This window comes from Stegodyphus dumicola, chromosome 1 (assembly GCF_044657685.1).
Source record: "Stegodyphus dumicola isolate Sdum_Otavi_A_Nest chromosome 1, ASM4465768v1".
Classification (NCBI taxonomy): Eukaryota; Metazoa; Arthropoda; class Arachnida; order Araneae; family Eresidae; genus Stegodyphus; species Stegodyphus dumicola.
Window position 1 is genome coordinate 129,502,110 of NC_140768.1, and position 288,358 is coordinate 129,790,467.

General features: G+C 32.3%; 1 protein-coding gene, 1 long non-coding RNA gene and 1 pseudogene across 4 annotated transcripts; 1 reads left to right on the plus strand and 2 right to left on the minus strand.

Moving 5' to 3' along the window:
- Window positions 1–9,076: 9,076 nt before the first annotated feature.
- On the minus strand, window positions 9,077–9,472 carry LOC118197945 (protein GVQW3 pseudogene; annotated as a pseudogene).
- Window positions 9,473–23,756: 14,284 nt separating this feature from the next.
- On the minus strand, window positions 23,757–229,048 carry LOC118197251 (uncharacterized). 3 transcript variants are annotated; one of them, XM_085820489.1, is made up of 21 exons: window positions 228,868–229,048; window positions 220,369–220,485; window positions 213,051–213,116; window positions 193,620–194,784; window positions 166,897–166,987; window positions 159,360–159,503; window positions 156,793–156,874; window positions 139,533–139,896; window positions 105,528–105,688; window positions 90,534–90,957; window positions 80,150–80,326; window positions 78,485–78,636; window positions 67,313–67,384; window positions 49,639–49,682; window positions 49,426–49,542; window positions 45,362–45,490; window positions 37,424–37,686; window positions 35,566–35,719; window positions 28,165–28,233; window positions 26,726–26,876; window positions 23,757–24,643 (listed from the first exon to the last, which is right to left on the minus strand). In XM_085820489.1, exons 2-21 carry the CDS (start codon window positions 220,438–220,440, stop codon window positions 24,431–24,433), a joined length of 4,110 nt encoding a protein of 1,369 aa, XP_085676615.1. In that variant the 5' UTR covers window positions 220,441–220,485; window positions 228,868–229,048; the 3' UTR covers window positions 23,757–24,430. The 3 variants fall into 3 exon arrangements, with proteins under 3 accessions (XP_085676615.1, XP_085676626.1, XP_085676620.1); XM_085820500.1 differs by having other exon boundaries at window positions 166,903–166,987; window positions 228,868–229,047; XM_085820494.1 differs by lacking the exon at window positions 228,868–229,048 and adding an exon at window positions 228,531–228,679.
- Window positions 229,049–252,542: 23,494 nt separating this feature from the next.
- LOC146999241 (uncharacterized) lies at window positions 252,543–256,794 on the plus strand. Its single transcript, XR_015042140.1, has 3 exons — window positions 252,543–252,993; window positions 254,579–254,616; window positions 256,277–256,794. It is a non-coding gene; the product is annotated as an uncharacterized LOC146999241 (long non-coding RNA).
- Window positions 256,795–288,358: the final 31,564 nt, after the last annotated feature.

The following is a 288,358-nucleotide window of genomic DNA, read 5'->3' on the forward strand; positions in this document are numbered from 1 at the left end:
ACTGGTAAAAATCTTCAGAATTCTAATCTTTTTAAAACAATATCTCACGTTACTGAGTAACGGTTTAATACAAATATGGCGTTGCCACCTCAACAATAATTATATTTATTTATTAAATAACAAGATATTACAATATGCATCAGTTTTCTCTATAAAATTAATTTTACACTTCCTTATGCCATTTTTTTTTTTTTTTTTTTTTTTTTTAGTCCAAAGGGACTTGAATCCCGAAGGACTATTAGTTTCGTTTTGGCATTTTGCGTCGGACTCATAAATGTCGGTTCACTTTTCAAACTGTTGCCACAAAATGTTAGAGTCCTGCATTATATTTGAAGAAATTAAATAATGAAAAATCTGCATAAATGTATGTATATTTCTCGTATTGTGATAAAACAACGGTAGAGTCATCGAATTTTGAATAACGTAATCCTCCAACGAATATGAGCATGTGGAAGACCAAATTTGAAATTTGAAATTTGTTTTATGATCGATTTCCTATTTTTTAAAACTTTGACGAATTTTTGATTAACAAACTCAAGGATTTCAAAGCGAGCAATGGCAACGTTGTGCAGAAAAAACATTTTTATCTCCAGCGCGTGAGTCTCTGTATCGGAAATTCTAAAGATATGCTCGTTTTAAAACTATTTTGCGATATTGCTGTTGCACTGGATCTTATGGTTTAAGTGCGAGGAACATGATATTTAATAAAGAAAGGTAACACACAAAATGTTAAAAAATGCCCCTTTGGACGTAATTTAAAATCTGAAACATTTCAGATTTTGTTTTTCTATAATATTTTTTTTTTTTTTTTTTTCCAAAATATTTCTGTCTTTTTGATGTTACAGAATTGGTAGGGATAATTTTTCTTTAGGATTTTAAACATAGCTTGGAAAGTTTAAAAAGATTTGAAGTCAAGATTTATAGACCTAAGATTCTAGAAGATCCCAGAAAAATGTGACAAAATGAAAAATGTCTCCATGGTATTAACACATAATTTCTTACTTTTTGGAGTATGTCTGGAAAAACAATGAAAACATAATAGCTGAATGTTTTACTTCGATACTAGAATCTTTTTCTTAACATTTCTTCCCTTTATTTTCTCTACGTTTCACTAGACACAAGCATAGAAGTTAGCAAAAATGCTTTTTATCTTATACCGTGGACTGTTTTTATTAATAAAAAATTTGAAAACTGGCAATTTAAAAGATTCATCTAATATGTCTTAATACATCATATACAGGGCTGGCACTAGGCATTTTCCCACCTGATGCAATCTCTGTGGATCCTAAATTCTGCTGTCTAGTGCCTTTCTAAATTCTGCTTCCAATGTCTGTTCTAAATTCTAAAAGTTTTGCTGTTTCTAGATTTTGTTGCTCGACGTGTAACTAAATTCTAAAAATTATGCTACACCAGCTCTGTAATCAGACCTTACCATGCATATTTCATATTTCTTCTGAATGTTCATATTACTAAAGAAATAAAATTAGTAGCTTAGTCTATACATTCTAAATTCATTTAGTTTTTTTAGAATAACAAAAATCTTTAAATCCAAAAAATTCTAAAATGAAAAGGAAACGTGGAAGAAGGAAACTGAATACGTAAAAAGAAGGAAAATTATTTTTCAAAGATGTGTACAGTTATTATTATGTAAATTACTCAGCTGTTTACAATTTCAGCCTTTACTATAATTTCCAATTTCTATTTCCTCACCAGAATGCAAATTACTTAAGTAGTTTCTAAACTGAGGTTTTTGGAGTGTGTTTCTGACCTCCATTTGCTCCCTGCATTAGTTCATGCCAGCTCTGACAGTTTGTAATTATTCGTCTTTGCATTACCACTGCTGACATTTTAATTTGTTACAGAGATAGAGTGAGCCAGCTTAAAATGAAATTAAATTGTATTGTCTTTGACCACTAGTCCATATTTTTGGTTTTAAGTTGACTCTTCTTGTTTAATTAGATCACCACCAGCTGTAATTGATTTTTTTAGCATAAGAACGTGTGTTTTTCTTATAAGATCTTTTTAAATAAGAAGCTTATTTAAACCTTTTGTAGTTACTTTTAGGCATAGCCATAATTTGCTTCATATCTGTCAGGGGGTTTTGGACTATCTAAATCTTACCAGATCAAGTAAACCCTCATGGGTACATTGTGGAGAGGTTGACAGATTAGGAGATAAAACAGGCAGAAACTAGTGCGAACATTGCTTTGTGTATTGAGACAAATTTCTAACTGTTAGAAAAGATGCTTAAAGAGAAGGAAATCGATATAAATTAGCCAAAATGTCTGGGAAGGCTTCGAAAGACGCATAAATATTTTGTTGAATGTTGTAATTACAAAACATAAATATTTTATGCTTTTAATTTGTAATTATGCTAATATCGTTTAAGAATCAATGTCATAAATTACATGTATTTTAAACTGTAAAATGTTATTAGATTGTGATTTTAATAGGGTTTTTTAACTAATATTGTTAAAAAATAAATAAAATGTAATACTGGCCATGTAAATCTGTAATGACTAAGGTTATATAATACCTTATTTAATTACTTATAACTAACTACTTACCCTTAAAAAAGTATCTGTGCATATTAAAGTGAGTTATTGCTTTTCATTAACCCTTACCATGGTCAAAACACGAAACTGTAAAAGTTCATGTAAAACTTATTCTTCGCATTAAGTGAGACTTAAAATAATGCAAAACAACTTATCGCCTCTGGTAGCTTATTAAAACCTTAAAGTAGATTAACTGAGTTACATCCACTGGAACCAGGGCTGTGGAGTCGGAGTCATGGAATAGGAGTCGTGTAGATTTTGGGGTAAAAGGAGTTGGAGTCGTTAACAAACACGTTGACTCCGACTCCAGTTTTTATTGAACAGTTTGAATTTGAAATGAAATTAAAGTGAATTTAAAAAACATTAATGACAAACTGAATTAATATTTTTATTTATGGACTATATGCATTAATAAATAGTTATTTTCTATTTTATTGACATATTAGTAAATTAATATAAGGGAGCAAGATGGATGTGATATTTGCCATTATTAATTAAACTGATTCATTTAGTTACTAATCTCATTGGTGAATTTAGGTAAGCAGCGAGAACTCCCAAATTGATACCATTCTTAGGAAGCGAGCAGGAAAAGGAGCAACGCAATGCAGAAGTACATATTTGGTGATATAGTGGTTGTTAGGATTAAGAACTTTTTCAGAAGATGTAAATAACCCTAATATTTCACTGACAGAAAGACTGTGGAATGATCTTGCAGAACTGGAAACCCTTCTTTCAACACCGTATATAGCCATAAAAAAGCTACAATCTGAAGAATTAACAGGAGACGAGAATGTTAGAAGATCTAGATAACCCTAATGTTTCACTAACAGAAAGACTGTGAAATGATCTTGCAAAATTGGAAACTCTTCTTTCTATATCGTATATAGCCACCAAAAAGCTACAATCTGATGAATTAACAAGAGGCAAGACTGGAAGAATTTGATGTTCGTTCTTTCTGAAATGGAGGGTTTATTGCAGAAGGAATCATTTCTTCAATGAAGAAAAGAGAAACTAGTTTGGTAGAAAATAAGATCGTGCTGTGTTCAATATATGTAGATCCAAATCGCCGAATTTTGTTGGATGACAAACAAATTAAAAAGGCAAAGAAAGCCATCTATGAACTTTCATTGAGAATGAAATGATTATCAGAACAACTGGAGTATTCAAATCAGGACAGTCAAACTGCAGACATTGCAATTGAAAGTCTGTATCATTCGTTTCCAATGATGAATTAGATGTTGAGAAATAGTTTTGGATAATATTGAAAAAGGCTAAGAGAAAGCGAATGAAAATAAAAAACAAGAGCCTTTAGATATAAAAATGAAGAAATACAAACAAGATTTCTACATGGCCTTTGAAGAAATGGAGAAATATGATTGCGCTTGCAAGACAGCTCTTTTAGAACTTATAAAAATCTATCCTGAAAAGTTAGAGGAAATAGCCCTAACAGTAATAACTCTTCTTCGTACTCAAATCAGTGTGGAAAGTTCTCAGATCTCAAGTTTATGAAATCGAATCTATAATCCTCTAACAAAAAGGATCTTGCCGAAATTTTAGTGTTTCTTAGAAATTACTAATGCCAGTTTTTCCATTTCATAATAAATGCTAATTAATATAAAAAATTTGCTATGCATCAGTTTTTTTCTGTAGCATCTATTCCTTTTTTTATATTAAAAAAATAAGCTGTACCCATGCATATATGTTTACATATATATGAAGGAGTCGGAGTCGAAGTTGGAATCAAGATTCGGAGTAAATATTAAAATTCCAAGAGTCGGTCATTTTCCCTACCGGCTCCACAGCCCTGCCTGGAGCTCTACACGAAGCTACGACACTAACTGTGTCAGACAGAGCCCAGCTAACTTTCAATGTACTAATTCTCATCGAATGAAGCTGTATGTCAATATAAACAGCATTTCATGAAAGTGTGATATTGATGAATATAGACCAATTGTGGGGATGTATTTTGGAAATTGGTTTTGATTCATGGTCTGTTGTCTAAATTATTAAAAATTAACTTCATCCTTTATGTCTAGTTTTTGTGTGAGGAAAAGGCAAAGCAAGAGAAAATCCCACTAAGTTAAAAATCTGTATTATTATTATGGCTTCTATTATTTAAATAATGCTGAAAATGAGTCAGAGTAGCGAATTTACTTGGAGTTCTCATGATTCTTGGACTATCAGATTATGTTATTTGGTACAATTCTGTTATAGGGACCGTACGAGATTGCAGCAAAAATATATGGACATAAGTACCCTTAGATTAACTGTTATTCTGAGTTAATGGTCATAGTTAATCTAGGGGCAGTTAAAAACAGCCAAGGATTTGGCTCCAAAATCCTGAATTTCCGAAAAAGGCTATGAGTATGTGATATTTTCTTGATTATAATTCTAAAATGACCCTTACACTTTCTCACTACTTGTTTCAGAGTCAAATAACCAAAGATCTAAATTTTTGGCCCTGTTCAACAAACAATGCTTGTGAATGGTTTCAGCAGATTCTCAGAAATGAATCTCTTCACCAGAAGCTTCGAACTCTAACGAACTATCTTGCTATAAAAAGCGACAGTCTGAAAGCAGTACAATTCTCATTTTTATTTATAATTGTTTAGCTATTAATGTTATTAATGTAAGTAGCAGTCACAAAAGTGGCTTGTAATCTTAATGATAATAGTTTTACTTTTGTAACATTATTTTAATAGTTTAATATTTCTTTATTATTTAGTGTGCTATTTAGTAATGTCATTGTTATTTCGTAACATTATTTGATTCCATTAAATAATTTCTCTAAATTGTTTAATTTTCTCAGAATTTGCAAAATACTTTCTCAGAATTGTAAAATCTTCAGAATCTCAGATCTTATTGCAAAAGAATCCACTAACAACTCTGCATTACTCTTCGTAAAATATTGTTACGTAATTTCTCTTTCTTCTGACACCAGTTGTTGCGTTACTTCCTTCCTTCACGTTCGTACGGGGTTCGTGTAGATCTGGAGTGAATAACGACGACATTTTATGAAGTATCGAAACACACTTTATTTGCCAGTATTGTCAGGACAGCTCCAAAACACGTTTTACAGTCGTCAAAGATCTACTGTAAACGCTACGAACTACGCTGACACGATCAGCGACACAGCCTTCAGGTTATCAGGCTATCACGGTGGAGACAGCTTCCTGCAAAGCAGCCGACTCTGCTTTCTGGAGTACAGCTCTCGACTCTGCTTGGTCGTTCTCGGAACTCCACGTACTCTCGAGACTCTCCACGCTACAACTTGTGATGCACTCGACGACACACGAGCACAGCTCCTGACTCTTCGGTTCAGTCTTTCCCGGAGCTCAACATGCTCTCTCGACGTTGCACTAACCACGATACACTAACAGACTCCTTCGGTGGACTCCACGACCCACTCGACACTCGCTGGCCGGCTGTCAATGCAATCGCCTCCGCAGGGATTGACTCGCTAGACGAGACACACTCACTCAATGAGAGACGCACACTTTTCCTCTCGATGAAGCACACTCACTGACTGCGGACCAGCAGGGTTTATATAGCTTTCGGCTTGTGTTCGGGAACATTCTGGGCTAAACCGGTAAGAATTCGTTCCAGAAGGTTCTCCAACCGTCCATGGTATATCGCCAATTTTGTCACCAAATGTCGCCAAATGGGCGATTTCTCGCCAAATGTGGCATCCCTGACATTCTTTGTTATTTTATGGCAACCCTAAAACTGCTTTGCGGAGAAGCCATCTCACCCCGCCTTTACATTTCGTAACAATATTTTACAACAGTACTTTAATTTGTCAAAATTTTTAGTGTCAAAATCTTTTATAACATCTATTTTATACCTGTAACAAAATTTTATACTTCACAGAAATAACTGTGTAAAATTTAACATTGTTTGTGAAAGTGTAAAAAATTCTCTATAACATTTATATCACCACTATATTAAAATTTTGTATCCAAAGAAATTTTTTTTTAATAAAAGCCACTAAATAAGCAAAAAAATCTGAGTCCTTCAGATGGAACAGCTGCTCATTCTGTGGTTTCCTGTAACTCCATACTTCCTTAACTGCCTGGACACATTTGAAGGTGCATGCCTGAACTTAAAAGTATCATGATCTATATTTTTCAATGCTTGGATTATATGGCTTAGCTACTTGGATGGTTAAGTGGGGATGCTGTGCTTAGTATTACTGTAGTAAATCAGACATGTCTGTGCATGACTACGTTTATATTGTTTCAGAAAAATTGCATATTATTCACTGTCATGTGCTCCTCCTAATGATAATAATGCTAAGGAAAAAAAAAAAGAAAAAGAAAGAAAGAAATCCAGATATGTTCTATTGTATGTGTAGCTTATTCATACCTAAGCCAAAGTTATGTACAACATTATGCAGACATTTGAGGATATCTGCATAATGTTTTTTTAAATATCTGTTATGTGGTTAGAATAATTGTAAAGTTCATTAGATAATCCAAATCGGAATTGGAGAAATTATGCTACTTCGGATTCTTTAAAGTCCCTCCATTTTTTTAAAACTTTTTTATTGTCATTCTCATTTCAGATTTTCTTCCAATAATTTAGGTGTAGTTAGTTGTGAAGAGGGGTAACACTTTCGGAAAGATGTAAAATTTGTGGAAGAAAGCTATCAGAGAGAGATTTGGGAATAAATATTAGGAAGCTGTTGACTATTATTGCAATTAACCAAAGAAGTACATGATGAAAATTTCTTACATATTTTTTTATGATTTAAAACAACATTCTGTAATGTAGAGTGTAAAAATTATGTGTATATTTTAAAGGCCATATGTATAAAGTAGTAAGTTTCAGTGCACTACAATTACATTATGTACTAAATATGTTGTGTATTAATATTTTATCCATGCCGCCCAAAAATATATGAACTTGGTGGTGCCATTGGCAAGCACTTATGAGCTCTTTGAAAACTTAATTTTTTGCAATGCTAATGAGCAAAAGGTAACAACCATTTTCAAAATTTCAGTGCACTAAGAATTACCATTTTCGAGAAAGCCTTTTTATTTGCACTATTTCATTCAATAAACAATCGTTATTCGACCCACTTCAATTCTACACTATGTAGAAAGACTTGTCGTGTTCTACTATTTTGTTAGGCTTTCCAATTTTGCCAGAAAGCTCTGTTAAAAACTTTATGAATACACTTACCTCACGTAATTGTTCCAATTTATTATTGTTTTGTAAGCCCTATTCAGGTGTTGTACACTGCACAAAAAACAAAATGGGGCAGTTTTATATCTCACGGTCTACTGGGCCGATTGACAAAATTCAAATTGCGTTTTTCATGTATCGAAAGCGCAACTTAGGATATTTATTAGATTTATATATAGCATTGTTCTAATGTAGGTATTTTGACACAAAATCGGACTTTTTCTGAAATAATATGTCAATTTCTTTCCCATATTTCGATTCTACGACACAAATTATGCCTAAATATTAAATTTTGTGAAATTTAGTGCGAAATTTACTGAGAAATTACAAAAATTTATCTTGCTGTTTTTTTTTTTTTTTTTTTTTTTTCCCAGTTTGTGCCAAGAATAATTCACTTGGCGAACTTCTTAATTTTTAGCCACCTATTTTCCTTTCCTATTTTTCATTGTAAAAGATTGGGAAAAAAATCATCGTTCATTATTTCAAATAATTTTAACAAAGTGCATAAACCACATTTGGTGTTATTATCTCTTATAACAAATATGCTAAATTTTAAAACGTGCCAATTTGTAAATTTACGTATATCCTAGGAAATTTTGAATAAAAAACTTTAATTTTTTGCAGATATGCTTAGAAATACTAGGGCTGTTCAGAAAGTATCGAGACTGAATTTGTTATGCAAAACAGGTTTTGAGTCAATCTCCTTCGAAATATGCTCCATTGGCAGTAACACACTTGGCCCAACGATGTTTCCACTCCTTGAAACATTTCTGGAACTCCGACTTTGGGGTGGCCTGAAGCTGCTGCGTCGAATTCTGTTTTATGGTCTAATGTCTTGAAACCGGTATCGAGAGTCTTTTTAAAGTGTTCTTGATATTGGGAAAGAGGAAGAAATCTGGAGGTGACATGTCCAGCAAGTAGGGAGGCTGTGCTACTTGGATTGTTCCGTGTTTTGCCAGGAACTGTTTCACAAGATTGCTGGTATGCGCTGGGGCTCCGTCATGATGAAGCATCCAGCGAGAGGACGCCCACAACACCGGTCGTTTTCTGCGAACAGCCTCTCTTAATCTCCTCATGACGTCCAAGTAGAATTTCTTGTTCACTGCCTGGCCCTGGGGAGCGTACTCATGATGAACAAGTCCATCTGTATCGAAAAACGCAAGCAACATGACTTTGATCTGGCTTCGCACCTGCAATGCTTTCTTTGGCCGAGGAGACCCGGGGCTTTTCCATTGGGACGACTGCTGCTTTGTTTCGGGATTGTATCCGCACTTTGAACACTTTGAACGCACTTATCTTGTACTTTGAAACAAATCAGATGAGATTGCCAGTCGTTAAAATTGCTGATCCTCAGTGCGGAGACGCGGCACAAGCTTTGCAGACACTCGGCGCATGTTCAAGTCCTTTCTCAAAATTTCATCACATGATCCTATGGAAACGCCACACTCCTGTGCAATTTCTCGGACCGTTAAATGATGATCAGAGCGCACCACAGCCTGCACTTGTGCAATCTTGTTCTCATTGCGAGAGTTGGACGGGCGTCCAGAACGGGGATCACTGCCCACTGATTTCCAACTCTCCTTGAATCGCCGGAACCACTCGAAAACCAGAGCACGACTCATCGCCTCATCTCCAATTGCTGTTTTCATCATCTCGCAGGTTTCGGTGCCCGTTTTACCGAGCTTAAAGCAAAAATTGATACAGATTCGCTGCTCCGTGTTTTCAGACATTTTCTGTTTTCGGCGAACACACACAAACACTCCACATGATAGAAGTCAGTGTGACTGAACGGCGTGCTGTTCAGACCTGTCAGTTTTTGTGAAACATGCGCGTGCATGACGCGCACAATCCCACCGCTAGAGGTTTTCTGGAATAAATTCAGTCTCGATACTTTCTGAACAGCCCTCGTATATCTATTTTAAGGTGATGGTAAAAATTTCATGGGTTTTAATTCAATTCTTTTTCGAAAAATTCATAAAAATTATTTAAAAATAAAGCATAAAAAATGGATGAATTTTATTTGGAATGATCCTTAATTTCGAATTCTGGAAGAAAGAATCAAGTAAATTTAATAAAAAAGATATATTAATAAATATGTAACAAATTCAATTAACATTAAGGAGCTACAATTTTGAGAGCTAATTTTTTAAAAACTATTTGTGCGATATTTACAAAACTTAGCAGTTTGGCATAATTTGAGTCGTAGAATCGAAATATGGAAAAACATTGGCATGTCATGTCAGAAAATCATTTTGTGTCAAAATACCTACATTAGAACAATGCTATGTATAAATCTAATACATATCCTACTAAGTCGCACTTTTGAGACATGAAAAACGCAAGTTGAATTTCGCCAATCTGCCCAGTAGAATGGCAGATATAGAACTGTCCCAATTTTTTTTTTTTCACAGTGTACCTCATTTTTGCAGATGTTAATTCTTTTGTCCATCTGCAAATGAGGTAGAGTGCAGTTACAAATGTTGTCGCAGGATGTCGCCATTGTTTATGTATTTCCAAATGTACCATATCATGTTGCTTACACGCTTTTTTTACAGCTAGATCGAGAAACTTTGAAAATAATCCAATGCGTGCTGTTCAATAGAAGGCAGGTCTTAAATTTAAAAATAAATTTTTTTTCGGGGGGGGGGGGAATGCAGAGAAAAAGTACAACAATAATAGTTAATATATGTAAGAGTTCATGTAGTCCTTAAAAGTTTGTTTAATTTCTGCCAAAATCAGTGAAAGATCCTTAATTTTATTCATCTGCCCTTACTGTCTGTTTTTTGTGACTGCCAATTTGAGTATAAATTAACATTTTGGAAGAATATTTTTTGGTGATTCGTTGGCAGATATGTATTTGATGAGTTTTCTCTATAATTTGTTCCTTCTTCTAATATAAATAGCAGAATACTTGAATTTTTGGGTACGAGGTCCTACCTTGATTGAAACATAAGTATTTTAAAATTATTTCCTTTTTGGGAATGAAAAGTTCGTAACGTATTACATCCAAAAAAATATATATATTCACTTATACATTTGTTATGTGGTGCTAAATTCCTCCAGTATTTGCCAAAATTTTAAGATCAGTTTGTACTCAGTTTGTACAAATTTTTGATTCCAGATTTGCTTATTTTTGGATGATTTTTAATTTTTACGTATAAAATAACATTAATATATGTTAAAATAATGACAATATATTAAAATTATAATTAAGGAATAATATTAAAATAAAACATTTTCATTTTTCCAGCTCATATTTTGATATATATGGTTATATCACTTATAACCAAAATAATTGTAAGTGATAAAACCATTTTGGCTACTTAGGGATATTTTAGTTCTGAAAAATACACAAGATAATGAATGCTATAACCAAAATAACTTCCAAAACACTCCTTAAAAGCAGAAAGCTAATGTAATTATTTTTAAATTAATTTCATTTGTCCTCTTGCATATTTTTTCATAAGAGTGTTCCCTGTATCATTGTTTCAGGTTATTTAAATGTTTATCAGTTTTCTTTGAAAGTTTCACTTTGCACTTTTCTTTTTGGAATTTTGTTTTAAAAAACATTCAAGATTTTTGCTCTTATACAATTGGTTGGGAATTTTTTTTCCCCTTTAGACATTGAAATTTGGAAAGTTTAAAGATGAGGCAAGATTTATAGACATAACCTCCCTAAAAATATGTGACAACATGAAAAATGTCTTCATCATATTAATGCATAATAGTTATGTTTTACGGAAGGTTTGTGATTAGTTTCTCATTTTTGGAAGAATTTTTTAAAGGAAGGACTTTCTAAGGGCAACTGGCTCGTATGCACATTACTCATGGAAAAACCACAAAGTTGGAAATACCAATGTTCAGCGATTTTGCCGCTTGGCTGCTGGTGTGCCTTTTATCACATGGGCTGGTATCCATAGAAAGGATTTTTTTTTTTTTTTAATAATAATGAAATTGAAATTTACACTTTAAGATTTATCTTGTTTCTGTCGGTGCACCATACACAGGGCCAGGACATACTGCCTAGTGTAATCTGTGTGGGTCCTAAATTCTGCTGCCTAGTGCCTATAATTTTTGCCACTCATAAATTTTGCTGTCCGGTGCCAGTCTTAAATTGCAAAAATTTTGCCATTCCTAAATTTTGTTGCTTGGTGTTTCAATGAATTATAAAATTCTGGCACACCGGTTCTGATGTTTTTTTTTTAGAAAACTACAATTTTTTCTTTCTTTCCTCTCCTCATCTCTAAGATAGAGATGGCGCCATTCTTTATTTCAGTATATGCTTCAAAGCAGCTAGAGCAAGTATGTATTTGTATAGTACCTCTTTCCTATGGAAAATTATGTGAACAACACGCATTTGTTTTGTGTTAATTTTTACTCTATTTTGCAGCATACAGTTACTAAATTTCTCAAGAAAGGAGCAATTTGTTTTTTCCTGACATTTAATATTTTGTATTTGAAATGAAATAAAATATAAATTGATAAAAAATTGTTTGAGCTATTGATAGTGAATAATAAAGTGAATAATACTCGTAAATTAAAATAAAGTTATAAAAATTAATTGAAATAATAAAACAAATGAAGGTGTGTAACTTAATGTAATAAAATATGTTATCGAGGATAAAAGCAGATAAGAATTTTGATCAATATTCTTCAACTCAATATATAAAATTGCTTAAATAATATAAATTTATTAAATATAAATTTACTTTGATTGTCTAATCAGATTAAAGCTGTTCTGATCAATTCCTCCTGCTGATGGATTCCATTTTGATATTGAATATTTGTTTCCTCAGTTCCTTATGTTTTCCTAGGTGTTATGCTTCTGTGAAGGAAAATAAAGCATGCATTTTGTATATAGTATTAATAGGAGCTAAATATATATGGTTTGTGTCTTAATTATTAATAGGAGTTTTACTAACCGTTAAATGGACTCAGCAGCGGCCGAGCGGTAAAGTCGCTGAACACTGGTAGTTCGGTCCGAGGTTCGAATCCCGCTAACGGGCTGGCTGCATGGGCGTTTTCGTGGTTTTCCCCATGTGTAACGTGTATATGAGCAAGTTTCCCTTAGAAAGTCCTCCATGAAGGCATCCCTCCCCTTAGGCATATAGCCCTCTAGGCTTTGCCATAATAACACATACACTAACTGTTAAATGTTGCATTAAAAACATGATCATCTGTTAATTCTGTGATCTACTTGTTCAAATAAAGTACCAGAGCTCACCTTATTTGGAGCTCCAGTATGCTGCGGCTGGAATAAAATTTGAATCAAAAATTGAAAGCCAAATACCACATTTTTGCAGCCAAATACCACAACTGGTATTTGGCTGAATTTGTATGCTGATTACAGTGATAATTTTCATGCCTAAAAATAAGTACCAACAGCATAATAAAATTACCCAATTCATCATTAGTCCATATTTATTCTTTCAAAATAAAATAACTGATCATGCCAGAGAAAAAAAAAAAAAAAAAAAAAAAAAAAAAAAAAAAAGAATTCTTTAATGTCATAAACTGTAGTTTAGGTTTTTGCAAATGCAGCGTGAAGTAAGTGACTGTGCTCAGGTCTATCATTGTTCAGTAATTTTTCTTTTTCAGAAAAATCAAAAGAAAGAATTAGAATTTTTGAATTAGATCCTTTGAAAGCAGGTCTTCATTTTCACCCATGCTTCAAATTTGTAGAAAGGATGCTTCTTTTAAATTAAATGTACAATACAATGTAAATTTTGAAGCAGGGAAATTGTATTTATCTTAATTACAAAATAATAATAAATTGTTCTAAGTTTAATGATAAATGCTGTTTTCTTATTACATGCAGTAATGTGACTGCAACAAAATTTGCTCATTCTTTTATGTTGCAAGAGGACAAGTGGGAAATTCCTTTTGCCTATGTAAAGTATTTTGTCAGCTGATGCAGTACTCTTGACAAGCAGAAAGAGATGCCATAACAGCATGCAACAACCACACATCTATCTGGCAAGGATGTGAGCTAAAAATTTCTGAGAGATGACCTATAAACAATAAAGGCACCCCAGAATGACATGGACGATTTTTTCCTCTCATCTATTTAATCTCTAGTTATAATTATTGTACAGTGACAATGTCAGTAACGAGTGGGTTTGTATTTCTGTATTTCACTATGTTGAGTTGGAAACTAAAAACGCAATTTGTTCTAAAGCATATGTATCCAATAAGCAGATACAACAAACAGCATGAGTATATATGGATTTAAACATTTAAAACTTGATGTAAGATTAAAAATGGTAAATATCTAAAACTAGATCAAATGATGTCTTGTTTTGTAGGCATTAGATATTTCTAAAGAGATGTGAAAAAAGGAAAATAGTTTTTAATTATAAAATAGTAGGTATTTTAATGCATTTTATAATCATTTATTAAGAGTAACTGCAAGTTTTTGTTCATAAACAGAAGTTTCAGCTGCAGACTTATTCGAAATTCAAGCAGTATGTAATAACATAAACATTAATTAGTCTATATATCTCTCAAATGCATTTAAATGTACAAAATGAGTTAAAAATTACACAACATAGTTTATTTATTTTTCTTTCTAAATTGTATATAAATACTAAATAATAATTATAAATTCAGTAGCATTTTCTGTAATTTAGTTTTTATTTTAATGAAAAGCATTAATGAAGAGGACTTTTATCCAAGATTTTAGTATTATTAAGTTTTCTTCAAAAATGTATTGATTTATTGGCAGAAATAGAAATATTTTGGAGGAGATTTCTACTAATACAGTCAAAAGTCGTTAATTCGGACACCCATAATCCGGACCTCAAAGCTAAAATCTTTCTGCGCATGCGCCGCATTGACGCATGAGCATAGGCGTTTTACTCGTGCCCCCAAGACATTTACGGCTGCGCATATGCGTCTGCGCAAATGCAGAATACGTTTTCGCGTGCGCGTTTAATGTATAACGGACGGTATAAGCTAAAATTATCTAATTATCTATTTCAGTTAATGTTGATGATTGCGTTGTTCCTTAATCTTCGAATTGGATCCGGCTTATTATTTTTTGCAGACTGTAAGAGCAATTTTCTAAAGTAAGCTTGAACTTTCGATTATGTCAAATAGAATTTCCGATGCTGGAGCTCCCAAAGGATCTAGAAAACGAAAGTATGTTTCGATGTCCATCAAACAAAAAACGAATTGCTACAAAAAATGGATAAAGGCATATTCTTTGTTTATCTAACCGTTCCGAAATCTGTTTATCAATTTCACGCTGCTCTGCGCGGGGGTGGGACGTCGCGGCGCGCAATGAACTGGAAGTTGATTTGTCAACACTATCGTTATCTTCAGGGCAGATGTTTTTATTTTATTCGGCTTATAATTCCTTACTAAATGTAGTATTTAATTTCGATGTACTTCGTCTTTGATATGATTTAAATCAAATTCCTCGTCATTATAAATATCACGAATACAAATCAAATAGTTTTCTGGTTGCAATTTTCTAATTTCGGCTATGCGTAAGGTATGCTTTACGCACCCGCGCGTTAAAAGAAATGTTTAATAAAGTAAACAAATAAATATTAGGCTTCTTTTTTGGTAAATTTTGATACCCTTTAGATCATAATTGCCCATTATTTTATAAATTACGGTTTCATATTTTTAATTTTATAATTTCTGCATGCCATCTTACCAGATTTAAACTGATGATCTATAATCCGGAATCGCCGACGTCCCGACGAGTCCGGATTAAAGACTTTTGACTGTAGCACACATAGTAGATTTACAACACTGACCTGAAATACTATATTGCATGCATCTCGATGTTTATGTTCATATCTATTTTTCTTTTTAATATTATCATTATTCTGGGAAATACTCTCATAACATCCTTAACAAACTGATTTATCAGCTGCAGCATCTATCCGTTTGGAGATGCCTTTTCACTGTAAATTCATAAAAGTGCTAGTATGATTATAGTAAAGCATTGTTATGAAGTTTTAATTGAAAACATGCTCGAAATGTCAGAACTGATAACATTGTCTTCTCATCCCAACTGCCTTCTTTTGGATAGATATTATTCTTGCTGTTGTTTCCATTTCTGATTGTGTAAATTTATTGTTTATAAATGTGTTTAATTAATTCATTATTTTTATAACTTCAGAAAGTAATGTTCTTCTTTTTATTATTGCAGATGAAAGACATAAAGGAATAATATTTCTGATGAATTCTATAACTGAAGAACAATGCAGATTTATACGTCATAGGTTTCCTTGCAGAGAAAGAGTGGAAGAGCTGGATCTCAATACAGCTAATAAAAGGATTAATGTATTTATTGCTAATCAGGTAATCAGTCATTCTTTTTCTTATTCTTCTAATATTTGTTTGTAATTTTTCTATAGTTGTAAATGAGTGTCAGACCCTCTCACGCTGCTCAATAGCTCAGTTAATATATCTCTTTTCCTACACAACACACATTAATTTGAATAAATGAAATATGTCTTCAAATAGCAACAAAGAAAAATGTGCCATTACTTGTAGTTTAAGCGACATTACTTGTAATGTACTGCTAATGAGAAAAAGTGTTACAATGTTATAATTGGATTCAGCTGCAGAACAATAATTCTGTACAGCATGAAGCAAAAATCAGTGAAGTTTACATAGAAGTTGCTGGAAATGTGGGGGTAAAGCTTCAGTTCCAGTTCTATGTTGTGTAAAAATAATTGCTTTAATAAAGAGAAAGCTTGAGAAGAAACATAATTTTTTAAAATGATATAGCAGCTGAAAAGAAACAGTTAAATTTAAAAGCTAAAATTCAAGCTTTCAAATAATAAGAGAAAAAAGGAAGGAAGAAATTGATATTGCTGTGTGCATATGCAGTGACTGCAAATATTGTAGATGTGAGAAAACTTAAAAAATACCTGCGAGAGAACAAGCTTTCCTGACTAGAGAACTGTAAGACAAATGGCCACTGGTTCTGTTAATCTGCAAATTATCCAGCACTTAAGGGTTGGGGGATGACAAATTGAGTAAATTTCAGAAAAGCAAACAAGGTAGATGCATTTCAGTTAAAGATGAAAAGAAAGTCATTGAAGAAGTAATGAAGAACCAGATGTATCAGACTCCACTCTGTCAACTTCAGCCACACCCCAAACCAGAATCAAGCTTACAAGGTTTGTAAGAGCATGCGACAGATATGACGTTCTTGAACCATCACTATTATGTGATTGAGTGAGAGCACTAATAAAGAAGTGGAAGATAAAGAAGTTGAGAAAAACATATATTCACCAAACCTTCATAAACAACATTCTTATTAGATTGAAGCATAATTACTAAGTGATATTCTAAACACTTGTACGAGTATTTCTGTGGAAAATTCCAGAACTTTGAAGTGTTTCTGTTGATAAAATAAATTTAATTAAGCTATCATCTGATTTGAGTGCAATGACAATCATTTATGAACTATTATCAATCTATTATGAACCCGTACACACACAACAATATTATAATTAATTAATGTATTAAAATTGTTTGAACGCATTTTACAAAACAAAAACAGGTAAAGAAAAATTCTGCTTGCGTTTTATGATTTTTTTTGCAATTTTTCTGGCCAGCTAAGGTTTTAAAAAGAGGTTTGTAATTTATGTTTATATTTACCACTTGAATAAATAGCACAGTTTTGATTTATATACATGTGTGTATTGAAATTCAGTAATAAAATTTTGAAGAAATTTGAAATGATTTAATGTCTATTTAGACAGTTTATATTCTTTAAACTACAAATGCAAACTAAGAAACGTTTGCATTTTTTCAATAAATCCTTTCATTTAAAGTCCTAAAATATATACAGGTGTGGACTGAATTATTTATTATTTTTACTGCTTATTTAAAATTATATATGTTATAGAAACAAGGATGGGTTTTGCAAAATACTGAAAAGAAAAATTACTTGAGATGAAAATGTGACTCAGATCATATTTGTTTCAAAGATTTTAGATAAATGTGTACTTTTATTTTTTCTCAGAAACTAATTCATTAATTGCAAAATCAGTCCTTGAAATTATTAAGAACACTCTAATAAATACAATAAAAAACTGGGGGTAGACATTGAAAATTATAGAAGAAAAACATTTTAATTGTAAAATTTTTCTTCAAAAATTTCAATTAAAAAAATTACCAGCAAAAAGCTTTTTTTCAGCTTAAAATAATTTTGTCTTACAAAACCATTTAATAATATTCATAAAAAGTAGATGAAAATGCTTAAATAAATAAAAAAAGAATCATTCAACAGATACCGAATCCCTTGTCGCGTTGAAGCCGATATGCACGTCTTAACTTTAGTTTTAATTTGAACAATATTTCTGGAATACCCAGCTTTAGATAACCTTGTCTGTATTGTTCTATAATTTCTGTATCTTGTACAGTTCTATCTAATTTTTGGGGAAATGCTATCACAAACTCAGACATCTATCAGCACGATTGTTTCGCTGATAGTCCAGCAAGCAGTAACTAAAATTAAGTGAAACCGTGCAATCGTGTGGTATTAGTCTGGGAAATCTCCCCATTTGCCCCGCTCCCAAGAGGTAGAACCATTCTAGCAAATTCTGTCTCCAATTCGGAGAAGCAGTTAATGCTTGTTTGCTATGTGAATGGGACACATTGGAAGAATCAGTTTTCACCGCCGGTCAAATCTGCTCTTGTGAACGGAGCTTATGAGGGTAATCCTTATTCTGGAAACCTTTTTGTTCGCTGCAATTGCGAAACAACTGAAGTCAGTGCTTCTGGGCTAAATGTAATTGTAGAGTTTTTCCCGATTATTCTATGATGTTTATGAGATGCAGTTCATGGAAAAAAGGACTTTTAAAAACTAGAGTCTGCACCAAAGTGCTTTTTTTTTTTTTTTTTTGTTTGTTATTTGTGAATGCTTGTATCAGACTTTATCCCCCTTCCCAAAAAAGTATTTTAGTAATATCCCATCAAATCGAGATCTTTTGTCTGCTTTTGCTGACGTGTGAAAGCCTTGAAATGCATGAATAGCATTAAGATTGGCACACATTTATATGCATTGTACAATTCTTTGTTATTATTGTAAATGCAAAACTGTCCTAAACTTGCATGTTTTTTGCAGTTGATATATAAAATAAACATTGAACCATAAATTTTGCCTTTTTCATAAAAGCAAAATTTTTGTGTTGCTTTGGGTAGTCAAGAGATCTTTCATAAAAATAAAAAAAAAAAAAAAGCATTAAGCTAGAATACCTGTATAAAATATATATTTATTACTTCTTTCTCCCTGGGTTTGTTCCCCCCTAGCATGGCCATATATGGATGTGGGTTCCAGTGCTAAAAAATGTGGGAAATGCAGTGTTGTTAAAACAAATCACTTTGTTAAGCATAGTAACAAAACCAATAGCATTGAAGAATTCCCCCCCGCCATAATTTAAGTCTGAAATTTTTTTCCCATAATTTGTTTTCAAAACTGATTAGAATTTAAAATATTATATTTATGATATCACATTTTAAAAAGATTTTTTTTATCCTTTTCTGTTTTCCCAATTTACAAAAAGAGAGAGAGAGAGAGAAAGAAAGAAATTTCTATAATTCAATGCCTTATCAGACTAGCACTGAAACTGTATGAATGCTTTTTGCAGTGATTTAAGAAATTGTAATAATTTTTATGGCTTCTCAAAGTAATTTACTAACAGGAAATAAGCATGCCAATGTGCTAGTACATAAGATGCTGGCAAAGTAGTGATTATATATGAAAGTAGCCAAAAGTGTTATCACATCTAAGCAGTTGAGAATGTACTTTCGTTGTGTATTCTCATCGCTTTTGAGCCAGTTTTGCTTTCAAAATTAATTTTAATTCTTGAGCTTTCTTACATTGAGAATTTTATGTACTTCCGTTTCAAAACTGTTTGATAAATTTTACAGGAGGCAAATGATTGCTGTTTCAGTAAAGTTTTAGCTACTTTTTTTTTAATCAACGTTAATATAACCTGTATTTTTAAAAGGTACATTAGACATATAAATGTGCATTAGAGTGGGCTGAAAAAACACATTGCATTATTTTTCTATCTTTATAGCCAGCAAAAGCTGCCTGTTGCATAGCTATGCAAAATGAAACAGAAGGTTTTCATATAAAAATATTTTTTCTGTTGACCCATTACACTCAAACTTTCTGTTTTAATAATTAAAAAAAATGATGAAATTATGCTGTTTTCATTAGTTTTTTATAATTATTAAACTCACTACTATCAAAATGCAGCTCCTAACGTGATTTGGAGGCATGAAAAAAAAAAAAATTAAATCATTTACTGTTTGCATGAAAAGCTTTTTTTTAATAGCAATATTTTGCAATTTCTGATAATTTTACACTATCATTTTTAGCAAACAACTGCTGAATATTTTTGATTTTATTATTCAAAAGACTTTACTTTAAAGTTAATTTTTGGGAAAATTCTGGTACATCTTGATATGAAGGTCATCCTAATGAAGCAATCTTTTACTTCAGCACCACATGCCTTTGTAGATGTTTCAGTCACAAGTTTGACACATTATTCTACAGCCTAGGTATGACAAAAGAAGTCTTGGAAAGCTGGTTGCAGCAATGTGCTAGTCTTTAATAAATTTTTTATATCCTCGTCTGTAATGTTACTTGATAATGGAGGAAAAGTAATATTGCAACCTTCCCCCCAAATAATACTGACATTGTCTATTGCTTCAAAGTTGAGTCTGGGCATGGTGAAGTTTCGAATAGTTTTTTTCTCTTGGAAAGTGATAGAGCTTTCAGCAGTTGGTGAAGCCCAAGTCATCTGATATGTCTTCTTTCATCCAAGATCACTATAAAGACAGATTTTTGGGATGAGCAAAGAAAGAATGAATTCCACTGGATTGATGACTTGCAGCAAATTTTGAGATTGATATCATGCGATATTCTGATGGTTTCAAAATCTATCTTTGGACCATGTGCGAAATTTTTGTTGCTTTCAATTTTGAACCAAAGAATAGTGTAACAATTCAAAATACAATGTATTAACTGCTTAATTTCATATGTGTTTTTCTGAGCTCATGTCAACAGCAAATCGAGTCCAAGAACTCGATTTGCTGTTGTATTGAGTGTAGAAGTGGACCAGGATCATGAGTTGCTAAATATTGCAAAGTTGTACATGGTTTTATGACAGCAGAAATATCAAGTAAAACTGATCCTTGCTTAAGACTTTTCTGTCAAGTTGAGGAATTAAGAATTCAACAAGTTCAAAGCAAACCTGTAGAAGTTTTTCACAACCAGCGAGTTTTTTCCCAATCAGTCCACTGAAGGATTTGAGCCGTGTGGTAACATCATCCAAAGAATGAAATAGGTGACAGAACTGCAGTTCATTGAAGTGTATGAGATTTATAGCCCACTGCAGTGCTCTCCCATCATGCAATTTTGATCAGGTGGATAATACCATTTTTCAAAACAGCATTACTTGCAGTTTCATTGCTCTCTGTCACAGTTCAAAAGTTCTTCAAAAGGAATCTCATGTGTAGTCAAATGAGAAGTTATAGTAGAAGCTATATCCTAACAAAACCTGTAGTGAGAGAAACATGGCGAATATATTCCGATTCTGGTTATATTTATATGAGCGAATAATGGTTCTCTTTTTTCAGTTTTTGGAAAAAACTTTGAATTATTTTTTTTAATTACAATCATTTTGTCTTTTCTTCCATCAAAGTACAGACCACTTAGGGTTTCCTTAATAAATCGATTTTTCATATTATTTGTTGCTACAAGTTTTTACTCCTGTAGGCACCAATTCATCTGTTTTGTCAGGTGTCATAATTACATTAATTATGTTATTATGTATATTACAGTAGAAATTTTATTAATTTTTTAAAACCTTAAGTTCATTTGAACAATGAATTCATTATGTGATGACCCCCCCCCAAAAAAAAGGGCATGATGAAAGAAAGGTTTGAATCTTTACTAAGTAAACATGAAGTGAAAGAGCAAAGTTCTTTGCTCACCGATAAAGTTATTACATTCAATAGCTGATGTAAAGAAAACTAAAGCATCACACAATGAAGTGCCACTGCATTATTAGTTATTTCAACATATGATGTGCTTAAAGTTCAAGGAGTAGAAAATTTAGTAGTCCTATTGACAGATACAAAACCAGATGTAGTGTTTGATTATTCAAGTGATTCTTTGGTTTACATTTTATTTGAAACTCATTTATCTGTTTGACATGATAGTACAGACTGGATGATAAAAGAACTTAATCATCTTTATAGAAATATTACACAAAATGATTAAAGATTTTCCTGAATATTTGGGAAATAAAAAGGGAAAACAGGCAAGACAGGTGCTAGTGTTAAACATATGATTTTTTTTTTTCACATACGAACTCAAGATATTAGGTAGGTTTCACATCATTAGTTTTTGATCAGATTTGGAAGAAACTATAAATTTAATTTAGTTTATCAAGACCATCTAACTCAGTTTAAGACCTCTTCAAACAAACAGAGCAGAAGTTGCAGCACAGTTGCTTGATATATCCCTGTAGTCTGGAGCCCCATATATATTACAATAAAAAAATGGAAGATAATTTTGTAATAGACTTTTTGATCCTTTAATCCTTGCTAGAACTTAAAATCATACATGGCAAATCAACACAAAGAAATGTTGAGAGAGTAAATCATGGCATATCATATTCATGATATGGATGCAAGACAAGTAATGCACATCCTGGAATAACTTATTTCTTTACTACATTATCAACTTTGTTCAGTTTATGAAAAACAGAGCATTTCCCTCTGTTTCTTGTTTAGTAGAAGGTACCCTTATAAAGCTATATTTGGTTGTGCAGCTACAGCTGGACTGTCAACAACTTCTATTCTGAAGGAAGCATTTAATTCACTGGATGACGAAGATCAATTACAAGGTGATTTGACTGTGATGGGTACTTTGCCTTACTCTGATAATGAAGTGTTGGTTGAAAAACAAGGTTAAATAAGATTAGTAAAGTTTGTATAGTTTGTTCAAAATGTAATGAGCCTGTCAATGTATCATGTCTGGAAGACAAGTGTTGTATTGATCTGCAGGTTGTGTTTTAATTAACTGAATATTCATAGGGGGAAAAACTTTAAATATGGTGTGGAAATTCAAGCTAAGAAGATGAATTTAATGAATAAATAATGAATAAATCTAATAGTAATGAATAATGATGAATAAATCTCATTCTGAACTTTCCGTAGAGCTTAGTCTTTATCCCAGTACCTAAAGCTGACACAGGAAGAGTATATGCCAGATCTATTTTAGCTTTTATCATGAAAATAATTGAAGGATTTTGTAGAACTGGGAACAGCTGCCACATAAAATAGCTTTATTCTCCATCTTATTTCAGTGTCTGTTAACAAAAGCTAATGAAGATCAATGAAATGCAGGGTACAGAGAAATTTATTATTATTATGGTTTATTTTGTTTTAGAAATAATGTTCTATATAATTCCAAGTGCCATTTTAGAAATCCTTCCTGTAACAAATTATTTTATTGTATTTTTGTATAAATTATATTTTGTATGTTGTATTATTTAACTATTTAAGTGTGGAATTATTAATTTATTATTTGATCAATTACTTCATAACTGAATTATGCACACTACAACAATATATGAGTGTTTAAAATTTCATATCACTGTTTTTCATAAAACAACTAAATTATGTAGTTTTACACTTGCTACTATTATTATTTAATTCAATGTGCATGTCAAATAATTTTTACAATTAGGAAAACAGTGGTTATTTTAAATGCTTTCATTAATAAAAGTTGAAATTTTTCATTTGCAAATTTCTTTCCAGTTTTAAAGATAAAACAGTGAAATCAGAGGTGTTAGTCAGTGATAATGCGGGTATTATATCTGATAACTGCACTGCATATCTGCTAACTACATTCATTGTATTTTCTGCCTTTAAACCAGTCAATCACTTTTGCATTTTTATACAATACTTGGTCTGCAAATTATCACAATAGATGTTAATGAATTTATCTTATAAAATGAATATGTTTTAGCATTTTATTATCAAATCTTATGGATGCAAGCAATAAAAATAACAAAATTTGACTTTTAGTACAATTTTCTTGCATTCATTACAGCATACCCCTTTTCTTATTTTTAAGAAATATTTTTTAAATACTTTTACATACCAGAAGCATCACCTTCTAGAAAATACTTTTTTAGAAGCAATGTAGATCAATGTTAATACTGCTTTATAGAAAATTATCATCACAATATAAATTAAATGTGTAGAATAGTTGCAAAGAAGAGAAAATAATAGTTACAATTAAAAAACTTCATTTAATGTATAACAAGTGCTTTTCTGTGCTTCTTACGGGACATCTCTTTTCAGGAAAAATGCAAACTACACAACTCCTTGAGATGAGCAAAAAGTATGAAAATGAAAACTAACATGAAAATCTTCAATATTCCTTGACTGTCAATATCTTCGAGTGGATAAAATGCAATTCACAATAAATCATAAATAGAAAAATAATAATTGACAGAAAAATGTCGACGTATATACAAATGCTATAACAGATCTTCAACGAAAGAACATTTTCTCCCATAGATTGATTACCCATGTGAAACTTGAATACTTTACATACAGCACTGTACACTTCCAATACAATGTATGGAGATAATATTCAATAATGATGCTATGACGATCTTATTTTATCATCTATTATCAGTTTGTTGTACTGTAACAGGAGATGCAGGAACAATTTCTAACTGATTTGGTTTTTTAGCATTTGCAGCAGAGTTTGCTAATTGTTTCTTTTGCAGATTCAAAATCAGTTCTTTGAGCTGCTGCCGTTTCTTGTACACTTTTTCTTCGGTAAACCAGTTTGATAAGTCCGGCATTGGGTTCCCAAAAAATGGAATTGGATTCTGAAATAATAAAGTAATTTACATAAAAATAACAAATATATTATTTTGAATTTTAAATATTTTATTAATTAATATTTCTTTTAGGTTTCATTTCATATGAACACAAGCTACTGTTAACATCATGGTGACAATGTGAAGTCGTGAACATCAAATGAGTTCTATGCTTTTAAAATTTCTATTAATTGTTGTTTTTTCTTTATTTAGGATTAATCACCAAAATATTTTATAATATATAATTATATAAGCATAACCTTATTGTACAATCCTTTGTTTTAAAATTTTTTTTTAATAAAAAATCTGTGGTGATCCATTCATTTTGTAAACTGCATTTGCTCAATTTTTAATCTCTATCAAATTCAGGTAGCTTTAAAACTGTTTCATAATTCTCATTGTTATGCATTGCTTTATGATTAAGACAAGTTATATAAGATTTAAAAGAATTGTTATTAAATTTTGTCCCACCTCATAAAGTTATGCCTCTTCACAAAATTTCATTTTTCTAAATTTTATACATGTTACTATTATCTAATTTTGTCCCACCTCATAAAGTTATGCCTCTTCACAAAATTTCATTTTTCTAAATTTTATACATGTTACTATACTGAATGAACCATGTAACCATTATTTTTAAGGAGAGCATATGAGAAATGGAAGAATGACCCATCACAAAGGGCAGAATCTAGCAGCAAACCATCTTTTAATAATACATTGCAATATCTGAGAGATACTGAGCTAATATGTGATGGTAACTGAGCCAAGCTGAATGTGTGTGGCTCAATCACCTTGTAAAGTTCCAGAGACACCTCACATGAATGAGGGTTGACTGCAGTTCCTAAGAGGGACATCAGACGAATGAAAGAGAAGAGAGGCAAATAAAAAACCCGGATTACAAAAGATCAAACACATCACCAGTAGATAGGGCTACAGTGAGCTATAACAGAAGGTAAAACCATATGTATGGAAACTTTCTTAAGTGTGAGAACACCTACCACTTTTGAGTAGCTTAATAAAGAAGCTGACCAAAATACATTTCAAAAAATAAATGCAAGGAAAATAAAATGAAAGAAATGCTGATATAAATTGAATATTTTAAATAAAAATAATCAAGGGAATATAATTTACTAATAAACTAACCCTTAGAGGAAGAAACTATGTACAATAGAGAAAGAGGGAAAATTAAAGTTATATAATAAGAAAATATAATGTTATATGATGCTACTGTACCTTCTCAAAAAATAAATCCTGGCCAGGGATTTGTAGAGGGTATACCAATACTTTTACCAAACATTATTCTCTGAATGGTTTTTGCCGAATTTGGCTTCTTAGTCATAACATTGGCAGCAGCACTGAAGCTCAGCTGATAAGGAAGAAGAGAATAACGGCAGTTTGGAAAGATTCAGTGATGACAGCAATGAAGAAGGCAAGGAAGATTTATAATCTGAATTGTGTTTCCAGACAGAAAAAGCAGGAAGAACTGTCATGGTGTGACTAGTTATCTGCCTTTGCTAGATTACTGGTAGATTTTAAAGGATCACTCACTTAACGAATAAAATACTTAGTTTAGCAGTTTTTCTTTCTGCTATAGGGTTTAATTCTGCTAACTGATTTATTCCTTCTCATTAAAATGTTACTGGGCATGTGTTGCTATGTACTTAGGCAAAGACTGGAGGGGCAGCTCAGATTTCTTTCCTGATAACCGTCAATCGGTATCACATTTCTCTGTTTCTTTATACTCATAATCTGGAGAAGGAGGGGGAAAAAATGCTGTAAATTAGCTTTTAGTGGACATGATGAAAATATGTGTGCCATATTTGTGGACATTTTCTTTTTTCGTGCATTGAAAAAAATCGGGTGAGCATCTTATTCGGTGGCGCCGAGTATTCATGAACATACAGTAGTACTGGATATTCCAAAAGAACTTTTCTCTCTCTGCCTTGCTAACAAATTTATATTGCAATATAAAATTGATCTTTCAACAACTGATATAAAATTATCATTCTAATGATTTTCTAAATAAAGTTAAAAAAACTTAATATTCAAAGATATTCTGCGTTTAAAAGAAACATTAAAAAAATTACACACCTGGAAGAAATTTTCAACGTACTGCAATAAATATACACCACAGTCATGGAAATTTGTCTGCTGGGGACATCGCATTATATATCCCTGCATAGTGTTGCGATCAAAAATTTTTCTAGTCCCCTTCTTCATTTTCCATTCCATTTCTAAATACCTGTTCAAATGAAAACAGTTATAAAACCATCAATTACAGATACTTTTCATGAGGGGAAGGAAGCACTTACAATCATACACTTAAAATACAGTTATTTTCTTGAAAAAATTATCATCTGGAAAATTTAGAAACTGAATGTGAAATTTTTTTATGAATATAGATTTAGCTAAATGAATGTAGTAAAGAAAAAAATTAATTTACTTTTCCAAAAGTGTGTGGGAGCGAAAAACTTCGTTTCAAGAACTCGAAGGAAGTTTTAATCAATGATTTAGATTTTCAGGATTCTTATAGAGAGAAAAAATTTAATTAAGGGGGAAAAATACAAATGGGATGCTCTTTTGCCAACTTATTATCTGGATTCATTTCTAGGCTAATGTAGCTAATATGGGGGAAGTTACATTAAAGAAAATTTCATAAATTATATTTTTTACATAGCAGCAAGAAAAATCTCTGTGTCCATTTTCTTTCCCTTTTTAATTCCAATCTCTCCATCAACAACTATTTGACACCCACAACAGAGAAAAGTCCACTCTTTTCTAGCATAGAGTGAAGAGAAGTCTCTTTCTGAAAGTTGGCACAAAGTTCTCAATGATAATGTAAATTTACAACTGACCACTGGAACAGAAATTCCAAGCACTGTGATCTAAAGCAGGGGAGTACTTTTCATGTCCACCAGGTCCCCTCAGAAAAGGGAATTTGTTATCACTTCATTACAAAGAAAAAGAGTTGAAATCAATTCACAACATAACAATTTGTACCAAAAATTATGATAAAGCAACTTCAGTAAAAGATTAATTTATTATTACAGATGATTTTTTAAGCTAACTTTACTTGTAAGTTAAAAATTATGACAAATATTAAAAATTCATATATTTCAAAAATATTATCTTAACAGAAATTAAATAAATGATCCCATATCCTTGTATAAATAAGTTTTGCATTAATTTTTGAAAGCTTGAGCAAATGCTGAAAATTGGTAACTAAGTGACTAATGAATTCATAAACCAATTTGAAGGATATTCAAACAATTATTTTAGAAAATATTAATGAAATTCCTTTTAAAAGAATTTAATACTTAATAAAAAGAATTTTGTAATCTCTCTCTCTCCAAATAAAGAAAAATTTTACAGACTTTTGCATTAGGTCATCAACATGTTTAAAAAATAAATCTTTTCTCATCCCCAAGAAGATATTTAGTGCTTGCAAAATAATATGTAAATTTTGAAAAACAGGATATTGTTACTGGAGTTGTTTACTGAATAATGCTTTGCTATTTTGCAGAACTTACTCTCTCAAGGTTGCAGCAATTCTCCATCTATTTGGTCCACTTAATGAGTCAAAAATGCATATACAAGGCCTGAAAAGTATTATATTTTCATTACTAGCAATGTCTTTCATCATGCTATATAACAACATACAGCATTGGTTTACAAAAAGCAATTTTATGCATATAAAAGGAGTATTATCAGTATTAAAATTGTTTTAATAAATTATTATTGATTTTGAATCTAGTATTTATAAATGCTACATATTAACAAACTTAACAATCAGACTGATTTCTACAGGGTTTGTACACATTTCTGCATATGGAATTTTAAGTACTTTTAAGAACCATTAATGAAAAAAATTAAGGTGTAGAGACATTAGTGTTTTTTTTTGGGGAGGCGGGCAAGACGAAAATTAGCAACACCTTCACCAGGAATCGAACCATTGAAATACCGGCTCAGTGTACTGACCACTACACCACGAAGGCAGGAGAAATACCTTATATATTACACCTTTTAAAGGGCGACAGGGTTTTTTAAGGGACCCAATCGCCAAATCCTGGATGTGGAGAATCCTCATCCAACACGCTTTTAGTTCGGGGGGCCACTGTGGAGATATTAGTTTTTTTTCGGGGGGGGGGGGGGGGTAAGCAAGATGAAAAATTAGCAACTCCGGAAATCGAACCACGGACCTCTGAAATACCGGCTCAGTGTGCTGACCACTACACCACAAAGGCACGCTAGGAAGGCGGGAAAAATACCTTATAAAGGACCCATCAACAAATGAGAACTCAATTAAAGATATTAGCTATGCCTGAACTTCACTTTTGTGATATCATCCTAAGAATAAAATAGGTCCACAAGTAGAATGCATTATAATTAAACATAATTATAAAACAAATTTGAGAACAAAATCAACTTTATAAAATTTATCAAGTAGCATTTAATTTTTTACCCTTTTAATAGTTGGTCATATCTGAAAGAAGATTAGTGGCATTTTATTCACGTTTTACTAACAGTTAGCTTTATATGTTGATTTTTTCTTTTATGTCTCATTTTGTCACGTACTCGATCAGCTTAGAGGTTTAGTAAATGACAGGCAGATTTTTATGTCAAACAGCATAGGTTAAAATAAGAAGTAAAATCACAATCAGCACGATTCGTTACAGAAGACTGGCTGTTGCTACCGCTGCTGCTTGCCTAGACAGAGGCCTGCTGATCAGAAAAAACCTGAAAGCCTGGTGTAGGTACGATTGGTAAGTTTTGGAAGTTAGTAGTGCTCTGCCTGTCTGATGCAGTTAGCGTGATAACTTTGTGTAGAGATAATGGGGTTGTAACCCAGTTCATATATTTTAAGCCACTTCAACACCTGAGGTCATAAGTTATTTTGTTTTAAGTTTCACTAGATGCAAAGAATTAAGTTTTACATTAATTTTTACATTTTTGTGCTTTATCTTGTGACCACGGTAAAGATTAATGAAAGACAATAACTTACTTTAATATGCAGAGAAAACTTCTAAGGGTGATCAGTTAGTTACAGCTGTAGAAAAAGATAAGGGTACTGCGCCGCCCATAAGTTTAGCTAATTAAGAGTTTTCACCACAGAGAGTTGAGAGTGGTGTAAACTAGATATCCTGTAATCTGTATACAGTACTTGTACATAGTCTTCTCTTCATTAAATAGATTTAGTTAATGGAAAGTATCTTTATTTGGGCCGATACATTACAAGAAACACCGATAATGGAATATTAAGTAAGTTATTCCACAAAAGATTTTGGTAGCATCAGGCCAAAAGGTGAGTCATTTCATTTTTATCTGCATGAAATTTATCTTTGAAAATGAGTTTTGATGAAACTGTAGAGAAAAATAGAAAAATTAGAGGTTCGATTTGTACACATGTAACAAAATTAATAAGGAAATTGGAAGATGAATTGCAAAACGAGAATCCGAACCTAGAACTGTTGCAGGAACCGCTTTCACTGTTAATCGAGAGAGAAACTAGTTTGTTAAAATACGATGAAGTTATTAATGCTCAAAGCACTGTTCAGGAATTAGAGACAGAAGTAGAACATTGCTTAGAATACAGCAAAGCCATCATTAGATGTAAATCGAAAGTCAATAGATATATTCAAAGTGTGAGTAAAACCGAAACAACTTCACAGGTTTCTGAAATCAAAACTAATTATAATATTAAACTACCTCACATTTCCTTAGAAACTTTCAGCGGCGATTTAAGTAAATTTACTGAACTTTGGGCTCAGTATATAAAGCTGCCATTCACGAAAACAATACTCTTCAAGATGTTGAGAAATTTAACTATTTAAGATCTTTATTCACCGGTTCAACTGCAAAAGCTATAAGCGGATTGCCATTAACAGGAGAAAACTATAAAAAGGCCACTGAAATTTTAACTGACAGGTTAGGGAAAAAAGAAATACTAGTTAGTGCACATTTGAACGTTTTCCTAGCTTTGGAGCCAGTACATCGTTCCAGTGATGTATCCAGTTTAAGAAAACTATATGATGAAATAACAGTTCAAACAAGAAGCTTAGAGACATTATTCAATTTTAATTCTTATGGCAATCTAATACTTCCTATTTTATATAAGTGTATACCGCAAGATTTAGTGTTACAGTTTAGTAGGGAGCAAAAGGTTGGCACAGAGTCAACAGTGTCAGATTTATTGTGGCTTCTAAAGAGAGAAGTTGAAGTGCGCGGAAAGTCATTAACTCTGGGTCTTAATCAACAACCACTTTTGAAATCAAACGAAAGACATACTGACAACTATTGTTGCTCCAATTAAAAAGGAAATGGTATCAGCGGCGAAACTTAATACATCAGGCAAAAATTATGTGTGACTTTTGTCTTAAATCTCACCTCTCAAGAGACTGTGACTTAAAAGTATTACAGAGAAACACAAAGCATTATACAAACAATTTAAGTGCAAGCCCTATTTTTTTTTAAAAAAAAAGTCACAAAAAATCATTTTGTAATGCAAAATAGCTTAAATGCAATATTTGCAAATCTATGTCGCATTTAGAGAGCCTGTGTGATGCAAATGTGTAAGAAAATAAATCCATAAAAAATGATGCATGCTCCGTAAAAGACACAAGCATCAGTTCACTATTCCTCGAAACTCTGAGCAAGCAAATTCCTAATGACGTGATTTATTATCAAACATTGAGGGGCCAACTACTCGGAAATAATAAATTAGGTTGTTATGCGACTCAGCTTCCAAAAGATCTTATGTTGGTCAGTCTATTTCCAGAAAAGCAAGTTTACCAACTATTGGTAGAGAAAGATCAAGAATTCACACATTTGCATCTTCGAATCCGCCAGTACAACAATTTAAAAGGAAAAAACTTTCTTTAAAAAATAAGACTGGTTTTACTCTAATCATTGAAGCACTCAAAAACAAGCTCCATCAGAAAGGATTTGACTTATCGGGCAGCTGCGAAAGTGAAGTGACAGAGGAACAAATTTTACTTGGGAATGATTATTTGAACTGCATTTTAACGGGGAAAACACATAAAACACATCGTTTAACAGACTATTTAATATTGCATGAAAAGCATATTCAGTTCGATGTTGAGTGGTAGAGTGGGGGGAGAGAGTAAGAAGCTAGGTTTAGGGTTAGACTATACTGGTTTGTTGATACTAACTGATGCGGAGGAATTTAAAATATCAGAACAGATTCATCAGCTTTGGGTAGTTAAAAGCCTAGGAATTTCTGAGTGTGCAATGCGTCACATCATTCGAAAAGGAGTGCTGGCGATGAGTGAATAAATAAACAATTTGCAAAGGATTTGAAATATGTAGACAGGAGGTATGAGACTTGTTTGTTGTGGAATACGAGTCCAGAGCACTTGGAAAATAATTTTGGTTTAGTAAAGTTCCAAAAGGAGGCAGCTAGAGTTAAAAAGTAACAGCTTTGTGAGGGAACAGTTTATGGAAATAATTAAATTTCAAACACAATATAACATTATTTAAACGGGTGAGGATATGAAAGAGGGATATCTTATGCCATTCCGAGCATTGGTCCGTAAAGATAAAAAAAGCACTCAAGTTCGAATGGTATTTAATTGCAGCAGTTGCGAAAGAGGAAAGCTATCGTCAAACGATTGCTTGGAAAAAGACCCAAACCTAAATGCGAATATTTTGGATATCATTCTTGCTTTTCGGAAATTTAAAATTGGATTCTGCGGTGACATAGAAAAGGCATTTTTGATGATTGGGGTAGCAAGGGAAGAACAGAGTATTATTTGGATGTAATTGTTCACCATTTTTATTGAGTGCAACAATCAATATCATTTAAAGAAATACACAGAAACAAACATCTGTGTCGAGGTGTTAAATAGCTCGTTGTATGCAGATGATTTGTGTTATGGAGGGGAAAATGTAGAGTCAGCTTTCAGTCTTTCATCAGAGGCGGAATCTATTGTGAGAGACGCGAGTTTCAATTTGAGAAAGCTAAACACTAATTCTAAAGACTTGCGGCTTCAGAATGGGTTGTGTGAAGAAAGTAGGTTTGAGAGAGATAAAGAGTTAGGCTTGGTGTGAAGCTTAGAAGAGGATAGGTTTGAGAGTAAACATCACATCATTGTGAGTAGTTTAGAATCGTTGAGAAATAGTAAAAGATCGGTGTTAAGCACAGCAGTTACGGTGTTTGACCCAGTCGGATTTATTTCTCCATTTGGGATGCAAATTAAAAGACTTATGCAGGAAATATGGGAAAGAGGTTTGGAGTCAGATTCAGAGTTGCCAAAGGAGTTACCGTGCAAATGGATAAAGTGATGCGCTGAAATTGAGGAATTAAACACGTTGAAAATAGAGAGATACTACTTTACAAAAGTTCTAAGTAAAGGTCATTTGGTTGAAATTCATATTTTCAGTGATGCATCAGTAATGGCATATGGAGCGGTGGCATATTTTAGATATAAAAATGAGAGAGGAGAGGTATGTACGTTGTTTATAATGTCGAAGAGTAGGATAGCTCTGTTAAAAAATTTGTCCCTCCCTAGGTTGGAATTGACGGGGGGCTGTCGTTGCAGCTAGGTTAGGGAAATATTTATTGAAGGTGTTTCAGGATTTGGTAAGTAGGTTAGTTCTGTGGACTGACTCAGAAATTTACTTGTGGTGGATAAAGGGGTCAGCGCGTGAGTGGAAGCAGTTTGTGTCGAATATAGTTGCAGAAATACAAGACTGTACTTCTCCTGATAAGTGGAAATATTTTCCAGAGTCGGAAAAAACCAGCAGATAAGTTAACTCATGGTGAAACAGAAAATGCATTGGTGAAGAATAATAATTGGTGGCAAGGTCCCTCATGGTTGAAAACTTCTGAAGATCAATGGCCTGAGCAGAAGTTTAAAGTAGAAACTGATACTCAAAATTTGGAACGTTTAAGCACTTATGTTCTGGTGATGGTTCCAGAAGGAGAACATGCATTAAACATTACCAAATTCAACAGTCTGGAAAAATTGTTAAGAGTTACAGCTTGGGTAAAGCATCTTTCCTGATAATTAGAAATTTGTTTCAATGTCCAAACCAATATTTTGACTAGTTTCTGTGTGCTTTATCTCCTTACTTTTCAATCTCTAGACTATGTACCTATGAGGTTTTACTTGATCTGATAAAAGTTACAGGGTCCAAAACCCCTGACAAACAAGAAGCAAATTGTCACTATGTCTGAAAGCAACTGAAGTTAGATAAAGGTTTAAAAAAACCTCTTATTCAAAAAGACCTTAGAATATAGAGGTTAGCAATCTCAACTACAGCTTATGGTGATCTAATTAAACAGAAACTGTAAAATTCAAACTAAAAATGTGGACTAGTAGTCAAAGACTACAATTTCGTTTTAATCTAAGCTGGCTCAGTAACATGTCATAACGTAGTTATCGCATAACAAATTCAGATATCGCCAGCGATACCACAAAGACGAATAATTACAAATTACCAGAGCTGGTAGGAACTAATTCCGTGTGCAAGCGGAGGCCAGAAAAAAGTTCTGTTTTACAATCCCAAAACCTTAGTTTAAAAAAACTATCTATGCAATTTTTATTCTGGTGAGGAAATGGAAAAGGAAAATTACAGCAAAGGCTGAAATTATAAACAACTGTTAATTTACATAATAATAACTGTACATAATCTTTGAAGAATAATTTTCTTTCTCTTTATGTATTCGGTTTTTTTCTTCACTATGTTTCCTCCTCATTTTGGAATTTTTGGATTTAATTAAAGATTTCTGTTATTCTAAAAAACTAAATGCATTTAGAATGTACAGGAAAAGGTTCTAATTTTATTTAGTAATATGAATATTCAGAATAAATATGAAATACTATATGGTAAGGACCAGTGTAGCAGAATTTTTAGAATTTAGTGAAACACTAAGCAAAAAAATTTAGAAATGGCAAAATTTTAGAATTTAGGAAGGCACTAGTCATCAGAATTGAGGATCCACAAAGATTGCATCAGGTGAGAAAATGCATAGCTCCAGCCTTGTGTATGATGGACAGAGCCGTAGCTAGGATTTTCAGCACCCGGGGATAACTGAAGATTTTGCACCCCCTTCTGCATGCCAAGAATGAAAAACATCTCAATGTATTATGCGCATGCACATCCGTAAAGGTCTTACGCGCATGCATAAACGCCTATGCGCAGAAAGTTTGTAGCTTTGAGGTACGGATTATAGATCATTCTGGATTATGGGTGTCCGAATTAACGACTTTTGACTGTATTAAAGATTATCTGCCTATGAGGAATATTTGTGAAAAAATTACTGTCTATTTCTGACTATAAAATTAAAAATTAACTCACCCTAAATAAATGAAAGAATATTAAACCAACATCAAATTACTATATGTGAAATGATTAAAACAAGTGATAGTTATATTTTTAAGCAGAGAATTAAAAAAATAGGAGAAAATATGTATACACTCTATAGCTTGCAGAGCAGTGCTAGTTACATTTTTATAAACATTAACTGACAGACTTGGGTAAAACTATACATGCATAATAGACTTCCCAGCTCTTCAAAAACATAGAACAGAATAACTTGTTTTTCATGAAATGAAATAATTAATGAAATGGTCTTGTAATAACTATAATGTTAATATACTTTGCTAACACTATTTTACAGTCAAATAACTTAAACCTAGCTCTTCAAAAACATAGAACAAAATAACATGCTTTTCATGAAATTAAATAATTAATAAAAGTATCTTGCAATAAATATAATAGTAAAATATATATTACAGTCAAATAACTTTAAAATGCACAAAATTTTTGACAAATTTGATTCTTTGATTATATAACTTATTTAATATAAAATATTTTTGGTAATTTTATTTTTTTTATCAAAATTTGTTGCAATTTAAATTAGGCATTTTTCTTTATAATTAATACATTAATTTATATTATGCACTTACGTTTCTAGGCGCCGACTGCCATTATTTCCATCTGGATGAGTACTGCTGTCTGGCGCCTCAGGAATAGGTTCTTCTGAATCAGGAGGTTCTTCCACTTCATAAAGGGAATTATTACTACTATTTGTTGAATTTTCATCTTGGGTTTGAGAATTTCCTAAATGTATACAAATAATAAGAAATAGCACAATATTCAAACATCTTTCATGAAGGATTAAAAAAATACTGAAAGGCCACTTTAGACACATCCATCTTATATTGTTATAAAATGGAGATCTTATACTATATATAAAATGGAGTCTAACCAATATTATTGCTTAAATAATCAGCTGCCCAGCTAGCATATTTGTTAATGATGCCATCTACTGTACTAATGGGCCTATGTTTAAATCCCAGAGACAGCATGGGTGTTTGTAAACCTATATTGTCTGTGCAACAAGAGGAAATCAAAATACAGAGTGAGCCGAAAGTCCTCTCGAGAGGTTGTGGTAGGGAAGAAGGAGTAGGAGAGGGGGGTGTTTTGCGTCAAAATTTAAGTGAAGCTTAACAGTTAGCAAGATTCGACAATACCTAACATATACCTAAAAAATGCACATGTGCCAGCCTTCTTTCAACTTATACCCATTTAAATAAATATCATAAATTTCTGTTATCATTCTAGGGCTAGATATCAGCCATGAATCTGTGACACTGCATGAAATTTCTACATATTGGAGACCAGTTCTGCTTCTTTTCTAAATATGTAGCTTTTAAGTACCAGTAACTAAGATCAATAACTCAGATGACTGATACTTTGGCCTAGATAAGAATCCTGATGAGCAGACTAGTTACATGGGATTTTCATAATTTTTCTTAAAACCCCTGCTAAGTCTTCCTTCTTTTAGGCAAATAACCCTTACATCCTTTATCATAACCAATTAAAAAAATAATTTTGTCCCTACTTTCAGCAAAGAACATGAATAAAAAAGTTCTTGACAGAAAATGTGTACAACCTCTCACTAAGTAAAATGCTTTTCCAGGCTCTGATCTCTTTAGACATATAAATGAAGAGCAACAGATTTCAGTTTTTATTTTATACCTCTTCTAAAAGATGATTTGTAAAATGTCATCACAATTCCACAAAAACAAATGATAGCAAATCATGACAGAAAAATTGACAGTGTGAGTGACAGGCTGCTGTTTCAACATTTTATTCATGCAAAAACTGTAGTTTATCCCAAAATAATGCAGAATTTTAGACAATGATTATTATATTGGTTCTGAAATCATATATTTATTGAAAGCTATTCCAAACAAGTGAAATTCACACTGCAGAATGAAGACTACATGATTTACTACCACACAAATTCAAACTTCAAATGCTATGACCAATAAATTAAATAAAGTGACTAAGAAAAGTCCTGATAATAAATGGAAAAGTGTACATATTTCAGTAGTAAAAATAATTACTAAGTGGAATAAATATATTGTATCACAGACTTATTACAAATACTACAGCCTATACACATAGGATTATACTAACACTGTGCTTATCCATTTCAAAACTTAAAAAAATTACATTTGTAATTTTATGTAACACGATGAAATGTGATATTTGAATATAGAATGAAGTACAAAATAAACTTCTCATTGATTTTTCAAATATCTTCGTTATAGTAGAGAACAGGGTAAGTTAAAATATTTAATAATACTATTCAGAAACACAGTAACATGTTATATAGTTATACAGTATAGTATACTTTAATAAATAAATTGCATGCTTAAAAATTAAAAAGCAAATCAACATAGAAAATAGCAATATTATATTTTTACCAGTTTTGAAATAATTATTTAAAAAAAAAATCTGAATATATATATGAACCTTCAACTTCACCATCTTTAGTAGCTGTCTTAAGGGAATCATCTTGATCATCGGTAGATGTAACATTATCTGCAGATTTGGAAACTTTGGCATCACTCTTAGCAGGCACATTTGGAGGAGCATCGGGAACTCGACCAGGAAAACAAATGATAGCCAAAAACCAATGAACATTTTGATTAACAGGAATAATTATGTAATCTTTGGAAAATATATCAACATGCCTGGTCCATGTTTTTACTTGGCTGTGGCGCTTAAACTGAATCCTAAAAATTTTTAAATACAAAATTTTATCATTAGCAATCACATTTCAAAAATATAAAATTTATCATATATATTTACGAAGTTTTATTAAAACACTAGAAACTGAAAAATCAGAGACAATTTCAACAGTGTTCTTAATTATTTTTAAAAAAATAGTATCACTAAATAATGTGATAGAATGTTTCATGGGCCATTACTTCTGTTATTCCTTTCTTTGAATCTTAAATTTCACACCAAAATTTCACGTTAAAAATAAATATATACAACCAAATTTTCTTTCCATGAATGTAATTTTATTTTTAAAAAAGTTGTTTGCATAAGAGGAGGGTTCTTTTAATACTGAATTTAAAAGAAAGTTTGCAACTTAATAACAACTGTGATAAAATGTGTAGTTATTGTATTAAACATGTGTCTTATGTATGCAGTCGACTTTATTACTTAAATATGATGCAAGTCATTGTTGCTACTACAGTAACTTGTAAAATATATCCAATTTTATAGTAAGATATTATGCAACAGAAAATACTGACATTCTATGTGGCAAGAGAATAGAGAATTATAAACATGAACCACTATTTCCCATACAACTCTAACCCACCTAAATGTATTCAAGTTTCTTTGCCTTCTAGAAAGTTTCTTTTTTAATACAACTCATTATTCTAATAACAGTATATGAATCCTATGCAGCAAGATATTTAAAACATATATGTGACATATGTTTCTTTGAAGAGATCTGCACTTTGTGAACCAGCTGAGAAAAGGACTGCTATTTACATTTATCTCAAGTGAACAGAAGCAAATGTGAGAATTATTGTTTGTAATACGCAGCTATGAATCTTAGGATGACAAGAATTACCTATGATCAATAATAATACAAACAGTACTTGTGGTTCAACTAATAATAAGAAATAAAGATGAATTTTTTCCATCTCATTAAACCCAAAGGGAAAAGTCTGTCCATCCTTTTTAAACATTATATGTTTATTTCCTAAATTTTATTTTATGACAAAATAAAATTACTAAAAAGAGATATATTACAAAATCAACTGAAGGCATAACTAAATTGGCTTATTTCACGATTTGCTGAACCCACATTCATGTCAAAAAATAAATACATAAATCTTCTTGGTTGCAAAAAGTTTATAAACCTACACAAGTTATACTTTCAGTAAAAAATAACAGGCTGAATAGTGATTATTGGACGAGTTAAGGTACATGAATCAACATAATATCCATAAATTTGAAGGACTAGTTTCAAAGGTTTAAATATAGAACCTTAAAAAAAAAAAAAAAAAAAAAAAAAAAAAAAACATGCAGAATTTCAAATGATGAAAGAAAAACCAGAAATAAGGCCATAAAAATAGGCACCCTCTACTAAAGAAAAATGAAAACAACTACAAAATAATTTTCTTAAAAGTTGAGGCTAAATGTGAATTGGAATTATATAAAAAACTTAAACACCATTTTATACCATTAAAACTGTGCTTTAGCTTATACTGAAAACGTGGTTTCATCATCTCCATGGGCATCATGTGGACAGCTTTGCCCATGGAGTTGTTAGGCCTAACTATAAGGTTCAATTTCTTTTATAGTAATAAATATATTATGTCAATTGTATATTTACTGGCACCTACTTCTTAGATTTTACATATAAAATATGTTATATTGCAATTTTTTTGTCTGATATTATATAACCATCATTACATGATTTTTAAGCAAACAAGATTTCCATTTCATTGGTGTAAATAAATTAAATTAAATACCATAAATAAATTAACAAAAAAAAAATTCTAGGTGCCAAACATAGAGATAGGCCTAAACTTGGTGACAATGAATGATGTTTCAACCAATTCAAAAAAACAGCTATGATAATGGACAGGGACGTAGCTAGCAGTAGGCCTAGTTGATTTTAAATTTTAGACATGGCTAAAACCAAGAAAGAATGTGAGAAGTACAAATTAGCAAGGCAGAAGCACAAAAGAGAATGTGAGAGAAAAAGAGGTGAACATATTAAAAGTGACCCCAAGTTATATATGAAGAAGCAAAGAGAAAAGAGCGTGAACGGTACCATGTTCGAAAAGAAGCAAGCAAAATAAAATCTATTCATGAAATGACATCAGTCCAAGAGCAAATAACTAAGCGAAAAAGTTGGAAAGCATGTTCAAAGAAATACCGTGCAGCCAAAAAGAAGGAAAAGTACTGATCTTAAGTGTGGACAGTCCTCCTTCTAATCCCGTATTACCTGTAGTCCTAAATGAAACTACAGAATCTCAAGAACATTTATCATCTCCACAGCCACAATATGCAAGTTCTGAAATATCTACAAACAGTTACTCTTCAGGAAAATCTAGAAAAGAAAGTGGTAGGAAAAAAGTAAACAAGAGTAGGTCAGCTGCTTACAGGAAAATAAAAAAACTAGAGGAAGAATTAAAAACATAAAAAGCAAAATGTAGCAAGTATAAAAGTAGATATTATAGGAAAAAGGGAAAGCAAAACAAAAGGAAAGATGATACACCAAATACTAAAGTTATGAAATTTCTAAAAGGTGTGAAGGTATCTTCTCCTATAAAAAGGAGATTAGTTTTTAATGAAGCAATGATTTCCAAAATGACTGATAATTTTCAGAAAGCACGGAATAAGAAAGAATATAGAAAATCTTTTCTCTGTTATGTAGCTGGAAAAATTATAAAAAAGTATAAGTGCATGAATGAATTAAAAAAAATATTCAAATTCAAAAATCTTAAAAGTAGAGATGGTAAAGAAAAACGCATGATTCAAACCAAGTTGGAGCTGATTAAACAAGATATTCAGGATTTTTTGGAAGATGATTCTTGCAGCACATTATGTCCTGGAAAGAAAGATACGAGGGCTATCCAGAAAGTAGATTACGTTTTGGAATAAAAAAATAAACAAAGTATAGGAAACAAATTTTATTATATACAGATGAAAGCCACACTCAAATACTACTTTTCTACATAGTCACCATACAAATTAAGGCATTTATCGTAGCGATGTACGAGCTTGGAAATTCCTTCGTCGAAAAATTCGGCCGCCTGTGCCTTCAACCACTTCGTTACCTCTTCTTGCAGCTGTGCGTCGTCATCAAAACGCTGCATAGCCAGCCACTTCTTCATTGCTGGGAATAGGTGGAAGTCGCTCGGTGCCAGGTCGGGACTGTACGGCGGATGAGGAAACAACTCCCACTTAAAAGATTCAAGAACTTTACGAGTGACATTTGCCGTGTGGGGCCGGGCGTTGTCGTGAATCAACAAGATCTTAGAGCTCAACATTCCTCTGCGCTTGTTTTGAATTGCTCTTCTGAGTTTTTGGAGAGTTTGGCAATACCTTTGAGAGTTTATTATAGTGCCTCTTTCCAGGAAGTCCACCAAAATTACACCTTTTCTGTCCCAAAAAACAGTCGCCATCATCTTCCTTGCCGACATTGTTTGCATGCATTTCTTGGGTTTTTGGGGAGAACTTGTGTGCCCCCACTGCATTGATTGCAATTTCGTTTCACAGTTCACATGTTTCACCCATGTTTCGTCACCAGTAACGATGCGATCGAGTAAAGAGTCACCATCCTTATGGTAAGCGTCCAAAAAGTTCAACGCTGCAGCCATTCGCTGATTTTTGTGGTCCTCTGTCAAGATTTTTGGAATCCATCTTGCACAAAACTTGTGGTAACCAAGCTTTTCGCTGATGATTTCGTGCAACAAACTTCGCGAAATTTGTGGAAAACTCGAAGAAAGTTCCGTTATTGTGAAATTTCGATTTTCACGGACTTTAGCATCGACTTTTTCGAGAAGTTCGGCGGTCACTATGCTGGGTCTCCCACTTCGATCTTCGTCGTGAACATTGGTTCGGCCATTTTGAAATCTTATGACCCACTGACGCACTCCACCTTCAGTGATAATGTTGTCCCCATACACTTCACGAAGCTGCCGATAGATTTCTATCGGTTTACAGTTTTTTGCAGTCAGAAACCTTATTACTGAGCGCACCTCGCAGGATTTTCAATTAACGCAGACATTTCAAACCGTCACAGTATCTGAACGGAGCACAGCACGAACCTCTCACTAGCACGGCTAGATGCAGACTGAGCTGCGCAACGCTCTGACCCCAAGATGGCCGCGCTAGCCCCGCCCCTAGCGGACACAGACGGAAACGTAATCTACTTCCTGGATGGCCCTCGTACAATAAGTAGAAATGGGTTGAAGAAACAAAAACGCTGCTTAAATGACAGTTTGCAAAACCTTTACAAGGCTTTCTCCAGTAAGTATATGCAATATTTTGTACATTACAGTACATTTTGCAAACTTCGTCTATTCTGGTGTGTCCAGAAAAAGGTAGATAAGCAAGACACATGTTTATGTAGCCTTCATGAGAACAGGAAACTCATGGTGAGTGCATTAAAGCAACAGAAGATTATTTCTGAGAGAACCCCAGATGAACTTTACAAAGGTTTGTGCTGTGATACTAAAGAAAATATTGAGAAATGTTTAGAGAGGAACTGCAATGAATGTAAAAACAAAAGGATTAAGTTTTTAAAATATTCAGAAGATGACACAGTCTCATACGAGAAATGGGTTTTGAAAAAAAGTGAACATTATAGCCAAAGGAATTCCCAAGACTGTTAAAAAAGCATTCTAAAGATCAGATTAACTGTTCTGCTGCAGAACTGGTTCATGCCTTGCAATCAGAAATGCCAAAGTTCATGGTTCATATTAGTAATATTTTCACACAGTTTTCACTTTTTATTTGCTTATTTCAGAGTTTTTCAACCATTTTCTTGCATTCACCCCCTTCTAAAAGAATAATAGTTCTCTTTATTGACCCCTTCCCCCCTCCCGGGGGGCCGATGCAGAGAACTCTGTGAGGCTAGGATCTGTACCTAGGCAGTCTTGTCCATGGTAGTATAAAATCATTCAGCTTGGTGGTTCCCAGTCACCTGTGGGTATTTGTGAGTAAAACTGACCCTGATTATTCGGGTGGCCCACTGGATGAGGTCTTGCAAGCCCTGTGTAAGACCCTGTGTATGGGCTTTGGGCATTCCACATAGTACTGGCAGGTAGCACCCCCAATGGCCAGTAAGATCTACAGGCATGCATGTTCCCTGACACTATGAAACCTGAGAACTGGGAGTGGTGACTCCGCAGGTCCAGGAGGTAGCTGTGATTGTAGAGACACATTTAAAAAGTCTGCCACTTCAGATTGGGAGCCCAGAGTGGTAGCATGATTAGCGTATTTTTAACCTTCTCGGGGAACTTCAACTGGTGACCCAGCCCTTTGCCTAATATAGGGGTATCTCAGTTGGGACCAGTCCGTGTAGTGTCGATTGACGTAGCACGTAAAGAAATATTATTATTATTATTGACCTCCTTAATTTTTTTGCTATTACATATAGCATACAACAATCATAATACAAATAATTATGCATATGTTAATATAACAATTAGACTAAAATATGAATAAAATTTTTGAAAAAAATGAAAAATGGTTTATTAGACTGATGTATTATAATTTTTTGCATTTTTATTATTTTTATTTTCAAAATATACACAAATTTGCAGACACAAAATCACAGATTTTAATGGCGCAAAAGTTTGATTTTAATTCATGTGATGATTGCACTTAACATTTTTATGCAATTTTTTTTTTTTTTTTTTTTTTTTTAATATTGTGCATAATATTGCTTAATTTAATTCTTAAATCACCTCGTTCAGAAATATTCAACCTGTTACTTGTTTTCTGTAGTAAGTTATTCACTTAAATAAAGCTTGCTTCCCCTAGTTAAGATGAGGAAAAAGCCTATAATGTTGGTCTTTAATTTTGGGATATTTCTCTTGAGTGATTTTTAAATTCCAAAAGTTACTACCCATGTTCTGAATAAGACTTGACTTATTCAGAACTTGCATGATTCTGATGTTGCCTATAATGATGAATAAAACATGTTGCCTATAATGATGAATAATCGATAATGATGAAGCCGATAATGTTGGCTAGCAACAACTTTAATTTTGGGATATTTCTTTTGAAAGATTTTTAAATTCCAAAAGTTTGAATAAGATTTGGCTTATTCAGAACTTGCTTTAAATTAATACACAACTATTAATATATTTTTTATATCAATGGGATCTTGAACATGCTGATCAATTGTCATCGTATATTCAGTCAGCGATTCCCAGTTGACACTCTGAACATTATAGAGCTCATTAAAAATTTCATCAACACCAAAGGGGTCCATTTACAGATACAATTTTTAGGTAATTTCTATATATTTATTGAATAATTTCATGAGATCTTTGAACTGTAGAACTTATTATGTTTATGCATATTTAACTATTGTACTATTTTATGCAATTTTCCAATTCTAAATTGATAGAACAGCTCTTGTTGCAGTACTGCCAGTTAGTTTTGATGTTCGACAAAATTATTATGTTCATTATGATGAATAACACAAAATCTTAAATAAAACAATCAAAATCTGATTTCTTTTAAGATTTTGAAGCCAATCTTTATGTATAGGATGATGAATGAAATGATTTTGAAACCAATTTTTTATGCATTTAAATAATTTCTAAGGCATTAATTATGCAAAAGATAACATAACAAGATCACAAGAAAAATTCTCAAGATAACTTGAAAAAGTTACTATTGGTGTAATTTTCAGTCATAATCATTTCATTAGTTTTATATTAAGTCTCCAAAAAATAAATAAATAAAAATCTGTTTTATGCCCTCTATGGTTCTCCTCAATACATATCAATTTTAAAAATTTGCCCTGTTTATACAGGGATTTCAAAATTCCTTTGTTCGATACACATCTCCAACTTAGAGATATTCTAAAATTTTAAATAGCTTTTTGAAGCCTCAATAAAAAATTTTCTAAAATGTTTCAATAGTTCTTCCTTTTTCTTTTGGCAACGGCATAAACAGGAGACTGCAATAGAGCTTGAGTGAGTTCAAAATTTTTAATTAAGGTTCTTAGTTTAATTAAGGTACTTCCTTATTATAGTGGCCCCCAAGATTGAATTTGCTAATCAACCAAGATATCTCACCTTTCATTGAAGCCTTGGAGAAAAAGTTTTCTAAAAAGTTCCTATAGTTCTTTTTTCTTTCGGCAATGGCATAAAAAGGCGACTGCACTAGAGCTTCAAAGATTTCAAATTTCTTAGGGTACTTCCTCAGTATAGTTGCCCCCCCCCAAGATTGAATCATTAATCAATCACGATATCTCGCCATGTGTTCCCATACCTTGCTACATGTTACATCTTAACTGATTACCAACAAAATTTTGGGGGTGCTATAATAAGGAAGTACTGTTCTTAGTTTGTTATAGACCGTAGTACTACTGAGCTGCTCAGTGATTACTGCGTTACACTTTGGTCTACAAGCAAATTTGTGATCTGAGATAATTGAGGTTTGGCTTTTGTTTATGCTCTCCAAGAGCTATTTTTAGTTATTTATCTATCAATAATAACTATTATTCATCATCTTAAGTTCTAATACAATCTCAAACTTTCCAGTTCAACTGGCCTAGTGATTTAAGAAGATGTCTATGAACCCACACTATGTAATAATATCATTAAAAAATAATGATCATGATTTTAAAAACTTGATAAAGTTGCATAAGTTCACATACTATTTTAAAGGAGGAACAGAATAAAAAATTCATACGTTTTCTGGCCATCGTCAGAGCTTCCTGGTCGTCGCTCAGGTCTGTGTGTAAGACGGGGATAAAAATAGGAACTAAATATGTGTGTTTTTTCACGGTCATAATCAGAGAGCTTTTCATAGAAAACATACCTGAAAATATCAGAATCAATTAACAAACACAAAAGCGTGGAAAATTCTACTGCAATTAAAATTTGTAGCACAAAAAGAATTTTTAAACAAAAAAAAATTTTTTTCATGGTTGGTGCTGAATTTTACTAAAAAGAAAATTCATAAAACTTTTGATAAAATACATCATAATGTCATTTTCAGAGGCAAATATTTATAACAATATAAAGGTCATGTCTACAAATATTGGAGCAGAAAAATTCACTACATGTCATTTTTAAAAGTAGTAAGATTTGTGTTAATTAACTTATTACTTTATTTGTACTACAATCATCAGCTTTTACCAAGATGCAAATTAGGTACATGTAATCAAGAGCAGAGGAAATTGGAGAAAGAACTTTGGCAGCGACACTGATCATTGTGATAATTCCTTCCAGCATTGAGGGTCACTTAGACCAATGCTAGCCTTTTGCTACCTGAGTTTGCTCACAATATTAGATTAGCTTGAATTTCTGGCATTAAATTAAGAAGATTTAAAGCTACATTTAGAATTAGCTTAAACCTCGCAAGTAGCAGAGGAAGTATTGCTTGTATAAAAAGTGTAATGTTTTAATAAAAAAGTTGAATGTTTAATAAAACTTTTTCTGGGTTGTAGTTACCATTAATCTATCATACAGCAAAAAGTCACCTTACAATCTCGCTGGGAACCTAATTCAATTAAATAAGTGAAACGTTCCCTACAAAGTCATCAGAACTGCAGCATGCAAATTATTCCAGAATGAAAAATACTATAGTAACAGTCAGCTTTCCTCTTTTACAAAGAATCATTATCATGCAATTTTCTGGCTTACTCCTATTACTTTACTTTGCAACTACATATCTTATAATTTTTCTGTCTTATGTTTTGTTCAGCATATTAAAAAAAGTGATGCAGATTCATCTTGCTTAACCCCTTCACGCCGACTGTCACGTCTACGTGCCAGCAACGAACACACTCACCTACCGGCCGACACGCAGGCGTGACAGAGCATTTTTCCGTTTACTACCTACTGTCACGTATTTGCGCCAGCATCCTGGAGCGTTTTTCAAACTATAATTTCTGCCACAAGATGGCACTGTATGTCCATATGGTTTCAGATACATGTACATTAGACCTTCTACTCGAAATGAGAGAAGCATGACTCACATACACGTGTTTTTGATTATATAAACAAACGGGGAACTAAATGTTTCCGAATGGCGTGATTTATGAAGTCTCTTTAAATCGCACTTTATTCGCACGTGGTAGTTGTTTATTGTAAGTAGAAGTTTTATATGCGCTAAGGCGTTGAGTATTTCGGTTTACAGTTCAGTTTTTAGAATCTTGTTAGACGTGAATTCTTTCTGTTTTTTACCGTTGCAATGTCGAAGCGTCGAAAATGTTTAACAGGGCATGAAATAGCAGAAATGATGCAAAATATTTCAGATATTGATTCTGAAATTCTGATATTGATTCTGAAAGATTAACTGAAAGACATTTTCCAAAACTTTGTTCAGAAGAGACTGATAAGAAAATGAGACGACGATGCTTCGTTTATTCACATTCCCGTAAAAATCCTCCAAAACGGCAAATGAGTTATTACGAGTTCAAGGAATGTAACGTAGGACTGTACGTAGATCCCTGTTTTCAAATTTTTCATACGAAAGGAGAATTTTAAGTAATATATTTAGTTTTCAGATGTATAATGCTAAAAGTCATAAAATGGTGAGTAATTAAAATAAAATGTGTAAAATATGCATTGAAACAAGAAATAAGGTAATTAAAGTATATACATAAAAATATCTATAAAGCATAAGCCGTTTAAATACTCTATAGAGCATTATTAAACAATGTGTTGATACTTTGGAAATTTCATGGATTTAGGCTTAGTAGCAAAAAAGCCCCCGGCCCTGGAGAGACGCTTGCGGAAGACACTGCCGGCCTCCGCGATAAGCGCGCGTTTTCGCTACCCGGCTCGAAGGGGTTAAATTAAAACTACTTACTACTCACCTCAGTTATGTATGTGTTGATTCAAATACAAGGAGAGGATGTCGCTGCTACCGCTCTATGAGGAGAATGAATTTGGGTTAAGAAAATAAGGTCCACGAAAGGGAAGAATAAGAAAGAATTGTCATTAATACAGAATTGAAAGTAAAGAAAATGAAAAGAATAATGCTCCACATTTGCATAGTACCATTCTTTCCTTATTTTGGGATGGGAGTGGGATGATTAGTTAAGCAAATATGATAATGCCTCAGCAGCGCATAAAATAGTTTTTAAGACATTCATTCCCCCCTTCCAAATTAAGTAAAATTACACTTTCACATGCACTATAATTTTGGTAGCTGGAATACAGCATGAAAAGTGATAGTTTCATCTTAATCTAACTGATTCTAATCATAACAAATTTGTACTTAACATCTACATGGTTTTTTTTTATTCATTATCAAACCTGCAAACCTCTAAAGATAAAAATTCAGAAGATTTCTTCCCCAAATTCAGAAGAACACGAAGAATTAATATCATGCTTTGATATTAAAAAAAATAATTTATACAAATAGAAAAAAGAAAATTGTACTTACATTAGTAAATCTCAATTAAGTAGTAACTAAAAAATTTATTAGGAAACATAAAACAAGAACTTAATGTTACACAAAAAAATTATTGCAATGAATTTAGAGTGCATTTTTTGGCTTTAGCCAAAAATTCTTTGGAAAATTTCCTATCATAACAATTAGTTTCCTCATAACATTTAGCAATTAAAATGTTTTCTAGAGTTTTTGGTGAAATTGAAGAACGAAACATAGTTTTGTTTTCTTCACAACACTGAAGACTCTCTCGCACTCAGCATTACCGTGTGGAATTACGAGAATAGCACATAAAACTCTTGCTAGTCTCATGCTCTTGCTAGTAGTTTGATATTGGGATGTTAAGTTGTTTCAACTCATTAATTACCAAGGAGGCAATATTTTCCCCCCCGTAGCGTCTCCATTTAAAATGGAAGATGCAAAAGATGAGTTTTCATTTCATTAAAAACATCACAGAAATATGTGACAACAATGGGGTAAAGCTTCCAATCGCTGTCGTTGCTGCCATCGATGACATCAGCATCCGAATTCGTAGCCGAATTTGAAAAAAAATCATCCACTTTCTTCGACGTTGTCGAAGCAGAAGCATTAACTTCATGCTTTTTAGACTTAACATGCTTCACAATGTCGCTTCTTCCACCGTGACTTATTATGAAGTCACACACGCACACGTTGCAAAATGCATAGTTATTTCCTTTGAAGGATTCTTTAATTGTTGGAAATTCGGCTTTGTAGGCAGGCCGAAAATATTGAGAATACGGTTTTTTTTTTTAACTCATTTCGTAACAACAACGTATTAAGAAAATTCGTAGCACGTGCAAACAAAACACACACACACACACACACAAAAAAAAAAAAAAAAAAAAAAAAAAGAATGCGACAAAATCTACGCTCACTGAGTAATTCCCTTGCTGCTGAAGCGAACGCGAAAAAAATAATCTGGCACCCACAAAGAAAAGAGTGGGAGAAACAAGTTCAGCGCATTGGATTGGCTGGTTAAGCGGCGAGTTGGGAGAAACCGCAGGTTACTGGATTTGAAGTAGTCGGTAGTTGGCGTAAAACATGATGCAATTGGCGAAAAATTCTAAAATTTCGACAAAAATCACTAAAAACACTTGAAAAAGGAAAAAAATTGTAAAAAATGGATTACGATCGTAAAATCGTAAAGACAAACTCATTTTCGTAAAAATTACGAAAAATTCGTAAAAGCTGGCAGGTATGCATTATGCTTATAAGAAAACAACATAAACCTGAGAATGTATAATTTATAGGCATTAAAAATACTGAATAAGCAAAATACATATTGAAAACAAAATAATTTTTGTAAGACTCTCATGAAATAAGATTCTTACTTCAAATAAAAGTCTATAATAGCATCATTCAAAAATTCGCCTTCATTTAAGCATGCTAAATCTTCACTTGTAATTGCAATGCCTCCAGTTTGTGGTGGCGGTGGATATGTTAGAATTCTGCAAATGAAATAGATTCAAAATATAAGGAAAAAAGGTTGGGGTATAACATATATGAAATTTATATAAATAATATTGAATAAATAGAACACTTACTTTATAACAGGTTGTTGAGGTAACTTGATTAGTGATATATTTTGCTAAATAAATAAAAAATTGTATTTAAAAAAAGGCAATATGAGTAATAGAACAAGAATGAAAATCACAGCAACTATTAAAATATATGCAGCAAATTCTATAATAAATTTCTATAATGTTCCCACCTAAATTACAATATCAATTATCTCATCTGATTTATTTTTAAGATGTTTAAAAACTAGAATAACTTATGCATTTTATTTACTACAAATATATGCTAATTTATTAACAGGAAATTCTACAACACATTTCCAATAAATGTATAGTGGAACCTCGGATAACAAACAGCTTGCATTATGGACAATTTTGTTCATGAACAAATAATCTAAACAAAAAATACCTCAGACATCAAACACCGTCTTGAGTTATGAACATTCAATTTCGCAAAGATGATTTATAAAGATATTTTACAGCAACCTATGCTTCAGAATTAACATTCAGACTCTCTGAAGAATAACCTCAATATTTTCCACTGTTTAACTCTCATTAACAAAGCCTTGCAACAACTGACTTACAGGACTACGAATCTTGTGCAGGAGGGAGAAATTGTTTGGTAAGAATGCATTACAACAGACTTTAGGGGCTTTGATACTTAGGTCTTTTTTGTTGCCTTTGATATTGTGTCTCTAGGCTTGAAAGTTAACAAAGAATATGGGAAGGAGTTACTAGAGGACCATAAAAATGAGCTCAATAAGAAAAAACTGCAACAGCTTTGAAAGCAGCTACAAATGATGAATGTGAAGGAAATGTCTTCAGATGAAAAGTGAGGAAGAAAAGATAGTCCTAGCTCATCGACCCATGAAATTTTTGTAAAAGGGGAAAGATACAAAGTTTTCACTTAATAACAACATCGCCTCAAATGGCCGAAATTCCAATGCTGTTTTCTTCCCTCACCTAGGGTATGCAGTCCCCTCAAATGCATTATTGCAGACAGCTTGTTCTAAAAGGATTTATTTCTGGTTTCTTATCTTTATTTGTTAGAAGTAGAAAGGATGTCATTCGAAACCTTCACTCTTCTTTGTGCGTTAATGGATGGAGAGGGAAGGAAATTGCTGCGATTCTAGAAAACCCTTTCGGGCAGTTCAGTATTTTAACATACACGCTAGCAAAGGCTTTGGGTTTTAAAGAGTTAAGAAATACTTTAAAGCATAGACAAAAACAAACCACACAGTGAAATGGAAGCCCAATGAGTCTCAAGGAGAGTCGATTGATGCTAAGAGACGAAGAGGGGAAAAAAAAAAAAAAAAAAAAAAAAAAAATGGAAGCAGATATTCTAAAGCAACAGTTATCTGATGATTTTATGGAAGGGGACTCCTCATCCAAACTATAAGAATAATTTACCTTTCTCTTTTTTGTCACTTTCCACTTAAGCCATTCACACACCTTTATGCAGGTACAATAAAACTAATTATTTCCATTCATCTGTTTTGTCTTAGATTTAATATTTTCATTGATTTTGTATCATGAACTTGTACATGAAATACTGTGGAATAGTTTTAATAAGTAAAAATTCATCAATTTCACTCTATTTCCTTTGGAGAAAATAGTTTTGGTTTATCAGCTTTTCGGAGGACAAATGGCCATCAAAATCTAAGTAAATTTATGAATAATGGTTTCACTGTATGTAAATGTAAGACAAGTTTTGACATAATAAATAAATTTTTATATAAAAAAGAATGCTTGTTCATTTGCCTATTACTAAATTTTCCTTCCAGAAAATATAAAGAACAAAACTTAGAATTACAATTAAAAAAAAAAAAAAAAATTATTTTATGCATATCGTAAATAACATTTAATATTATGGGTAAATTAAAAATAATGTTAATGCTACAGAAAAATATTTTAAATATAAAAATTTTCATTGTAGAAAACTTCTCGAGTAATGCTTTTTAAATATTATGTTAAAATGCGTGATATATTTAGGAGAAAAATTGTTTGGCCCTTTCAGAAACTATCCCCAAGTATAGTATAGAAGACATGAATACTACCGATCCCACATTGTGAAAAGACACAGTTACAGAGGTGGTTGGATAATGGTTTGGGCTGGGACCTCCCTTAGTGATCACACTGACCTGCATGTGTTCCATGCAGGCAGGAACTCTGACGGTGTGAGATATCAAGACGAGATTCTTGATCAATTTGGCCACCCATATGCTGCTGTTATTGGTCCTGGATTTCTGATGGACGACAATGTACGACCGCATTGAGCTCGGGGTGCTGAAGAATATCTTGAGGGTCACTGTATGGAGCGGATACACTGTTTTGCAGATACAGTTTTTTTTTTTTTTTTTGTGTGTGTGTGTGTGTGCTGCCTGGTGTTTCGTACTGCAGCGTGCTGACAGTCTTCGGCACGTTGCAGTACGAAACACCAGGCAGCCCACAGCATGTGCACCCAGCACATAAAAACTTGGGCATACACGTCGAAATAGCAAAATAGCAAGAAGACCTATGCCGCGAATAGAGGATGTACCAGTCGCCTCACAATTCTACACAGATGGTTCCAAACATGATAACAGAGTGGGCTATGCTTATTATGAGCATGGTACACTTTACAGTCAATGGAAGGGCCATCTTGCAGCTCTCAATAGTATCTTCCAGGCGGAGGCCTTAGCAATTAAAGCGGCAATACAGTATGCACATGACATACAAACTTGCACAAACAGAAATCTGCACAGACAACATGTCAGTGCTGCAGGCATTAAAGAATGATCATCACACATCTTCCATAATCCTTCAAATCCAACAGACACTGCATAGCAACCAGCAATCCAACATCAAGCTAAAATGGGTAAAGAGGCCACTCTGGGATCACAGGCAATGAGATGGCAGATCAACTGGCCAATGAGGCAGCAACCAACAATAATGCACAGGTGGTCTCAGCACTAATCCCGACGTCATTTTTAAAAAGACAACTAAGAGACATAGGGAATAAACAATGGCAACACAAATGGGAGAATGGAGATACCGGCAGAAGAACTTTGGGATTCTACCCTGTAGTAGATAAAGAATACTTACAGGCCATACCCCCTTTGGTAAACTATATCACGGGGCATGGCCCTTTTTCCACTTCTTTCATAAGCGTGCCATCTCCATGACAGAAGCGTGTGTGTGCGGGAAAAGTGGCTCCCCCGCCCACTACGTGTTCAACTGTAGCCTCACGATGAGCCATCACCTACCACATCTCACTACGGATATAGTACCTTACAAGAGGTTCATCATCAAACATTCACCTGTGATAAGAAAAATATGTAATGTTAAACAGCAGCTGAGCGCCCTAGGGCAGGATGTCTGCCAACTAACGTAGGAATGATAGCAGACACAGCGGAAGATTTTCATGTGGTTTATCCTATATATGCAAACTCATACAATATGAGATTTTTACAAATGATCTATATACATTTAGGATCGAATAAGTGCGCTGGAAATGCAAGAGGTGTGGTGAATACATACTACGTGCTATGTACACTGCTCCAAAAAAAAAAAAAAAAAAAAATGGGACAGTTCTACATCTCCCGTTCTACTGGGCCGATTGACAAAATTCAAATTGCGTTCTTCATGTCTCAAAATCGCGACTTAGGATATATATTAGATTTGGTACAACTCTAATATACGCCCTAATTTCACCAAATGTGGCGATATGTGTTCTGTGCTGGTTTTTGGCGCGATTGCGTGTTCTATGGCAACCCTGTTGACGTTGAAAAATCTTTCGCTGGAGCTCGTTGGTTCGCCTCTGTGTCTGAGAAGATGGGAGGGAAAGATAAAATGGTAGTTGTTGAATTGAAGTTCGGAAAAAGGAAATATGATTGTGGTTATCCTGTTGAGGGGTAGTGGGTATTTGGAAGTGTGGAAAGAGGGTCTGGGAGATTATTTTTAATGGCAGTGCATGATAGAAGTAGGGATTTGTGATTTTATTTATTTGTGAATCATAGTATAAATTTTCTGGATGGTGTGTCTGGCTGTCATGTAAATAAAATAGTGATTACGTGGCGCCATGTTAAAGACGGTATGAAATTTATATTTCTGCTATTCGAAAACGCATTAATTCATGGTAAGTGCATTTTATTTTATCCTTCTTCTTATTTTGTAGAATGTTATGTTCATTGGTTCTTTAGTATGAATTTCTGTCGTTATTGTTGTTTTTTTAAATTGTTTGAAATTTATTTTAGTTTATTTAGTCTAGACTGTACAATTTGTAGATGTTTTTCAAAGTTGAAACAGAACGCTGTGTGCATGGTATTATTTGAAATTTATTGTTGTTATGTTATTTTATTAGAGCGAAGAGTGCGTACATCGTAGATTCCTTCCTTGCCTAAATTGTGCAATTTGTAGAATTTTTTTTAAGTTTAAACAGGATGCTGTGTACATGGTATTCTTTGAAATTTATTGTTATGTTAATTTATTAAAGCGAGGTGTGCGTAGCTTGTAGATTTGTTCGTTGCCTACATTGTGCAATTCGTAGATGTTTTTTTAAGTTAAAACATGTCGCTGTGTACATGGATTCTTGTCAAATATTTTTGGTTAGAAACTTTACGTTTTTGCTATCTAAATTTTTTGTTTTTGTTTCGGATTTTTAGCTAAATTGTGTGTTCAAAACGTAGTTTTTGCATGTGCGAAAACCGCGTTTTTGGAGACATTTTAGGCTAAAAGTTCAAAATGTAGACAAAAAATTTAGATAGTAATATGGCAGCGTGAAGTTTCTCGCCAAAAATATTTGGCGAGAAATTTGGCGACTTGAGGGCGCATATCAGAGTAGTTCCTTAGATTTATATATAGCACTATTCTAACATAAGTATTTTGACACAAAATCGGACTTTTTTTTAAATAACATACCAATTTTTTTACATATTTCGATTCTACAACTCAAATTATGCCTAAATATGAAATTTTGTAAAATTTGGAGTGGATTTTACGGAGAAATTCACAAATTTATGTTGGGACCTTTTTTTTCAGTTTGTGCCAAGAATAGTTCACTTGGCGAACTTCTTAATATATGGCAACCTAGTTTCCTTTCCCGACAGAGGGAAAAAAGTCACCATTGTTCCTTTTTTCCAAATAATATTCTTTATATTATATTTTTAATTATAACTTATTATTTTAAGTAATTTTTTCTTTTTTGAATTTCATTTTAATTGTTTAAGTTGCATGTTTTTTTTTCCGAATAACTGTTTTAAAAAGTTCTATTTACCTATTCGAACTGCGTAAATAAAGGTGCAGCGTTTATTTTTTTCAAATAGTTTTCTTTATATATATTTTTTGTCATAGTTATTATTTTAGGTAATTTTTAAATTTTTATACTTTTATTTTAATTGTTTGTGTTGCATTGTCTCTTCAGATAATTTTTTTTAAATTTTCTATTTATTCCTTCGAACTGAGCATTTTAAATATACTTATTAATATAAATTTTCCAGAGTTTGATTTTATTTATTTGAATTGCGTTTCTTTTGGAAGAGTACTTTGTAACCCAGACTACGATGCGTTTGAAAATTGCACATATTAAAAGAGCAAATACAGTAAAGCACAGTTAACACGCCTTTCAATGTTCCGTTCAGAAAAGATATATAAATAAGAGACACGTATAACCGACATTTTAACTTAGGATGACTTGTATACACTGCTTTAAACAGTTTTATCATTGTGTCCATTGCTTTACACAATTTTATCCTACATTTGGTTTCTTAAAATGTTATTCATATTTTAGTCAAATATTTTATTTCTGAAATCACAAGAATCAAATATCATAAGATTAAAAGGTTTTAAATTTAAAAAAAATACTACAGTCAAAAGTCGTTAATTCGGACACCCATAATCCGGACTTCAAAGCTACAAACTTTCTGTGCATGCGTCGCTTTGATGCATGCGCGTAAGACCTTTATCGCTGTGCATACGCGTGTGCGCAAGCGCATAATATGTCTACGCATGCGCGTTTAATGTATAACGGACAGTATAAGCTAAAATTATCTAATTATCTATTTCAGTTAATGTTGATGATTGCGTTGTTCCTTAATCTTCGAACTGGATCTAGCTTATTATTTTTTGCAGACTTTAAGAGCAATTTTATAAAAGCAAACTTGAACTTTCGATTATGTCAAATAGAATTTCCGATGCTGGAGCTCCCAAAGGATCTACAAAGCGAAAGCATGTTTTGATGTCCATCAAACAAAAAGTGGAATTGCTGCAAAAAATGGATAAAGACATGAAGAAGGTGACAGAGAGGTTAGTGAAAACAAAAAAATTTCGATTGACAAGTTAGTCGGTATTCTCGGCACGGCAATTACAGGACTTGAACAGCGGAACTTTGTAACTGAACAAGAAATTATGTCTGTTTATACAGAATTAAAGAGAAAGAATTAGCACATACAACAAAGCAACTTAAACAACTTACATTGAAAGAAATGTTTAATAAAATAAACAAATAAATATTAAGCTTTTTTTTTTTTTTTTTTTAAATTTTTATACACTTTAGATCGTAATTGTTCTTTATTTCATACATTACGGTTTCATATTTTTAATTTTATAATTTCTGCATGCCATCTTACCAGATTTAAACTGATGATCTATAATCCAGAATCGCCGAAATCCGGATTAACGACTTTTGACTGTAATACTAAATTTTACGCAAAAATTTATTTTTTCTTCTTTTTTTCTTCAGGCATTCTACTTTATTCTCAATGATATCGTTTTTGTCTTTTCTGTTAATACAAGCTCATTTGATAGTATTTGCTGGTGTACACGTCTTAAGTGTTTTCTCTTTGAATGCCTAAATTCTTTGAAGTATCCTGAAAGTATATTCAAAAGCGTCCAACTTTTTGAAACATCTTAGTACGTCTGACAGCCAAATTTCCCTGCAAATTTTTGCTTACTTTTCTCCCTAATTTTCTTCTTTCCTTCTACAGTTATTTTCAGTGCTCACACAAGGAAATTATGATTTTTCAATTGCTAGACTTCCATAAATTTTGCATTCTTGTCAATTTTTTAAAATATCAATTACATGAATTGTGTTTCAGCTGAAGACAGCTTTTCATTTTCTAGTCATTTTAACTATAAAGTTTAAAGCGAAGTCCAAAGGATACATATTTTAATTAAAAGATTTTTGCTAAATGAAAATGAAATAAAACAGTCTAGCAGGGTTTATTCTGTACCACCGAGTGACCCGATTCTTATATCGGCTGAAACAATCTAAATCATATTAAAGATCATGTTTTTTTATACAATCTATAATGCGAGAGAAAAATTAGCTTCTTAAAACATTCTTTCTAAGAGGATTAATATAAAAGATTACATTTATATATATATATTTAAAGCTGGGACTTGAAACAAACTGTCAAACTTTTAAAGTTTAATTTACATGGTGGTTATAATTAAAGTTTCAATTTGAAATGGTCATAAAAGGAAAACTATCGGACCAAATGTTATCAAACTTGGAAATCGTGTAAAGGAGGTTATGGGAATTTATTTTCTGGGGGGGGGGCTCACCACCAGGGGGAAAATGGCGCTGTATACAATATTGTTAAATGAAATAAGACACGAAAACATCTGTTTAAAATGTGTTTAATATTTTCTGAAACGTGTTACAAGGCATGTTCAATGTAGCGTCCAGCATTTTCCGAAAGCAAGTTAAATCCTGTTACTGCATTCTCAACAGCAGTTCTTAGCATATCAGGAGGAACATTACGGACATATCGGTGTATGACATTTTTCCTTTCTGCCAAATTGTTTAGATTATCACCACAAACAGTGCTTTTGAGATGATCCCATAGCCAAAAGTCACAAAGGTAGAGGTCTGGTGGGAAGAGGGGAAGTGTTGGCCTATAAGACATTCATTCGTGAAATGTTGCCTAAGTAACCGTGCGACAAACGTGAGGTGGAGTGCAGCCCTGCATAAAAATCGCAGTATCTAAAATTCCACGTTACTGTAGTTCATGTATCACGAATCATTTTAACATTGACTCTAAGTGAGCCGTAATCACAGTGGTCCAGCTGTCAAAAAATGGTTCAGTTATAAAACTAGCTGTCATTCAACACTAAATGGTGTGGAATGACTGCTATGCAATCGAATGCAGTAGGAGAATACAAGGGAACTAAATAGATAACATGAGGAATTTCTTTGGCCCAAATCAATTAAAAGCGTTTTGAATCAGTATCTTCATGTTTTAGTGCCGAATTCAGGCTTCAAAAATCACAAATTAGCGATCTGTAAGAAAATTATTTCCAGATTATATGCACTTCTGCGAGTGATTTGCGATCTGACATTTTCTAATAGCTAATCCGTGGTTTTCACGGACGAATTTCTCACTTACACGGATGGCCACTCGACTTTTATCGAATTTAACGCCTTTAAATGGTAATTTGCCTACTTCAAAGTTTCTTAAGGGTATACAACATATTAAACCCGTGTAACAAAAGGTTAAGTTAGATTCCGACCCATATTTCGTTTAACAATATTGCATACAGCGCCATTTCCCCCCTGGTGGTGAGGTTTCTAACTTCCAATTTTCGCGGAAAATACATTCCCACGACCTCCTTTACAGGATTTCCAAGTTTGATAACATTTGATCCAGTAGTTTTCCTTTTATGACCGTTTCAATGTGGAACTTTAATTATAACCACTCTGTATATTATTAAATTTTAATTTGAAGCTATTTGTTATATGTATACCATGCGTAAATTTTTCGCTTTTATGGAAAAATAAAAAATCGAAGCAAATATACTTAGAATAATGGACCAAAACTGAAAAAAATTTCCCCTCCTTTCGAAAATCAAATATTGAAACTTCGACCTTGAATTTATTGGGTTATCGAAATATTTGACTTATCTTCTAAGTCCTAGTTCCGACAACAATTCCGTCAAAAATTCCAAATTACTTAAGCTGAAGTAAAAGATTTAGTATATATTCACTGTATGTTAATAAAGTAATCAGAGTGTAATAAAAATTGATTATAGAATTTACGCTGATGCAACCTCTTGTCTGACTACACAGCATGTAATGGAAGAGAGGGCTTGTAGAGATCTGTTTTTGACATGCCTCTAAAAGTAGATGTCATACTCCTTTTGTCTCTTCAATGTTAAAAAACTTTCATTTGAGAGGGGAACTTTAGTTTTTGGGAAAGAAAAAAAAAATCACAAGAAGACAAATTTGAAGAACATGCAGGACGATTGAGTACATATACTTATTTCGGAACACAAGCGGTTCTCCGACTGGTTATTAAATAATGAAAAGATGCATTGTCATGCGATACAAACATTTGGAATACGTTTTCTGACTGAATAACGTAAGATTAAAAAGTCATCTGCTTAATTCACAGCCATTTACAAGACAACTACTCGGGCAATTGCAGAATCGTTTTGATCCTGAGCTTGTAAGACAAACCTAATATCACTGGATTTAAACACTTCTTTAATCTTCCGAGAACGTTCCTTCTTTAGCTCATATTCCAAGAATACTAAGTGAATACAATTAGTGCAAAAGATATTGAATATTCATTTGCACTACGGCTTGGTAGTTTACTAACGAGTTAACAAAACTTAAATTCTGCTTTTTGTGTCTAAGAATACAACAATATTTTAAATATTTACAAATAAAATATTAAATTGGAGATTTAATTGGAGCCTCACTAGTTGCGTAGCATTTGAAGATTGTTAAATACTAATTGTTTGTTGCGAAGTCTAACCCAGGCTGCATGGTTGGTTTTCGTAGTTTTCTAGGTTTTCTTTACAAAGGTTCTCTATGAAAGCATCTTAATCAAATAGCTCCTATGTTCTTTCTGTGTTCAAATAACTAACTAACCTAGTTTAAGCACGATTTCCAAGCGAAGTTACTATCAAAACCCGAATACTCATTAAAAATCATGTAGCTTGCCAATCGGGAGTAACATGAAAGATATGGCGCCAATAATTGAATTGCTATTACGGTACGCTGTTTCTAAACTTAGACAGTCATTCCTTAATTAAATAGCCCACCAGCGGCCGAGCGGTAAATACGCTGAACACAGGTATTTTGGTCCGAGGTTCGAATCCCCCATGTGTAACGTGTATACGAGCCAGTTTACCTTAGAAAGTCCTCCACGAAGGCATCCCTCTCTTTAGGCAGATAGCCCTCATGTGCTTTGCCATAATTAAATAATCCAATCCAATCCTTAATTAAATATAATTGATTTGTAACTTCTACTAGAAAGAATTGAAGTGCAAATAAATAATATCGTGTGCAATCTTGATTAATATAAAATTAAAAATATTTGCATTCAGACAGAAAGTTTTTTGAAATATTTGCAATTAATTTATAAGAAGGATTTATTAATAACCGTAATAATTACTTATTATATTACTGATGATTAGGATTCAGTTCTTGACAATTACATTCTAAATTAGAATTTTAAGGATATAATGAAAATACGCTACTCACAAAAATACATTTTAGGATAAAAAATGAGTTGATTTTTTATGTTTTAAAAACTTCTTAGATTCATTTAATAAACATCATATCCTCATTGTTAATTGAATCCAGAATGTTGGGTGTCGTTTAAATAATTATTCTTACTTGTCCACAGAAGCTGCTGACTTATCCAGCCATTACGTAGCTGCAGATCATTTCCACATAACCATTGAACTTCCATTAATTAAATCTCTAGAGGGTTGTATGTTTATATCATTATTTGACTTTTATAAAAATGATTATTCTAAATCTCATATTTCTATAAAAATATACTGTGCTTTAAAAATATGGATGATAGTATCAGCCGCTCTTTTAGCCACTTTATAAGCAACAGCTTGATATTATCAGCCACTCTTTTAGCCACTTCATAAGCAACAGCTTGTTTAGAAATAAATTATGCAGTTAATGTCATAAAATATTTTCATAAAATTCAAATAAACATCTAACGAAAGTTCTCAGTTTTAGACAATTCGATTTAAACGAAGTTGGAGTAAAGTAGCAGACGATAAAATGCCGAAGGTAAAAATTTACTCTTATTTAAAAAAAAAAAAAAAAGAGAGAGAGAGAGAGAAATTAAAAAATAGTTAAAAATTTGAATAATATCATCTATAATTTAAAAAAAAATAGCTTTTCATATAGTATCAATAAATATTTATTACGCATCATTGAGGGAAAAAATGTCATATAATTAATTCTCTGTAAAATTTTATTTGAAATTTAAGGTTAAAAATAGCTGTGGCAATTCACTGTAACAAAAATCCAGGCCACATTTGGCGTTATTATCACTCAAAAAAAAAGATGCCAAATTTCAAAATGCGAAAATATGTAAATTCGTGTATATTTTAGAAAATTGTGAATACAAAAGTCTAATTTTTTGCAGATATGCTTAAAAATACACCTACTTTAAGATGATGGTACAAATTTTATAGCTTATAATTCAAAATTTTTTTCGAAAAATTTATAAAATTATTTAAAAATAGAAATTTAAAAAATAAAACACAAAAAATAGATAAATTTTATTTGGAATGAACCCAAATTTCGAAATGTGAGAGAAAAAATCAAAAAAGTTTAATAAAAAAAGAGATATTAATAAATATTTGTCAAATTCAGTTAACATTGAGGAGCTAAAATTTTGAGAGCTAATATTTTAAAAACTACTCGTATGATTTTTACAAAACTTGGTATTCTGGCATAATTTGAGTCGTAGAATCGAAATATGGGGAAAAAAAATCGATATGTTATTTCAGAAAAAGTCCGATTTTGTGTCAAAATACCTATGTTAGAATAGTGCCATATATAAATCTAATATATATCCTAAGCCGCACTTCCGAGACAGGAAAAATGCAGTTTGAATTTTGTCAATCGGCCCAGTAGAACGGGAGATATACTACTGTCCCATTTTTTTTTTTTTAGCAGTGTACAAATGTGCAATGAACTATGCACTGTGAACGAACTATGTGCATACAAACTATGTACTACAACGAACTATGTGCATATGAACTATGTACTACAACGAACTATGTGTTGTGAACTAGTACAAACACGTAACAATCGCACACTGCGGCATGTATAGCGCACTACGGAATAAAACAATATTCTAAATACCTCTGTAGTATACACTGCCCACAGTAATCAGTACTAAACTCTGTATGAGGTAAAGCAATTTATGTGTGATGCAGTTCAAAAGAACACCACGTATGCAACATGTAATAGGTAAACTGCGTGAGATGCACGTGTACAGCATATGTGCACTTAATGTAATACAATAAGTGTTAAATGATACTGTATAGTATTGTAAATATGTAAGTGTTAACAGTATATGTGTCTCTATTGTTAGCAGGTGTTATACAGTACTGTCTAGAATTGTATAAATATGTAAGTGTATAAGGTAAATGTGTAATGTAAGTAATGTAATCAATGTGTGTAATACATCATACTATGTGTATTTTTAACATAAAGTAATTAGTAATGTAGTCATTAGCACATGTAACGCGTGCCACAGGTGTATTATTTTAAGTATGCCTGTTTACCTCCGTTTAACACCAAGCGTCACCTGTCACCTGTATGGAGTGGATGGAAAGGCCAGCTCAGTCCCCAGATCTGAATTCGATAGAGCATCTTTGTCACTACCTGGAAAGACAGGTTGCTTCTTTGAGTCTTCCTTTAAGGTCATTAGATGAGCCTGAACAAGGATTACTCTGTGTCTGGTCATTGCTTCCCATTTCACTAACCGTCAACTTAATTGACAGCATGGAATGTTGCTGCTGCCAATGTATTGCAGCTATGGGAGGACAAATTCCTTATTAAACCCATTTTTTTGCTGTTACCACCCCATTTTTCCTAAAAAAAAACTGCGATACACTGTTTCTCCAAGACTGGATTTCTCTGTCAAGATTGCAATTTTTTGTTGTAATTCACGTTTACCTTTAGAAACATTCTATGTCGTTTCATTCTCAAATTAGACACAAAAAACATGCTTTTCCTTAATTTTTGGAAGGCAGTGTACTTTCGCATGACGCATCAATTAATGGTAATTTTCATCAGAAGATCCCAGAAAAGCATATTGTCGAAGACAGAAAAAGGATATCCGAGAAAAGATTCATTGCATATTTACATTTTTTATAAATATTGTTGAATGATAATTAAAAAATTTTAACTGCAACTTTCGATTCCAGAGTACGAGTTTTTCATGGAGTAAGACACTGTAAAATTTGTATTATGATGTATGTAGTACTTTCCTTAATAAAATTGGTTTAATTAATGTAATAAAAATATATTTTGTTATTAATGTGCATACAATTTATAGGGTTATTAAATATCACACTTGAAAAAATGAAGTTGTTTCTAATAATAACAAAAAAGAGATGAAAATTTTTAAAAACTTTTAAAATGCATTTTCTGCTTCATGTACCTGTTTTTTTTTTTTTTTACCACATTTAGTCATTTATATATTAATGAAGAATGGCTATCAAAAGTTTATTATGTCATTTTACTCAAAAACTCAATGAAATATTTGCACTTCATATAACATTTCTTTTGAAAATTCAGTTTCACGATTAGTAGATTTGCTTATGCTTTCTTTAAACTAATAAAAAACTTATTACAGTACAAAGTCTTTAATCCAGACTCGTCGGGACTTCGGCGATTCCGGATTAGGAGTTTTTCCAGATTATAGATCATCAATTTAAATCTGGTAAGATGGCATGCAGAAATTATAAAATTAAAAATATGAAACCGTTCATTTATGAAATAAAGGGCAATTATGATCTAAAGGGTACCAAAATTTAAAAAAAAAAAGCTTAATATTTATTTGTTAACTTTATTAAACATTTCTTTCAACACGCGCATACGTAAAGCATACATTACGCATAGTCGAACTTAGAAAATTGCAACCAGAAAACTATTTGATGTGTATTCGTGATATTTAAATGACGAGGAATTTGATTTAAATCATATCAAAGACGGAGTGATGAAATACTACATTTAGTAAGGAATTACAAGCCGAATAAAATAAAAACATCTGCCCTGAAGATAAGGATAGTGCTGACAGATCAACTTACAGTTCATTGTGTGCCACTACGCCCCCCCCCGGCAGAGCAGAGTGAAATTGATAAACAGATTTTGGAATGGTTAAAGAAGCAAAGGATATGCCTTTGCCACTGTTTGTATTAAGAACGTACTGTTCCAGCCTAATTAAAATGCAAAAATGGAAGCTTGATGTTACATCATTTGGAAAGCTGAGTCGTGCTGATAGCTGATTGGCTGCCGTGAGATGACGTCACGTCTACTTCAAGTATAAGTATCTTGCGTCGCTCTGGCTCATTCCTTCTGGTTCCTGTTTCTTTGCTCCTTGGTGTGCTGTTTTCAGCCCCCATAGGAAGACGATGTTGCGATGCATGCCAGCCAGCGACTAGTGCCGTGGTTCCAGTCCACAAGATGACTTTTTCTGGATCCTGAACAGCAGCAACAATGTGAGCAACTGCCGTGGCCGGTATCCTGTTTTCATGAAAACGGCATTTAACACAAGTTAGCAGCGATGTTTTTCTAAGCTGTGATTTTTCGTGTGTAACTACAGTGAGCGGCGTTTTGCCGGTTTAAGTGCTCTCAAGGATTTAATTTTAATTTTTTCAGGTGCCTTCTTGACCATAAAGCATGGACTTATTGATAGTGAAGCAAATCTCATTATAACCGCGTAATTTCTGTTTAGTGATATGTTTCTCGCGTATTGAATGGCAGTATTTGGAGATCAGGTAAAAATATTTACTGTGTCTTTAATAGTGTAAAAGAAAAATCCTTGGGGTTAATGGATGATCAATTAAGTGTAATTTTTTGATAATGATTATGTTATACTCTTTAAGTTTCTGATATTGATTAAATTTATTCATTGTGTTTTTATTTTTATATATTGTTAATAAATCGGTTAAGTTTAAAACTTTTGTCTTCAATGTCTGCACAGTACATAACCTTAGGGAGCTTCTATTGCTACTGCTGCTAAATGTTCTTTTACAACTTTAAACTTTGCTTTTGCATCATTATGCATATGCGCGTGCGTAAACGCATTATGCATTTATGCATGCGCAGAAAGTTTGTAGCTTTGAGGTCCAGATTATAGATTATTCCGGATTATGGATGTCTGGATTAAAGACTTTGTACTGTATCAATTTTAAACCTTTGGGGGCTTAATTAAAATCTGCAAGAAAAACAATTATGGATTTTGAGAAAACAAATATGAGGCTATTATAATAAATATATAAGAATAACGCACATAGGACTACCTGAGAGGTGAAAATCCCGTCTGCAGTCATTGAAAAATAAATGCAATACCTTATCAATTTGAAAGAGGAAAGACAAAGAAAGAAAGCTGTGATAGGAAAGAATTTAGTGATTTTGCACGATAATTAAAGGAGGGAAAGTATAAAGCCTGAATACGCAATATATAGCACAGGTCGGCAATCTTGTAGCTGTGGTGTGCCAAACAAATGTACCAATATGATTCAGGATGCCACATAGTAGGAAATATTTGAAACAATTTGATTCCCACGGCAATGCATGCAGAGTTAGGGAACAGTGGACAAGAATAGAGATTTAGAGTTTTATAATATATCAATTATTCATCATTTAAGGATATTTATTTCCTTCAACATAAATAAAAAATTTAAATTCTACATATATTATGCATCTTTTAAACATATTTATTAAAATAAAAAATAAACGACGTAAAATTTTAAAAAGTAGTCCTTCAATATTGGAACATACATAAACAATTAAAATTTTTATGCGAACCTTGTCTGTTCTAAATATCGCAATATCAGGAGATATATTTGTGACTTTCAATTTGAGAACATGATTTTGAATATTCAGTTGTTAAATAACTTCTTTGTTGATTCAAAATAGTTTTCATATGAGAAAAGATTTGTTCACATTGATATGTGGAAATAAAAGCGGAAAGCAGAGCACATCAAATTTTCTTGAAACAATTAAATCTCTCCAGCATTGACATTCAGCAATTTAAAATAGCTGTTGATTTACCCTAGAGCTATCATCTTCCAGAATTTTTTCGTAATTCCAGAAATTTTGCTTTCCATAATTCTGAGGATGCTAGTTTAATAACTTCTATCCACTCAAAAATTGACAAATCAGACTGGATTACTAATTGGTCTATTATATCAGGTTTGATTAGGAAGGAAAATATGGGTCTACAAGCTCCAAAGTCTTTGCATCTTTTGGAAATTCCTTCTTAAGAGCTTCGATGTATATGGAAGCACTTTACATTTGGGAAGTATTTACAGGTATTAGTATTAATATCACAGGCAAATAGATTTAATTTTGTAACAGAGTCTTTCCAATATTCAAAACATTCAGACACTGATTGGCCCTTTCCTTACAATCCTTAGTTCATTGAGATATTTGGTTATATCAGACAAAAACATCAATTTTTTTATTGTTCAATTTGGAGAAATGTTGATTCTTCTTACTAAGAAAAACTTTAATGTGTTTCATGTATGACACAAACTTATTCAAGACATTACCTCAACTAAGCCAATGGGCATGGCTGCATAAGTGGAGAATCATATATTTGCTTTCCATTTCTTCTAAAATTTAGAAGAGATTTAAATTGCCTGTGCACTAATGAAGAATGAAACACTATGAAATTAACTATTTTAACAACAGTGTTCATTACAGAAATTAAGCACTGTGACAAAATTCTGGCAATTAAACTTTACTGATGGCACATAGAGGAGATATGGGGCAATTTATCTTTGCTTGATAATTTTGTAGAGTGGTGCAGAGTGCCACTGAGAATTGTTCCTCATGCCATAGGTTGCAGAGGCCTGACATATAGTATCTACTGAACTTTGCTCTTAGTGCTAGGATATCATTAACGGAAAAATGGTTTTTAAGCATCTTCAAACTGCATAAATATCTGTACTGATTTGAAGCTAGTGATAATATTTTCTATAAATTATAAAAATACCAAACCAATTTTTAAAAATACCAACTCTGTTACACCTCCCCCTCGTGGGACTTGAACTAACAATCTTCGTTTCTGGAAGCAAATGCTTTATTCATTAGACAACAGGAATTCGTAAAAGCAATCTTAAACTGGTGTAGATTTTAAGTAAAATTCAAAATCTAGTATTTCAAAATTATGATTAACTTCAATAATATACTGCTTCAGGTTATTATATAAAAATTATTAACCATATTTGATTTATGGTTAATTAATCTTAAAAAACTTCAGAATTTTCTTTTACCTTATTAATTTACACATGTTTATTTAGCATCTGAATTTTTTATTACGATTATTTAGTTTGATACCACATTTCCACAAGATGAATTTTTAAAAGTATATTCATTAAAAATCTGTGGGGAGAAATGAGCATTTAAAATGAGATATCTGAAATTGATACAACAAGTGGCAAAAAGTTGAAGTCGAGTTTATCTGCATGGTGTCCATTCAGAAAATACCTCCTCTGAACTCGTTTCTGATTCGTTACTCCTTTATGTGCCACTAGCTTTTATTTTTATAGCTTAATAAATATGACTTTAAAATTTTATAAAGAGAAAAATACACTTAATCTGTCAATTAACCAATTACAAATTTTAACTGAAACGTATATCTAGCTAACATGCATTCATCAAAATAAGTTTATTTCTGTTCAGTTCAAAACACACACAGAATGCATTATAAACTGAACATACTTGTAACACAGGTGATGCACTTTCATGCTGGATAGCTGCATGAGTATATATTGTATATTTCCCAGGTGGTAACTGTAAGAATAAAAAATGTTAAAACAATATCAGCTATTTTCAAAGCCTTACTTAAGTACAATAGAAACATTTAAATAATATAAAATGAGCTCACTTGTAAGACAACTCAGTAGAAATGCAAGATTATTAACTTCCTTTTAAGAATAGCTTGATGAAAAAGTTAATCTTTCCCTTAAACTGTCAGAAGTATGGCAATGATTTATTATGTTCAGTTTTTAAAAGTTTATGGTAAATATCTACAGAAGGATGCATTTCAAAGTTCATTTCAAGCATTTTCAAAAATAGAACAGTATTTTATTTATTTATTTATTTTAATATACAGTACACCTGTAAGTTATTAAAAACATCCTGCTTTTAAATATTAAAGACAATGTAACCAATGTCTTGGATAAATATTGCACATAGCAAAAAAATTAGTGATCTTTCAATTACCAGAGTCCTTTCCTACGATTACTCAAATTCCAAAATCATGTGTTTAACTGCCTAGAGACTGACTTAAGTGGACTTCTACATCACCAAATTTTAAAACTATCTAAAATTAATTTTAAAGAAAAATATAAATGCCAATTGACACCTGAAAATTTTTTTAATGTTTTTTTGGAAAACAATTAACATAAAAAAAATCAAACAATTACTCTCTATCAAATAATTAATTATTAATTTTTTCGTGCATAAGCAAGTCTTCCAGCATTAATTTTAGCTGTTTTTTCACGTGTTTATAGTTTTTTTTTTTTTTTTTTCCAGTTTTCCCAGACTAATTTCTTCTTATTTATGTAATACTGTGTTAAAATATTTCGTGGAGCTACAGCTCCTGGTAACTTTTTAGCAAGTTCGCTGCAATATTTCTACCTACTACTATTATTTCATATCTTTTTGCAGCATTATGCGCAAAAATTTTTGAGACCAAATAGGTCTTACGTCTAATTACCAGTTAGCTTTACATTTTCTTTTTCAATATATATATATATATATGGAGTTAACATTTTCTTTTAATTACAATAATGGTGCAATGGTCTTAAAAATTATCAGTTCAATGTATCATAAATCATATTGGCTAGCCATATTATCAAAAAATTAAATAAAAATATATAATTTTAAAAAATAAACTTATTGGTTTAAAATTTCTCAAACTGCTAACTAAGCAAATATAACTGCTGTTATAATTTGAAAGTCATGCTGAAAGAATTCTCAAAGCCATAAGTAAACTAGTCTTAGAAAGTTGAAGTTAAAGATCTTGCAGTGCTTGAAATGGCATACCTGTCAAGCCATTTAAATAATAAATGATGAAGTAGCATAGTAGCATAAAGTAACCTAATAACCAAAAATATCAAACTTTGATATATATATGTTAAACCAATATAAATACATACCAAGTAAACAAAACATACATGCAAAATAGATACATGATATAAAAGTTTTAATAGTTCGCATAAATCTAAAATAAGCAGCCAAGATGAAAAGATAAGATGATCCTTTACTAAAGCTCTAAGTAATAATTATCATTACAAACGCAAAAATGACTAAAAATAGCTACAGCAGAACACACCCCTGAAAAAATATGAAAAGTTTTTTATCGATTACCCCCCCAAAAGGGTTTACTAAGGTTTTATATGCTCTTGCTAAGCTCGTAGTCTGTTGTTGCACTCAACTCCAGCTTACCTTTTTTTTCGGGGGGGGGGGGGGAGGTCTTTCTAGCTTTATTATTAAGCATCATTTTCTTTGGACTTGTACCTTATACAATGCAACAGAAAAATCACAAAAATTTCAAAAGCAGCAAATGTTTAGAATTCCCCATATAGTGTTAAAATGTTAATATACATTTTTTTTTCTGTTTTTCGAAGTTCATGGTATCAATGTTCTGTTTTCCTTGTGTATTAAACCCTTTGACGTGCGATGGTCGCACCCTGAAACCACCAATTTTCTAATTTTTTTCTCCTCTTCTTTTCCAAATTTTTGAGTGAAAATCAATTGATTACTGATCTTTTACCTTTAAATAACACAAAATGATTACAGAATCATACATGTTTTAAGTCTTAGTACTTCAAATCGGCTGCCTTTTAAAATTCGTTTTCAACGAGACAAAATAACTTCCTTTTTTAATATAAACAACTTTAAATTTCAAAAGTGATTCATCACACATCGTGATTTCTATCGTGAACAATAAAAAATTGCAATAATTAAACAGCATATATAGGGCGTTATATAGATCATGGGACAAACTTGGAGGGGTGATGGAGTGTACTAAAACACGCATTTTTTGTATAGGATTGTAGAGTCTAAAGTGACGGGTTAAGGCAGGAACGAAAAAAAAAAAAAAGACATGAAAGGAAAATGTGTTTATGCACAAAACAATGCAAAGTGCTTCTTTGCAGCAATATCATAATATTATTCACAATAAATGTTCAAAAAAGAGAACACTAACAGTAAAAGGAACTACAGCTGTGATTGGCTGGCAATGCAGCAGTAGAGGGTGGTAGTGAGCCAGACAAAACACGATCCGATGCATCAGAGGATCATTCGCAACTCTGATGTCGAGAATGATGGGTGAGTTTACGCACAGGGAAAAAGCTGACATGCATCTCATGTATGGTACTGTTAATGGGAACAGCAGAGCAGCGCTACGGTTGTACCAGGAACGGTTTCTGAACAGGCGTATGCCGAAGCACACGTTTGATAGATTTGATAGGTTTGATAGGTCTCTGTGTGAAAACAAGTCATTTGAAGCCACCTCCAACACTAGGAGTGAAAGAAGTGCACAAAAACCTCGCATTGAAGAATCCATCTTGAACATTGTGCATGAATCACCTCAGACAAGTACAAGAGCTATTGCACGTCGTCTGCAGCTGAGTCATTCCACCGTTTGGGCCCACCAGCGGCCGAATGGTAAAGATGCTGAACATTGGTAGATCGGTCCGAGGTTCGAATCCCGCCAACGGGCTGGCTGCATGGGCGTTTTTGTGGTTTTTCCCATGTGTAATGTGTATATGAGCGAGTTTCCCTTAGAAAGTGCCCCACGAAGGCCTCCCTCCCTTTAGGCAGATAGCCCTCGTATGCTTTGCCATAATTGAATAACCCAACCCAAATCCACCGTTTGGAGAGTAATGCATGAAAATGGTTTGCACCCATACCATTTGCAGAGAGTCCAAGCCTTGCAAGAGACAGATTACCCTCTTCGAGTTCATTTCTGTCATTGGTTTTTGCAGCAGTACGCAGTGCAGGCGGATTTTCCATCGGATGTGCTATTTATTATTCATGGACGAGGCAACTTTCTCATAAGACAGCATCTTCAATAGTCACAATATGCACATGTGGGCAACTCATAATCCACGACACACGCCCACATGCATTCTAAACCTGCTTCTCCATGAATGTGTGAGTGGGTATTGTTAATGACTACCTTATAGAAACATACCTCTTACCTGCACGTACAAATGGCTTATGTTACCATATTTTTCTGCCAGAGGTGCTACCAGAATTGCTGCAGGATGTTCTGGCTGTTGATCGCATGTGGTTCCAGCATGATGGTGCACCAGTCCATAACCATGTGCAGGTCCGCAATTACTTGGATGGGACATTTCCGAGTCGATGGATTGGCCGTGGTGGACCCGTTCGATGGCCACCCCGTTCGCCAGATTTATCCAGCTTGGATTTTTTTTTATGGGGCCATCTGAAGAGCATTTATGAGACTTCCGTTGACTCACTGGAGGACTTTGTTGCATGACTATGCATTGCGGCTGCAAGCATGCACAAAATGCCTGCCGTTTTTCAAAATGTTCGTCAATCTCTTCTGCGACGTTACCAAGCATGTATTGTAGAGACATTAGATATTTTTTGGAAGAAGGAGAATTGAAAAATTAGCAACTGCCTTCACTGGGAATCGAACCAAGGACCTCTGGAACACCGGCCCAGTGTGCAGAACCACTATACCAGGAAGGAGCACTAGGAAAGTGGGAGAAATACTTTATAGTATTACTGCTGGTGATCGCAATTTTGAACATTTATTGTGAATACTGTATTGCTGCAAAGAAGCACTTTGTGGTGATTTTGTACATGTTATTTTTTTGCGTTCCCGCCTTAACCCGTTACTTTAGACCCTATATTCCTATAAAAAAAAATGCATGTATGCTTCACCACCTCTCCAAGTTTGTCCCATGATCTATGAAACACCCTATATTAAAAAAACTATCTATATTTTATGGCATTTTGCTTTGTGGTTTCAGGGCGCAACCACTGTGCCATTAGAGCATTATGTCACAATGCTCACAATCTTCTAGAGGCTCGGTGGTCCCACCTTGAAACCACTGCTCTTCCCAATGATGTTTGCTTGCTTTTCAAATAGAAATGTTTATTTTTGCCCAGATATAGATAAGGGGCTTTGAAACCACAGAGTTATTTTATTACTAAACAATGCATGCACTTGCCCAGTGAAAAGGTCTTTCTTTTCCAGAGGTTTTTCTCTGACCCTCAACACACTTGCTTCCTATCTGCATGGGGGGGGATTCTAATTACAAAATTTATACATTGGAGTAACAATAGGAAAAAAAAAGGAAAACAAGGGGAAAGAATAGCACCACTGCTAAATTCAAATACTGACATCAGCTAGAACACCTTGGAAAATATTATTCTATAAAACATTACATCAGTTTTATCAGTCCCATTTGGGTACTTCATTATAAACTCTGATAATTTCTGCATAACTCACAGCTGGTATTTAATTTAGTTGATCTTTTGCATCATTTCAGTATATCATTTAACAATCTAGAAACATTCAGACCATTTCCATCTTGAGTTTATGTGCACACATCACATACAAAGAAGTGACATTATTATATGCTACACCATCAGTTACCTATTCAACTGAGAGAAGTAAGTACAGTCACGTGGGCTTAAATCTGGAGGATAAGAGACATGATTATAACATGGGGTTGAATGCCTGAAATTCATTACTGGAACTGTGAGTGCATCAGATTATATTTATATCTTGGAGCAGATTTTAAATCAGTTATTCAGGACTATTTTAAAGTACTGAAATTGTGCTTTTCATCAGAAGTCTGCATCCTGAAATATGCAAATGAAATCGATAAGTATGATCTAACTTATTTATGCATGACTTTGTTGCCTCATTTACAGGTCCTCCAAAAATAATGGACATTACAAAAGTAATTTTCCTCCTATTTGCCCCCTTTAAGTGCAGGCTTATCTGACAAAATCTGGTATTAAAATTTTGGACTAGCCTGGGAATAGTCCTGATCTGAATCCCACTGAAAACTTTTGGCATATAATGGGTAACAGAATTACTGCTAAGAAGCTTTCTACTAAGATTAAACTACAGGTAGGCATTACTAAGGTTTGGATCCATTAAACTGGACAGAATTACATTCAAGAGTTAATATCGCCTATGTCAGACTGTGGCAAGGCTGCCATCGCAGCTCATGGAGGATTTACTAAATACTGAGAAGATCCTTATGTGTGTATACACATCTAAGCACATGTAATATGAGAGTAATTATGTAGCATTTACATTGTTTAAAAAATTTGCGCATCAATCACTTTGTGGCGCATTTTGTTACATATTCCATTTTTTATTTTTCTGAGTTATTAAGTGTATATAATTTATGAATCCAAATAACACTTGATCAAGATTAATTCCACAGCTTTATTTCATTGTAATCATATGACCTTACATAAAGCACATTACTTGGACACTTTTCCACTTTTTCACAGGTGATGTAGTCTCTTTATTCATCATATTCTATTGTAGCTCAGCCACACTAAGACTAAAACGCCCCCCCCCCCAATGTCTGTGCAAGCCCGTTTTACTTGATCTTTCTCGGCTGGTTGGTATAAAATGTCCTATGTTTCAATGATGGTTACTGTATTTCGAGGAAATCATTTGTTTCTTAATGCACACAAAAGTGATTCTGTAATAGCTTATATGTATAACCTCTTAAACTAAACTATTTGTGAGGTTTCCATTTTACAGTTTAATTGACCATTTTCAAATTTCTAGTTATAATATTATGAGATGTATAAGCTGTGAAAGATCAAAAAGCTCAAATGGCATACTTTCCAATCTACAACACTCAACAATTAGACCACTGGTGTCCAACCAGTGGCTCAGGGACGCCTGGTAACTTGCAACCCTATCTTTAGGTGCCCACCAGCCATGGAAAACATTATCGCCATGAGACAAAATCTTCTAATTCTAATGTAAAAAACAGCCATAAAAAAAGTACACATACACGTCATATACAAGAGTGTTGTATTTGTGTTTACCTACTCACATGCTATCACTTTCACTCTGTCTAGTTTCTATGGTTTTATCTGTAGGGCAGATTAGGGGAGTGTCTGCTTTAATACAAGCACTTTTAGAAGCTGGTGCCACTGCATATCTGCACAAAGGATAAATTATCCATCTGACCATGGCATCAACTCTAACAGTACCAAAGTGATTGAATGTTGAATGTCATCATAAAACCATTCATAAGGATTTCAATGATAAATATCCACTCAGGTCTGCTTTATGCGAAAAGTTCAATCATTGAAATCTTCTCTAAAAGCTCAACAAGGCAGTCTTTATACTCTAAAAAAGAAGAAAGCATCCTTCAAAGTAAATTACATTCTTGCATCACATGAAAAGGCGTTTTCAGATGCAGCCATTGTGAAGGGAGCTATGTTGGAGTACCATTGTCAGAGTCTTTATTTCATGGATTTAAATAAAAATGAAATAATTTTAGCTATAAAAGATTGCACCGTCACAAAATACGGTGTCATGATGAATGAACAATATTGCAAACAACATCTATGTACAAATGAGGTCTGTTTGGGGAAAATGTGCAAATTTTTCCCAGCAGTTTGATGAATCCATTGATGTTCCTGACTTAACGTAAGTTCTGATATTCATGAGCATGATGTTTCCCGACTTTGCCAAGAAAGAAGCATTGTTAACCATGGTGACTTTGTCGAAACACACTCAAGGGCAAGATATATATGAATTGTCAACTTTTTAGAGCTTTGCTCAGTGGGCTAAATAGTGGGCATACAATATAATTCACCATGCCCACTATTTATCCTAAGTAAAGTGACTTAGTTGAGGAAAAGTTTTAACAAGATTTGTTGGAATGCTTATGGAGATTAAGATTATGGAGATTAAGATGTTTTTCTCATCCAAAGACAATTATACCAAACATTGGATAATAAGGAGTGACTTGCTGACTTGGCATTTTTACTCATAAGTGATATCACTGCAAAACTCAAATACCTAAATACCATGTTTCAAAGAAAAACAAAGTACATATCGTTCGATACCTGTTTTTCAGAGTAAAACTGATTTATAGAAGAACAGCTTTTTGGAGAAAGACTGTCAGCATTTCCTGTCATCTGTTATTTATCCTCATTCTAGACTTGGAATTTATCTGGAGTAGATCCCACTAAGCATGCTGAAACCTTCTGTTACTTTACTTAGAATTTAAAAGAAGTTTCCAAGACATGTTTTGTTTCGAGCTCATTTAACTGTTCATAAAAGAAATTTTCTGGGAATTAAGAGATAACAGAAGTGACTTTATTAGTGGAAACATTTTGTATTATTAACAAACTGGAGGTTGATTAAGAGATTATTACTCTTTGTACTGATATAACGCTCCAAAGCACAGGAAAAAAAAAGTGATGAAGTTTTTTCACTTAATGGACTAATAAATTACTTAGATCTGCACTAATAGTGAAAGCATTAAAAATAATAAAAGCAGGTATAGAAATGTATTGACAACATAGCATGTGAAAAACAGTTTGGTGCTGGCATACTGTGTATCAGGATGCACCTAATTGCAATAAGTTGTCAGAATATTAATTATCAAATATCTCATTAACAGCAGGAACGTGACTTAACGAGATATTTGACAATTTAAGAGTTGCATATTCTTGTATTAATAACTAGCCACTACGTGGCCAGCCTTCGTCTGGCTTTTAAAAGTACCAGAAAAATGCCTAAAGAGAACAACCAAACATTAAATTAAAAAATTGCACAGAATTTTACTGTGCAGAACAAAAACGGAAAAACAGAAATTTCAATAAAATTGTATTATATATAAAAAAAATTACAATGAAATAAGCAATATCCCTTAACACAAATATCAGTTATCCTAATAAATAAATTAAACAATTTCCCAATGCAAAATCTTAAGAATTCAAATGGTATAAAGTAATTTAAGAATTTTATTTCCTAAAAAAATCATGCAAAACTTTTTATATAATTAAAATTATGTATAATTAAAACATAATATAAAAAGATTACAATGAAATAAGCAATAAATCTTATATTTTCAAGAGAAAACGTCCAGTATCCAACGCAATGAAACTGTTATCAAAATCACATTTCTAAAAGAATGAAACTATCATCAGAAAACAATAACCAATCAAAATTGCACTTTGTGGATAACATAATTCAAAATATACAAACCTCTTTGCCATTAGCTAATAAACAAAGAGAGAGGGGGGGAAAAAAGAAAATTCTTTCTGTTGTGCCTCATGAGAGACAAGCACATCAGAATAAGAAGATTACGTTGTGCATGTTGTTTATCTCATATTTTCAACTGTCAGCAGTCCAGTATACAAAGCATTGAATGAAAAACTGTTGCCAAAACCACATTTCTAAACAAAGAAACCATTCAAAATGATGCATTTCATCAAAAAAGATTTTTAAAATTCTGATTTGAATTTTGAAAAAAATTACTTCGAGATGCACTGGCTCTTGTTTAGATACACCTATGTACCAAATTCCGTAGCCCTGTTTCTATTAGCTTACGTGCAGCATGAATGAAAAACACACGCTTTCTTTTATTTATATGTAGAGATTATTTTATTGGTGCTTTTCTTTATTTCCCAATTTGAACTAAAATTTGTTTGAAACTACATTACATTTGCATTTTATTAGTGGATTTTCTTCATTCCTTTGCAGGTTCATATTAATTTTTCTTATTATTTGGAAACACAAAATTATCCAGTAAAACGACATATTGTATTTTTACAAAATTTGTATTTTCCAAACTAAAACTCGCTACTGTACTTTAAAATTTCATTGGCATCTTTCAGTTTACCAATTAAACTCCACTGGGTGTCAATCCTTTCTGGTTTTATAACTTTAACCAAATTTTCTAATTGTACACTCCAATTTATAAGTTGCAATATCAATATTATCATCTTTCAAAACTAAATTTAATAAAAGTGGAAATATAATAAAAAAAAATCTCATATCAGAAAAAGATGCATTTGCTAAAGCAGAAATATCTGTAACTTTAACATATAAAATCACTTCACTTGTTGATAGGAAATTTATGTAGTAAGTAATCACATACTCAGTGCAATCAATAACTGAAGATTTATTTTTTACACCCATTTCTTTAATGATTGCAGCCATTTTTGTCCTTGCAGTTCAGCACTTCTTAGCAATTTCACAATCTGAAACATTTCTCTAAATAAAGCTGTAGCTTGATCTTAAGACATTCAGTGGCAGGCTGCACTCCAGCAAAATGGCAAAAAACAGGTATTCTACATTAATAACTTTCTGGTCCTTTGCTTCAACAAAAAAAAAAAAAAAAAAAAAAGCCTTCTTAATAGAACTCAGGTTAAACTTGTATTTTCCTGTACGAACAAATTTAAGAATATTGGTCCCTCCATCATGCTAAACCAAAAGATCGCAATGATAAATGGTACACATCGCAAACACATCCGATTTCCTTGATGAAATAATAGAAGAAAATCCTCTGCATATTACTTTTGAAAAGTACATGAATATTTTACCTTTTTTGCAGACATAAGACAAAAGATCACAGTTTCTTAAAACTCAAAACCACACATAACTTACAGTGCTAAGGTATAAGATGAAAGAAATAACAACCTCGATCTTGCTTTATACTCACTGGCTAGTATGCCAGAAGACCATGGTGCTTGATGCTCATTGGAGAACTAGAACACAAGGTTTTTGGACACATGTTCTCACCACAAAGCAGAAATGCACCATAATGTTTCACTGATGAAACAAATTTGGTTTTTTTATTTGTAATCTAGAGAAAAACTAAGTGCTTTTAGACATGAAAAATACACATAATTTTTTGGATGCAAATAATGAAGTATTTAAAGCCAGCTACCAAAAAAATAATAATAATAATAATAATAATCATGAGAAGTTTTAAGAATAAGAGAAAGTTGGGAGAAATACATTGTAAATTAGGTTGGTGGGAGTATGGTCAGAAATCCGGAATCTCCTGCCTAAATCAGGAGAACTGGCAACTCTGGAACATTTAAATGCTTTTTCATTACCTTTGCCTGTTTTCAGTTTTAGACTCATATTTATGATACACTCTTCAGTAATAAATATGATATCCCAGTGTTTCCCTCTGAAACAACAGAGCTAATCCTATATAACATTACTAAGGGCATTTATATGTATGAACTCATTTCTCCAGACTAAAACATCAAAGAATTTCAATTCCATAAGACTCCTTAAGGTATCACAAGAAACAAAAAACTTCATTTCCCATCATAAGAAACTTCTTCCTGCTTTTTAAAGGATTAGCCAAAGCAAGGAAATGACAAATGAACTGATAGTTAATAACATCAATGGCTAATTGATCAAAAATGCCCAAATGATTATGTTAAATGTATGCACCGTATACATTTAACTTACGAATCAATAACAAGAAAAATTTAGTATTGATGCATGGCAATCTCAAATAAACTGAAACTTGAAACAAAATTTCTATTTTTTAACATTTCAAGATGATATTCTTGCTATATCAGCACAATGCCATTTCTGTTTTGATACAAATTTCCTTCCCCCCAAATTATAACATGCAGTAGAAATTTTTAAAAATATTAATAAATGTCACAATTTTCCATTTGCTCTAGTTATTCAGAAAATGGTTAAAATATATATATATATACAATATATATATATATATATACACACACACACAAACCAGACAATCCCCATTAAATAAATCAATGAATCCTGCAGGTGAAAAAACATAAACAATATTCTTTATCATAAAAAAAATGATGATGAAAATATTATGAAGATAACAAAGGAATTAAAAAAAATATTACCTGATTAGGAGTTGATCTAACTAATATTTCATTGGCTGTTTTCTGATCTATCTCTTTAATCTTATTATCTCCAGAAAAACCATAGCGTAAATATCTACGCTGATCTTCAGTCATGGAATCAATCAAAAGTGTTATCTTTTTCTGTTTGTCATCTAAATTGATAAATGGATGAATTATGATTGCAGAGCTCATTAAAAATTAACTAACAGAAATACGTTTGAACAATTAGTTTATACAGAGAGACATACAATCATAAAAACTTGTCAGAAAATTTAAGATTTGGGCATGAATGACCTAGGTTATTTCTCAAGCATAATTTTAAGTCTGAATGTCCTTTGAATAAATGCTAATTTAGGAAATAAGGACTAAGTCGCTAGATCTGAATTCCTAGTAAGGTTTCAATGAAACTGACAGCTTTTTATCTTACAAATCAATATCCTAACAAACTCATTTCTCAAAACTAAAAATGAGTTAGTGCAAAAGAACAAATTTGTTTAGTAATACTGAAATCTGAGAACTTCAAACTTACAGTCTAGCATCCTGAAAAAAGTTACCACAAAAAAAAAAAAAAAATTCAACAGCCTATAAAAATCAAAAATTAAAAACTGCAATCTCATCTTCATTCAAATTTAACTTCTGAAACAATTTTAAGCTAGATAGAATATTAATTTAAGAACCAATTTTCGAAAATTCAGAAACAAATACTCCCAATGAGTGAAGTGGCAATGATTTCTATTTCAGCAGGATATGTGCTGTGAAAACAATAACTAATATAAAACATGTTATGTTACTAATACATTTTTTAAGGTGTTAGTAATACAACATAGCATGCATGCAATATGTAGGTACATTCAAACAAATTAAGCAATTAAAGCAATCGAGATTGTTTCACGATCAATTCAAAGCATAGATGGATCAAAATTGAATTCTAAATGCATACTTCAACAAGAAAAAGGACTGCATATGATAAAAAGTAATTCAAACTACTCAAATACTACTTGAACTTTGCTTCTAATACCTACACTTTTCTAAATTACTATCACACACGCATACTGAAAATTATGCTTGTCGATTTAAAATATTATACACATTTCAAGCAATATTTTTCTTACAATATCTTATAAATTATAGGAGGCTTACTTTACTTAGAGGACATTCTGCTAAAATCAGCAACCACAACATGCTTTAAGTCACCTGATATGTTATCTCAGCACTTCAGTTTTAAATAAGTTAAATCTACCATTACTGTTTAATTCCTTAAATAAAATTTACACAAGTAGAAAATAAAAAAAGACTTTCTTTAATTCTATGCCAACTTGCTTGTTCAATAACTTCTGGTTATCTTTGTTGTTTTGTATTGAAATGACTGTATATATTTACTTAAAATTTATTAATTTTACAATATCATTACTGTTTACAAATAACAATGGTCTCAGAACAGTTTTTTTTTTTTTTTTTTTTTTTTTTTTTTTTAGAGAGAGCAAAGTTAAACAAATTTCTTTTAATTTTCAACTCAGCCCTTTAAAAATTAAAAACACTTAATATAACCAATTTCATTCATACTGCATTAAATAAATAAAGACCATTACAAGACAATATCACGTTCAACACATTAGGCACAATTGTTCACTTAACATAAAGAGCAGACAGAATGAGCAACTTTACCGTTTGAATCGGGATCAAAATAACGATAATCATCTTCCGACATACAAAGCAGGTTCCTCATGGATTCACCGAAGCTTCGAGTGGTAAATACAAATACAATTGGTAAACACTTTCCAAAATGAACTAGCATATAAGCAACATCATTTGCTGTTATTAGCACATTATTAAACTTTTCAGCTGAAAAGAAAAGAAAATATATTTTACTAGCTTATAAACTCAAATACATACATAAGCTCTAAATAATTAAAAAGTTTTTTTTTTTTTTTTTTTTTTTATGAATTACAGTGGCCAACATATATGAAATTCTTATTTTCATCGAAAGTAAAAATGCTGATTGTTTCAGCATGTTTGTCATAGTGTTTTGATGACTGTAAACATGATTATGGAACTGTTCTGAGTAATACTAGCTAAATAAATTGTGTTTTGATTCTTCATCACTCCACGAATTTTAAATGCATACCTAATACCCTTTAATGTAACAATCTACATGCCATTATATTTAAGATATATTTTTCTCTTGTTTTAAATATCTTTTATGCAAGTTAACTGCTAAAAGGAAAATTGGATATATTCTATTTCACATATTAAGTTACAAGTTTCGTGAATTTTTTATTTTACACATTATTTTTATTTATTATTTACTCCTAATTCTTCTTACATATTTTTGCAATGGACTGCAAAACTGCACAAAACTGTGGTTGCTCAAACTCTCTTGTATGAAAATATGCATAAGAGGAATTCTAAAATTTCAATATCAGTCAAAAATCTGCAAGACTTGTTTTTAATACAGCTTGGATTATATGCAAATTCAGAAAGGAAAATGTAACAGAACAATGAATTTGGCATGAAGGATAAAAAGAAACATGGTGAAATGTGCTTTCTAAATACAAAAGCCATTTCTAAAGATATAAAAAATTACTTAAACCTTTATGGGTTTGGAATTATCAGCTGGGACAGAGAAAAGAATGCTACTTAACAATGGATAAAAAAAAAATTGGGGGTCCAAAATAAGGAAGGTTGAAATTAATTTCTATGGTTACAATCTGATATTAAGCTGAAAAGCTTAAAGAATATAATATTACAGAAAAGACTAAAACATGTAAATCTGACTGTAAAATTGATATTTTGTTACGTATGAATGAACACGATTTATTTTGTCACCTTTAATTTTAAATTTCAAATCAGCACAGCATTTCGCTTAAAAATCCCAAATTTTCCAAAACTGCCATAAGAATTTAATTGACCTAAATCCCAAAATGACCTTGCTACCTTACACCTGGATTTAATGTACTTTAAATATACTGCCTTAATTTCTTGCATGTATTTCAAGATGCATGTATGTACACTTTCTTAAAGACATTACAAAAAAAAAATCAAGACCTTGCTAGTCAGGGACATGAACTCGCTAGTCAGGGGGTTAATATCTTACTTTTCATATGTCTGCATATTTTTCATTGATACAAAAAAATCACAGAAATGGTGTTAATATCTTCAAATATGTCGTGTTCTATCCTCTTGATTTGAGAGAACCTCAATCATGTTTATCGATTCATCATGCCCAAAATGTAGTAACTGCTAGCCATTGGTCAAGCCTGTTGGTGCCCTTAAAAGGTGAAAGTTCAACATTTGCCCAGTTTTGTCCCAATTTTATTGATGACTCCCTCTCCTAAACTGATTTAAGGGTCTCTTATCCCTCTTCTGCAACCATCAAGCTCTTGAGAATACCTTCAGCTCAACATTATTTTAAGTGCCCTCCTGATGTACAGACACTGTACACTTACAAGCATCTAAACCATTGTGGGATTCAAGATCAGTCTCAGAGGTATAACAACTAGCTCTCCTACCACCATGCCAACGAAGTGGATCTTTAGATATGTTTCTCAGTGATAAAAGGCATTCTGCATTAAAAAGACATTCCCCCCTCTTTCCATTTTAATAGTAAAAATTGTATTATATTTTAACCACTTGCGCTATGATTAAACTTCACGGTTGCGGTGCTGTGCGCTACAATATAACAAGCAGTAAGTGTCTCATTTACTCCGCTCCGCATCTGCGAGTGCAATCCAGAGCTGCAACTTGAGAAATAAACTGTTTGAAATTAATCATTTCTTGACTTATTTAATAACTTCGGACGAATGGTAATATATTTCGCAGAGAAAATCTTTTTAATTAACAACGAACTTATTTACTTAGCATTCTAAACATTACAAAAAGAATAACATTCCGTGAGTTATCAAGCTCAACGCAATATATAAAAAACATAACTGTTGCCACAAAAATCTACATTATTAAATTATTGTGTATTAACTGAGTTCGTGCATGTTCCTAAACATAAACAATCTCGTTGTTAGGTGATGTGTGCACCACGTTATTTTCATTTTTGCGATAAATGCCTATCGACGTGGTGTTCACATCGCTCGCGGTTTGAGACAAAAGCGTCTCGACGTGTATGGCACGTCTTTTTAGCGCAAGTGGTTAATAAGAAATTACAAACAGAACTTTGAAAAAAAGTATTTAATCATTTGCTTAAATATTAGAAACATCGTAATTTAAACCAGAAGTAATTAAAAAAATTCATGTTAATGCCTAAAAAATTTTTCTTTTTCTTTATTTTTTAAACCATTTTTTTGATATATATGCTAAACAAAACAATGCATCATATATTAAATGCTCTTTTTTTTTTTGTTTGTTTGTTATTAGATTTAACAGAATTTTTTTGCTAAAAGAACAAGAAATTATGTCTAATTAGTTTAACCTTCCAGCACGCGCATATGCGCAAAATTTACGACAAATTCAGTTTTTAATGCACATTTTTCGCATATCGAAGCTGAGACATCTGAAGGTCATTTCTATTTTTCCTTTCTACCCTTCCCCACATCATGAAATGTGCCAACAGGAAGTCATTTGACTTTTTTTTGTTTGAAACTGGGCTTTTTTGTGCTAAGTGGCAGCTTTTTTGTAAAAGTTACAACGTGGTTGTGGGTGAAAATTTGGAAAATATTTTTTTCTCAAATATTTTGTAATTTTGTGTTATTAATTGCCATGTATTATTTTAATTTGAATTTATTTGGCTCTGTAAATTTTATATCGTTTTTCGTGGGGGGGGGGGGAATATGTGCAACCAGCTGATTTTGCTAACATTCTTCAAGAATTATCCGATGAAGAAAAGGAAGATAAGGAAACCTTTGGATGGAAGAACAATAGCGATTTCCATTCCTTATTTTCTTTTATTTCTATTTTTTAGAAATAAATAAAAATATTAAAGTTAGTTTTAAGTCTGTTTTAGTGACCAGTAAGAAGTAAATTTCCTTGCAGAAGTAGGTAATGCTAAACTTACTTTTTTTCCTACCAAGGTGTTTTTTTTTTTATTTGTCTATACTTGCCTTTGATGAATATTAAAATAAGCTTCGATTTTAAAATATAATTATTAAGTAATACATTTAAAATTTTCTATAATGAAATACATCATCAGATTTCCATCTCACTTACATAAGAACTTAAAAATAATTTACTTATATTTGAATGTGATATCATTTGTAAGATTAATATTTTATTTCTTAACAAATTTATTATCAATATTCACTCTTTTCTGTCATTTTTCGTGCCAAAAATGGTAAAATAATGGATGTCGTAAAAAATACGATGCATGCGTGCTCATGTAAAATTGCCAGGTGCACGTGAATAGGTAAGACGCAAGGTTAAAGATTTTTTTCAAAAATTATTTGATAATAATGTTGATTCCACATATAGTTTTGTCAAAGATATAATAATAAGCATGAACATAAAACACAAAATCTTTATTTTAATTGAAGGAGGGGGAGGAAGGCCTTGGCATTTTTAAAATATGAACATCAACAAAAAATGAACAAGGAAAAAAATTAATTTACGTTTTTAATAATAAAATTAATTTAGTTTAAGAGCAAATCTGTCTAAATTTCATGCACATTTTTATCAAGCAGCTAAATCAAAGTATGCATAAAATATTTCATACATATAACATCAAAATAAAAGAAAATCCTATAACATTTTAAAATTTTCAGTTGTCAAATATGCAAAATAAATAAAACACAGATAACATTTTCATTGTAAAATTTAATTTATTGATATTGTGTTTATATTTTAATATATATATTAAGTTTCTTGTTTAATTTTTTAAAAATTATTTCAAAAGTTCATTTTATTATTTTGCTGCATTCTTAAATGCTGATGTCTCTGCTCTACAATTTTTAATGTATTCCTTGAGACATACTACAAAAACACAGCATGGAATAGTGGATGCTTTATTTATCAGATTTAATTAAAGAAAACATTTTCGTCATGCCAAATGACAAAACAAAAAATCTAACTGGCTTTTATTCAAACTTAAAAAATAGTAATAAATAAATGAAAAATAACTACAATGTTATCAAAAGTATATTAACAAATATGCACAGAAAATTTGTAACCTCTACCATAATTATGAAAAAAAGCCTTAATATTTTTAAAACATGAATGATGAAAACTAACAATGTCATTTAGCTTTCAACAACTTTAAAAAGACTCTTTAAATGGCTGCCATTGAACATAAAATAATGTAAAAATCTTAATAACTTCTGATATGGTAAATCGGTCGCAGACACTTAGCCGACGGGACACTTAACCGACAAGACATTTAGCCGACATGGACACTTAGCCAACAGGACATTTAGCAGACACGAACAATTAGTCGACAAAACGTTTAACTGACATGGCTACTTAGCCCACACGGACACTTAACCGACAAGTCATTTAGCTGACAGGACATTTAGCCGACAAGGAGAGTTAGCCGTCAGGACATTTATCTACGGAACAATTAACTGTCAAGACATTTAGTCAACACTAAGCCGACTATGAAGTTTAACTGACATGTACCCAATAATTATTTAAATTTACAATCAATTCCAAAATTTCTCGACTTCTCCATAAGTTCAATATTTAAGTTATTTTTTTCACTTATCAGTAAAATTCAGTTTTCGATTTTTGAAGATCTCATACGTGCTTTAAATTATTGTGTCAATTTAATATTATTTGATATGTATTGTGCTGTTTGGTGTATATTGGCCAAATTGAAAAAGCGCTGAATTTTCTCGTCAGAGAATATGAATTAAATTTCGAAAGGGAAAATGAATTTTTTTTAGCTAAGTACGATGGTCACTTAATTACATTTTAACATGGTATCTTCAAAAATTATCCGTAATGCTTTTTCATTTAATCAACTGGGTTCTTTTGAACACTTTCACATGATTAATAACTTCCCTTGTTTACTTAATTATAATATTTTTCCAATCTTGCTCTTCCAAATGCTTTCAAATTTCTAATATCTTTACATTTCATTAATATTTTACTCATTACATCATGCTACATTCTTTCCCTTACAAAATCGTTTGGCTCCTCCCATTAATGAAAGTTCCTTTCCCTGTCCTATGAAGCGACGCAGTCGCACATGTAGGTATCCAGCAATTGCCTTACCCTGTATATAGCAAGTGAAATTACTGAGCATAACCTTTTTCTGTGCTAGCATTAAGTTCAGGAGATTTGAATGCGAAGCAATCAGATACCATTTTATCGAAGTAGGAGGTGATGAGCAATTATAGTGATTTGGCAGATACTGTATAGGCATAACTTGCTTGTAGGAATATCGTGCAAGAATCCGCAGTGAGGTGGGATCATTCATTTCGTGTTATGAAGCGCAATTCTTGGAGAGACATCGTAGGCTAGACTGAACTGGCTGCTGTCTTCAAACTGTGTGGTAGTGGTCTGAGTAATAAACTCTTATGGTCAGTGTACCTCCACTTAGGTTTCCACGATATTTTTTTATATTTAATTGCTCTTCAAAATCTTCTTTCATCTTATACCAATCCCCCATGAAGTTTGTTAAGACTATAGGGGGAATGTGTCCTGCTTTTTTGTTGGGTGTAATAAATTCACCTTCCTCTGCTTGCATATAGTCTTCAGGGTTTAGTTCCTTGAATTTATTTATTTTATTTTATTTTATTTTATTTTTTTTTTTTTTTTTTTTTTGAGCTGGTTCTTCAATTTCGGAATTTGATAGAGTTCTTTTATGAGTTTTTCTAGGGGGTATGTATCCTTCTTTATCTATTGTGGTTTTCTTTTTGATTCTAGATTTTTGACTAGCAGTAATATCAGATTGACTTGTTTCCTGTGTTGGATTATTTAGGGTTTCTTTTTGTTTCATTTCATTAATGTATAATTTCAAGATTTGTATATCCTTTTCCATAGCATTGATGTGAGCTAAATGAACTTCAGTCGCATTATTTGGATTAAATGAGTTTTGATAAGCATGAAACTCAGAAAGCATAAGTTGCTTAAGTTTTCTAAGTTATCGCTGGTAACTTCCAGATTTCTGTGATTACACACAGATTTGATACGGTTTTCGATCGCCTCCTTGTCCATGATATGTATGAATCCTAACTTTAAACCTAATGGGCGATAAGAATAATGAAAATATCCTTATCGTGAACATCAAGAAGAGACGACAGCAACTCAGAATCAGCTTCAGCAGTGAGAGCAATGTCTTTTTCCCTTTCTTCACAAAATCGCAGGAATAAAGCAATGCCATACACAGAAAGAACAATTTCTCTAATCAACAGCAGCAACCATTCGACATATTATAAATGAGAATGCACAAAATTTATGAGTTTTGAGGATGGTGGCATGAACTGCTAATTACAGAGGTCACAAATAATTTATACCTTTGCTGGTCTTAAAAATTCACTTTTTTTAATAATATATTTGCTAAACTAACCCTCACTGCCATATGTTTCAATAAAAAAGTAAAGTTCAAGAATAACAGTAATTTTTATTGCATTATTCAGATTTTTCATGACAGGGAAAAAAAATTTCATTAGTGAAAGGAGCCAAACGATTTTTTAAGGGAAGGAATGTAACACGATGTGATGAGCAAAATAGTAATGTAACGTAAAGATATTAGAAATTTGAAAGCATTTGGAAGAGCGAGATTGGAAAATTAATATCATTAAGTAAACAAAAGAATTATTAATGATGTGAAAGTTGATTAAATGAAGAAGCTTTATGGATAATTTTTGAAGATTCCATATTAAAATGCAATTAAGTGAGCACTGTACTTAACTAAAAAAATTCTTTTTCCTTTCAAAATTTAATTCATATTCCTTGACGAGAAATTTCAGCACTTTTTCAATTTGGCCAATATACACCGAACAGCATGATACATATCAAACAATGCTAAATTAACACAATAATTAAAAGCACGTATGAGATCTTCAATAACCAAAAACTGAATTTTACTGATAGATGAAAAAAATAACTTAGACATTGAACTTATGGAGAAGTCGAGAAATTTTGTAATTGATTGTAAATTAAAATAATTATTTTGTATGCATCAGTTAAATGTCACTGACGGCTTAGTGTCCTGTTGACAAAATGTCTTGACAGTTAACTGTCCCGTAGCTAAATGCCCCGACTGCGAATTCTGTGTGTCGGCTAAATGTCCTGTCAACTAACTGTCCGTGTCGGCTAAATGTCCTGTTGGCTAACTGTCCGTGTCCGCTAAATGACATGTTGGCTAAGTGTCCGTGTCGGCTAAATGTCCTGTCAGCAGACTGGTGTCGGTTAAGTGTCCCGTCGGCTAAGTGTCACTGACCCATGGTAAATATATGGTATGGCTTTGATATACTTAGCTTGTACAGTACACTCCCGATTATCCGTGAAATTGGGTGGCGCGTATAATCCGAAAAAAGCTAAAAACGAGTATAGCAAAAGAGAAAACAGTCATTCCAACTTTGAAAAATCGTTTTATGTACAATAAAATGTAAAATAAACAGCAGGAAATGTTTAACTAACACTTAATATTTTAGTATATCACTCAAAACTAACCTAAAATGCATTTTGTTAATGAAAATAGAAAAGTGCTTTGTATACTTACGAGAGGCATCAAGGATGCACGGAAAAATTAATACATACGTACTGTTTTAATACTATAATGTATTATGTAATTACAAAAGCATAACTGTTAAACTACACCTTTTTGAAGAAATCAGTCATTTGTGTTTGCTTCTTGCTTTGGAAGCATTTTATCTTGATCCGAGATTGCATTTTTCATAGCATAAGTTTCTCGGCAAACTACGCGTCGTCTTGTTCTTCTAAATAGCTCAGCAGTCCGTCGACTTGTTGCAAAGCCCCTTCATGAGTCTTCCGCATCTGCACAGTGGGCTCTTCTTAACCTTCACTTCGCTGTCCTTCATTCTCGGTGTCTCCCCTTGCTTTTTTCACAATTTCGTCATCTGTCAAGCATTCGAAGCCAGGTTCGTTGACGTTACACTCCAACAACTCGTTAATGTTTTCAGCATCGACATTCTCACCACCCGGAACTGTTTTCACCATATCAGCAAGAGTTGCCGTGAGCATGTCTAAATCTTCATTCTCTTCTTCACAACTCAAAGGGGTTAGGTTGTTGTTGTCTTCAACATTAGGCATGAGTTTTCTCCATGATTTTATGAGGGTTGACGGTTCCCATGCAGATGCAATGTTGTAAATGCTGCCAAGATTGTGTAGTGTTTCCAGAACTCTTTCAGATCATAACCTTCTTCAATTTTGATCATTAGCAGCTTGGTTGCGTATGTTCTCATAATTGTTGCAATGACTCCTTGGTCCATGGGTTAGATTAGCACAGTAATGTTTGGAGGGAGAAACTTTGCAAAAATTTGTCCATCAGAAAACTTTAGCACGCTTGTTGCTGGGTGAGAAGGCGTTTTCGATCAACAGCACAGCTTTTTCAAGCAGGTTTTTCGATTTAAGATGTTTACGCACTTGAAGAACAAACATTTTTTCGAACCATTCTTGAAAAATGTTTCGGTTCACCCATCTTTTTTTTTTTTTTTTTTTCTTTTGTTAAAGTAATCAACGGGCAAATTTTTTATCCTTGTGCCTTTGAAAGATCTTTTTTTTTTCCCTTTCCAATACTGCAAGATATGATAGCGATCCTTTCCTTGCTGCTTTTATGACCCGTCGCTTTATTTTCACTTTCAAATGCTAAAGTACGAGTGGGAAGACATTTCCACAAAAGTCCAGATTCGTCGGCATAGTAAATTTGTTCAAAAGACAGCTCTTCTTTTAAAACAAATTCTTCAGATTCATGGTGGAAATCGTCGGCTGCCTGTTGGTCACCATTAAGTTTCTCCCCATGAAGTTCAATTTCTCGAACTCCATATCTTAAAACGAGTCAACCAGCCAGAAGACGCATCAAAATTTCCTTTCAGGCCTAACAACTCAAAAAAAGTTTTTGCCTTCGCCGCAATGATAGGACCATTTAGAGCAGTACCCTCTTTTCGAACTTGAGCTAACCACTCTGTCAATGCCGTGTCTAGCTCATCAAAGGTAGAACCCTTCATAGTTTTTCGCGTTTTCATTGCGGAAGCACTGTCCGACATTGATGCAAAGTTCACCAGTTTGTCTTTTTGCTTTAGAATGTCATGCACTGTTGTTTCCAATATTCCGTAATCCAATTCCATCTGCTGCCTTGTAGCGCCGTTTACTACTTCGGAAATTAATTCTAGTTTTTGCACAATCGTCAGCACAACCTTCTTTCGTTTTCCTGACATTTTAAATCGGTAACGAAAAACACAAAACCAAAAAGCACAAGCACTGAACACAATAAAAAATAAGAAATTAACTCCGACCGGTTTGCAAACACTATCAGGCTTAAACTAACAATGGCGACTGGGAGGAAGTCGACGTGTCGGTAAGACGAGAGAGGGCGGTGGAGTGGGCACTACAAGGGTGAGTAAGAAGTTACTCATCAGAGGGGAAGGTTCCGAGAAGGCCTGGGATATTTTTTGCTATAAATAAGCCCGATGTTAGCAAATTAAACGTTTCACTCAGCTTTGTGAACATTTTTATTTTCTTTGCTTTACACTTATAATATATATATATATATATATATATATGGGCGGTTTATCCATGCCTGCCGCACAAAGTCTCTTTTATATATATATATATAAAAGAGACTTTGTGCGGCAGGCATGGATAAACCGCCCACGGATAATCGGGAGTCTACTGTATGTTTAAAAAATGTTGCAGCTAAAGTTCAAGCAAACAGGGAGGGGGGAATGATAGCTTGATGATTTTTCTTTTACCCTGTTCCTTAATGAATAAACACAATAATATATTTGTTCATAGGTGAGCAGAAGACTTTTGAAGGCAAAATATATTCCATAAACTATTTAATATCAGTAAGGATCTGGAGTGCGATAAATATTAAAAGATACCAAAGAAGATTACATATTGCAGAAAGAACTCCTTAACAAAATATTATATCAATATACAAAGAAATAAATAGAAATTAACTTTTTGATTTAAAACTACTTACGATTAGTAAGAGTTGGAGCTTCGAATGCAATACCATCACTAGACAAATGGACTGGCACATACGACAGCGGACCCTTCGGATGAACTTTCAATGACCCAATTCTTATACTACGGCATTTCAAGGGATGATCTACATTAAATACTTTCACAGTAAGAGGCATTCTAAGTTGCAATTGTCCATCATGACCTGTTTCCTCTTCAGGAGGAACGTCCTCTTCTTCCTCTTCCTCCTCCTCTTCAGAACACTCCTCCTCCCCTTCCTCTTCCATATCTTCCTCTTCTTCTACATCCATACCATCCATTTCTTCCTCATCAGGTTCTTCCTCCTCCTCTTCCTCTTCTTCATACTCAACGTCATCTTCATTAGGCCTCATATTAATATTTGTAACACCAGGAAATTGTGGTTCATCAGCTTCCATGTTTTCCTTAAAAAGAAAAAGGGTGGATTTAAGAAAATTATTCAATATAATTCCATTTATTTTTAAACAATTCTGATAAGATAAACTTTATTTCCTAGTCCAAAATGATTCACCTTCATGACATAGGGAAATATGCAAATATTTCTGCCTGATCTTTCAGCATATGTGTAAGGGAGTGCAAGCAGATATTTTAAATTTTCATTTCAAGGACTGTATGAGTTGGCTAATGTTTTCAAGTGTGAAAGGTGATGCATGTCACTGAGAAGGCATTTTATGGATTGTGAAAAGTGGCATGCAATTGAGACAGTGGAAGCAGGACAAATACTGACAGACATCTTAAAGACCCAAAAGTATTAAAAGTGTCATGTTGTGAATCTAAAAATGATTTAAAGGCACTGGTGATATATGCAGATAGCCAGGTCAGGTCAAAGATGTGCCACAACAGGCTCTCAGAATCATTACTCAGCAATGATTATTAAAAGAAACAGGTAACTGCTATTGGTCCAAATTTTAAAAGAGGGCTGCATAGAAGGAAACCCAAGTTTTGTGATTCATTAACTCAAGCTGCGAAATGTATTTGCAGTTGTAAAGATATCATAATTGGAGTACTTACAAACTGGAACCATGTTCTCTTTACTGATGAGCTTTTGCTTGGAGAGTGATTCTAAATTGTACAATATGAAGGAGAGCAACAAAACATGCACTGAAAAACCCTGAAAACCTCTGTGAAATACGCAGGTACAACGGTGGTGAAATCCTGGTATGGCCAGGTGTTCATTTTTAATGGCTGCACTTCACATTTTTACAAGTTTAATTATGAATGATTAAATATACAGAGATGATGTTCTTGACCCTTAAGTAAGTTGCCTTATAGGTACAATTCATAATAATGTCCTACTAACAGAAAATTAATGCTCATCCCGACTACCTTACACATATGCCGACTATCCTGCTTAAGTGACATTGATTACCTTACACATATGCCGACTACCCTGCTTAACTGATTGATTACTTTGAAAATAAAGCAATCTAGTGGGTACAGTGGCGAGAATATTCTCCACCTTTAAATCTAACAGCATATTAGGAAGAAATGCTAGAATGCAACTTGCATTGCTGCAGACCTCCTAGCATTCTCCATAAGCTTTTAACCCTTAGCCTGTCGAGTGATTTTCTGCGAATCCCTTTAAAACTGTCGCTAGTTTTGGACCGAACTTCCCGTAAAATGTCGCGAAAATAACCCTAAACCTCTGAAAATTGTCAAGCAGTTCTTTTGTTATTTCCCATCCCTCCCAGAATTTTACTTCAATGATTCCACTAAGTGAGATTGATTACTAGTATTCTTCGGTAGATGTGAGCTCTCAAGAGAATTGCAAAAGGCTAGACTCTCCGTGATGACCGTCTTAAGGGTCAGGGTACAGCTGCAAAACTTAAAAGTTTCCTTCCCTTAAACAATCTTATCTCTACATATCTTCTCTACATATAATAAAAGAAAGAGTCTGTCTGTGTGTGTGCCTTTCGTTCGAGCTGTGCGTAAGCTAACAGACCCACGGCTACGAAATTTGGTACATAGGTACATCTACACAAGAGCCAGTGCACTTCGAAGCGATTTTTTCGAAATTCGAATTCGATTTTTTTTTATTTCATGTTTTGTGACGAAATCGTATCATTTTGAAACATAATGGGCTATAGGAAAGCGAGATTTTACTCTATACGCTCCATTTTCACATCGTCATGAAACATAGGCACTTAGCTATTTTACGAACTTAAAATAAATTTCGTGTTTCAATAAATCAATTAAATACGAATTTATTTAACAAAGGGAGCTTAACACTTTTTCAACGGGATTTTTTCTAAAAAAGTTTATTTTTAAAAATGTACGGTTTATTTTTCTTTGATTTTTGGACACGTTAAATTTTCATCCTTGCGAATGCTTTTACAAAAAGAACTTTGGAAAAATGATAATATTTTGTATTTTTTAAAGATTTTTTAAATGAAGCTTCCGAGTACACTTCTCACATCTTTACAAATGTGATTTTGGCAACAATTTTCCTGTCTTATTGTTGTTGATAGATTTTTGATGAAATCGCATAATTTTGAATAGTTTCATTCTTTTAGAAATATGGGTTTGGCAACAATTTTTCATCGTATTTCTTACGTCACTGTTTTTAAGAGAAATCGCATATTTCATTGTCATTTTTATATAAATATTATATATATATATATATATATATATATATATATATTTTTTTTTTGATAAAGTTGTTTTGTGGAGTAAAATTCTGTGCGGAATTTTATGTTTTTTGAGTTGCTTTCATGTTATTTTTTGCTTATTTTACTGTTTATAAGATATTGAAAAGTTTTGCATGATTTTTGTTCTTCTACGGAAAGTTGGTTAATTTTTTAATTAGGATAATTAATATTTATATTAAGAGATATAGTTTATTTCATTGTGATTTTTTCCCTTGAAAACATAAGATAAAATATCATTAATTATACTTTGCTTTTCATAATTTTTTGTTTTTTGCATTCCTTTATTTTATTTATTGCTCATTTCACTGTTTTTAAGATATTGAAAAGTTTTGACTGATTTTTTTTAGGAAACAAAGTTCTTAACCTCCTTTGTACCATTTGAGTTCTTAAGATTTTGCAAAGGGAATTTGGTTAATTTATTTATTAGGATAATTAATATTTGTATTAAGAGATATTGCTTATTTCATTGTAATTTTGTTATACGCAATAACTTTTTTTATGAAGTTGTTCTGCAGAGTAAAATCCTACGCAGCTTTTAAATTTAACGTTTGGAGTTCCCTTCAGCCATTTTTCCGGTACATTTAAAAGCCAGACGAAGGCTCGCAGCTAAGCTGCTAGTTTTCAAATAAATTGGTTTTAAAATTTACCCGGTTCAATTTTACATTATTACGCATTTTTAACCTAAGTAACATAAATCTGTATGTCACTGATTATCACCGGAATTTCAATGCAGACTGATTATACTGCTATCACTAAAATTATATTCAACAAATATCTGGTGCAACTTTCACTCCTTCCGAGATATTGCTGAAACATTTCGTATTTTTTCCGATTTTCAGTATTTTGGCCTTAATTAAAAATCTTTAAAACCTTCAGCATTCTTCGACTGCATGCAACTAATAATTATTTTAAATAATTTCTTTTTTCCTTAATTATTACGTAGTTTTAAGAGAGTAATAAATGAAACATTTGGGTGTTTTTTAAGGGTGATAATACTAATATTACATTTGCATTTTACTTTTTCATAGACATTCACGATATTCAGAAAGGGAATTATAACTTGAAACCGTTTTCAGTGTATCATAAATTTATTGATTCAAATTAAAAATTCTTGCTTTCCTGTTCAAGAAACACTAGTAAATTTTATCTGAAATAGGAAAGATGAGACATATTAATAACAAACAAAGCAATTAATTTGGAAGTCAAAGAACAAAAATCAGCGTTATATTTTCAAATTTTCACAGTACTAGTTTCGATGGTTTTACCAAACCATCATCTTAAGCTGCAAACAGGGTTCATAGCCACATTTTAGTTAAAAAAATAAGCACCTATAAGCACTTTTCAAGAACATTTTAAGAAAAAAATAAGCACCTGTCTAATTACATTATACACAACTGCATAACCTTAAAAATTAGACTTGTAATTAAAAATATGAGAAATGCAGTATTTATGAAGAAAGAATAAGCATTACCTCAACCATGGAAAATAATTACTTTTTTTTTTTTTTTTTAATTTTAAATAATAGTTCAATTTACATAACTAGTTTACAATGAGAGGGGGGAAAAAACTATGCAGAACTAAACTATATTACAAGATTTAATGATGAAATTTCAGTTCAAAATAGAGAAAAAAATAATAATAAGGCATATTTATTGTATTCACTTGGAACCTAATAATAAATACAATTTTATTTTTCCACTCATATTGATATTTAAATAATTTAAATCTAAAGTCTAAACATTTTCTGAATTTTCATTGTATATCAGTTTTCTCTTAACAGATATTGCAAGCAAAGTAATTTAAGTAAAAAAGAGGAACATTTCTGAAATCAGAAGACAGAAATTTGCTTCATGCAGTCATTCTTTAACAGTAAAATCTTAACTAACCCGCATACTTGGAAATTGGCGAATATTCGGACAGTCGAGCGTAACTTGAAAAAAAGGAGCGGGGGGGGGGGGGGGGGGGGTAGACTGCAGCCGCTCTTTAAATTTTTCCGCTAAATAAATGCTTTTGACATTTCGATATGCGCATCATATAAAAATAAACCAATAGAACTGAAAAATATTCTGCTTAGCAAGCACAGTAAAACTCTTTTAAGTGTTCATAGACAAATCTCGGACAAAACATCAAAATTAATTATCTCTGCAAAATATTGCAAGCGTTATTGCGCAATACGTGCGCCGTAATTCTTCCCTACGTGATATTACGCAATCGGAATCAACAGCTGCCAGTATTGGGAGAATAAAGAACTAAATAACTGGGGTGTTTTTCATTCTAATTTTCAACAGACAGCGTTAAATTTCCAGAATAGAATCATTCTTCGCTTGGGTTGGTAGACCGCAGAACTTTTAGTTCTATTCAATCAAGATTGGAAAGTGACAAAAAAAAAAAAAAAAAAAGTCCGTTGCTTGTTTTGCAGCGAACTGTAACAGTTTCAATATTCGAGATTTTGTGGAGAAAGGGGAGAACCTCCCAATCTTCGTACTGTATAATGTATTGGCCAAAAAAAAAAAAAAAAATTTATTTTGACTATTCGATTACTTTTTCTTTATTTATTACTTTCGCATTTCTTTGACCAATAGAACGACGGGCACCTGTCTGTACTCTTCGTGCACACCAAAGGTTATGTTAATGCAGAGAAAGGGGAAAAGCTATTTCCGGGAGTATGATTCACCATCTGACATTCCATATTAGGAAGAAAAGTTGTTTATTTAGTTTCGGCTTTGGTACCGGGAAAAATAGCGCGTTCATTGAAGAAAAAAAAAGCACTAAAAGCAAAAAATAAGCACTAAAAACAAAAAAATAAGGGCTTTAAAGAAAAAGTAAGCACCTATAAGAGCCTTTATATTTTATTTTCAAATATAAGGACTTATAAGCACTTATAAGGACCGCTACGAACCCTGTTCAAAAGCGCAAATGAACGAGATAAGATATAATGAAAATTAGATTGTGAAAATTTGAAAACATAACGCTGATTTTTGTTGTTTGACTTCCAATTTAATGTTTGTTCTCCTTGTTATTGTATCTTAATTAAACAAAGCAATGTTGTTACTTATTAGCTTACAATATAATTTATTCAATATGGTATTTTTGTAAAGAAAGAGTGTTGCTGCACATTTGGTAAAGTATAAATAAGCATTTCATTTAATAATTATAAAAGTTATTAATTATTTGATAATTAATCATAAGAATACGAATAATTAAATATTTTTTTGGAGATATATTTTCCGGCGATATTTTTTTTTCTAGGGATCCCAGCATACATTTTTGAAGCATCATGCTCTAAATAAATGTCTTGTTTGAACATAGCATTTATTATTGACAAATCTCCAACCAAAGGAAATACCTTACTAGGGAGGATATTCAAACAAAAATTTTTATTAGAATAAATATTTTCGTTATTTTAATACTACTAATAATATACAAACATTAGTTTAAGTTCACTATAGTTGAGTGAATAAGATTGCTGGATGTTGGTAGTTTGTTGTTGGCAACCGAACAGTTTAGCTGCTTGTGGTCTTTATGATTTTCCCGATGCGTAACGTGAATTCAAGCTAATTTTATTTAGAAAATTGCCCACGAAGGTGTTCTCTTAAAGCAGATAACCCATGACTTCTTAAAAACTGTAAAATATAATCTGTGGATATTTTCCGTTATACGATAACACGAAGAAAATGATTTCCTATACGAAACATATGATCAGCGCTGTTATTGCCCGCCGTTTAATTAAATGCATCCATCTTATTCCTTACAATTAATTTTCCTTTTTCAAAGAAAGTTTGATTTCAGTAAAATGTACTATTTACAATGTGTCATTTTATTGTGCTCGTTTTTTCTGCAAATATTCAAATTCAGATCGATATTGCGTAAGTTCAGAAAGCCAACTAGTCTCCAAGCAGTAAGATAGCTGAGTGCTGGTAAATTCTAGCAGCTGCATGGGAGGTTTAGGGGTTTTTCATAAGTACAATTGATTGTGAATTAACAGTTTGCTTCCTACAAAAAAAATCTACCATGAAGGCTTCCTTTCCCTTAGACAAATAGGTCCTGTGTGCTTTATCATAATCCAAAATCTTAAGCATAAAAATCTTTTATCATAGCCGATGATGACGATAAAATATTTTCTATCTGATGTGTCAAGTTAGCATAATTGTATATTTCTAACGAAAATTCTTTGGCTCATGTTACCCTATAATGAAAAAAAGATTCAAATTGGTTTTTAGCTTAAACAGTATTTTCATTATTAATTATATCACGAATTTTATCAATAGTACTCTTAGTATTAATTGCAGGCATGTATTCAAGAATATAATATAATAATAAAGCTGTGTCTAATGATTACGGCTAAATTTTATATAAAATTTTATAGTATAAAAATTTAGGTTCATAGGTCAGCCATATTTGAAAGAGTACTTGTGTATTATAAGAAAAGAGAGAGAGAAATTTAGGAATCAAAAAATTTACCACGAAGTAATATAAAAATGCAATAGAATACAAAAGAGTACAATACTATTTCATGTTTTGTGGATATACTTGAAGACAGAAACATGTTTCAGCTGTATTCTTCCATCGGAGAAAAACTTTTCATATGAAGCTATTTTATTTTAAATCTTTCACTATACAAGTAATACAAGAGCAGTATAGGAATTTCTTTTCTTAATACCCAACCAAAGAGCTAAGGGGACGTACAATGATTAACATACAATGGGTGCCTTGAATTATTTTGCTTTACATGCAGTTTCCTTATATATGTAAAACAAAATAAACTTTCATCCATTCCAAGATTTCAAGAACTCACAGAGAGAGAGAGAAATATCTATAACAAATTTTATTGCTGTCTGACTGATTGCTTCGGGAACGTCTTCCACCTCAAGCTTTCAAGCTTCAAGCTATTCAAATACGAACGCTTCTCAGGAAAGCCATTTGGACCGCATCTACTTTGTTAAAGAAAACCTTTTGGGGGTAAAATCATCCACTTCATCGGGTTTTTCAAACAAAGCAGTCAGTGGTCCTGTTACTACCTGCTGACCTAGAGAAATTTCTGAGAAACTTTTAATCGAAAAAAACGAGTTTTATATTTTTAAGAATTTCCATTCTGACAGCAAGATTTTGTTATTTTTCATTAATAGATGAAAAGAAACTAATTTGTTTTTAATAAAGAAGAAAAAAATTAATAAGCTTATTTAAATTTTTTACACAGCACCGAGTAAGGAGACGAAATTTAATTTTCTTTATAAATATTTTTCTCAGACAATACTTTAGTGTTTTTCAAATTACGAGAATAGCGCGTTAGTGCATGAATTTTCAAATCAGATTTATTTAATTAATATATATGGATATGCCGAACAAAATGGATATATATGGATATGCCGAAAAAATCTCCCCTGAAGACTTCCTTTCCCTTAGACAAATAGGTCCTGTGTGCTTTATCATAATCCAAAATCCTAAGCGTAAAAATCTTTTATCATAGCCGATGATGACGATAAAATATTTTCTATCTGATGTGTCAAGTTAGCATAATTGTATATTTCTAACGAAAATTGTTTGGCTCATGTTGGCCTATAATGAAAAAAAGATTCAAATCGGTTTTTAGCTTAAACAGTATTTTCATTATTAATTATATCACGAATTTTATCAATAGTATTCTTAGTATTAATTGCAGGCACGTATTCAAGAATATAATATAATAATAAAGCTGTGTCTAATGATTACTGCTAATTTTTATATAAAATTTTATAATATAAAAATTTAGGTTCATAGGTCAGCCATATTTGAAAGAGTACTTGTGTATTATAAGAAAAGAGAAAGAGAAATTTAAGAATCAAAAAATTTACCACGAACTAATATAAAAATGCAATAGAATACAAAAGAGTACAATACTATTTCATGTTTTGTGGATATACTTGAAGACAGAAACATGTTTCAGCTGTATTCTTCCATCGGAGAAAAACTTTTCATATGGAGCTATTTTTTTTTTAAATCTTTTACTATACAAGTAATACAAAAGCAGTATAGGAATTTCTTTTCTTAATACCCAAACGAAGAGTTGAGGGGACGTACAATGATTAACATACAATGGGTGCCTTGAATTATTTTGCTTTACATGCAGTTTCCTTATATATGTAAAACAAAATAAACTTTCACCCATTCCAAGATTTCAAGAACTCACAGAGAGAGAGAGAGAGAGAAATATCTATAACAAATTTTATTGCTGTCTGACTGATTGCTTCGGGAACGTCTTCCACCTCAAGCTTTCAAGCTTCAAGCTATTCAAATACGAACGCTTCTCAGGAAAGCCATTTGGACCGCATCTGCTTTGTTAAAGAAAACCTTTTGGGGGTAAAATCATCCACTTCATCGGGTTTTTTAAACAAAGCAGTCAGTGGTCCTGTTACTACCTGCTGACCTACAGAAATATCTCAGAAACTTTTGTTCGAAAAAAACGAGTTTTGTATATTTAAGAATTTCCATTCGGACAGCAAGATTTTGTTATTTTTCATATATAGATGAAAAGAAACTAATTTGTTTTTAATAAAGAAGAAAAAAATTAATAAGCTTATTTAAATTTTTTACACAGCACCGAGTAAGGAGACGAAATTTAATTTTCTTTATAAATATTTTTCTCAGACAATACTTTAGTGTTTTTCAAATTACGAGAATAGCGCGTTAGTGCATGCATTTTCAAATCAGATTTATTTAATTAATATATACTGATATGCCGAACAAGCACACTTTTGCACACATACACTGTATATTAGTACATACATAAAAATGAAATAAAATTTGAAAACAAGCAATTTAAAAACTACTGTATTGAAAAATTATTGAATATTTGTTTTTACCTCATTTTTTTTTCGTTATATACATTTACTTCAGTTTTTTTATATGCATTTACTTAATTTTATTTTCTTATATGCATTTACTTAATTTTATTTTCTTATATGCATCTGTTAGTCTTTTTGAAAAATTTTTAGATTTTTTGAGTATGGCAAAGGAAACGAGATCTATCAGCCGAAGGCAATGAATGTCTCCATGGACGACTTTCTAAGTAAAACGTACTCATGTTCATGTTACACATAGGAGAAATCACAAAATTCAACCAGTTCGTTTGTTTGGGTTCGAATACGAGTCGAAACAGCCATAATCAGATATCTTAGCCAGGAGGCCATTGACTGGGTTTGACAGATTTGGAAACCTAATAAATAGTATTTAATAAATATAATATTATTAAACGAATCGGATTTATATAAAGCAAATAAAATTCTTATATCGAACACAACTAAAACTCGATATAAGTTACACTGACAAACTGATGTGTAATAACACTGATAAATTAAAATACTAAACAGAATATACATTAATTCTACATAGATAATTTTTTGTAATGTATTTCGCTGGGAATGTCTGGCCGCAAAATCCTGATTATATATACCCTTATTTTAAGGTTGTCACATATCTGATGGTTTGACTTTTACCTCAAAACACAAAGAATCCACAAAATTCAGTAAAATTAATAACTTTATTTCCCTGTTGAAAATTCGCTGAATCTTTTCAAGTATAAAAGCACACGCGCCAAGCAGTTTGCTTTAAATAAATATATGCAGCAACGAGAAGATGCGCTTTTGACAGCAACTCATTTCGAAAATCGAAAATTTTTCTAAATGTAAGAAATTTGTCGCTTAAATTAATTTTTCATTAAACAAAAAACAAAATATAATTGCATATTATTAAAAGAATTTTATTGATAATTCAGATTCTGAAAACAAGAACATTGTTGTTATAAAAAACAAAGAAAAAATAAACAACATATTTCATTCAACGGGGGCCAATTTTGGCGCATGAACTTTTCAACGTAAAAATATTTGAAGTATGTTATGGATAAAGGTTTATTTGATTATTGCAAAGTACTCGATGGTTATTTGCCTAAGGTGAACGATGCCTTCGTTCGAGGACTGCCTAACGGAAATTGGCTTGCATACATGTTACACACATGGAAAACTAAGAAGATCATCTTGGCAACCAGCCTGTTTGCCGGGATTAGAACCCCGGACAGAACCACCAGTTGTTCCGTTAGACTCCGCTCAGTCGCTGGTGGGCTCTCCGATAACGGAAAAGATCAAAATTTCATATTAGAGGAAAAGTGGTAGCATAGTATAATTCGAAGTTATTGCCATTTCAGTAATGTGAAGAGATTTCAAGAATGTTTAATTATTTTATTTAGCTTATGACAAACTAAATAAAATAATTAAACATTCTTGAAATAGCTTCTCTTAACATACTGGTAGTTTGACCTGCATTCAAATCCCCGTGAACAAGCTGATTGTATGGGCGTTTTTATGGTTTTAATTTTTTGTAGTGCGAGACTGTTTCCCTTAGAAAATCTGTCACAAAAGCATACCTCCCCTTAGACAGATCGCCTTCACGTGCTTAATAATCTAACAAGCCAAACCAAACACAACCCGAGCGAGGACTCATAGTCAAGGCACGTCATCATGAAAAGCTAACTAAAATTGGCTCATATTCACATTAAACATGGGCAGCAAAAATTCGCTAAAACTGGTATGCAGGCAATCCATTCGTCAGGATTTGAACCCGCTTGAAACTATTAGTATTCGAAGATTTTACCGCTACTTCATTGGCGGCCTTTTGTAGTATCTGTAAGAAAAGTAATCGCAAAGACAAAATCATTGCGTACCGACGGATGAATTAAGTTCGGAATTCAAATAATAACTTTCATTCGCGCTATTGCTGTTAGCATTGACATTTGGACAGATGTTAATTTATTTTAAATTCTTTTAATGTAATTAATTTATATCTTTAAATAATTGATCTTTTGACTGCAATTTTTTGTGCGGAGTATATCTAACCCTTTCGTACACTAACTGTTTTAATTAATTTACACTCCATTAATTTTAAGAGACTTTATATCGATAGATTTCTTTCCAAAAATGTTTTAAGGATTACATATTTTTTTCTTTAGATTTCAAAACATTTTGGATTTAAAATCTTAATAATAAAATTTTTAAAACAAATATTTCTAGAAGTTCCTTGAGTGTATTCATTTATTCCATTTAGTTGAAGTTTTGAGTAGAATATCTTCCTTTCAACATTCATATAATTTTTATATGTCAGTTCGCCATTTCTACGGAGCGTAGAGCCACACATACGAGTACAAAACTCAGGCATGCTGAAAGCACAGTTTTAACATTTAAGAATGTAAAAAAAAGAATATACCATTATAATAACGCGCATTTGAAATACGAAGGCAAACAAGAAAGCTGGTTGCAACATTTTATATTTTTTCCTGAAGAATCAGAAATTGTAATCATTTTTCAATACAAAAATAAAATATTTGATTCTATAACATATAGGCATAGAGGCGTCCTCCGTTACAGTTACAATTCTTATTTTTTCTTGTTTCTACTAAAATTCGGCAATGTACTATAACAACGTCGGATCCTGTTTGACTTTCATTTGTATAAAGTACCACAAGGCAAACAGTTGTAAAACGATTTATCTTCTTTCGCAAACTTTTAGTCGGCACACAAATACATACCTGCTGTCTGACAAAGATACTTCACTCTAAGGACTTTTTCCTAAAGTGTTCTTTTCAAAGAGACTTCACACCCTATTAAGACCTTTGTGTCAACTGACAGCCACCTGCAGAAAGGTAGGGGAAGGAAGACCAGATCGCGTCGTCTAAACACGTCTTAAGCAATCTTCGCAAAATTCGAGCTTCGTGTATACACGTCTTAAGCATTTTTCGTGTGATTTGAAATTCGTGTAAAGACGTCTTAAGCATTTTTAAAGAAATTCCGAAAACGTTTAACCGCGTCTTAAGCGGTTAAAGGGTAATATTCATCGTTAATACATTTTGTTACTACAGAACTCCTGGAATAGCATGGAAACCTATCATGGAAAATTGTCATAATGAATCTAACCTAGCACGGTAAATTGTCATAATGCTTGTATTTCAGTCAGGAAAGACCACATACCTTATTACTTTTTTCTACACCTCTAAAAACCTATATCACCAATTCTTCTCTATCTTGCTTTATATCACATATTGGAATGCCCTTTTTCAAATTTATTTATTGCAGAAATATACAATTCTGCATTATTAAATTTTGTCTTGTATGACAAAATAAAAATCTTGTGAAAGTTCCATGTTATTAGTGGGTAAAATCATTAATCATATGAATTTTTATACTTCTTTTAATTTTCCCCATTAGTATAATTTAGGTATAAATTGATACAGCTATGTGTGGGAAATAAGTTTTAGAATAAATAAATAAAATCTTATATGACTATGCTTTTAAAATATTTTAAGCAGATAAGTAAAAAAATTATTCTTTACGTATAAGGCAGCTATTTACACAATATTAACCCTCTGAGCGTTATGGCCGTCTTTATCTGGTCATGAGATTTTTTTTTCATTTGTTATATATTAGCTTATAATTTATGATATTTCGCTTTCTTACTTTCTTTAATAACATAAATATCATCTTAATAAATGTAAGTTTATGAAAATAGAGCCTAAAGTAAGTAAATATACAAGTTTAGCTAATAAAGTGTCTTTGAATACAGGTCTTAATGACAGATCCAAAAACATGTGCCGCTCAGAGGGTTAATGATGAACTTAATTAAAACAATTATCATAATTTTACTATTTTTGATAACTGAATTTATATCACTTACAAATCTAATACTATTTTAAAAATTAATATTAAACTTCAATCTTATTACAAGTTATTTGAATAAACCAATGATTTTTCACGATGAACCACATGCAGGATTTTGCATATGCATGTAAAATTTTATGAATATTCAGAAAAATCTAGAAAATAAAATCAAATATTGTCTGGATTATTGACTGAGCTTGGGAATAGAAATTAGCATAGTGAATAACAAGTTTGTTGAAATAAATTATGTGACTTTCCTTAACTTTTCACGCTAGAAATAAAATTCCATAATTGCTTATGTTCCCATTCTAAATTTTGCAAAATCAATTTATAACAGTCACAAAGTACCATGACATTTAGTAATTCCAATCAGCACTTTAAACCTTAATATTATTAAGAAAATATATACATTATATTCATATTGGTCTGAATGTTGGTAATGCTTCATATTGGTAATGCTCAAGGATTTTAATTTTAATTGAATCATTATTCCAATTGGGACTTTAACCCTTAATATTATTAAGAAAAAACATACATTATACATTTTGCTCTGAATGTTGGAATTAATGCTCAAGGATTTTCACTTTAATTGCTGGGGGTGGGAGGCTTTATACTATGGAAAGCAAATTATGACAAATGGAAATCAAATTAAACTTTAAAAAAAAAGGGGGGACGTAATGTTTGCATGTTAGAACTCTGTGAAAGACACATAAATTTTTATTTTCATCAACATACCAAATTTACTGACTACTTAAGCCTTATCTACAACAAAATACTAAATGCAAAGAAATTTGCTAATATTTTTATTAAAAAACTATCATCAAGCTAGGCATGCTATCAAATTTTATACACTCCTTGATATTTTTTCACACTAGATGCCAACATATGCATCTAGAATGATTTATTGTTTATATAACCTTTAATTAGATAGTCTGCCATTGAAAGCCTTGGCTCTATTTACAATTTTAATGTTTTTATTTTCTAAATGATATTTTTAATAACAAAATTATAACGATGTGTTATAATACTAATAATACAATGAGTATTATAAGCTAATGATGCATTATATGGGCCATACCTTATCTGCATAACAGTTGCTGGCACATTCACCCAAGGATTAATTAGTTTCAGTAATCATAAAACGAATCTTGCTTTAATTTACAAAGAATTTTAAACATCACAACAAAGTTCTAAACTTAAACTCCAATTAAAATCCACTCTTAAAATAAATATTTTCTTAATGTAATACTGTCGCTGTTACAGTAACCAACAACACATAAAACAGTTTTTCTGAAATATTTCCTTACAAAAGCAGGCAAGACTACAAATGATTCAGGAGGTTGAATTGATGATTGCTCATACTTAAATTACAAGCAATAATTTTGTTCATGATATTTAATGATTCGCTGTTGCATTTAAAAAAAATTAATTAGTTTATATATATATATATATTTGGAGACATTAAAAATAAAGATTCCCTCTAGTAAACAGGAAATACTTCAGCTTGAGAAAACAACATGAAATACTGAGCTAGACAAAATATTTTGTTTTTGCTTACATAGATGAAATAACACAGCCATAATATAAACTACTATATACTCTTTTTGAAATTTATCATTATTTTGAAATAAAATAATTTAAACCTACATCTTGAATTAAATCTGAAGGGCTGGTGGACAATCTAGACTTATCACCTTCCATTTCTAATTGGTAAAAATGCGCACTTGATGATGTTTCTTCATTTTCAGGCATGAAAGATTCTTGCACAGATTCTTCTTCATCATCAGATGATATGGTGACACATACTGCTACAAAATAAATAAATAAACAAATAAAACAGAATATTTAAAATATATTACGACCGTTTAAGGACTTTCACGATCAGTACAATATGATGACATTATAAATAAAATATATACTTGTATGCAAGCATTCCACACTTAATCAAAAGATAAAAGACTATAGGTTTATTAACTAGAAATTCAGTTTTCTCTATGCTCACAAAAAATCAAAATATAAAATATGCAACTAACAACACATTACTTATGTAAATGCACGAAAAAACTTGAGGGCAGAGAGTGAGAGAAAAATTGAGATGTATTCAAAATGAACGAATGAATCAATATCTTCCCTGTGATGAACAGTCCTTATTAAAATCTGAGGGAGGGGGGATAAAGAAATCTCTCTTCACCATAATATCAAATTGCAGAAAAATCTTCATGAAGGTTGTTAATATAATTACTCAGGTTTCTGTTGTACTTGAAACGACAATTATTTAAACACTATTGCTGGAAATTTTTGCTGAGCTTGTTTAAAGATTTTATGCAGGATGAGTTCATCAAAATTTCTAAGAAGAAAGTTGATAGTACAGAAAATTCTTTTATACTTAAGATGAATTGCAGAAGAAATTTTGAATTATTAGTAGATGCCTGTGAGGAAATGAATAAAGACTGTCAATAATATCTTTTTTAAAATAAGGCTTATCAAATAATTCCGGGAATTTTGATTGTAGCAAAGTAGTGTTGATAGAAGTTTTTACTTTCTTGCTTTTTTAATACCTCTTTGTGCTTTCTTGCTGAAAAGACCGAGCTGTTCATAAACTGCAGCATAAAAATCAGATTTATTATTGAGTTTAATCCATATGGATAGATCATTCTATATTGTAAAATATAGAGAGATTCCTTAAAAAGTCTCTTTTTAAGATTAGGTAGAATATATAAGATCTTAACAGCTATAATGTTGAAATCATGAAATTTAAAATGTTGTAGTTCCTAGGTAGTTGAATTAATACTCTTTTTAAAAATTGTAAACTTTTTAATGTGTGGTCTATGATTACTGATTCTTATATATTAGTAAAAAGTGTGTAATTAATTTCTTTTACTTTATTTGACATTGGAATTTTTACATATGGAAGTGTTTCTGCATATTTCATTAACAGATCTCCTCTGCATTGAGGAAGAGTTCAAAATTTTCCGGTAAACTATTATAATTAACTTGTTTCATAATTTTTGTATTTCCCATCTCTATAATTCTTTCGGTTTGATGACTATTGGATGAAGTTTTACGTTGGGATTTTGGATTTTACTGGTTTTCAATTTTATTCCTTTCGTGTCTATGTGCATTAGGTTCTGAATTTCTTATATATATATAATGTTGTATGATCTTAAATTCATTTAGTGCGAAAACAAGTTACTACTACTTGTGTAATTGCTGCAAAGTAAGTTAATACAGTCAAAAGTCGTTAATCCGGACTCGTCGGGACTTCGGAGATTCCGGATTATAGATCATCAGTTTAAATCTGGTAAGATGGCATGCAGAAATTATAAAATTAAAAATATGAAACTGTAATTTATGAAATAAAGAACAATTATGATCTAAAGGGTATCAAAATTTACAAAATAAATAAATAAATAAATAAAAATAAAGAGCTTAATATTTATTTGTTTACTTTATTAAACATTTCTTTCAATGTAAGTTGTTTCGTTTTCAATAACCTCTGGGTCACTTTCTTCTTATTGGAAGCGAATTATAATGACGAGAAATTTGATTTAAATTATATCAAAGACGGAGTACATCGAGATGAAATACTACATTTAGTAAGGAATTATACGCCAAATAAAATAAAAACATCTGCCCTGAAGATAAGGATAGTGCTGACAGATTAACTTCCAATTCATTGCGCGCCGCGGCGTTTCCCCCTTCCCTCCCGCTGCAAAACAGCGTGAAATTGATAAACAGATTTTGGAATGGTTAGAGAAACGAAGGAGGATATGCCTTTATCCATTTTTTGCAGCAATTCCACTTTTTGTTTAATGGACTTCGAAACATACTTTCACTTTGTAGATTCTTTACATATTACTAAATATATATCGGAAATTCTACTTGACATAATCGAAAGTTCAAGCTTACTTTTATAAAATTGCTCTAACAGTTTGCAAAAAATAATAAGCCGGATCCAATTCGAAGATTAAGGAACAATGCAATCTGCAACATTAACTGAATTAGATAATTTTAGCTTAGCTTATACCATCCGTTATACATTAAACGCGCAAGAATAAACATATTTTGCGCATGCGCACACGCATTTTCGCAGCCGTGAAGGTCTTACGCGCATGCGTCAAGGCGACGTATGCACAGAAAGTTTGTAGCTTTGAGGTCCGGATTATGGGTGTCTGAATTAACGACTTTTGACTGTAATAATTTATTTCCTAAACAATATTGATTAATTGATTATATTATCTCCTAAGTTTAATTAAAGTAGAATTATTTTAAAAGAGTGAATCCATACCGGTAAGTTATATTTTGAAAGATGTTTTGAAGTAACTTGAAAGTAATATGTTAATAATGTTTTAACGGGGACTGGAATTGAATAATTATGAAGAACAAAATTTCAATTGTAAAAGGAAAAATTAAATTAGAAGCATGTAATCATTGTCATTGATCGGAAATTAGTTGACTTTTCAAGGGGAACAAACCAACTCCTGTTCAATGAACAATAATCAATCAATAAATACGTAAATACAAAGGTGTTTCGTCTTTACTCGAGTAATAAGGTTAAGCCAAACCGGCAATTCTAGTCAGGCCAAATATTTCCGCCAATAAAAGGGATTATGAACCAATGCTGATACTCGAAGAACTTATTCTTATGAAGCATTTTAGCCAATTCAATTTTGAGTGAAAAGCAATTTCTGTAGAGAAATCCGAAAAAACTCGATTAACCGTCCCCGACACCCTCGTGTTTATGCATTTGAGTTCCATATTATTTGTAAAAATTAAACATTGGAAATTGTCATTATGAAATAGAATTCAAAGTATAAAGTTGAAATAAACATAGAAGATCTCCTAAGTTTAATTATAGTAGGATTATCTTAAAAGAGTGAATCCATACTAGTAAGTTATATTTTGAAAGATGTTTTGAAGTAACTTGAAAGTTAATCGTTAAAAATGTTTTAACGGGGACTATAATTAAATCATGAATAACAAAATTTCAATTGTAAAGGTTGTAAGAACAAACGAAAAAAGACCAATTTAGGTCAAAATTCTGCGCATTGTGCTGCAAAATTAAGGAAATTAGAAGATAAATTTTAGAAAGCTTGCCAAAAAGTTACCAAAAACTGTGGCTCCGAGAAAACTCCAACATAAGCATATATAGTTACTATGAAAAGTGTGAAAGAGGAGGAAAAATATTTGAATATTTACAATTTAAGTTAACATATTTAGTATCTATGAAAATGGTGAAAAGGAGAAAATTTTTTTTTTAATTAATAAAAAATTATTTTCTAAACTAATTAGGAATTTTAACATAGTAAAAATCAATTGAACATGGTGAAATAATTGGCTATATGCTCAATAAAAAGTTAATTATAAACACAGAAAAATACTAATCAATTGAACAAGGTAAAAAACAAAAATATTAAAATTAAGAAGCAGAAAATGGTTAATTAGCCCAATTTGAAGCTCATTTTTGCTTTTCAAGAGAAATTTCTTTAAAATGAACATCAAACTAAGCTAACCCCATTACACGTTTCGCCGAAACAGACAATTGAAACTTTACGCGACAAATTTTTAATGGATTAAATAACCTATGTCTAAAAAACTTTAGTCTCAATTCTCTGTTCCAATTTCTCTCTCTATATATATATATATATCTATATATATCTTACTGGAAGTAATCACAAGTGGAACTACCTATCACAGATACATAAATATTCAATATCATCTTTTAGTGAGCTGAACAACACTTTTAACGATTACAAAAACAGTGCCAAAGAAGGAAAATGACTTGATACAGAAAATTTCTCAACAGCAAATTTAATACTGCATTTACTTTCAGTAAGTAAGTGATAAACTACAATTTCTCTAATGTTATAGAACTTTGAAGAATGTTGAAATATATAATAATAATGTTGTACTAAAAGAAATATGAAACCTACGATAATTTTACCGTCAAACATATAAAAATTGTGTCAGTATTTAAAAATTTTTTTTGACTTAATATTTGAAATGACTGTTGTATTTACAGATACAGTCAGGTATATTTTTCTGAAATATATAAATAATAATAATAATTAAAAATTTTGCATTTATTTGTCCCCTTACTGCAGAAAAAGAAAGCAAAATACAATTTAAAAATTTTCAAGCCTACTTTAATCGAATAAACTACTGCAATAAATGGGTTTAAAAGAAAAGTAAATGAAAGTTAATACAGTCAAATATCGAAAATCCCCCGACCTGAAATCCGTGTTGCGTCTCAAAATATAAACATTTAGTTTATAGGTTCCGGAAACCGCAACATGGAGTACAAAATATAGAAGAAAAAATACGTACTGGATAATGATGTCATAATTACCAAACAATAATGAGTCATAGCAGAAATACCAAATTATTGACATCGTGATAAGAATTCCCCACCCCCTCCAATCTGCATCGATGTAAAAAAGCAGACGATTAACTCAACTTTTCGAGTTCACGCTTCCCGTTGTACTTTCTGAGCTTTGTTATTTCACAAGATTGTTTAGTGATGTCGTTTATTATTATTATTATTTTTTTTTTTTTTTTTTTAATCCGGATACTTTGTGGATAAATTAAGAATATTTTAAATTTCAGTGCTTATTAATATAACGACAGATAAGAAACAAACGCACTTGTGATTTTACAGCTTGCAACGTTGAAAAACATAAAAACATTCGATTGACGGCAATGAAAAAAAGTGGAAATTCTGCTAAAGATGGAGGCAGGTGCTACTGCTTGGTTTATAGCAGAATCGTATGGAATTGCCATACAGACTGTGTATGATATACAGAACAATAAAGAAAAGCTGTTAAAATTTCACAGCAACAGTGATTCCAACACTGGAATCCGAAACTGGAAATCTTTACACGAGGCGAAATCAGCAAACCTCGATGCCGTCTTGTACGAGTGGTTCCGGCAGCGGCGGAGTGATGAAATACTTATTTACGACTACTCCTGAGAGAAAAGGGGAAGCAGATTCATGCTGATTTAAAAATAGAGGAACCTAATTTAAATGAACAATATAATATAATCAGTTTATATATGTAATAATAATTTAATCCATATAATTAATTATTGTATTAATGTATATAATAATTTAATTAAATGTATCTAAGACACCTTATTTACTTTGCACTTTGAGTTTGAAAATTATTTTTTCTGTCCTGAAATCTGCAAAATCCTAAAATCCGCACAACCTCTGGTCCCAAGCGTTTCGGATTTCTGGACTTCTACTGTATCACTGAAGTCACTCTTGAATCTTTATCTCTGCTTTTAATTACAAATGTTCAAAATACTAAGGAACTTTTCCGTTTCGCCAGCACAAATCTCGCCAAGCAGACTTTGTTGGCAACAGCATACAGTATGCACATTAAAAAAATGTTAACAAATGCTAGTTCTAAGAAAAGAAGGCATAAACATTTTAATATGGTTTTAAAATTTTGTTAAAAGCCAATAAATTTGTAAAAAGACATTAATTCAAGAATTTACTATGCTTTCATGGTTCAACATCCTGATTCGCCGGTTCATATCGCGTAACCCCAAGTGATCTCACCTCGCGTAAACTACACGGCAAAAATCTAATTCTCTCAGTAATTATCTACATTAATTTCAAGTTAAATCTTAATTTGGAGTACAAGTTTAAATGCAAGAAATTTTTCAATTCGTACGAATAGCTTACTCAGAAATTATGTAAAACCGCAGTGTTTTACTTCGCTAGTACGGTCAAAAGTCTTTAATCTGGACTCGTCGGGACTTCGGCGGTTCTGGATTATCGGTTTTCCCGGATTATAGATCATTAATTTAAATCTCGTAAGATGGCATGCAGAAATTATAAAATTAAAAATATGAAACCGTAATTTATGAAATCAAGAGCAATTATGAACTAAAGGGTATCAACATTTACAAAAAAAAAAAAAAAAAAAAAAAAAAAAGCTTAATATTTATTTGTTTACTTTATTAAACATTTCTTTCAATGCGTGCATGTGTAAAGCATACATTACGCATAGTCAAAATTAGAAACTTGAAACCAGAAAACTATTTGATGTGTATTCGTGATATTTATAATGACGAGGAATTTGATTTAAATCATATCAAAGACGAAGTACATCGAGATGAAATACTACATTTAGTAAAGAATTATAAACCAAATAGAATAAAAACATCTGCCCTGAAGATAAGGATAGTGCTGACAGATCAACTTCCAGCTCATTGCGCGGCGACGTTTCCCCCCACCTCCGCAGAGCAGTGTGAAATTGATAAACAGATTTTTGAATGGTTAGGAAAAAAGGATACGCCTTTACCCATTTTTTGCAGCAATTCCACTTTTTGAGTGATGGACATCGAAACATGCTTTCACTTTCTAAATCCTTTGGCAGCTCCAGAATCGGAAATTCTTTTTGACATAAACAAAAGTTCAAGCTTACTTGTATAAAATAATAAACCAGATCCAATTCGAAGATTAAGGAACAACGCATTCAGCAACATTAACTGAAATAGATAATTGGATAATTTTAGCTTAGCTTATACTGTCCATTATACACATTAAACGCGCATGCGTAAAAGTATTATGCACATGTGTAAATGCATATGCGTTTACGCATGCGCAGAAAGTTTGTAGCTTTGAGGTCCGGATTATAGATCATTCCGGATTATGGACATCCGGATTAGCGACTTTTGACTGTATGTTCTCATTAGAATTGATGAATTTAACCTTTGATTTTGCCTTTTCTATATTTTTGCCTTTGGGTAATCTGTGTGATTGCATCCTAATTGACTTAATTACTGCGAATGGTCTTACGGCATAAAATTTAACTACATTGTAAAAATTCTATGTAATTGTATGCCAGTATTGAAAGAAACAATCAATCTGATAAGAAATGGCTGCGACTTGTTTTGAAAATGAGGCGTAAAAGGTTAACAACGAAGATATTACATTTGGCATCAGTTATACCATTATTGGCGACTTTATCGTTTGCACCGGCAAAAGGGAAAAGTACTAATACTAATATATCTCTCAGCATCAGCCCTATTATGAAGGCTCTGAATAGATGCCTTTATGAAGATTTTGCAACATAACATTACTTTAAGAATATCTATGATATCAACATGAGTGCCTTGAATGATCACTGTATGAAGTTTATGAAAATGATTGTATCCATCAATGAGCAAGTCTTTTAGAATATTTTTAAAATTTAATTCATTTTTTACAAACTCTTTCTAGTGGCCACTCTTCAGCAACTGCTGTGAACACTGCCTCAAACCAACATGATACTCAAACACTGCATCACCAGATGGTTTCTTTTTCCAACCTGTAATTTCATAGTATGGTTAACGAGGAAAAACTATAGCATTTATTTCAGATGACGGGAGGTAAAAAATAGTATGCACCATTAAACATTTAGAATGAAAAATCGCTATATTTTAAAAAAGTGAAAATTTTCACTAGCCGAAGAAACATGAAATATGAGCATATACCGAAAACCTTTCTATTTTAAAAGCGACAGTAGAAGAAACACATATATGCAGACTGGTAACAATAAATATCTCTTTCACATGCGTAGATCGAAAACTGTTTCTCGCTGTTGCAGAAATGCAAAAAAAACCATACTTTCCTCAATGCTGCTACAGAAGACAAGTGCCTAAAATAATCTCCAAATATGCTTAGAGAATCAAAATCGTAAAAAACAATCTTATATTTAGCGTAGGTATAATGAAACACTCAATCGATTTCGAGGGCAGCTAAAGGTCCCTCCTCATCAGGAGAAAGAAATACATAGAAAGAAAATAGGAATCACAGAAACACGTGGTGCTTATCAGCACTGCATGTGGTTATAACTAGAAAACTGTTATATCTAGTTATAACCACGTGCAGTGCTGATAAGCACCACGTGTTTCTGTGATTCCTATTTTCTTTCTATGTATTTCTTTCTCCTGATGAGGAGGGACCTTTAGCTGCCCTCGAAATCGATTGAGTGTTTCATTATACCTACGCTAAATATAAGGTTGTTTTTTACGATTTTGATTGTCACATTAGCGTGTTTCTCTTCTAGTCTATGCTTAGAGAATTCATTAATTGCATTAGCTAGCATGTACAGTACAAAATGTGATACCTGAACTCATCAGGACTTCTGCAATTCCAGACTTGTTTTCAAGTATTAGACCATTAATTCAAATCTTGTAAGATGACATTTAGAAATTATAAAATTAAAAATATGAAATAATGATGTATTTATGGCCATAAGGGAATTAAAAATTTACAAAAGAGACTCAATATTTGTTTATGAACCATTTCTTTGAAAGTAAGTTTTTTTTAAATGCTTCACTTTCTGTGCTAATGCTTACTCTTTAATTCCACAGACACCATTTCTTGTCCAATAACAAAGTTCAAGTGTTTAAGTTCTGTAACTGATGCATTGCTAATTCCCAATAAAGAATCAAACAAAATTTTTACATTCTCAAGCTTTACTCATGCGCACTTGATTTTTCCCTCCCACAATAAAACATGTGGAGAGAGCCGATTCTTATTTTCACTGCGGCACTAAATAAAATACCTCATTATTGAAGAAACAATTATTTTAGCATCAATTTGCGTGATCAATAATTTGGCTCTGTAGCTGCATTTCTGCCTGGCTTACATATCAAACTGAAACATTCTACATAGAAACATCGTTGAATTTACACTACTAATAGTTTACATTCCTGACGCCAACCTGGCGAATCATTATTTATTATATTTTGCTTTCATCACCCCATGTTTATCAGCATATTAGAACTTGAGTAATAACTCATGCAGCGATGCCTAAACATTTTTTATATTAATAATTCAATAACAAAGAGCATGTTGACATTATGCTTGGTGATGTTACTTAGTTAGTTAAATGCACTAAGAAATGTTGACAAGAAAAAATTTAACAAAAATTTCTTTTCATATGCTAAAAATAGATTTTGTTCATGATACTTATAGGCCAAAATATTACATTTAGTGCAATTTGTATTAATAACTGATTTGTTATTCACATAAACCCAGAACCAGCGCTACAGCTCGTATGGCTGAATTTAGGGAAGACAAAATTTTTGGAATTCAGAGAAGCACCGACCAACAAAATTAAGGGATGAAAAAATTTTGAGAGTTTAAGGAAAGCACTCGGACCCGAAATTTAAAGGTGGTAAAAGTGCTTGACAGCAGAATTTAGGAGCCACGGAGACTGCATCTAGCGGTAAAATACCTAGCGTTGGGCCTCGATAAGCCTTAAGTATATGCAGAAATTTATTTATTAAGGACTCAGATTAGTCTTAAGCATGTACAAGAAATAGACGTGGGTATAAAAAATAACTAATAAAATTCAAGCTAGTGTGTGATAGAAGCAAGACAAAATTTAGCGGAACAACATGTCTTCTGTTGCCAATCTCATGGTACATAGCCAATAATGTATAGAAGACACTATTAAGCAAGGCTAAAATTATACTTTACTGATTCCGAGGAATTTCAGTTAATATAGCAGAGTGTGCTGTTCCTTAACTTTTTGAATTGATCCAGCTCATTATTTTTTGTAGGCTATATTACAACAATTTTATGAAAGTTAAAGTTTGAACTTATGATTACGTCAAAATAATTCTGGAGCTGCCAACAGGATCTACAAAGCGAAAGCATGTTTGATGTCCATTAAACAAAAAGTGGAACTATTGCAAAAAATGGATAAAGGTATATCCATCTCAAAATCTCGAGGAGTATGGCATGGAAAAATAACTGCATATGACATAAGTAAGCAGAAAAAGGAACTTTTTGAACTTTGGGGGGGGGATTCCAACACCCCACTCTAATTGAAAACAGGAAAAATTTAACAAATTGAAAAATTATTCATTATGCTAAAAGTGATGATTGAATGGGTCAGACAGGGTCACAGCGAGGGCCTGCCATTGAAGGGTTCAATGCTAATGGCTCAAGCCAAACAATTTCATGAAGAAATGAACTTAAAAAATGAATGCACATATTCGACATGTCGCTTAACCAAATTAAAAAATCGCCATGATAAAAGGCAACCAAAAATTTCAGGTGAAAATGCTTCAGCCGATACTGAAGCTGCTGAACTATTTGCAGATGAATTCATTCAACACATAGTGCAAAGTAATCTCCAAAACAAGTTTACAACCCTGATGAAACTGGTCTTTTCTATCTGCGAACTGGTACCGTGAAACACCTTGGCAACCTCTACAGAAAAGGGTTCAACTGGTGTCAAAGTTTGCAAAGCAAGACTAACAATTTTAGTATGCACAAATGCTGCAGGAATGCACATGTGTAAACTTTTTGTAATCGTAAAAAATACACGACCTCAAGCATTTAAAGGAGTAAAGATTTTCCTTCTTATATATTGTGCAAATAAAACAGCATGTATTGACACAAGCGTTAATGCATGTTTGGTTTGAAAATCATCTCATACCCGAGGCTCTGCAACATTTGAATTCAGTTGGTTTACCTAATGACGCAAAAACTACCCTAAATGTAGACAACTGTTCGGCTCACAATTTAATTAAAGATTTAATGAAAGATAATGCATCCGTACTATTTTTTTTCTCCAAATTGTAAGTCCATCACTCAGGCTATGGATATTGGAATAGTGCAAACGCTGAAACGCAAATACAAAGTAGCATTTTTAAAAATCCATGTAAAATTTCCTGAATAATGGCAAGACTATTCAAGAATTTTTTTAAATATTTGTGCATAAAATCTGCTATGTGGGGCATCGCAAGACCACGGCAGGATGTGTCGCCAGATACTTGGCATAATTGGCAGATACAGTACAAAGTCTGAAATCCGGACTCGTCAGGACTCTGGCGATTCCGGATATTAGACCATCAGTTTAAATCTAGTAAGATGGCATGTAGAAATTATAAAATTAAAAATATGAAATCGTGTTTTATGAAATAATGAAGTATTTATGATCTACAGGGCATCAAAATTAAAAAAAAAAAAAAAAAGATTAATACTTATTTGTTTACTTTATTAAACATTTCCATCAATGTAAGTTGTTTAAGTTGCTTCGTTTTTAGTGATAATACTTTCTTTAATTTGATAATACTTTTTTTCTTTAGTTCTGTAGACAGACAAAATCTCTTGTTCAGGTACATTGCTGAAGTCCTGTAACTGCTGTTTCGAGAATTCCAACTAACTTGTCAATCAAAATTTTCTCATTTTCAGTAACTTCTCTGTCACTTTCTTCATTATCGGTAGTGGTATTTTCTGGATCTAGAACCATACTACAGATTTCGCCATTCATTAATTGATTGATGATTGAGAAGCATTGTCATCACAATGAAAAACTTCTTTTATATCACCTTCATTTATTACCACTTCTCCACATTTCTTTATAAAATCCATTAATTGGAAATTTTCAACTCTGTTTTGCGATATCTGAAAACCTTAAAAAAAATTAAAAAAAAAAAAAAAAAAGGCTATCCTCATCAAATTTAGCTAGCCTTCACTATATATATTCGGCTATGCATTGTGAGCTTGGCGACTAACGACAAGTTATTCTGTTAACTTTTATCTCTCTTTTAGTGCACACTGAAACAATTAAGCTTGAATTGTATTAGTTATTTATTATACTTATTATAGTTATTTATTATACTTATGTATATTTCTTGCACATGCTTAAGGCTTATCAGAGTTCTGAATAAATAAATTCCCACATATACATAAGCCTTATTGAGGGCCAGTGCTAGATATCTCACTGCCTGATGCAGTCCTTAGTGGTTTCTAAATTCTGCGACTCCACGCGGCCATACGAGCCCTGGCGCTGGTTCTGGGTTTATGTGAATAATAAATCTTACTTTTAATTCCTACAGCCGTAAATGCAATCCGAGTCTATGAGTATCATCAACAAAATCTATTTTTAGCATATGGAAAGAAATTTTTGGTAAATTTTTCCTCATCAATATTTTTTAGCGCATTTAACTTAAATCTGTAATCATCGCCAAGCATAATGTTAACATAAAAGGTTACCATATTCCTTTATTATTCAATTACTAACATAAAAAAAAAAAAAAAAAATTGTTTAGGTATCACTACATGAGTCATTACTTATGTTGTCATGTTTTGATAAACAAGCAGTGATGAAAAGAAAGTATAATAAATAATGATTCGCTAGGCTGGTGTCAGATCAACGATGTATCTATGTGGAATGTTTCGGTTTGAGATTACGCACCACCAGAGCCAAATTAATGATGGTACAAATTTATGATAAAATGATTGTTTCTTTAAAAACAAGGTATTTTATTTAGTGTCGAAGTAAAATTAAGAATCAGGACTCTCCAGATGTTTTATTATGCACGGAGAGCGAAATCAAATGCACATGCATAAAGACTATTACAAAAAACGTTGTTGGTGGTTTTGAGATCATTCCGGATATCGGACATCCAGATTTCGGACTTCGTACTGTACTTAGTACGAATAGAAAGTGCCTGGCATAATTTATGGTCAGGATTATGAAGATGATAGCTGTGAATATTGAAGGTTTTCGGATATCTCATTTTCGGATTTCCAATTAATGGATTTCATAAAGAAATTTAGAGATGCGGTAATAAATGAAGATGATATAACAGAAATTTTTAACTCCAATGAAACCCCGCTCATCAATCAATAAATGGACGGCGAAATCTATAGTATGGTTTTAGATTCAGAAAATACCACTATGATAGTAACAAAAGTCACAGAGAGGTTATTGAAAGAAAAAAAAAGATTGATAACAGGTGTGCCCAGAGTAGGATCACTGAAACACTAGCTTGACTTAGCAATTACAGGACTTGAACAACTCAACTTTGTAACTGAAGAAGAAATTATGTCTGTCTATAGAATTAAAGGGAAAATATTAGCACAAAAAACAAAGCAACTTAACATCGTATATTGAAAGAAATGTTTAATAAAGTAAAGAATAAAGCCTTTTTTTGTTGTTGTTGTTGCTTTTTGTAAATTTCGATACCCTTTAGATCATAAATGCTTCATGATTTCATAAATCACGACTTGATATCTTTCATTTTATAATTTCTACATGCCATCTCACTAGATTTAAACTGATGATCTAATATCTGGAAAAATCCTAAATCCGGAATTCCCAAAGTCCCGACGAGTCCAAATATTGGACTTCGTTTTAGTTGTAAATTTTTACCTTGACATATTGCCTAAAATCGAACGGCAAACATCAGGTGTGCCCAGAGTGGGATCACTGAAACACTAGGACTAGACGACATTATCTTTGTTTCACTGAAGCTCTTCAGTGAGCTCATTCACAATAGAAAGGTGGGTCCATATCTGTGTTTCATCTCCCCCCTTCAACTAAGAAACTCTTGGTGTGATTTTTTCAAGATCAGGAGTATATTTATCAGTTAGCTGTTTGGTTTTTCATTACAGCAGTTCTCTTTCACTTAAAGAAGCTCTATTTATAACTTTTATTAGCGCTCTATTTTGATAGTTTTCAGTTGTGGAAATTTATTTAATTTCATTTTAGAGTTTATATTTTTTAATTGTAGATATAATATTAGTTTTTTTTTTTTTTTTTTCTGATTTTTAATTGTTTTGCAAATACATTGTAGAGGGTTGACCATTTCTGAAGCACTGAAAGTGCAACACGAATTGCCTTCAAAAAGTGAATTTGATACGGATCCCGGTAGGTGTGCAAAACACGCAATGTTGGGTTGTGCTTTTTCAAAGGTGATGTCATTGTCTTCAAAAAGTATCACTATGAAAAAAAAAAAGGGGGGGCGGGGATAAAAATCTATATATAAAATCTAAATAATGTAAATATCTACCCAAGTTAATTTTTTTCATTTATATGCATGCAATCATCATATAACCAAGAGCTCTTTTGGGGACTGCAGAGCAGCAGGTTTCCCCGTGGCACACCCTGGGTAATATTAAATCTGCTACTGCAGGGATGTCAAACTCATAGGTACACTTGGACCAAACAAACAAGGTTTAACTTTAGGCGGGCTGCCAAAAAAAAAAAAAAAAAAAAAAAAAAAAAGGTCAATATTCCTAGAAACGTAGATTATTTCAAATAATACAATAATAAACATATATATATATTTATATAGAAAAGAAGAAGAAAAATTCAATGTTTACGTCCTGATACTTGACATCTCTTCTCTGCTTATATCTTTCCTATTTCGGAAGAAATTTTGTTTGCAGTGATAACTTTCAATGCTGACCCAAGGTGAGCATCATTAATACGGTTTCTAATAGGAGACTTATTACCTTTCATGACTGAAAATAACTGCTCGCACCGATAAGTGCTACCAAACATGGAAATAATTTCATATGCGAATTTTCGAGTATTTTCAAACCTGGCTGGTAAATATTTGTAAAATTCAGGCACGCCCACTTCAATGAATTTTGCTTTCAAATTTGAGTTGCATTGAATCTCGATCACCTCCATTTGCATATGGCTGGGTACTGAGTCAATACTTATTAAGACAATTGAAGAAAACAAAAAAAATTTGTCTTCGAGGGAACTAAAATCATTAAACTTCGTTTCAAATTCAGTTGTTAAATTTGCAATTTTTTCTGCGTATTTTTGATGTGAACAAGTATCATCTAAACTTGATTTGTTCATGCTGCACGTCGGGAAGTGCGTCAAATCTTCATTTTTAAGTTGTTTTTCCCAAAGAACTAGTTGACATTTGAATGCTTTAATTATGTCAAACATGTTCGTAATGATATGATCTTTTCCTTGTAACGATAAATTTAAATCGGTTAAGTGTTTGATTATATCAACCAAGAAAGATAAATCTTGTATCCATATTGGAACGTAAAACAAACTTAAGTCTTGATTTTTCGTTTTTAAAAACTGACATATTTCTTCTTTCAAATCCCAGAATTGTTTGAGAATCTTGGAGCAAGATAACCAATGTACATCGGTATAGTAGGACAAACACGAATATTCACTATCTAACTCACTTAAGAAAGCAGTGATTTGATGCTGATTTAAACTTCGAGATCTTATAAAATTTATAACTTTTTTATATATGACAAAACATTCTCCATATTTATTACTTTCGTGCATAGAACTTCTTGATGTATAATACAATGCATATGATGAATGTTTGAAGCGTGAATTTCACTAAGTTTTTTTCCTAGTAATACTACGAAGCCCTTGTTTTTCCCGATCATTGATGGAGCGCCATCTGTAGCTACAGAATTTAATTTTGCCAAAGGTAGATTGTATTTCTGCAGAAGTCCAAAAACACAAGTAAATATATCTTCTCCTGTGGTAGTACCAGGCATCGGTATTAGTTCCAGTAATTCCTCAAAAATGTTAAAATTCTTGTCACAAGAACGAAGAAACACTGCTAATTGAGCTTTGCCACTAATGTCCGTGCTCTCGTCACAGGCAATGGAGAAACTTTCGAAACTAGATGATTTTGCTTTGATCTGATCACTTAAATTCACGGCTAAATCAGTAACTCTTTCCGCAACTGTATTTCGAGACAATGAAATTGATTGAAAAGCCTTCACATTTCCAGGACAAACAATTTCTCCAGCTTTCATTAGGCATTCCTTGATGAAATCACAATCAGTAAAAGGCTTCGAATGTTTAACTATCAACTCGGACAAGACGTAGCTTGCATGTACCGCCGCTTCACTTTCTTGTAATACTTTACTAAACATGGACTGTTGCTTTTTCACTCCTAACTTGAGCTCTTTCAACTTTTCTTCTCTCATTAATCCTTCGTAATTGTTATATTTTGATTTGTGTTGTTCGTAATGACGTTTAATATTATATAACTTTGGTACATTAATAGTATTATTACATATCAAGCAGATTATTTTATCTTTTATTTCACAGCAAAAATATTCTAATTCCCATTTTACTTGGAATATTCTATGTTCGTCAGCGATTTTTCGTTTAATTTTACTACCACTTGGTTTTGATATAGACATACTGAATACAAAGGGCTGGAATAAACACGGTTAACATTAAAAAGTTAACAAAAATTTATTCTTTCCACAAGAGATAAATCAAAATGCTGAAATATTTCTTCAAAAATAGTCTAACAATATCACAAAATGTCAAACGTTTAGCAAAAATCAATTCAAAACAGAGAAACTAATTCTATCTCACAGCGAAATCGCTACAAATCAAGCACAGCATTAAGTAAACAAACAGTTCGCTAGAACTACAGCTACTACTGAGATGAGTTGTTTGTTCTCAGCTTTTATAAGCTTTATAATTAATTTCTCGAATATACTGGAAACATCTATAAATATCTGGATTTTTGTGGACGGCAACAGCAATTATGAGATATTTATTTATTAGGTATTAAATGCACGCGCTGTTCTATTTTTAACCTTCCAACGCAGCTGTCTTTTCAAAAATCGTCTGCGTTGCTAAAGCAACATGAAGCAAATCTAATTACAATTCTAAATTTAAAAAAAAAACTAAATAAATAAATAACTATGAAATCCATAACAATATGAATTAAGTAATAATTAATAATAAAGCAAAGTGCATGCACCAATACATCGTACAAAACTATGATTGGAAAACTGAGACCATGAGTTCGGCCACATTTGGCTATCGGGAGATGCGTACAAGTTCTGAGTGCACGTGTCCCCCAAAAGCTGAAGGTAGCTGAACGCAAGCTACTCACACGCATTTGTAATTTAAGTAGTTTGGAGTGTGTGTCAGCTCGCTGTGAGTAATCTAACAACACTGAATAAATTATCGTTAATTACTTAGCAGTAAACATTTCATTTTTTTCTTCGTCGATAGTTATTTTATTATTATATATTATTATTTGCCGATATATTGGCCGGGCCGCAAAAATATTTGTTGTGGGCCGCGAGTTTGACATCCTTGTGCTACAGTATTCAATCTAGAGTCTTAATCACAGGCAAAATCTTTTACTGTATTACACGCTTCCCAGCAATGCTTGCTTCAACATTCTTTTTGAAGCTCTATTCATTCAGTGAGCCCGTTTCGGGCACACCCACAGAATTAAAACAGTAAGTGCTATCTCTACAAAATTTTACCTGTATACTTCTCTAGGCCTAATTAGACTTCCCTTTTTTTTTTTTTTTTTTCCTTTTAAATTCCAACTTTAAAAGATAGCATACTGGAAAGGGTAAAATGCTTGAGATTGAGCATTTCTTCTGTACGTTCTGATTGTGAAAAAATTTTCACTTGAGCATTCTTACAGCATATGCTAAAATTATTAGTCTCAGTTTGGAATCTTTGACACTAGTTGGAGTCTTTCCTGCAGTGGCTGCCAAGGTATTTTGAGTACATATTGCTTAGATAAAACAGTTCCATAAGTGTTATAAATTTGTTATGGATAATAATTTTTCACTATTGATGAGTTCAATAAATTCATCTGCAAACACCCCAGCTGCTTTCGTATCAGCTAAAGCAGAGGTTCCCAACCGGCTGTACGCATACCACTGGTGGCAAGAGAAAAATAGGTGGTATGCAAAGAAGCAATGTATTTTTAATTATTATATTCAAAAATTAAAACCGTGAATCCTCATTGAGATTTTTCTCTTAATATTCGTAAATTTATGCCTTTCTGAGCTTTGCCCAAGGTCAATTTGTCCAATTTTAGCACGAGGCGAAAGATGTGTCTGCATGGCAGTTTTTGTGTTCTTCCGTGTTGTACGTTTCACAAATATTCTTTTAGCCGTAGACATAACAAAATTTGCCATAAACATTTTTTTTAAAAGGAGTGATAGAAATGGATGCTATATTTAATAGGAAATAAAAATAAGTTCCTATAAAAAAGATAATGATATCTCATCAATTATCTTAAGGGTTTATCGATTTATTATCATGTCAGCATTTTATGTTGCCATTTCCAGGCTCATATTGCTCCATTTTTCAATGAGAATCAATTTACTGTCTCTAACAGCAGGTGTTTTGTCTTCTTGCTGCTTTGTAATCCTTACTTTTCTATGCGATTTGAGAATATTGTCATCTGTTTTTGAAGAACTCATAATATATTGTGCATTTACAATACACTCTTAGATTTAAAAAAAAAAAAAAAAAAAAAACGATGCACTATGACGCACCTAGAAGATATAAAGCAAACTGGACACAAATTGATATGCATACAGGTTTCGACGGAATATTCAAAATTTTACATTTCGGCTGCCAATGAATGAACGGTTGTCACTACAGCGCATCTGATCTGCACAACTGGCAGGATATTTAAGAGAAGATATTACGATACCAGGTCATAATTCTTCACAAATTTCATTTTGTGTACTCTGGTGGACAGTAACTATGCCTCGCATACAGATGTGCGAACGATATGCGCAGATGTCAGAATTTGACAGAGGTCGTGTAGTTGGGCTCAAAGAAGCCGGTTGGTCTTACTGGCGAATAGCTCGACATTTGAGCAGGAGCGATGCCACTATTAGACGATGTTGGCAGGAATGGGTGAACCATGGCCACACACAGGATCAAGAAGAAAGCGGTAGGCCTAGAGAAACGACAAAACGTGAAGAATGAGCAATCATCAGAGTGACACTCACAGCTCCAAATGCATCATTATCATCAATTGTATGTGCAACTAGTGCTTCAGTGACCGCAAGGACCATTCATAGATGGCTCATGAAGCCCCTTGCGCCGACTACCATTGACCTCTGTACAACGTCAAGCCCATTTGCAGTGGTGTCGAGTGTTGAAAATATGACCTATTGTAACCTTTTTTCTGCATCATTTCTCCTCCTTGAAATAATTCTAGTTTTTACATAAGGTTTAGTTTTTATTTTAAAGGGATATAGCAATTACTTCTACTTCTTTTTCACTGCCACTGTTTGTATTAAGAACGGACTGTTCCAGCCTAATTAAGATGCAAAACGATACTCGAGGTTACATCATCTGGAGAGCTGAGTCACGCCAACAGCTGATTGGATGCAGTGAGATGATGTCATGTCTACTTCATGTATAAGTATCTCGCATCGCTCTGGTTTAGCCCTTCTTGTTCCTGTTTCATTGCTCCTGGTGTGCCTTTCCAGTGCTCACTGGAAGACGTTATTGCAATGCGTGTCATCCAGTGATAAGTACCGTGGTTCCGGGCCATGATGTTTTTTCCTGGATTCTGCAAAGCGGCAACGATGTGAGCAACTGCCGTGGGCAGCATCCTGTTCAATGGTTCGGCGGCCATAGATCTCAAGTTGCGGTTCCCCGTGGTCAACTGCCGTGGGCAGTGTCCTGTTTCCAAAGTTAAGCGATGTCAAATTTCAGGTTGTGGTTTCCAGTGAGCAACTGCTGAAGGCGGCATCTTTAATATAAGTGTTTTTCAGGTCTAGCGGTGATGTTTTTCCAAGCTGTGATTTCCGGTGAGCAACTGCAGTGACCGGTTTTTACCAATTCAAGTTCATTCAAGGTTTAATTTAATTTTTTAAGTGCCTTCTTGGCCAAAAGCATAGACCTTTTTAGTCAAGGGAAATTCAAATTAATCACATAGTTTTGTTCTGTGTTTTTTGCGAGTAATTGAATGCCAGTATTCATAGATCATGTAATATATTTACTGTATCATTAACAGTGTAATATTTTTTAAAGGAAAAACCCTTGGGGTTAATGAATAGTTAACTAAGTGTAATTTTTGACAATGATTATGTTACACCCTTTAAGTTTCTGGTATTGATCAAATTTACTTATTGTATTTTGATATATATTGTTAATAAATTGGTTAAGTTTAAAACTTTTGTCTTCTATGTCTGTACAGTATATAATCTTAGGGAGCTTCTACTGCCATTTCTGCTAAATGTTTTGATAACTTTAAACTTTGCTTTTGCATCATTTTGGTTATGGGTCCAGCCCCTGAGTTACCTTTAGTGCAGACTTTTGAAGTTTAAATTAATTAAGGACTTAAGACACTGGGGGTGGTTTTTTTATTGAATTTCAAATATGGCTACTGTTAATGTTATGTAAAGTATTGCTAAACTTGATGAATATAACTACTTTACATCGTCTAAAGATATGAAGTTTGTCTTAAATGAGAAAAATGCTTGGCTTTTGGTTAAAGGTATTCAAAAACGTCCTGAGTTAAATGGTGTTAAGGTATTAAAAAAGAAATTGTTGCTGACTATCAAAATAGAAGTCGCTTGGCATTATCACTGATCTATATGAATGTAAGCTCTGAATATAGAACCTTAATATGTTAAATAGATGGTCCTGTAGTTGCATTATATGCTTGCCAAATTTTTTTAGCCAGATTATCGAGCTAGACATATGTCCTTGAGTTTCAGAGTTCTTAGGCTGCTATCACACGTCGGTTTGTTTCGGAAGAACAACTGTTTGGAACAATTTTTCTGCTTTGTCACAACAGCCAATCACCACAGATCGCTTTGGGGTTAACGCAGGGGAAACTGATTCCCCATTACAAACAAGCTGATAGCATTCGAAGCTGATAGCTGATTGGTTGAAAACAAACAACCTGCAATTTTTTTGGAAAGGAAGGAAAAAGTCGCGCGTCTTTCTTTCAATAGTAAACCAGGCAGAAAAATTGTCCGAAACAGTTGTTCGTGTGGAACAAATGCCGTGTGATATGGGCCTTAAATTGTAAAATTAAGCCAAATGAAAGTATTAGTTTCTTTTCATCCAGATTAAAATGCATTACTGAACACTTGGCTGATATTAATCAAGCTGTAAGAGATGTCTATATATGTTTTCAATTTCTTAGGTTTCTTCCAGAAAAATATGATCAGGTAGTTCAGAAACTTTTGAGGTGGCCAGATGAAAAATTTATATTTAAAAATGTTGAACTGGAAATACTTGCAGAGGAAACACGTCTTAATTTAAGGGATGTAGATAGGGAAAATTCTAACAAGACTATAGAAGTTCAAAGTACTCACTCTGAATCTAAATTTAAGCAGAGTAAAGGGTTGAAGTGTTATAAATGTGACCGTTCAGGTCATATACAAAAGTACTGTAGAATGAAAGGTAATTTTTCCAGATCAACCTTGCCTGCTTCTTCTGTTTCCTCAGCTGTATCTAGTGATAATAAAACATCACCTAAACATAAGTCTAAATCCAAGTGATGTAAAGGTAAAAATAATTCCATGCTCAGTCCTTTTTCATAGCTCAAGCTAATGTTAACTTGAGGAAAATGATAACAGTTGGATATTTGATACTGCCGCATCTCATCACTTTTGTAAAAATCATGAATTATACGATACTTTTTCTCCTGCTGTTGATGGGGCAACTTTTCCAATTCATGGGAAAGGCACTATCAATATGAAATTTGGAGATGGAATCATTTTGTTTAAAGATGTTTTATACTCACCTGAACTGAGACGAAATTTAATATCTGGACCTAAGATGGATATCAATGGAGCAAGATTTTAAGGTAAAAATGGGCAAATTACAATTACTCATGATGGAAATGAAATTATTTTTAAGGTTAAGTTGATAGGAGGTAATTATCACATATTCCCGAAAATAGCGAAAAAGGGAGGCAAATCTGTGAAATTTGAAGCCTCCATAGTTCAACATAACAATAGTGAATTATGGCACGGTTGGTTTGGCCATATAAATTATGGTGCTATTGTCAGGACTAGTAAGAGACATTCAGTTTGAGGTCAATTTGCTTTATGAACATTGCCAAATCAATAAGCAAAGACGAATTTCCTACAGACCTTTAGAAGGTATTCAAGTGAAGAAACTGCTTGAAAGGGTTTTTTCTGCGTATGGGGAGCTATTAACATTCAAGATAGGAATAGTGAACGTTATTTCGTTTCTTTAATTGACGAATATTCTCCAAGATATGCAAATGAAAGACAGTATATAGTTAATAAATGTGATTAAAAATATTTCATATAAAAATATACCTAAATCTAATAACTTCCCATATTCATATCTAAAATGAAATAATAACCTAACAAACAACATACATGACAGCACTATTTAAGAAAAAACATGAACTAGTAGTGTTTGAAAGTATTAATAGCAGTAGGAAGGTAACAGAACTAAAATTTCCAATTAATAAAAAAATATTTGTGTTTTTTTAAATAGTAAGCAATTAAAAGTGCAATAATTATGGATTGCAGTATTTACTAGTAATGCTGATGTTTCTTAACACCATTTCTTTTAATCATATGTAAATGTATTTACCTATTTTTAGTTTCTACATTTTATAATAGTGCTAGATTACAATGATCATTTCAGGCACTTTTTATAATCAATAACTTTCCTTTTGATACTGTACAGAAATAATTTAAATAATATAGTATACGATAGTAAGCTAAGTACGTTAAAGTAAGCTCTTCGTTAAATAGCACACAATGAAACATTTTGTTTCTATTTATTATGAATTTCTTTGTTATTACAAGCACATAAAATGTAAACGAAGAATATACTTAAATTATGAATATACTATACTTAAATGACTTACTTAATATACTTATTTAAGTATAATAAATATACTTAAATTTAATAAAGAATAAAACCTAATTTGAAACATTCCTTTATTGAGATAATCTAATAGACATACATAACGGCAATATTAAAAAAACCCGCGAATTACACAGTGTTTGGAAGAATGGATACCAAACGACAAGTAATAAAACTGCAATTTGCAATCAATAAAAAAATATTTAGTGTTTTTCAATACTACACAATTAAGCATGGTATAATTATAGATTACAATATTTCATAGTAATGCTAATGTTTCCTTAACACTAGTTTTTTTATTATATGCACAAAGTCTGAGCACCAACCTGTATCATGAACACAATAATCAATTAATATGAATGATATACGCTATAGCATTTAGGACGTTACAACCGAACCCGTGTATCCAAATATTGCACCCCTGGAGTCACTGAAGATTGGAAAAAACCACAATATAATTTTAATCACCGGAAAGTCAAAAAACACCAAAACAGTACACTATTTAACTGTACAGATGATGTTATCACCTTGCAAGCAGATATTCACAAACAAAATAAGCAGAAATTCAACATTATGACGAAGATTTCTCCACAATTCAAAATAAACTGCTATCATTATATTTTTGTACGTCGTTCCCTTTCTGTATTGAAGCTCTCAAGTATTTAATTCCGAAGATGAATTACAAAAGCATGAAGAAAATATTCCTGAAAATAAGATGCAGTCAAATTATCGCGCAGTTACTAACTTGTTCGAATTTGGCAGATAGCCAAAGCGCGCAAGCCTCGAGCTCAGATGTTCGTTTTCATAATCATCCAGTAAATATGGAATGTCAAACAGCAATTCAGTGCAACTTTTCAGCGATTTATTCGACTGCATTAAACCTTTCGACAGTTCTTCGGATAATTTATTAGAATTTTTTTAAATGGCCTTGATGAATTATTTCAACTGAATAGAATTACGAAAAATGCTCACAAAATACGAAATTTACAAAAAAAACAGTTATCGGGCTGGCAAAAACATTTGTAATGTAAATGTCACCAAATCCCCAGTGTACCGTAATACTACGATTAAACCAAGCATTTCTGAATGTAGGGGGGAAACGTAAAAACATAACAAACAGTTCATCAGAATTTTGATAGGTAATGAATTTCGTATTTTTGTTCACAGTTTATCTCATTTTGATGTCAACATTTATTAGTAATTTATCAAAGCCATTAATTTTGTCGTTTTCCATTAAAATTGTTATTATATCTTTCTCCTTTTACATTAATTTTTCTGTTCTGCTTGTTCTCACCGTCGATGAGTTTTCGGTCATATATATCGGACAGACGTTCGTTTTCTCAGAATTCTTAAAATTGCCCTACTTTTTCCCATGTATACATCTTCGTGAAAATTGTACTTTTTGCTCCGTATGCGGTAAAATGTTTCATATGTCAGCATATTAATTCAAATAAATTCGTCCTTACTTCAGAAATAAGAAATAATAAAGTCATATTTTAGCAGTGAAATAATTGCTAACGTGATTTGCATTGATTTTGGAAATATAATTTTTTTAAATATATAAAATGCATAACTACTTATAGAACATAAAATGCAACTTACTTTATTTATTAGTTTCATTTTAAAATATTTTGCTATAATATTTATAAAAAAATATTTTAAGTATTAATTATTTTTCAAAATTTTAAAAAATAATTTAGCACGTATTTTTAGTACTAATTAAATTTAATAATTCAAGTATATATATATTAGATTTATATTTCATTAGATGAATCTACCTTAGATTAATATATTTAGATGAAATAAAGCAATGAAACATTGCAAAATAAATCTTATGCGGATTTCAGATTCTTGAAAGAGCAGATTTAGTCTCTTTTCATTCTAAAAGTAACGCTGATTAACTATGAAAAAGATGCTAAAACGACCACATCTAAAAGCGATCATATCATGACGTTTCAACGATGTCGACAAATTGCCAAGATGCAACGGCAAATATTTTGCGTCTTCGCAACATTGTAAAGACGTCGTAAAAGTTACCACGACCACTTTGCAACGCCAAGTGCTACTTGGGTATATTGTGTATTAATGAAAAAATAATTAAACAAACCCAGATTTGCAAAATGGAAAAAGGGCTTGCATTGACTAAGCGGAAAAGTGACAATTCACAGGTGATGGATCCAGGACCATCTAGTAGCACTAAGAACATTGAAAAGAAAAATTGTTTATAGAAAATATAATGAAAGTTATTTATCATTTGGGTTTACTTGGAATGGAGATAAAATGGACCCTCAACCTCAATGTGTTATTTGCGGTGAATTATTATCCAACCAAATTATAAACCATTGTTTCTTAAAAGACATCTTGAATTTAATCATGCCAATTTAAAAGAATAAATCTGAAGAACATTTTAAGAGGATATATCGGAGTTTGAAAATAGTAAACACGTAATGTTAACGAGTAATGCTCGTTGTTTTGTTAATTCAAGTGGTAAAGTTCAAAAATAATACACAAGTAATGAAAGGTTTTATTACTTTAAGTGAAAAAACTTTGGAAGCTAGTTACCTGGCAAGCCTAAAAATTGCTAATGGAGAAAACCTTATATTACAAGCAGCTGGAGATATTGTTTTAATGTTACTCAACAAAACAGGCGGCTAATGAACTTAATAATATTCTGTTATCAAATTATACAGTAAGTTGACGAATTCATGAAATGGTAAATTCCATAAAAGACATTAAAAAAATAAAACACTGTGGTATTTTGTATTGCAATTGGATGAAAGTACTGATATAACAAACTTTGTTCAATTATTAGTTTACATATGTTTCAAAGAAGATAAATTACTGAATTATGGAATTCACATTAGAAAAGCAAAATAAAAGGAAGATATTTCCGCTCTAAAATTAAAAACACTCATCTTATTTGTTACCAACTTGAATATCCAAAGCTTACATTTAAAATTATATCAGATTTCAGAAAAAAATACATTTCAGGCATGTAAGCCATCAATGGGCTTAAAAAAATCGTTATTTAGTTAGATAATAAACAGACGCAAGTTACAGATACAGCTTATATAAAACTCATATCATTTATCATAATTTGTCACCTTGCATCATCATTTATCTGCTTTTAAATAATGACACACAGCATGCCTTTTTTTCAATGTCATGCATGATCCTGGAGCTTAGAAAATATTCCACTTCTTGTTGTCCCACAGAAGGCAGGTACCAAATATTAAAACATCTTAAGCATGAAACTATTAAGCTCATTTTGTGCATATTGTTACTAAAGCTCAGGAAATGACTAAACTAATTTTCTGCAGTTTGTTATTAAAGCATGGGAAATAACAAAATTAATTTTTCTTCATATTTTAACATGGATTATTGCTGGGTAGAATGTGATGATGAAGAACTGTGTGTAAATAATTTATAGCTAAAATTATTTCTACAAGAATGGACTTATGGTGCTAGTGACGACGAAATCATACATCATACTAGAACTTTTTATCAACCAAGAATTTCAATCAGTTCTGATTCTAGCCTGGATTCGAATGATTCTGATTCTGAAGAAGAATGGTTGTTATTAGACAATCCACCTGTCTTGGAAGAGTTTTTAGGCTGTTCAGGAATAAATAAAGAAAAAAAGAAAAAAAAATGTTCTGGATAATAAAATACAGTATATACACTGGTGTGCAAAAATTAAGGACGAAGTCGAAAAATTAGCATATCAGCTGAACGAAGAGGCAGAGCGGACAGAAAGACCAATTAGGAGATTAAGTAAGGTGATGTACGGTAGCACATGCGCAGATATGCAGGTAGATGTAATGGGAGAGTGTCTGAGTAGTATAAAGCATGTTGTCGGTGTAAGATCAGTATTTCTGCCAAAGAGATTGCACGCCGTATAGCAGTTAAAAATCCCACCGAGTTGCTGCCTCAGCGAGAAATGGCGAATAATCAATCTGCCAGACGACATCTGGATGCTTTTACCCGAGTTCGAATCATTGGGAAGTTGGAGGAAGGCCTCAGTGTGACAAGTGTGGCTGCAGAGCTCGGAATTGCTCACAGCATCCTTTCACGACTTTGGAGACAATTTGAAACTACAGGAACAACAAGATGCAACGGCAAATATTTTGCGTCTTCGCAACATTGTAAAGACGTCGTAAAAGTTACCACGACCACTTTGCAACGCCAAGTGCTACTTGGGTATATTGTGTATTAATGAAAAAATAATTAAACAAACCCAGATTTGCAAAATGGAAATCTGTCCGGGAGTTTAGTAGTGGTCGTCCACGAGGAACCACACCCGCAGATGACCGGTATATTGCCTTACAGGCCAGAAGAAACAGGCGGCAGACAGCGGGAGAAATCGCTAGACACACGACACAGGCGACTGGACGACCGATATCGCGTTTTACCGTGGCCAGAAGACTGCACGGTGGTGGTCTGTTTGCACGACGCCCTGTACGGTGTGTACCTCTAACGCCTGCCCATCGGAGAAGGCGTTCTCTGTGGTGCCGGGAACACCGGAATTGGAGAGAGAATGAATGGGGACGAGTACTCTTTACAGATGAGAGCAGATTCAGTCTGAGTAGCGATTCTCATCGCATACTCATCTGGAGAGAGCGGGGAAGCCGCAATCATCCCTCGAACATCATTGAAAGGGACCGGTATGGAGGTGGCGGTGTTCTCGTTTGGGGAGGCATCATGCTTGGTAGTCGTACAGACCTTCACATCTTCGACGCAGGTTCAGTCAACGGGACCCGTTATTGTAACGAGATTCTTCTTCCATGTGTGCGTCTTTTTAGAGGCGCTATGGGTCCGCAGTTCCTTTTCATGGACGACAATGCACCATGTCATCGCACAGTAGCTGCCGAACAGCTCTTAGAGAGTGAGGATATTGAACGTATGGATTGGCCGGCACGATCTCCGGATCTCAATCCCATCGAGCATGTATGGGATTTTCTAGGCAGACACTTGGCAACTCGTACCTTACCACCAGTAACGATTCCGGAGCTTCGATTGGCGCTGCAAGACGAATGGGCAGCACTGCCTCAATCCCTCATTGACACCCTCATTCTCAGCATGGGCAAACGCTGTGAAACCTGCCTAGCAGTCAGGGGACATCATATCCCCTATTAAAGACCGGATGTTTCTTGCTGGACACCCATCACAGAGATGTTTCGGCCTTCAGTCGCATTGCGCTCCATGCTACCTTTTTCAATAAAGCTCCTTTTTATCCCTCTGATTTCTCTTTTAGTAAGTGTTGCTTACATTACTCATGTCCTTACGTATTGGAGATCTTACGGTATTAAATGTGTTGATTTGGAAAGCTTTTGTACAAAGTTATATTGAAAAAAGCATCTCGTCCTTAATTTTTGCACACCAGTGTATGCAACACTTTAATAAGATAAAAGCACCACAGAAAAGACAAACATGACGCAATAAGACTACATCAACATATTGTTGGCACGTCACAGTTCCAGTTGCAAACACATATAGGGGCATGTTGTCATTGATCCTGATGCTGGTATATCATGCTACTGCATCTCAGACATTGGTCTCTTTCCTGAGTATTTTCTGGACAACAAGCAGTACCACTTTCATGCCATATCCACTGGCATCTGCAAGTTGACGACAGACTGAGGCTACTCTCATCTGAAAATAATACACAAGCACTGTTCAGTCTGCATGCAGAGCACCACTACAGATGGGCAGTACAGTGCAGTCTGAACAATGGGACACAACAGATCAATAGGCATATCTATGGGCTCTTTGTCCCAAGCTTCTAGTTATGGTTTTTCAAGAGATCCACAGTCCATCAGCTGATCTGTGATATGCCAGTTTCTTTTTGCCAATAGCTCCATGTATCTGTCTCCAGCAGGTATCCATACACTATATACACCATCAACATCTGGCATTGGGGGGGGGAATAGCCTAACAAAGTATGATTCTCCAGGAAGACTTTCCATCGACATGAGGACACATACATTAGAACTCATTGTGAGAACTAGAAAAAAAGACAGACACTTTGCGACAATGTGTGAGTTCTCTATCAGGAAAATATGCAGTACATGTGTAAATTCTTCAATGTACCCCAGCACACAGTGCTTTGAAAGATATCACACTTTACTAAATCTTTTATTTTTTTATTTTAGAAAAAGTTTTTTTTTTAAACCCTCTAATGGACAATGGTTTTGCCATAAAGTAGAAGTAATTTTGTGCACTAATTGTAAAAATACACTGTATAGTCACCTGCTGTATAGTGCTGTAGTGTCTGCTGTATCCCCCACTGTGCAAAGTTTGGTGAGTAAACACTTGCTTGAGTTAATAATTTTTTCAAAATGCAAAGAAAAAAACAATTTGGTACTTTTCCGTTTCACCGGCGCAAATCTCGGCAAGTAGACTTTGTTGGCAACAGTATACACATAAAAAATGTTAACAAATGTTAGTTCTAAGAACTTTTTATTTTGGAGGCATAAACATTTTAATATGGTTTAAAATTTTGTAAAAAGCCAATAAATTTGTAAAAATACATTAATTTAAGAATTTATTATGCTTTCATGGTTCTACGCCGGTTCGAATCACGTGACCCTAAGTGATCTTATCTCACGTAAACTACGCTACAAAAATCTTATTCTCTCAGTAATTATCTGCATTAATTTCAAGTTAAATCTTAAATTAAATCTTATGGAATACAAGTTTAAATGTAAGAATTATTTCAATTCGTACGAATAGCTTGTTCAGAAATTATGTAAAAAATTATGTAAAACCACAGTGCTTTTACTTTGCTAGTGCATTCTCATTAGATTTGATGAATTTAACCCTTGATTTTGACTTTTCTATATTTTCACCTTCGAGTGAGTGATGTGATTGCATCCTAATTAATTACTGCAAATGGTCTTGGGCTTAAAATTCAACTAGTAAAAATTCTATGAATTTGTATGCCAGTATTGAAAGAAACAATCAATCTAATAGAAAGTGGCTGTGACTTGTTTCGAAAATGAAGGGTAAAAGGTTACCAGCGAAGATATTCCTTTTGGCATCAGTTGTATCATTATTGGCAACTTTATCATTTGTGGCGGCAAAATGGAAAAGTACCAACAATTTATACCCTTTAGAAAAATTAAACTAGCTTATTCAGAATTAATCGGGTTTATTGTAAAACCAAGGTGAAGTTCTTATGAGCATATTGTAACATCATGCTTAACAATCAGTGACGACATTACATCACATTGCTTGGTAACAATGTATGCATGTTAATAGTATAATGAGCTTTATAATGAATGGCATAACGAATCTCTTATTTAATTTTTAGAAGGAAAAAAAAATTTTTTTTCTTTTAAAATTCTAAAATGTTTCGGTTACTTAAACTTTCTACTTAGTTGAATGCTGTATAGTCAGGTTTTACTGTAGTAAAATTTAAAACACTTGTGATTTTTTAAGTGATTACTATGATGTCCCAAATAAAGTTATAAACATACTGTCATAATTCAAAGTATCTCCCATTAATATTTTAGTGTCATATTTCATTTGTACAACAATAAACGTAATGTAAGTATCTAGTAGTTGTTGAAAAGCAACATAAAAAGGATTGTTTTTTGAATCTGGGAAATTTCTACAGAATTACATTTCTCCTAAGAAAAACCACAAGGATGATTGACAACTTCAGTTTAAATGAGTAATTGCAATTGTTTACATGAAGATTGAGGGGAAAAGCCAGTGGTATGCTTGAGACTGGCCAATCTCAATTTAGTTATTAAGTATTTAGGGTACTCTTTTTGTCATCGGAACCAGATTAAAAAATGTAGGTATGTATGCATGTGTGTGTATATGAATAGGCTGATATATACACACACATGCATATATACGTGCACACAACACACGTTTAACACATTCATATAAATATGCATACATAACTACATTTCTGAATTTGGTCCTGATAAGCATACCCTATTTAGTTTCATTTTATAAATATATAAAAAAAAAAAAAAAAAAAAAATTATTTTTGTATTTATTGAAATTTTCTATACTTTGTTGCTTAATTTAGAAAGCATGTTAAAAAATTGTCTAACCTAAAGAAACATACAGTGGTGGCCAAAATTGTGGACACTTTTGGAAATTTTTATGTTTTTGAACTTTGTATGCTTATAGAAAACGTTACGTTTCACAAAATGCAAACTTGTATATATCATTTTAAAGAGAATTTATTACTGAATTCAATACAAAACACCAAATTCAATTATTTGCAATACAAAAAAAGTTAAACGATAATAGTTATCGATATACATTAGATAGTGATGATTGCAGTGATGATTCAGTACAGTGATGATGATTCAGTACTTAGTACGGTACACTTTATTTCTGATTACAGCTTCACATCGACGTTTCATTGAGCTGACAAAAGTTTTAAGCTCTTCTTTCGTTATTGCATGATGACAGGAAACAATTATAGCCTCAATTAGTTCCCTTTTATTTGATGGGCGCCTCATTCGGACAAGAGTTTTCAAACGGTCCCACAATTTTCGATAGGATCGAGGTCAGGACTGTTTCCTGGCCATGACAACAATTTAATGCTCTTTGTACGAAACCACTCTTTCGATATTTTGGACGTGTGGCAAGGAGCAGAATCCTGCTGAAAAATAAACGAAGCATTGTTGGGAAAGAGATCTCTGATGGAAGGCAGAAGTTTTGGTTCTAGAATAGTGTCAAGGTATTTTCTGGCATTCAGTGTCCCATCATGAAGGCAACCAATACCATCTGCTGACATGCATGACCAAATCATAACACTAATTGGGTTCTTCACAGTTGCTTGAATGCAGTCAGAATGTAGCTCTTCTCCTATTCTACGTCTTACATATTTTCACCCATCACTACAGAATAACGATATCGTAGTTTCATCACTCCATATAACTCGTGACCACTGATCATCTGTCCAATTAATGTGTTCCTTTGCCCACTGTAGTCTTTTTTTCATTGCTGAAAATTAAGATAAGGTTTTTTTCGTGGAATTCTACCTCTCAGTCCAACATCTGTTAATCTTCTCCTGATTGTTCTTGAACTGACAGAAACACCAGCATCATTCAGATCACTTCTGATGGCCGCTGATGACATTTTTCTATCTTGGAGACATAGTCTTTTTATTCTTCTGTCATCAATAGATGTGGTGCACCTTTTTCTTCTTTGTTTTTTATTGAATTTTTCTCCTGATATCGTAAACAAAACTTTCAGACTCCAGATGTAGTCACTGAACCACCCGTCTTGCAATTTCAGCATAGGAAAGACCACTTTCTCGTAACACAATAATATTACATCTCTTTCTAGGTGTCCAATCTACTCTTTTATTTGATATCATTGCTTCTTGACTAAATATTAAAAACTTTTACAAAGATTCCTACTTGTAATTGCAGTGTATAAGAAACAGGTCCTCCTTCTACAGAACAAAGCAAAATAATGAATTCTTTCAAGTGTAAACATGATGTCAGCTTCTACTGGCAGTTACTAACATTTGATTGGTTCTCAGAACAAGAACAGTGATTGGCCAGGAAAGCTAGACATTACAAACTACTTCATAACTGTGTTTTTTTATTTATATTAAAGTACATATAACTTTTTTTGTATTAGAAATAATTGAATTTTGTGTTTTGTATTAAATTCAGTAATAAATTCTCTTTAAAATGATATATACAAGTTTGCATTTTGCGAAACGTAACATTTTCTATAAGCATACAAAAGTTCAAAAACATAAAAATTTCCAAAAGTGTCCACAATTTTGGTCACCATTGTATATATGCATTTTTCAAGTTTTGGAAATCGGAAGGGAGGATGATCTAGCAATGGTGAAAGATGTACATGGAGCAAAATCGATTACGAACTGATCTAGAACAACACGATTACTTTGGCATTAAAAAATGAAATAATAATGTATATTTTACTTACATTTTTAACACTAAACTGTGCTAACTATGAATGCTCTCAAAAAAGACACCACTATTAAAAAAAATGCAAGCATAATGGTAGTAATTGTTATCACAATGCCATTACTGAATAAAAGTGGTCAATCAGTTATACTACCAGCACGGACTTCGCAAGTGCAACATAATTATGTATTACATTCATATAAATATAAAGAATGGTAAAAGAGTGAAGCCTACTTTTGCAATACTAGAGACATTTACAACTCTATGAAAATACTTATTTACTAATTTCATAAAAGGAAGGAAAAGAACACCTATACATGTAGAAATTACCATAGCACAGTCAAAAGAAATAAATAGGGGGATAGAGGGGGGAAAAGTGAAGAATCCAGTTTCTCTGAAATGATGCAAGTTATACAAACAAACCATACAGAATTTTTCAAAAATATCATAACTGTTATTAAGACACAATAACACGCCGAATAAGTACTAATTCACAAGTCAAACAACAAAAATCAGCATTAATTTTCAAAATTTTCACAGGACTGGTTTCGATGGTTTTATACGCTTCATTTGCGGTTTTGCAGCTGAGGATGGTGGTTCGGTAAAACCATCGAAACTAGTCCTGTGAAAATTTTGAAAATTAACGCTGATTTTTGTTGTTTGACTTGTGAATTAGTATCATAACTGTTCTTTAGAAGAAATCTTTGTAACACTTCATACTTCTGATTTATCCCCCCCCATTAGCAATAATGTTAACATATAAGAACTTAGACTATACTACACAAAACGGCAAAGACCATACGTAGCTTCGCATTATCAACCAAATATAGAATAATACTGTGCTTGAATTTACATCATCTATCATATTAGGCATTTTTTTCTTCGAAGAACTTCCAACTTCTACTTTGGAATTACCTTGTGCTAAGAAACAACACAAGCATAACAGAGACAAGCCGAGAAACGTTCTGTTATTCAGCGATATAAGCGAGTTATAAATCTAGAGAACAGGGGTCCACACACAGCCTTTATTTTCATAATCCTTGGTCACAGCCATACACTTCCAAACACAAAAATAATATAAATACTGCAAATATTCATGTTTTTGCATACCATATAAATTCATGTCAAAACATGTGAATTTGCATCATTTGAAATAATTTTGTATTTGAAAGTTATGCTGTGACTAAAGGTTCCAGAAATAACAGCAGAGTGTCAAGCTGCTTTTATTTCCAGTTAACACAACTTTTGTAAATCCATTATACATCAATTACCCACAACAAATTGTGTTATTTCTTTTTCTTTATATTGAAGGAGGGAGAAACACAAAAATTCAATCTTACCTGGTTCAATACACCTACGTTTAGCTTTTGGGCGAGCTTTTGGCTTAGCAGCACCAACTCGGATAACAGGAGCAGCTTCATTTCCTTGCACAGCTACTAACTGCTGGAAATGGAAACTTTGATTTTGACATAGAAGTGCAGCTTGAGTGGGATTCTTGACATGATAATAAATTTGTTCAGTTGTTGTTACGTAATTTTTTGTAACTACAAATGGAACAGCAACTTTTTCAGCTCTATCTGTATTTAACTGATATACAGCAGCACCAGTAATTTCATTCTTGCAAGAATCACAGACATTTGGATTGCGTGAACAATGCTTACATGATGGACAAATAACCACTTTCTCTTTCATTGGTGTTGATTCCTTAAAAAAGAAAATACCATTAAATTTTAGATTATCCCTATAAGTAAAATAAGAATAAGCAAAAATATACTGTTTACACATCATAATACTTTCCAAGTTGAGTTTCAAAGTAAGATTACCACATTTTCTGACTAACAAATCAGGCATCTAACTTATTATTGTCAGCAAGTATATTAATGGAAAAAAAAATAAATAAATAAAATTTTAAAAATAAACTTTATCCCAAAGTTGATTTAAAATAAAGCACTTAAGAATTTTATAGTATGATAATCCTATGTTAATACAGGTAACAAAATAATTCTCCTCACTGTAAATTTTCCATTTTTGTCCCACAATGCACAGAATACCTTACGGCAGGGGTCGCCAAAGTGGTCTATTTAACAACAGTAGGGGTCTATCTGACCCAAGGGGTCGAATGGGGGTCTAATGGGACTCGAAGGAAAAACAGTTCTTAATACGCGAATCACACATATCTAACTGCGTACGTAAAAATTTAAAATATTTTTATAATTGACTTAATATTATATTCTTTATAGAAAATAAAATAATAAATCAGAAAACAATCTGCCCCTTTTTTCCTTATGGGTTTTCGTATGTATACCGTGACGTCACAACTTGACCTTGTGACCAGTTTGTAATTTGCACGACTCATAGTATGTAGCCAGAAGAGTGATTGAGGCTTATCCGTGTCTCTTGCTGGCGAACCCATCAACCAATTAGGAGCCTTTGGCACAGACTTGGCGAGCGACGACACTGCCGTTGGCTTTCTATGCATTAAGCGTGAAGGGAATCTTCAGTACTCCGTTTTCTTTCTTCTTATGTGTGTGGTTTTAGTTCTTGTAGTTTTTTTCTTTTTTATACGGCAGTTACGCATCGTGTCGTTGGTTCGCCCTTTGTCTCCATCGCAAACCATACAAGCCTTGCATATGAGTCAGATGCATATGTGCGCTTGTCCAATTCTACACTGGGTGCTACAAACACAAATATCATATGCATTTTCAGCTATCTTTGTGAACTGTGAACAGTATTAAATGCTTGTAGTGTCATTATTACTACTATTATATCTACCATTGGATAATTAGTTATTGTTTCTATAAAACTATTCGTTTAGTTTTGATATCAATTTTAATTATTGTTACTTGTGAAAAGGTAAGCTTTAATAATGTGGATTAGTATAATATACCAACTTAGTTTTAACTTACTTACAGAACACTAATTTAAAATTGACAGCTTCAGTACCTAAAAAGAAATGTCGGTATTATTCATTGGATTACTTAAAATTTGGATTTATTTGTTCACCGACAAATGAAACTATTCCTATGTGTCTTATATGCGAAAAAAATTTTGGAAATGAATACATGAAACCGTCAAAAATGAAAGATCATCTTGAAAGGCTTCATTCAGATTAAAAAAAAAAAAAAAATGAAGAATTAGAATTTTTCAAAAAACTCAAAGAAAAATTCACATGTCGACCAACTCTAAAAAGTTTTATGAAACAGTCTACTGAAACTGAAAATGAAGGAGGATTAATTGCTTCGTACAAGATTTCGCTTAATATAGCAAAGAGGTGAAAACCCCACACAATCGCAGAAGAAATTGTAGTACCTGCAATTAAAGACGTCATTGAGAATGTTATGAAAAAAGACTCTACTAATGTTTTAAAGTCTTTGCCATTAAGTGCAAATTCTGTAAAATGGCGTATTGACGAAATGGCCGAAGAAATAGAAAACACAGAAGTTTCGAAGCTAAACAATTGCAAGTTCTCTATACAACTTGATGAATCTGTTTTTGGCGTTTCTGCTATTCTTATAGCATATGTTAAGATATTTCAGTAAAATTAAAGGAGAAGTCATTGATGAATTTTATTTGCTAAATATCTTGAAACCGATGGGAAGGGAGTGACAATATTTAGATGTTTACAAGAATATTTAAATAAATATGACATTCCGCTTGAAAATATAATAGCAGTAGCCACAGATGGCGCACCTTCTATGGTAGGGCGTTACCGAGGTTTTGCTACATGCCTCAAAAAAAAGTGCCCGGCATTCGTACTATTCATTGTGTGTTGCATAGACACAACTTAGTAGCAAAATATCTGAGTTCAGTTACATGAAGCTTTACAGTTTTGTATTAAATCTATTAATCAAATTAAAGCTCAACCTCTTAAATCAAGATTATTTGCCAAACTTTGTGAGGAAAACAATGAGTTATTTAACCAATTACTTCTGCACAATGAGGTTAGATGGTTGTCTAGAGGTGTATGCTTGCAACGGCTCGTCAATTTATTTGACTCCACGACAGAATTTCTGAACGAAATAAATCCTGTTCTAAGCAATGAACTCCAAAACAATAAGAACCATATTTTTTATTTAGCAGACTTATTTGGAAAATTTAATGATGTTCAAACAAAACTGCAAGGAAAAGATGTAACAATTATCCAAGCTCGGACAATACTGTTAGGCTTCCAAGTAAAATTAAATTTATTTAGATCTTCAATGCTACGTAAGGATTATAAGTATTTTTCAAATCTTCAACAATTAAAAATAAAAGAAGAAGACTTGGAAATATATACAAATCATCTTCAAAAATTAAGCGACGATTTTAAACTGCGCTTTGTTGATTTGGAAAACATCGACATCCCTGATTGGATTATTGCGCCATTTTCGGCGCAAATTGATAACGTCAACGTCAACATACGAGATGAGCTTGCTGAACTATTGTCTGATCTTGAAGCAAAAATGCTTATTAAAAATTTGACAATACATAAATTTTGGACTAATATAAATATAAAGCAAAAATATGTGAAACTTTACGAAATGGCTCAGCCATTTATGCTGGCGTTTCCAAGTTCGTATATGGTTGAAGCCAGTTTCAGTCACGTTAATTCAATTTTAACTAAAAACAGAAATAAATTAAATGTGGAGCTTCGAGGGGATTTACAGTTAAAATTGACTAATTTCGAAACCAATATAGCGAACTTTACCAAGAAACACCAGTCACACTCATCTCATTAAGAAGTAAAAAATCTATAGCTACTTTACTTACTGTTTCTGATTTATTAAATATTTAGACTAATATATAGTTTTATTTTAATTACCTGAAAATTACCTTTGTGGGGGTCTATGGAGATTTCAAAAAATTATATAGGGGGCGATGATCAAAAAAGTTTGGCGACTCCTGCCTTACAGATATCCATTTTCACTCCATTTCTTCCCATAAAATTTCTGGAATATCCAGAAATGATTAGGAACATTTCAGGCATATCCCTGTAGAACATTTTATGATTTTAAAGAAATAGTCCTAGAATGCTTCAAGTGTATTTCAATTGGGAACATTCTCTTCTAGTCTACCAGAAGGAATATGCCTAAAACTTTCCTGGGATATTCATCTATATTGTAAAACAGTATTGGTATAAACTTAAAAAGCTTCTTCTCTTTAAAAACAATGGGTTGCAAATGATTTTTTGGATAAATGTTCAAAGAAAACCTTTAGATAAACAAAGTAATAGATTTGCTTTCTGTTTATATCCTAAATTCTGGAATATCCCTAGAGCATGTTAGGAATATCCCTTGGGTATTTCTGGAAATATTTATTTCATATGAAAATAGGTGGACTTTAAAATAATCCAATAATATTTTAATATATGATCAAAATATCTGGGAATTTTCTTGGAATATTTCAAGTACATTTTTGTGCTGTGTGAAACATTACTATATTCAAACTTTGAAGGGCACACTTGAAATTAGTGCACAATAAGCAATAATTTCCTCTAATATGATATTTGATTCACAAATATACTTCAAGAAAACAAGACAATTCAACCAAATTCTTGTATAAGTTGAATGATTGAGAAAATGGTCAAACAGCCTGAAACAAAATTATCATAAAATTGTAATTAGATTAATGTCTTGAAAGTACCACACAAAGCCAAACCACCAACTGTGACAAAAAAGGACCACACTGTTGAAGAAAAAAGAAAAATTTCCAGATAATGCCACAGCTCCTGAGTATGGTTGCCACTTTTTTTGACTGACAAACAACGACATGAACTAAGTTGTTCCCCAAAATTGCAAAATTTGGAAAGAAAACAATTTTTTATACTAAAAATCTTTCAGAAAAGAAAACCTAGACCAATTAACACCCAGTAAATATTGCTTTAGGACAGTGAACGCTTTCATCAAACACTAGGACATCTGGCAACCTTATACCTAAACAAAATGATGCTAGAAAAATTATATTATACAGAACAAAATATATATATATACAAAGCATTAAATTCAAAGAATAAACAAAAAATACCATTTTTGTTTTTATAAGCATTACAAATGCATTTAAAAAAATATCAATAACTCATGAAATTTATTATATATAAATCATGCTTCCTGTTTGCTTCTTCACACTTTTTTACATTTCTAAACATAAATTTGGTTTGGTTTGGTAGATTATGACAAGGGAGACTATGGCTATCTGCCTAAAGGGAGGGTTGCCTCTGTAGTGAACTTTCTAAGGAAAACTATCTCGTATACACATTACACATCGGAAAACCACTAAAACAGCCATGCAGTTAGCCTGTAAGGATGCTAAGTTTTACTAATGTTTATTTTATTTTAGCACTGTACTATCACTTCTCATTTTCTACTTCCGGCCAGAATTAAACGCTTTAACTTGTTTATGCAAATTGTCTTGCTAATGCCAAGTACTTAAGTTGTGGCTTTTTGCCAAGAGAGAGAGGAAGAAATTATAGGAAGCAAGCCGCTTGCCACTGTACTTTTACGAGTTTTCACTCTATTGCTGGTTGCCTTTAAGGCCAGAGGTTTAGCCCTCTTGTTATTTGAGAATGTGTAGTTTAAGCAGCTCGGCATACTACATACGTACCTTTCATTAAATAAAGGCCAATCTTAGTGCTAGGCATTTGCATACTAATTCAAAGTTAGATTGTAGTTAGAGTTTTAGTTAGTAGTTTTATATTCTTACGTTCAAACCACGAGTGGTTGGTCTCTGTATTCCGAAGTTTCGGAAATACCTGTAAAAGATAGAAAATAAAGGGTTTCATATACCCTTCCTGCTTGTGTTGTCTATTTCACACCTTCCTGAACATAGCTTGAGTAAGCTCCCTGTTCCTATTCAGAACCATTCATGTTTCCAACGCAAATCAAGAGAAATACAAATCCTGATAGTGGCGCCCTAAGCAGAAGAATAACCATGGCTGAGTTTCAAGAAGAACCTGAGGTGTCTGCAGCAGTGGCTCAGAATCCAGAAATGCTAGCTGCCGCCCTAGAAAGATTTGGTTACATCGTCCAGACTATGCGCCCATCGATGAAACCAGCAGCAACCTTTGATGGAAACTCACAGGTGACCAGTTTTTTGGAAAAATTGGATGACCACTTCATGCTATATCCAGTCCATGAGTTCCAGAAAGTCACCTTAGCTACCAGCACTTTGAGGGGCCAAGCGCTTAATTGGTTCAAATGTATAGGAAGAAACCTCTTAAGTCAAGCGGGAACTCTCACCTATACTTACGAAAATTTCAAGACTGCCTTAGTAAAAGCCTTCCCTGTCGTAAGAAATCGTGCAAAATTGGAAGCGGAACTCTTCAGCATATACCAGCAACAAATTGAAAATCTTTCAAACTTTATTTTAAGAAAAATTCACGTCTTTAAACTCTTGTATGGAAGCAGGCCGGATCCTGAAATAATCCAAGTAATTTTGCCTAGGTTACTTCCCCAAGTATAAGACTTTATTGAATTAAGGAACCCGACTACACTGGAAAAGTTATTTGAGCTCGCAATCCAGTTTGAAAGTAGACGAACGGCGGACATTGAAAGAAGACGCCAGTATGAGCAACGAAGTCAATTTGGTGCGCCAAGACCACAGCAAAGGCAAGAACACGGCTACGGAAGCAAGTCGAATCAGTGGGCAAGGAAACCTGAGTATCCAAAAACAACCGGCGAACGTCGACAGTTCAATAGTAAGCGAGAAAAAAAGTCTGAAGGCCAGCGGAAAAAGAAGGAAGGCATAACTATAACGGATTTCTGCTGACAGGAGGGTGCGGAAATCCGAAGGCCAAGAAAATCCCTTTTCCTTCAAGCTAAATACAGTTATTGTGAAAATTTTGATTCTTCCAGAGATTGAATTTTTGGTAAACAATATTCCAGCCACTGCACTCCTGGATACAGGCACGCAGTGTTCCTGTGTGGCAGAAGTTTTTTTAGGAAATACTTCCGTATATATATAGAATATATAATTCAGATAATAAGACAGTGTTCGCTGCGCAGGGATAACGATACAAATGCATAGGTAAAATACCACTTTATATACGTATTAAGGACGAGCAAGTAAAAATCATGTATTTTATCATAAAAAATCTACAAGCACATGTAGTTTTAGGGATAGATTTTCTTTCAGAGGCAGAAGCAACACTGGATCTTAACCAAGCGTCCCTTAGGCTGACCATGAAACCAGTGCTTGAAGAAAAAAAAAGAACCACCCACGTTAAATCCCAACCACCTGCCTACGGGAAAGCAACAAAAAATTTGCCCAAGTGAATTTGCTTCCTTATTTAGTGATATTCCCGGATTTACTCAAGTGACGAAACATGAAATTGAGACACGAGATTAACTGCCAGTTCGCCACAAGCCATATCGGTACAATAAAACTAAAGAAAAAATTATAGAGTGGCACATTTAAGATATGTTTCGTAAAAAGATCATAACGCCCATCTCAAGTAGTTATGCCAGCCCGGTTGTGTTATGTAAGAAAAATAACGATTATCCAGTAATACATCCGAAAAGGTGGCGTTTTGCAATTGACTATCGTAAATTAAACTCGATTACTAAATATCTGGTATATCCATTACCTATTATTGAAGAAATTTTAAGGAACGAACTTCTACGAAATACATGACTACGTTAGACCTAACGACTGGTTATTTTCAAATAGGTGTAAAAACAGAATATGTGCCTAAGACTGCTTTTATAACCAAGTCTGGCACTTATGCATTCTTGCGTATGCCGTTTGGCCTTTCAGGGGCAGCGGCGACATTTCAGCGTCATATGGACGCTGTGCTGAGGCCTGTTCCAGGAAAGACCACATTTATATATTTAGTCGATATTATTATTACTAGTGACAATTTGGATCAACATATAAAAGATTTGAGAGAGGTATTTTCATTATTAAATGAGGCCGGTCTAAAAGTTAATGTTGAAAAGTGCAAATTTGCAGCCCCTGAATTAAAATACTTAGGATACAAAATATCTCAGAAAGGAATCAAGACGGAAGAATCAAACATAATCGCTATTCAAAAGTGTACGCTGCCAAATACGGCGAAGAAGCTGTCTTCTTTTCTAGGACTTTGTTCATATTATAGGTCCTTTATTAAGGACTTTGCAGGTATTGCTGAACCATTGTTAAAATTAAAAAGGAAAAAGGCAAGATTCACGGACGGCCGAAGCCAATAGTGCATTTGAAAAATTAAAACAAGCGTTAACGCAAGCCCCTGTTTTGAAATTTCCTGAGAACGATGAGAATTTAGAAATTTCAGCGGATGCTTCAGATTATGCAGTAGGAGCAGTACTTTCGCAAAATCAGCAGCCCGTGGCATTTTTTAGTAGAACTTTAAATGAAACTCAAAAAGAAATTTTAAATAAATTATTCCGCTACTGAGAGAGAGGCACTTGTAGTTCTGTTAGCAGTGCAAAAGTTCTGAGTCTATTTTGGAAGTGCGCCAGTAAGAGTGTATTCTGATCATGCGGCAGTAACTAGAAGTATCATCAATGCATATACTCAGGAAAAAATTTATCTCCAAGGTTAATAAGATGGGCACTCAAGTTACAGGGGTATAATTTCGTAATCAAACACAATCCCGGAAAGGAAAATATCGTAGCGGATGCCCGATCCAGAATAAAAATAGATGAAGAAGGTAATACTGTAAAGGTGGCAATGCTCACAGCATATACGATACATTCCCGAGAAACTGTAATAACCGAACTGGGTAAGGATCCGGAATTTAAAAATATTTATGATTATTTAAAAGATCCTGAAAATTTTAACCACCAAGATATTGTGGCGATAAGAAATAGGGCGGCCCATTACGAACTAATAGATGGTCTATTATTTTATACAAAAACTAAAAACTACGAATTCCAACAACGAATTTCGACCTGTTATCCCAGCTAGTCTTAGATTAAATATACTGCAGGAGTTGCACGACTCGACTTTGGCCTCTGATGGTGGTATTCGGGAAACCATCCAACGCGTACGCGAAGCAGTTTATTTTCCTGAGCTGCAAAAGTTAACTAGGGTGTATGTCCAGTCCTGCCCAACATGTCAAGCAGTTAACTACGTTAATTTCCGCCCGGCCGGGTTTCTAAATAGCATTAAATCAGAATTTCCAAATGAAATAATTGGCATCGATTTATTGGGCCATTTCCCGAAAAGTCGGTTAAATAAAAGTCGGTATCTCCTTGTTATGGTTGATTATTTTAGTAAGTGGACCGAAATTGTTCCCTTAAAATGGTATTAGCCTCTGCGAAATTAGTTACTGATTCTATTTTAAATAAATATATTTTAAAATACGGGGCACCCCTAAAAGTTATATCGGATAATGGTCCTCAATTTGTAATATATTTGAAGACGTGCCAAAAACTGGGCATATGTCATTTAAAAATGGTCCCGTATCGGCCGCAATCAAATATAGCGGAGCGGGTCAATAGATATATAGTGAAAATTATTCGTAGTTATGTTAAATTTTTCATAAAAGCTGGGATAACTATGTCAATGAATTAGCTTTCGCCCTTAGGACCGCCAAACATGACACGACAGGCAAAACTCCTCCTGAGTTATTTTTAGGCAGAAAGATTATAACGCTGATAGATAGATTAGTTTATGCTCAACAAAGAGCCCTGGAATTTCAAATGGGCGATATAGAAAAATTAATTAAAGAAGCAAAGAAGAACACTGAAGTAGCCCAAAGAAAACAGAAGCTGTATTATGATATGAAACGATGGGGAGTAACTTATAAAGTAGGGGATGAAGTGTTAAAAATTAAGCATTCACTTTCTTCAGCACCAGAAGATAAAATTGCAAAGTTCTATCCACGATTTGAAGGACCATATGTCATAGAGAAAGTAACTCAGGCTGTAGTGGTGTTAAAAGCCAAGAATGGTGAAACCTGCACCGCAAACCTTGACCAGATAAAAGCATTCTATAATCGTAATAAAATGCAAATAAAATCAAAAGATCTTTTGCAGGATCCCGCACGGCAGGTACAATCTCCAGACAGGGTTCATACACATTTCTGGGCACGGAAATTAAGTACTTTTAAGGACTTCTAAGGACCATTAATGAAAAAAATTAAGGGCCTATGAGCGAATGGGAACTGAATAAATTCAATTCAAAATATTATCTATGCCTGAACTTCCCTTTTGTAATACCATCCTAAAAATAAAATAGATCCGTAATTAGGATGCATTATTATTAAACATGACTTAATTAACATAATTATTATTATGCCTGAGAATAAAATATATGAAATTTATCAAAGAGCATTATATATTTTACACTTATAAGAACTGAACATATTTGAAAGGAGATAAGTGACATTTTATTTACGTTTTACTAACAGTTAGTTTTATGTTGATTTTATTTTATACCTTATTTTGTCACATACTTGCTCAGTCTAAAGCTTTAGAAAATAGTAAGCAGATTTTATGTCAAGCGGCATAGGTTAAAATGAGAGGTAAAATCATAATCAGCATGATGAACAACAAAAGACTGGCTGTTGTCACTGCTACTGCTTACCTGCAGGGGTTGTGACTCAGTTAATATACTTTAAGATTCTAATAAGCCACTAAAGCACCAGAGGTGATAAGTTGTTTTACATTATTTTAAGTCTCACTAGATGCAAAGAATAAGTTTTACATTTTTGTGTTTTATCTTGTGACTACGGTAAGGGTTAATGAAAGGCAATAACTCGCTTTAATATGCAGAGATAAATTTTAAGGGCAAGCAGTAAGCAGTTATAAGTAATTAAATTAGGTACAAGATAAGCCATTATGGATTTGCATGGTCACTATTAAATTTTATTTTTTTAGCTCTATTAAAATCCCAATCTAATAAAATTTTACAATTTAAAATACATGTAATTTATGACAGTGATTCTTAAACAATATTCGGATTTCACGTAAAACATTTATGTTTTGTAGTAGCAATACTCAACAAAATAGTTATGCATCTTTTTAATCTGAAGCCTTCCCAGACATTTTGCTTAATTTATATCGATTTCCTTCTCTTTAAGCACGTTTTTTAACAATTAGGAATTTGTCTCAATACACAAAAGAATGCTCTCACTAATTTCTGCATGTTTTATCTCCTAACCTGTCATCCTGTCCACAATGTACCTATGAAGGTTTATTTGAAAAGTTAAATAGTCCAAAACACATCAACAGATATGTCTGAAATTATCACTATGTCTGAAAGTAACTACTATGTCTGACAAAGGTTTAAATAAGATTCTTATTTAAAAAGAACTTCAAAAAATAAAGGCATGTTCTTATGCTGACAAAATCAATTACAGCTCGTAGTGATGTAATGAAACAAGAAGAGTCAAATTCAAACTAAAAATATGAATTAGTGGTCAAAGACTGTACAATTTAATTTGATTTTAAGGCTGGCTCAGTAACTCTCTATCATCATAACAAACTCAAATGTCACTAACGATAATCCAAGACTCATAATTACAAATTATCAGAGCGGGCAGGAACTAATTTGCATTCTGGTGAGAAAATATAGTAAGGGCTGAAATTGTAAGCAATTGAGTAATTTACATAATAATAATTGTACATATCTTTGAAGAATAAATTTTTTTTTCGTTAGGTATTCAGTTTCTTCTTCCATGTTTTCTCTTCATTTTAGAATTTTTGGATTTAATTAAAGATTTCTGATACTCTAAATAAACTAAATGCATTTAGAATGCATAGAAAAAGCTGCTAATTTTATTTCTTTAGTAATATGAACATTCAGAAAAAATATGAAATATATATGGTAAGCTTCGGTTAGAGAGCTGATGTGGCATCATTTTTAGAATTTAGTGACATACTGAGCGATAAAGTGCAGAAATGGCAAAACGTTTATAACTTAGAACAGGCATTGGAAGCAGAATTTAGAAAGGCACCAGGCAGCAGTATTTACGATCCACAGAGACTGCATCAGATGGGAAAATGCCTAGTGCCAGCCCTGTGTGTGATGCATTAAGACATATTAGATGAATCATTTAAATTTTTAATTCTCAATATCTTTATTAATAAAAGAATTCCTTTCTATAATGCCTGTTCATATGATAAGATTAGAAGCATTTTTGATATTTTCTATGTTTGTGTCTAGTGAAAAGTAGGGAAAATAAAGGGAAGATTAAAATGTTAAGAAAAGATTCTAGTATCAGAAGTAAAACATTCAACTATAATGTTTTTATTGTTCTTCCAGAGCTTAAATTGTGCCCTAGCCCTGCTCCGGAGCAATTTAAGCTCTGGAGAAAACTCATGTATATTTTGAGAATTCTGAATTTCTCAGACAATTACATGGGAAAACCTTACGCTCTTACCATGAAAATATTAAAAACACATTTTTAATTAATTACATAGCTAGTTTCCTTTTGCTAAGAACTGTTTCATAAATGGTGCTTTATAGCATTATACCTTGCTTATTTTCCACATATAATAAATGGTTGAAATTACAATGTTCTAAAAAAAAGCTGTCGAAAATATCCTAGATCTCGGAATTAAAAATTTTCGATAGAAACAGATCTTAAAATCGCCAAAATTATGATAAGTTGCCAAAAATTTAGAAGGGTTTAATAAAAGAATTAACATCCCAAAAAGCGAAAAGTTGTTTAAGAGCTCTTCATTAGAAAAAATGAAATAATTTTGAAATGCTCATGTTTCACTTCCTGCTCAGAAACTCGAGTATCCCACCATTTAATATTAGAAATAGGAACAAATTATAATCCATGAACCCATTTAAAAGATAACCATATTTGTCAGCAAATCGCCAAAAATATTACTCTAAAATGTTAATTCACACTCAAAATGGCAGTCGTAAAAACAGATAGAAATTTCTGATGATTAAAATTAAGGACCTTCTGACGATTTTGGCCGAAATTAGGGACTTTTAAGGACCAAAAATCGATTCCAAAAAACTTAAGGAATTTTAAAGACTCTTAAGGACCGTACAAACCCTGTCCAGAGGTGGCACAACGACAATCACAAGGGCAAGCCATGAGTAGACAGGTGCAATTGAAAAGAAAGTTTCCCCATTGGAAAACTGAAGGTAACAAGAAAAAGAGGCCGTTCCACCGACCAGAAAAGAGAGGGCACGACCACCCCCAAAATGAAGAAGGGAAAAGCTCTACTAATGCAAAGAGAGCCAAGAGAAATGGCAGCAACTATAACACGGCTCCAAAACGAAAGATGTACCCATCGGATAGGAGTCTACGCAGCAAATGACAAACTGACGAAGGAAAATCAGCTGCAGATGCAAGAAAGCAACAAACGGTTGAACAGCCAGCAACAAGATCTAGGCAACAATGGGAGAGAGTTGTCCCGATTCCGCCAAGAACAGCTGCCATCAAATGGCCGGGAGTACAAGCAGATGTTAAAAAGAAGTTCCTCAAGAGTGACCGAACTGGAAAAAAAAGAAAGTTCACAGAGGAAGGAACCGAAGGGCGAACCCGCACAATACGGAGGATAAACCAGACGGAAGTCTTCACCACTTTCCAGGACTGGGCAGCAAAAAGGATGTCGGAATATCATAAAGACAAGTAAAACTTTATGTTACTTTGAAACTTTAAGTTAATTTTTCGTTCTTACTGCAAGTGGCAGAATTTAAGAAGTTTTCCTCATGTGAGGCCTACCTTTATCGCCAAAAAGGCGAGAAATGAGTTTTATCTATTTTGTTGCTATGTTTTTCAATTACTCGCGAGTAAAACTAAAATTACTGTATAATACGAATGTGTAAATACTTGAATATTGTAAAAGCATTGGTATTTTTTTTAGAAAGGTACCTTAAGAAAATTGTAAAATTATTGTATAAAATTTTATTTAAAAGATTCTGTCAAGAAAAGAAGTTTTAGTCTGAAAGACTTTTGAAATGTAGTATTTAAATGTAGAAGAATTAGCACTTGCTTGGAAAGAAATAGAAGTTAACAAACATTGTACTACTAATGTATGTTTTAAAATGCGTAAAATTAACGACATGTTAATATGTCCTTATGTACAATGTGAACTGTTATCTTAAAAGTTAAGAAATACTGTGATATGTTAAAAGTGAAAATGTTATAGTAATGCCAAAATTTTTAACTTTTCGGTATGACTGTAAAAAGAGCAAAATAGTGTGAATATGTGTTAAAGGTTGAATGAATGTAGTTAGGCTCTCTGACGTGACACTTCAGAGTTAGCAACTTTTGAGAATAGTACCTCAGGGTTCAGAGATGAATATAAGGTGTGTTCTGAGGTCTTGTTACATTGAACTTTAACATGTTAGTGTTTTGATTGCAGGTGGTAGTGTTGAACACTTGTACATAGACATGCACGTGTTTGGTGTTTCTCTTTACAACACATGTCAGAGAGCACGGGGAGATAATTAAATAATGGCATGAATGAAATAAGAATAGTTCTAAAAGAAAAATATATGTGTTACTTGCCATTTGATTGTTTAACATTTCATTAAACTAGTTTTCCTTCCAGATCTCTGGAAAGAACCAGGTTCAACTAAGAAAAACTCCTGTTTATAGATGCAGTACAGATGAAAAGTAATTGTCCATGGAATTGATCATGTAAAAACGACTTTTTAATTTCTAGATTAGATAGTTTCTAGTGAGGAACGTTTGTAAAAGATTGGCCCCGTGTTAGATTTAGAATCTAGAGCTAAAAGTTTTCAACAAGGTCGTTTTAGACCTCAGTTTCAAACTAATTAACTCTGGCGAGGAGTATGTAAGGATCCTAAGTTTTACTAACGTTTATTTTATTTTAAAACTGTACTATCACTTCTTATTTTCTACTTCTGGACAGTATTAAAGGCTTTAACTTGTTTATGCAAATTGTCTTGCTAACGCCAAGTTCTTAAGTTGTGGCTTTTTGCCAAGCGAGAGAGGAAGGAGTTATAGGAAGCAAACTGCTTGCCACTGTAGTTTTACGAGTTTTCACTCTGTTGCTGGTTTCCTTTAAGGCCAGTGGTTTAGCCCTCTTGTTATTTGCGAACGTATTGTAGTTTAAGCAACTCGGCATACTACATACGTACCTTTCATTAAATAAAGGCCAATCTTAGTGCTAGGCATTTGCATACTAATTCAAAGTTAGATTGTAGTTAGAGTTTTAGTTAGTAGTTTTATATTCTTATGTTCAGACCACGAGTGGTTGGTCTCTGTATTCCGAAGTTTAGGAAATACCTGTAAAAGATAGAAAATAAAGGGTTTCGTATACCCTTCCTGCTTGTGTTGTCTATTTCACACCTTCCTTGAGTAAGCTCCCTGTTCCTATTCAGGACCATTCATGTTTCCAAAGCAAATCAAGAGAAATACAAGTCCTGATAAGCCTGGAATCAAACCCAGGTCGAAAAAACAGTGTTCAGCGATTATAGTGCTTGGCTGCTTGTGGACTCTAAATATAAATAAAAGGAGTATTTTATTTGCTCTCAAATCATCTTTAAAGTTCCTTCTGCAGTGTTCTGATTTTAGTGTTCAACAATTTCAATGTTTAAAAAAAATTTATTTAAAAAAAAAAAAAATCTCTAATTTTCATTTATTTCTCTCTTACTCTCACTTTTTTTTGACAGACCTCACAATTTTGGGCAGGAGAGGGGGACTGCCTTTAATAATTTTATATGGAGCTATAAATACATTTAATTCACTTCTGAGCTTCCTGTGTCTTTGCACGTAAGAATGTAAATTCAGAAAAGATAACTTAGTTAATTTGCATTTCTCTGTATACCTTTTAAGACAACAAAACTCCTTTATGCTGCCATCCTCTAAACTAATTTAATCCACTATACAAAGATATCGTCATGCCACCCAGATGGGAAAGTGGTTAGTGATGCTGATTGCCGTACTGAAGGCCCCAGATTCAAATCCAGGAGAAGCATGGATGTTTGCAAATGTATAGTGTCTGTGCAGCATGAAGGCTTTCAAAATATACAGAAAGCTGAAAATTCCCTCGAGAGGTTGGTGGTACAGGAAGAAGGGATTTGCCTTATCTCCTAGTGATCGTCTTCTTCAATACTATGGTAGAACTTAGCAAAATCATACTGACACCTGTATGGTGCTCACAGCTCTTGCCAGTGATAGATGCAATCTTATAACACCTTGCCATGATGAAATTTGTGGGCTTGTTCCAATTAGGTCACGTAAGTCTGATAGCCACAACAACAGATATCATTACAATCAAATTTGTTTCTCCAACTTTTCCTACAAGAATTTCTAAATATCTTTGTTCTAAGTCATATCAACCAAAAATCTAAATTTTTCTACCTCAAATTGATTTTCATATTTAACGATTTAAAAAATTTTAATTTAAAAAAAAACACTTTTTACACTTAAGAAATCATGTCCTGAATAAAATAAAAATTGCCCATGACCATTTCGGTGAAATAACACTTTCTAATCTGCATTATTCACTACCTAGGACTAAGAATACATAATTGGAATGTATTTTTTTATTTAATTGCTAGCACATTAAACTAATTGCTAGCCCATTAAACATACTACACAACTTCTTAATATGTTACAAGAAATGCAATGAATGAATCTTTGAAATGGAATGATTTGTAAGAAACTACTACAAAATGTGTTATCAGGGGCACTTCATATGTTACCTCCAAGTTAATGTCAGCGTTTGGCTTAATGATGTCTAGTTCGTTTGGTTACAAGATCAGCTTCCTCTCAGTACTGCTTCACTTTCATTATGCTTTTTGCAGTCAGAGTTTAAAGAACAGAAAGAAAGATGTTAAGTTTTAAAACTAAACATCTTTCTTCACAATTTTTCTTTAATTTTGTACAGGGAAGAAAGATCTTTAGATCTGAAGTGAAATCCACAATTTACTGTTTATTATGACTGGTTTTTAAAAGATTTTGTCACTATTAACAGACCTGGGCTTAAACTGGTCAATTGTAGTAAAACTGCTGTTATATAACACACATTTTGGCACATCTCCAAGCATTAAATTGCATTGGACTTAGTATTAGGGCTTAAGGTAAAATATGGTTAAGACAATTTTTCAGCACATATATCTGAAACAAGACTGCTATTTTTGTTTGCATTCATGGTTGCTTTCTCATACCAATTAACATTCTTATTGCTTTTAAAGCCAACTTTAAATTTTTCACTCAACAAATATAATAAATAACTAGATAGCTATGTGATCCATGATTCTTTGCACATGCATGTTAAGTCCCATGATCAGCTGATTCTGAAGGCCTATCTCAACTCCAGATCTTACCATAATTCTACATGTGTTTTGATTATATCTTATGTCTGGCAATTTTAATGTTTATTATTGATATAGCTAATAATTAAATTTTATGCTACCTCAGGAATCATTTTTTTCATACACAGAAAACTGACATTTCAATCTTTTGAATCTTAGATGTTCATTTTACATGCAAGTTTTATATTTTTATTATTACAGAATTCAAATTTTCCTATCAACTGTTTACCACATTTAATGCTTCTGAATGTGCAAAAAATTACCCAGTCTGAGATAAAATTAAAGAATTTTAAAATAAAATTAGTTTATTAAATAAGTTACAAATTTATTTTAACATAAATCCAGCTTTATACGTGAAAGTAAAAATTTGATAGACTTCAAATTTAAAGTTAATACAGATGTACATATATTGAATTGAAAACTTACTGCACTTTTGTTGATCACAGGTGTGGCAATACGCGGCGTACTGGCAGCTACAGGTGTTATAGTTAATCCAGGTGTTAAACCCCTAAGAATGAAAGGCATGTTTAAAATACATAGAAAGAAAGTAAAACAAAAATAAAACATAATATAGGTAAAACAGCAGTTGATATCTTGTATTTATTTCAGTATAAGCCTATATATATCTTATCCCAACCAAAGCCATGGCTTATCGACAGTGTGCATTTTTTGTTAGTAAACGACTGGATTTCTAGTCTCATTTTCTGCAGCAGTTACTGAATTCACTACTTGCAACAGATACTGATAATGTAAGACTGTAATAGATAATACCACTTTGCATTCATCCCACAGAAATGATACATTTTTTAATTGAAAAGAATTTCAGGAAATAAATATCTTAAAATTATTTTAAGCATAAGTTTTTCAACAGCAAAGGTAACTTTTAATAATAACACTTGATTTGTAATTCTCTACAGGTACCTTCATACCTGAACCTTTACCTTTACCTGATTTGTAATCCTCTACAGGTATTTTATTCATATTTATTACTAATAGCCTTTTATGGTAGCAGAAAGGCTTTAAAAAGGGGAAAACACAATAAAACAAACTATTCATATGCCTCCTCCCCCAAAAAATGTTACCAAATTTGATTGATAAAAATCATGCACTGTAACTTTCTAAATTTATTAATACAATCTGCTGCTTTTCATTAAGCATTTCATTAAGTGTTTTTTGAATAACAAAGAACGATTTTGAAATTCTAGGCTTATTATTGTATTATTAAGTCTAATCACGAAACTCTGTCTTAACAGCAGCCAATGCTAAACAGTTTTAACTACAAACCAACAACATTCTTATGCTGCATTTTACACACCCACCAAAAACATATCTGATACAGACACTGCATAACTTCCTTGAACGACCTATTAAATTACACATATTTCTTGCTGCATTTCATTTAATTTATTTCCACAAATTTCCTTAGAGATATATTTCTCATTCAATTAATTCAGTTCTAACTTCCCGGCAAGGCAAAAAAACATAAAAGCTCAAAGCATCTTCACTAAAAATACAAGAAAAACACACAAAGTTTTTTTTTTTTTACAATTAAAATTAGAATTTGTATGCAAAAACAAATTTGACCAGCAGGCAGGAACACAGATTTTTTACACAGGATTTTCTGGCTGGAACACAGAAGTACAAAACTGAAATTTACTTTTGGTCCCACTTGGCAAAAAGATATCAAGGTTGGCACACAGACTGACTTAACTCACTATTGGCAGCCTTTAGATTTAATATTTGAGAACAGAAGTAGATTTAAAATTTCTAAACTGCTCAGATCTGAACAGATAATCCTAGATTTCATTTAAAAAAAAGTTTTACAGCTATCTTATGTAATAATAAACAAAATCCCATTTTTTTCAGTAACTATAAATATATGAAATAATTCAAATGCTAAAGTCATGTAGATCCATAAAAGAAGAATGCAGTAATAGCTAATATTTCTTTATTTTCGTTGACAAATATTTTTGGCGCATCACTGGTAAAGTGCACCCATTCTTCAAAAAATTTTACATTTTTGAAGCAATCTAGCTAGCTAGAGGAGCAAAAAAACGAATGTGACATGTCTAAAACGAAAGTTTTTTTCAGAATGAAATGGTTTCATTTGATATTTAATCCTTACTAAATTCTGGTTCCCAAATTTAAAATCTTACTCACTGCTGACTTATGCAAGTACTTCTGTCATAAGTGTTATGCAAGAATGGATTAATTTTGAAATGACACAGTTTTTAGACACTTATTATAAACAATTAGTATCGCTGAATGCATACAGGTTCATAATAGATTGAATGCAGACAGCTCCTCTATTAGGTTGATAAAATTTATTTTATAAAAAGAAACACTTCGGAGATTTAGAACCTTCCAGAAAAATAGACATACAACTCTTCACAATATCACAAAGTACAATCAGTAATTACACTTCAAACTACTATGAATGTTAAAGTCAATGCAATGTAATGCACAGCTAAACAGGGAACCAGAGGTAGTACTCGGAACTCACGCTGAGCTAACAGCTAATAACAACTACTGGCAGAAGATGCCGTCTCTGGACTTGCATAGTTTTCACCCAATCGCTGAGATATTTTCAGTGCTTTCTGCTTCTCGAAATTACTGGAAGGCAACATGAGGGTTGAATTACAGTTTTAACCAATATAGTGATCAATTACATTTTTTTTAAATTACAACACCTCTTATGGCGATACAAGGGACATATGGTGACACAAGAGAGTTGTCACTGTCACAAAAGGCACTGGATGCCGATGGTGATTACTTTGAGAATTAGCGGTGATTATTATTTGTTTTATGTCTTTTTCTTTCTGACTGCCCAAAATGGCAAGAACTCTTTTGGTTACCTTGTACATAATAAATTTTCAATAACCACAAGGCTACTATTAGCATCCAATAAATTTTAATTTAAAAATGTATATATCTCTAAAAATTTTAATAACAGCTTGAATTTCATATAATGTTAATTTTGATTAAGAACTCACTTCAAAGGAAAAAATTGTGGTTCCTTTTTAGGTGAAGCTTCATCAGAAGAACTTAAAGTGCTAACTTCGGGAGAGGGTAAAACTTTTTTTGCTTGTTCCACAGTCGGGGATCTTTTTATACATTTCTTTTTGGCAACTGGCACACTGAAAGGTAAACGTGAATATTAATGTTTTTGCATCCAAAACAATTGTAATTAAATTATGCTAAATTAATATAACATGAATGACAGCTATTGTATTAAATATAAGCACAAATAGATACTGTAAAAAAGAGGATACAGTAGTTATTAAAAAAATTCTGCTTCAATCAAACACAAACTGAACATTTTTAGAACTAATAAATTAATATGTTTCTTATTATATAAATTACTTATTCTTAAATTATTTATTTTTCCTTCTGTGAAATCTACAAAATTTAATGGCAATAAAAATGACTCAAAATATTCAACATTAAAAGAAGACTCGTAGAAGAACATTTCGTACCATAAAATTTGAGAAGTACACTAAAAACATTTTATATTGAGAAAGACACTAATGCCTTTTAATTAGAATGCTGTGTAGCCCAAACTACATTTAATTAACAATCTGACAAACTGTATAGTCTGCTTTAAATTCACTAGATATAAAACAAAATTTTATGTTCACTTTGATTGGGTAACTATCATAGTAAAGAAATTATGTAATCTATGAAGACTGAGACGGTTCAATATGAAAATTTTTAGGGATATGTGATAATCTTGAATACAGTTATAACAATGGATAATCTAATTCACATGCAGTAAGTACAATCTGGAACACGATGACAGGCCCGAATATTCAGCTTTCATTCTCAATAAAGAACTTATAATTAAAGTGACAGAACAAACAAAAGTTGACTATACAATTCTCAGAATTATTGCAGATTATTTCTGTGATAAAGACGACACAGTGTGCACAGCCTTAGGTGAAAATTTGAGTGAGAAAAATATATTACTGTTACACATTTTCTCAAGGGATAAAAAAATATGATAGTACAATAACAACACACAACTATTCTGACATTAGAAAAAGTGAAGCACAATAAAAGTACAGAATTTACAGGAACGCTTCGTGAAATCAGTTGTGGCAAGAAATAAATATCTGCAAATATTATCCAAGAACTAAACATCAAAATGTTGAATGGAAATCACCAGATTTACTGAGAGACAAGAGCATGTATCATTAAGTCATAACTATAGGAAATGGTTCCAGTGATGCGATGGGATAAGGGCTAGGTGAGTGAAAAGAATGCACTAGTCCAGTCTCAAACTATGGCATACGCACCATTGATGATACACTACATTGTTTTTATGGCACTTATTTTAACCTTTTGTTTTAATCTTTAGTATTCATATACAGTGGTGGCCAAAATTGTGGACACTTTTGGAAATTTTTATGTTTTTGAGCTTTCCATGCTTATAGAAAACGTTACGTTTCACAAAATGCAAACTTGTACATATCATTTTAAAGAGAATTTATTACTGAATTCAATACAAAACACAAAATTCAATTATTTGAAATACAGAAAAAGTTAAACGATAATAGTTATCGATATACATTAGATAGTGATGATTGCAGTGAGTTATCAGTACTTAGTAGGGTACCCTTTATTTTTGATTACAGCTTCACATCGACATTTCATTCAGCTGACAAGAGTTTTAAGCTCTTTATTCGTTATTACATGATGCCAGGAAACAATTATAGCCTCAATTAGTTCCCTTTTATTTGATGGGTGCCTCATTCGGACAAGAGTTTTCAAACGGTCCCACAATTTTCGATAGGATCGAGGTCAGGACTGTTTCTTGGCCATGACAACAATTTAATGCTCTTTGTACGAAACCACTCTTTCGATATTTTGGACGTGTGGCAAGGAGCAGAATCCTGCTGAAAAATAAACGAAGCATTGTTGGGAAAGAGATCTCTGATGGAAGGCAGAAGTTTTGGTTCTAGAATAGTGTCAAGGTATTTTCTGGCATTCAGTGTCCCATCATGAAGGCAACCAATACCATCTGCTGACATGCATGACTAAATCATAACACTAACTGGGTTCTTCACAGTTGCTTGAATGCAGTCAGGATGTAGCTAGCTCTTCTCCTATTCTACGTTTTACATATTTTCGCCCATCACTACCGCATAACGATACCTTAGTTTCATCACTCCATATAACTTATGACCACTGATCATCTGTACAATTAATGTGTTCCTTTGCCCACTGTAGTCTTTTTTTTTTTTTTTTTTTTTTTTTTTTCGTTGCTGAAAATTAAGATAAGGCTTTTTTTGTGGAATTCTACCTTTCAGTCCAACATCTGTTAATCTTATCCTGATTGTTTTTGAACTGACAGAAACACCAGCATCATTCAGATCACTTCTGATGGCCGCTGATAACATTTTTCTATCTTGGAGACATAGTCTTTTTATTCTTCTGTCATCAACAGATGTGGTGCACCTTTTTCTTCTTTGTTTTTTATTGAATTTTTCTCCTGATATCGTAAACAAAACTTTCAGACTCCAGATGTAGTCACTGAACCACCCGTCTTGCAATTTCAGCATAGGAAAGACCACTTTCTCGTAACACAATAATATTACATCTCTTTCTAGGTGTCCAATCTACTCTTTTATTTGATATCATTGCTTCTTGACTAAATATTAAAAACTTTTACAAAAATTCCTACTTGTAATTGCAGTGTATAAGAAACAGGTCCTCCTTCTACAGAACAAAGCAAAATAATGAATTCTTTCAAGTGTAAACATGATGTCAGCTTCTACTGGCAGTTACTAACATTTGATTGGTTCTCAGAACAAGAACAGTGATTGGCCAGGAAAGCTAGACATTACAAACCACTTCATAACTGTGTTTTTTATTTATATTAAATATGTATTGCAAATAATTGAATTTTGTGTTTTGTATTGAATTCAGTAATAAATTCTTTTTAAAATGATATATATAAGTTTGCATTTTGCAAAACGCAACATTTTCTATAAGCATACAAAGTTCAAAAACATAAAAATTTCCAAAAGTGTCCACAATTTTGGCCACCACTGTATATGTGTAAGTATTTCACAAATGGCTAACTTGGACGATGAAGGTAAGTTCAAAACATAATATTTTTCAAGGCCTAAATTTGTATTTAATTGTATATTTTCCTTTTTTTTTTTAAAATTTTTTCCATTAATTAAATGCTAAATCTTTTGTGCATAAGTTTTTACTTACATTATTGCATTGCTGATTTTATTTTATATTGGTTCTATCTTGGTCTTATTTCTTCCCTTTTTCTACATGAAAATGTGACATTTCATCGAGGAAATGAATCATAATTGAATATATATTTAAACCTTAAATTATCTTTATTTTTTTTGTTTTAATGTATCGGATAAGTAATTTATTCATTTGTATTCAAAACACAATAATCCCCAAATTATTGTGCATCTGCTAATGGCAAATTATTTCCCCTTGAAAAGTCAAGTCCCCTTTGGGAGGTAAAAGATAATTTTATTTTTAAATTTTGTTCCTATTGTAATTTTTTTTTTAACATTTGCTTCATTGTACAATATTATAAAGTGTCATATACAAGTTCATGTAAACTTTATTAACATTTTTAATGGCTTCTATTCATCAGCCTAATTTGACATTTATTTCTCATAAATCTAAATTACTTTAGTGGCATATTATTTTTATTTATTTTAGAATACATTGAAATATGGTTGCTAGGAAATAATAATTAATTCTAATATTAAATATATATATATACACACACACATATATATATATGGGTGTCCCATAAGTCTGTAAACATTTTAAAAATTCATAAGAATTGAAGGAATATGTAGAACTGAACACAGTCTGGAAAAATGTATTCTCGTGAAAGAGGATTTTTTTAGATAAAGAAAAAATACTTTAAAATGTTGTCAATATAGAGCGCCACACAGATGCAGTAACAAGGAATATGTAAATCATAGTCCTATATACATTGCAGAACAGCTCATTTCTGAATTTTTTCTCCTACTTGTTAATACATAAAGTTTTAATTATAATGCTGTTACTAGTGAATAAAGCATTATTACTGAAGTTGTTTTACCTCAGCCAAGAATTGCCAACTGAAGCTTTACAAAGGTTTCAGACACAGAAGGTATAGAAGAAAGGTTCAAGTCCAATCACTCTTACCATGTTTAACTGTTTGGTGCGATTTCATTGCATCTACTACTGTGGGCCATTTTTTCTTTGAAATATGCTGTGCAACAGCTGGCTGGAAGACCTGCTTAGTTACTGGAAAATGCTACTTGCAAAAACGGTTGGAGAAAATGATACTGCACTTAAAAGAATACCGTATTCTTGATACAGTGATGTTCATGGAAGACGGCACACCTCCTCATATCATTATTGAAGTGAGGAAATTCCTAAGACCTTTCACTGAAGAGTGATTAATTAGCTGTCAGTCTAGAAATGAGTAACAGCCCACTCACTGGACTTGACATATGCAGTTCAACTCTTCAAATTAGTGAGAAAGAGCAATTGATAGATCTAATTAGTGATTATACTCTTCGAAATCAATTTAAGACTCAGCCTTGCCAAAAATTTTGGCCATCCGTGGAAAAACAATATAGCGTTTTATGCAAGAATGCCATCAGTGTTAACAATTTGCATCAACATATTTATGTAAAACTGAATTTAGCAAACTAGTTTCAATTTAAACTAAATACCGCTCGCGTTTAAACCCTGGCGATGATATGCGAATTGCAATTAGCAACATTCATCCAAACATCGATGAGATAATTAGAAACTTGCAGCCACATACATCTCATTAAAGGACAATTTACTGATTTTTGTGTTATACAAAAAGTATTTTCTTAAAATTATAAATAACATTAATACGAGTCAGATATGATGATGTTTTTATCCGATGAAATGAAAGAAATGAGCGAAATTTACATTGTATTTGTGAACACTTATCTCTAGGAGAACTCTATCCAAAAATTCTCTCTCTACAAAAAGGGTCGCAGTCAAAAAAAGTTTGCGCACCACTGCTCTGGACCATTGAGACTTAAGCCGTTTAACAAATTATCATTTTGAAAAGTAAGATCACATCGAGTCTCAAATACATTCAGAGCTTTCCCTATACTCTTAGAAAGCATACAAATGAAAATTAAAGAGCAAGTATTTAAGCACTGATAATTAACAATTGAACAAAATGTATAAAACAAAATAAACAATACACTGAAAAAGAAAGCAATATGCAAATAAAAATACGAAAACTCTGCAAATGTACGGAAATAATTTTAAAAGTGATTTAGTACCAACCTAAAAGTTTTTTTAACAAGAGGGTTGTCTCGAGTACCTAAAGCTTGTTTTTAGTCATAAAATTTTTGCAACTGATTAAAAAGTAAAATTGTTTTAAATATCTTTGGAGTGAGTAGATAAAAACTATAAAAATAAAAAAGAACCTGCAAAAATAATGAACTAGAAAAACGTAGCATACGCCACTCTTCAAAATGGTGGGAAAATTTAAACTAAAAAGCACAAGAACAGTATAGTTGCCAAATTCTATATCTGAACTCTGCTTGGTAGGGTTACCACATTAGGAAACTAGAACCATTGTTGAAAAAGAGGGGGTGACATGAACTGGGTGAAAAATAAAAGTAAAAGGGTGCTTCCAAGTGTTTCTATTCAGCAAGCTCTTGGCTAAAAAATTTTTCTGGTCGCAAATTTTTGTAATTGTAGGGAGTTTTTTTATCAAGGTTGTAGTAAGAGCTATGGCATCAGAATTTAGATAGCTGTTCAAATAAAGAAAAAATGTGTAAGAAAAATAAAGAATATGTAAAATATTAAATTAGCAATGTATATTTCCCTTCTCAATTCTAAAAATAGTAACCTCTCTCTGCAATCCATGTCATATCACTCTTACATAATTCTGGTGATGTAAATGGAACTAAAACTCAAGCAGCCAACAGCAATTTTACAGCAATAATAACTATAAAATCAAAATGCATTTGGAACCAAAACTAACTCAGTCTGAATTAAGATTTTACCCTGAATATAACGCACTTGCTTTTTATGCTTAGCTGAACTGCAGTGTCTGTTTCTCCTTTTTACTGCAAAATCAGTCATCTTGAAACTTTTGCATTGCCTATAAGTTTTAGCCAATCAGATTAACAAAAAATTTTACTATAAATATCGTTGCAATCCTACTACCCTCCCTCTTTCTCTGCCTATCCTTGCTGGCTGAATGACATCTCTTGCTTGGCTGCTTTTGTTAAAAATGTAATGCGTTATTATCAAAATTGTGGAGTGCAGATTGGCCCTCATTGTGAAGTGCACCAAGTAATAAAGATATAGCTCGAACATAAAGTGATTGTTGTAATTTTTCAAAAGTTCCTGGCATCTTCTACTAGGTAAAACATATTTTCATTGAACTTCTATTCATCAATCCACTCGAGACTGCAAAATAATGTCTTCCCTAGATAAAACACTTATCTTTCTGTTTTCTCAGCCCATGCGCACAGCGAACTATTTAAACTTTAAAAAAAAAAATAGCGTTGCAGAATTCTCAGTATCACAGAGCAGCTTCGCACTGCTGTCTGTACACTGACTTGTTTTAAGTTTAATTTTAAAAAAATCAGAGAATCGCTGAGTTCTTGGTCACACAGCAGCTTGGCTCTACTTTCCATACATGATGGCCTGTTTAAACTTTCAAAAAATTAGACAATTGCATTAATTCGGAGAAAACTATTATCACAATCAGTCAAGAACAGTTCATAAACTAATTTCAAGCTGCGAAATTTCTATAAACACTGTCTTTTTCATTAGCAGGCAAATTCCACATATTCATTAAGATTCCTTACAAGAAAAAAGAATTCCATATACTATTCAAAGCAGAAACACAAATTTAAAGGCAACAAATGGCATGCATTTGATTCTGGCATAATGCAAGCACAACCATTAAGTATGTTGCCAGATATATTACAATGTTTGTTATACCATAGGTTGCCTATTTGGGTGACACAACATTTTGCCTGGTGATTCATTACACGACTGGCAGTTAACACATAAGTACACAGTAAGTTATTTAATGATTAATTACACAAGTTAGAATAATTTTAAAGCAATGTCAGTCTAAGAATTTAATAAATTTTAATGCAATGTCAGTCTAAGAATTTAATATTTAGCAATTAATCAATTAACATGCTTGAATTACAAAGCGTAGCTAATGAAAATCTCATGTGGGTAACAAACTTTAAATTTTAGACAGAAAATAGACATAAATCTGAGTTTTTTTATTTATGATATTAATAGTTTTTTATTTATGATGTTTTAATAAATGCTTAGCAAACAAAATTTAATAAAAACATTTTTTATTTTGTAAATAAAATTTTTCATTTAAAAAAAATTCTGGCCTGTCAGTTGTTTTCAGATTGTGCATTTGGCCTGCATGCAATTTTCAGTTTTTGAAACAACTGTATACTATTTCTTTGTTTTAATGAGCATATTAATTATTGAAAGTATTTCCAAGCAATTATTACTTACACTAACCTTATTGGCGTTCTTTTAACAGCAGTATTCCTAGGTAAAGTTGAACTATTAGATCCATGAGAGCCTTCATTAGAGATATCAGAAACTGCAAATTCATAAACAAACAATTATATAACATATAAAGATAAAAAATATTACAAAATTTGTAAAACACAATCTTTTTAACAACAATATAACTTTAAGTTAGATTAACATTACACATAGTTTGGTTTATTTGAAATAACCCTGTAGACTTTTTTAGCGCATTAAGAATTAGTTTAATTGCAAATAACTTTTATTCCATTCCCAAATTATTCGTATTATATATATTTCTCATATTATGCAGAAACTTATGTATTCTACAATATTTTTAAATCCACAACCCCTCTCCCACTGTGATTTAATTAGAAGCTCATGTCTTACCATACTTAAAAATCTTAATAATTTAAATAAATAAAATTTTAATAGGAAAAGCTGGTTTAGGAAAGGCAAATTTGTGCTCGTGGAAGTTCCAAACAGGAAAGCTGGTATGTTGAAACTGTATATACTAAGACATCTAAGATATATGTGACAGAACTGTACTGTGGCATGCATGTACAATGGTCAATGTAACTGAACAAAGGAACTGACTGGCCAAGACATGCATGTACACTAGTCAATGTAATTGAACAAAGGGATTGACTGACCAAAGTAGATGAAGAATATTAATACTATTAGGTTAATTCTTTCACCAGAAAGAATTAATGAACATAGTAATTATTGCCCATGTGCAGAAACTCTCAGGTTGCACACCCCATAAAAAACTTTAATTGCAGAATTTCATACAGGATCTTACCTATATACTTTTGGCTAGCACACAGAACATTTGTTTTAAATATATGCCAGTTACATTAACTGCCACCAAGATAAGAAAACTTTCATTACAGAACCTGATACTTTATAAAAATTTGATAAAACGTTCCAAGTTCCATATTACCTTTGGGTAAAAGGGCACCTTAACTCATGAAAAGAACTTGCAGCCAATCACCTGAAACACTGCTTTTTAACACATGAAGAAAAAATGAGGGGACGTACATACACCTAGCACACAGGCCACTTTTCAGTTCATTTTTGGTAAGTAGTAAGCCTATATGCTATGCCAGTGATTGTTGGAAATATAAATGCTAATTACTAAGCAGTCACATTACAATTTCATGTCACCAATTGAAATAGATGCAGTAGGGGAGAATAAACTTTGACAACCTGGGACTCAACAAAAAAAAAAAAAAAAAAAAAAAACATCACCTCCACACCCATAACATGATATTCTATGGAACAATTAAGTGTTGGTCATCACTGATGATCATAACTGTTAATGCTCATTTAAACAATGCTTCCGAGACATATTTAATAACCATAGGCATATATAAATGCTTAAGACACAATAACATGCTGAGCAAATACTAATTCAGAAGTCAAACAACAAAAATCAACGTTATATTTTCAAAATTTTCACAGGACTAGTTTCGATGGTTTTACCGAACCACCATTCTCAGCTGCAAAACCGCAAATGAACAAGATAGGAAATAATGATTAGATAAGATACGAAAGCCTGGACAATAAGCAAGTGGCGCCATCTGTTGAAACCAGAACTAAAACATAATTTCTTTAAAGGCCGAAGTCAAAGATGAATTGGAATTAGGATCGTTAACTAGAACAGAAAGATTTTTTTGAATGTGAAATGCCTCTAGAAAATCCAGTTCTCTAATGGAAGATGTTTTTTGAATAATTTTGGCAGCAGAAAATTGAAAGTGTGATTTTCGGACCAACAATTGTGAGCAACAGAAGTGCTTCCTTTTTTCTAGAGGCCTACCAGCGGCCGAGAGGTAAAGTCGCTGAACACTGGTAGTTCGATCAGATGTTCGAATCCCACGAACGGGCTGGCTGCATGAGTGTTTTCGTGGTTTTCCCATGTGTAACGTGTATACGAGCCAGTTTCCCTTAGAAATTCCTCGACGAAGGCATCCCTCTCCTTAGGCATATTAGCCCTAGTCTGCTTTGCCATAATTAAATGCACCACCTTTTTTCTAACATATGAATCATGTTCCTTGACGTGAAATTTTAAGGCTCCCTTAGTTTTGCCAATGTAAAATAAACCACACTGGCAAGGAATCCAATAAATACCCCAGGAATTCATATCCGGAATGGGGTCCTTGAGTATGGAACTCGGAATTTTATTGATGGGAGAATAAACAACCCAAAAGTTAAATTTCTGCAAAATATGTGCAAATTTATAGCTAATTGATGGAAAGAAGGGAATGATAACATAATTTTTATAATCTCCTAAAACAAGAGTGTGCCTTTTAATGTGTTGACATGAGAATTTTTTAACTGCTTGATTAATAATGTTGGGTGAAAACCCCCTCTGTCAATAGCTATTGCCTTTAAATAATTTAGTTCTTCATCAAGGGATAGTTTTAGGAGCAAACTTAAAGAGCACGGAAAACATAGGAATAAAATGAAGCTAACTTTTGTTTAGTCGGATGGCATATTTTAAAGTGTGGTGGAAGGCAAACCGATGAAGGTTTACGGAAAACCGTGGTACTGAAGTTGGATGTGTTACCAGAATGTCAAGAAACGGAAGAGAATTGCAAGTCTCAAGTTCAAAAGTGAACTGAAGAGCAGGATCAATAGAATTCATTGTTGAAAGAATTTTATTTAAATCCTCTTTATTACCTTCAAACAGGGTAAAAATATCGTCTACTACTACGGAACTGTGCCGGGAGGTTTCAAACAATTTTGATTCATAATAATGCATGTAGATATCAGCCAGGATGGGACTGAGGGGGCTTGCCATGGCTAATCCCTCAGTTTGCTTGTAATATTTATTTTGGAAAACAAAATGTGTTTGTTTCAAACAGAGTGAGAAAAATTACCTCATCAATTTCGATGCAAGAGAAATGAAATTTACGAAGTCTGGTTTCTAGACATCTTAATGCACCCTCCACTGGAACATTGGTGAATAATGATTTTACATCAAAAGAAACCATGAGTAAATTTCTAGGAGAAATGTTTTTAACCTTTCTTACAAACTCTATTGAATTTTTTATGGTGTAAATGTTATTGTCTAATAGAGTTGAAAATCTAGAAACTAAATATTTAGCTAATGGATAGGAGGCAGTACCTAAATTTGATACAATAGGGAGGAAAGGAATACCACTTTTATGAATTTTGGGAAGAGCATATAATCTGGCACAATTCGCAACAGATGGGATAAGCGAATGTTTTAAGTTGCTTGAAATGAATTGTGAAAATTTGATCGCAGTTTTTATTTTTGATAAGTCCGAAGTTGAAGGATCTTTTGGATCGGATTATACGGTCCTTCGTTTAACAGTTTAGTGACACCATCGATGTAAGTGTTCTCCACGAGGACTATCTGGCCACCTTTGTCGGCCTTTGAAATGATAATATCTGGGTTAGAATGAATTTTGCGCATTATAGCTCTTTTTCTCGCAGTTAGATTTGGTTTCAAAGGTTTATTATTGAATTTCACATTATGAGCGATAAGATGCCTAATCATTTCTTTCTGTGACTCTGAACTTTACTGAAGTTTAAAGCTTTTTTGATAGGAAGCCAAAATCTTTGGAATCGAGGGTTCACAGGTTTGTGAGAAGTTCAAATTATATTTTAGAATTCTCTCTTGTTCTTCTGAAAGACTAACATTAGAAATATTAACTATTGGCTTGATGTTTACAATGGGAAGATTTTTTGAACTACTTGAACTGGAAGACTGTAAAATAAGTTTTTCGAATTTAACTAAAAGGGTGTTTTTATGACAGTTAACTGAATTCTTCGTTCTAGACCAAGACTTTTGTTCAAGGGCAGTGGATTTTGGATATAAATGAGCGAGTTCCAGATGAAGCTTATAGAGTTCATGTTCAATTTTGGACAACTGTTGACGTGTATTCCTTATGATGGACCGAAGTAAGGCAAGCTTGCAATTTAACAGAATTCTTGAAACGCGACTGGAAGGTTTTTGATTAGATTTGATTTGAATAAAATTAGGGATAAATTTTTTACATTTACATTTAAGTAAAAAGTCAAGATGATTCAGGAATTTTTGCCGTTTCAGGTATAATTTAGTGAAACGTTTAACGAATGAAGGCACGATAAACAATGCAGAAAATCAAACTAAATTAACTAAGCAAGAATAAAGTACACACAAAACAGCAGAAAAATCCCTCACTGAAACGAATAGAAAACAAAACGTTTGTAACCAAAATGCATGAAATCAGACAAGCAAAGCACAATATCCAAATATGCAAAACATAAACAGAACTTCAAAATTTCAAAAAGTACTTACCGAAACCCATTCAATCACAAAATGGCGGCCACACCATGTGCAAAAAAGGAAGCAAAGAATAAGCCGTTTTCGGCTCCGAAATACATACAAACGCAACACGACGAAAACCACGTGGAAAAAAGAAAGCAAAAAATAAGCTTGTTTGGGGCTTCTATAATTAAGACACAATAGCACACCAAACAAATACTAATTCAGAAGTCAAACAACAAAAATCAGCGTTATATTTTGAAAATTTTCACAGGACTAGTTTCGATGGTTTTACGGAACCACCATCCTCAGCTGCAAAACCGCAAATGAACAAGATAGGAAATAATGATTAGATAAGATAAGAAAGCCAGGACAAGAATAAGCAAGTGGCGCCATCTGTTGAAACCAGAACTAAAACGTAATTTCTATTAATGTTATGAATCAAAATTGTTTGAAACTTCCTGGCATGGTTGCGCTACGTAGACAATACTTTTACCCTGTTTGAAGGTAATAAAGAGGATTTAAATAAAGTTCTTTCAACAATGAATTCTACTGATCCTGCTATTCAGTTCACTTTTGAACTTGAGACTTGCAAATCTCTTCCGTTTCTCGACATTCGGGTCACACATAACACATCCAACTTCAGTACTACGGTTTTCTGTAAACCTTCATCGGTTTGCCTTCCACCACACTTTAAATTATGCCATCCAACTAAACAAAAGTTAGCTTCATTTTATTCCTATGTTTTCCGTGCTCTTTAAGTTTGCTCCTAAAACTATCCCTTGATGAAGAACTAAATTATTTAAAGGCAATAGCTATTGACAGAGGGGGTTTTCACCCAACATTATTAATCAAGCAGTTAAAAAATTCTCATGTCAACACACTAAAACGCACACTCTTGTTTTAGGAGATTATAAAAATTATGTTATCATTCCCTTCTTTCCATCAATTAGCTATAAAGTTGCACATATTTTGCAGAAATTTAACTTTTGGGTTGTTTATTCTCCCATCAATAAAATTCCGAGTTCCATACTCAAGGACCCCATTCCGGATATGAATTCCTCGGGTATTTATAGGATTCCTTGCCAGTGTGGTTTAATTTATTACATTGGCCAAACTAAGAGAGCCTTAAAATTTCGCGTCAAGGAACATGATTCTTATGTTAGAAAAAAGAAAACACTTCTGTTGCTCAACATTGTTGGTCCGAAAATCACACTTTCAATTTTTCTGCTGCCATAATTATTCAAAAAACATCTTCCATTGGAGAACTGGATTTTCTAGAGGCATTTCGCATTCAAAAAAATCTTTCTGTTCTAGTTAACGATCCTAATTCCAATTCATCTTTGCCTTCGGCCTTTAAAGAAATTATGTTTTAGTTCTGGTTTCATCAACAGATGGCGCCACTTGCTTATTGTCCAGGCTTTCGTATCTTATCTAATCATTATTTCCTATCTTGTTCATTTGCGGTTTTGCAGCTGAGGATGGTGGTTCAGTAAAATCATCGAAACTAGTCCTGTGAAAATTTTGAAAATATAACGATGATTTTTGTTGTTTGACTTCTGAATATAAATGCTTATTAATGCATACAACTTGAAATATACATATTAGGCATTCTAGCCTCATCCATCCATGTTCTTACTTATTCATATATATGCACTTACTTATACTATGTTAAATATTATTTTAGAAACCATCTTTTAATTTTACATAATGTAACTGATTATTACACCTCAATCTTAATTTTAGATATTGCTTATTCAAGCTGAAATTTCACAGATTTCTTAAATAATACCAACATGATACACAGCATACTAGCAAATGGTTTGAAAAAAATAACCATTGTTGCTTGCTACTCTAATTAAAAAACTAAAATGAAGAGGGAAAGAATAACAGTAATCTAATTTCAGTTACATGAAATTATTTACGAAAATGTATTCAAGTTTTTTTTTATTATTATTGTTTTTTTTTTTTTTTTTTTTTTTTTTTTTTTTTTTTGGAAGTACGATGTATTTATTCCTAAGGAAAAACACCAGTTATTAATCACAGAATCCGAGTTCCCAAGAAGACAAAGCAAAGCAAACATACAAGAAAAAATTTACTACAGTCCGAAATAGGGACTCGTCGGGACTTCGATTCCGGATTATAGATCATCAATTTAAATCTGGTAAGATGGCATGCAGAAATTATAAAATTAAAAATATGAAACCATAATTTATGAAATAAAGTGCAATTATGATCTAAAGGATATCAAAATTTACAAAAAAAAAAAGCTTAATATTTATTTGTTTACTTTATTAAACATTTCTTTAAAGCATACATTACGCATAGTCAAAATTAGAAAATTGCAACCAGAAAACTATTTGATGTGTATTCGTGATATTTATAATGATAGGGAATTAGATTTAAATCATATCAAAGATGGAGTACATCGAGATGAAATACTACATTTACTAAGGACTTATAAGGCAAATAAAATAAACACATCTGCCCTGAAGATAAGGATAGTGCTGACAGATCAACTTCCAGTTCATTGCGCACCGCGATGTCCTCCCCCTCCCCCCCTGCAGAGCAGCGTGAAATTGATAAACAGACTTCGGAATGGTTAGAGAAACAAAGAATATGCCTTTATCCATTTTTTGCAACAATTCCACTTTTTGTTTGATGGACATTAAGACATGCTTTCGCTTTGTAGATCCTTTGGCAGCTCCAGAATCAGAAATTCTCTTTGACATTATCGAAAGTTCAAGCTTACTTTTATAAAATTGCTCTAACAGTCTGCAAAAAATAATAAGCCGAATGAAATTAGAAGATTAAGGAAGAATACAATCTGCAACATTAACTGAAATAGATAAATTAGATAAAACATATTAGATAAAACAAATTAAATAATTTTAGCTTAGCTTAGACCCTGCGTTATACATTAAATGCGCATGCGCAAACATGTTACGCGCATGCATAAAGGTATTACACGCATATGCGCTGACGCATGCGCATAAGGTTTGTAGCTTTGAGGTCCGGATTAAAGACTTTTGACTGGATATATTTGAGTTAACTCTGTTGCAAAGTGTTGAGAAATTTCTTCTTCTTTTGTAAATTAGGCCAAAAGGTTTAGTGCAGTCTGAATTGAGAATAACTGATTTGTTATTCAGATAAACCCAAAACTGGTGCAAAAGCTCTTACAGCTGCATGGGGTGGCATTATTTAGGAAAGGCATAATCATAAATATTTAGAGAAGCACTGAGCAACAGAATTAAAGGATAGTGAAATCTTTAGGGAAGGTATCCAGAAGATAAACAGAGAGTAGCTTGTGGCAGCAGAATTTCAGTCCCGTAGAGCCTGCACCAGATCACAAATATTTAGTGCCGGCCCTGGATAAGCTTTATGTATATGGGAATTGATTTTATTTAAGAAGCTCGATATTAGAGTTCCACATGAATTGATAAAAATTCTTTAAACACATCGATTCAGCATTTGCAGTATGCATTTCAAACATAATATAGTTGACCCTTTTTTGAAATTAACTATCACTGGTGATGGAAAATAGATTGATTGTCTGCAATAACATTAATAGAATAAGATCATAGTTTAAGCATAGTGAAACAGCACAAATCATATCAAAAACTAAATTGCATTAGAAAAAGATCATGCTGTCAGTTTGGCGGGATTACAAAGGTCATGTGTGCTTTCAGCTATTTCCAAGCAACCAAATAATCGACTCAGATGTGTACTGCCACGAACTTAAGAAATTTGAGGAAGCAATCACAGAGACCAGACTTGGCAAATTGCAGAAAATCTGTGTTCAGTCATGACAGTGCAAGGCTGAGTTGAGTTTTTTGCTGACAAAGTCCAGAAGTTCTATAAGTGCGAAATCATGAAGTTATCGGAAAGATGGCAAAAGTTTCTCGGAACAGATTAGAAGTTATTTGACTGATTTAGGGTTCAATTTTTGCATACAAAAGTAGAAAGATTCAATATTGGTACAGTCAAAAGTAGTTAATTCGGACACCCATAATCCGGAATGATCTATAATCCCGACCTCAAAGCTAAAAACTTTCTGCGCATGCGCCGCATTGACATATGCACATAGACCTTTACGACTGTGCATATGCGTGTGCGCAAGCGCAGAATAAGTTTTCGCGTGCGTGTTTTATGTATAACAGACAGTATAAGCTAAAATTATCTAATTATCTATTTCAGTTAATGTTGATGATTGCGTTGTTCCTTAATCTTCGAATTGGATCCGGCTTATTATTTTTTGCAGACTGTAAGAGCAATTTTATAAAAGTAAACTTGAACTTTCAATTATGTCAAATAGAATTTCCGATGCTGGAGCTTTCAAAGGATCTACAAAACGAAAGTGTGTTTCGATGTCCGTCGAAACAAAAAGTGGAATTGCTGCAAAAAATGGATAAAGACATGAAGAAGGTGACAGAGAGGTAAGTGAAAACGAAAAAATTTCGATTGACAAGTTAGTTGGTATTCTCGGCACAGTAATTATGGGACTTGAACAGCGGAACTTTGTAACTGAACAAGAAATTATGTCTGTTTATAGAATTAAAGAGAAAGTATTATCACATAAAACGAAGCAACTTAAACAACTTACATTGAAAGAAATGTTTAATAAAGTAAACAAATAAATATTAAGCTGCTTTTTTTTTTTTTTTTTTTTTTTTTTTTTTTTTTTTTTTTTTGTAAATTTTTATACCCTTTAGATCGTAATTGTTCTTTATTTCATACATTACGGTTTCATATTTTTAATTTTAGAATTTTTGCATGCCATCTTACGAGATTTAAACTGATGATCTATAATACGGAAAAATCGATAATCCGGAATCGCCGAAGTCCCGACGAGTCCAGATTAACGACTTTTGACTGTATATTGAATTTTATTTCACACTAAATAATGAAACTACTCTCTTGCCAACTCAGTATAACCCTTTGAAAGCAAATGACTCCTTTGTGATAAGGGATCGTAGTGTACTGAATCACATCTAAACTTAATCTTCACTTGCGAGAATAGAATTATGCATCTTCTTAGCAGATAACATAACATGATAAGTAATGATGGTGTGTGTACATACTAAAAGCATTAAAGTGTTTTCGAGACTAGTTAAGTTAAATCTCTCTCTCGACCCCCCCCCCCCTAATTTTGTCTGTGCTATGCAGTTTATTATTCTTAAGAAATTATTAACCACGTATCAAATAATTCTGCTTAACTAGGAAACATATGGAAATCTTGAAATTTAACAAGCAAATATTTTTATTACAAAAAAGTCACTTGATGCAGTGCAAATGCTTCAGCACAAAGTTTCAACAAAACATCAATGAGCATTTAAGGATTATGTTTATTTACACCATATTTAGCTGTGAATTCTTCATCTGTTTACAATGTGAATAATTCCTGCCAGCTGTCTGTATGGTCATGAAAATGTACAATCAAATAAATGGTAAGTTCAGAATACACAGGAAGGGAAACACACAGGTTGGTTTATTTGGTTGATATTATGGCACCTACATTAGAAATAACAATATCCCAAGGACGATGTAACTGACAACGGGACAACCAGCTAAAGAAAGTCCATAGAGGCTGTCCCATTCCCTTCTTAAAAGTGGGTGGATCAAGTCTGGCACAAGGATTGGAGTGATGACATATCATTCCGTTCATAATTATCATGGGAGCAGCAAGAAGTTTAAGATGACATCTTCTCAGGGAGATGCTTCTTAAGCTCAGAACAGCATCACATACAGAGTTTGAGTTTCTTAGATCTTATGGACCTTAAATTTCTTTTCAGTTCGTTAACAGGTATGAGAACATCAATGAACTGGGTTAACAGGTATGGGAATATACTATTATATAGGAGGAACAGTAGTTACACTTCACACGAAAAATACTTTTTAGCAAGTTATGAAAACTATAAATTTGCTACACTGACTTTTTTTTTTTTTTTTTTTTTTTTTTTTTTTAAGAATGCTAAGGGATTATACAAAGTCTCAAATTTGGACTCATCAGTACTTTGGTGATTCCAGATTAGGGATTTTTCCGGATGTTAGATCATTAGTTTGAATCTAGTAAGATGAAATATAGAAATTATAAAATAAAAAATATGAAATAGTGATTTATGAAATAATAAAATTTTCATACCCTTACGGGAATCAAAATTTACACACACACAAAAATCCTCAGTATTATTTGTTTGTTTTATTAAACTTATCTGTTGATGTAAATTATTTTAAATTGCTTTGTTTTTTGTGTTAATTCTTTCTTTTTAATTACATAGGTTCAAGTCCTGTAATTTGTGTGTTGAGAATTCCCACTAAATTGTCAAAGTTTTTCGTTCTCAACAATCAGTCTGTCACTTTCATTGTTGTCGGTAGTGATATTTTATGGATTTAGAATAATACTACAGATTTCACCATTCGTTAGTTGATTAATAATTGGGCATCCCTGTGTCAGAATACTAGTGGTTTTGAATTAAAATCTTGTATACTATATTTATTACTAGAATTACTATTTAAGTGTTATGGATCAGTTAATTTGGATATTAAAAAAGAAACTTGTGTACTTTGTAATAAAGCACATATAAGTAGCCAGTGTAGGTATGCTGATAATTTGCCTTATGAAGAGAAAAAGCAAATATCATTAATAATTACATGGGAAAAACTCTTACTATTAAAAAATTTAAAATAAGACATTTTTAATTAGTTACATAGCTAACTTTGCTTTTGCTAAAACCCGTTTCGTAAATTGTGTGTTATAGCATTATACCTTGTTCATTTTTCAAATTTAAAATATTGTATAATAAGTTGCCAAAATGAAACTTTATAATATGACAGTGAAAAACAAAAATGTTGTATTTTAATGTTATTTTTTAAATATAATTTCTATATATTACCATTATTTTAATGAAATTTATCAATGTTATGATGCTTTAAAAAAAAGAAGTCGAAAAAATCTCAGATCTCGGAATTAAAAATTTTCTGTAGAAACTGATCTTAAAATCACCAAAATGTTGAAAAGTCTCCAAATTTAGAACATTTTAATAAAAGAATTCACATCCCCAAAAACGAAAAGTTGTTTAAGAGCTCTTTACTACAAAAAAAAAATGAATTTCGAAATGCTTATGTTTCACTTCTTGCTTAGAAACTCGAGTATCCCATCATTTATATTAGAAACAGAAACAAATTTAACTCATGAACCCATTCAAAAGATAACCATATATATGGCAATGAATCGCATACTTGCCAACCTATGACACTCACAAATCAGAAGATTTTGTTTTAAGAAAGCAAGAGATTTTTCACAATGTTAAAAAGACTTTTTAAATGATGAAAATATAGTTTTTAATAATGACTTAACTTTAAATAGTAACTAATTCTTAAATGCAAGCAACACAAAAATACCTTACACATAAAAAACATTTTTATTACTTGCATCGTTTAAGAAAACGAAAAAGAAAAAAAACTTTAATCAGTTTTCGTACAAATGTTATAAACAGTGGCAGATTTTGCTTTCTTTAAGAAAGAAACTTCATAATTTTGTTCACAGCAATTGCCACGTAGGCCTGCTTTCGCTAATAAAAGTTTTTCTAATGTGTCATCGCTAATTTTAGATCTAAATTTAGTCCTCATTTTCGCAACAACACCGAAAATCCTCTCACACTCTGCATTGCTATGGGGAACTGTCAAGATGGCCAACATAATTCTAGACAGTTCACTATATTTAAAAATTCCATCAGCATCTTTCAGTTTTTCAATTAAACTCCATTGGATGTCAATTCTAGCTGATTTTATAACTTCATCCAAGTTTTCTAATTGTAAACTGCTGTTATGCAGCTGTTGGAAATGTTTCAATTTTTCCTTCCTTTTAGAACTCCTTTCAAGATAATAATAAATATCAACAATGTGTTTATCCACATTTATTGGTAAAGAAGCTGTCCCTTTTTCAGCTGCTAAATTTAAGAGGTGACAGGTGCACCTCATAATCTTCAAATCTGAATTTTCCTTTCTTAAGATGCCTGCAACAACAGTCTTCAAGCCTATTATTACTGGTGCATTATCGGCACCAAATGCTAAGCAAATTATCCAGAGGGACTGCATTTTCTTTTAAAGTTTTAATAATTAGCTGTGCTATAGTAAAGCCTGTCAAATGTCCTTCTAAAGTGGGGACAGAAAGTAAACTACACTCATTTTCTGAAGACTTTGGATTAAAAAAAGAAACAACAATTGGATACACTTTTGAATCGGTATTATTGCTAACATCCGTAGAGAGGCAGAACGGAGCTGTTTTAATGCAATCAATAACTGAAGATTTATTTCCAAATCCATTTCTTTAAAAATTGCACCTGTTTTGGTTCTTGCACTTGAGTATTTCTTAGCGATTTCACTATCAGGAAACATTTTTCTAAATAAAGCTGCAGCGAGATCCGAGGCATTCAGTGGCAGTTTGTGCTCCAGTAAAAAGGCAGAGAACAGAGATTCTGCCTTTAATAACTTTTTGGTCCTTTGTTTCCGAAGAAAAATTTAATTTTTCGTTTTTTTCAAAACAACTCATGTTGTCCTTGTGTTTTTGTGTACGCACATGTTTGAGAATATCCGCCCTTCCACCATGCGAAATCCAAAAATCACAATGACAAGAGGTACACATCGCAAGTTTATTACATTTTCTTGAGGAAATAATGGAAGGAAAGTTAACTGTGGACGATTTTTGAAACGTACATGAGTATTTAACCTTTCTTGCAGACATAACAAAAGATGATAATTTCTAAAACTATTTTCCGAAGGCACATGTACTCACACAACTCATAAAGAAATGACCGAAATAACTAAAGAACATCCAAACAACAGCTTGCTTTGTTCTCACTGGTTAATATATGCCAGGTGACATGCAGTGGAGCACGATGCCCATTGGAGAACTGGAGAACGTTTCTGGATACGTATATGCTCTCACTCACAAAGCAGAAGTTTTGCAAGGTTTTGTTTTACATATAATCTAGAAAAAATTCAATTGCTTTCAAACGTCCAAAATCACTTTTTTTTTTTTTTTTTTTTTTTCATATAACAAAGTATTAAGCCAAGTTCCATAAAAATCGTGAGAAATTTTAAGAATAAGAAAAAGTCGGGAGAAATATATAGTAAATCGGATTGGCGGGGAAGCGGTCGAAAATCGGAAGTCTCCTGCCTAAATCGGGAGAATTGGCAACTCAGGAATCGCCAAAAATATTTCTCAAAATGCTAATTCATACTCAAAATGACAGTAGTTAAAAACAGACAGAAATTTCAGATGATTAAAATTAAGGACCTTCGGCCGTTTTTGGCCGAAATTAAGGACTTTTAAGGACCAAAAATCAATTCTAGATTTAAACTTATGATCTAACATCCAGAAAAATCCCTAATACAGAATCACCAAAGTACTGATGAGTATAAATTAGAGACTTTGTATAATCCCTTAGCATTCTTAAAAAAAAGTCAATGTAGAAAATTTATAGTTTTCATAACTTGCTAAAAAGTAGCTTTCGTGTGAAATGTAACTGCTATTCCTCCTACATAATAGTATCATATACATGAGTTCCCATACCTGTTAACGAACTGAAAAGAAATTTAAGGTCCATAAGATCTAAGAAACACAAACTCTGTATGTGATACTGTTCTAAACTTAAGAAGCATCTTCCTGAGATGTCATTTTAGGCTTCTTGCTGCTCCCAAGACAATTATGAATGGAATGATACATCATCACTCTAATCCTTGTGCCAGGCTTGATCCACCCACTTTTAAGAAGGTGATGGTGCAGTCCCTATGGACCTTCTTTAACTGGTTGTCCCGTTGTCAGTACACCGTCCTTCGGATAGTCTTATTTTCTAATGAAGATGCTATAATATCAACCAAATAAGCCAACCTATATGTTTCCCTTCCTGTGTATTTTGAACTTACCATGCACATTTATTTAATTGTACATTTTCATGACCACACAGACAGCTTGGCTGGAGTTATTCACATTCTAAACCGATGAAGAATTCACAGCTAAATATGGCATAAATAAACATAACACTTAAATGTTCATTGATGTTTTGTTGAAACTGTGCTGAAGCATTTGCACTGCATTAAGTTACTTTTTTATAATAAAAGTATTTGCTTGTTAAATTTCATGATTTCAATATGTTTCCTAGTTATGCAGAATTTATTTGATACACAGATTATAAACCCTTAAAAATATTAAACTGCATAGTGCAGACAAAAAAACAAAAAAAAAAAAAAAAAAAAGCGATAGAGAGAGAGAGCTTTAACTTATTTAGTCTTGATAGTCTTGAAAACACTTTAATGCTTTTAGTATGTACACACACCATCATTACTTATCATCTTACGTTATCTGCTAAGAAGATGCATAATTCTATTCTCGCAAGTGAAGATTCAGTTTAGGTTTAATTTAGTACACTACAATCCCTTGCCACAAAGGAGTCATGCTTTCAAAGGGTTATACTGAGTTGGCAAGAGAGTAGTTTCATTATTTAGTGTGAAATAAAATTCAATATACCTGTTTATGTGAGTATCGTTTGCTTCATTTTATTGTTGCAAACAGCGTAAATTTTTTTTTTTTTTTTTTTTTTTTTTTTTTTTTTTTTTTTCCTTTAGTTTTGAACTTTAGGTGTGGCAACAAGATAATTGATTGATAGAATTGTGTTTGTGACAGCCATGTAGAATGGCTCGCTTATTTTGTATCAATTATTTCGTATCGCTGACATATTATTTATAATTAGTGTAAGAAATAAAAGTGTAGGAATACAGTCCATTTGTTGATTGATTATTGTTTGTGAAACATAATAAGTAAAGACCAATATTTGTTGGTCAAAAGTCTAGCCGGAGAGCTAGTGAAGATAGTGACTGTTCTAAGCGTAATCTAACAACGCAAATACTATGCATATGGTTGATGAAAAATTACTCCACTTTGTGAGGTAAGTGGATTTTGAACAAAAATTCGTTTAATTTGTTGTTAAATTTTAAGAACAATTTTGTAATACAGCATAGAATTCGATTTCATTTTAATAATAGTGTTTAAGAACAATTTTAATAAGTGATTTAAGAACAATTTCTGTTTTTGAATTGATCAATTATGAGTGAACTTATAACTTTTAAAACAAAAAGAGCGGTTTTACGCAGGAGTGTTACTAATTATGTAAAGAAAATTGAAACTATTTTAACTGCAGATGAAATTAATTTAATAGAACTAGAGGAATGTGTCGAATTATTGAAAAAAAAAAAGAAATTGAGTTAAGGAAGCTTGATTCTGAAATCGAAGGTTTACTTAGATACTAAAGAATTAGAAAACGAAATAGATAATGTTCAGGAGTACACAGATAAAATTTATTTGTGGAAATTTAAAGATGAAAAAATATTAAAAAATCAAAATAGTAAAAATAATTCTAATAGTGTAATTTCAGAACAGGTTCTTGACAATATTAAATTACCCAAGTTAACATTACCGACTTTTGGTGGTAATATTACAGAATGGATAGCTTTTAAAGATCTTTTCAGTGCTTGTGTAAGAAATAATACAAATTTATCTAATGCTCAAAAATTGCAGTATTTGAAGGCTTCGTTGAAAGGTGAAGCATATTGCATTATTCAAACCATTCAAATTTTGGACTGTAATTTTGAAATAGCATGGAATCTGTTAGACGAAAGATATTCAAATAAGAGAGAACAAATTTTTGCATATATTAAACGTTTTCTAAGCTTACCAACTATTCAAAATGAATCAGCATTTGCTATTTTAAATTTAGTTGCCAATATTAATGAAGTAATTGGTTCTTTAGAAGTATTGAACCAAACCATTGATAATTTTGGTGACACTTTAATGACTTACTTAATTTTGCAAAAATTAGACCCTTCTACAAAATTATGGTGGGAACGTCAGTTAAAATCTAATGAGATTCCAAAATTTACAACTTTAATTGAATTCCTAAAAAACTATGCAATAACACTTCAAAAGAGCAAATCAACAAGTAATAAGGTACCTAAATCTGTGTTTCAAAATAAGAATAATGTTCTGGTTGCTACTTTGGGTTGTGGTTATTTTAAAGAAGATCATAGTTTAGCCAAATGTTCGAAATTTCTAAATTTATCGGTTCAGCAAAGGATAGAATTTGTAAAATCTAATCGTTACTGTTTTAATTGTTTATCTAATATGCACTTGCTCAAAAAATGCAAGAGTTTAAATACATGTCAACATTGCTTTAAGAAACATCACAGTATTTTGCACATTGTAAATAATTCAAAGAATAAAACTCAGTTAAACAGTATATCTCCGCCTACGCAATCTATTCCTAAAAGAGATGAATTAACGAGTCCTAAGGACGTTTCAGCCACAGTTTGTGCCTCTCATTATGATTCGAATGCAAAAGGTAATCAAACCAGTCACATTTTATTGTGTACTGCTTTAATAAAAGTTCAAAATTCTGAACAACAGTTTGTGAAGTGTAGATGTTTATGTGACACTGGATCTCAGAGATCATTTATTTCAAGGGATTGTGTGAAGAAATTAGGATTACGAGTGAAAGATAATTCCATTTCTGTATCATGTCTAGGAGAATTTAATACTATAAGTAATGGGGAAGTCGATTTAGTATTCACTTCTCGTTTTAAAAGTGATATTCGTGTATCAACATCAGCGTTTGTAGTGGACAAGGTGACAGATAACATTCCCTATGTATCTTTGCCATCAATCATCTTCGATAACTTCAGTGATTTACAATTAGCTGATCCATTATTTTACAAGTCACAACCAGCTGACATTTTATTTGGAGTAAATGTATTTCTGCATTTAACGCGTAACAGAGAAGGTGAAAAAGTTGAACATAACAGGGGTAGTGCGGTCTCGGAGACCGCGCATTATAATAAATTTTTAAAAATCGTCTAATTAAAATATCATCATGATATTTCACTTAGATGTTCTTTGAACATTTTGCTCTGAAAAGAAAATATGTTTTTACACTTTAAAGTGAAATTAAAGTTTTCTCAGAAAATTTCCCCATAGCCTCAAATTTTTCTATGAAAATCATATGCTGCACTAAATTCTATAAAACTAAAAATAAGAAAGCATCTATTTTGAATTAACTATTTTATCTATATTAGTTAATGTTCAAAGCAAATTTTAACCCCAGAAAATTGTATATAGCACAATACAGAAAAATTTTTGACAGTACCTAAAATATCAGTATCTCACTGATTTTCTGATAGTAAATAATTTAGTTTTCGTCTTCTTTAGCATATTCATTGCATAAGTTTTGCGTGCATTCCAAACAAACAGGGTCTTGGCAAGATAAACATAAATATACTGTCTTTCTTTTCTTGCTTGGGGGGCACAGACGACATGTTTTCCTTGATTTTAATTTTGCTTCTTTTGTGCACAGCTCCACATCTTTAGATTCAGCTTCTTTTCCTAAAATCCGCTTTATCGTCAGGCGCAATTCTCGATTTATTCTTGGATTTCCCCCTCTCCGTGTGTAGTAGTGGTTGGACTAATTCTCTGGCTAATTCTTTCGAAAACACCATTCTGATCATAACAGGGTTTTGGTTATAACCTTGGTGCAAAATGCATGCGTTTACTGTACTCATATCTACTAACCGGTAGAAAAGAGCCATAGGCCAACACATTGTTCTCCTACTACAGGAATGGACAGAACATTTTTCATCTAAAGCATCAACACCACCTTTGGTTCTGTTATAAAAACCAATTATTTCAGGTTTCTGTGTTTCCGAGTCTGTTTCTATCGAATAATGCAATGATGACATCAAAACCACTGCTCGCTTTTTTTTCGCAGAGATTTTCTTAATAGTCAGAGATTTTCTTTTAGTCAGCTTCTTCACTAAAATCACTTCTAACTTCGTCTAGAATTTTTTTCAGTTCTTCTGCATAACGTGAATCAAAAGGATAAATGAATCTCCGCGAACCTAACTTCAGAGCCATGTGTTCACTACTGCCGAAAATTGTAACACTGAGAGGGAGGTGAGGTCTCACAGACTGCTCTACAAGAATTTCAACAGATACACTTGCCAAAGCATTCCGATAAGAAGGGGTCAGAAAGAAGGTCACGAAACGTGAAGCTAGGGGAAGAATCCATTCACTTGGACAAAGCATGCAATAGGGGTGATGGGAGGCACATGTGGTGCGGTCCGTCAGACCGCACGTCCCCTGTTATGGGTTAATGACGGGAGAAATTGTCAAACGTGGTCCTGATCTACCATTTGCTCTAAATTCGAGGTTGGGATGGATAATTTTGGGTACTACAAATTTTGAGCCAGTATATGTAAATCATTTGAATACAAACACAGATGAGTTAGTAAATTCTTTCTGGGAGTCAGAAAAGTTTCCAAATGTACGACCTTTAACAAATGAAGAAAAACTTTGTGAAGAACATTTTAAAAACTCGCATTTTAGAGACACATCAGGTCGTTATTCAGTTGCATTACCATTCAAACATAATAGAGATGTTCTAGGTGACTCCCGTGAAATGGCGTACAGAAGATTTCAATACTTGGAGAAGAGGCTGTTATCTATGAAAGAAATTTACAACCAGTATATTCAGTTTATGAAAGAGTACTTTTCACTAGAACACGTAGAATTAGTGCCAGACACAGATTATGAATTAGAGAATAAACACTATTATATCCCACATCACTTCGTGTTGAAAAACTCTAGCTTAACAACAAAATTGAGAGTTGTTTTCGATGCGAGCGCTAAAACAACCACAGGCGTTTTTTTAAATGATACGCTAATGATAGGCCCAAAAATACACGATGACTTAATTTGTATTTTACTAAGATTTAGACTTCATAACATTGCAATAACGGCTGATATTAAAATGATGTACAGACAGATAAAGGTTCATGAAAAAGATAGAGATTTTCAGAGAATATTATGAAGAGATAGCTTGTATAAACAAATACAAGTTTGTTGTTTGAAAACAGTTACATATGGAACTGCAGCTGCTCCATATCTTGCAACCAAAGTTTTGAGTCAGTTAGCGATTGATGAAGGATTGAACTTTTCAAAGGCAAAGAATATAGTTTTAAGAGATTTTTAAGTTGATGATATGTTAACTGGTGTAAAAGATAGTTCCAAAGGTATTGCATTGATAGACGAATTGCAACAACTGCTAAAAAGTGGTGGCTTTGAGCTTCACAAATGGCCGACAAGTGAACCGTCATTGTTAAAAACCTCTGGCTTAACAAACACACATAGTGACAATATTCATCGTGTAATAGAAGACAAACCATTGAAAGTTCTGCGATTGGAATGGCATCTGGACAATGATGAATTCTAATGTAATGTCGGTGTAATAGATTATCAAAGTGTTCCGACTAAAAGGATTATTTTGTCATTCGTAGCAAAACTATTCGATCCATTGGGGTGGATAGCTCCGTTTGTAATTCTCGCTAAAATGATCCTTCAGCAATTGTGGAAATTACAATTCTCATGGGATGATCCTGTAATAGAAGAGATTGATCGAAATTGGAGAAATCTATGTAGAGAAGTTAAACTTTTGAATTCTATAAATATACCAAGGAAAATTCTGCTACCTGATTATTTTCGATGTGAACTTCACGGATTTTGTGATGCGTCTGAAAGAGGTTATGCAGCAGTTATTTATATCAAAACTTGCAATAACTGACATTAATGTTAAACTTGTGACAGCTAAAACTTGTGTAGCACCATTAAAATCTATTACGATTCCAAGATTGGAATTATGTGCAGCAGTGTTATTGGCACGCTTGATTCAGTCTGTAAATGCTGCATTGGTTATAAATTTTGATTTAGTGCAAGCTTGGAGTGATTCACAAATCGTGTTGTCATGGCTGAGGTCAGATCCTAAAAAATGGCAAGTATTCGTATCCAATAGAGTTTCTGAAATACAATCCTTCTTACCACCTGAGAACTGGAGTCATGTTGATGGAAAGGAAAATCCAGCTGATTGTGCTTCACGTGGGTTATTTCCTGCAGAACTATTATCTCATCAATTGTGGTGGAATGGTCCTTCTTGGTTAAAGTACAGTGAGATTTCCTTGTCTAAAAATATTCTTATAGATGAAGAGGCATTACCAGATGCACGTAAAACAGTCTCATTTGTAGTTTCTGAACCTGTACAGGAACTTGCTATAATATCAAATACAGTGGGTAAAAAAAGTATTTGCACACCTACATTTTTGTTTGCAATTCATAAAAAGAAGCATTAAGAAAAAAAAAAAAAAAAATATCTGAAATGTTTCAGATTTTAAATTACGTCCAAAGGGGCGTTTTTTAACATTTTGTGTGTTACCTTTCTTTATTAAATATCATGTTCCTCGCACTTAAACCATAAGATCCAGTGCAACAGCAATATCGCAAAATAGTTTTAAAACGAGCATATCTTTAGAATTTCCGATACAGAGACTCACGCGCTGGAGATAAAAATGTTTTTTCTGCACAACGTTGCCATTGCTCGCTTTGAAATCCTTGAGTTTGTTAATCAAAAATTCGTCAAAGTTTTAAAAAATAGGAAATCGATCATAAAACAAATTTCAAATTTCAAATTTGGTCTTCCACATGCTCATATTCGTTGGAGGATTACGTTATTCAAAATTCGATGACTCTATGTACTGTTGTTTTATCACAATACGAGAAATATACATACATTTATGCAGATTTTTCATTATTTAATTTCTTCAAATATAATGCAGGACTCTAACATTTTGTGGCACAGTTTGAAAAGTGAACCGACATTTATGAGTCCGACGCAAAATGCCAAAACGAAACTAATAGTCCTTCGGGATTCAAATCCCTTTGGACTAAAAATTGGTATTGCCAAACCAGAATAAGTTTAATCATCCAAAACAAACAGAAAAATTACAATAATATAAATAATAATGCTTTTTTGTAACAAAATTAAAATATCTCGTATCAAAAAAGTATTTGCACACCTGCATGAATACAACAGAAATAAAATATATAAGCCAATTTCAAATAACTAATATTTAGTATGCATGCCTTTAGCATCTATTACTGCTTGTAATCTTGCTGGCATTGATTTAATTAAATTTTCTGTAACAGTAGGCTCAGTATTTGGTCACCCTTCAATAAGGGCTTGTTTAAGGGCAGATTTGCTTGAAATCTTCCTTTTTCTTATTTTTAAATCCAAAGAATTCCACAGATTTTGCAAAGGATTTAAGTCTGGTGATTGTGGTGGAGCGGCAAGTTTTCTGGGTACATTATAAAGCAACCACATACGAGTTATACCGGCAGTGTGCTTGGGATCATTGTCTTGCTGAAAATAGTACGAATTACTGATACCCAATTTTATTGCACTTTGTGGCAAGTTATCTCGCAACACATCAATATAGGTTCGAGCTGTCATATCCCCATCAATGAAACACAAATTACCAATTCCTTTGCTAGCCATGCACCCCCAAATCATAACAGAACCTCCTCCATGTTTAACTGTAGGTAACACATTTTTGGTATGAAAAGCAGCACAAGGTTTTCTCCAAACTAATTTTCTGCCATCTGATTTAAAGATATTGAACTCACTCTCGTCGGAGAATATGACATTTTTCCAGAAATCAATTGGCTTATTGATATATTCCTTAGCGAATTCAAGTCTCTTCAGTCTGTTTCGTTCAGTTAGGAGAGGTTTTTTTCTTGGTGATCTCCCATAAATGTGTGCATCGCGCAGGACATTTCGAACACTTTGGGCACAGATTTGAACTCCAGATGTTGAAGCGACATCATTGGCTAAAGTAATTGCACTAACAAATGGATTTTTTGATGCTTCTCTTATGATTTTTCGCTTCATTCGCAAGTGAAAGTTTCTTTGGCCGTCCAGAGCGCAAGTTATTTGATGTAGATCCTCTTTCTTTATAACATACCAAATAGTAGAGAAGCAAACATTTACTTTTTTACCTATTTCTTGATAACTTAGGCCATTTTCACGCAGAGAAAAAAAAATTTTCTCACAATGAAATCGACAATTCAGATTTCTTAGGTGCCATTACAATTTGAATCGGCAATCAACTGATAACGTTTCGACAACACCTCCTTTTATAGTCGTCTTACATATATTATTTACTGCAGGATGACTGTCAAATAATAGCATAAAATGCAAATTTGCTAGAGTTGAGTTGAGTGTGCAAATACCTTTTTTTGACATAAGCTATTTTAATATTGTTGCAAAAAATGTTTTTTTATTAATATTATTGTATTTTTTGTAATTAATTTAAATGAATAGGCTTATTCTATTTTTAAATGCCAATTTTTGTATTTATTAATGCATTTTCTTATAAATTGTGAACAAAAATGTATGTATGCAAATACTTTTTGTACCCACTGTATATCTTCATTTCCAAAGTTACAACGCGTATTTGCTTGGATATTAAGATTCATATCGAATTCTAAAGTAGAATATCTAGAAAGAAATATGTCTTTTTTATCTAGTAATTAAATTCGAGCTGCAACTTTCTGTATTGTCCGAATAATACAGCGATTTCACTTTTTTAAAGAAATTCAATGTTTGGAGTTGGGAAAGGACATACCTACAAACAGCAACCTCCTTAGCTTGTGTCCAATTTTAGATGACAACAAAGTGTTACGTGTAGGAGGAAGACTGAAAAATGCGCAACTATCAGAAAATGAAAAACACCCAATCTTATTACCTTCAAAACACAATCTGACAGAAATCATAATTAGACACTTTCATGTCAAATATCTGCATGCAGCACCGGAACTTCTTCTATCTTTAATTAGACAGCAATTCTGGATCATAGCTGCTAGATCTGCTATAAGAAAAGTAGTACGATCTTGTATCACGTGTTGCAAACTTAGAGCTAAAACTGCAAGTCAAATAATGGCTGATTTACCGGAATCTAGAGTAACACAATCGCGACCATTTCATCGAACTGGAATAGATTTTTCTGGACCGTTCATGATTAAACATTGTGCAGGACGTGGACAAAAATCATTTAAATATTATGTATGCTTATTTGTTTGTTTTATAATCAAGGCAGTACATCTTGAAGTGGTAGAAGATTTGTCAACAAAGGCATTTTTAAGTGCATTGAAACGATTTATTGCAAGAAGAGGGAAACCATTCGAGATTTATAGTGACTGCGGTACTAACTTTAAAGGTGCAGACAAAGAAATCAGAAAATGTTTTTTGCAATATAAGCAAAATCAAGAAATTCACAAATTTTTGTCTTTAGAGGAAATAAAATGGATATTCAACCCGCCATCATCTCCCCATTTTGGTGGACTATGGGAATCGGCAGTAAAGTCAATGAAATTACATCTAAAAAGGACTGTTGGTGATACTGTGCTGACCTATCCGGAATTTCAGACCTTGATAGCGCAGGTTGAGGCTTGTCTCAACTCTAAACCATTGTGTCCAACATCGGCTGATCCAAATGATTTAACTGCATTAACACCTGGTCATTTCCTAATAGGAACGTCTTTAACTGCCATACCTGAACCAGACCTAAATTATAGTTCCTTCAATCACATTGACAGATGGCATGTGAGACAGTTTATTTTTCAGCACTTCTGGAAAAGATGGAGTCGAGAATACCTGTCTCAGCTTCAACAAAGACCTAAATGGCAAAAAAGTCAAAACAATTTAGAAGTCAATGACTTAGTCCTCATCAAAGAAGACAACCTTCCGCCTCTTAAATGGAGGTTAGGGAGAATAATTGCTGTTCATCCGGGCTCAGATCAAAGAGTCAGAGTTGCTAGTATTAAAACTGGTCATGGTGTCATAAAACGACCAGTCGTGAAATTGTGTCCTCTTCCTATTCAGACTAAAAACTATGAACTGCTTCGCATATAATATTTTGTATTATTTTTCTTATGTTTATCTTTATTACAGACTAAGAAGTTTCAAAATGCTCCAATTGTTGAAATCCCCTGGAATTTCAACGAGGGCCAGGATGTTTATGTGAGTATCGTTTGCTTCATTTTATTGTTGCAAACAGCGTAAATTTCTTTTGTTTTTCTTCCTTTAGATTTGAACTTTATGTGAGGCAACAAGATAATTGATTGATAGAATTGTGTTTGTGACAGCCATGTAGAATGGCTCGCTTATTTTGTATCAATTATTTCACATCGCTGACATATTATTTATAATTAGTGTAAGAAATAAAAGTGTAGGAATACAGTCCATTTGTTGATTGATTATTGTTTGTGAAACATATTAAGTAAAGAACAATACCAATATTGAATCTTTCTACTTTTCTATGCAAAAATTGAACCCTAATCAGTCAAATACCTTCTATTCTGTTCCAAGAACCTTTTGCCATCTTTCTGATAACTTCATGATTTCGCACTTATAGAACTTCTGGTCTTTATCAGCAAAAAACTCAACCAAATGCAATTTGAGATCATTGCTATAGCTGAATTTTTTTCAATTTGAGAAGTTTTGTAAAAATTGAAATAAAAGATAAACCAATGGCACAAGGTCACTTCCCAACCAAGATCCAATAATTTTGTACATGTTGCTAAAGGTGTGCGAGGCCTTGCACTGTCATGATGAAACACAAATTCTTTGCAATTTGCCAAGTCTGGTCTCTGTGATTGCCTCCTGCAATTTCTTAAGTTCATGGCAGTACACATCTGAGTTGATAATTCGGTTTCTTGGAAGTAGCTGAAAGCACACAACACCTTTGTAATCCCACCAAACTGACAGCATGATCTTTTTCTAATGCAATTTAGGTTTGGATATGATTTGTGCTGTTTCATCATGCTTAAATCATGATCTTATTCTATTAATGTTATTGCAGACAATCAATCTATTTTCTATCACCAGTGATAATTAATTTCAAAAAAGGGTCAACTATATTATATTTGAAATGCATAATGCAAATACTGAATCGTTGTGTTTAAAGAATTTGGTACTTTTCCGTTTCGCCGACGCAACCGATACCAAATGAAATATCCTCACTGGTAACCTTTACCTTTTACATTTTCAAAACAAGACGTAGCCATTTCTTATCAGATCGTTTTCTTTTCAATACTGGCAAACAATTACAAAGAATTTTTACCAGATAGTTCAATTTTATGCCCTAAGGCCATTTGCGGGCGGTAATTAGGTCAATTAGGATGCAATCACACTGCTCACCCAAAGGCGAAAATATAGAAAAGGCACAAAGTCAAGGGTTAAATTCATCAATTCTAATGAGAATGCACTAGTGAAGTAAAGCACTGTGGTTTTAATTTCTGAGTAAGCTATTCGTATGAATTAAAATAATTCTTGCATTTAAACATGTATTCCAAATTAAGATTAAACTTGAAATTAATGTAGATAATTACTGAGAGAATTACATTTTTGTAGCGTAGTTTGCGTATGATGAGATCACTTGAGGTGACGTGATACGAACCGTCGAATCAGGATGTTGTACGATGAAAGCACAGTAAATTCTTAAATTAATGTCTTTTTAAAAATTTATTCTTTATTTATTGGCTTTTTTACAAAATTTTAGACGACATTAAAATGTTTATACCTTCAAAATAAAAAATTTTTAGAACTAACATTTGTCAACACTTATGTGTATATTGTGTGTTTTCGCCAATAAAGTGTACTTGGCAAGATATGCACCGGCGAAACAGAAGAGTACTAAGAATTTCTATCAATTCATGCGGAATCCTAATATCGAGCTTCCTAATGAGTACAAGACATCTTATATCATTTTCAACTGCTGTGTGTGATGGTCAGCCAGAATGTTCGCCATCTTCAAGTAAAAAATCTCCAGAACAAAATTTAAACGAGTTCTGACACATGCATTCTATTAAGCAATAAACAAAATAAACCATAAACTTCACATATCTCTTTGTCAGGCTCAACCACTTTCTTGCTTTTATGGGAAAAAAAAAAATAAAATACTCCAAAAGTGTTTATTTTTGCACCCATGTTAAAATTGACTGTACACTATTAGTTGTAAACAAAAATATATAGAATTTGTTTCTATAACAACCTGAAAGTGTCAAAAGAAAAAAAAATTAAAATTATTACTACTTTCAGAATTATAGTGCGACTAACTCAACCACAAACTACCCCTGTATACTACATTATGGAACATTAAACACATGACTATTAGAAATTCAAGTGATCAGAATCTTTACTGATTCGAAATTCAAATATTCAGTTTTAACACTTAAAATTACCAATTTTTTCTCTATCCTCACACTATCAGAATGACAGAGACAACCACACATTAAGAAATTTTGAACTTTTGCATAAAGTTTTGCATAATGATAGAGAACAAACATGGGAAAGAGAAACAATAGTACAAAAACATTAATGAATTAAATTTTATATATAAACTATAAAATACTAAATTATAAAATACAAAGACTTATTAAATACTGTTTCAAAAACTAATCACATTATTTTATATAATAAAATAAGAAGCTACTCACCAAAATAAGAGGAAGATTTCTGAGAAGGTTCCAATGCTACTGAAGAATTTTTTACAACCTGGCAAGCTATTTTACCATCAGATTGCACTGTTACAGTTTGGCTATTTTTGGAATGAGCAACTGATTGACCTTCTGATGCAATAATAAAGTTCCTAACAGGTGCCTGCTTTAAAGCTACTGATTTACCTTCCACAACAGGAAAGCTCTTTTCCCCAAGAGTCAAACTAGTTTCCTCAGTAACTTTTCTAAATGGATTAATCTTAGTTGATTCTGGTAATACTGTTGGTGTCACAGCCTGGCTTACAACAGTTTTACGATCAGTGGTTTTTGGAAAACTTGGACGAATTCGAATGGTAGCAATGGTATCAGATGCAAGTTTTACATTTTGATTCCCACGATTTTGGTTGGATACTTTGCCTTCAACAGGCCTGTTTGTACTTAATTTGTTACATGTTTTGGGATCTGCTACCATTTGAACAATATGCCTTTGTTGAGCATTAGTAGTTTTATGTTCATTAACACCAGAAAAACTTGAATTCTGATTCCAGTTCTGATTATTAAATATTTTAGTTTCTGCAGATGAAGTATTTACTGAAATTCTGCTTTGATTTGGAGCTACTTTTCCCTCATTTAAAAGCTGGTGACACTGACCAATACGACCTTGACTAGGTTGCCCTTTGGATTCTGTTGGTATTTGATTAACCCTAACTGGAGCTTTATTTTCAGGCAGCAAACCTGCATTCTGACTATTTCTAGAAACCAGAGGCTTAGTTTCAGGCAGAACAGAAACAACCTGACGACTGCCTTGACTTTTAGTTTCAGGCAGAACTGCAATAGTTTGAGTTACACGATTGGCATTCCCTTGAGGTTTCTTTTCAGACGGGGTAGAAACATTTGGATTACACCATGTTTGTGCACTGAAGGATTTTACTTCACTGACTACTTGATTATTAGCTCTTTGAGGTACAAGTGTTTTATTTTCATGATAAGACTGACTTGTAGACACAACAGATGGAGAACTTGAAGCTCTGGTTTCCACAGCAGAATTTGGTATTGACCTTGCATGAGTAGCAGCAGTCTTGTTTTCTACTGGAATTGATCTAGGCGAAACCTTGGATTTATCCATTATAACTACATTTGGTTTGGATCTGGTTTCTTTGGCCACCTAAATAAAAATACTTTTATGCTCATTAAAGTTATACAAAAAAATTCATAACTATTAACTTGCACAGCAAAAAAGTAAACTTCTGAAGCGTAAAGGAATTTACTCTTTTTTATTATGGCACCTATTATTTAAATGGTACCAACTATCTACTTCGTTAAAAAAACTACAACAAAGCAGCAACCTAAATCAATCTTCACAAATTGTTGCCAAATGGCCAGCAGTCCTAACCACGATCAAAAAAAGCTCTGAGTTGCCACTCTGGCATTGTGCCTTAATAGAACTCTTGGTGCTGTCTAAATAACTGAGGCCGTAATAATAAAAAAGTACTGGGAATTATTCTTAAGATGTATTACCTCTATAAGTCATCAAATGGTTAATATGTCCCTCTAGTTACTATGTCACCTTTTTCATAATTTTTAAAACTACCATTTTATTTTATTTACAATTATTATAATTTTTATAGTGTTTCTTATTTTTTAACTACTTCTACGACTTGATTTTCAAATGCAGAAGAATACCCAAATTATTTTTAGTTGGTTGATTGAAGTACAGTTGAAGACTGGTGTTTTAATAATTCCCACCATGCCTCCTAAACGCAGGATACATGCAAACACATTCTGCTGTTTTTGGTACTTTCATACATAAATCACACAGATGTATATCATATTTAAATCATACAGATGTATATCATATTTAAATCATACAGATGTATATCATGATTAATTAAAAAGGCATTTCTGCAATATACTTTGGATATCCATTAGATGATCAAGTTAAAGTTTTATTACCTTTTGTGACAGGAATAATAATATTAAAATTATTATTCTAATAATATACTATTATTAGAAGATTTGTCAGAAGAAGCATCAAGATAACAATTAAGGTTGCATCACATCCTAAAAATTGAACTTTCTGTTTTCATGGCATCGTCCCTCTAGTAACTTTGGTGAAATTAAAGAAAAAAAGGAAGTTGACTTTCATGAATTTTGCAGCTAATCTATATTTGCTAACCACTATTCCATAATATACAAAATCATGCCTACATCAGACCTTGCCAAATATATTCACTGTTGAATGCTATTCCAGATATACCAAAAGTAATGTCTGATAGCTTGCAGAAAGACAAAATGATGTCCACAACTACATGCATTGCCAAAACTGCTTTATGGAAACATGCAACTACCAGCTATAAATTTAAGCAGAATTAACCTTTTATCTTTTTGATTCGTAATTGTACTATGTACTGGACATCTTGTACATTAATATTATTATTCATGTCACAGAAGGTAATAAAAATGGAAAATGTTAACAGGGTTTTTGATTTCAAAAAGAAAAAAGGTATTTGAGAAAACTAAATTATTGTTTTTCACAATTAAAAAATGTTTAACACCTGAAATTAGTCCTCACTGTTTTTATTGAGCAAAAGATAGAAATTTTGTTCTTGCTGAAACAAAAACTTATGTTCTTTTATGTCTCATTTTGTCACGTATCTGCTCAGTCTAGAAGTTTAGTAAATGACAGGTAGATTTTTATGTCAAACGGCATGGGTTAAAATGAGAAGTAAAATCATAATCAGCATGACTGGTAACAGAAGAGTGGCTATTATTAGTGCTGCCACTTGCCTAGAGAGAAACCTGCTAATCAGAACACACCTGAAAGCCTGATGTAGGAACAGTTGGCAAGTTTTGAAAGTTAGTTGTGCTCTATATGTCTGACGCAGTTAGTATCAGTTTCCTGAGTTTGTGTAACCCAGTTAATATACTTTAATGTTCCAATAAACTACTAAAGCACCAGAGGTGATAAGTTGTTTTGTATTATTTTAAGTCTGACTAACTGCAAAGAAAACATTAATTTTTACATTTTTCTGCTTATCTTGTAACCATGGTAAGGACTAATGAAAGGCAATAACTAGCTTTAACATGCAGCAATAACATTTAAGGGCAAGCAGTCAGTTAAGTAGTTAGATACCCTTAGTAATTAAAGATTGACAAGGCAACTATTAAATTTTATTTTTTTATATTTTAATAGTGCTTTCACTATTAAAATCACAATCTAACACTCTTTCACAGTTTAAAACACAGTTCATTTATGACACTGATTCTTAAACAATATTAGAATAATTACACATTAAAAGCTATAAAACATTTATATTTTGCAGCAACAACACTCAACAACTTATTTATGCATCTTTTTTATTTGAAGCCTTCCCAGACATTTTGGCTAATTTACATTAATTTCCTTCTCTTTAACCATCTCTTCTAACAATTAAAAATTTATTTCAATATGCAAGCCAGTGTTTCTACTAATTTCACATGTTTTATCTAACTTGTCGATCTCTTGATAATGTATCTAATGATGTTTTATCTGGTAGAAGTTAAACAGTCCAAAGCCCCTGACAGAAGTGAAGCAAATTATCGTTATGTATGAAAGTAACTATACAGTCAGATAAAGGTTTAATAAGTCTCTTATTTAAAAAGAATTTAGAACATAAAGGCAGGTTCTTATGCTAGCTGAATTCACTACAGCTCGTGGTGATGTAATTAAACAGGAACAGTCAAATTCAAACTAAAAATGTCGACTAGAAGTCAAACACTACACAATTTAATTTTAATCTAAATGGGCTAAGTAACCCTATCACCGTAACCAATTTAAATGTTGGCAGCGATAATGAAAAGATGAATAATTACAAATTATCACAGCTGGCAGGAACTAATGCAACATGCAAGTGGAGGCCGGGAACACCGTCTTACAATCCAAAAAGCTAAGTTTAAAAACTATCTAAATTATTTGCATTCTGGTGGGGAGAAGGAAAGGGGAAGTTATTGTAAATGCTAAAATTATAGAGAACTGGTTAATTTACATAAAATTAATTGTACATATCTTTCAAGAATAATTTTCTTTCTCTTTATGTATCAGTTTCTTTCTTTAAAATGTTTCCTCCTCATTTTATAATTTTTGGATTTAATTAAAGATTTCTGTTAGTCTGAAAAACTAAATGCATTTAAAATGTATAGAAAAAGCAGCTAATTTTATTTATTTAGTAACATGAACATTCAGAAAAAAATAAGAAGTTATACATGGTATGGGGTGGTTACACAGCCAGTGTGGCAGAATTTTTAGAATTTAGTGACACACACAGCGCAACATCTAGAAATGGCAAAACTTTTAGAATTTAAGACAGGCACTGGGAGCAGAATTTAGGAAGGCAACCAGGCAACATAACTTAGGATCCACAGGGAGATAACATCAAGTGGGAATATTTCTAGTGCGAGCCCTATGTATGATCATTGAGACATATAAGATGAATCTTTTAAATTGTCGGTTTTTAATTTCTTTACTACTACAAAAATTCCTTTCTACAAATGCCTGTCCATGTGATAAGATCAGAAATATTTTTGATATTTTTAACATTTGTGCCTAGTGAAAAGGAGAGAAAATAAATGGAAGATAAACATGTTCAATAAATGACTTCTGGTATCAGAAGTAATACATTGAAATATTATGTTTTCATTGTTCAATACTATGAAGACATTTTTCATTTTGTCACATTTTTCTGGAATCTTCTAGAATCGTAGGTCCATAAATTTTGCCTTCAAAGCCTTCTAAACTTTCCAAGTTGCAATGTCTAAAATTCTAAAGAAAAGTTAACCCTACCAATTCTGCAGCAGCAAAAGGTCCGAAATGTTTTGGGGTAAAAATAAATAAATAATAATAATAATAAAAAAATCTGAAAGCTTTCGAATTTTATATTACGCCCAAAGGAGTGGTGGGTTTTTTTTTTTTTTTTTTTAATGTTTTGTGTATTACCTTTATTTATTAAATATCATGTTCTTCGCATTTTGTGATATTGCTATTGAATTGAATTTTATGGTTAAATAAAATTCAATTCAATAGCAATATCACAAAATACTTAAGATGAGCATACCTTTAGGATTTCTAATACACAGTCTCGCATGCTGGAGACAAAAATGTTTTTTTCGTACTGTGTTTCCTGTTTGTTAGTGAAAAATTCATTTAAGTTTTACAAAATATGAAATGCATAATAAAAATAAATTCCAAATTTGGGCTTACAGATGCCCATATTCAGGTGAGGGACTATGTTATTCAAAATTTGATGGCTCCAGGTACCATTGTTTTTTCAGTCACAGATACATGCATACATTTATGCACATTCTTCATTATTTAATTCCTTTGAATATAATGCAAGGCTCTAATATTTGGTGGCATAAATTTGAAAAGTGAAACGCTGTTTTAGAGTGGATAACACAAAATGCCAAAATGAAATTAATAGCCCTTCTGGGCTTTTTAAAAAAAAAAAAAAAATGAGAGAGAAAAAGTGTAAAATCAATTTTCAAGAAAACTGATAAAAACTCTTACCATGAAAAAATTAAAAAGAAGACATTTTTAATTAATTAAATAGCTTTTTTGTTTTTGCTAAGAATTGTTTTGTTGCTTTCATAAAGTATGCTTTATAGCATTTGTTACCTTGTTTATATTTCAGATAAAAAATATTGTATATTAAATCACTAAATGTAAAAAAGCAATGTCACTTTATAACATTATGGTGAAAATAAAAATATTTTATTTTAATGCTATTTCTTAAATATAATTTCAATATACTACCATTATTTTAATGAAATCTATCAATGTTATAATGTTAAAAAGAATCGTCGAAAATTCTCAGATCTCCAAATTAAAAACTTTCTATAGAAACTGATCTTAAAATCGCCAAATTTAGAATCATTTAAATAAAAGAATTCACATCCCCAAAAGCGAAAAGTTGTTCAAGAGCTCTTCATTAGAAAAAATGAAATAATTTCGAAAAGCTTATGTTTCACTATAGTATCATATTGCATATATTATCATTGTTTTGATGAAGTTTATTAATATTATAATGTTCTAGAAAAAACAGAAAAATTCACAAATCCCGAAAATTAAAAATTTTCTATATAAATTGATTTTATAATCGCCAAAATGTTGATAAGTCGCCAAATTTAGAACCGTTTAATAAAAGAATTTACACCCACAAAAGAAAAATGTTGTTTAAGAGTTCTTCATTTTTAAAAAGAAATAATTTCAAAATGCATATCTTTTATTTCTTGCCCAGAAACTGGAATACAAAACCGTTTATATTAGAAATAGGAGCATATTATAACCCACTCAAAAGATAACTATATTTGTCAGTGAATCACCGAAAACATTCCTCCAAAATGATTATTCACACTCAAAATGGCAGTTGCAAAAACAGATAGAAATTTCAGATGCTTAAAATCAAGGACCTTTTGCGATTTTAGGTGAAATTCAGGACTTTTAATGACCAAAAATTGATTACAGAAAACCTAAGAACTTTTAAGGGCTCTTAAGAACCATACAATTAGTCACAGTCATCTGGTTACTAAATGACCATTGCTCAGGATGATTGCAAAGATGTGAGATTGGACAAAAATGATTTTAACCCGTTCATAACCAGCATCCCATATACGGCATGCAAAGACTCCTACCAAGCCCAGCATCACATCTACGCAAAGAGCTCCAATCGATCTCCACAGCCCAGTGTCACCTATACGTAACTTTAAAATGGAATGGTTTATTTGAATTTTTAAAAGCCATTAGATGAAGCTAAACGGTATCTGTTTTCACATGAGTTGATTCATATGGCATTTGACCTTCATGTACTGGCATTAATTTCTGTTCTATGCTTCTGGTTTTGATAGATTTATTGGTATAAACAAGCTGGGAATCACTGCTCTTTATAAGTGCACCTGTGAATTAAAGGGGCACAGACATTTTTGTTTATTTCGTTAGGAATTTTTTTTCCTTGCTTTTGTTCCTTCCTTATTCCGTTATTAGAATGTGGGTAAGTGCATCCAGCTCCTTGTTTTCACTTATGTTATTTGCTTTTTTTGTTAGAAAGGTGCATTCAGCTGACTATCGCAGGTGTAACGTCGCCAAACTTCCGTGATAGAGAAACTCAAGACCAGTTCTTTTTTCCATTTATTTTGAAACTTTACATAAGCTTGCTTGGTTAATTAAAAAGTAACATTACAACATTATTACAGAAGGGGAAAGACCATCAGCTTTCTCAACACGTAATGCGCCTTACTCAATCGCATTTATCATTTATGCTAACTACCCATGAAAGAGCCAACGCTTTTGCTTTTCTTACTGAAGAAGAGAAGTGGTCATTATACAGTACAAAGTCTCTAATCCGGACGTTCATAATCCGGACCTCAAAGCTACAAACGTTTTGCGCATGCACATAATACCTTTATGCATTTGCATATGTGTTTACGCATGCGCATTTAATGTATAACGGACGGTATAAGCTAAGCTAAAATTATCTAATTATCTATTTCAGTTAATGTTGCAGATTGCACTGTTCCTTAATTTTCTAATTGGATCCGGCTTATTATTTTTTGCAGACTGTTAGAACAATTTTATAAAAATTAAGATTGAACTTTCGATTATGTCAAAAAGAGTTTCCAATTCAAGAGCTGCCAAAGGATCTAAAAAGTGAAAACATGTTTCGATGTCCATTAAACAAAAAGTGGAATTGCTGCAAAAAATGGATAAAGGCCTATTCGTCTCAAAATTATGCAAGAAGTATGGCATTGGAAAGTTCATTATATATAACACAAGAAAAAGGAACTTTTTGAATTTTTTGTGGAAGCATCTTAAACAACTTACATTGAAAGAAATGTTTAATAAAGTAAATAAATAAATATTAAGCTTTTTTTTTTTTTTTTTGTAAATTTTGATACCCTTTAGATCATAATTGCTCTTTATTTCATAAATTACGGTTTCACATTTTTAATTGTATAATTTCTGCATGCCATCTTACCAGATTTAAACTGATGATCTATAATCCGAAAAAACCCCTAATCAGGAATCGGTGAAGTCCCGACGTGTCCAGATTACAGACTTTGTACTGTATATAACGACCCAGGCATTACATTATGGTATATAATGTATTTACTTTACATATAATATAATTATATATAATGTATATATTGACGTGATCAGTAACGGACATCCCACCAATGGGGGTCTTTCCTTGATCACTTTCCGATCATCATGGCGGACACTGTTTTTCGATTTAGAAAAACAGAAAGTTTTCTAATATAAACCTGATGTTGCACAGGGTTTGAAGATGAAATATTTTTGGGCGTCTTTTGAAGAAGTTTTGGGACATGTGTTGGGGTTATATTCAGTTTCATTCTGTTAGCCATGGCTAAGAGACCTTACTTAAAAATTTGTCCAAAATCACCAGACACTCCACCTTTCTAACTGGAAGACATTTTCCAAAAATTTACGGTGACGGAAAAGGTAATATAGGTAGAAGAAGATGCGTTGTGTGCGCTAAAAACAAGGAAAAGCGAAAGCAAACAACGTATTTTCAGTGCGAAATATGCAATATAGGACTTGTGTCGATCCTTGTTTTGAATTATTTCACACACAGCAGAATTTTTAAACTGGAATTTAATTACCTACAGGTAATTCTTGTTTAGTTTAGTTTTTTTATTATTATTATTATTTATTTCATATTTGTAAATTTTTTTTCATGTTTATAGTATTTACTTCTGTGTGTAAAGTTATGATTTTAGTATTTTGCCTGTTTAATTTATTTCTATTAATGTGATATTTTTTATATTAATAGTATTAATACTTATTAATAGTATTAATTATTAATAGTATTAATACTTTTATATTAATAATATTAATACTTGTTTTTAATGTGTATTAAATACACATTAAAAACAAGTACACTAAATAAGCAAATTCAAAAATTGAAGTCATAATATCAAAATGCTGATTTTATACAATTTTTGGGGGGGGTTAAAATTATGCTTAACTGCTGAAAATGCGCGGGCTGGTGGCGACGATCCATTGTCCGGTCCCCTAACTGCGCTTCGTTCTCACAGCGCTGGTCCTTAAGGGGTTAAAAAAAAGAGAGAGAGACCCTCAAATATAAGACCCCACCTAAAAATTTAGGATAAATTAAAGATACAAAAATGTAAGTGAATATTTGAGGAGATTATGCTCTGATTAGAATGACAAGCAAGTTACATAATTAAATTCAAAATCTTATTAATGATACAGAAAGGAAAATTAGGAAAAATTAAAGACACATTATTACCTATCTGTATTCAGGTATTCCAGTAACCAGCATAAACATATGGAGGTTGCTAAACTAGAATAAGAGTATTATCCAGTTTGCTATAAATAACAGTTATTATCCAGTTTATATATATGCTAACTACCCATGTGATTTATTTAGCAAGTGAACAGTTTCATTGTTCTACATAATATGATAGTTAAACTTCTTTCTATCATTCTGGAATTTAATTTAAAAAAATACCTGTTGGCCTTAGGATTTTTCTCTTACATCCACTATGCGTATCTGTTTATTTTTGTGTTATTTATCAGGACAGAAATTCACAACCAACAACATCAAAATGCTTTATTTTACTGATTTTTAAAAGTACACAAGTAGTTAAAAAATATATACAGTCAAAAGTCGTTAATCCGGACACCCATAATCCGGAATGTCTATAATCCGGACCTCAAAGCTACAAACTTTCTGCGCAAGCATCAAGCGCACAGACGTTCACGCTTGCACGTAATACTTTTACACAAGCGCATATGTGTGTGCGCATGTGCATAATACGTTTACGCATGCGCGTTTAATGTATAACGGACGGCATAAGCTAAGCTAAAATTATCTATTTCAGTTAATGTTGCAGATTGCATTGTTCCTTAATCTTCTAACTGGATTCGGCTTATTATTTTTTGCAGACTGTTAGAACAATTTTATAAAAGTAAGCTTGAACTTTCAATTATGTCAAATAGAATTTCCAATATATATTTACTAATATGTGAAGGATCTACAAAGCGAAAGTATGTTTCGATGTCCATCAAACAAAATGTGGAATTGCTGCAAAAAATGGATAAAGGCATATCCTTTGTTTCTCTAACCATTCCGAAATCTGTTTATCAATTTTGTTGACTTTAGTTTTCCACATACAAATTTTGATCAGAGGTCAATCGGCGGTAAGCTAATGTGGTTGCCGCTGATGTCAAGATGAGCGGGTTGGCTGAGTATTATATATATATACGCCGGTATCGGTGAACGTCTTGTTCTCTTGTGTTATTATGAGTTAGCATAATGCTAGTTTGCTTTCAATCAAATGATTTTAAATGTAAAGGTTACAGTGTTAGCTCTTTTATTTTAATTTACGGAATAAAGCATGAATTTTATTTAGATTAGTCTTAGCTTTATTTAAGGGAAGCAAAATATGCTTTGCCTTTATCACCACTGCTAACAGGGCTATGGGCCTAGTGCCAACAGCCAATCGGTCATCCAGTTCAACTCAGCATTGAAGGAATGTAGGTGAAGAGGGCCGTTATCCACGAAAAGAAGCTGACCTGTCTTAGAAGTTTGTTCAAGTCATTGTGCTCACACATAATTGAAGATGTCATTACTACCTGAAGGTTTTGAGCTATTAAACCATGACAACTGAGATCGATGGAAAGTCGACATGAAAATGCTGTTACTGGATAGAAATTGTTGGAGCTTCATAGAGGACAAAGAAGAAGAATTAGATAAAAGTGCAACAAGGCGTGAAAAGCAGGAGTTCACACTGAGAAAGAACAGAGCCTTCACTACATTAGATAATGGAATTAAAACTGAGTTCAGGCAGCTGATACAAGAATGTTCAAGTGGTAAAGAAGCATGGGAAGTTCTACAGAAGCAATTCATACTCAAAACAAGAGCAAGGATGATTCAGTTACTGGATGAATTTTTTAGTATTAGATATATATACACCAAATGAAGAAATAGGATTATTCATCGCGAGGATAAGAATGACTGTGAAGAAGTTGGTTGAAGCTTGTCACAACTTGGCAGATCTTTTTAAAGGATTCCAGGCAATAAGGAGATTACCCCAGGAATACTCCGGCACTGTACAGTTGATCTATAGGTGGAAGGACGAAGATTTTACGCTGGAAAGAATTGCTGAAGAATTGGTAAGGGAAGAAAGCCGACTTCGCCAGGTAAATGCCGATTTAGAAGACAGCAAGGTAAGCGTGTTTAATACTATTAGTTTAAACACGGGGAAAGATAGAGTTGAAAATAAAACTAAATCTAAGAAAAAGATGGGGAATATGAGAATAGGATCTTGTTTCAGATGTCATAAATTTGGGCACTTAATCGCTCAATGTAAAGAAAATGTAAGTAAAAATCAGAAGTTTAAAATAGACGATAAAAATGGACACTTTAAAGATAAAGAATTAATGTTAGTAGAAAATTATGTAACAACTACAGATAAAGGAGGTAACAACTATAAAGGAGGTAACGTTCTACAACTTTAAGAATTATCATAAGCAAATGGAAAGACTGACGAATAGAAAATTAATAAGTATATGCACCAATAACGGTGGGGAATTCTGTAACAGGCAATTCGAAGGGTACTTAGCCGAAAATGGAATTAGTGTTTAACGCACAAACGCGTACATCCCAGAAGAGAACGGTGTGTGTGAACGTTTTAACCGAACGGCATTAGATGCAGTTAAAGCTATGCTTAGTGATGGCAAAATGGGAAAAGAATGGTGGGCAGAAGCTCTTGGCTGTTTCGTACATACGTGGAACAGAGTATGTCATAAAAGCAACCGAACCCCTTATGAAATGTTCCTAAATAGAAAACCCAGTGTTGTTTATTTTAAAATATTTGGTTGTAAAGCCTCTGTTGGCATGCCAAAGCAGATTAGAAATAAATTACAAATAAGGTGCAAAGAAGGAATCATGGTAGGATATGCGAAGAAAACTAGGGGTTATATGATATGGCTGCCAGAACACAGATTAATAGAAACCTGTAATGTGAAGTTCGATGAAAAACTGTATGCAGCAAATGGCATCCTGGAACAGAAATCTAAACCTAAATTTAAAAGACTAGAGGAATCTGAGCTATTAGCAGAATCAGATGAAGAACAGGAAATTTCTAAAGAAATAAAGTTGTTAGATGACAAATCTACTCCGAAAGAAGTATCAGATTTAAACTGGCAAAGAAAAGCAGTTAAAAGGCCAGATGGAACACGTACAGACATATATTATTATGTAGAGGGAACAGACACCCGTTTTAGATCCTATAATGATATTGAAAAGTATTGTGAGGCAAGAAATACTAACTTTGAAAAGGATAAGTTCGATTTTAGTGGAAAAAAACGAATACTCGGGGAAAGTTAATTTTGTAGAACAGGAGACTAGCTCCGTGTCTGAAGAGGCAAATTCCGTAGAAATTGTTATCCCACAAAATTTTAAAGAAGCAAGAAAATCAGTAAATGCCGAAGAATGGGATAAGGCAATGAAAGAAGAAATTGACACAATGAAGTAAACAAAGGTTTGGGAATTAGTCGAAAAGCCAGAAAATAAAACTATGATAGGAAACAAATGGGTCTATATGCTAAAAAGAAATGAAAAGAATCAAGTGGTTAGATACAAAGCATGTTTAGTAGCACAAGGATTCAGGCAGAAAAGAGGTGAAAATTTTGATGACGTTTACAGTTCTGTAGTAAAATTTTTCAATCATAAGAATATTTTTTACTATCCTGGTATGTTTATATGGATGGACTAATTGTCAGTTAGATGTAAAGAACGCGTATTTATATGCAAACCTAAATGAGAAAATATATATGACCCAACCAGAGGGATTTATCGAAGAGGAAAATAAAGTGTGTTTATTACACAAGGCTATTTACGGTCTACATCAAAGCGGCCGTGAATGGTTTTGTGAATTTGAAAGTACTTTAGAAAATCTACGTTTTAAGAAAATACAATGGTGTAATTGTGTTTATACGAGTTCAAATGTAATTCTCTTGTTATATGTAGATGATATTGTGATTTTTAGTAAAGATCAATATAGTATAGATAAAATAATTTCACAGCTGAGTAAGTTTTTTTATCTTAAAGTATTAGGCAAAACTAAAATGTTACTTGGAATTGAATTCTTAGAGAATGAGAATGGGGTTTTTATACATCAGCAAAAATATATCGAAGAAATTTTTTAAAAATTTAAACATTTCCAGATACCAATAACTTCACTTCCCATAGCTAAAGGCACTATTCTTACAAAATTAGATTGTCCATCTACAAGTGCAGAAATTGCAGAAATGCATACATTACCCTTTAGAAATCTGTTAGGATGTTTAGTTTTTGTAGCTAACAGGACAAGGCCAGATATTACATATGCAGTGAATATCTTACCACAATTTCAGGAGAATCCTGGAATTAGGCATTGGGAAGCATTGTTGAAATTGCTTGGTTATCTCAATAGTACTAAATTATATAAGTTAAACTTATCGGAAATTAAACATATAAATTTATATTGTTATTCAGATGCTGATTATGCAAGTAATAGATATGACCACATGTCCATGGGAGGATTTATATTATATTTAGATGAAATACCGGTAATCTGGAAATCTGTTAAACAAAAATGTGTAAGTTTATCAACCATGGAAACGGAGTATATCGCCTTATCTGAAACAGCGAAGGAATTAATGTGGACGAAAAATGTCTTACAAGATGAAATTTTAAAGTTTAATTTAAGAGAGTGTAAACTATTTTGTGATAACAAGTCTGCTATTGATTTTTCTAGATTGCCAATAGAAAATCGCCGAACTAAGCACATAGACGTAAAATATCACTTTGTTAAAAGACTAGTAAATGATGGAGTGTTTGACCTTGAATTTATCACCAGTAAATTAAATACTGCCAACTTATTTACAAAAGCAGCAACTGCTGTTAATTTAAGAAAGTTTTGTTTAGATGTTTTCAGTGTTTAAAGACAATAAGTGTTTTCGTATAATAGAATTGAACTATGAACTTCTGTAATTCTGTGTAAGTTTTGTTTTTTGTCTTTGCATGAGAAAAAGAGGGCCGTTTGTTGGCTTTAGTTTTCCAGATGCAAATTTTGATCGGAGGTCAATTGGCGGTAAGCTAACGTGGTAGCCGCTGACGTCAAGATTGGCGGGTAGGCCGAGTATTATATATATGTACGCCGGTATCGGCGAATGTCTTGTTCTCTTGTGTTATTATGAGTTAGCATAATGCTAGTTTGCTTTCAATCAAGTGATTTTAAATGTAAAGGCTACAGTGTTAGCTCTTTTATTTTAATTTACGGAATAAAGCATGAATTTTATTTAGATTAGTCTTAGCTTTATTTAAGGGAAGCAAAATATGCTTTGCCTTTATCAACACTGCCAACAAATTTCACGCTGCTCTGGGGAGGAAAACGTCGCGGCGCGCAATGAACTGGAAGTTGATCTGTCAACACTATCCTTATCTTCAGGGCAGATGTTTTCATTTTTATTCAGCTTATAATTCCTTGCTAAATGTAGTATTTCTTCTCGATGTATTCGGTCTTTGATATGATTTAAATCAAATTTCTCGTCATTATAAATATCACGAGTACACATTAAATAGTTTTCTGATTGCAATTTTCTAATTTCGACTATGCATAATGTATGCTTTACGCATGCACGCGTTGAAAGAAATGTTTAATAAAGTAAACAAATAAATATTGATTTTTTTTTTTTTTTTTTTTTTTTTTTTTTTTTTTTGTAAATTTTGATACCCTTTAGATTATAATTGCTCTTTATTTCATAAATTACGGTTTCATATTTTTAATTTTATAATTTCTGCATGCCATTTTACCAGATTTAAACTGATGATCTATAATCTGGAAAAATCGATAATCCGGAATCGCCGAAGTTCCGTCGAGTCCGGATTAAAGACTTTTGACTATATATATTTCAGTTTCGTTACATTTTTATGTCTCTCGTTTTGATTATTACAAATACTTTTAATATTCATGACACCATCTGGCAGCAGACTGTGAAAATTGCTAACATTTGGGCATCCTGACTAAACAAATGTCCACAACTGTCCTTTATTTTTGTTGTTGCAGTAGTACTTCTTCATCTTATTCTTCATCTCCTTCATCTTCTGCTTCTCAAAAAAATTATGAGGTAAAGATTTTAAGTACTCTTTCTTTACTCTCAGCTTCAGTAATTTGACTTTTTCTTGGCATTCGATGTTCTATTTCTCGGTGCTTTGTTTCCAAATAAGATGACATTTTCAGGGGCTTATCTTCACTCATCGTGTGGGCTGAATATACAAATTCTTCTGGCTGCCTAATTCTTCTTTCACTTGCAAATTCCTCTGATTTCCTTTCTGGTAAATTTTTTTTCATCTATAGAGTTTAAACATGCTTTATCAGAAGACCTTTTATAATATTCTCCTTTCATATCTGAATTGTTTCTGCACATCCCTTACAAACGGTAGCCTTCTCTTGTTACAAAATTTCCTTCAGGCATGTATGGCACATTATCTTCAACTTGGTCATATTCAAGACCATAACCAGATTCCCAACCAGTGCTGTCTGTTAGATCATTTCAGTTTGGAAATCGCTTTCACTTTATAGTTAGTATTTTTCTATGCAAGGGTTTTGGACAATCATCTTTGCTTCTAATATGAAAGTGTTTATCATAGTCCACATCCCAAAAGTATGTCTTACCAACATTGCAGCAGTGTAAACCTTTGTTTTTGTTACATTTGCTTCGAACATATTTTTGATTAGTATAATCAGCTTCATATTTTGTCGCAGGATAGATTACTTGTTTTTCCATTTTTACTTTCACAAAATTTGCACTGCTATTTATTATTTTCTTTGTTTTATCTGCTTGTAATTTAATACAGGAATTTTCTTCAGTGCAATCCAACCCAGTAAATGGACAATCTTTTGCATAGCCGATATGCAAGGCATCACCGATTCTAGCACATGCAATATGTGGCAAATCTAAAAATGTTCATCTAACCAATAAGTCAACTAACTGGCTGAGCGGAATGTGGCACAATTAATACTGGAATATCTTTTGCCACTACACCATCAAATTTTTAATTAAAAAAAAAATGGCGCAAAAAACTTTTTATTGGACAGTTTTGAATTTCGAAACCAAATAGTCCCTTTCTGCAAGATGAAATATTTATTCCCAGGCCTTTCGCATCTGATTCTTTAAGCAGACAATGACACTCCCGTGTCAATCACTGAAGATGCAATATAAGAATTGTTAATTAAAGAATTCCTCAAGTATATATCAGCTGCTAAGGAAGAGTCATAAAGACCATGCAGGTTTAATGTAGCTTCTTTTTTATTCTTAGGACAATATTTCCTTGAATGGCCTTTCAATCCACCAATTTTGCAGGGATAGGGACAATATTTTGAAATATGACCAAAGAGATTGCATTAAAAACATTTGGGATCACCCTGATCATTACGAGTAGAAGTATTAAATAGTTTTTGTTTTTCATTATATTTAAGCATAGATGAACTGTCTTTTTCACAATATTTATAGTTTCTCACCATGTCTCTGTTTTGGAATCTATTGGGATTACTAGATTTCATTACTCCCAGAGTATTTTTAGAATCATCCCAAGGCCATAACTTAGAACTGCTTTTACTCTCATTGTTTATTTTTAGTCCTGATTGAACGCTTCCATAGTCATCTAATTTTCCAGCTAGTTCATTCACATTTACATATTTAGGCCATGAATCAATAAAATTTTCCCTCATAGAATTCAGAAACTGTCTTTTCAGTTGATGTGTTATAATTAATTCTTTTAAAGAATCAAAATCATTTATTTTTAATCCTGCTAACCATTCGTTAAAATAGTTATGAGTTTTGAAAACAAAACCTGTCCATGTATTTCTTTAATCCCTAATACGATTAACAAATTTCTGGCAAATTTTTCTGAGCTTAACATAATAATACGTTTTAATAATAACAAATATATACTCCTTAGCGTGTTCTTTAGATTCTATGGTGATCAGTTGTGTGATCTCAAGAGTAAAAGTCCTAATAAATGAAACCCACCTGTTTGGCTTGACGTTCAAATATTATTAGGAATGAAGATATATCTCGATCCTTTAAATTGAATTTTTGCATAAGATACATTTTTGGTTTTCTCGAGTGGTTATATTATTTCTCACTGATGTTTCGGACATTTATTTATTTTCGTTTAAAAGTTTTAGTTTTTGTAATTCAAATTTCTTGAAACTCTAATTTTGCTTGTTTTTCTAATCTTTCATATTCTTCTTTCTTAAGTCTTTCCTCGATAATCCTTTCGAAAACTTGTTTTACAAATAGTTCGTCATAATTTTTACTATTAGTGATGATGTTTTTAATCACAATCACAATCACAATGGCATCTGGTAGGACCGTTTCCTCAATTTCTGTCGCAAATTCAATTAGATTGCTTTAGCATCCTTTGCCAAGAAAAGGCAGCTTTAAATTACCTTTTTATTTACATTTAATTGTTGTATACTTATTATTGATATGTTTAATAACTTTAGACAGAGTTAAAAAAATTTTACTTTTTCTTTTTTGCACCAGACTCTTAATGGCATTCAGTCACAATAGATCGACATCAATAATCCCACCTCTGAAATTGCTGGCCTTAGGATTTTTCTCTTACATCCACTATGTGCATCTTTTTGTTTTTGCATTATTTATCAAGACAGAAATTCACAACCAACAACATCAGAATACTTTTTTCTACTGATTTTTAAAAGTACACGAGTAGTTAACATCATCTTTTGCGATGGTTAAGTTTTTACAGCTCTCGTTTTGATTATTACAAATGCTTTTAATATTCATGAAGACATCTGGAGGTAGACTATGGAAATTGCTAACATACCCAATTACAAATTTACATGACCAAATACATAATTACCAAATTTCAGAACAAAAATATAGCCTCCTTCCCAAAGAAGGTCTTATTTTTAAGCAAACCTAATATATAAAATGTAGACATAGAACAAAAAAACACTAAATGTTACCAATAGAAGCAAAGCAATTTATAGTTTTACGAATTCTTTTACAAATTTATGTTTAAAAGAAAAATATCAGGGAAAAAAATTGTTTTAAGATTTACACATACGCGATGTTCAGACAGCAAAACCACTTTCAGGTCAAATATAACAAATTTTACAATACAATATAATTTTTAGTAATAAAAATTACAGCTAACATAATTTTAAAAATTACAGCAATTCACAAAAAGTGAACAGTTGAAAAGTGCACAACAGCGTTTTCAATGTATGCATTTATTAAGTGTTCATGTTGAAACTACTCTATATTCAAAATTAGAATCTTATATGTTAAAAAAAAAAACCAAAAAGCAATTATCCAGAAATAAAAATAAGAAATTTCTCTCTCTAAAACACAAATTTACATAGCTGATCAACAACAATCGACCGACGAGTTCTGAATTCACATGACAACATCTAAGTTTTCTATAAATATATATCTTTTTCTTAAAAAACTTTGCTTTTATGCGTACTTTTTAAAATTGCTCATTCATCTCTTTTCTTCAAAATTAAGTTAACACTTTTTGGAAACAAAAGCAATCTACAGATTACTTTTATAAAATCACCTTTCCCTTAATATTTTGCTGTCAAAAGCCTAAATTCTTAAATCTGAGCTTTCAGTGATTAGTTTATAGCCCAAAGGGATTATTGCTGCATCATGATTGAGCTACTCGAAAGTGAAAATTAAGCAATTTTCAAACAAGAGGCAATTTTTGTCTTTTGCAAAAAGTGATAATCCCCCCCAACACACACAAGGGAAATTATATACTTGATTAGCTAAAATTAATTATAATCATTTATTTCACCTTAAATAAATGTTATCAGATAGTAAGTACCTTGAATGATATCGTATACGAAAATAAGACACTATCACAAATAGAATTCTAAATAATAAATAGAGTTTATTACCATCAATAACGTTCCATCAGATAGCTAATACCCAAATAACTCTGATTTATTTATTTATATATTTTTAGTCATTACTTACATTAAAGTAATGATGCAAAATATAAAAAGTACTATTTCCAAAAAATATGTTGATACTTCTCATTCAAATTCAAAATTTGAATGACAGGAATTACCTTTCTCCTTAATCTGGCATAGAAATTGAATATCACACTACCGTCTCCTTATTAAAAACATGTCTTAATCAAAAATCAAAACAATATATGTTTGTTTTAGCTTCTTTTTTTACTCCTAAAAGAAGATTATTGCCATGGAATTTGAAATTAAAAAAATCTTAAGGCTTCATGAAACACATTTTAGGTCGAATTTTTAATTATACATACTCAGAATACAGTTTCAGTAAAAAAACTTAAAATACATATAGAAAATACTTACTGAACTGGCAAAAGATCGTGAAGAACTAGAATCTCCACTAACAATAGAAATTGACAGCCCTTGTTTCTGTAAGAAGAATAATGACTAAAAAAGAAATTCCTAATTAACCACAAATTCTACAGACAATTTTTGCTTTGGCAAAAGTAAATAAGGTGATTGATTAACCAGAAATTTAAAATAGCCTCTCAAGAATAAGAATATATCATCATGCATGATATTAACTCACATAACATTCTTTTCTAACAATAAAAGTCAATGATAAATTGGCTGACTTCAAAAATATTTCGTTAACAAAAACTGAAATTTTACATTTGCAGAAATTTATGTAATACATGTTCACTCTTTTTAGATACTTCTACTAAAATTAATATTAGGAGATAATATAATTAATATTTCTTTAGTAAAAAATTATACAGTCAAAAGTCTTTAATCCGGACTCATCGGGACTTCGGCGATTCTGGATTATTGGATTTTCCGGATTATAGATCATCAGTTTAAATCTGGTAAGATGGCATGGAGCAATTATAAAATTAAAAATATGAAACAGTAACTTATGAAATAAAGAGCAACTATGATCTAAAGAATATCAAAATTTACAAAAAAAAAAAAAAAAAAAAAAAAAAAGCTTAATATTTATTTGTTTACTTTATTAAACATTTCTTTCAACGTGCGCATGCGCAAAGCATACATTTCGCATAGTCGAAATTAGAAAATTGCAACCAGAAGACTATTTGATGTGTATTCATGATATTTATAATGATGAGGAATTTGATTTAAATCATATCAAAGACGGAGTAAATCGAGATGAAATACTACATTTACTAAGGACTTATAAGGCAAATAAAATAAACACATCTGCCCTGAAGATAAGGATAGTGCTGACAGATCAACTTCCAGTTCATTGCGCACCGCGATGTCCTCCCCCTCCCCCCCTGCAGAGCAGCGTGAAATTGATAAACAGACTTCGGAATGGTTAGAGAAACAAAGAATATGCCTTTATCCATTTTTTGCAGCAATTCCACTTTTTGTTTGATGGACATCGAAACATGCTTTTGCTTTGCAGATCCTTTGGCAGCTCCAGAATCAGAAATTCTTTCTGACATAATCGAAAGTTCAAGCTTACTTTTATAAAATTGCTCTAACAGTCTGCAAAAAATAATAAGCCGGATCCAATTCAAAGATTAAGGAACAACACAATCTGCAACATTAACTGAAATAGATAATTAGATAATTTTAGCTTAGGTTACATCGTCCGTTATACATTAAACGCGCATGTGTAAACGAATATGTGCATGCGTCAACACACAATGCGTTGATGCATGAGCAGAAAGTTTGTAGCTTTGAGGTCGGGACTATAGATCATTCCGGATTAAAGACTTTTGACTGTATATATATATATATATATAAATCTGAAAGGGTTCAAATTTTTATGATTGCCCAAAAAAAGCTTCTTTTTAATTTAATATGGTTTATCAATAAGGATTATCCATAGACATGGCACAGGTGGAATAGCAAAACATTTTATAGAATATTAGATGAATGTGCATTTAGACTAACATGGGAACATTATACAGCTTCTGCATATTGGAAAAATGAAAAAATATATAACATCATTCATTAAAATTATTTAATGTTTTTATTACACATAACATGAATTACCGTATTTGACGGCATATAAGACGCACCCTTATTTAGAAGGCCACACACAAAGAAAAAAGCGCGAACTTAAAATGTGGTTTTAGTTCTCATGTTTCGTAAAAGCCAAATAAACAATCATTGAATGCAATTACCAAACATATTTTTATTAAGGAAAATTAACAAACGGCAAGCTATTTTGAACATGATATGTAAATTTCAATAATGAATAAATGAATGAACGGCAAGCAATCAAACATAATACAAAATAAAGCAGAAGCAACAAAAAACACAGATTCAAGGAAAACGTTGCCTATCACGAAATTAGACTTTAATCACTTTCAAAACCATAATCCTTTTCACTATTATCATCATCGAAAATGAGAATCACTACTGTTTCCGTCATCGCTAGTATCACTTTCTTTGAATAATGCGTCATCTTCTGTACCGTCAAGAGCATTACTGATTCCGCACTTCTTAAAGGACTTAACAATTACTTCAGCCTTTACGTCCTCCCAAGATCTTTTCACCCACTCGCACACTTGTGAAATAGAGGGCCGGGGCGTGATGTGGCTCTCCCATCCACTTGTTCCATCATTCTCGCACTTTTACCTTAAATGGCTTATTTGCCGATACATGTAAAGGCTGCAATTGGCTAGTCAGCGCACCAGGAATGACAGCTATCTGTGTTTTTAATTCTCTCACTTTATTCTTTATGGTTTCAGTTCTATGGATGCTAAACTGATCCAAAACCAAAAGAGAGAGTTTTCTTAAGAGTCCACCAGGTTGCCTCGCCCCTACGTTTTGTAACCACAGTTTCATTCCAGCTTCGTCCATTCAGCCTTTCGGATGAGCATGAACAATTACGCCCGTTAGAAGTTTTTCTCTCGAATATGAAAAACGGCGGTAGTTTTGTGCCATCAACACATGTTAGAACTACCGTATATCAGGTTTTTTCATGACCTGTGGTTTTTATGGTTATTGATTTAGACCCTTTAATACTCACAGTCTTGTTGGATGGTACATCAAATGTGAGTGGAATTTCATCCATATTTCCTATTTGACAGAACTCAAAAGAAGTTTTCTTGCGTGCATTTATAACAAACCTATGAAATGTATTTTTTCTTCTTAATCTGCTGGCATTTTCTGTGCAATAGTTGTTTTTGTGTGCATTGATAAACCTTGCCTTTTCATGAACTGTAGCACCAGCCCTCAGACCCTGAAAAGTTCCAATTCCCATGTTCTGCAAATCCTTTGGCTTCATTGATTATCATTTTGGTTGAAACATTCCAGATTTCCTTTTACCTATCACCCACACTTTTATGGCATTTTCAAGTTTGGGCCAAGACAGAGCTGGGCATCGAAGGTTATGTTTTTGTTTTTCAGCAGTTTTCAATTGATCTTCCTGCAGTCACCAAGTACATATAATTTTTTCGGTAGGTGGTGGACCGAAATGCCTTGCTGCTTGCTCTGTGTCTATGCACTTTGGTATAGTTTAACACTCTTAGTTTATACTGAATTGTCTAGCTTAATCTCTTGTTTCCTGTAGTCCTATTTTCCAGGATATATTTTTTTAACAAACAGTTTTAAGCACCAATACCGACACGTTTATACAGAGTAGCACCGATACCGACACGTGTGTCGGCTGAGTCAAAGAAAGTCTATGTAAAGAAGGAAAGGCTCCATAGACGTAATGTGACCATCGAACCTGTTCGAACTTCAACATCAGCTTCGAGCTTTGATGCTTCTTGGCGACAGATACTCATATTTCATGCATGCGCAAAATAATTATGGCAGATGTAGAAAAAAATATGTGTGTCTAGACCTTTATCCGGGCTAAAAATAGCATTCAGCATTGAAAGTTAACCTGCGTCCTTCTCATATAAGACGCAGGCAGGTAACTTTTTGAGACCAAATTTAGGGGAAAAAAGTGTATCTTATATGCCGTCAAATACGGTAAGAGCATTTTTATTTAAATCAATCAGATTTAAAAAGTTTTTTAAAAAATTTAAGAACTGAACTTGTTGTTTTTAAATATTTTATTAGTTAATAACAGACAGATTAAGTAGTAAAGAATAATACATTATGTTTTTCCGAATGGCAACAGACTCGAATAAAAACTAAAGCAATGCAAAATCATGTTTTGTGACTAATAGCCCTTTTGACTTAGTAATACTGTGATATATGTACAAATTAATATTCGTGTAATAAATGTACAACATTGGCAATAAAGGTCACAAATTTAACCGCTTGCCTGATTATTCCAAGTTATCTCGGGTTCGTATATATTGCAGTTGATTATTATCCCGAGAAAACTCGGGCGAAGCAGAATTTGTTAGTACGATTTCTTTTATCACGGTTTTATTCGGTCTGGAGGATATGAAAGAATATATTCAGCTTTGATTGGCAATTTGCCAAATTTTGTTGGTTGCACGATTCTTTTGGAGGGATTGGTCACGTGTTTCCTATTATATAGTATACATTGGCTTATGGATTAGTAATGTATAAAGAAGAATGCATGCGTTGAAAAAAAATAAAATGATAGCGATGATGCAAGATAGCGAAAGCAATGATTTTTCAGATAGTGCTTATGAAGAGGTAGAAAAAAAATAATTTAAAAAAAAAATCAAATCCAATGAAACAGTGTACTCTGTGCTCCCGTGAAAGAGATTCCAGCAGTAAGCCAGTAAGAAAAGAGACCAGATACCAGTGTAGAATGTCAGGCATCACTCTGTGTTGTCCCTTGTTTCAAAAACTATCATACAAAGATTAATATTTCACTTCTTTCCATTTGCCCGAGATAACTCGGGATAGTAAACTAATATTAAAAATAAATGCTTTTACACCTTCAAAAAATTAAAAATTCAACTTAAAACCTACATATTTTGATTTGTTTCGTTTTGTTGTATTTAATAATAAAATAAAAAAATGTGATGATTTTTTGCAATTTTTTTCAAAAAAATTTGTAAGGAAAGCGGTTAAATTTTGCCCACATTATTTTTTAGTAATGAAATCTAATAAAATTATTACATTTTGTTTCTGAAAAGAATTTAAAATTAAAGAATATTTTACGCTTAATATCAGAGATAAGCAATTATTACTAAAATTAAAACTTCTACAGATTAATAATATAACTTTTAAGGCAACTTGCTATTAAAACGGTCAATGAAACACAGCTTTTATAATAACCATTTTTATAGGTTAAATAAAGATTCCACATTTATTTTTGCATACTTAAATCTCTGAAATAAATAATTACTTTACAAGAAATAAGATTCAGATGCTATGAGGAAATTGGATTTCAATTACTAAAAATAAATGCAAAATAATGCATAATATGAAATTTTTTGAGGGGGGGAAATGAAGGTGCAACATATAAAGTGAAAATTTGAGTTGGAACTTTAAATTTATGATTCATTTAAATGAACTTAGTTCCACTTTTCATTTATAGATTTAAAAAAAAAATTATAACAAATTTTAATTGAAATATATTACATACATAAACTTCTGAAATCAATGCATACATTACATTTGAACATTTAAAAGCAAAAACTGATTACAGTACAACTTGGACAGGGATTTTGGACAGGGATACAGGAATTTTGGTACCAACTTATAATTCCAAATCACACATTTTTTACTTCTTAACAATTTATAGCCACAATTAATGAGAAGTAATATCACTAAGAGTATAAGTAAACATATTAACGCACACTACATTATTCCATGTGATAAGTTTAGACCACCTGCTCACAAGGTGAATTGTCAACACCTATGCTCATATTGCTCTGTAAGTTACAAAACATAGTACATATATATTCTGATGACTGTTTCAAAAAACTGTAACTAAACATTGCAATTTAGTGGAAGTTATGGATAAGTATGATGTTATGATTTGCTTTAGTTTTATTTAACAGAGACAAATTCTCTGCTAGCGTGGAAACATTCAACCTGCTTTGTTTTCTTATGTATAGTTGCTCAAAATTCTTGAAAGGCTGAACAAACTAATGAATTACGAGCTGTAAGATCAGAATATGTTCAAGTTAATCACTCCAACATAGTTTCATGGATCCCAATATTAGTCAGCACACTCATTACATTAACAGATTCAGGGACTCTGCAAAATGATGAAATGAAAAATACAACACAACTGTTCAACGGCACTTGTATTTAGGCAAATTTGCGAGTTCACGAAGATTACTTTTTGTTCCTATTTTAAATGCCATTAGAAATTTGTGACCATTGGAATGACTGCCATAAGTTTCTTGAATTTGTCTGTTAGATAATCTCATAGCTCAAGCTTGTATTAATTATGTTCTTTATATGCTGCATCCCTAACTTGTATCTGTTGATTTGTGATTACCTAACAGAATAAAGAGACATCTGTTCCTTTTTCTGAAGTCAGAATAACTGGCACAAGTTTGGCAGCACCTCTCCCAACTTTCATGGTCCAAGGGAAAATATATAAGTACCCAAAATAATGTTGATGTATATAAATATATGAAATTTTTCAAGATTTTCTATCTTACGTAAGGTTAAATGCTACAGAAGATCATGCTTTACTGCAGTGGCTCCCTTTATCTAATGACAATTTGTTTAGACAGAAGTTGATCAGTCTCATATAAGGGTGATTTTAAGCACATATTCATTCATAGCAGCTCAGCTAACCCCAGGTGCATTATGAATAGGTGATAGCTGCAGAATTACTTCAGTAGCACAAAATATACAACAGATAAAATTTTTGTTTATTTTTCACCAATGTTATATTAAATGATCATTTTTATATACTAAATCTTATTAGGTTCTATTTAATGCTAAATAGCCTGTTAAGTGATAATTTAGCAGTATTCACTCACTGTCGACTATGTAAATTATACATATATAAGCCCCACCCCACTCCATGCAGTTGTTTGTGTGCTAATATACTGGAGAACTTTTGTAACAGATTCATATTTATTTTATAGTAATGAATGAAAACAGATTAACATCTTAACTTTATGCTCATATGGAAAATGTGGTCAGCCTTTTTATTTAGCTGTTAAGTATTTAGTTATAGTTTATGAACATAAAAAACTACTTTTGTGAAGGGGTCGTTTTAGATAGGGTCATAGAAGAGTCCTGTATAGTGTAACAAGTATTTATTAACAGGTTTAAGTTACACACAGACATTACATTTAACTTTAAGAAAATTACAGAGCAAGAGTCTGATACAACCTATCAAGTGGGACACTTGGCTTTTACTGAAGTATTTCTCTGGCTACTCACCAGAGGGCACCATTGTTTTCACAGTTAGTGTAACAGTTTATGCTAAAGAATTGGTTGCACTTTTACTTACGCTTTGGTGTTTATCAACACTTTTCCTTGCTTAATTTATAACAACACATTAAAAAATATTCAATTTAAATATATGTATTTTTTTAGTTGGAGAAAGGACGGGGGATGAGCATCTAGCAATAGTAAATGGGATCCATGAGGCAAAAAAGGTTACCATTGCATTATGCAAAAGGCATTTTAAATTAACTCCTGTAGAAAGGAAATTTACAATATTCATATATTACATGTAATTTTACAACTACCATCAATCAATAATGATTTTGTTTAACATAATAATGATTTTGTTAAATAAATAATTTAAATACAGTCATAACACGTATTTTACAACTGTTCTAAAAAAATAACATACTCGGATTTGCTCCAAAACATTTGTTTCAACAGCTGATCTCTGCATATTTGAATTTGACTGAGCGGAGTTCATATTTGATGACAGTTTCTTCTAGAAAATCTAATACAAATCACTGTCCTACAGAAGAGGAGAAAATACACATAACTGTTAATATCATATTATAGATATAATTTTTAAAAAAATTTTAGGGATATATTTTCAAAGAAAGAAAAAATATGTAGAGCCATAAATATTGATATCGCCTAAAAATTTCACCTTCCCATCCCCCCAAAAACTTACTAGTATATTTCCATGTATAAATTGAGAAAATTTAGCATATTTTTTCTTCTTAAGTTTGGAACTTAGCTCTTATACGAGTTTGAACTGACTGACAAATAATTTAATCAAAAATATGAATAATTGAAAAAAAATATTTATTTTGTTTGATCATAATATACATAAATCAAATTTCTCAATATCACTTTCAGAATTATATATTCAAAAGTTTCTCAATGCTACAGACAAATCTGCCTGAATAATAGAATCTTCTACTAATGTTTCATGCCACCACCATCTGCCTTGCAAATAATGTGTTTACTTTTGTTTACAGCACTGTTGATGCTACTTTTTTTTTTTTTTTAACAATCAAATGTTGTTTCTGACCTATTTTACAAACTGATGAGATCTTGGCAGTTAGTGGATGATTTCAAAAGGGTGAGAACTTATCAATGCAGCTCATCTGATAAGTTTACATGATCAAGTACTCTAACTTTAGGCAACATGTAAATGGATTTATACAGCAAGTTTAAATTCAGCTCTCAAACAGGTTTTTGTATGGCTGAATTTTTGTAGCAAAGTTTTACCTCTTGGCTTATATTTAGAAAATGTGAAAAATAAAAAAATTATAATACACTTTTTCGGTCCTTTTGTTATACTGTTCAACAATAGCTTCATCATACAAAAAATATGACAGATTCTTATTAATATTACAGTGCATATTTTGATTAAGAAGTCAGAATTCCATCATCAAGTTCTATATTCTTTCATTTGAACATAACTTATTTTTGGTGGTATTGTACTACAGTAGATGTCTAGCTAACACGAAACATCAGTTCATCTTTCTCAACATTAAAGCAGTCACGTACGTAATTCTAATTTTTTATGAGCTTCTTCTCAGCTTCACATTACAAATGAACACAAATTAAATGTTCTTGTTCACAGATTTTAAAGCATCAAAAAGTTAGGCAGAGATAATAGGCATTAAGATTAAAAAAGCTTGATCTCCTAGAAAAAGGAACTAAGTTGTAATAATTTTCATAAAAAACAGTAAGAGTAAATATTAGTAATAATAGTAATAGTAAATACTAGTAGTCGTACGATTAGCAATATTACAGATTTATTAATTGAAGTTACTTTCACATATTTTTTTACCTAGTTTTTTTTTTTTAACAGATGATTTAAAAAACTGCTGATGACAATAAAAAATGTATGCACAAATAGAAAATTATTTTGTGTAATTTAAAAGATTTTATAAAGCCTTTTAAATATATGTTAGTGTATCTTTTTAATCTTTTATGTACGCTTTATAATATGCTACATTTCTCTTTTAAACTGTTGCTTTAGAAATAGTATACAATGACTACTTTTCCCTTCTCAATTTTCTAGCAGTAAAATTAGCAGGAAAAGAGGAGAAAATATGCAAGTAAATACAATATATATTTGACTCGCATATAACACTGCTTTACAATACTTACTTTGACATAACACTGATTTTTCTCAAATGGTATGGCAATTTTACCCCAAAGTGCCAAGCCATATAATAAGCAGTATTAACACTTAAGAATTAGCACTCAATTTTAATTTGATAATGTTAATTCAATTTTGTATATACAGTCAAAAGTCTTTAATCCGGACTCGGCGATTCCAGATTATCGGGTTTTCCTTGGATTATAGATCATCAGTTTAAATCTGGTAAAATGGCATGCAGAAATTATAAAATTAAAAATATGAAACCTTAATTTATGTAATAAAGAGCAATTATGATCTAAAGGGTATCAAAATTTACAAAAAAAAAAAAAAAAAAAGCTTAATATTTATTTGTTTACTTTATTAAACATTTCTTTTAATGTGAGTTGTTTAAGTTGCTTCGTTTCATGTGCTAATACTTTCTCTTTAATTCTATAAACAGACATACTTTCTTGTTCAGTTACAAAGTTTCGCTGTTCAAGTCCTATAATTGCTGTGTCGAGAATACCGACTAATTTGTCAATCGAAATTTTTTCGTTTTCAATAACCTCTCTGTCACTTTTTTCAGTATTGGAAGCAGTACATTGAAACATGCTTTCGCTTAGTAGATACTTTGGCAGCTCCAGAATCAGAAACTCTTTTTAACATAATCAAGCTTACTTTTTATAAATTGCTCTAACAGTCTGCAAAAAATAATAAGACGGATCCAAATAGAAGATTAAGGAACAGTGCAATCTGCAACATTAACTGAAATAAATAATTAGATAATTTTAGCCTAGTTTATACCGTCCATTATGCATTAAATGCACATGCATAAACGTATTATGCGCATGCGTAAAGGTATTATGTGCATGCATAAATGCATAATGCGTTTACGTATGCGCAGAAAGTTTGTAGCTTTGAGGTCTGAATTATAGATTATTCTGGATTATGGACGTCTGGATTAAAGACTTTTGACTGTATTTGATATCACTTTTTAAAGTAAACTTCCTTGTTTTATTATTTCAACTTTATGTTTAATCAAAACAACATTCAAGAAGTTTTTCTCATTTATTTTAAAAATTCAGAATTACAACTTATAAAAATTTGCAAAAGAAAATATTTTTAAGGTATATTTTGAAAAATAGAATTTTTTTAAAAAAATTTGAAGATATGCAAATTTAGATAGTAAAAATGATTGCCGATTACTTAAAAATGGCATAGGATTAAGTGGCAAAAGATGCCAAATCGGAAGATGATTGCATTTTGAACTACTAATATTCTTTTCACCTGGTTTTATTTCTCATTCTAGTTTTTTCAATGAAATTTAACAGATTGCTTTTTTCCATTGTAATATTATTTTAATTTACAAAAAACATCAAATTAGCAATTTTTCAAAATTGTAATAGTATTAATATTTTAATGGAAACTGATTAAATACAGAAGTAGAAATTTTGTTTACTTTCATTAACTACTGGCAGATTTTACTTGCAGATACTTTAAAAGAGCATTTTTCCCCCACCTAAACGTATCTAATTTTTTCTTTTAAACAGCTGAATAGTACTTACTAAAAATATAAATATAGATTAAAATAAAAAAAGACCATCTATCAAATTTGCATAAAATCCATAATGATATGCAGCATATGTTTCCCCAAATTGCCTATTTTAATAAACTTAGGCTTTTTAAATACGAGGGTAAGGTGAAATGCTCTCAGCCTGACCAAGAGATGGCACTCCAATCAGCAGAATTTATGTATACTGCCTGGGTTAAGTGTCTTAGTTCATATGACAAGTTTGAACTTGTTCTCTTAAGTAGTTCCTTTAAACGAATTTTCGCAGTAGACATCTTGCGTGTTATTCATTAAAATGAATAAACTTGAATATTGTAAAGTCATAAAATTCTTCAATTTTGATGGATTAAGCCCTAAGGAAATTCATCCGAAGTTGATAAAAGTTCACACAGACCTAGCTCCTTTCATGTCAACCATTAAAAAGTGAGCAGCTGAATTTAAACGTGGTGATACATCTCTCAAAGATGACCCATGTGAAGATCGGGCAAACACTGCAACCATGCCGAAAACCATCGAAAAAGTGCACAATATCGTGTTGGATGATAGGCAAGTGAGGATGAGTGAGATAGCTGAAGTTGTGGGGATATCGGAAGAAAGAGTGAGAAAGAATTAGGGATGTGAAAGCTCTGTGCAAGATGGGTGCCGCATTTGCTAAATGCAGATCAAAAGTAAATGTGCAAACGATTTTGACAGCAATCTTTGGACCGATTCAACAGGGATCCTACCGATTCTATGCGGCAATTTATCACCATGGATGAGACATGGGTCCATCATTACATGCCAGAAATGAAATAACAGTCCAAGCAGTGGGTGGAAGATCCTGGTTGTGTCAAAGAAAGCGAACGCAATCGCATCTGCTGGAAAGGTCATGGCCAGTGTGTTTTGGGATGCGAAAGGGAGTCTATTAATTGATTATTTTGCAAAAGGGAGAACAATTACAGGCAAATATTACTCCAACCTTCTTGACCAGCTGGATGCCATAATTCACGAGAAAAGACTTAGCATAATGAAAAAAACTCATCTTTCACTGGGACAAGGCACGGTTGATCTTTACAATATGGTAACTGGTAGTTTGGCGACATTTTGGAGGTGATAAAGGCACCTCCTGGCACTTTGGTAATAATGTGAGCAGTACTCAGTTCCGATTACGCATTATTTTGTGTGAGGGAAATGAGAGATCATGGGATATGTCATGTGATATTAATGGACGAATTACGGTTCTTTAATCGGAAAAGGGGGGGAGAAATTGGGAAAAAATCTGGAAATTTTGTATTTGGCTTTATTCTGTGTTGTGTGAAACAGTGTTCCTGAATTTTTGGATCCCATGGCCGTAACTAAAGTGAATTCGAAATGGGTATTTATGTATGTATTAATTTAATGTATGTGCTCATTTATATTTTAAGTAGTGTTTTTGAATTTCATTATATTTTAATTAAATGATAGTTATTTTGTGAATTTTATGTTTGTAGGAATTTGGTATACGTTTTAGTTGAAGTAAACGTGCATGGAAATAATTTAAATATCTGACAATATTTGTAATGGTTGCGGTATGAATTCGTTGGTGACGTGTATAATGTAATAGATGATTTAGAGGTAAAAGTTTTTGGATATTTTATTTATTTTATATGTGGAAATGTTCATTAGTTTTTCGCGATCAGGTAATTTCATATATGTTCTTTTTACCGGGTTTAAAGATTGAGAAAATTGTCATGTATTTTCATGAAATTTTTCTAATTTATGAGAAAAAAGCAGTGTACACGGATATAGTGAAGAGTGTGCGCAATGCCATTTTTGTGCAATTCTGGGATGTTTTTTTAAGTAAAAATAAGTCGGCGTGTACATGGTTTAGTGATATTTTAATTAAATGATAGTTATTTTGTGAATTTTAATATTTGTAGGAATTTGGCATACGTTTAAGTCGAAGTAAACGTGCATGGAAATAATTTAAATATTTGATACTAAGTATTTGTAATACTTGCGGTATGAATTCGTTGGTGACGTGTATAATGTAATAGATGATTTAGAGGTAAAAGTTTTTGGATATTTTATTTATTTTATATGTGGAAATGTTCATATTTGTAAAGGGTAAATACTTTTTCGCGATCAGGTAATTTCATATATGTTCTTTTTACCGGGTTTAAAGATTGAGAAAATTGTCATGTATTTTCGTGAAATTTTTCTAATTTATGAGAAAAAAGCAGTGTACATGGATATAGTGAAGGGTGTGCGCAATGCCATTTTTGTGCAATTCTGGGATTTTTTTTAAGTAAAAATAAGTCGGCGTGTACATGGTTTATGTGTATGTGTTATTTTGAAAAACGCGTAAGGAGTATGGTATTGTGCACTTTTTCCCAATTTTGCAGTGAATATTTGTCATGATTAAGCAGTTTTGTTAGATAAAATTTCTAGCATAAGTGTAATTCGGCTAGTAGATTGTTGGAAGAAGTGTTCAGTAGATAAAAAGAAAAGAAACATGTCTTTACTTCGTGAAGACAAAATGGCGGCGGGAAAAAAAAAAATAGAGGGTTGCTGTAGGAGAGTTGGTCGCCAAATTTTCGCCAAAAAAACGCCAAGTTACCATAATGTAAAGATCAACCCAAGGCACCTGTGCGTAAGGGTGTGCTGGTGATGGGAAGACTGGGATTTGAGGTACGATTTGCTCAGCCATCCTCCTTGTTCTCTTGATTTGAAATCAGACCCTCAGACTTCCAACTGTTCCCAAACTTGAAGAAATTTGTTTCTGGGAAGCACTTTGCATCCAATGAAGAAGAAAGGATTGCAGATGAATAATTTTACAATGTTCCAGACTCTCACAGGGTTCATAAACATTTCTGCACATGGAAATTAAGTACTTTTAAGGACCATTAATGGAAAAAATTAAGGACCTATGAGAAAATAGGAACTGAATAAATTCAATTAAAAACATTATCTATGCCTGAATTTCACTTTTGTAATACCACCCTAAAAATAAAATAGATCCTTAAGTAGTATGCATTATTACTAAACATGAAGTAATTAACATAATTATTACCGTATTTGACGGCATATAAGACGCACCCTTATTTAGACGGCCACACACAAGGAAAGAAAGTTTCAATAGCGTGGTTTCTTTTAGTTCTCACGTTTCGTAAAAGCCAAATAAACGATTATTGAATGCAATTACCTTCACGTATAAGACTACTGTGTCCTTCACGTATAAGACGCAGGTAACTTTTTTGAGACCAAATTTAAAAAAAAAAGTGCATCTTATATGCCGTCAAATACGGTAATAAGTTTGAAAATAAAATTAATTTTATGTAGTATTATCAAGTAGCATTAAATATTTTACATATATAATAGTTGGACATATTTGAAAGAAGATAATTGGCATTTACTAACAGTTAGCTTTATGTTGATTTTTTTTGTCTCATTTTGTCACATACTTGGTCAGTGTAGAGGTAGGCACTAGGCAGCAGAATTTAGGATCCACAGAGATTGCACTAGGTGGGAAAATACTTAGTGACAGCTATAGGTATCATGCATTAAGACATATTAGATGAATCTTTTAAATTGTAAGTTTTCAATTTCCTTATTAATAAAAAAATCCCTTTCTATAATGCCTGCCCATGTTATAAGATTAGAAGCATATTTGATATTTTCCATGCTTGTGTCTAGAATAGCAGGAGCACTACAAATTTAGATGTGCCTGTAAGTCCTTCAAAACTTAACAGAAGTGTTGTGTCACCAAATAGTAAAAGAGGTACAGTATCATCAAATTTTTCAAATGGACTATGTTACTCGATCTAGTAGGACTGTTAAACCTTATTATTTAAAAGAATATGTTTAGTTTTACTATTATTATTATTTTTGATAAAAAAAGGGAGGTGTTATATATGTAACTGTATCTATTATTATCTTTAATCATAACTGTACAATAGAATAGTAGATGAGCAATGTAGAATAAACGATGTTTGTGTATATCTTGTAATCATCACTGAGCACATATCCAACATATATAAAAAACAATGCAAACACTACAAATTACTTGCGTGAATTCTAGAATTCTAAATTATTTAAATGAATTTATATTTATGTGCATAAAAAAAAGTTAATTTTTATTACAAGTATTCATTTCAGAATTTACTTTAAATATCAGTTACTTCATCTCCACATTTTTCATTTAGCAATGTAATTTTACATTAAAAATCATATTACATATTTTATGTATAATGGACAAAAATCGAGTATGTATTATTTTTAATAATTAGTCAATGCAATTCTTTTTTTTATCTTAGTTCTTACAGAAAATATTTAAAAATAAGTAATAAAACAACTACATAATAAACAAATTTACAGAATTCACTTCTATAAATTACACAAAATCATATGCATGTTACACTACAGTAAATAAGTTTATTCTGTTTTAAAATTCAATAATAAATTACAAATATTCACATAAAGAAATGATTTATTGCCAATCCTACATTCAGTGCACTATTAAACATATATATACATTTTTTACGAAATAAAAACAAAACAAAATCTGAAATTCTATAGCTTTCATTCCCATGAAAGATGGTCATAATTTAAATTTAAAAATAAAGAAATAAATAACCATAAATTAAATAGAAGCATTAATGGAGATTATAATAATTGCTTCAGAAATATTTCTTTTAGAACATTTCTGCTACTTAAATCTAAACTAATTCTAAAATTTTCTTATCTATAATATACAGAATGCTCTCCAGCTTTACTTATAAACATAATCACTGGATGATTTCTTTAATAAATAGTTTATAGATACGTAAATGCATATTGCAAAAAATTCTTACACTGAATTATACACGCAACGAACTCTTGAGAGTTCAAGCTTCCAACAAACAACAACAATTAGAGCAATACTCACCAAATTTTTAAAAATAATCTCATAAAAGTTTCATAAATATTGATATGTCTCATAAAAGAACAGGTAGGTACATGAAAGATCGACTGTTAAGACATTGATTGCAAGTGCATGGACACACGTTTCTACCATCAATTAATGGCTTCATTTATTTACCTAATAGTACTTTCATTGCCATAGGGGAAAATTAAATTTCAAAGTCAAGGAAACAAAAGCAAAATGTGCTTATGCACGTTGTAACCTGTGCATGCATACGATAATTAAAAAATCATATAACATGCAAAACAATCTGTACAATGTAGTACAACAAACTACTCGAATAGCATGTTGGTATACATACTTTTTCGACGATCGCTCATATTCTTTCGCATGGTTTCACATTATAATTGAAATTCAGTTAATAATACCCGATAAAACTATGTTAAAATTCAATCTGCAATCACTTAGAATTGTATTATTATCTCATATTGTCACTGAAAATGAGAAAACTCAAGCCATTACTACAAACGGTTACGACTAAACAAATGTAAAACGCGGAAAAGTCGCGAAAACTAAAATATATTTATTAATAAACATTTTCTTCAGAATTTAAAAAAAAAAAAGCCAAAAAGCACCAAAAAATTAGTCCTTAAAGGACAAAGCCCCTTTGGACTAAAAAAAAAAAGAAAGAAAAGCAAAATCAAGAAGGAGAAGTAAGAACAACTGATGTATTGCGATTTAGCTGCGCAGATTTTCGTTACTAAGGGCCGTATCCTCCTACTGTGCGAAGAGATCCAACACCGAGGGCCCTATCCTCCTTGCGTGCGACGAGATCTCGATACGATAGTGACGTCATATATGACGGGTTTTTCGTGCGGAGCGACAATTTGCAATCCTCCAGCACCGATCGAAACCATTTCGTGCGGCGTAGCGATCGCCTGGTTTTCGGCTGCTGATGTGCAACCGTTTAAAAATCTTGCGATCGAAAAGTAATGGCGTCGGTGAATGTTTAGCAATGTATCTTTTAAATTGAATACATCATCGTAATTCAATTCAAAGAAGAATGTTCCGAAGCAGACTGGATACTTTTGCATTATCTGTTAAGCAGTTTATAAAGTTATTTAGAGAAGATAAACAGTTGAATTCTGTTCTGAAGTAACAGCTCTTACATTTTACTGGATTGCCGCCTGAGCTAAGAGTAAGTTACTTATTTGAATTGTTAAATTTCAGTCTAAAATTGTAAATAACTTAATCAGTTATTCTATAATTTATGTTTATATATGGTTACATGTGTCGTGATTTCTGGTTTTCTGATCAATTTCAGTTGTAGAAACATTTTAGCTGATCTTTACAATATGGTAACTGGTAGTTTGGCGACATTTTGGAGGCGATAAAGGTTACTACCTGGGACTTTGATAATAATGTGAGCAGTACTCAGTTCCGATTACGCATTATTTTGTGTGAGGGAAATGAGAGATCATGCGATATTAATGGACGGACGAATTACGGTTCTTTAATCGGAAAAGGGGGGGAATCGGGAAAAAATCTGGAAATTTTGTATTTGCCTTTATTCTGTGTTGTGTGAAACAGTGTTCGTTAATTTTTGGATCCCATGGCCCTAACTAAAGTGAATTCGAAATGGGTATTTAGTGGGATTGAAAGGCGTTGTAATAAGTGTTTCTTTAAGGTTGTGCGAGATAGAAGTAAAGATGTTTTATTAAGTTATTTATTTTACCTGGTACCTTGCTGGGAACTATAAGTATGATTTTAAAGATCCTGAAACAGAAATAAGAAAAGTTTATCGGACACGTAATCAAGATTCTGACGAAGAATAGGTAAGTTAATATTTTTAATTATTTGAGGATATTATTTTTATGCATTGTTCTAAATGTAAGGTGGAAGTAATGTAATTTGCGTAAACGTGCATGGAAATAATTTAAATATTTGACACTAAGTATTTGTAACCATTTGTAATGAAGTAAAGGTATGAATTAGTTAGTGATGTTTGTAATATAGATAATGTAGAGGTAAAAGTTTTTGGATATTTTATTTATTTTATACGGGGAAATGTTCATATTTGGAAAGGGTATGTACTTTTTCGCGATCAGGTAATTTCATATATGTTCTTTTTACCGGGTTTAAAGATTCAGAAAATTGTCATGTATTTTCGTGAAATTTTTCTAATTTATAAGAAAAAAGAAAGCAGTGTACATGGATATAGTGAAGAGTGTGCGCAATGCCATTTTTGTGCAATTCTGGGATTTTTTTTTTAAGTAAAAATAAGTCGACGTGTACATGGTTTAGTGATATTTAAATTAAATGATAGTTATTTTGTGAATTTTATGTTTGTAGGAATTTGGTATACGTGTAAGTTGAAATAAACATGCAAGGAAATAATTTAAATATTTGACACTAAGTATTTGTAATGCTTGCGGTATGAATTCGTTGGTGACGTGTATAATGTAATAGATGATTTAGAGGTAAAAGTTTTTGAATATTTTATTTAGGTTGATCTTTACATTACGGTAACTTGGCGATTTTTTGGCGAAAATTTGGCGACCAACTCCCCTACAGCAACCCTCTATTTTTTTTCCCCCGCCGCCATTTTGTCTTCACGAAGTAAAGACATGTTTCTTTTCTTCTTATCTACTGAACACTTCTTCCAACAATCTACTAGCCGAATTACACTTATGCTAGAAATTTTATCAAACAAAACTGCTTAATCATGACAAATATTCACTGCAAAATTCGGAAAAAGTGCACAATACCATACACCTTACGCGTTTTTCAAAATAACACATACACATAAACCATGTACACGCCGACTTATTTTTACTTAAAAAAACATCCCAGAATTGCACAAAAACGGCATTGCGCACACTCTTCACTATATCCATGTACACTGCTTTTTTCTCATAAATCAGAAAAATTTCACAAAAATACATGACAATTTTCTCAATCTTTAAACCCGGTAAAAAGAACATATATGAAATTACATGATCGCGAAAAAGTATTTACCCTTTACAAATATGAACATTTCCACATGTAAAATAAATAAAATATCCAAAAACTTTTACCTCTAAATCATCTATTACATTATACACGTCACCAACGAATTCATACATGAAGCACTACAAATATTTAGTATCAAATATTTAAATTATTTCCATGCACGTTTATTTCAACTTAAACGTATACCAAATTCCTACAAGCATAAAATTCACAAAATAACTATCATTTAATTAAAATATCACTGAACCATGTACACGTCGACTTATTTCTACTTAAAAAAACATCCCAGAATTGCACAAAAATGGCATTGCGCACACTCTTCACTATATCCATGTACACTGCTTTTTTGTCATAAATTAAAAAAATTTCACGAAAATACATGACAATTTTCTCAATCTTTAAACCCGGTAAAAAGAACATATATGAAATTACATGATCGCGAAAAAGTATTTACCCTTTACAAATATGAACATTTCCACATATAAAATAAATAAAATATCCAAAAACTTTTACCTCTAAATCATCTATTACATTATACACGTCACCAACGAATTCATACATGAAGCATTACAAATATTTATTATTTTATATTTAAATTATTTCCATGCACATTTATTTCAACTTAAACATACACCAAATTCCTACAAGTATAAAATTCACAAAATAACTATCATTTCATTAAAATATAATTAAATTCAAAAACACCACTTAAATATACATGAGCACATACATTCAATTAATAAAAATTACCTTACAATCCTAATTACTTTAAACTAAATCATTGCTAATAACAATTTTCCCAATAATACCAAATTCCTTTCCACCTTACATTTACAACAATGCATAAAAATAATATCCTCAAATAATTAAAAATACTAACTTACCTAATCTTCTTCAGAATCTTGATTACGTGGCGGATACACTTTTCTTCCTTCTGTATCAGAATCTTTAAAATCATACTTATCTTTCAAAGCAAGATACCAGGTAAAATAAATAACATAATAAAACACCTTTATTTCTCTCTCGCACAAGCTTAAAAAACATTTCTTACTATCCTTTTCAATACCACTAAATACCCATTTCGAATTCACTTTACTTACGGCCATGGGATCCAAAAATTCACAAACACTATTTCACACAACACAGAATAAAGCCAAATACAAAATTTCCAGATTTTTTCCCGATTTCCCCCCTTTTCCGATTAAAGAACCGTAATTCGTCCATTAATATCACATGACATATCCCATGATCTCTCATTTCCCCCACACAAAATAATGCATAATCGGAACTCAGTACTGCTCACGTTATTACCAAAGTCCCAGGTAGTAACCTTTATCGCCTCTAAAATGTCGCCAAACTACCAGTTACCGTAATGTAAAGATCAACCTTTATTTATTTTATATGTGGAAATGTTCATATTTGGAAAGGGTATAAACTTTTCGCAATCAGGTAATTTCATATATGTTCTTTTTACCGGGTTTAAAGATTCAGAAAATTTTCATGTATTTTCGTGAAATTTTTCTAATTTATGAGAAAAAAGCAGTGTACATGGATATAGTGAAGAGTGTGAGCAATGCCATTTTTGTGTAATTCTGGGATGTTTTTTTTTTTTTTTTGGTTGATCTTTACAATATGGTAACTGGTAATTGGCGACATTTTGGAGGCGATAAAGGTTACTACCTGGGACTTTGTTAATAATGTGAGCAGTACTCAGTTCCGATTACGCATTATTTTGCGTGAGGGAAATGAGAGATCGTGGGATATGTCATGTGTTATTAATGGACGAATTACATTTCTTTAATCGGAAAAGGGGGGAAATCGGGAAAAAATGTGGAAATTTTGTATTTAGCTTTATTCTGTGTTGTGTGAAACAGTGTTGTTTAATTTTTGGATCCCATGGCCCTAACTAAAGTGAATTCGAAATGGGTATTTAGGCATTGTGATAAAGAGAAGTTTGCTTTTTATTTAGCGGAGGAAATATGGAGGAAAAATTCGCAGAAAAAATTATTCAATAATTTTATTGAATGAATTAGAAAAGTGTATCCGCCACGTAATCAAGATTCTGAAGAAGATTAGGTAAGTAAGTATTTTTAATTATTTGAGGATATTATTTTTATGCATTGTTCTAAATGTAAGGTGGACAGGAATTTGGTATTATTGGGAAAATTGTTATTAGCAATGATTTAGTTTAAAGTAATTAGGATTGTAAGGTAATTTTTATTAATTTAATGTATGTGCTCATTTATATTTTAAGTAGTGTTTTTGAATTTAATTATATTTTAATTAAATGATAGTTATTTTGTGAATTTTATGTTTGTAGGAATTTGGTATACGTTTTAGTTGAAGTAAACGTGCATGGAAATAATTTAAATATCTGACACTAAGTATTTGTAATGGTTGCGGTATCAATTCGTTAGTGACGTGTATAATGTAATAGATGATTTAGAAGTAAAAGTTTTTGGTTATTTTATTTATTTTATATGTGGAAATGTTCATATTTGGAAAGGGTAAATACTTTTTCGCGATCAGGTAATTTCATATATGTTCTTTTTACCGGGTTTAAAGATTGAGAAAATTGTCATGTATTTTCGTGAAATTTTTCTAATTTATGAGAAAAAAGCAGTGTACATGGATATAGTGAAGAGTGTGCGCAATGCCATTTTTGTGCAATTCTGAGATGTTTTTTTAAGTAAAAATAAGTCGACGTGTACATGGTTTAGTGATATTTTAATTAAATGATAGTTATTTTGTGAATTTTATGTTTGTAGGAATTTGGTATACCTTTAAGTTGAAATAAACGTGCATGGAAATAATTTAAATATTTGATACTAAGTATTTGTAATGCTTGCGGTATGAATTTGTTGCTGACGTGTATAATGTAATAGATGATTTAGAGGTAAAAGTTTTTGGATATTTTATTTATTTTATATGTGGAAATGTTCATATTTGGAAAGGGTATGTACTTTTTCGCGATCAGGTAATTTCATATATGTTCTTTTTACCGGGTTTAAAGATTCAGAAAATTGTCATGTATTTTCGTGAAATTTTTCTAATTTATGAGAAAAAAGCAGTGTACATGGATATAGTGAAGAGTGTGCGCAATGCCATTTTTGTGCATATCTGAAATGTTTTTTTAAGTAAAAATTAGTCGACGTGTACATGGTTTAGTGATATTTTAATTAAATGATAGTTATTTTGTGAATTTTATGTTTGTAGGAATTTGGTATACCTTTAAGTTGAAATAAACGTGCATGGAAATAATTTAAATATTTGATACTAAGTATTTGTAATGCTTGCGGTATGAATTCGTTGGTGACGTGTATAATGTAATAGATGATTTAGAGGTAAAAGTTTTTGGATATTTTATTTATTTTGTATGTGGAAATGTTCATATTTGTAAAAGGTAAATACTTTTTCGCGATCAGGTAATTTCATATATGTTCTTTTTACCGGGTTTAAAGATTGAGAAAATTGTCATGTATTTTCGTGAAATTTTTCTAATTTATGAGAAAAAAGCAGTGTACATGGATATAGTGAAGTGTACGCAATGCCATTTTTGTGCAATTCTGGGATGTTTTTTTAAGTAAAAATAAGTCGGCGTGTACATGGTTTATGTGTATGTGTTATTTTGAAAAACGCGTAAGGAGTATGGTATTGTGCACTTTTTCCCAATTTTGCAGTGAATATTTGTCATGATTAAGCAGTTTTGTTTGATAAAATTTCTAGCGTAAGTGTAATTCGGCTAGTAGATTGTTGGAAGAAGTGTTCAGTAGATAAAAAGAAAAGAAACATGTCTTTACTTCGTGAAGACAAAATGGCGACGGGGGAAAAAAAATAGAGGGATTGCTGTAGGAGAGTTGGTTGCCAAATTTTCGCCAAAAAATCGCCAAGTTACCATAATGTAAAGATCAACCAACATTTTTTATGAATTCGTCTATACTTAACGAATAATTTTCTGCTTAATATTTTTTATGTATCACCTGAAACATTCGAAAAATTTAATTGGAATTAAGTTCCGAATTATATAATAGTAAACAGAGAAGAATATGTTAGTTAAATTTCTCTCTGGTTTTCATAATAAATTACATATTTGCTGCATAACATTCTCATTTGTGTCTTGTCAAAAATCAGGATCTGAAAAAGATAACTAGTTGGATTCATTTGCAGTATTATTTAAAAACGAATTACAGTGTTTGTTGGGATTTTAGATTTTGATATTATTTTTGAAGTCATTGTTAATATTTTATCTAATTATACTGCTTGAAAATTGATGTGAAAAGGGATTGTAATTTTTTACCTATTGATATAAAATACCCTGTTTCTTCTTGTGAAGGATATGTTGTTATGAAATTGTTTGAAAAAAGAGTATTCTTTTCTCCGTTTTACTTTACCAGTATATTATTATGCTATTTTAGAAGCATCATGTGAAAATATTGCAAGTTTCTCATGTGATAGATTAATACAGTTTATAAAAACAATTAGTAGGTGTCAGTAGGTCATTTTAATCTCTTTCGAATCTTGATTTTGGTCACCACAAATGAGAAGGTTATGTTAATTTTATGAGATTGTACTCATAATTGTTACATATATGTAAAACTATAAAGCTACGTATTGAGAATTTTCTGAAGTAGGATTAGTTTTGAATAATAACTCAGCTTTCATAATGTTATAAACATGTATCTTTCGATAAATTTGAAATGAGATTTGTATAATGGATATGTAATTTATTTTCTTAGTAAACCCAAGGATTTTAATTAACACTCCTCAATAATTTTATATTGTAGAATATTACGTAGATTATTATCTACGTAATATTAAGTAGATTATTATCATTTAACTAATAAGTTTCAACGCATTTAAAAGTTATCAAACATATGTATTTCTATAATCCTGATAAACATTATATTTCCTGTTGATAGCATATAGTTCCTTTATTCTTGTTAAAGCCTTTAGATAAGATCTTTATGTACGACAGTAATATTTTGCAGGTTTCTGATTATAATATGAAAATCTTGGCAATAAATGCAAAATGTGCTTGTGTTCATGACACGTTCTTATGGAGACAGTGCAGTTCATAACTTCTTGACACTGCAGGGAGGGACAAACTATTGGCTTATAGATATGTGCCCAAAATTTTATAATAAAATTATTTAAGGAAGGAAATAAGCACATTTGGTCAAACATATTTGTATTCTGAGAAATTAAATGAAGCACAAATACGTATTTTTCAGGGACAGGGGAAGAAACTGAATGTCAGTTATCAATACTTCCTCAATTCTTGTAATCCTGAATTAAGATTTTTCGGTACTCTTCTGTAATCAGAAATGAGTATATATGTATATTATATTACATACGTATGTATATGTGTACGCATATAGACACATACATACATGCATGCATATATACATTCCTTAATCCAGTCCCGATAACAGAGTCTGTAGCACGTTTTCAGTCCAATTTTTCAGTCTGTAGCACGTTTTGATTAATTTTGTCTGCATTTAGAATGTATTTGATATTATTGTTATAATATTATTCTTTCAAATTATAGATGGATTATTTATATCTGGTTATAGAAATAATAAATAAATATAATTTTTTATGTGCTAGTATTTTTATACAGTATATTATACTAAGTATGATTTCATTTTTAGTTCTTTAGTAGTATGTACCCATACCTCTTTTTTTTTTCAGTAAGTAGTGATTAAAATATTGGTTCTTTAGTAGTATTTACCCATACCTTTTTTTTTTTTTTTTTTTTTTTTTTTTTCAGTAAGTAGTGATTAAAATATTGGTGGAATGTGAAAGAAATAGATTACTAAATTTTATTAAACATGAAATGTACCCAATTTATATGCATTTAGATACACATGCAAGTTAAAAAATTGTGTGTTCTCAATAAATGCAGATAAAAGACAATTCTTTTATAGACTTCTATCTTCCATGTATCAAATTGTTTGTACTTAAAAATTATGCATTTTTTCTTTCGGAATAATGAGTTTAAAATAATTTTGCAATGTAATGGGAGACAATTTTTTTTTCTTTTGAAATCTGATATTAGATTTCTCCAACTGTACAAGGAATTTTTATTTCCATATATTTATTTTTTAGTATTTCAAGTGATAAAGGTTATCCGTTGGAACTTTGGCTTTTGACAGCATACATATAAATCCCTCTTCATATATAGAAGAAAATTATAACCAAAAGCATGCAGTAGCAAGGAACTGTGTGGAAAGATACAGTGGTGTACATAAATCAAGGTTTAGTTGCCTACATCATCACAGATGTAGTTGCTGTACATCATCACAGAGTGTTGATGTACAGCCCAACACTATAAAGGGGCTTCCATAAAAGGGAGCTGATTCATAGTCCATTTTGTAGCCAACAAAGCACACTTGTTGCTATCCGCCACTGGATCAGCATTGTTATGTTGACATGTTTATTGTTTGATTCCGACCTAATTCTGAGAAGCATGGGTGGATGTGCTGCACCAAATTGTTCCAGTCATTCTAAAAATAGCATAAGGATATTTCGTTTTCCGAGAAATAAAGAAAGACGAAGAAAATTGATAATTAATTCTTGTCGAGCTCAACCGATTCCCGGCCCAGGAGCGTGTATTTGTGAGGTGAGTTCTGCTTCGTATTTTTCCATAGAATGTTAGTAAAATTACTCTTCGTAATTCTTCAAAATGTATGTTTTCATTTAACTGCCACTTATTGATGATCATCCGATTTTTATAAATACAAAATCAATTAAGGAATGTGTGTGTTTGTGCAGTAAAATATTGCTAATATTGTTTGTGATGTTATTGTTCCTTTTATTATCATGAATAGTTTATACTGTTTGTAAAATTGTTATTTTTGTAAACAGCACGTAGGAAAGTGATGTTCTTTTTATTATTATTATTATTATTTAATTCTACTGTACGATTGGTGATTTAAAGTAACATTCTATGTTTTGATTATGATGTATTGCAGCCAAATCTGTTAGTTGGTGCCAATGTTAAAAACTGGATAGTATGATCTAAATTATAAATGATTTTGCTTTTTCTTTATAGTAATATAAATATATTCTGTATTTTTAAGGTATTTTGGAGAAGTTAAATATTAATTTAAATATTTGACAAATCATTTTAATCCCATTATCATGCTTGATCTAGTTGTAAATCTTCATGTTTTATTTTTAACTATAGTTACTTTAATTTATTTTCATTGTGTGGAAGTATGTTTTAAGTAGCTTTACAAACTTACTTTTTCCTAATTTTGTTCTATTTTCATATAAAAATTAAAATTTACCAGAAAATTGCATTCTTAAAAGCATGATTAAATTCATTTAATACCTGTAACTGTAATTAAATACTAGTGCTTTAAATGTTAAGGTTAAATTTCATGCATGCTTTTGTTAAATTTGCTGGTACATTTTGAAGAGAGTCAATTTGTTCATAAATGACATAGTTCATAAATTTCTCATGGTCTGCTAAATCAAATTTACTTTTGTGTGATCTTACATCTGAGGCATCGATCGTAAATTTGTTTTGGCGTTTTAAGAATTTTGAATAACAAAATTATTGCTACTGTAAAAGAATGTTCACCTGATGTTTACCTTGCTAATCAATGTCTTATAGTATTGTAATGACTTGCAAGATTTTTGATAATGTGATGTTGCATATGTTTTATGCTTCTTTGTTATCAAATAAATAAAAAGAGCATATTCCTAATCACATATTTCTTCTTTTAAAGAATTATATTCTTTTAAAGAAGAATTTCTTTACATATTTCTTCTCTTTTTCTTCCTTTCTTTCTTTTTTTTTTTTTTTTTTTTTTTTTTTTTTTTTTTTTTTTTTGTAAGAGTTTTATGTATCATGATGCGATATTTGGGATTTGTTTTTAGAGTACATAACAGTACTTTTTTGAGGTGTTAATAGAACCAGTGTATTTTATTTATTTACTTATTGTTTTAAACCAAGCTGTAATTTGAGGCCTTTTTCCCCTCCTTTCCATATGCACATAAAACTTAGTTAAGCTATATTTTTAACATATTAATGAGATATATGTAAATGAAATAAGTCTCTTATATTAGCTACTTTACTAGAAAAAGAACTAAACTAAAATGATGCACCTTGAAAACTTTTTGAGTTATTTTTTTAAGTATTTAAAAAACATACTTTATCTTCTAACACATTAATTAACTCTAATTTTTTATTTCATCATTATTTAATATTTTCTTGTTTCCTCAGTACATTTTCATTTAACATCGTGTTTTTCACATTTGCAAATTCCAATAACATCTTACTTGAACATCTGCTTCTTGTTTTTCTGTTGAACACAAATAGATTCAGAGTCTCTAGCAATCAAGCAAACAACCCACAACAGAGTTATTAAAGTTGCCTTACATGTAAAACTTGCATTTCAATTTAGGAATTCATAATTAAATGATATATTTTTAGCCTCAATTTTTTAGTCATTCAAATTATACATAAATTATTGGAATATATCTTCAGATTGTACTGCAAGATATTGCTGTTAATGTAAACTATAAATAATCGAATTTCTATTCTGAGATCTGTTTAAAAATATGTAGATATTTTTAAGTAACCAAAAAGTGTATAAACCTGATCTAAATTCACTGACCTAAACTAAAAATAAAATAAAAAAATAAACAAATTTTGTACATCTTAGATTAAAAAACTTAAAACTGCATAAAGAACTTCAAATAAACAAGATTACAAAAAATTTAGCTATTTAATGATCCTAAATTTCTTGAAAGAAATGTCATGGTGAAAATGAATAACAGCAATCTAAATAATAATACATAAATATGCATGTGTGTGATGTGTATAAAATAGTATTTTTCATTGTGCTTTTCCATGAAAGACACAAATGTCTCTAACTGACGAGAAGTTATCCGGGATGACGGCTTATTCTAAACAGAGATGGAAAAGAGATACGTTGTTTACAAAAAAAAAAAAAAAATTTAACTTACGATTATTTTTCAACACGTCTTCTCATTGGTTGTTGTACTATCGTTTGACGTCAAAATGTGGGCGGTGCGAAGGAGGAGCTAATACCTCTTTCGATCGGCGAAAGCCTTAACGTTTCGCACGGTAGAGGCGCTTGAGGATACCAGTTTTCTCTCAATCGTTAGTAGCAGTCGAACGAGAAGGAGTCGCTTACTACGTCACTATCGTATCGAGATCTCGTCGCACGGTAGGAGGATACGGCCCCGAGTCGGTGTTGCGAGATCTCGATACGAGAGTGACATAGCAAGCGGCTCCTTCTCGTTCGACTGCTACTAACTAAGGCTACTATAAAGGGTATCTCTAGTAGCTCTACTACTAACGATTGAGAGAAAACTGGTATACTCAAGCACCTCTATCGTGCGGAACGTTAAGGCTTTCGCCGATCGAAAGAGATATTAGCTCCTCCTTCCCACCGCCCACATTTGACGTCAAACGATAGTACAACAACCAATGAGAAGACTTGTTGAAAATAATCGTAACTTTAATTTTTTTAAACATATTTGTAAACAACGTATCTTTTTGGCTGTGTCTACTCGTACGACGTCGGACGTTTAGCTGAAACATGGTAAAAATGCTAAACGTACGACTATTTGCGCAGAGACACTTTCGTGATTTCTGCGCATTCCGACCAGTCGTAAAGAGATGTTTGTTTACATTTGTGTTGATTATCGGAAGGGTGAATTCGTTTTCCCTGTAGTGCTAGAATGTCAAGAAAAAGTTATTTTTTATTTCGTTTGATAATTAATTACTATCATTCTTTGATAGATATCTAAAACATTAAATAAAATAAAGAACTTTAAATATAATTGAATATTATTCTTGTTTTAAATTGCTAATGTTTGATCATTTTATACTGATGCGGAGTTTACACAAATAATCAAAATTTCTTGAAATTCTTATCAACAGATTTAAATAAATCATGCATGCAAGCAGTAAAATCACATTCTTATGAAACGAAATAGAAAAATCGTCTTAAAACCTGCTGTAACTTTTCTGTCATGCATAGCTAAATATTTCTATAAAAATGCATACAGAAGCATTTATATACATAAAGAGTGTGTTCAGGAGATTAATTCAGAAATGTATGAGCATATGCTTGTATGTACGGATGTAGGTGTTCATGTAGCATATGTATATGTGTGTACATATGTTTGTGTGTGTGTGCACAGATATACATGCATACATACAATTTTCAGTCTGGTCTCGAAAAAAGTCTTGCTGAAAAAGGATGTAAACGAACCACCCAGCTCCTTAAAAAAAAGTTTAGAAATTTTTTATCATAATTTTGGTTTCTACAGCAAACTTTTGTGTGTGGGTTTGTTTCAAACTCTTAGAAGAACTCAAATTTTAATATAAAGACGTGAAAATTTTTGACCTTTTGATAGTGTACCTAATGATTTATTAAAAACACAATTGACTCTCTTATATTTAAAAGATTCTGGCATGAAAGAAATTTTAGTCTGAAAGACTTTTGAAATGTAGTATTTCAATGTAGATGAATTGCCACGTGCTTGGAAAAGAATAGAAGTTAACAAACAATGTACTACTAATGTATGTTTTAAAATGCGTAAAATTAACTGCATGTTAATATGTCCTGATGTACAATGTGAACTGTTATCTTAAAAGTAAAGAAATACTGTGATATGTTAAAAGTGAAAGTAATGCCAAAAAATTTTAACTTATTCGTATGACTGTAAAAAGAGCAAATTATTGTGAATATGTGTTAAAGTTTGAATGAATGTAGTTAGGCTTTCTGACGCTACACTTCAGAGTTAGCCACTTTTCAGAATAGTACCTCAGGGTTCAGAGATGCATATAAGGTGTGTTCTGAAGTCTTGTTATGTTGAATTTTAACACGTTAGTGTTTTGATTGCAGGCGGTAGTGTTGAACACTTGTACATAGACACTCACGTGTTTGGTGTTTTTCTTTACAACAAATGTCAGAGAGCACGGGGAGATAATTAAATAACGTCATGAATGAAATAAGAATTTTAAAAGAGAAATATAAGTATTCATGTTACTTGCCATTTGATTGTGTAACATTTAATTAAACTAGTTTTCCTTCCAGATCTCTGGAAGGAACCAGATTGAACTAAGAAACTCTTGTTTATAGATGCAGTACAGATGAAAATTATTTGTCCATGGAGTTGATAATGTAAAAACGACTTTTTAATTTCTAGATTAGATAATTTCTAGTGAGAAATGTTTGTAAAAGATTGGCCTCGCGTTAGATTCTAGAGCTAAAAGTTTTCAACAAGGTCGTTTTAGACCTCAGTTTCAAACTAATTAACTCTGACGGGAAGTATGTAAGGATCCTAATTTTTATTAACGTATTTTTTATTTTAAATCTTTACTATCACTTCTTATTTTCTACTTCCAGCCAGAATTAAAAGCTTTAACTTATTTATGCAAATTTATCTTGCTAACGCCAAGTACTTAAGTTGTGGCTTTTTGCCAAGCAAGAGAGAGGAAGGAGTTATTGGAAGCAAGCCGCTCGCCATAGTAGTTTTACTCGGTTGCTGGTTGCCTTCAAGGCCAGAGGTTTAGTCCTCTTGATAATTTCAAACGTATCGTAGTTTTAGCAGCTCTCCGCACTACATACGGACCTTTGTTAAATAACGGCCAATCTTAAAGCTAGGCACTTGTATACTAATTCAAAGTTAGTTTTAGTTAGAGTTTTAGTTAGTTTTATATTCTTACGTTCAGACCACAAGTGGTTAGTCTCTGTATTCCGAAGTTCCGGAAATATCTGTAAAGATAGAAAAATAAAGGGTTTCGTATAACCTTCTTGTGTGTATTGTCTACTTCACAAATTTATTGAACATAGCTTGAGTAAGCTCCCTGTTCCGAGTCAGGACAGTTCATGTTTCCGAAGCAAGTCAAGCCGAACACAAGTCCTGATAGGCTGACGTAAAAAATCAGAGTCAACAGTACAAAATGACATAAGATATTACGATTTAACTAACAATGCTTTTACATTAATTATCAAAGATATTAGGAAAATACACAGCTCGATAGCAAGTTAAAAATTTGCCTACTTTGGTAATGATGAGATGAACTTGTTACAACGAGGTAATCCAAAAAAATGAATTTTACACAATTAATGCACTAATTTTGAGACTTAGAAAAAAATCCCATACACATATCTTATGCTTCACAATGCTGTAAACACGCAATGAACGCTAACAATGACACAATAGACGAATCACAAAAACACTTATTACTTGAAAACTACTGCACGCACAAACACAAAACTTATATCGAATTGCTCCACTAACACTTAGACAACTGATTATCAACTTTGTTTGCACTTTTAATTAGGATTTCCACTAATTACGAAATAATGCGAATTGATAGTGCGCATTAATATTACGAATTAATAGTGCGCAATGCCGAGGTCATGCGCGGTGCCTAGTTTGCGCAATTCTAGGATGTTTTTTTAAGTGAAAATAGATCGATGTGTACATGGGCAAAGCCAATGAAGTGCGCAATGCTGAAGCTGTGCACGGTGCCTAGTTTGTGCAATTCTAGGATGTTTTTTTTAAGTGAAAATAGATCGATGTGTACATTGGCAGAGCCAATGTAGTGCGCAATGCCGAGGTTGTGCAATTCTCTGATATTTTTAAGGTGGAAAGAGATGGATGTGTACATGGACACCGAGCTTTGATGTTTTTCGAGTGAATACGGATCGTTGTATACAAAGGAAAACGAGATAATGTGTGATGACGAGCTGTAATGTAACGTATTTTGTATGGAATGTTTAACATATCGTTTGTGTATTTTAAATTTGTATTGTTGTTTTAATTGTGAATTATATTTAAGACATCATTTTTCATTTAAATTATATTTTTAATTTTTTGGTTTTGATATGTTTATAATGCTTTTCGACTTACGATATGTATCGATAGCCCGACGATCTATTCATCAGTAGCAAAACTGTAAACTTTGACCCTATAAGTAACTTTTACCTAATTATTATAATACGTAGTGTTTGCAATCGCAATCGCCCTTGATAATATGAGTTCTTTGATAATACAGTGTCTCACAAAAGTGATGGGACACTTGTGCTTTACAAAAGGAAACTGTAATAAAAAAAAATTTAAAAACTTGTAAAAATTTTTTTTGTGTGTGTTTCATACTTAAATTTAGTAACAATTATTACATAACATACATTTTCTAAAAATATTAATTTAATAAAAATACAATTGTTTAGAACGGAACAAAAAATGGTCCACATAAGTGATGGGACACCATTAGATACTACTACGTACTATGCAACAAAAATCGTCTGAAGTAAGCAATAAAAATATTTTTTGGGGTTTTTATTTTTACTCAAAAGCAATTGGCAATAATTTATAAAATCGTCTGCAGTATTTCTCTCCAGTTTGTTTTGGAATTTTTGTGTTTTTTATCTCTGTGCAGCCATGAATGCTAAACGAAAAGAAACTTTGCCTTAAATTTGAAAATTAGTTATTAATTTGCATATTGAACGTGGAAAATCTATTAGAGAAACTGCTGAAACAGTTAACCTGAGTCATTCAACAGTTTTTAATATCATTGAACGATGTAAAAAGAATCATATGATTCAGGATAAAAGAAGACCTGGCCGACCATCAAAGCTATCCAATGGAATAAAGCGAATTATCGTTCGAAACATTAAAAAAAAATCCAAGAATGAGTGTTCCTAAAGTTGCTGCTGATTTACAAGCATTATATAGAGTAATTGTTAATCCTGAGACTATTGGAAGAGTAATTCGATCTGCTGGATATCACGGTAGAGCAGCCAGGAAATTCTTCGTGAGTGAAAAGAATAGAAACCTCAGACTGGCTTTCGCAAAATCCAACATAAATAAGAATTCTGATTACTGGAATGAAGTTATATTTCTGATGAGAGTAAATTTAATATATTTGGTTCTGGCGATAGAATCTTGGTGGGAGAAAACCCAGGGAAAAATTTCGCAAACAAAACTTGGTGCCAACAGTAAAACATGGTGGAGGAGGAGTTATGCTATGGGGGTGTATGTCGTCCGCTGGAGTTGGTAATCTTGTTTTTATTGACAGTATAATGGATCAGTACAAGTATATTGACATTTTAAATCAAAATTTAAAATCTTCACGAAAATTGAACCTTCATAACGATTTTAAATTCTACCAGGACAATGACCTCAAGCACACTGCTTTGTACGTTAGACTCTGGCTGCTGTATAACTGTCCTGAAATAATAAAAACACCACCACAATCTCCACAATTAAATCCCATAGAGAATATTTGGCAAGAATTGGAATCAAGAATTCTCAAACACACCATTTCTTCAAAACAACAATTAAAATCGGTGCTTCAAGAAGAATGGGGTAAAATCACTCCAGAAATCGCAAAAAAATTAGTCGAATCCATCCCAAGAAGATTAAATCATGTTTTAACAGTAAAAGGAAATCCAACAAAATATTAAAACATTTTAAAAAGTAAAATTTTTGGATTAAATATTTGATGGAAAAGTAAGTGTCCCATCACTTATGTGAGCCATTTTTTGCTCCGTTCTAAACAATTGTATTTTTATTAAATTAATATTTTGAGAAAATGTATGTTATGTAATAATTGTTACTAAATTTAAGTATGAAACACACCTACAAAAAATTTTTACATGTTTTTTTTTTAATTAATTTTACTACAGTTTCCTTTTGGAAAGCACAAGTGTCCCATCACTTTTGTGAGACACTGTATGTGTGTGTGTATGTGAAGCATTGCTTAGTGTTCCTAATTTGTAGTATTTATTTTCTTATAATATTTTCTTTAATTGCGAGAAATTAATTTTTTTTAAATATATGTGTATATATATATATGTGTGTGTGTGTGTAGAGTTCTAGTATGCTTGCCTACAGAGAATATAATGTGATTTAGGAATTTAAGAACTTGTTTTTCATTAATGTGAAGTTTAAAATTTTTAGAAAATAATGAAAATTGTCTACTTACTGGTATATAAGGGATTATACGTTAATTTGTAAATATAATAAAATTGATATGTTCCAGAGTATTAATTAAAAAAACCTTTTTTTTTATTTGTATAAATGCTAAGCTTAAAAATCTTTGAAAATACTGAAGCTGTATGAAATACAAGTATGAGAGATTGCGACGTTCTTTATTGTTGTAATAACTGGTAGAATTCGCTTACTGTATCATGATAATTTTAAATATAAACAATTTATTATACTTATTTTCAGTTACGCCTAAGCTCATAAATGTAAATTTAAAGAATTTGATGTTAATTTATAATAATAAACAATTCATTATTTTTTTAAAGAGAAAATAGAAATTACGCGTAGCATGGAGTCACATTGTGACGTCACAAGCTTATTCCCATGGACCTTATAAGAAATAGACTAACCCAAACGGGTTTTCTCCCTCGTCTGAGGCGTTGCAGGCTGTCACCTTGATCACATCCAGAAGATTAGGGACGACTTGCAGAAGACATTGGTTGCCTATTGCAGCGTGTATAATTGTCAAGAAAAAGCTGGTTGTAGCGCCTCATTTCACAAATTAGAATTTCTACATATTTTTATTTTTGAAATTGAGATTGATTTTTTAAAAATTTAGCATATTTATCAAGCATAATTAACGTTCCATATAATTATAAAGCTATTGCATGCTTTCAGGGCTGGATATACCTTTAGCTTTTCCTGTGCTGTAAGGAAAGTTGTAACTATTTCTTTTAGAAAATAATATTTTAAATCTGAACTAATAGAAAATTTTAAACAAGCAATTTTCTCTGGCAATTCTTATGCTTTTTATTGGTGTAAATAAGTAAAAAATAATAAAATATTTAAAAACGAATTTTTGAAAGTTTTGCTTAAAATTCTAAATTGTGCTGCTTTTTTAAAATTATAGATGAGTATTATAGCACAATTTCTATAAAGGAATTTTATTTCAATTATATTTCATAATACTTCATAGTGATAAACACTTTTGACTCCTTAAAAATTTTTATACATTTAATTCTAATATTAAAATTGTATTTAACCTTAATAATTAATTTTGCTTGTATTTTACAGCGATTACTTTTTTAATTTATTTTTAGTTCTGCATAAGATTGTTTTTATTTACTGTTAATTTAATTTATTAGCCCAAAGCGGCGGTAATCTAGAAAGGCTGTTAGTTTCGAAGAGGCATTTTGCGCTGTTTTACTATAAATGTTCGTGTCTGCTTGCAAATTCTTATTACCAAATATTATCGCCCTGTATTATATGTAAAGAAATTAAATAATGAAGAATCTCCATGAATACATGTATGTTTCTCGCACTGTGACAAAAGCGACAGTATCTAGAGCCATCAAATTTTGAATAATGTAATCCTCCCCTCGAATATGGGCATCTGAACGGCTGAATTTCGAGTTTGTTTTAATCTATTTAGTATTTTGTAAAACATTAACAAATTTTTGATTAACAAACTCAACGAGTTCTGACCGAGCAGTGTACGGAAAATAACAGTTTTATCTCCAGTGCGGAAATTCTAAAGATATGCTGTTTTCAAATGTATGTGGTTTACGGTCGAAGAAGATGATATTCGATAAATATAGGGTTACCTATATTATAGAAACACATATACAAAAAAGTTTTTTAAGAAATGTTCCTTTTGGGCGTAATATAAAATCTGAGTATTTCTAGATTTTATTTTATCTTTTTTCTTGCCCTTCATTAAATTCAGAAAATTTTATGCTCCGAAATTTATGAATTATTAAAATAACTAATCCACTTTAATGTTAATAATTTAATGATCATACACTGACTACCAATAAGTATTTGGACACCTATGCAAATGACGATATCTGCGGTCCTAAGGTACGTCACGGACTCCGCATGTATATATCGTGTAGGAAACAGCTTCAGCTTTAGTCGCATCCAAGATGCCTTGCAGTTCGGAGCTCTCTGATTTCGAGAAAGGTATAATTATCGGGTATCACAAATGTGGCCGATCCTTAAGGGACAGATCTAGCGATCTGAAGTACCCGAAATCGACAGTGGCCTATGTGATTAAGAAGTGGAAGGTGAGTGGTAATTGTTAGAATGTGCCCCGAGTCGGCAGACCAACGAAACTGGGAGATAGAGACCGACGAGTGCTGTCCAGAGAAATTCGGAAGAACCGCACCCAACCGATGGCCCTCGTCCGCGAGGAGTTTCAACAGGCATCCGAGAGTATTGTTTCAATAAATACCATCCGTAAGGAAGCACATCTGCTTGGTTTTGATGGTCGTGCTGCTGCCCATAAGCCTTTGATCACAAAGTCCAACCGCACTGCTCGGTTAATATGGTGCAAAGCACATCGAAATTGGGCCGTAGATCAGTGGAAACGGGTTCTTTGGAGTGACGAATCAAGGTTCACCCTTTACCGTTCGGATGGCAGGGTCTAGGTCTGGCGTCTACCTGGAGAACGTCTCCTGTCAGAATGCATTGTGCCAACAGTCAAGTTCGGCGGAGGTGGAATTATGGTCTGGGGGTGTTTCTCCTGGTATGGGCTGGGACCCTTGGTCCCCATTCATGGTAACCGTTGTGGCAGTTTTACGGGTTGGACCCCTGTTACTTTCAGGACGACAATGCCAGTTGTCATGTTTCGACGTTAACCAAGGCTTGGTATGGTGCCAATGGAGTTCATCGAATGGACTGGCCTGCCCAGAGTTCAGACCTAAACCCTATCGAGAAACTCTGGGACGAGTTGCATGGCGGAATTCAGGGATGCACTACCCGTGCAAAATCGGTGAAGGAACTTCTATGTCTTCTCCAAGCCGAGTGGAAGAAAATACCACTAGCTGTCATACAAAGACTTGTGGAAAGTATGCCCCGGAGGGTCCACGCTGTAATTACCTCTCGTGGAGGCTCTACCAACTATTGATTTTGAATAAAGTTAGTTTTTCTTTTCTATCACACGTGTCCAAATACTTATTGGTAGTCAGTGTATAATCAAATAAATATGATCGTTTCGTAATATTATTATTGTTTTGAAAATCACTGCCTGAAAATGTTCATTAAATTAAAAAAAAATATCAGATCTTGTTTAATTTTACCTTATTTATTTCAAAGCATCACGTGCTATCAATCTTATTTAATTTTACTTTATTTTTAAGCAAAATTAAGTCCATAAATTGTGTGCTTAGAGTTTTACAAAAGTAAAGATGCTTTTGGAAGAATTACGCCTGAAAAAATTGGGCGAAATGCAGTAAAAAGTGCTTTAATAAGATGTATTAAATCCTATTTGAAAAAAACTGTGAGTTTCATAATCTCATCACTATACAACGTATCACATTTAATAATTAAAAACAGTTATGTGATACAAACTCCGTAGGTTTCAGTGTTAAAGGAAACCAGATCGTCCCTACTCTTTCTTGCCGACATGTCGGTGACGCACGCCCCGCCCAATGTGTTAGTCTATCTTTTATACGGACCATGCTTATTCCCGCCCGTTTATGGTCGTCACACAGCTTCGCCTTCTCAACTTTGTTGATGCCCCTACTAAAAATGCCCCGTAGAAACCAGTAAAACTTTTTATGGGTACCCATAAGATCTTATGGGTTTCTATTGACTTTTACTGGTTTCTGTTGGTCTCTGTGGGATTTTTTTACTGGTTTCAAAATGACCCATAGAAACCAGTAAAACTTTCTACAGGTACCTATAGAATTTTTGATGGTCTCTATTGACTTTTACTGGTTTCTATTGATCTCTGTGGGTTTTTCTTACTGGTATCAATTGACACCCATACAACCAACATTCAATGGCAGAACTTTGTACTGGTTTGTATAGGTTTATATTGACTTTTACTGGTTTTCTTACTGGTATCAATATAGTAATAAATCTTCTGTTGGTTTATATGGGTTTGTGCTATTTTTTTATCTGACGTTAATATACTTCTTGTAAACAATAAAATTAACAGAATGAAAATATGATCTCTTTAAGACCACCAGAGTAACCTGGAAACGCAGGTGGTCGTTTTAGAGAAGGTTTTTACTAAATATGCTTATTTATTTGATTTAATTTTTTTTCGGAAACAATAACAGTAATCATATACACCACACACAACGAGGTCTCTCCAAGGCGACCAGCCGCAAATAAAAATTCATCTTTGTAAGTGGTCGCCTTAGAGAGGTGATGCTCAATACCAAAAGATACTCACGTTCTCAGAGATACGTTTATCTTTTAGAGGTGGTCGTCTTAGGGAGATTGCATCTACGGAATGAATCTCTCTAAGGCGACCAGACACACTTGCAGAATTTTCTTTGTGAATGGTCGCTTTACAGAGGGAATATTCAATACCAAAGTATACTTATGTTTTCAGAAATACTGGTTTCTTTCAGAGGCAGTCGTCATAGGGAGGTGGTTTTTGCTACGAGTTGGTTCTCTGAATACACACACATAAGCCCTTACATTTCTGATATTACAAATAAACACCGATATCAACCAACATCTCTTTAACGCGAACAAGTTCATTCATAATCGCAAAACTTTTCTCCCTGTTAACGCTGACGTGAGAAAAAAAATTCCCCCTCCCTCCCCCACTCTCAGAAGTTTCTCAAACAAGCAATATGGCGCCGCTCTAGTTATTGTTGTGTGATGGTGGTGTTATTTTCTTCGTAGTTGTAGTAATGCAGTATATTATTTACTAGGATTTACTGTATTACAAATTTTACTATGTTTTACTGTTTAGAAATTAGTAATAAATAATAAAATACCAGCACTGACTATGAATATACCACTAAAGCCATGCACGTGTAATCGTGTCTAATGTTTGAGAGAACGTTGCTGATAACTGACTAGTTGTGAAATGGAGTTTCTGAGCGTGAAATTGATTTTCCATCTTTACTTTTATCCTGAAAAACAATGTGCTTAAAGACTGAAAAGTGATAATTTGTTTCAGTGTGCAGATGCAGAAATGTAGTTTTTGCATTCTACTGAAACTGTATTTTGGAAAATTTATTTTTTTGATTACAGTTTAGAAAACTTTTTTAAAGCTTGTTCATGTAGATGCTTTATCATTTGAATATTATGTACTAATAAATTTGAGCATACCTTACTTAAAAATGATCTTGCATGATTCAATTTTGAATTTTTCGACTAATGTGATGTGGCCAAACAAAAAGACTGTTTTTTGATGTTTTAAAAAATGTACTAATTATATTTCGCGAGCAAAAAATGTAAGTTTTATTAATGAAATAAACATTGAAGTATTTAATGTGTTTATTACTTATTGAATGGAGTAGACAAGACATACAAGCTTAAGGAATCTTTTTTCCACTACTAAAATTATGTGAAAATTTAGATGATCATAGTAGCTTACATTGTTTTTCCTTTTTGGTCTATTTTTCTTTACAAGTATGAGACTAGAACCACATTTTTACATTAAATATTGTGTGCTATTTTGTTAAAACACATATAATCATTTTTATGCATACTTTAATTTTCATTATTATTAGTTTGATGAAGAAAATTTCGAATGTGTTTTTCATAAATTGCTTTTGAAATAGAAATAGATTTGTGAATAAGATTTATGTAATATTAAATGTACTAGTCTTGGGAGTATAAAAAGTGAATTATTTATTTGAAAAAAATTACATTAAGTTGAAACCTCGTATAGTGGTTATTTTCTTAAATGACCACCTCTGATAATGGCACATTTGTCAAGACAATAATTAAATAACAGGACTTAAAAATCATTCATAGTTTTGTCAGGCTACAGGAAACTGACATTATCTCGAATTGTGGAGTTGATTGTTTTAGGAACGTTTTGCTGTATAATCAATTGACTTCGGTATAGTAATTTTTACGTGGGTATGAATTTTGCAGAAGTAATTGAAAGTTTTTACGAGACATTTAAAACCAAAGCTCTTCGGGTCATGAGTCATAAGGGCACTGTTATAGCATTGCTTTCAAATATAGTTAGAGTAATATTTAAACATTATTTTCGGAAGCACTTCCGCAGGGAATCCGGTTGTTCTCTGCGGATGAAAACCCATATAAATAAGGGGCGAATTCAAGTGCAACGCTCTGATAAATTGCAAATGTTAGCTCGCAAGAGGCGTTCCTGCTATCGTCTGCTAAAGTCGAATTCAAGTGCAACGCTTTACCGCTCTGGTAACTGATGACGTCAAAATTGCAATGGGGAGCTGGTTTGCTCTCGTGCCAGGAGAGCTTGTCCGATAAACTACATCAATATCCAATGAGACTGCGTGTCGATGTAAACAAAAAACATCAGTTCCCATAATTTCTCTGAGCTTATGGTCAAGTGTTTACTGCGTTGTAGTGTGGTGTAACAAATTGTTCCAGTCCTGAAAACGAAAGACATGTATATTAACATGTATATTAATATGACATGTATATTAATATACAGACATGTATATTTCTTTTAATGTGTACAACATGTATTTAATGTGTACAACTTTATCCTATAGAAAATTCCCTCCAAAGTAATCTAGAGCAACAGGTGTGTGTAAAATATATTTTACTTTCAGACAAAAATCCTTGCTTTTTCAAATATAAACCACATTTTTTTCCCATTTTCAAATTACAGCATTTGGTTTTAATTCTTCTAATAGTAAGTTTAATTTAAAATTCAAATTTGTATTATATTTTTATTGTTTAATACAGATGCATGATTCTTCAGTGACAGTAGGCATGTTTACCATATGAAAATTAACTAGTTCTTGAATTATATAGTAATTAATAAGCCCATCTATCTAGAAGCAGATAAGCCTGCTGAACACCACTATCCCAGTCTCTCTTTAAATCCAGGTGAAAAAGCTGGCTGCATGAGTGTTTTCTTCATTTTTTCAATGTATAACATGAATACTAAGTTTATATTGTACTAGATTTATATTGTACATCGTTGGGAAAATATAAAAATGAAATTAAAGGTATTTCAATGTAATACAATAAATAAAAAATTATATGAAACCCTGATAATTCTAATGTGATATTAATGTAATATATACATTCAGAGTAAAGGTTAATTTATAAATTATGCTTTGTGTTCTGCTCATTATATTGTGCATTTACAGTACACTTTCTGCTTCTTAAGTGAAAGTTTGGACCCATTCTCATTTGATATCAGTTATGTTCAGATTTATTTATTTCATAAAATTTCAAAAAACAATTTTTGGCTATTAAAAGCTACAAGTGCAGAAACAAAAGCTTTACTGTAACAGTGTCATGCTTCTCTGCTGATAATGAAAGTCGTCTTTTAATAAGATTTCTTTCATTCCATATATTAATTATATCTTTTACCATACTGGTTGCCATCTTTCATTGTGCATTCTTCAATATTTTTTGGTACTTATGTATTAACACAAACACCTGGATCAGTTTGGTAGTCTTTATAAATGAAAAGAGAAAAATACTTATCAGGAGAAGTACGTTGTTTTTGCAGCTTGCTTTTAGCATAACCAAACTATCAATATTTATCTAAGTTGGCAAAATGTTATCAACATATCAAAGGAAAAAACATTTAACAAATTTTAAAATACTAATTTGAATTATTAAATAAAAATTATATGATAGTTTAAAAAAAAATACATTTTCCACAAATTTTTTGTCTAATTTTTTAGCACTTGTGCCAAGTGATCTGTTTTCACTTAAAAAAAAATCAGAGAATTACATAAACTTGATACTGCCTGCCTTGTCTATGTACCAAATTCATCTCATAGTTGTTTCCATTAGAAATTTTTGTACTAAAATGTTCTATTCCTGCAGAACTTTTAACACAGCTTTGTCTTTTGATGGTAAGCTCCACAAGCAGTATTTTAAATCTGAAATTAATCTAAAACAACTATTCGTATCTAAAATCCATTGGAACTTGAAATACAACATAAGAAACACATATGAAAATGGTGACATTGTTTGAATGAAAAATTGTTATGAGCATGTTACCTGAAAAATTTTGATACATAATCATTGCCAGAGTTTGGCACATTTTTGAAAATTTGGTAACTTTTATTAAGGTGGTTTCAATAATATGCAAATATCTTTTATTCTTATGATTGCTTCATTGTATACTTTTTTCCTTTCCCTAGAATGCAACACAATGCCACAAGTTTTCCAGCCAAATGCGGTATGTATTTCAAGTTTCTATACGTTTATATAAATTTTAAGAAAGTAAAATATTGACAAAACTGCATTAAGTTTTCAACTCTTGTTTTGTTTTTCATTAAAAATTTGCTACCATTATGTATAATTCATTTTTTTTAACGTAAATGTTTTTAAGTATTTGTAGGATAAAGGCAAATTACACTTATTCATTCTTTCTTTGATATAATACATGTAGCTCTTTACCTGAAATCAATGTTTGTCAAATTATTATGCATAAATTAGAAGTATGCATGTTTCTCTTAGGTCAGTTATGTTTCAGGAACTATCTTCAATGAATTGTATAGAAAATTGTGGACGAGGTGTTAGGTGTACAGGAACGTGGTATATTATAAACATGTATAGTATCTCATAGTATATAAACTCATAACTTTGATTATGCAGTATGCTTTGTATATTATTTCTGAAAGCATGTATATTTCAATCAAGATTGTTGAGTAAACTTTTCTTGCTTTATGCTATCTCTGAAAGCATGTATATTTCAGTCAAGATTGTTGAGTAAATTGTGCTTATTTTATGCTTTTTTACATTAGAAAATTCCACACCTTTATCACGAGGAAATCTGCAATGGCATTTAGGAATGACAAGTTTGTATCTATTACATAAAATCTAATGTTTTCTGGATTCTTCTTTTCCTTTTCCTCCCAACAGAAAAACTTTAATGGTATAAATCAGCGGTTTTCAACCTTTTGACTGTAGTGTACCATCTAAGCAAAAACTGAAAAACATTAATACTACCACTAATTTTACAATGATTATTTTTCAATTCCTCAATAGAAATATTAAAAACATATATATATATATATATTGCCATTTGCACACTCTTTGTATTAAATATGTACACATAAAAAACTATTAGATTAAAAACTGATGATTACTTAATTATCAAAATTAAATTTAATTAAATTAATTATTCACTTGATTATCAAAATTTCAGTTATAATACTTTAATATTTAATGTCTTTATGTCTGCTCTTATTTCATTTAATGGTAAATTAGGATCCACTTTTTATTTTGATGAGAATTTATATTTCAAATTTAACATGGAAAAAATCATTTTTCACACAAACAGGTTGTGCGAAAAGACAATACAAATTTGATAGCTTTATTTGAAATGCCTTTAAATTTTTTTTTTCGGTTCAGCCAAAAGTTAACAAGTGTGTCATTTTCCAAATCTTCAAGTCAATTTCGATCAAAGGAAATTTCTATTAACTATTCTTTTCTTTATGAGATTTTTGAATTTTGTAATTAAAAATATTTTGTTTCTTTGCATACCACCGGCTGAGAACCGCTGGTATAAATTAATTATAATAGATGTAAATTAATATTTCTCATACAAAAGAGTTATTTCAATTCTTTATTGCGAACATTATATACAGAGTATGTCTTTTATTAACAACAAGATTTTAAGAATTTAAAATAATAATCATTAAATCCTCTTGATCTATAAACAGTCTTAAAAATTATAAAGGGAAAAAAATTGAAAGTTAAAGAAATCAATATTATGAATTGTTCCTTTTAGAGAAGTTTCATTGTTTAATTAATTATAAAAAGTGTTTTACATTATGAAATATAAAAATTAAGAACATTTGAATTTGAATGAATATTTTAAAATTTTCCCTCAGATAGAAGCTCAACTATTCGAAGCAGGAGACCGAAGAGAAAAAAGGAAGAGAGATGATATTACAGCTGCAGAAAAGGGAATAATTGAAACGCAGAAGAATATATTAATGTACTGTGTGAAATATGTGACTTGTATAAGCAATCAGTTGCAAATCAGTCTGCTGTCATAGAAAATCAAAATCTAATTATTCATTTATTAAAAAAATAAATCATGCATTTCAAATATTACCGTGTTTTCATTCTTGTATGTATTTCTGAAGTGTGGGATTCATATTTTAATTGTAAAATTTACTACTTTCTTAATTTTATAAAATTTTGTGATTATAAAAATTATTTAAAAGAAATTCACAGATCCATTATATGACATAAACATTATAATAATTCTAATACCACTATTATAAGTCTCGTGAAAATATTTATGCATTTTACACAGCAATTATCTTTTTCCTGGAGGAAAATGGGAATAAGACCTGTAAGAATCTTTAGTCAATGTATTACAAATTTTAATTTTCAGATATAACACGAAATGAATTAAATTGTTTTTCAATTATGTTAATAAGTTATATTAATGAGATGTGGTATTAAAAATTTCATTTCTTTTTATCATTGAAGAAATAACATTCGATATCCTACAGCTGCATAACAATGGCAGATAAAATTGACATTCTAATTTCGAAGTTCTAAAAATACAGAGATGACAACTGTTAAAGTATGGCTAATGTCTAGTTTACAATAACAATGTTGAGTTGCCTACTAAAAATTAAGTGAATCAAACTGTATTTATTTTCCCCCTTCTCTTTTTTTGGCTGAAAAACAATTTATTATACACTCATGATTTTACTTAAATGTATTTCTTTTAATGGCAAACCCACTGAGGTAAGTATGCAGTAAGTTATTATAGTGAATGCATAATGATGATATAAATCTAAATTCAGTAAATAATCTTTCCCTTACTTTAATGTTTTAAAATCTAGAATTAAAAGAAAAATGTATGTTCTTTAAATAATACAAGAGTACAAGAGTATATGGAGGCATAAATCATAGGCTGTTTATTCTTTACATATTATGCTAATCAGGAATTGGAGCAAAACCCTGCTTAATCGAAGAATACGCTCACAGGAATGGTGGAGGAAAATTGAACTGTCCAATATTTGTTTTGCCCACCCCCAAGAAGACATAAACAGTATAGAGTAAACATAATACATAAACAGTATAGAGTGAAATAATTGTTTTTAGGAAATACATTTAAATATCTTTGACAGAATATGTCAGTTTTAATTTATACTATAATAAATAAGCATGAAGTTCTTATGCTATTAAATGTGTATTGTCACATGGAAATTTTCTGTCTTGTCCCACGGAAGGGGATGAAAGGGAAACATTTGACTTTTTGGAAGAAACTGAATTTCGGTGCAGTAAATCTTATTGCTAAGTTTAAGATAAATTAAGTGCAATGCTAATTTATAGTGACTTACTATTGTAAATCATGACTGGCATACCAACACTAAAATATATATATATATCGAGCCTATTAAGTTATTTCTGGTAGTCAAGAGTTTTTAAAACATAAATGATGGAAACAAGAAATTCAGAGGGAAGAACAATAATGATAAAGGTTGTCAGTATGCATTTGAAACCAGGACTAATAAAATTATTTAGGATTATTATTATCAATTAAAATCATTTAGGGTTGTGCATTTAGTTACAGGTTTAAATATAAACCATGGCTTGTGGGTCCCCAAGAATATATTATGAAAATAATTTTTTTCATAATATATTCTTTATTATCCATGAAGGGGGTTTCACCTTTGCCAGAGGTTCACTGTTGCCCACTTTGGGTTTTTATTATCGAGTTTCAAAATTTAAAGATAATTTATTGTGCAATGCAATTTCAACATGCACTGACTGAAAACTTTCTGAAGGTACCAACTCATCATCTTCAAACACATCAATCTCAGGATTTTCAACACAATACCTTAAGCATATATTATGTAAAATGGCCACCAGATATGACCATTTTACATATTTTGCTTTGTGAATACAATAGTGTTCCACCAGTATCGTGCAGTACCCTAAATCTTGATTTGATCTCTATAGCTGCACGAACTTTTCTGTGCTTCTCATTATAGAGATATTCCCGTGATAAAATGGGAATATAATCCACTATCTCCCAAAGATATGCACGATGCGACAAAATACTATCTAGATTTTGTTTCAGTCCACTCCATATAAATGCATCATGAGTATTGCCTGGCCATTGTCCTATAGCATAGAGAACCCCCAGACCAGCAATCCATACCTAGAAAAACATGAATCCTAAGTCAAAAGAAAGTTTCATCTGAAATTTTAATACACAGATTTTTAACATTAAATATAGTTGATATATTAATAAATCAGTCTTTTTAAGGAGTTTACTTTCCATTTTTAACAAAAATATGTCACTGTTTTTTCATTATTAAAAAATATGCAATAAAACGTTAAAACAAACACACACACACACACACACAAAAAAAAAAAAAAAAAAACAGCTACCCTTTTTTCATTAAATTGTAGTAATTATAGTAAATAGGTGATTCTAAAATTTATTTAATATTTTGTATTATTTAATATCTATACTTCACTATAATTATACATAGGTTTTTGTTATTATTCGAATAATAATGAAACATTCTTGCAGTAATTTGAAATAACTATAATATTACACTTATTATCATACGGTCAAAAGTCGTTAATTCGGACACCCGTAATCCAGAATGATCTATAATCCGGACCTCAATGCATAAAACTTTCTGCGCATGCGCCGCGTTGACACGCGTGCGCGTAAGGCCTTTTACCACTGTGCATATGCGTGTGCGCACGCGCAGAATATGTTTTTGCGTGCACGTTTTATGTATAACCGACGGTATAAGCTAAAATTATCTAATTATCTATTTCAGTTAATGTTGATGAATGCGTTGTTCCTTAATCTTCGAATTGGATACGAATTATTATTTTTTGCGGACTGTAAGAGCAATTTTATAAAAGTAAACTTGAACTTTCGATTATGTCAAATAGAATTTCCGATTCTGGAGCTCCCAAAGGATCGTACAAAACGAAAGTATGTTTCGATGTCCATCAAACAAAAAGTGAAATTGCTGCAAAAAATGGATAAAGACATGAAGAATGTGACAGAGAGGTTAGTGAAAATGAAAAAATATCGATTGACAAGTTAGTCGGTATTCTCGACACAACAATTAACGGGACTTGAACAGCGGAACTTTGTAACTGAACAAGAAATTGTGTCTGTTTATAGAATTAAAGAGAAAGTATTATCACATAAAACGAAGCAACTTAAAACAACTTACATTGAAAGAAATGTTTAATAAAGTAAACAAATAAATATTAAGCTTTTTTTTTTGTAAATTTTGATACCCTTTAGATTATAATTGTTCTTTATTTCATAAATTAAGGTTTCATATTTTTAATTTTAGAATTCCTGCATGCCATCTTTTGAGATTTAAACTGATGATCTATAATCCGGAAAAATCAATAATCCGGAATCGCCAAAGTCCCGACAAGTCCGGATTAACGACTTTTGACTGTATATTTCTTACCTTTTCACCATTAATGGAAAATTTATTTTTTTCCGGTTAATGAAGACAAAACAAAAATTAATATCACCACACTCGCAACATCTGCAGTTTCATTTGTATGTAACCCAAAATAATTCTTGGTAAGCTAGGTAGAATCACACTTGTGGTTGCACTCCAGTTCTTTTACAGCTGGTCGAAAGAATTAACATCTACTGTATGTGGAAATAGCGAACAAAACAGTAAGAAATTGGAACAATTACCCGTGGACAACTTGTATTCATAGCATTCTAAAATGAGCTTTTGGTAAAATTTGACCGCAAATAAAACAGTAGTAATGAACGAATGTTTTTTTCACAAAGTGGGTCCAATACTTTCACAGCAGGGTTATTTCATGTATTCTGCAGAGAGACTGATGTATGGTTTGTTGTAACTGCTGTATATAAATGTCTGGCTCAGAATTCCACAACAGTAATTAGCACAACTTTCATGGTTGATGGTATAATATGGAGGTACCAAAAATTAGTATTATCACAGTAACTGCAAGATGGCTTATATTTCTAAAACTCAATTAACACATCTCATGCAGAAAGAAAATATTATCCAGTTTCATACTTAAATCAAGGTCACTGAAATGTGGTAAAAGCAATCTGCTTAAGAAAACAGATGCCTCTGTAGAGGACTTTCTATGGAAAACTGGCTTTCATTCCCATTATACATGGGCAAAACCAATGTCATATAATATAATAATCTATTAGTAGAGTAAATACATTTAATTTCTTTGTATTTATTTATGTCATGCTGCTTTTCGTGTAATTTAGTATGATAACCTTATAAGTTTATTTAATTCTGATCATGGTCTACGGAAGTAAGGTAAGTCACCTGTTATCGAGAATATCAAGTTATTAATAGTTATGTGAAAGTCTGCAATAACTTTTCATATCATAAGAGATTTACGAATGTGTATATAACTTACATGTGTAGTTATTATGCAAGATCTATAGAAAGTATCCAAAATTACCATGACATTAATCACACTGTACGAACAGGCAAGACATTATACATTAGGAGAAAATTAACTAATATTTTGGGGGATGAAATACTATTTTACACATGGGAACTGTTTAAACAGCTGAGAAAAATTCATGCTTTTTCCCCCTACAGTTACAGAATATATATATATTGTTTCATAAGAATAAAAAGTAAAGTTAAATTTAAATAATTCTCATACGCCATTGCTGCAAAGAATGAAATTTGAATTTAACAAATATTCTCTATTCATATAAAGTTAATTTAAATTATGAAATTTTAATTGCATACATATCAAAGATTAATTATTGCTGCAAACTAATTTACTATATCACTGAAATTCTGAGAGCATATGTAAATTAAATGCACGTATCTAAAACCATGAAAAAATATATAATATTCCAAAAAACTAATCCCAAATATATACATATATATATCTCAAACACAGGCATATGCATAATTTCTGTTAGAAAAACAATTTCTCCGAGATTACGTTTTAGAGTAATTAAAACAATAAATTAATGGTGATATTATTACTGCATTCCAAAATTCGCAGTAATTAACGATTTCGATCATTACTACGAAAAAAAAAAGGGATGAAAAAGAAAGAATCCTGATACAATAACATTAAAAATTTGTGTGTTTACGTATAAAAATATATAAAATTCTCAAATAGGTCATTTAAGCATAGTCTTTGATTCGGAAACATTTCCAGAAGTATTTCAGTTTTCATAATCTGAAGTAAAAACAAACCTGCTTTTGCAGAGAATATCCACTGGCAGTTGCCTTCAGAAAAGGTTTCAATTCATTGAAGCAAACCGATTTAATCTGAATCAACTGATGAATTCACGCTCCGACATTTCAAAAGCATTACGACTGTCTCTTAAATGCGAAGGAATTCGATCAGCATTTCTCCGATTTCTTAAACGTCTGAGCAAAATCACTTCAGCCATCTTGTTTACAGTCGCTGTTAAGAGTTTGCGGCAGGTCAGGAGTAGCCGCAAAATTCCTCTATGGTAGTGACGTATTTTCAGTAGGCGTGTCCGAAAAGCGTTGCACTTGAATTCGGTTTTGCCATGCAAGTGCGATTACCATGACAAGCGTTGCAGTTGAATTCGCCCCTAAATCTTCTGTACAGCCTTGTGGCGTTCCGACAGATACTTCAACTTCTTTTCATGAGATGGCGCCACGTGTAAAATCAAAGAGGTTAGAATAGAAGGAGGGAAGGTTCAACTCAAACGGTGAAGCTTGGCGGCCATCTTCCTGTTATCACCGTGACTTGTGCAAGGAAGTCTGTCTTTGCAACATTTTTTTCTTTTCTTTTTGAAGCATGTCAGCTTGTATTGCATATGGATGCACAAATAGATTCTCGAAAAAAATTCCGGGCATTATTTTCACACGTAAGTATTAATTTTCTTTTTTTATGTAATATGACAACTATGTCAAAAAATATCATAATGTCATGTGGTTTTCTTTCCAGATGTGAAAAAAAGGACTTAAAATAGGTTATTTAATATAACTATAATCAAAATATATTAAATACATTTTAATGTTTCTGCTTATAGCTGGTATCTTCGTTCCTTAAGATACAATGCTATATGGTAGGATTTAAATTGTATAATTTGAACGTTTTAGTTAATTCGTTTTATAACTTTCATGAAAAGTAAGAAATCAATTGTTACTATTTTTATTAATTGTTAAGGTGTTAAGTAAAGCAATGCTTTTCTTTATATATTAATTATTATTCATTTTTTTAAGTTAAGATAAACTGTTCTGTTGTTAAAAATTTTTTGCATAAACTTACAAATTTCTGGGCAGTATAGTGATAAAATTAAGTAAAATATTTACACAATTGAACATGTGGAAAGATGTATCCAAAAACTTATATAGGTGTATTTCTGTAATTCAACTTAATTAAAGGCAGTTTCTTTGAGATTAATAAATATGAAATGCGCATAAACTGAAATCAATGAATTCACATAAATCTGTTTTATTTTATTAAGATTTATTTTCTAACCTAAGCAAATCCGTGAAATATGCAGAAACATCATTTTTTAAAGGCTTTAATGTTATGCGCATGCATTTAGATTTCGAACTATTTCTTAATAATTTGCTGTACATAGTAAATTATGGATATCATCTTTATTACTTTAAAACAAAAATTCAACAATAGCGAGGGATTTCATTATAAATTTAACATATTTTTACTGGAAAATAAATGCACGGAACAGCTTAGAAACACGTACATATCAATGCCGTAATGCAATGTTTTGAAGTCACAAACATGGACGCCGCTTGTTCGGCGGAGTTTCATTCCTCGATAGTGGAGGAAACTGCGAACCCTCCCTCCTTCTATTCTAACCTCCTAGTGTAAAATCCAGTTCTTAATCGGAGCAGCAAAGCGACATCTTTACTCACTCAGACTTCTCGTGAGACAACTGTACGCGACGGTAGCATGAACTGTGTTCCGAGCTCTGTGTTGATCTCTGCAATGTAATTTAAATTGTAATTTAGTACTTAATATATTCTTTTGTTATAGGAGATTGTCTACTCTTATTTTCTTTAATTATATCATGCATTAAGCACACGCGACCACCAAAAGTGGTGACCTTTTGACTGAGCACGCTACTGACAATGGATTTTCAACGACCCTAAGCCACGTGCATCCAAGGCATTCTGAAGAACTGACTAAAAATAACAACTAATATGGACATTAAACGTATGCTACAACGTACCCCTTCACTTATTTCTAGATGTATTGATATATATTGCTTGTGTTTTTTCAAAGTCGTGCATATCATCGCAAGGAGCTTCAGCAAATCATCAATGTGATCTGTTCCGTTCCGCTGACTTCGCCAGTCGTGCAATAATTCTTCGATCATTCAACGACAAATGTGCTACAACAGTGATTTTCGCTAAATGTGCCACATCAGTAATTTTTCTGCAACGTGCTACGGCAAAATTCTTCCCTCAGTGTTCGAAAGTAGTGAATTTTTTTCCCATGTGCTACAGGAATGATTTCCTTTTTCCTTCGAAAGTGCCTTAGCAGTGTGAAGTGGTGATTTTGTGTGTGCGCAATACAAAATGAACGCATCATTTTTTTTCTCAAATAAGGGTTTCTTTTCAAATGCATTTCGGTAAAATATTATTTGTGTGTGTAATTGCTGACCCTGTCTTATTTGTGTGTATATCGTTACGTAAATTTTTCCTGCATGGTTAAAATATTTATTGTTATCATGGTAAAATATCAATAGTGTATCTTCATGCTACAATATTTGTGCTGATAAGTGTTTATTAATTAAAGTGAAAATTATCTATCAGTATGCCCGACGATATTCCACCAGAGCCACAAATCACACGCGTTGCGGTGAAGCCACCGCCTTTCTGGAAAAATAATCCTTCATTGTGGTTCGCTCAGATCGAAGCACAATTTTCTATCGCTCGCATTAGTGAGGATTCTACAAAATTCAACCATGTAGTTGCAGCAATTGAGTCTGATATTCTGAATTCAGTGCATGACTTAATTCTCAAACCACCTGATTGTGATAAATACTCCAAACTGAAACAGCGGCTCATTGAAATCTATTCAGAAAGTGAATCTTCAAAAATACGTACTTTACTACAAGGACTTGAACTTGGAGATCAGCGACCTTCATACTTGTTGTCACGAATGCGTGATCTGGCAGGAAGCCATTTTAGTGACAGCTTGTTAAAGTCACTATGGCTTTCGCGTCTCCCTAATAACATACAAATAATTCTTGCTGCTTCCAATGAAGATCTAACCCGTTTAGCAGCAATGGCTGACAAAATTAATGAACTTGTTACTCCAGCTTATGTCAGTGCTGCTAATGCTGCACCTTCCAGTTCATCCCTCGAACAACAAGTGGCTGAATTGACCAAAAAAGTATCTGAACTCTCTACAAGTCTTCATGCTTCACGGAGATACAATCGATCAAATCAGGGCCAACGTAATAAATTTCGTGCCCGAAGCAGGAGTCGATCTCGTCACAATACTCGAACGCAGTACAAAGAACCCACAAGTGGCATATGTTTTTATCATATGAATTTTGGCGCTCAAGCTCGCAAGTGTGCCCCTCCATGCACTTTTGAACAAGCGGGAAACTAAATGGGCGGTCTTCTGCTGGCCAACAGAATGTCCGCCACATCGACAGAATAGTACTGGCTGATCGTTCAACTCAGTTATGTTTTCTAGTAGATACTGGAGCTGACATATCAGTGCTCCCGAGAACTAAAACAAATGCTCACCAACTTAATAAACTTGTACTGTATGCAGCCAATGGTACCCAAATTGCAACCTACGACACCAAACTATTGACACTTGATTTAAACTTGCGCCGGACTTTCAACTGGCCTTTTATTATTGCGGATGTAACTCAAGCAATTATTGGTGTCGACTTCTTGACACATTTCCACCTTCTAGTGGATGTCAAGAATAATTGCTTAATTGATGCTACAACTCAGCTGACATCACAGGGCCAAGCTTCTCACATATCGAACGTACCTACCAACATAAGTGTTGTATCGGGCAGCACACGGTTCCATCGGCTATTAGCAGAATTCCCTGACATTTTAAACCCATCCAAATCAGGGCAGCATACTCATCAGCCAGAAGTGTATCATCACATTGAAACACATGGCCCACCTGTATTTTCCAAGCCTCGTCGTCTTTCTCCAGAGATGCTAAAAGCTGCTCGCAAAGAATTTGAATTCATGCTAGCACAGGGAACCATTCGCCCATCTAAAACTCTATGGGCCAGTCCACTTCACATGGTTAAAAAGTCTAATGGTGACTGGCGGCCTTGTGGAGATTATCGTCGACTTAATGCCATCACAGTCCCTGACAGATATCCAGTCCCCCATATCCAAGACTGTACCCGTCTTTTTCATGGAACAAACATATTTTCTACCCTCGATCTTGCCAGAGCATATCATCAGATCCCAGTGCATGCTGAAGATGTGCCTAAGACCGCAGTGACTACACCATTTGGTCTCTTTGGGTACTTATATATGCCATTTGGCCTTCGCAATGCTGGCCAAACATTTCAGCGTTTCATACACCAAGTACTGTCTGGCCTCGATTTCTGCATTCCATATTTTGATGATATCCTGGTTGCATCTACAGATGCGGAAAAACATTTTCAACATCTGCGTCAGATTTTCACTCGCCTTAAAGATCATGGATTAAAACTAAATCCATCCAAATGTGTACTTGGTCAACCCTCAGTTTCCTTTCTTGGATGTCTTATCACCCAGAATGGAGTTAAACCTTTACCGGAAAGAGTCAAAGCAATTAACGACCTACCTCAGCCCAAAACCATCTCTGAACTGAAGCGTTTTCTAGCAATGTTAAATTTCTACCTACGCTTTCTGCCAAATGCCGCAAAAACACAAGCCTGCCTACATGAGTTTCTGAAGAATAGCAAAAAAAATGATCAACGAGCTGTCCCTTGGACTGAATCTGCATCTGCAGCATTCGTGCAATGCAAACACGATCTGGCAAATGCAGCCACACTTTCTTATCACTCACCTAGTGATCAGCTCTCTATAATGGTAGATGCATCTGACACGGCCATAGGAGCAGTGCTTCAAGCCCATACCACTAAAGGACTTTCCCCAATGGCATTCTTTTCCAGAAAACTCACTACTGCAGAAAGGAAATACAGCACATATGACAGAGAGCTACTTGCTGTGTACTGTGCTGTTAAATACTTCCGGCACAACTTGGAAGGACACGACTTCATCATTTTCACCGATCATCGACCATTAACCTTCGCTTTTAGAAAAAACTCTGACTCATGTTCTCGTCAGCTTCGACATCTGGATTTCATCGCCCAGTTTAGTACAGATATCAGATATGTCTCTGGTACTGATAATTGTGTCGCTGATGCCTTGTCTCGGGTAAACAATATCAACCTCACTACCCCAGATTTCTCTGAAATTGCAAAAGCTCAATTGCATGATGAGGAACTCAAGAACCTAATCTCAAATCCACAAACCTCCCTTCAGTTAAAACCGCTGCACATTGATCCAACGCTTAAAATTTACTGTGACATAGAGAACAATAGAATACGTCCCTATATTCCTATCAATTTTAGACGTGAAGTGTTTAATGCCTTGCACAATTTGGCACATCCTGGAATCCGTGCCACCAAAAAGCTGATCGCAGACAGATTTGTCTGGCCAGCAATGAATCAAGACATCACAGAATGGACTCGTTCATGTATTAGATGTCAACGGTGTAAAGTATCCCGTCACACTCACAGCCCCATTCAACAATTTAACCTTCCAGCAAGACGCTTTGATCATGTGCACTTAGACTTGGTTGGCCCATTGCCTCCTTCAAATGGTTACACTTACCTCCTCACTTGTATTGATCGGTACACAAGATGGCCTGAAGCCATTCCTATTGAAAATATATCCGCTGAAACTGTAGCTCGAGCATTCATCTCCCAGTGGCTTTCAAGATTTGGCATGCCTACCACCATCACTACTGACCAAGGCCGACAATTTCAATGTCACTTGTTCGCATCCCTCACCTCTCTTCTTGGCATTCGCCATATTCGCACAACACCATACCATCCATCTGGAAATGGCATGGTGGAACGCTTTCACCGATCTCTCAAACAAGGTCTGAAGTGCCACAGTAGCACACACTGGACAGAAGCCTTACCCCTAGTCTTGCTTGGTCTTCGCACAGCATTCAAAGAAGACATTGGTAGCACTTGTGCTGAAATGTTGTATGGTGCAACCCTCCGTCTGCCAGGTGAATTCTTTCACCCGGAATCTACTCCAGTAATCGACCCTCCAACATTCCTTCAACGTTTACGTGAGACCATGAGCAATATCTCGCCAACCCCAGCATCTTCGCATAACCAGCCAAGCTATTTTGTACATCCTGCGCTTGAGACATCTTCGCACGCAACGATGCAATTAAGCCAACTTTAACACCTTCATATGATGGTCCATTCAAAGTTGTCAAAAGAACACCGAAACATTTCACCATCATCTGCAATGGCAAACAATCAGTGACTGGAATCGATCGTCTCAAACCAGCATTTCTAATGCAAGATCCAACAACTTCCTCATCAACATCACTCCCGGAAGAAAGCTTACATCCCGTAAAAGAGCAACCTAAAACTACCAGATTTGGAAGAAAGGTTAAATTTAACCCAAAGTACTTATAACGTACTGATGGTACTTGGGGGGGAGTACTGTGGCGTTCCGACAGATACTTCAACTTCTATTCATGAGATGGCGCCACGTGTAAAATCCAGTTCTTAATCGGAGCAGCAAAGCGACATCTTTACTCACTCAGACTTCTCGTGAGACAATTGTACGCGACGGTAGCATGAACTGTGTTCCGAGCTCTGTGTTGATCTCTGCAATGTAATTTAAATTGTAATTTAGTACTTAATATATTCTTTTGTTATAGGAGATTGTCTACTCTTATTTTCTTTAATTATATCATGCATTAAGCACACGCGACCACCAAAGCCTTATACAAATGCAGTTAAAATTACTGTCATTACAATTAAGCGAATATAGCCACATTTGTTTACAAAAAGTTATTATTGCTAATTACTGCACTATATCAATTTCATTTAGCATTATAATTTCAGAAAATGCTCGGCATGAGGTATATTTATATTATATAATCTACTGTCAAAAACAATAGCTACCTTTTCAGTACTTTAAATTTTACTATTGAGAATTTTTATGGTTCAAAATAATATTTCTATACATTATTTCAAGTATTCTTTCTACAATAGAAATCTAAATAACTTGCACGTAAAACACTGACTTCCCTATTTATTTGGCACTTTGTACAAAAGTAAAAGGAATTGGATTTTTGTCAATTTTCTTTTGACTTTTTAAGTGAAAATAGGTTGATGTGTACATGAATAAAGTCAAAGGAGTGCACAATGGCATTTTTGTGCAATTCTGAGATGTTTTTTTAAGTGAAAATAGGTGGATGTGTAGATGGATACCGAGTATGTGCAATTCTTAAAAACACGCCAAGCAGTGGGCGATTCTACACTTTCCCCATTTTTCTATAGGAATTTAGTTTCATTAAATTAGTTATTTAGTATAATTATGTGTATATGAGTATATTCATACTTATTCACATAGATGGAATTTTTACAGTACAAAAGTTGATCTTTTTTACATCAAGAACTACATATACTATAAATACCCATTATGTTATAGATTTTATTTATATAAAATCTGTGGAAGATTATATAGCACTAAAAGTGAGATATGGAATAAAACATTATACGCTATGAGATATTTTCTTAATTCCCGAACTGTGCGTTGAGAATTGGTATTTGTTGAAACTTGTAAATTTTTTAAAATTCATTTTGTTACAATATAATTTATTGTATTTTGGGTACTATTAAGTTTATTATATGTTATCTTCATGTTTCATTTATCTTTTGAGAGATACAGGTAACATTCAAAGTATTGTAATAAGGGATCGACACAGTGTTTGTATATTATTATTTCTTCACTACATTATATTCTTGGATTCATCCTTTCTTCCACGCAAAACATCTATGTGTATGCATGTCATAATAAGCTGCATGGTGTTACTATCATTGGTAAGCGAGCTTTAAGGGGATAGCAAGTATGCTAAATTTGAACTCTATGTTAAGTTTCTAATTTGCAAGTCCCGTATTCTTTTTGCTTGCTTGTTAATAATGTTTCTCTTCCTGAAAATTTGGGTTTCTTCTAGTTTTGTATTTTAATTTGGTTTAGTGCATTGTAGGTAACTTAAAATTTAAGCAGATGCTAGAAAGTACCATCCTTTGGCAATACATTTTTCATTAGGTATCAAATTGTTAAACAAGCTGATGTGATTAAATACAATTGTTTAATTCCCCAATTAAAGAACTGAAATACAAATATATGCAGTGAGGTACAGTACTATATGTATATATTTATAATGAAATCAATAATATATATACAGTCAAAGTAATGATTCGCAACCATCAAATGAAATGATATTATATATATATGTAATAGATTCTGTAGTCGAATACAAGCAGCTGAATCCTAAGGCTCCTATATACCAGGCTGAATCATCAGGCATTCGCGCTCCCAAGTGGGAGATTTAATGGCGGCTGAGTGGTTAAGGTGCAACAATTTTTTGTGTTTTTTTTGTGTAAAATGGGCGGATGTACAGCTATTAATTGTTCAAATCATTCACGGAAAGGTCATACATTGGTAAAATTTCCTAAAAATGAAGAAAGAAGAAAAATATGGGTAAATAATTGCCAAAGAGACAATTGGAAACCTGGTCCAGGCGCTGAACTTAGCTTAGTAAGTATAATGTTAATTACGCCTTCATTTAGAGTTTATATCTTCTCTGATGTTTATAATGTGCAAGTAAAGTGAAATTCTTGTTTACAATAACCTGAGTATCTGCTAATTTCTGTAATAATAGCTATAATTAAATTAGTCTAGGGTTAATGTACCCATCGCCAATGTAGATGTTTTGAATATGGAAAAGAAATTTCTCTTCTAATATAAAGCGTGGATTTTGTTTTCCTGTGCTAATTGTGGAATTTATACTAATGTAACATGAAAATCATTAGCATATTGAAATTTATTAAAAAATAAATAATAATTTGGAAAGTCAAGATAAAATCTGAATGTTTGCTAAAGATATATGTAACATTATACTATACTTGCAACATCGTTGGAATGATATATAATTTTTTCTTTATTTTATAATCACTATTGTTAAAAAGTTAGATGAGTTGTTTATGCACGGTGCCCACTATTGTTTCTTGGTTAAAATAACTTCCAGAATTTTGACATTGACATCTGAAGTCAATAGAATAAATTGAATAGTGTGAGACAAAATATATATAATCTGACTTCAATAATTGCAAAGATTGTGCAAGTTTATTTATAATCACAGTATTATACAATTTGGCAATGGAGTAAAGATTTAGAAATGAATGCAGAACATTCAAATTAGTATTTTCTTGTTTCTAATATATAGAAATATAGTCTATTTTCCAGTATAAAAGTTTTACTTAAAAGTATGGGAAAGCAGATTTGTTTCATGCATGATCTTTATAATACTGGTATGAAATGAATGAATTTTAATCTGTAAACAATTTTTTGTTAATATTGAAATGCGTTTCTTTGGGTACATATTTAGGCACTTGTGGATCATGTCAGACAACATGCAATAGAAAAAAGATGTCTGTGTGCATAAATTTTCCCATTGTGTTACTTCATTTTATCTAAATTTCAAGGATAATTCTTTTCATTTTTATATGGCATGTTATCAGTATAAAGGCTAGTGAAAATAAATTGGTATGTGTATCTGTTTTTGAAGTGTAATGCTTAAATAAAAAGATGGTGTGTGTTTCTTCATTTAAACAAAATTTCAAGGATAGTATTTTTCAGTGTTGTACGGTTTGTTATTTCTCAATGTAAAGTGTAAATAACAAATAACATTTTATCTAAATTTCAAGGATAATTCTTTTCATTTTTATATGGCATGTTATCAGTATAAAGGCTAGTGAAAATAAATTGGTATGTGTATCTGTTTTTGAAGTGTAATGCTTAAATAAAAAGATGGTGTGTGTTTCTTCATTTAAACAAAATTTCAAGGATAGTATTTTTCAGTGTTGTACGGTTTGTTATTTCTCAATGTAAAGTGTAACAAGGGGGAAAAAAAACTGGTATGGTATATCTGTTTTTTAAGCATGATAATTTTATTTATTTCTTTAGTGATGCATATATATAGAGAGAAGGTGTTTGGTCCAACTGAAGTTATAATAAATCTAATTTTACTAGATCTCTCCCTTCCCTCAGGTGTAGAAAATTTTCAAGTGCAGAAAGTTTATTTGCAGAATTAATTCATTTCTGATAAACTTATTATCATTAATTTTTTATATAACATGTTATTAAGTTACACATTTGACTACTGTGTAATAAAATTGTATTTAGGGCAAAAAATTAACTATAATTTTGCATCTGGTGACTAATATCATATGCTTCTAAGAATATTACTTTAACTTTTTCCATAATTTTTGTCTTTCAGGAACATGAAACTGTTATTTTGATATACTTAAATAATAAAAGTGTGTATCTGAATCAATTAATGGATACAAATATTTTACAGTTATTTTTAGAAGATATTTGCCATATCGCTTCTAATAATTTATAAAGTATGTTAAAATATAGGTAAATAATTTGGTGCAGAATTCAAATTTAGGGTTTAAAATATAGTCAATCATAAGACTAAATGATTTTTATTGTCATGATTTGCCTGGGCTTAAGAATGTACTTTTCGCCCGGTGGAAATTGTCATCAAACTGTCCTGAACAGGCTTTTTGTTGATAATAACTTCCAGGCTTATCAGTACCTCCTTTTGAGTGGAGGGTATGCAAGTATAGTACCCAATTTAAATTACATTGTGATTGTAATAATATTGTGGTATGAAATAAGTGATTATAATTACAATTTAGGTAATTGCATTGTAATTATATTACATTGTATCTGTGAACTCTTAATTTCATTACTTTATGCAATTATGTTGTAAGTGCATAATCTAATTGCAATAATATAATCTATTCGCAATTACAAAATAATTATAAATGCAGTTACATCTTAAATAGAGGCCATTTTAATACTTTTAAATTTTCGCAAGATAACTTCCCATTAAGGTTCATTTGGAGGAAACTATGCAAATATTAAAAAAGAAGTTATGCTAAATTTACATATTTTGTACAGTACTTTCTTGTTATAATGCTGTTCAATATATCTTCAATACTTTTGTAAATTTAACGACATTCTTTGCAATCACTGTGGTGCTTTAAAAAGAAGTTTCTTAGTTATGCTTTCTAATAAGAATGGGTTTAAAATTAAGTATTATGTATAATAACTAGCAGTTAAAAAAACTTGACTGCATGAAAATGCTGTTGCTGTGTAAAATAAAAAATAAGCTTTCTTTTATCCTTTGAAATGAATTACATGTGGTTAAGTCGTCCTTTTACAATTTAAGAATGTGGTTAACACACATTCTTAAATTGGACAGGTTTTATCTAAATTATTAGTATAAAATATATAAACTATGAATTATTTTGTAACATAACTCAAATTACAAAATTCATTCTATATACGTTCAAAGTTATTATCTTTTATGGAATAACTGTTTTTTTAATTTGGGTAAAAACTGGATTTTTAGAAGTATTACAAATACAATGCAACACAAAGGTGATCTGATTGAAGAGGAAGGACTTTTTATTACGGTTTCTAGTTCGTATTTATATTACATTTGATGAAAAGCATCCAAAACACAGAATGCTGTACTTTCTTCTTCCATATTATGTTATGAAATATTTCACACATTTAAAAGAAAGTGTTTCTTCAGAATCTTGCACAATTATTTCCATGTACCTCAGACTTAAATGACAACATATTCTTAAGTTATTTTTTTAGTATGAATTTACAGTGTTTTTATGGAAATTTTTGTTAAAATGTCATTAAGATAAATTTATTTGCACACTCCGCTTTAACTATTTCCCCATTTGACACTATTGAAAGTTTTTATTCATATCTTATTTATTATAGTCTGCTAACGAAACTGAAACATCTAAAGAATAAGTTATTTTGAATATGTTTACAAAATATACGCGAAATTTTTATTTAAGTGAAAACGTCTATATACTATTCGAGAATTAATAAATTATCCGAAAAGTTTATATGCGCTGAATACCGCGCGTCTATAAAATAAATCTTTAAAAAAACAGCAGACATTCAGCCAGCGTGTGCGATAAACGCGCCAAAATTGGCAGCGCGTTCACTCCCTCGCCAAGAGAGAAACGTTGGTGATTCAGCCTGGTTTAGAGGAGCCTTACTGAATCCGTAATGAACAGCAAGAATTTTGATGGCTTAGTGATGTTGAAACTCCAATCCACAATGAATAAGAAATTTGGCAGTCGAGGTAGTTAGTTTCTTTTACAACATCAAATTATGTAAGAGTCATATGACATGAATTAATCTCCAAGTGATGCAGTGCAGAAAGATTAGTGTTTTTAGAATAGAGAAGGAAAATTAATTTTATGCTGCTAATTTAATCTTTTGCATATTCCTTATTTTTCTTACATATGTATATGTACATTTATCATTCGATGGTTGTGAATCATGACTTTGGTTATTATCTTTCTATTCATTTTATTTTCAGAATTATATAAAGGTAGTTTAAAATTTTGTAAAGAGAATTTATACAAATATTTCGTAATATGTTTATAGATATTGACGTGCATTAAGAAGGATGGGCTCGTAGGCTTCTAGATATTTTAAAATTTTTATTTATTCGCATTGAGTTTTATTTAAAATTACTTTGCATGCTTTCTCCGCAATTTAGTTCTGTACATTTCATCAGTGCTAATTATGTACTTCTGTTGGTTTATGTTTTTATGGAAATTTGATTTACAGTTCTATTTTTGTGTATTGTTTTTTTATAGGGATTCTGTATATGGATACCCGTTCTATGCACGATTCTATGTATGGATACTCCACTATGGTATAATGCTATTGGTTCTGTTTATAGGTTTTGTGCAGCGATTTTTCCAAGAGGTACCTTTATTGGTCTGTGGATTTTTGTGTAGTGGTTTTTACAGGATTTGGCGTATGGGTGCCTGTATAGGTGTACATGCTTTTGTTTACTGGTTTTTACAAAGCATTACCCTACGGAATATCCATTTTTTTAATGGAAATTTGGCCAATGGATATGCATATAAAGTTTTGATTTTTGGCTATGGGTTTTTACTGGGATTTTGTTTATAGTGCCTACAGTTCTACAGAGATTTGGCCTACTCGTAACCGTACAGTCGTACGGGTTTCCGTTTACAGGTTTTTTACGGGTATTTCGCCTACAGGTACCTATACAGCCGTGCAGGTTCCTTTCTATGGGTTTTTACGGGTATTCGGCCTATGGGTACCGGTACAATCGTACGGGTTTCTTTTTATGGGTTTTTACGGGAATTTAGCCTACGGGTACCCGTACAAACGTACGGGTTTCTTTCTATGGGTTTTTACGGGGATTTGGCCTACGGGTACCCGTACAGTTGTACGGGTTTCTGTCTGTGGGTTTTTACGGGGATTTAGCCTACGGGTACCCACAGAGCTGTACGGGTACCCGTAGGCCAATTTCCCGTAAAAAAAATTTTATGGGTTTCTACGGGGCATTTTTAGCAGGGGCAACAACCTATTCTACGCTTTTACCAAATTATTTATTAAAGGTGAAATAGCTAAAGGTTCCCGGTATTGTCTTTAAAATTACATCCTTTTAACCTTAATCATTTTTATTAGTCATTTCTTAATATTTCTTTCTCTTAAAATCGTGTATAATAGTCGTAAACTTATTTCTATTATCCACGATTTCTGGTGAAATCAAGATGGCCGCCATTTTTTGAAACATGGAGTTTCGTCGAAAATCTGGATGGCAACTATTTTTCAAAACAACGTATTTTATGTGCTTTGGCGCCTAACCAAATTCGCCAAACTTTGAAGGTGGGCTATACTGAAGCTGTTCCAGAATTTTATATGTAAAGTTATTTTATTTTAAGTTTATTAGGAGAAAAGAAGAACGGGTAGTTCTTGCAAATCTCGAACAATTTTGGTGACGACGGAAGTGATCGGTAAAACAAGTCAAGGTAATTTTATTGGTTTTATCGAATTTAATTCTATTTGACTTTATTGAATTTATTTTCATTGAAGTAGAATCGTTAGCTGAGAAACGGAAACCTGTCAGAGCGTCTTTTATGAGAACAATTAATGCAATTTTGCAGGAATTAGAAAAGGAAATTCTTGATGAAGAATTTATAAAACCGAAATTTGTTACTTGAGAACGTTTATCTATTGAACTTAATGCATTTGATACTCAAATATTAAATTCAGAATTTTCTTCAAATGATCAGTTTGAAAATGAATGGGCGAAAGTTGAAGAATATAAAGAAAAATTAGATTTAATACGAGTAAAAACGGAATTATTCTTCAATCGCCAAATGATCTACTAGCAGTGTTCCACCGAATTCGAACAAACGGAAACTGAAATTACCTAAAATAGAGTTAAAACAATTCGGTGTCGAAATTAAAGATTGGTTACCGTTTTGGGGGCAATTTTGGCGAATACATGAAGATAAAGAAATTCAAAACGAGGATAAGATGCATTATCTCGTTCAATGCGACCGTACCAGGTACGAGACCACCTGATATTGTAAATAGCTTCCCTGCAACTGCCGAAAATTATGAAAAGGTTATAGAAAGCTTAAAAAATAGGTTCGGCAGGGAAGAATTGTTGGTAGAATTCTATATTCGGGAAATATTAGGTTTGATTATTGAAAATGTCAGTGATCAAAAGGGAAAATGCAGTATATCAGAATTGTATGACAAGTTAGAGTCGTATTTACGTTTGTTGGAGTAAATAGGAATTACAAGCGATAAATACGTTGCAATGCTGTTTCCGCTCGTGGAATCTTGCATTCCCGAGGAAATTTTACGAGTTTGGCTTAGAAATCATGCATCAATAATTACATCAGAAAATTCGCACTCTAAGAAATTGAAACAATTATTATTGTTTTTAAAGAATGAAGTGTAAGGAGAGCAGAGAATTTCTTTAGCAAAAGTTGGATTTAAATTAATTGATTCGTGTGTAAAGAAAGAAAGTAGAATAGATAAAAGGTACCATAGTGTATCGTGCCTACTGCAAAAGGCCATAATAAAGCAACCTATTATAGCGAGAAGAATTCTTGCATATTTTGTGAAAAAATTCATGAAAGTAGAGATTGTTTTGTTGCTCAGAAGATGCCTCTGAGTCAAAAGAATGATGAAATTAAGAAAAAGAAGGGTTACTTCTGCCTCAAAATTGGACACAGGGCTAAGCATTGCAAGACAAATGTACGATGTTTGATATGCTTGAAAAGACATTGGGATGTCATGTGTCCGGATTTGCCCACCAATCAAAAGAGCAATGGTATTGAAAAGAATAAAGAAGAGGAAACATAAAACGTATCACTTGCGAGCATTAATTTCCTAGATGAAGTGTTTCTTCAAACACGATTAATTAATATCGACGCGAACAAAAAGCAGAAGACAGTAAGGGCACTTATCGACACAGGATCGCAACGTTCATACATATTACAGGAGACTGCTGTAGACATAGAGTGCCACGCAATTGGATCTGAATCTTTAATTCATGCACTTTTTGTAGGAATAACAACGAAGAGAGAAATTCACAAGCGCTATGAAGTAAACGTTAGAAGCCTAAGAGGTGATTTTTCTAGACGTATAATCTTGTTGGAACAGTTCGAAGATTTGTGGACCAGTAGTCAGTTTATAGTCTGGACCATGGATAGAAGAACTAAGACAGAAGAATATCCATGCATCTGATGTAGGAAAAAAGGATTTGAAAATAAAAGTTCTTATTGGAGCTGATATTGCAGGTGCTCTGTTAACCGGAAGAATTCAGAAATTAGAAAATGGGTTGACTGCCGTGGAATCACTACTTGGATGGACAATCATGGGAAAGATAAAAGATAACATTTTAGAAAGAAACTCTTTGTTCCTGTCTTCAACAATAATGTCGATGTTGACTCTCAGCAGTGACATAGAAAACTTGTGGAAGGTAGAAGCACTGGGAATTACAGATGCTAAAGAAAATAAAACTGATTCAGAGTTAGAAGAAGCAGTGTGGGATCACTTTCACAAGACTCTGAAGAGGGTGGATGATCGCTATGAAGTCAGCTTACCTTGGATCAACGGTAAAGAAGCTTTACCAAGTAATAGAGAACTTGCTGAAAAGCGATTGCTTTCCACGACAAAGAAGCTCATGTTGAAAGATAAATTTGAAACATACTATGCAGTGTTCGAAGAATGGCTCGAATCTGAAGTAATAGAAGAAGTAACAGAAGAAGAGGAACGACTTAACAATCATTATCTTTCCCACAGACCGTTCTTCAAAGACAACTGTACAACAGCAGTAAGGCCTCTATTTGACGCTTCGTGCAAGCAAAAGAATTTCCTGTCACTTAATGACTGTTTAGCAAAAGGTCAAAATTTAATTGTATTAATACCTAGATTGCTTCTTAAACTTAGGCAAGAAAAAATAGGGATTATCTCAGATATTAAAGGAGCTTTTCTTCAAATATCTGTTCAAAGATTTGATCGTGATTTCCTAAGATTCCTATGATGGAAAAACTTGGAACAAAAGGAAATAAGAAATTTTCGCCATTGCAGAGTAGTCTTCGGACTAAAATGCAGTCCGTTTCCTTTAGGAGCAGTGATCAACTCTCATTTAGACCAATGTGAACCTTCTTTGAAGGAAGTGGCTACAAAATTGAAAACTTCCTTCTATGTTGACAACTGTGTCACTTCAGTGAATTCGAATGCAGAAGCAGAATACTTTATTGCAAAATCAACTCAGTTAATGTCAAGTGCTAACTTTGACTTAAGAGGGTGGGGACAAACAGAACTAAACAGTGGAAAATCTACAATGAGCGAACCATTGAAAGTACTTGGTCTTCTGTGGGATAAATATGAAGATTCTTTGTTTTGTGACATCCCTAATAGCGACTTGATTGATCTCTCAGTAACAAGGCGAAATGTTCTATCAATTGTACAGAGAGTTTTTGACCAATAGATTTCACCTGCCCTTTTACACTCCTTCCAAAATTATACTTACAAAAAAGCTGGGAAACTAAATTGAGTTGGGATGCAGACCTACCTGAAGATATCAAAAGAAAATTCTTGAAGTGGGTCAAAGAAATGTCCTTGTTATCATCTGTGAAGATTCCCAGACTACATTCACTGACAGAAAGACAATCTTTTAGTTTGCATACGTTTGTCGATGCTGTGAAGCATCGACAAGTGCAGTATATTTGAGAAGTCAAAATAAAAAAGTCAAAATGACTCAAGCACGCGTGCAAGCCAAAGCACAAGTGGCTCCCTTGAAAAACATAAGTATACCACGACTTGAATTGCTTGATTGTCTTATTGGGATGCGATTAGCCTCATTTGTCAAGAAGAATCTTAAGATCGAAATTTCAAATGAATATTACTGGACCGATTCTTCAACAACACTATTCTGGATAAAGAACGTAGAAGTTTGGAGCACTTTTGTGAATAACAGAGTTTCAGAAATTAGAATCCTATCTGACCGTGAAAATTGACATCATGTACCAGGTGCGGAAAACCCAGCCGATATGCCATTAAGAGGATGTTCTGTGAAGAAACTCATTGAATCAAGATTGTGGGAGTGCCCACCTTGGTTGGCACTGCCGGAAGAAGAATGGCCTCGATCGATAGTAAATGGCCCAATCGATAATAAAGAAGAGGTTAATACTGAAAAACGTAAAGCAGTTACAGTTTCGTTAAGCAACGTTAGCGATATGTTTTCACAATTCTTTGGCTATTTTCCAAAGTATAAGAAAATACTTAGAATGATTGGGTGGATATACAGATTCATAGGAAATACCCGAAAGAGGAATAAAGAAAGAGAAGCAGGAGAGTTAAAAGTTTATGAATTGACAAGAGCTGAGAACTCTATCGTGAAAATTATTCAACATGATTCTTTTCATCTGTTGATATTAAGAAGCTGAAGTCAATAAACGTGTTCGAAGATGATGAAGGCATTTTACGTGTTAAGTCTAGGTTAACCGAAAGGAAAGACCATGAAAATTTTATTTATCCGATGTTATACGATGTTCCAAAGAATCATAAGACAGTGGAGAAACTGATAATTAATAAACATCTATCTATGTCTCATGCAGGAATTCACGTGCTGATGTCAACACTTAGAGAGACGTGTTGGATTCTGAAAAGCAGAGCTACGATTCGAAAAGCTTTATATGCATGTGTCAGAAGACATGGAAGTAAACGACTACAGACTGTGCCTGCTACTCTACCAGAAAACAGAGTTAGAGATGCTCGTGTCTTCGAGATTGTCGGCGTTGATTTAGCTAGCCTATTAATTTTGAAGGATAAAAGAAAAGCTTGGATTTTACTTTTCACGTGTGCTGTTTTCAGGGCGGTCCATTTGGAACTGATTTTGTCCCTTTCAACTCAAGGATTTTTACTTGGACTTAGAAGATTTATTGCTCGTAGAGGAACGCCATCGAAAATTTATAGCGATAAGGGAAGCAATTTTGTCGGATCCAATAATCTCTTGAGATCGATTAATTGGAATACCTTTGAGATAGAAGAAGAAGAAGCTCTTAGAAACCGCCACAAACAAGTTCAATTGGAAGTTCAGTCCACCCGCAGCACCATGGTGAGATGGCTTTTGGGAACGACTGGTCCAAATAATTAAGAAGCTTTTGCGTCGAGTCCTAGGCCAGTCATGTCTGAATTATGAAGAATTGATGAGTGTGCTCTGCGACTGCGAAGCAACTGTGAATACCAGACCACTCCCTTATGTGTCAAAGGGCTCAGATGATCTCATCCCTTTGACACAGTCCTTGTTTTTAGGTGAAATTCCAGTCTTTGGAGTTCCTGACTTGGATCATCTTGATAAAGTAGATTTCAACAAGAGACTGAGACATTTACAGAATTTACAAGAGCTCTTAAGAAAGAAATTTAGAAATGAATATCTCGGCCTGCTAGTGCAACGTCCATCTACAGTGCCGATTTCTCAACAGATAAAAGTCGGGGATATAGTTCTTATCGAATGTGATGACAAACGCAAAGTGTTGTGGCCTCTAGCAAAAGTGATTGAACTATATCCCGAAAAAGACGGCATCATTCGAGTAGTTCGTGTCAAAACCATGTCTGGAGAATTAGTTCGACCAATCCAGAGAATATTCCCTCTCGAAATACCTTCATCTTTGAAGTCAGATGAGGCAAATGAAACTGAGACGCAGGGTGAAGACAGTTTAGTCTCAAAATTACCAAAGAATAATTCAGCTGCAGATTTATCAAAGGACATTAAGACTGTTGTGACTAGAAGCGGACGACAAATTAAAATTTCATCTAGATTTCTAACCTGAACATTATTTGAGCTATTTTAGAGTATAAATTTAAGAACTTAATTTTTTTCTTTTGTTTGCTCTTTAGCCTTAATATTTGTGCGGACAGTATTTTTTTATATTTTGTTTTGATTGATTAAGTACATGTCAGCAATCAAAAGGTGGGAGTATTGTTAGAACCCAACCTCAGTTGTTATCTTTCTTTTCATAGTTTGACACTGTAAGAGTGGCAACTATCTGATGTTTGTTGTAGTTCTACGGATTTTGAAAATAAATATGACGCTTTAGAATTTTATTTGTTAAGTTATTTTATTTTACGTTTATTAGGAGAACGGGTAGTTCTTGCAAATCTCGAACACCATGATTTATATTTGTTAACGATATTCAACAGCCGTTGTGTTCTTTTTTAGACGGAGTTTGTTTTTGTAGTTTGGCAACAGTAAGAAAGATTAGAATAATGTTTTGATTTCCTTAAGTGTGTAAGCAAATAAAGTTTGGCTTTCTTAAGCAAGAAAATGCAATTGTTTATGGTAAACCCATTGCTAGAAAAGTTATTTATGGTAACCGATACTTTGTTGTCATTTTATTAAAAAAATAATGCGTTTTATTACGCATAAATTCCGTGTTTTAAATATTACTCCCCTTTTTAAAGAGCGACTTTTTTTAAAGGGGGACCCAATCTCTAAATTCTGGGTGTGGATATATCTCTTCCAACATCCTTTTAGTTCGGGCGCCACTGTAGAGACATTAGAATATTTTTGGAGTGCCGGAGAGATGAAAAATTAGCAACCGCCTTCGCCGGGAGTCGAACCACGGACCTCTGAATTACCAGGCCAGCGGGCAGAACCACTACACCACGAAGGCACTCTAGGAAAGCGGGAGAAATACCTTATAAAGGGAAAAGATTTTTCCCCTAATTACAGGACTGAAAATGTTTTTCAATCTCGCAATCTGTTATTGATATTGAATTACAGTCGTGCGATAATTTCGGAGTAAAAATAATTCTCTGATGACTATCCAAGATTCTAGAAGGTAGGTCTTATATAGAGATGGTCGTCTTAGAGAAATAATGCTTAATATCAATATTTATTTATAATCTTAGAACTATTGGTCACTTTCAGAAGTGGTCGTTTGAGAGGCGATATTCTATATATTTACTTATTGATACTCTCAGATTCTCAGATATTTGTTTATATTCTCAGAAATATTGAGTAGAAGGTGGTCGTCACATATATGCAAAATTTTAAATTTCATTAAAAATGAATTCGGCATTATTTAACTATTTCCCTATTAATTAATTAATTAGATAAAGAAAAATATGAAATAGTAGTACTGTTTATTACGGAATAATGTAGGAAGTTCTGCAGAACTATATTCTTTCGCGTCATTGCACATTGTATCCGGAAAACTACTAGTTTCTAGTATTCTTCCGCAAATCCGTAAACGTCTGTGTGATTTGAAACGAAATCCAAAATGGCTGCGCCATGAGGTTTACTTGTATGGATATTTTTTGTTGCATGAAAGGTAAGTTCAGTTGCAATACTTGTATGTTTACTTTTTTTGCTTTTCGAATTTATGTCATTTTGACAGTTAAATGTTTCACAGCTTTATGAATTGTTTCCATTCTGTCGTGAATTACGCCGGCACTTGGCCAAAGAATCAGATTCTTTGACTTGGCGAACTTCCAGAAATCGCGTTCACCTACTTGAGCGATAGGCGCCAAACAGTGGGAAGACAGTTCAGGTTGCAAGTTTAAACCTTCACTAAGCTAGGGAAAAGGGAAGGGATATTTTCTTACGCCTTACTTCGGCTGTCATGCGACTCTGCAGATGAATCTTCGTGCTGATCACGTGACTTTGTCAGTAGACGTGGTGAATACTAGTGTTGTAGAAGTAACGAGAAATTGTGTACCCGTATGTATTCGTTACTCAGTGAACCAGTACTCGTTACTATCGTATCGTTACTTTCGGTAAAATCGATCGGTTATCCGTATCCTGAGCCTATTTTATCGAACTACGGCCCTAAAAAGGGCTTTGAAACGTCGCATTGCATTGAATCATGTGAGTTATTCTACCCCGCGGGAACTGGGTAGTGCTGCGGTAAGAAGTTTTGCGTCGCATTTTTGGGGTAGAAATAATTCACTTTATTTTGGCTATTATTTTTTGGTGCACTGGATTCATTATTAATTTTTCTATTGCTGTCAGGGCTTAGTTTCTAAAGTCAGAAGGGCCTACGGAAGGCCGTCAGGAAAACAGGAAAAAATAAAATAAAAAATAAAGAAAGAAAGGAAATAAATATTACAATAACATTAATTAGTAATTAAAATAACAAAAAATTACTTATTAGAAAACTTAATAATTAAAATAATAAAAAATAGTGATTAAAATAATGAATAATTAAAGTAACATAATAATTAGCAACTGAAATATAAAATTTAATAAAAATGTAAAAACAAATAAAAATTAAAATAATTTTTAAATTTATGATGACTAATTAAATAATAAAGTAAAATACCAGATCTTGTCTTATTGGCTTAGTATCGTTTCGTCCTTTCTCATTTCATCCCCAGCTCGAAAAAGTGTTATTTCGTTCGCTGCCTTCCCCCCCACCAATTCCCTCTTTTCCGTTTCATCCGCTGTTTGAAAAATAGGTGTTTACTTTACGATAAGGCAAATGTCTGTTTACTTCAATTAAAATGGTTTAGAAGAGATGACTGTTTCTACTCGACTTAGCTTTTGATTTTTTAATAATATTTAATATTTTATGCAGACACATTATGTTTAGCAGAATAATGAATTTCAGACGTGTTCAAAAGGTGTGTATCTGAATATAATAACATTTTTGTTATATAGTATCCATTTTTTTAATTTCACACATTTCTAAAGCAACAGAAGTAAGGTATCACTATTTTGGCACACACATCAAAAATATGTATAATTAAGATTAATGTTACATTCCTTATTAAAAGGAATGCAACCATTCATGCTTCTAGAGGATTTTACATGTGGTGGTCTTAAAAAGATAATGTTCACTACCAATGTTTGTTTATGTTCCCAAAAATAGAGATCTCTTAAATAATGTCGTAAATAGATGATTTGCTATAATTATTTTCCAATAGATAATAGAATTAATGTAATTTAATGTCAATAACTCGAGGAAGCAAGTTAAAATACGGTGCAACAAAAATACAGAAGTATATTAAATGATGAAAATATTCATATTTTGTCAAAAAGAATAAAAAAGAATTAATTTTGGACAAATTATGAAATCTAACTTTTAATGTCGTCTTCTGGTTTCTACATTTATATCTGGCAAAGTTTTATACTCGGTATGAAAAAATAAAAATACAAGAAGTTTGAGTCCCGTAGGACAAAGATTGACCGGGAAATTTAGTTTCAAAATTTGCAATGTTTGATGCCATTTGTAACTTGCCTTCGGGTATCGCTTAATTGAGTTAGAATAATTCGAGGAAATAAGTTTAAATGAAGTGCAAAAAAATAAGCATAATTTAAATAGTCATAGAAGGAAGTCATGCGGAATCCATATCAAATTTTCACTTTTTCATAATGACCATAAAACTTTCCCAAATACAAATACAGAAACTGGGAAACCGCATTAAAGATTAGCTTGCGTTATTTGTCCGTTATTCATTATTTTGTTTGCTGCTTCCCTCATTCCCTTCATCAGAACCGCTAATGACGAAAAGGTGAAATTTCCCCGATTCATCCCCTCTCCAAAAACTCTTTGTTGAGACAAGAAATGCTATATTATAAATGTCAACTTGCTTTTTACACTTAACAATAAAATCGATAAAAACATTCGCAAATGTATAGGTTAAGTACGAATAAGAACTTAAAAGAAATTTAGAAATCTATAAAAGGTAAGGAAAGTTTTATGTTACTTTATTAGAGATAATAGTGAAGCACTAAATATTTCAATCAGTTTTATTTCATAATGCTATGAGTATACCTTTATTCATTTAAGAAATGGCCCACCAGCGGTCGAGCGGTAAAATCGCTGAACACTGGTAGTTCCGACCTGAGTTCGATCTCAGGCAAACGGGTTGGCTTCATAAGCGTTTCGTGGTTTTTTTCCCTTACCAGCTTACAATCCAGCTTACCACGTACAGTACGAGCCAGCTTTCCTAAGAAAGTGCTCTACGAAGGCATTTTTTCTTTTATGCACATAGCCCCAGTGTGTTTTGTCATAATCAACTAAACCAAATCATTTAAGAAATATATCAGTTGATCACTGATCAGTGTACATCTGCTGTTTGCTTATAAAAACACTTTGTAAAGACGTTTCCACTATTTTGCTAATAATCCTGGAAGGCTCATAAAATCCGAAATTATGTTACACTAACATCCGAAATTATGTTACACTAGTTAACAGAGAACTTAAGTCTGCTTAATACAACAAAAATCTGCTTGACTTGCTTCCGTGTCTTTGGGAAACGTAAGTATATGCAGAAATAAATATTAAAATCTATCACGTATATTTGTAAGGAAGTAAAGCATACTGTTTTGGTTCACGATAATGATAAATATGCATCATGTTACGACAGTTTTAAAAGATCACAAATTACTATACATATGCTAGACTTCTAACAAAATTTCTGTTACAATATGAATATGCATTTATTATTATATGAGTCGTAAAATGGCCCACAAGCGGCTGAGCGGTAAAGTCGCTGAACACTGGTAGTTCGGTACGAGGTTCGAATCCCGCGAACTGTCCGGCTACATGGGTGTTTTCGTGGTTTTCCTCATGTGTAACGTGTATACGAGCCAGTTTCCCTTAGAAAGTCATCCACGAAGGCATCCCCCCTTAGGCAGATAGCCATAATTAAATACACCTATACACACATGAGTCGTAAAATTCAATATTCTTCATTTTTAGATTCTAGGTATATGAAAAATTTTTTTTTTTTTAATTTTCGTTTTTTTATTAAAAATTAATTCACTTTATAGCTTTTCTTCAATTTATTATAAAGCAATATGAGTTTAAATTTTGATTTATATATAATATGATATAAATTCATCATTCATTAATAATATTTTATGTATAACAAAAAATTATCATTAATGTTCCAAATTTTAATTTTTTTAATGATTTGTCTTACATTTGTTGTATATTTGTTGAATGCATAGCTAAATATTTCAATTATACACAATAAAGGTTATGCAGAAAACAATTCAGCTGGCATGATAGCTAATTGCGAAAGAAAAAATTAGAGTCTTATTGCTCTTAACTCTTAGTACAAGCAGCCATTTTTAAATTGATGTTAAAATAAATTTATTCTATGGTCTATTAGAAAATAACTATACTGAATCATTTATTGACGACTTCTAAGAGGTCGCTTTCTGAAAGAGACCTGTATTTTTGAGAACATAAACATACGTTGATATTGAACATCACTTTTTTAAGATGCCAGAGCAAATGCACAGAGCTCCAAAAATCCTATAAAAGCATAGACGGTCATGTTTTAAAAGGCTGACTACTTTTAATAAAGCCTGTATATTAATGTTCATTATACATTTCTCACATTTTTACTTTCTTTTAAAACAGCGATGCTGTGATTCAATTGCTTTAGAACTATGTGAAACTAATAAAATGTGCCCTATGTTATAAAAACCTAATTATATTTAGATACACAACTTTTGAATATGTTTGAAATCTATTATTCTAATCAGAATACTTTGTCTACAGAAAACATTGAATCAATATTAGAAATCAAAAGCTAAGTGAGATTAAAGTAGGAAGAGTCATATCGTCTAACCCATTTTAATTGAAGTAAACAGGTGCTTACTTTATCGTAAAGTGAACACCCGTTTTTCAAACAGCGAATGAAAAGAAAAAAAGAGCCCACCAGAGCTCGAGCGGTAAAATCGCTGAGTACTAATAGTTCGGTCCGGGGTTCAATTCCCGGCTAACGGCTAGCTGCACGGGCGTTTTCATTATTATTCCCATGTGTAACTTGCATATGAGTCAGTTCCCTTTAAAAAATCCTACACGAAGGCCTCCCTCCCCGTAGGCAATAGCCTAGTGTGCTTTGCTGTAACCGAATAAACCAAAACTGAAAAAAAAAAAGGGGGGAATTGGTGGTGGAAGGCAGCTACGGAACGTCGTTTTAGAAGAATGAGCTACATAACCAAATTTCTATCTATACTCTGGTAAACAGTACATTATTTGCTCATCAAAAGCCTAAATTTATCTAATGCTCGGCTTAGTTCTTAAGTTGTAATTTTAGCCACAGGCCCCAAACAAGAGGATGTCTGGTATTTTATTTCATTACTTAGTTATTCATCATTAATTTAAGAATTAATTAAATTTTCATTTGTCTTTAAATTTTTATTGAATTATAATAATAATCATTTAATATTCTAGTTGCTAATTATTTTATTATTGTAATAGTTATTTTATTTATTTTTATTTATTTATTTATTTATTCATCTTTCCTGATGGCCTTCCATAGAGCTCCAGCACTTCTAATTTTAAAAATTAAGTCCTGACTACAACCAATGATTGCGAAAATAAAAGTCAAGTATCTTATTTAGTGATAATTTGCCTTACTTGGCTTTTATTTTATATTTATATATATGTGTGTGTACTTTACATTTAATTATAAGGACAAATATATATGTACTTTACCTTTAATTATAATTTATTTGATATATATATACATATTTACGTTTGGTAGTATTACCGATAGCAATAAAAAGGGAGGTGCACATCTAGATGTTATAACGGACCATATACAAAATTTCAACATTCTATAACTAACCGTTTTTGAGTTATGCAAAATGCATACATACGTACTTACACATCACGAAAAAAATCCCTTTCAAGTATCAACTTAAAGTCATAATCATTAGTCATAAGTATCAGCTTAGAGTAAATGGGATTACATTTAACAATAAGTTTTTTTGAAAAAAAAAAGAGAGAGAGAGAAAGAGTCCTTCATTGTGTTCGTACGTACAGGCGTAAGCCAAAAAATAATTCACATGGATTCCGTAATCATCGAAAACGGATATTTCCGTTAAAATATGATACCCAAAAGTTTTCTCGATTACAATAATTACTACCATTTTATTTGATACAAGGAAGTAAAGAACCTATATTAACCTACATATTCTTATATAAACAATACCTAAGTGCAGTATATAAATATTTCAAATCAATAAAATCTGACTATGGCACGCTCAAGGAAAAAAAAAAAAGATGAATCATCTAAATTTTCAAATTACAAACATAAATAGCAATAGTAAAAAGCAAATACAAAATAACGCTTCACGCTATCAAAATTGCTCGTTTTCTTAAATATCAACAACTAAATAGTATTTCAACTAAAACACATAATGTGAACAAGAGTTTGCCCGATGCCCAAAAAAATTCTAAATTATCTATGAAAAATATGAGCGCATTGTGACGCAACCGTATCATTCGTATTCGAACAGCAACTGCATCATTCGTATTC

What these genes read in the sequence shown, in the direction of transcription:
- LOC118197251 (XM_085820489.1), bottom strand. Translation starts at nt 220,440, where the DNA reads ATGAACTCCGCTCAGTCAAATTCAAATATGCAGAGATCAGCTGTTGAA. An exon ending in TTTTGATCCCGATTCAAACG is followed by an intron (nt 78,637 to 80,149) that starts GTAAAGTTGCTC and finishes TTATCAATTTAG; the next exon opens with ATGACAAACAGAAAAAGATA. An exon ending in TCTGACGATGGCCAGAAAAC is followed by an intron (nt 37,687 to 45,361) that starts GTATGAATTTTT and finishes AAAAATTTTTAG; the next exon opens with GATTCAGTTTAAGCGCCACA.